The sequence below is a fragment of the Melanerpes formicivorus genome, unplaced genomic scaffold (genome assembly GCF_026170545.1).
Source record: "Melanerpes formicivorus ecotype bairdi unplaced genomic scaffold, bMelFor1.0.p_v2 SCAF_59, whole genome shotgun sequence".
NCBI lineage: Eukaryota > Metazoa > Chordata > Aves > Piciformes > Picidae > Melanerpes > Melanerpes formicivorus.
The window spans coordinates 2,817,311-3,091,240 of NW_027142411.1; the positions used below are offsets into that span (position 1 = coordinate 2,817,311).

The window sequence follows — 273,930 nt, forward strand, 5'->3', positions numbered from 1 at the left end:
TGCTTTCTAGAAAACCTAGCCTGTGGTTAAGATATTGAAGCCTTAATGTAGAATAGAACCAATATGGTTGGAAAAGACCTCAAAGATCAAGTCCAACCTGTCACCCAAGATCTCATGACTACCAAACCATGGCACCAAGTGCCACATCCAATCCCCTCTTGAACCTCCAGGGACGGTGACTCCACCACTTCCCTGGGCAGCACATTCCAATGGCTAACAACTCTCTCTGGGAAGAACTTCCTCCTCACCTCAAGCCTAAACTTCCCCTGGCACAGCTTGAGACTGTCTCGTGTTCATTCTAGCACAGAACTAGGCCAGAGAAAGGATTCCATTATTGTGGCACAACTGGCTGATTAAATCCGACCTAAAAGGTACTGCTGACCAAAAATGAAAATTCATCAAGCATGGCATTGATGAGTTAGCAAGCATCCTAAAAGGCTGCCTTTCTAATGTCACATTAAAGCACTTCACTCAGCTGCAAGAGCCACTGCAGGACAGAGTTCTTTCCCAGAAATTGCAAAATTCTCAGTAAAAAATGTTCAGGACATTCTTCAAAGTATTGATTTTTCTCAGAGCCTTTATCTGCTCTGCCTTCATCACATCAAGGAGTCAAGTGCACTGAAGGCACGAGGGGCACGGCGGCAGCTGTGTCACAGAACATTCACCAGGACTAATTGTGATGCAGGATGAGAGGGACAAGGTACAGAAACTTGCTTTAGAAGTTACACAAGAGGCAACAGCTTCAATCAGGAGCCAGAGTGCACACATAGGGATCATGACAAGGAACTGACTGCTGCCACATGCCCAGCACCTGGGGGGCAAACTCCAGCCTCACCTCCTTGCTTATCTTCCTTAGGCATGGAATTTAGGCTCACCTGGCTCTGCATCACATCAGTCTTGCTTGACCAATAAATGCTACTTAAACACCATCCCTAAAGCATCAATGCCACCATTCAGCAGCTGAGCCACTTGCTTGCCACACTTCCCAGCAATGTGCTGTCAAGGACAATGATTGCTGCATCACCATAAGCAGAGGGAGAAAAAAACCAAATATCTCATAAGAAGACTCACACTCAATGTACAGCACCAAATATTTTAGCTAGCCTGAGCTACACAGAGTTCAGCTGGCACTGTGGGCAGCCAGCTAGGCACATGCCAGGATTAATACCTGAGATGGTGTCCTAGCATTGTCCTGGCAGTCCTTGAAGCTATTTCCATTCTCCCACTCACTCAAAACTACATCCAGTCAAGTCAGCACAGCTAAACCCTCTGCAAGCTGTCAACTGAAAAGAAAATCAAGTTCCCTGGATTAAGACATAGAAGCAAATCACAGCAAACATCAGAACACAGCTTGCCAGCCTACAGTCAAAAGCTCATTTCCTAAATAAAATGATATCTACTTGATACAACTTAGCACCAAAACCACACTGCAGTTCTACTTCTGTACTTTAGAAGCTACACTGGCATTGACTAACTCCTGCGTTCTACTTGCCTGAATTGCATTCCACCTGCACAGTGAGCATGCTGAAAACAAACCAGAGAATAGAACAGAATAGACCAGACCAAGTTGGAAGAGACCTTCAAGATCATCATGTCCAACCCATCACCCAACACCATCTAATCAACTAAACCATGGCACCAAACACCCCCTCAAGTCTCCTCCTAAAGACCCCCAATGATGGTGACTCCAGTGAGCTTAGCCTGGCATCAGAAACAACATTTTAGTGGAATCTGGCTGAGCAAGACAGACCCTCTGAGGTGTCCCTTCAACACTTGTTGGGCAGCTATCACTGACATTTTTTGCCACAAGGATTTTGTCTAGAGCCAAAGCTGTTTACTGTATTGATATGAGAGTCTCCAAGCAGAGTATAAAACCTTGGGCTGCACAAGCTGAACGGGCTCACACTCACTTGTCAGAGAAGAGGAAGAAGACACTGCGAAATGCTGTCAAACAGACTCATTCCACAGCAGATTGTTTCTTTGAGCAAGAGAAGCACAGCCTGAAAATCTGTAAACACCATCACACTGCACCACCACTTACACACTGCAGTACCAGTTCAGGGCTGAATTACTACTCAACTTACTTTCTTATAGTTGCTGCTGTACCTAAGGAAGCTGGCAGCAGTTTGGAATTTGCCATCATGAGATGAGAAAACTTTTATTAAAAAAAAAAAAAAAAAAAAGACAATACACTTAAATATTTAATGAGTCAAAGTAAAACAACAACAAAAGAAGAGACTGGGAAACAGTCAGGCAAAACATAGGGTACAATACAGGCTTACAGACAATCATAAGATGGGAAAGCTGCCTCAAAGAGAGGAGTTGAACCTGGATACTGCATAAAACCTAGGAAATATGTTAGGATAAAAGGAAGTCCATCAAAGAATCAGAAAAGGGTAGGGGTTGGAAGAGACCTCTGGAGCCCATCCAGTCCAACACCCCTGCTAGAGCAGGACCACCTAGGGCAGGTCACACCAGAATGCATCCAGATGGGTCTTGAAAATCTCCAGAGGCGACTCCACCAGCTCTCTGAGCAGCCTGTTCCAGTGCTCCAGCACCCTTATAGCCAAGAATTTTTTCTCTCGTGCTGAGGTGGAACTTCCCATGTTCCAGAGTTTATCACAGGACAGAACCATCACCTTCTGGTGCTCCAATTTCCCACTTCACTTCTTCCCCTGAGCTCAAGGTTTCACCAGGATACACTACCCCTACCTGTGGCCTGTTCAGGCACTCTGATAATTGGCAGGGTCTGAAGGGCCACTTTCTAAAAACGATAAGAACTTCCCAAAGGAAACAAATCCTCCTACTCAGTAAGCTGTGAAACTCCCCTTTCAAGAAATGAGGTATTCTATTTGGAGAAAATGTCAATAAAGTAGACAAAGGGGGGGGAAAGGAGCTGGATTAGACTGAAAAGTACCTTCAACATTTGGCACTGGGCAGTAGCTCCTGCCCTCACATCACAGCTCACTGCTACTGACGATGGACTGAAGTGTCCACTCAAAAAAGAACACAGAATGCCACAAATCATGATTGATGGTGTAATGCAAGTTGTGTTTAGAGAGCCTGTACCCCTGTTTATACCTTGGTTACCTGGAAACCATGTGCCAATGGCTATTTTTTAATTTACATGTAAAACCTCCCAGGAACATTCTCACCACATGAAAGATAGCGTACAGTATTTCACTGGGGCTTCTGGTTCCACTCTCATCATGTCAAAGGCATAACTACATTCACTCAAGAGCTCGCCAGTTCCAAGAGCACTACAGAAGTCCGTCACAGGAAGCTGCTTTGACACTACTTCAACATTATCTTTAGAATGGTCATTCTGCTGGCATTTTTCTAAGCTTTCTAGCTACAGAAAAGCCACCCTGAAATAATGCCTTTCACTGGATGGCTGACAGGGAGCGAAAAAAGGTGACTAAAACATTTAAAGCTTCACTAAGTTACACAGACACATGCAGGAAGAATGCAGCTGGGGAGGCTGAATTGTTATGTAGTCCAGCACTGCACTCTAGCACAAATCCTTCCTCCTTCCAGAAAGCTTTACAATGGCCACGTACCACCTCTAAAAGCTTTCAGGTTTACTACTGAATCTATTTCTGGATTCAGACCCCAATACACAATCTTAAGATGCCTACAAAGAAGGGCTAACAACAAGACAAGATTAGCACCAATACCAAAGTCTCTAGTTCACTAACACCAATGATTGTAACTGTAAAACCCAACCAAACAAAAAACCAAACCACCAAGTTTTCAATTTTCACACTGGACAGAAGATTTACAGCAACTTGAGTTCTGTCAGACAAGTAATGGCTGGCTCTACCAAATCTCTCCTTCTGTTGGCTTTCAGCTAATCCAGTCTCGGAGTCACTGGCTGCATTATTCTGCTGCCACGGAGAAGGGGCAGTATTTAGGGAAAGAACCAGAGTCATATAGAAGCACAGAAGTTTTCCAAAGAGTTTGTGATGTGGAATAAATTCTACAATTGCTTTGAATTGTCTCTGAAATCAGGATTTTTTGACTTTTCCAGAATAACTGCAAGAGCGAATCAAAAAGGAGCCTGCCTCGTGCTCACTTCTGTCATCACTAGACTTCCCTCACGACAGTTCTATCAGCAATGGTCGCATTAACTCTCACAAATAACTTTGCAAACTTTCTGTATAGTTCATAAAAAGCCTTTAGGAGACACATCTAGAATTGCTCCAAGCAGTCTTACCCTAGTAAATGAGCTGGTATCAGTAGAGGCAGAGAATTCTCTCAATGGTGCATACACTTGCTGTGGTGTTTGCAGATTTCCTTGGAACTCTTACTTCTGGACCTAACTGAGAAGAAATAATAAATGTGTCATAAACTGAAGATTGCCTTTTTGGACAGCAGTTTAATTGGGACTTTCATCAAAGACCACCCAGGACACTCAAGGCCTGGAAAATACAGCTTTTGTCCAAAAAACATCAACAGTAAATTTCACTCCAATTCTCTAGCAGCTTCCTGTCCAAGGGCAGTTTAGTCCAGGCTTGATGATTATATACAACGACACAAACTGCCAAGAGCCCAGCAGCATCCATTCTTTCTCCCAAGATGGCAACTACAGCCAGGCAGGGCACTCTAATGCCATACCTCACCTCTGAACACCTCAGAGCAGGAAAGCAGCCTTGCTGGTTTCAGAGCCCAAATCCCACCTTTTATTAGCACCTCCAGCCTGCTGCGTCCTCAGGCTAGCCACTGTGCTGCAGATAGGTGAGGTACTAAAACAGGTGTTTTAACTTTAACCAGTGATTGGCAGGCAACCAACTAGTTTCTGGCTATCTTGATTGAACTTTTGAATGTGGCTGTGCACACTTGTTGCCCCAAAGAGGTCACAGAAGCTTGTGGTTTTGCCTTCAGTTCTTGCAAGCTGAAATGCCTCTGTAACATGAAAAACAGTTACGCAAACTGTAGATGCTGTGGTTAGTCACTTGTCTGCTGGAGTGAAGGACAGCTGCACTTTAAAGAGGTCAAATAACAATAACTAGATGTCTAGGACAGGAAGTAAAACCACTGAACTTTAGCTGCTGTCACTAATCACCTCAGAATCACTTTGGTGACATCTAACAGAAACTAGAACTGGTCTTTGAGCAGACTCTTGCTACCTAGGCTAAATCTCTGTTCTACAAAGAATATTACTGATGTTTTAACAGTGTCAGGTAGAGAAGACATCAGTATCTCATCTCTCAAAAGATAACCAAAAAAAGCAACTTAAAATACATAACTAGCAAATGCTGACCAAATTTTGCCCAGCCTTACAAAAGAGTCTAAAATGCAAGGTGTTGACCTACATCAGAAAATGCAACTATCAAAGTGAGATAAACTTTGAAAATGTAGTTCCATGGCTCAGGCCCTATTGTCTGAGAACATCTTTTACAGACACAGCTTGCAAAGGTAGACAAGCTCTTTGTTTTACACTGGGGACACTCTACACTCTCGAGCTAAACACATGGCTCAGTTGTAACACAGAGGCTGAGTAACTAATCCCCCTCCCAGATTATGCCCCTTTGTTTTCACACTTCTGGAGCCCCCTGTTTCCATACAACTTAATCACAAATAGCCCTCACTGTCAGCAACAGTTCTAGGCTCAACACAAGTCAGCCATCAGTGGAGTCTTCTCTGTTACTGCTTTGGTGGGCATCAAGGCAGGACTCTGTGATGCACCACTCTATATCCACAGCAGATCACACAAAGCATCTTATTAGGTCTCTGCAAGCTCAGAACTACTACTGATAAGCAGGTATGCCTGTTCTGACTAAACCTGAACCACACAAATGAAAGGGGAGTGGCTATCTTAGAAATGATAACGTAACGGAGCAGACTGATATTGCCCTCGTATCACTCTGAAAGCCTCCATGCATGGATTAAGCCCAGATAGCAACAGGCTTACAATTCAGATTTTGCTTAACTACTTCAATACAAGAAAAGTTAGAAGAGAAAAAATGTCCTCAGTTACCAAATACAGTGCCTCTGCCCCACGACCAAATCAAGGTTATTATCAATTTGCTTTTGATAGAAGAAAGCAATTTTCTTGCACTTACCTCTCCTCTCAGAAGGAAGACAAAATGGCTTCCCAGGTTGTCATTAGCATACACCTGGAGCAGCACCTGCTGGAACTTTTAAGATGTTTATTGGCCTCCCTTAATGAGCACCACAAGCTACACCTGCCCACCTCTGCACATGTCAGCGCTCGAGGCATGGTTAAAGAGATGGGGGAATAATTTGACCTCTCAACAGTTCCTGCACTACTGTATCTAGAAAAAAAAAAGTTGTAGGTAACCCAGCTATGCTGCATAAACCTGCACACAGTACTGTAGCTGAAGTCATAAATCGTTTTGTAGGATACACAACTGAAGTGGCATCTCAACAGCAAGGCATTAAACACAACCCTGAGTTCCCTGCGATGTGCTGTAGCTGTGGCACCATCTAGAGGATTTGAGCTAGAAATGCCTCACACCATGCACAAAACCCCTGGGAAACTCCTCCCAAAGGTTGGGGGGGGAACAAATCTTCATTAAAAAAAATCCAAAACTTGATTTTGAGAGAATTTTCATTCTACCATTTATCTCCAGAGTAACTTTACATTGATTCACCCAGGTCTGTATGACAGCTGGCTTTACATATTTTCTTGCTTTATGACACTTGGATTTATGTGAGTAAGAGAAATAAAACAATAAAACTTGGTCAGTCAGACTGGAAAAGATATTGATACTGATATTCATCTTATCCCCTCTAGGGCACATGCTTGCTACAAGAGCATTTCAGGAGGAGAAAGGCAGGACCCTCCTTCACTTTTGGTCACTACCTTGCAAGGAGGGCTGGCTTTACTCAGTTTTCCTCAATTGCCACCTTTTTGAAGGAGATCTCCTAATAAAACCAAAGCCAGGTTTCAATCAGGGAAAGGGAAGAGGGTTTTGAACTAGAGAAATAGTGATTACATATTTCATCTCACACACAGAAGGAGGTGCTGACAACTGATTGCTCAGCACAAGAGCAGAAGGACAGCTACAGCTCTGGAGCCCTAATGATTTTTTTCTCCACCCACAAAGACCCCAACCTCACTTTGGCTACTTTTGGCCTGCCCCATAACATACTTTTGCTACTGCCACAAAATAATACTTTCAGTCCTGAGGCCTATCTGGGGGTAGCAAAGTTCAGTCCTTTGCTTACTTCTGTGAAACACTGAGCCAGCTCCTCAGAATTAGAGAATATTCACAACGTGATCAACTCCATGGGCAAGAAATCCAAACCAGCTTCTGTTCCCTAGCTGCTATGTGACTGACTAGCAGCATGATGTACAGTGCACATTAAACCCTCCAAATTCTGCACACCTCAATGCAATCTGTACTTTGCTTTCAGTGTCATGGGCTGAGCTGAATCTGCTGCTGATATTCAATACCATGCTGCCATCCTGCCAGCTTCAAAATGAAAGTGCAGGCTGGAGCAAAGCACCCTGGGGCTCACAGTTCAGATTGTAACATGAGAGGCTTCCTGCTCTGATTCTGATTCCAGTTTCTGGGTTTTGAGGTGTTGGGATTGTTTAGCCTGGAGAAGAGGAGGCTCAGGGGAGACCTTATTGCTGAAGGGAAGTTGTAGCCAGGAGGGGGTTGGTCTCTTCTCCCAGGCAAGCAGCACCAGAACAAGAGGACACAGTCTCAAGCTGTGCCAGGGGAAGTTTAGGCTGGAGGTGAGGAGAAAGTTCTTCCCAGAGAGAGTTGTTAGCCATTGGAATGTGCTGCCCAGGGAGGTGGTGGAGTCACCATCCCTGGAGGTGTTCAAGAGGGGACTGGACGTGACACTTGGTTTAATCTCTCAACTAGATTCACCTGCTCAGGCCTGATCCAACCTGGCCTTGATGACACCCAGGGAGGAGGCATCCATAACCTCCCTGGGCAGTCTATTCCAGAGTTCCCACCTTGTACTGAAGAACTTCTTCCTAAAATCCCTAAATCTACTCTCACTCAGCTTATAACCATTCCTTCTTGTCCTGCTGCTAGACACCCTTATGAAAAGCCCCTCTCCAGCCTTCCTGCAGGAAGCAAAATAACACACAGAAACACAAGGCCACAATTCTACACACATCTTGAGTTGGGCTGAAAGTATAATTGGAAAACCCACCATTCAATATTGCTGTGTGTATTACATGATGTGGACTAAATGACAACTGCATGTCTATGTATCAGGTAACTTCATAGAAAGTCAGACTAACAAATGCACTGAATGTGCATTAAATTAAGCATTTCAAGGTATTTAACTGGCAGATGATCAAAACCCAGAATGACCAACTGCCCTGCCTCAATCAGCTGCCCAAGGCTGTTGTCCCATGAGGGTTCATATACTTTGAAATACTGTATGTTAAGGAAAACCCAGGGTACTTGGAAAGTGTTTTCTCTGAGAACTTTCTGTTTTCTTTTGAGGACCACAAGCACATGATACTGACATAATTTATTCCTTGGCTGACTGCCTAACTAGCATGAGACAACTCAACCCAAGCACTGCCTTTGGTGAACAAGAGCCATTCTTGACATTTTCAGCATTCCCATAACAAACTCATCAGCTATGAAGTGAGCCTCTTTCATGCTATTTTTTCCCTCAACCTCCCAGTTAATTGTTAACTAGCAAAAACCTTCACTGGTTCACATGAATGACAGCTTAAATGACCTGCTGTAACATTTCTTTTGTGCTCTAATAACTTAGAAGTTTATGTCCCTTTATTTTGTCTGGGTTTCTTTTCAGTGGCCCACTGCTGTTGAGGGCAATGTGCTGAGCAGGGATTTTCCACCAGGACTGTTAGATTTGACTGTCACTACTCCCATTTCCTACTGAAAGACCTAAATGAAAAGTTTACACATGTTCAGCTTGCTTTTGCAAACAGAAAATAGGAACACATCACCAGAGAATGAATTTATGCTCCCTAGTGAAGATGTTGCCAAAATTGTGCTTTCAAGGAAACCTGATTAGAGAGTGCCCTGGTACAAGCAGCTGGCAGAAGCACAGCTCAGCCCATGTGTTTGCACAGCATTTGTTACTGCACATGCCAGTAAAAATGGACCAAACTTTGCCCTCTTATCTGCAGCTATGCCTCTCATAGGAATGGGGAAAGAAACTAATTTGGGCACAGTCCCTGCCCCTTGCAGAACTACAGGCATCTGCTTCAAGGAAATTTTTCCCCATAAAGACACTTTTCAGCAAAATGATTTAGCACGTGTTTAATTTTAATGATTTGGCTCAAGTGTCTTCTGGAGTGCTTTATCAAGCTACAGCAATCATCAGCTGCTTAATAAATACTGGATTAAAGTCTGTAAAGGGAACTAGCACGTGTACCAGGAAGAGAAGAAAAGAAAGACTGTTGCCAGAGACGAAGCCTTTCTCTTTGTGATGCACTCTGGTGTTCTGTGGCCTGAAGGACGTTCTTCAGCAATGCTGGAAACTGCACAACCAATATTATTTCTGACAACAGGGAAGGGTAATGGGGGCTGTAATTCTGGCAGTTTTGTGCACTTACAGAGTGAAACCTCCACAGAATGTAATGCTGCTAGAGAGAACTCCACAGAAACAAACCTGTCAGCCCCAAACACCCATTGGCAGTAGTTGGAATTCAGCAATAGTTTGGGGTATGTGCTGAAATGAAAAATCTAGGCTTTGGATGGGTAGGCCTTTGACATGACAGGATATTAGGAGGAAAAAAGCTCACTAATGCATAGCAATAGACAGGTTGGATTTTTCAAATGGCCACAACAGAAGCAGAGAAGATAACAAAACACAGGGGGTTCCAGCATGACCACATGGCAATGTATTTCTTCCCTCCAAACAGCTGAAATGGTTGTTTGCCAGCCCACAATTAAAAACCTGCAGTGGTATGGAAATTTTTCTGAGTGCCACCAACAGCATCCTGTCGACTTAAATATCCTTACAGTTCTGAACAGCCCTGCCCAGCTGCATTGCTGGGCTTCATTTCCATCACTCTGGGCCTCTGAATGTTTGGGTCCACTTCCTCTCAATATGCAGCACCACTGAATCTTCGGTGGTCCCCACTGCCCACTGCTTGGGCATGGAATTTGTCTGCTAGCCCTTGAGATCTCAACATTCAGATACCTTCAACTCCCAAGAGCAGGATCAGCTCTCCCAGATAGCTCAGTGAAGTACAGCCTTCCCAAGCTGTTCAACAGAGACAAACACTCAAATCTGAAAAGAATGCTTTGTAGCTCTCCTTTGTGTAAGTTTTGAGTGATACATAACATAGTCCTAATAGCAAATTGCTGACTCCATATCCACTGAGACATTCAGTGATTTATCAGTTTCATAACCTCAACCACAATTCATATGATGTACTACAAAGATCCCTGAGCAGTATTCAACAGATTCATTTCTCCTTTCATCCTCAGAGCCATTCCACACATCTGTTGTTCTTTCTTCTTACATCTAGAACAAATACCTCCTTGTGACCAGCTGGAGACACATGAATTTTTACAGTTGAAATAATTGATTGATAAAATGCATATATAATTCAAATAACCTGAGATGATTTGTAGTACAACTGGATATTTTTTCAAGCAGAGGGTCATCTCAGACTTCCTGCACTCTCACACTGCTTCCACATACACTCAACTGCAAAGCTTGCCAGGACTTTGGGATCATGAAGCAGGAAAGCTTGTAGCCATGTTTACCCTCAGCTGAGGCATCCAGCTGGGCAGAACAGGGGTGCTGTACCCAGCCAGGAAGGCGCAGCAGCCATGGGACTCATCCCAAGGCACTGACATAGCCTGTCCTCCAAACAGAATGCATTTGTAAGTAGCTTAACCTGCAGTGGCCTTTTATGAGTGCACTCAGCAGTACAGGTTGGATCTCTGGTGCATAAACATGGATCTGAGCTGGGAAACATCCTGAACTTTAACCCATCTTTTGTCCCACGTCACTAAGGTGTGTGGCTTGTGTGTTGGATCTAAAGGCTTAAGTAGTTATCAGATAGCACTCTATTGTAATCAACAAAAAGCACTGTTTGCTCTTACCAACAAACTAACTGTAGTCCTGCATTAGACTGCAGGCTTCAACACCCAGTAAAGAGAGCTTGAGGCATTTTGCTTTATTACTGCTCTTCTGAGTAACAAGACAAAGAAACACTATTTTGAGAGATGCACTATGATTTGCTCCAACAGAAACTGAGACAACTTTGAACTGGCGAGAGTTACACTCGGTATCAAACACAGCACTAAGTAATTCCACATGAGATAACAACAAGTAATATTAGTTTAACAAGTAGAACTACAAATATTGCCACAGTAGGACTATCTGTCTGGGTTCTGAATAACGATCAGGAGACAGTCATTTTCTGCAAAGAAAAATAAATGTAAGTGTTTAGTTAAAATATTTCATCTTATTTCCTGATAAATACTCTTTAGTCATCTACTCCTCTCCAACTTTTGATTTGTTCATTAAGCAAAAGTGAAAGCACTGACATTTATGTTAGAACCATTCTGGAAATCTAAGCATCTTGTGCAAAAATCTGAGGTTATGGGCTAAAAAAGAGTAAACTCTGTCATAAAGCTGAACTATACTGCAGCACAACTATTTAGTAAGCAGTGGATTTGCTTTCAAGAAGCCATAAAGATATTGAAACAAGATGAAAAAAGTCACAAGACAAGCACCTGGAAGCCAGCACTTGTCAGAACACAAAACTTTTGACATCTGCAGCCTCTTCTGCAGGTGCAGAGAACTTCTTTCAGTTCTCTGAGTAGTTTATTCAAAATGGAGAACTCCATTCAGGCATGAAAGACGCAGAAAAGATCTGAATAGACTTCTACTATGAATGAAGTCTAAGCATGCCAGACTTTGCCTACTGAAAGTCTGGAGAAGTTCTGGAAACAATTCAGTTGGGCAGCATTTAACATTGTCTCTTTTAAATAGAACATTTGTTGAGGGTACCCAGTGACTTTAGCAGGGCCAGATCTGCTTTAGAGGAGGCCACGCTTCTGCACTGTCACTTTCATGCAAAAGCAACCCAATATAAATCACAGGTGGTGATTTGCTACCTTCTATTATAGTAAAATATAGTCAAGCCTTGGAATCACTCAGCTCTGTTATCAAAAAGCTTAATGCTTTATACCACCAATTTTCAGGTCAACATGCTTTAATAGTTACTAGTCCAAAAAATCCCCTCTACAATACAGCTGAAGGGCAAATGCAAACAAGAATCAATTGCATCAGTTTACAGCAATGAGGTAAAAAACACCATGATTTTAAAAATGCATTAGGTTTATACTCCAAAATAGAAATCAAGCTAAAATTTTAATCTGAGCAGCAGCTGATGACTAATGCTAGCACTTCATGACAGTGCCAGATTTCTTTGGTTTCATAGCAGCAGCACAAAGAACTCCAGTGAGGAAAGGTAATGCACACCCAGAGCACACCTCTGCTCCACAGCTGCTATGAAGCCAGCATCAGAGCACTCCCCCAGTGGAGGCTGTCCCTCACTACAAGCTCAGAGCCAATCCCCTCCATAGTGGCTAAGCTGAGGAGATCTCTGAGGCTTCCCTTCAGTTCTCTGTACCTTCACTGCTTCTTTCTGTCAAAATCCTGCATATCACTAGCATCTCAGTTTGCCCCAAACAATCACTTCCACTTTGCCTGATTGGTCTTGTGCTGACCATGGCTTCACCACAGCTCATCTGGTCTTGTTAACTATTTTAGAGATACAACTGAAAAAAATAGATATATTTGGATTTAACATCAGTGAGAAACTGGTTGGTTGCTTTAAGGAAAAGAATTGCCTCCCAGTTACCACATTGGTGATCATACTGCATGTCTGTGACACCTATGGCTAGGGAGTGATGATAGCACACCAAGAAAAAATGATCTAGGAAAAAAATAATCAATGTTTGGATCTGCTGGCTTTAATTCTCTGTATACACACACTACCTGGTATACAGATGTGTCCAGTGTTCCTCTGGGAGAACCAACAGAAGCAAGACCACAAATCAGCTCTAGACTTGTTTGTCTCCATGCTTACTGTAACTCTGCACATTAAAGCCCTAACACAGCTGGTTACATGGTTAAGCCATGGCTACATTTGCAAATCCTTATTTTCAAAATAAATACACACACCCCCACCCTTTGGTAGCCTTATTCATGAAGAATGAAAAGCAGCTGAAAAGGACACACCACTCTATGATTGTTTTCATGGAAGTATACCTGGAGCTGCTATAATCTCGTGCTTCTTTGTTCTGATCCTCAGGCAGATGAGCTCATTCTGAGGATCAAGATCTCTCACTGCACTCCAAGCTTGTGTGATGAGCTGACGAAGATGCTCTGCATACTGCAATGTTGTGGAGGTATCAAGATTTGTTCTTACTGGAATTCCTGCAAGCAATTAATTTTCTAATAACCATTTAGTGCAGTTGCATATTCTTCATAGACAGCAGATCATGAGAGATAAAACCAAGGATGTAATTATTATTTTTCTGGTTTGTAGCAGAAAGGAGTGATGTTGATTTCCTCAAGTCATAGAATGGCTTGAGTTCAAAGATCATCCACTTCCATCCCTGCTGCCATGGGCAGGGATACCTCCCACTAGATCCGGTTGCACAAAGCCTCACCCTGCCTGGTCTTAAAACACCTCCAGGCATCCACAACTTCTCTGGGCAACACATTCCAGTGTCTCACCACTCTCATAGTAAAGAACTTCTTCCTAATGTCCAATCTACCCTGTTCTAGTTTAAAACTGTTGCCCCTTGTCCAATCATCACATCCCTTTATAAATAGCCCCCCTCCCGCTTTCCTGTAGGCTTCTTTCAGGTACTGGAAGGCCTCTATAAGGTCTCCCTGGAGCCTTCTCTTCTCCAGGCTGAACAGACCTAACTTCCCTCCCTTGTAGGAGAGAGGTGTTCCAGCCCTCTTATCATCTCTGTGGCCTCCTCCAACAGATCCATGTCTTCCTTGTGCTGGGGGCTTCAGAGCTGGACACAGTACTGCAGGTGGGGTCTCATAAGACCATGTCCTTGTTTTCCATCTGCCCCAGCAGAGTCTTCAGGATCTGCCATGTTACCTTGTTGGACACTAAGGTGAGACTGACTGGCCTGTAGCTCCCTGGGTCTTCCCTTATCTCCCTTTTGGAAAATGGGGGTTATGTTTTGCTTTTTCCAGGCAGTGGGAATGTCACCAGCCCACCAGGACTTTTCAAATATGATGCTTTCAGGTACCTATATGCTTTTCCAAGCAGAATTTATAACAGTTTATATTAGACCCAGGGTTCCCAGTAACCCTGTAAGTGGAAAACTGTTTGGCTTTAATAAGCTTCTTTCACTCATAAAAGTTTGTTTTATCGAGTAACAAAGACAATAGAATACAAGCTTGCAAGGCAGTTTTCTCTTTGCATACATTTCTATTGTGTCTTCCAGATGGATGGGATGGGAATACAAAGACTGAGCAAAAAGACTGCAAGGTTTGGTTATTATGGAAGAATTGGTTATTGTAAGAATTTGGTTATTACAGAAGAATTAACAAGCAAAAATACTGAATGCCAGGCAAAGAATTAGAAGCAAAAAAGCAAAAGATATAACACCCACTTGAAATATTTGACTGTTCTCTTATTTTCCCAGGGAAGAGCTACTAGAATCACTTGAAATCTGTGCTGTCATGTGAGAATCCTGCACTGGTAGGATGCATGGCTTAGGGAAGTGTACACAATGACCAAGTGCATCCTTTGTGTCTAATGTTTATTACACAGGGATTGAAACTGATGTTTTAATGGAAACAAACAGGTGTTCTCAAGCACTACATTAGCCTGAGAATCTCTGTATAATCACAGCACTAAGCAGTAAGTCACTTAAAAGTAGCAATGAATTAGTGTCAAGTTTACATGACCTTGTATCTAAATGATTGCTTCAACAAACACAGACAGCACTTCTAATGAAAATGGTAAATGTTAAATGATCCTCCGAGGTCCCACAAAAACATGGAAATTAGTTGACACCAGTGACATCCTTAGATTACAGCTGAGCTGTGCTTGCTTTAGGACAAATTCTCTTTGCCTCTGCCACCCAAATAAATCCTTCATTAGAAATACTGCAGTGTGATCATTCTCAACTGTGAAGGGCAGCAAGTTTATGAGAGTTTCCAAATAAAGAAGGTACTACACTTAGCAGAAGTTTCAGTGAACAAATCAGCTCTGAGTATTATAATGAATGACAGGATTCTGTGTCAGGAGTCTTCGATCTGCAATTTCATCTGCATGCTATTACCCCTAAGTGTACCTACATTACTACTATAAAAACCTCAGTAAAAGACAACTGCTAATGTTAGTGGAGAACACAGAGCTTCATCTTTTCAGGGAACCTGAACAGCCTAAGAAACCCAACTACTACACTGCTGGTTCAAGTATTATTTACTGTGATTAAGTTGTACACTTGTTTGAAGTGTTTCACCACAGAGAGAAAATAAAGTTTCTACAGGAAGATCTGAAGTAATTAGACTGAGCAGTGCTAATTATGGGTATTTGAAGATGTTACAAAAACTACAACTACACACCTACGGGAGGCTCAGTTTGGTAACTTGAATCATCCTCACAGAGCACAGGCTGTCTTGTAGTCACATCTGGTGTTGAAATGTTGCTAAATGATAAACTAAACCCAAAATTCTTGCACTTCAGTTTTGTCTGTCAGCTTCAGCCTGGCCACATGTTCTACAGGCTTGTGAGGATGATGAAATTGGAACAGGGCATGGCAGGGACCTTTTACCTTGAAGAGTCTAAAGTGTGAAAAAGAGAAGTAGAATGTTCTTCCTCCTTTGCAGAAGAAAATTGTGACAGAAGGGATCCAAAACAGCCTTTAACACCCCATGCTGTTCCTAACTGCAGAGCTGCTCAGACAGACTGCAGTGGCACACCTGAGTGGGAGGGCATACTTGACCAGTACTGTGCCAAGAAGTCAGCCCAGTTCCCAAGTAACAGGACACAAGAAAACTGGGTTATTTTTCTCTCAGACCACACTGGTGGTCTTGACTTGAAAACTGCAAACACAAGAATTTGTGTTATCCCAAGTGCTTGATTTTGTTCACTTCTCATTTGCAGCTTAGTCCAAGAGCTCCTTGGACTGTGCCACATTCTATTGACTGCAACAAAAAACCGAAATGGCTGGAACAGAGCTTGTTCTGAAACCAGGATGCATTTCAGCTTAGCCAACAGCCACATCTAGACATGAGCACATGCAAGCACAAAGCAGCTTCTCAGTTTCTGTCTGCCAGGCTATGCACTACTCTTTTGACCTGCATCATCTGTTCTGTGAACAAAGGCACATTTTACTTAGCATGTCCCGGCACACAAATTTGATTCTCCTCATTTTCCAAAGACTAAAGAACAGTTAGGTCTCTTCTTAGTCCTGTTGCTTGAACTGCTGCTAGTGCCATAGATTTTTGGGAGGACTGTAAAAGGGAAGGATGTCAACTAAATTATGGTCTTTGAGCAACCTGGTCTAGTGAAGTTGTCCTTGCCCATGGCAGGAAGGGCTGGAACTTGATGATCATTAAGGTCCCTTCCAATTTAGAACACTTTGTGATTCTATGGCATGAAACTTGCTGCCCAGAGATGTGGTGGAGTCTCTGGATTCATTCAAAACCCAACCTGTGCAACCTGCTCTAGGTGAACCTGCTTCAGCAGAGATCCCTTCCAACCTCCACCATTCTGTGCTTCTGTGTAACCCACCAAGAGACGTTCAAGACCTGTTTCTGAAAAATAATGCATAGCTTAGTTAATCAAGGGGGGTAAACAACACCATGGAATCCCTGATGTGATGACACTTTCAGTTATTTCTTCAGAGCAAAAGGCTTTTGATTTTTCTGCCTTTCCATTGATTTGAATGAAAAAAATAAATCATATGGAGAGCTTCGAGAAATTGATATAACCCAAACTCTTATGTCTTCAGATGAAACAAACACTCCTCGAAACCACACCTTCAGAAAAGCATTGCAAGCAGATGGTGTTGGCACCTCAGACCCTGCCGGTTTGTGTCTATGAGTTTACTGCACTTTGCTGCTACCAAGTTTGCTCCTTGGAGAAAGCAGAGGACGCTTTACCTTCGGCGTTTACAACAAGCATTCCGATAACCCCTCTGTGGTCCTGAATCCTCTTTAGGGTTTCCTCCACTTCAGCCTGCGCTAAGAGAGGACCAAGGGTCACCGCACGCCCCGCAGCCGCCACGGCCCGGCCCGACAGCGAGCGCGGGCCCCGGGGCGGAGGCGGCAGCGCCCGAAGGCCTCCCCGGAGCTCCGCGCTCCGCCGCCCCCGCCCCGGCCGCCCCCGCCGCCCCGTTCCCCGGGCGGGAGCAGCCCCATTACCGCCGCCATGGCCTCGCCGCCGTTGCTATGGAGCGGAGGAAGTGACGCGGCGGAGCGGAGCGGCAGCGGGCACGGGGCGGCAGCGGGCACGGGGCCGGGCGCTCCTCCGCCTCTGCGGGTCGCAGCCCGTACCCTCCGTGCGGGTTCCAGGCCGGGGCTGCCAGGTGGTTTTAGGCTGGAACCTACAGGTCACGTCTGAGGGGGCAGCGGGCAGGGCCACCTGCAGCGCGGCCCAGGGCGTAGCGAGGGTGATTTGTGTGTTCCAGATGGGACTGGCTAGATCCCCAGGGCGCCAGGGTAGCTACTCTTGTCAGAAATGAGTATTTTCCTGCTCCCCGTGTCTAACATTGCCGTGCCTGCGCTGTTCTGTCACAACTGTTAGCTTGTGCGTGGGTGTGCAGAGCTTGTTTTTCACTAGTGGAAGCGCTCCAGTCTAGCTGTGCTGTGATCTCGGTGTATAAATAGATTAATCATCACCAGAAGTGCTGTGTGCTGCCATCGCTTACTGGACGTCTCGGATGGGGCAGACCACTTGTACAACGCTGCAGTGTCAGTAAAGTTACCTGGCTGTTTCTGTTCCTTACCCAAGGAAGAGGGAACAAACTTCTGTGCAAGCCATTTGAAAACTCATCTTTGTCCATGCACACACTAAATACTACTGAGTATCAGAAGTCTTTCACATTCTTCCATGGCCTTCCAAGACAAGAGAGTTAGGCTTACTGAGGCTTCTGAGTTGTGTATGAAGCTTCTTGAGGCTTTGTCACTGAAGTGACTTTCCCCTTTCCTGCAATGTGTCGTGTTTTGGGAAGCCAGCAGGTGCCCCTCTCTTTTATTTTTAATAGATGTGAAGAGCAAATTAACAAGATGGTTATTAATCTACAACTCTGTAAAGGCTGAACTGTGTTTCAAACTGGTGGCAGTGAATCAGGACATCATTTAGTGTGGCCCATGGACCTATGTTGGAGAGAAAATGACTTTTGTGTGGGATTGCCCTATCTACTGCAACAATATTATTCTGGGCATTCATTAAGTTTCAAACTGGCAGGGGCCAGCGTAAATCAGAAGTGCTGAGTTTGCTCTGTCTTCAGATTAGTGTATAACTGAATAAGGCCTCCTTAATGAGGGAAGGAAGACATTATCACAAATACCAGTATGCTTATTACAAAAGCTGCTGGTTTAGGAGCTAGCCAAACATCTTATGACATGCTATGGAAGGCAATGAGGAGCACCGTGCCTAGGGCTGATAATGGTCAGTGTGAGTCACTGCCTCAGCTGTGTGAGTTGTGGTTCACCTGTGAACAGTTTAGCTCAGCAATGAGGTCTGTGCTGTTTTGTAACAGTAAGGATGGTGTCCTGAATTTCTGGGCATGAGGCATCTTTAGAGATCTTTCTCATTTTTCTGAACAATTGAAAGCACCAGTGCATGATTATTGACTCTGACTGGAACATCTGCTGGCCAATTGCGTTTTAATACAGCCAGTAGATGCTCTTAAATGGAAACATAGGTTATACAATATAAGCTAGATGGTTGGTCACAGGAGTGATCCTTTCTATTACAGCCCAGTTAAAGCCAGCACACCATAGGGGAACATACTGTAAGAGGTAGTGGTGATCCTACCCCCAGGAACTGGACTGGCAATCCCAGGGATTTAATAACAATTAAATGGAGGAGGTTTTTTCCACTTACTCTCCTGCCCTGTTGCTGCTTTGTAATTTCCAAGGCTACTTTCAAGAGTGCTGTTTTCCTTCATGGATGCAAGATGCCTACGTGTTGTGTTTTTTCAAGCAAACAAACAACAACAACAAAACACAACACAATAAAGATATCAGCACAACTTTGCAGAAGTACTGAACTGGAGCCAAAATGACAGTTAGCATGATGCAGGGTTATTCTTGGAAGCATTCTTTATGCTCAGCATGAAAAACTGAAACATGCAGACTTTTACAGGCACTCAGATAAGCTTTGTCTTGGACTTAAGACACATGAATAAAAAAACATTTTCCTGGTTACTTGAAATTTAACTGAGGATTAAGATTCCAAGCAACATCGTTACTCCTGTGCTATACAGTAGAGAATGCAGTATTAGGAACAGAATGATGCTGTCTGAAAACCAGAAACTCTTCATAATCTAGGGCTGAAATCTTGCAAATGCCTATGTGTGAATATGTCTAAGGATTTGCTGGTTAAAGTAGCAAGTGAGAAGCTTCAACTTCAAGTGCTTGCACTCGGATTCTGCTATTTGAACTAATTTCTGCATTGGTAGCTAAGACTGAGGAGGAGAAAAGGCAAGTGAAAGAGTGGGAAATACTTTTTTTTTGTTGGTTTCCTCCCCCCCCCCCCTCCCCCCCCCCACTATGACAGAAATTCTCTGTACAGAAACTAGGAAGAGGATTTTGCTGGTGAGTACATAAGAATTTTTCCTTCCTTGCTGCTTCAACCCTGAGACCCAGGAAGAGGTAGGAAGTGAAGAACACTGAGGGACTTGAGCTACATTGAACTTCTGTAAACAATCTTGATTTCATAGAGTCATAGAATTGTTAGGGTTGGAAGGGACCTCAAGGATCATCTAGTTCCAACACCCCTGCAATGGGCAGGGACACCTCACACTAGATCAGATTGCTCAGAGCCACATCCAGCCTGGCCTTAAAAACCTCCAGGGATGAGGCTTCCACCACCTCCCTGGGCAACCTGTGCCAGTCTCTCACCACCCTCATGGGGAAGAACTTCTTCCTAACATCCAATCTGAATCTACCCATTTCTATTTTTTTCCATTCCCCCTAGCCCTATAATGACAGCCCTATAATGATGACACTCTAAAAAGTCCCTCCCCAGCTTTTTTGTAGCCCCCCTTCAGATACTGGAAGGCCACAATTAGGTCTCCTCAGAGCCTTGTCTTCTCCAGACTGAATAGCCCCAACTCCCTCAGTCTCTCCTCATAGGAGAGGTGCTCCAGCCCTCTGATCATCCATTTGCTGCCAGCCATAATGAAATAGCATAAATCATCTCAATTCAGGAAGAACTTTTTGTAACCAGTAATCTTGATTACACATAGCTGTAAAAGTCTGTCAGCTATTGTGGTAGCTTCGTTGCCCATGCTGCAGGGTGTCTCTGGAAGCTTTCAGCCTTGTTGGCCTGTGAAGAGGAATGAACTCACACAGGACCAATAGTGATGCTGTTGATGCCTGTACAGTTGGCTTTTTCCTCTGTGCTTTTATTTCTCGCCAAATAGTCTACAAGGAATTCTGCTGAAAGCAGATAGTGTGATATAGTAGCTAAAAACTTAGGGTCCATTCTTAGCACACAATCTTTACAAATATCAACAACAACAACAAAAAAGGGAAGACTGAGTTGTTGGTATTATGTGATTCTTTTGACATAATACTGAGTGTCCTGCCTCTCACAAGCCTCCCTCTCACCACACAGATGGGAGGGAAAGTAACACACAAGAAAACCCTGCATTGAGATAAGGAATAGAAAGAGATAATGCAATGCACAAGTACCTCAGCCTGTTTGCAGAAAAGCTCAGCAAAACACAGAAGCAGAAGCCAGTATCCTCCTCCCACTCCTTGACCTGTAGCCCACCCGGTGGAAAAGACCAACACCCCAAACCCAGAAACCAGAAGCAGAATTGGAACAGGAAGCCACTCATATTGCAATCTGAACTTCAAGCCCCAGGACACTTTGCTCCAGCCTACACTTTCATTTTGAAGCTGGCAGGATGGCAGCATGGTATTGAGTATCAGCAGCATGGGATCATACAGGAGCATTGATGGACTACCCAGTAAAGCAGCAAAAGCTGGTGGTGTACTGCAATAATCAATGGCCAACCTTTATTTTGGATGAGCAAGAAAAGTGGGTGGGAAATGGGCCTATTACCCATGATACTGTTTTGCAGCTTTTGCTGTTTTGCAGCACTGCCAACTGCCTGTCACTAGTGAAAACTTGCAGGATTGTATTTGTATTTGGTCAGGTGTGGCAAGGGCATTCTTGTGACAGGATTCTGTGAAGGGAGTGTAATCATGAGGGAGGGGTGTTAAACATTATGTCCACATGGTCTGAAGTGGACAGCATTCATTAAGGATGCTCACAGTTTACCTAGGGAGCACTAAGATTCTAATATGAAATTCTCCTACTGCCAAGGAAGGAATGGCCAGACTGTGTGCTTTGTCATATCGTAGTTGCACTTGCCAGCATCATTTCAGGAAGAAATGCCTCAGCTTTACTGACACGAGGCTTCATATACAGCAGTATTAGGTACATGAGGGGCATAGATACATGTCTATGAAGCATGTACATATAATTACAGTGAACTTCCCAAGAGGTGCTTTTTGGACCATGCTGGATTCTCTGGAGAGGCCATCTGACCAAAAGTGTTAATAATAGTGAACCAGAAAAGGGCAGGTTACTAAAATACTGCAGTCACCTGAAATTGCAGTCAGCAGCTAATGTTTTTAAGAGTTATTCATTTGGCTTTGGAACCGGTGACAGCAGCACTTCCCATAACAAAAGGGTTTCCTAGCAAGAGGAATCAATCCCATCTCACTGTCTCAAATCAGCAGGATGTAGGTTCTTGAGTGGACCTGCAGAAAAAGCCACAGTTTTCCTAAGTAGACTGATGTCATCCTTTTAATTATGTTTTAATTATTAAGTTAAAATCTAGAGGCAGCAAGATAATTCCCCCATTGATTTTTCAAACCTCAGGAAACTAAATTAGAGTAGCCAGGAGAATTCCAAGCTTCTGTTCCCTTTGCCTGGCATTTGAACAAATTAAACCTCTCAGTTTGTAGAAAAATTAGGTCATAACAATAAGGTTCGCTGTGGGACTTCACAGTATCCATGGGAGGAAGCAAGACTGATGCTTGGAGAGAGAGCCTGGAATGCCCTCAGTTAATTAAGCGTAACAGCAGAGGTACATCATTTATCTGTTTGGATCATGGCATTGATTGGAGCCTCTCAGAATTTCAGGACATTCACCTTTGGGGGCACAGTGGGACTGGAAACAGACCCCTGTCAAACAATGCAGTGACGAGCAGGAAAGTAAAGGTCACAGAGAGATCTGAACTGATTCCTTGAGCTCTGTGGACAATTTGGGAGAGAAAAGGTTCATGCTCCTTCAGGATGCAGCCAAGCAGAAAATGGGCTAGTCCAAATACTCACAATTTTCAGCCATCTCTGCAAATTATCCTCAAATAATGATGCAAGCACTCAGAACTTCCTTCTGAAGGGTAGGGTACAGGACTTTTAAAAGCAACACTGAAGTCTAAATTCTGCAGTGGATGCATAACAGGAGGTCCTGAATTGTAACTGCCCACATTCTGCTGTGGACAGCTGGGGCTCTCAGCTCTGTTTTGCATGGTGCTGCAGTAAGGATTCTTCCTCCTCCAGAAATGCTTAACTCTGCTTTTGTCCTGAGTACCCCTTTAGTTGCTGTGGCTCTGCACCACTGGTGTCAGTGAAACGGCTTCTATCTCAAGCAGTTAAAATAATACAGAGAAGAAGCAAGGCGACAACTGCACTAGAATGTTCTTAGATGTCAGCATTAATTACCAGGTTTACAAGGTACTGTTCAAAGGCCATGACTGCAAGGAACCAAATAGTTAAATAGAGGCTCAGGCTAAGAAAATTTGCTGTAATGTGGCTCATTTTAAAAACAAGTAGCACTTAATGGCACTTTGTATTTTCGAAGCACTATAGGAATGCAGAGAAGAATATTGGAGTGAAGAACTTCAGATACCACAGAAGCTAGAAGGAGAAGCAAAGATTCAGCTTTCTTTGGTATTTTCTTATATACAAACTCCATAATTACACCCATGAAGATGACTGCAGAGTATGACAACAAGGGATGCATTCATTAGCACTATTCAAACAATCTAAAATGACTTTTCAGCTGTGGAAAGAAGACTCTGGGTTCCAGTAATTCATTCCTTCCCCCTCTTGCCCTCTGTCTTGAGGGGAGCATGCATTTGTCAGATGAATCCATCTGTCTGTCCAACTTGTTGCTAATTTTGCCGAAGGCTGCCTCAGAATCTGGTCTTAGGAGCAGTGTCTGCTTCTTATACACTAAAGCACAGTGCCTACCATACAGTTGTGACTGCTGAACTAAGTACTCGAACCTACTCTTCTGCTAACACCAGCTGGAAATCTCACAGCCACCTTCCACAGGCTTGCTGAGCTAGGAGTGCCTCACAGTATCTCACGATGTCTGGTTCAGGCTATACTCCAGAACAACACACTCAAATAGAATAACAAATAATGATAAGATACTTAACTTAGTATTGAAGCTGTACCATTTCTGTAAGGAGTTCTTAGTGTCAGCTGTGAAAAGCTGCCAGTTTCTTTCTAATTTACTAATTAGTGGTTTATAAGAGAGAGGGCCCATCCCTAGAATTACCCTTTCATCTGCACAAAATCGTGGCTGTAAGTCTAGAGCTCAGCATTGGCCAACTGTGTGGCTGCCAGCACGTGCCAGGACTGCGGAGAAGAAACTGGAAATGCTCTTATCTCCAAGCAAGTGAAAGGGTAGAGCTAGAGGGAAAGAAGTGAGAAGTGGTCTGGTTAAGCAAAGATGTTATTTGCTGTGACATGTTGTTAAAAGAAGTTTATAGCTGAACCATAATCTAAATGAAAATGAGACTGACTAATCCATGACCTTTTTAATTTCAGATTGTTGTTAATTGTAGAATATTCTAAGCAGACTTTCCCAGGATCTTATTCCAGGAGGGTTCACAGTACACTTGCCATAGCCTATCTCACATGACAAACCCATCCTTGGCCTTGGCCAACAGTCGGCTGGACCAGTTTTCCTCTTTCTATCAGTGTTTCAGCAGAATAGCTTTGCTGACTGAAATGAAATTATTCTGCATTCATGCAAGCTTTACTTTCCCCTTGTGTGTTCCACTTTGGAAGAATTTCAGAAATAAAAGGAAGAGTCATGGTTCAGTAAACCGCAAAGCAGAAGTTACAGTCAGGAAAACTGAGTACCCACACAACATCGCTGCATTTTTCTCCACCAGTTTTCTTCCTTGCCTTTGGGGAAACAGAGGAACCACAGACAATTTCTACTTATTCACCCTACCACAAGCCATTAATAAGACCACTGTAACTCTCCCTTGGCTACCAGCAGTGTTGGGTTCCCTAATTCGTTGCAGAAGTGCCTGTGCTGATGCACTAGCACGATACATGACTGCTCAGCTGTAGGTTCACTGGGAACACAGGAGGTGAGCTAGGTTGTGGTTTTCAGCAAGAGCAGCTAGGAAGCCACTAGCCCATGGAGAAGACTAGGCACCATTACCAGTTGCTGATCACCAATGAATATTTGCAAAATCTCATGCACTGGAAGCTCAGCAAAGTCAGCACTATGGTAGGGAGCCAATGGAGAGGTTTCTCTTTGCAAAAGGAGGATGTTTTACTGGCCTTCATGTATTTCACACCCACAGCGTCTCAGTTAATGTAACACGTTTCACCTTCCGCTCTGGGTTAGAGCATCAGAAAACACATCTTAAAGACATCGGATCTTATGTTTCAGAGTTAAGCTTTTCACCCATTTTCCCCTCCCCTGCTGATGTTCTGTAAGATAAGGTCATGGATTTTTCCTATTGTCACAGTTTTAGTACTCAGAAATCTGTTTTTAAGTGTTCCATTGATCACCATTTCCTGTTGAAGGAGGTAATGTCTACTTGCTCCATTTGCATTCAAAGCAAGAAGGGCTACAAGGAGAGAGGAATTCACACACACCATTGCTTCAGCCAGAGGCCGTGTTAGAAATTGCTCTGATTTGTACTATTTAGATCAAAAGTATCGATGCCCAAAAAAATTCACAGCCCCTTTGAGCATGGAAGCAGGTTCCCTGAATTTCCAGGGAAAAGCAGAGGAAAAGGTAGATCCATATTTAAGAAGAGGAGTTCCATTTTACAGGGTCTCTTTTGACTTCTGCTGCAGATCCCACTCAAAGGCAGTATTTGCTCAGTGCCTGTGGATCAGATAAGCATGGGCAATAATGGATGTACAAATATTAAACATGCAGACTACAAAAAGAAAATTCCTCACATGAAAATTTGGCAACTGAATGCTTAGATTAGCATTAGCATATTCAAATCAGGGGGTTGTGAGCAAGCCTGCTATCTTAAGCTTCTGTTTCACAAAGAATAAGCAAAGTGGCTATTTTCTCAGAGCAGAGAAAGGCATTTCAAACAACATGAAATTAAAAGGCATGTTTCCTAAACAAATGCACCAGCAGAGACAAGGCATGGTCTTTGCTTCTCTCAGTATCCTTTACTACTTGTAAGTATTAATGGTGCTCCAGGAGATAAAGGAATGTAGAAGGTGCTTCATAATTTCAGCTCTGCTCAGACACCCTCAGTGGCAGACGTTCCTAATATAGATAAGGAAGGTGGAACGGATATTAAAGCAGGACATCTCTCCAGCTCTTCTTTGTTATTCTAGCAGAGATTTACCTCAAGCACTTTCTCCGTGCCGTGGAAGTGGTGTCAGTTATTGCAGATGCCACTGTGGTCTGCCCGAGAGGAAGAGGCATAGGTGTGTGTTAACACTCCCCAGCAGTGAGAGATCTCAGATACTGCACATTATGATAAAAGCATCGGGGGGTGCGTGCCAGAGGAGGGGGGAACTGGAGAAAAAAAGGAAGGACTGAATGATTCACTTGCTCAGTAAGTAAACAGAAGAAGATTGAAATTGTCTCAGATCCTGCATTTCCATCCATATGCAGACTGGTATTTGCTTTCAGATAGGCAATGTTTTAAAACACTCTATCCAGGCAAAGATGGCAATTCTTTTCTAGCTTGCAGAAGTTTTCTACAGTGGCATCACACCATGTTTTGATGGGAGCCCTGAGCAAACCTGTGAGTGAAAGCCTGCATTTCTTTTTGGGTTTATGTATATTTAGCTCAAGAATCCCCAGTGATTCATAGCCAACAGGCTGAAACCAGCCTAATTTGCTTTCTTGTCTGGCCATTAGATGGCAGACAACGGAGCAACCATTGCTGTGCTTTGTATCCTTGAGTTGATGAAATAAGCAGAAAATGCTGCTGGCCTCTAAATTAGCTCACTTCACAACCCCTAATGATGACATACACAGCATCCACAAGGCCTTCAAAGTCACCTTCCTGCTTTTTACTCCCAAATCATATACTGCAGCAACTCAAACCCTGTAATAAAAACACATCTCAGCCATTCCTTCATCTTTCCCTGTAACTCAACTTTAAACAGAAAGTATTATCCTAACCCCTATTCTCTACCATTTCCACACTCAAGATTAATCTCTGCAATGAAGTAACTGGTCTCATCTGAACTATGAGTGATTTTCCCATGGACAATTTCTCAACAGTATGAGAAAATGCCTGACATGGCTCTCCTATTAAAGAGCTATCTAAGCAAGGGAGTGTAAGTGCATGCTCATTGCCTCCTTTTTGAATCCCAATCCTAACCCTAAACCTAACCACTAACCCTAAACCTAACCCTAGCCCGCCATCTGCTGAAGCCAGAGCAGCCATTGAAGACCGTGTAGCATTCCTGCCGGCAACCTGCCGTGCCTGGCACATGAGAGCACCCCAAAGCCTCTAATACACAGCAGCAGCACTCCCCGCCTGGGTACAACCAGCTGTGAGTAATTAATTCATTGCCTCTTCGGCATGAGGGTTCTTGTCGAGCCTGCCCCCCACTGTGGTCGATGCCATTTCGCTCCCGGGCTGTTCTCTTTCAGTTGTACTCCTCCTGGTTTGCATAAAATAGTTAAGTTGTTGTAGTTGCCCAAATCCTGCCCACTCCCACTGTAACTATATTCTGGCCGTAGAGCCAAGCTTTGGATAAGTTTGGGCAATTTTCGTATTACTAAAGGTTATTAATATTTTGGTTACTATTGCCATACTGTTTATCAATAAGGGAAATACTCTGTTGCCTTTTGACAGCCCCCAACCCTAACCCTATGTCTTGATGAGGAAGTCCCTGTACCTGCACCAAGAAAAACACAGCCTCCTATTGCAGGGTGTGTTTCCATCCATGCAGCAGAATTATTAGACCTGCTCTCACTGTTCTAAGGCTTCTTTTTCTACACCATCCCTACTGGTGGATGTATTTCCCTTCTTATATTTGTGCTATTCTCACACTTCAGCTGGGTTGTCCACTTGATTTCCAGCCTTAAAGTTTGACTGTTTCATCTCATCAATACATTCATTTTTTCTTGCTACATTGTTTTGGTGCATTTCATAGTTTCATAGTTTCATTCAGGGTTGGAAGGGACCACAAGGATCATCTAGTTCCAACCCCCCTGCCATGGGCAGGGACACCCCACACTAGATCAGGCTGGCCAGAGCCTCATCCAGCCTGCTCTTAAACACCCCCAGGGACGGGGCCTCGACCACCTCCCTGGACAACACATTCCAGGGTCTCACCACTCTCATGGTGAAAAACCTCCTCCCCACATCTAGCCTGAATCTCCCCACCTCCAGCTTCACTCCATTCCCCCTAGTCCTATCACTACCTGAGATCCTGAGAAGTCCTTCCCCAGCCTTCCTGTAGGCCCCCTTCAGATACTGGAAGGCAACAATTAGGTCACCTGGGAGCCTTCTCTTCTGCAGACTGAACAGCCCCAACTCCTTCAGTCTGCCCTCATAGCAGAGGTGCTCCAGCCCTCTGATCATCCTTGGGGCCCTTCTCTGGACACCTTCCAGCACCTCCACATCCCTCTTGTAATAGGGGCTCCAGAACTGGACACAGTACTCCAGGTGGGGTCTCACCAGGGCTGAGTAGAGGGGGAGGATCACCTCCCTCGACCTGCTAGCCACACTTCTCCTGATGCAGCCCAGGATCTGATTGGCTTTGCGGGCTGCAAGAGCACATTGAGAGCTCATGTTGAGCTTTTTGTCCACCAGCACCCCCAAGTCTCTCTCCTCAGGGCTACCCTCCAGCCAGTCACTGCCCAGCCTGTATTTGTGCCTGGGATTGCCTCGACCCAGATGCAGGACCCTGCACTTGCTCTTATTGAACTTCATGAGGTTGGCTTGTGCCCACCTCTCCAGTCATTTAGTTCAGATTTTCCTTTCTGGCTTTTTTAGAGCATTTGGCTTTGGCTATTTACAGGTTTGGCCACTTAGCAGAATGTGAGAAAAGGGAAAATGAAGGAAAAAATCTCCACATGGGAAGGCAGTAAAAATAGAACAGGTGATTGTCAGTACATTGACTAAATCTCTTTCAACAAATTCCTTTACCACAGACCTGAAAAAGAACACCACTATTATCCATTAAAGATATAACTTTAGTGCACAGCTCACACCAACAGCAAAAGTCACTGTCCCTGACCCAGGGAGCCTACAAGCAAATACCACTTTGTGCTGCACGAAGATGGACCTCACCCAGCTCTGCAAATGCAAGCCAGAACCAGAGCATTGGTACCATAGGCTGTGCAGTCACAGCCGACAGGGCTGCACCCTCTTTGCTGTGCTACTGGTCTGCACAGAGAAACATGGTTGAATACCTCTGAGCATCTGGCTGGCTGGCTGGTTCTCTCCTGCTTCTTTGGACCAGTCTTCAAGCACTGACAATAACTAACAGGTTACCACAGAATCACAGAATCATAGAATGGTAAGGGTTGGGAGTGATCTCTGGAGATCATTGAGTCCAACTCTCCTGCCAAAGCAGGATCACCAATCTGCAGATTCCCAGCAACATTAAGGTAGCCCTGGAAGTGTCATCATCCACCTGAATACACAGTTTGTATGTAGGATGTGCATTGTGCAAAGGCAGACGTGCTAAGAGCTGCTGACCCAGCTTTGAAAGACTGTGGAAAAGCATTGTGCTTCAGATGTTCACAGAGAACTCCTATGACAGAGGCACTCAACCTCCCTTCAACCAAACTCACAGTAGATTGGTATGAGCTCCAAAGGAAGTAAAGGCCTGAGCTATAACTGTGCCAAGAACTCCTCTAGAAAACCCACAAAGGAGCAGAATGACCCAGTGAGCACTGATGTGTATAAGCTGGAACACCAACCACACCATTAATGAATAGCAGGTGGCTCCCCAAGACTCTTGTATCAAGGAACAAAGCAAGCTGTGGGTACAAGGAATCATATGCATACCTTTCCTATTGTAGGCTTTTTGACTGCAAGCCAACCACCGTATTCCATATATATGAGAGCCAAAGTGAGCCTCCTTTGAGCTCTCCTTGCTAGGCAGCGTGGCTGCATGATGGTGATCTCCCCTTGACCTGGGACACATCTCATGGTTTGAGATTCCTTACCTGAGACTTAAAGATCCTTCCCTACCCAAGGCAGCGAGACCTCTTAAACACACCAGATTTTCAGTAAGTGACTGATAGCATGCTGAACTGGTATTAATGAAATCTGTGGCTAAATCCTGTAGACATAAGCCATTGACCAAGTCTGGGACTGGTTTGGAAAGCAAGAGAGGACTTCCCAAAAGTCATGACTCAGTGGGAGGTTTTCCTTAACCCTTGTATCTCTCCTATTAGACATCCACTGTTGACCAAGTCTGGGACTAAGATTGGGTCCAGCCACAGCTAAATTCCATCAGGAGTTTAGAATGCAGGAGAGTACAGTCTAAACTTCATGACTTGATGGGAAGGTCTCCTTTACCCTTTTGTCTGTGATCTCTGTGTAAATCATGCTAAATCAATTCTAACTCAATTTACATCTGTATGTTCTTTCCATGTAAGAAGTAAACAGAGTGAACCTTGCCATTGAACTTCAAGTGGCACTTTTAGAGTCTCATGTTAATCACACACACATACAACATGTATCACATGACTCATGCTGATCCTTTGATGGTGATTCTTTAAGCAGTCTAATCTCTGATCCATGACAACTTCCCCACAGTTGCCCAAGCCACTAAAGACAAGCCAGTGGCTTGCTATCTTCTTATTAAACTCAAAGAAAATGTGCTCTCTGGCTTCATTGGGAGCTGCCTCAAGTCTTTAAGAGCTTGAACAAGTCTTGAACTGTGTGCTTCTTCATCAATTACAATTTTAAAAAGCACCTCAAACACTCAATTCTTATTTTGAACTGCTGTTAAACAATGAAAAGGAACCTAGAGGCAGTGGAACAGGCTGCCCAGGGAAGTGGTGGAGTCACCATGGAGGTGTTCAAAACATGAGTAGATGTGGCACTTTAGGACGTGTCTGGAGGCCGTGGAGGTGTTGGGTTGCAGGTTGGCCTCGATGATCTTAGAGGTCTTTTCCAACCTTAAGAATATTCTTTAGCATTGGAGCTGAAGATTTACAAGGCAATTTCAGCTTGGTATGGCTTGAAACAGCTGCTGATTTATAAACACATGAGAAATTAAGTTTCTCACACAAGTAGCATGCAGTTTAAATTTGCCACTTTGTTGTAGCAAAGGAACAAGAAGGATGCAAACAGTGGATTTTGCTTGGTTAATTTGCTTCTGCCAGCCTTCAAGGAACTAAAATTGTCTCACTTCTGAGCAGGTAGAGCCCACCCAAAATTCTCTGTCGAAATTATAGCATCTTAAAAAGCAAAGCAAACCAAACCAAACCAAAAGCTATGCAGTTTTGTTGTCACACCAATCATTATGCCTTTGGATCATCTCAGTGACTCACGGCACCTATTACGACTTTTAAACTTGACAGATGTCAGCTTAGCATCATACTGAGAAGATAATCTTGTGTAACTTATGCTGTAACTAAGTAAATTGCAGTAAACAAGCAGCAAAAGTCACTGTCAGTAAACAGAGCAGACAAATCCAAAACAAGGTCTGTGGTTTCCAAACTGTCTGCATTTCATTTGAATCTTTCAGAAGAAGTAGCACAGAATAGACCTTTGTTAGTGTGTCTCCTGCTTACTCTTATGGATCATTAATTCTACTTCAACTATATATATATATATATATATAATTCTGAATTGAATTGGCTGAATAATTCATAACAGTTACACTTGTCTGCAAGTGTTGTCTGCAAGTGCCTGCAAGTGGATCATGATCATCTTAGCTAGATTCATTATTTACATTCTTTTGCCAAATACCTCCTACAAATAGCTCTTGATCTGCAGTTATTTGGGAGCTGCGACTTGCAAATGTTTTGAATTTATATGCTGGGCATTCACAGCCTGGTGTTTGGTCAAAACCCCACATCGAGTCATTCGCTTCTGTATGCAGTAATATGCTACAATAAAAGGAGCAAAGATCTTGCCTAGAATAGAATAGAATAGAATAGAATAGAATAGAATAGAATAGAATAGAATAGAATAGAATAGAATAGAATAGAATAGAATAGAATAGAATAGAATAGAATAGAATAGAATAGCATCACACAGCAGAGACAGATGACAGGGACAATATGGAAACAGCACCACAGTCCTCTGCATGCAAGGACAGTTGGTTTGGGAACTAAATTTCAGAGATGAGAAAAGGAGGTGAACTCAAATGCCTGAATCCCATCTTCTCATGCATGAGGCACAAAACTAAGTGACCAAAATGGAGACAACCTGTCAACAGAAATGCCAGTATGAAATCCCTAGGAAACAGTTTCAGCCAACTTGGCAAAAGCAGGTGTGTTCCAGATGTGGATGTGTCAGAGATTCTTTGTTTACACAGACAACATCCAAATATTGCAGGGGTTTGAAGTATTTGATGAGCCAGAATCTGGTAGCAGATACTCCAGGATAAACCCATCTTCCACCAGTGAAGCCACTGGAATTACTCTGGACTAACTACAGCATGAGGGAGATTAGAGTGTTTCTAAGTGAGAACTGCTCCTTGATCCTTTAAAAAGCCAGAGTTCCTTAGCCATAGTTCTCTGAATTACTAAGTTAAAATTGGGATCACTGTTTCACTTGGGTTTGGATGCAAACCACCCATTCCGCTCTAGTTCAGTATGAAACCTGTTCTTGGTGCAGCATTAGCACAAAAGGTTCTTGTTACTCTAAGTGCCAAAGCCAAGGTCTCAGAAGAATAATCTGAGCTGTAAGTAAGCACAGGACTGAACAACCTCCACATATAAACAACTTGCTAAGGTTTTCTCTTTCTCCTGCCCAGGAAGGAGATGAAAAGGAAGGTGGACCAAAGAGCCTAAAACCCAAAAGGGCAGTGGGAGGGCAGTAGTGAAAGAAATAGATGCCCAAGGCAAAAAATGGTGGCCAAATCATCTTACCACAACCTCTGAATGTTTAGACCACTGACTTCAGTGGGATGACCCCAGAGCAGTAGTGTAGCTGATGTGTTAATATGCATTCAAACAATAAATGGCAGGCATATTTTACTAAATGGAGCAGTAAGCTCCTTGAAATCAGCCACAATTTTTTTTCCTAGTGATATTATGGTTGAAAGAAACATCCCCTGTACATGAAGTCAGGAATTTACACCCTTTGTAACAGAAGATCCAAACCACCATTTCACAGACAGTAACAAGACCTTAGATAAAACTTAGAATGAGGCCTACCAGGAAAAATATTGATCTGTACAGATATTTTCTCAGTGCTTTATTACCATACTAAATGGGCTGTCATCCATGTAAATGCTTGTGCACCATTTGCCAGATGTTGTTTGTGTGTCCACAGCAATGTAGTCATATTAAAATGTATGAAAGTCTTGATTTTTGCCGGCTGCTCAGCAATACCACAGCCTCCTCTGAGCATCCTGGTCTGATGCAGGCTTCCAGCAAGATATAGTTAAGCAGATATTAACTGCAGATTTCACTTCTTCATTGACCTACAGTGCAAGTCAATTACTGGCTTAATATTGCTCAGATAGCAACATTTTCATTATAGCAAGATAGCAATACCCTCACTAAAGCCTGAAGTGGGAAGAATTTCATCTGTTTGATTCTTGCTGTTTAAGAGCATGCAGGGAGAATATTCACAATTGGTGAGCTGTGGCCACCTAGCATGGGAGGAATACCACAGATATTTTTCAGCAGTAAACAGTGTGTTATCCTGATAATAATTTGCACTTAGTCATAATATAGAGAGGTTCTCCCATTATTAGTTACTCAGTGGCCAAGTTTTACTGTGATCTTGGAGAGGGGCTGCTGCTGTGGTCACCTGCCTAGTTTAACATACCCCATTCATAACAACTTCTGGATCTGGTGCATCCCTTCCTTTTGTCAACCCCATTGTCTGATGGCCTAGTAACAGCACTTAGGTAAGAAAACTGTGTTGAGTGGCAATACCAGCCAGCAATTATGTTTCCTCTTACTAATTAAAATAGGAAACCTTTCATTCTTTGATGCTATGAAAATGTTCCTTGTTTACATGGATTCGGTTCTGTCCATCCACAGTCACACTCATTTGCATTTCTGTGTTACAGAGAGATGCCTCAACACTCCTGAGGTGATACATGGCTGCAGATTCAAATTTGTCAGGAGCTTAATAGAGTTCTCATCAGGGATTAGCCCAGACACCATCTGCAACAATTATAAATCATCTTGATAGGAAAAGCCTGAAAAGTGCGTTTAGGTAGGTGCAAAATAAACCTCCCCATCCACTGTGGCTGCTCAGCTCCTTCAGCATTGCCAACCTGGCCCCTGCTGCTTCTCCCTCTTTGCCAGGCAGGCACTCAGTATTGATTTTCTGAGTACATCTTAAGAAATGTATGTGCTGTTCTGTGCCCAATCACTGCGAATACACACAGCTAATTAACTGCATGACAAAGCTAATACGTAGCTACTGCACTTTGCACGTACAAATGGCATCACCCAAAGCTTTTGCACGCTGTCCCTGCTCCAGCTTACAACTGCAGCACAGGAAAGACTTCACACTTCTGGTCTATTGAAGAGAAAGAACAGAAGCAGAGGGAAAAGGGAGGCCTGGGCAGCTGGGGAAATACAGCTGTGCAGCAGCCAGTCTGCTCCATTTCTGCCTCGAGCAGCAGTTGCAAAACCAGTCAGCAACAACTCCAGTTCTCAGCCCAACATTGGTTGTGGTTGCTGATGTATGAAGCAAAACACAAGCTAATTACCAGACTCCAAGTTAAGTTTGCCTGACTGGCAGTTAGAGGAAACCTTATCCTGATGTGTAAACTCAAAGGATATGTTAAGGAGGAGAGATGAGGGGAAGTAAACATGGAGTGCAAAGACCACAGCCAGTTGGTTTGCCCTCTGCAAGCCACAGTCTGCAACCTGTTCCCTGCAAACAGCTTTAACTCCACAGTTAAAACTAGCATATGGAAAAGACTCTATAAAAAGCATCTGCATGGATGATTTATAGGTCCCAGGCTAACTGTTATCAAGCACAGAGGGTCTTATCTTCAGGTGATTTGTTCATGGCACTATCTTTACAGAACAGTAAAAAGTATGAAATATCTGTCGTGGTAGCACACAAATATCCCCTTCCTTATAATGGATGACTGAAGACAAGTAACAGTGGGTTGGTAAAATTAATGTCTCAAGAAGAAATTAAGGCACTTTGATGAGCTGAGGACATGACCATGGATCCTTTCAGTTAAACATTTCCTGCCTAGAGGCCTGTATCTCCCATATGTTTAGCTATAGATTGTTGTTATGGTTCCATGAGCGTTAATGCTCATGGAATAAGCTAGGAGAATACAAAGGATCTCTTAGACCCGAGGAAAGACCTGCACAGCACAGCCCCACAGGAGGGCTGTTCTAATGCCCCTCCCTGATAACGCCATTGGCCCCTAAAATTTAGCCTAGCTTTTCCTTTCCCAATTAGATTCCAGTATCATTGCCTCCCACATGGTCTAGTTTAGCAACTAACACTGAGGGAAGTGAGACACAAATTCAAACTTCCACAGGTAAAGGAAGAAGCTCCAACAGCCTGGCTATGGCTCAGTCACTAGGCTACTGCAAGAGAAGGTGGCTGTTGCTGGATGCCTGTTGCCCCCTGCCAAGCTTTAAAGAAAGCAACATTATGGGATGAAGCTGACTGAACTAAAGTGTTAGTCTCTTCTTCCTAGTAACATGTGATAGGGCAAAAGGAAATGGGCTGTTGGAAGAAACCTCTTCACTCAAGGGGCTCTCAAACACTGTCATAGTCTCCCCAGAGAGGTGGTTGAATCCCTGTGCCTGGAGGTGTTTAAAACACAGAGAGATGTGGTGCTGAGGGACATGGTTTAGCACCAGCTTTGGTAGAGTTAGAGAACGGTTGGACTCAATGACCTTAAAGGTCTTTTCCAACCGAAATGGTTCTGTCATTCTGTGAATCAGTGTGACACATATTCCCCAAACGTCACCATGATGTGGGACCAGATGCTCAGTCTCATCAACACATTATGATGTCTTGGATTATCACAGATTCTGAGTGGCATGTAAGAAGCATTTCTATGTATTGCAGGGAACTTTATACAGAAAAAGAAGCTAATTTGAGAGTTAAGAGAGCTAATTCCAGAGCTACAAAGTTAATTCCAGCAGAGCAGGTGCTACCCAGGATGACAATTTTAGCCTGAATCCATTCCTCACTGGAAGAGCTGGGAGTGGGACCAGCTCTGTAGCCCATCCTTTCCTTCAGCATTTTCCCAGAAGGGGAGTATATTTGCATACCCTTGCCAGCTCACAGCCAGCCTCTGCACCCTCTTCTGTTACTCCAGCAGCAGTGAAACCCTGCCTGGCCATACAGCGCACACCACCGAGCCACCCTATCCGAGCTGTGTAGAAGGGGTTTGTAACAAAAACCCATCCTCTGCCAGCAGAGAACACAAAAGGTTCCTGTGATGGCTGTCTGAGCCCACAGCCCTGCTCCCACCAATAATCCCCTCCTCCATAATTTAATAAGCCTCACTGCAGCAAGGTTCACCCTCCCCCACCACGCAATTGCCTTTCCCATTCCCCAGACAAGCTATGACAGCCGCAAAGAGGAAATATTCCCCGGTGCATTGTTAAAGGCCCAACTCCCCAAGCCAAAGACAGGCTCAGTTAACATTAAAGCCTTTTCCCTTGTGAGCAACCTGAGCTGAGATTAAGGAACGAGCCCACACTGTCAACCTTAACCCTGATATGAGGCTGGTAACTAGGGCAACAGCATCTCACAAATAAACCACCCCATGCTATTTTGTCTTCTGGCACTGCAACACAAAAGATGGTAGGTAAGTGGATGGGTGTATGAAAACCTAACGTCGCCCACTCCTCTGGCTCATGTTTTAGCCCTGGAGTTCACTAAGAGCTAAGGATGGTTATCTATTAATGCTGACATTAATGCCAAAAGATCATCTTTTCACTCTGTATGCGTGGCATACACCAGATGATAGTGTGCTCCTTTCTCACTTGGGCTCCAGCATAATTATTTGCAGAAGGTAGCACAAAATGATCTTCCCAATATTAGACTCAAGCTGCTTGTCTGGTTTAGCTTGATCTTTATTTATAGACACTGAGTCTGGGAGCTTTTTGTATGCAGAGCAGGACATAGTGACCTACTCTGGCTCAGTTATATAATAGTTTCAAAAGCAGACTTAGTGTAAATTGACCCTAATCTGATCTTGAATTGTAGCACATTACAATCCCAGAAATAAATCAGCATTTATCTCACTTCATGCAATTCATTTATTTTCACAATTGGAAATAACCAAAGGCTGATAACTCTAAGTGTTACCCAGTGATTCCTTAAACTTCTCTAAAAGTCCCTCATTAACTAGGACTATTACAACAATGGACTAATATGCTATTATACCACGCAGCTCAGGAGAGCTCTGCAATACACCTCACTCAGCTTTAGAGTCACTTTCCAAATGCAAATGCTGTATTCATAGAAAACAGATGCAAAGATAAAATTTCTATGTGGTTTTTTGGAAGCATACCCTTAAAATTCACCCAGCCAAATCTGCAAGGAGACAGAAAGCTGTGGACACCTTTAAGCACCTGGGTTGCACTCTTTCACTATCAGTATCAGTGCACACGAATTTACAGCTCCAGCCCCACAAGCACTTGAACATGCAAACGCTGTCCATGGGCATCGTACAACCACAGGATCACAGAACTGTTTCAGTTGGAAGAGACCTCTAAGATCATCCAGTCCAACCTTCAACCTAAGACCCACCATGGCCATTAAGCCATATCCCCAAGTGGCATGTCCATTTGTCTCTTGAACACCTCCAGGGATGGTGACTCCACCACCCCCCTGGGCAGCCTATTCTAATACCTGACCACTCTTCCAGCAAATAAATTTTCCCTAATGACTAATTTAACACAGACACACACACACCACAATTGCAGTCCATTTGCTCTCATTCTGATAGTAGGGAGAATAAACCTTTTCAGTTGTACTCCTGGAAAAGGGAATGCAAAGGGGGCATAAACATGGCTCATCAAATTAATGTTCAATCCTGAATTGGATTTGCAGACATTTTTACAACAGTTGCTTAACTTGCCAGTGAACAGCAGCTGTATGAAAACAGAGACACGTTTGGAGTGGATTTTAACAACTTTGAACAACAACTCCCTGCCAAAGAGCTGATAGCAATGGCTCCTAGTACCAATGGAAAACAGGCCCACTGCATCTTTCCTTTGTATTGGTATTAACTAATTAATTGGCCAAACTGATTATGCATGCTATTCGAATCTGGCCTTTCCAATATGTCATAGCCTGGGTTCAGACTGATTTTTTTATATGGCAGTAGTTATATTAATTTATAGTAATTATCTGCATGGTAAAAAAGGCTCCAGTGCTACAGACCGGCCTGGTATGAGCAGATCATTCTTTGCAGGCAGATGCTGGCCGAAGTCCTGCACAGGTCAGATTGTGCAGAGGGTATCTAACCGACATTCATCTTTACTATCAGTGAGCAGCACACAGATGGGATTTGGCATTGTGCAATGGCAGTAAGTGTGCACACTTTCAAGTGCAGCTGTTGAGGTGCAGACTGATAGGCTTTGCATTATGCAGGTTATAAAGCATTTATGAATGATTAGAAGCCACCTTCTGAGATACTTCTCTGCTCCTCTATATATGGAGTTTGTATCTCTGTTGAGTAGAATGAAGCCTCCTGCTTACATACAGTATTTAGACTATTTCATTTTCATGGGCAGGAGGAGGACAAAATCTGCTGCTATCTGCTCCTGAAAAACTAATTGGTTTCAACTGTCTGACACCACTGACAACTGTGCATTTTTTGTTTGTGTATCAGGTAGCTGACTGTTCTCAAAACACTCTTGATGCAGGGCCCTCAGAGTGAGGTCAGCACACATTTTCTGTGCATTTGTATGAATCAATGACAAAACACTGTGTTTGGAATGGTATTCTCTTTCAGACCCCTTGGCAGGTTGGTTCTGGGCAAAAATACCTCTCTGGACACTAACAGTATGCTGTGACATGGAGACACAGCATCTGATCCTGCTGTGGTACACACAGAGAGCTCCAAGCCAGTGTTCCAAAGGATTACCTAACTTGCACTTTCCCTGATACTCAGGGTAGGGTTTGGTTGGTTGGAAAAGGTTGCAAGGACAACACACAGGGAAGATTATTTTCGCCATTCTGGTTTTCACCGTTCCCTTTGAATCCCCCACAGATGTCTCTCTTTCTCTCAGAGGAGGCAGACAAAGACATCTCACCAAGGGAAAGCTGTAGGTAAGAGGAAGACAAGCTTCTCTCAAGGGAGGCCTCGGCCATGCTGCATGTACCAGCTTTGTCTTTGCAGCTGCTCCCCATGCTCTAATACTGCCTTAAACCCACGTCTCAAATCCCACTCCATGCTCCAGGCACCAGATATGGAATATTTAACATCCTTTATCTCCTACTTTGAACTTCCCATGCCGTACAGTGTCTCTGGCATGGTGTTGACGGTCTTACCTTTACCTCAACTCAACAGAAACTCAGAGTGGGGGTAACTGGGTTGTGAGCATACTGCAAAACAGTCTAAGGAAGAGCACTTCACTACTGTGGGCATTTACCATTTACACAGACATCAGACAACCAAACCCACACATAAATAAATGGCCATAATCTTCAAATCCCATCAAAATAAATGAGATAATCACAGGAGGCAGGAATCTGAGATGCAGGAATGACGCTTTCCCAAGGCACTATTACTGAAGGTGTTTGAAATAGCACCTTTTAAAAGTTAGGTTTTAAGGCTGTCTAAAGCTGGGCCCCTACTGAGTACTAACAACTCTATCTGAAATAAATTTTCTGATACAGATGGTTGGGGAATTTCAGCACTGACTCTCCAGCTCCATGGTAAACTGAAGGCTCTCAGATTAGCAACATGCTAAGAACATCTGTACCAAACTCAAGCTGTCTGTGATGTTATGACTTTCAGAAATTGTGATGTCCTGAGGAGGTATTCATGACTTAAAATACACTTTTATTTCAACACCAAAATTCCAGAGGCAAAAGCTCTTTCTCCTCTCTTTCCTGGTTATAAGGTTCAAAGCCGTGATGTACACACTGGCCATCAGTAGTCAAGAAATCAGCACCTCTGAGGAAACCAGAAAGGCCTTAATACACCAGGCATTTCAAAACTTTTCTCTCCTTATAGAAGCCAAACACAGATGGCAATTCACCTCCATAAGTGCTTTGCATATATCACTTTCTCTAGTCTTGCTAGCAATGCCTGGATCATAAACATCATCTTTGAGACACTGTCTTATCTTCCACCTCACAGATTCACAGGCCATTCAGGAAAAGTGCACCAGGAGCTTCTGCTTGATTAGATCTTAGGGTAGTAGGACGGTGGACAAGGACAACTTCCATTAGACCAGGTTGCTCAAAATCCCATTCAAGTCTCATCATCACTTCTCACAGGAGTAGGAATTTTGACGCAGGCCAGCCTCCCAAGAAGTTCCTCTGTCATTATCTTTAAGGGAAAAAGATTACATGAAATGAACTTGAGAAATCTTGTTCCACTTCACCAGTGAAACTTTACAGTTCCCTCCTTTCTCCTTCCCAGTATGTCACCTTCATAAAGGACTCATTGTCTATACCTACCCAATAACAAGAGTATTTCTATTGCAGGTGCTCACTAACTACCCCAATTACCTAAACAGCCCTTGAAAGTCAGGATAGGTGGAGAAGGAATTAAAAAGCAACCAACCACTTTTCTGTAAAACTACAGAGCAAAGGCAAGGCTGACAAAATATTGACTGGCAGTAGATGATCCTTTATTTAGTATGTTCAGTTTCCCTTTCACCCAGTGATCTTGAATCTGTTGGCAAAGTAAGTGATGCAGACATAATGCTTTTGAAGCACCGTTGTAAGGCTTACAATTCTTACAAAGAAATTTACTTTTCACTACTGGTAGTAATCACAATCTATAAATAGCACAGAGAGAGAGGAAAAGGTCCTTTCCTCAATACAAGGCTTCAACTCATCTTTTTCACCTGAAAATTGCTATCTAATCTCTCTCTAGATTAAAACTCCTTGAGGGTTCAGGAGCGATGGCAAATGACAAGAAACCTCTCCACGCAGTTTGGATCAGAAATGCCAAATGGATGCCCGGAAGACCCAACAAGTAGAACCTCTGGCAGCTGCCTTCAGTACATACTGGAAGCCAAGCTGAGCAGCAGTAATATGTTTGTGAACAACTCTACTTCCCTCCAGCCTGCCTTTGGCATGTGTTTTTTTCCCTGCAGGGCTTCATGCAAGAACCAATTGAGTTTCTCTGGGTAGATTTCAAATGCCACTTTCAGGAGAGAAAAATCATTTGTGTTGTACACTTTTTCAAGCTTCATAAGCATTACTATCTCAGTATAACATTAGTCATATCCTTACAGTCCAGCAGTGCTATCATCACTGCTTTACTATGCAAACACTATCACTCATGCTTAGACTTTAACTAACACTTCTCTCAATGCACTCAGCCTGTTAGAAATCTCGCTTGACAGCCCTTTGATAGCTACACCATATATTTTCAAGCTCTCAGCAACAAAACTGAAGCATATAACAATCTCTCATGATGTTGAACCCTACCCAGTCGAAGGGTTGAGTTTAGACTTCAATTATTCATGAACTATTAGTTACCTAAGCTAATAAAACAATTTCACCCAAATAGTAGAATAGCTTTTCCCATGTAAAACTCTGTGATCCTTTATAATCCCTCTTGACAATCTGCTGCCACAGGCAGGGACAAATTGCTCTGCACGTGCCAGTCAGATTTAAAATTGACAATGGACAATCAGAAGATAAACACTCATCTTCCAGACAAATTACACTACACAGAAAACAAGCAGTGATAAAAACATTTAGGCACAAGAAATGTCTGTTTCAAAAGCAATCAGAGGCAAATACAAATGCGGGACATTATCCTCAGAGAACAGTTTGTGTAGGAGCTAATCTAACTGTTGTAGAAATAATCTATTGTGCAATGTTTAGTGTTGTCCCCTCAGAAAATGTGCACTTGCATTTACTTGGAGGACAGCATAACTACTCAGACATGTACTGTAAGAATCACAAAGTAGTCCCTTCAAAATCATCAGAACTTGGAAATTGTGGGAGTGTCTCTTGTTGGCCTTGCCTCATTCTGCTGTTGCCATTCACACTGGTTGGGTATTTCACAGGCATCTCCATTTCCTCATCTTCAGGTGGACTTTGACCTCATGCTCACCTGGTTTGGTTGCTGTGTACATTAGCATCTCCACTCTCCCCTTCTTCATCTTGACTACAAATCACAGCCTTGGTTTAGATTCCCAACTCACTCCTAGGTTCAGCTGCTCCAGCTATCAGCTACGGTTTGAGCACAGAACCTGGACACAGCCCTTGGAAATGAGTGATCTTATCACTGTCTAGCTTATCTACTAATAAGATTCTGATATGATTAGTGAATTACTAACAGTATATATGACTGGCCAGGTCTTGGAGCGTGGTTCTAGATTGATTGATTGATTTCTGTACAAACACTGATAATATTTAAAGGTTTTTTTCTAATCCAGCCATAACTCTGCTTTCTAAAGTAAGGGCTGAGATGTTTAGTTAAAGGATGAGCTGCTACAAACATCAGTATTCCATCATTCGTGAGAGCAGTGTTAAAGCTAGTAGTACTGTACAGCCAAAGATGGGAGAGTCTGGCCTCACTCTAGCAACATGCAGACCCAGCTTTGGCATTAAACCATTGACATTTTGATTACATTTTGTTATTTATTCTTAACTTTCAACTTTCCAAGGTTGTTTATCTGTCAATTCACAGAAGTGCTACCTGAGCATGGCAATTCATAGTATCACCAATCCCTGGAAAGGAATTTCCTTTTTTTCTTAGTGAGATATTTTTCCATCCAGTTTCTGCTGATAAAAGAAATCTTTCCATAGAGAGACAAGCTCAACTGTTTGCCTCGATAAAGCATTACCTGCTTTCTCTGGTATGGATAAGTATGGGTAATGCTGACCTCACTTTCAAATATCTACATCTGGCTTTTCACAAAACTATTTTCTTTCTGGAGCATTTTAGATTGAAAAAACCCAAACACATTTACAATATTAAATCCACTGTAGCCTGCTGGAAACAGCCCCTCAATAGCACTGAATTCTGAAGTCCACTGCACATTTCATCCACAATATCCTAATCTCTTGACATATCTATCACATCTGTCTGTTCTGAGACTGATCTGCAAAGGCCCAAGCATCTGTATCAAGTCATCTTACGTGTGCCTAGATGCTTTCCAATGGTCAGGAGATGAAGGAACTTTGTGAGTCAGGCTCTAGTAGATTTAGGAGTGGCAGTTTAAAAATTAGTGTTTCTGGGTCTCTGCCTCATCCTTCTGCCAGAGGTTAACGTCAGCCAAATGGGATGTAGTTATGCTTGAGATGCTGCAGTTTATTGCCCAGCATGTTACTTTAAACCACTGCTGATGATACATGGAGACCTGCAGAGGGGTGGGTTGGACAGCAGGAGTGGGATTGCAGTTCTTTAAAGCACTGCAGTTAATTCACCAGAGCTGTGAATTGCAGCCACCTCTGAAGTTGGCCATGCAATTCCAGTTCATTTTGCTGTATCTAGCAAACCTAATTCATGAATTCACTTAGTGCTGGCATTTTATTTTTATGTAATATAATACACTTCAAAGTAATCTATTTTAACTTTACTTCCAGGATTGTTTAGCTTTAAGTTATTATTTGGTATTACTAAACTTCAGCCCAATCAAAATGCCATTCCCCCAAACCCCTGCACTCAGCACACATGTGAAGTTCTACAGATACAGCTAATGACACAATTATTGAGCTGGACTTTGAAGTTATTCCATTGGGGAAAAAAAATCCATCCTGGGAAAAAGAACATCTAAACATGAGATGTAATGCCTAAATGCAAGGATTTGGGTTACATGTTGGCATTCTGCTTCATTGCAAGAATCTATCTGTATGTGCTATGCTGTGTTCACCAGGGGAATACTGAAAACACATTCACAGATTAAACTTGGAGTCAGAACAGTCTCTTGCTCAAATAATGCACAACAAAAACACAGAGCCAGAGTGCAGCAGCTTAATTTGTGTCCATAGGGAATATGCTTTTCATCCAGATTATGCCTTCATAATTTGGCACATCAAACTCTCACCTTACTCATTTCAGACACAGTCTTTGGTTACTTTCATATATGTGGTGTTATCCATGGCAGATCACCACTTCTGGTTGCTGCTGCTCTCCTGCTCCATGATGCATTCAACATAGCCCTGTTTGCAGTCCTCAGCTTCAGCTGTCATCTTGGTCAATGACAGAGATCATAAAGTCATAAAATATAGCAAACTGGACGAGACCTGTAAGGATCAATAACTCCAACAGCAAAAAATCCTCATTTCCATAGACATCACGTTAAGATCTTGGACCATCAAAAGCAAGAGGAGAGTTTCCTAGCACAAGGGATGCAGGCAAGCAAGCTTCACTTTAAGAAAATCCACCCTGTCCTGAGTGTGTGTGGAGGCCAAAGCACTCTCCTGAGAGGTCTTTGCCCTCTGGAGGCAAAGGACAGCCTGCTCTGCCACCACACTGGAAGAGCTTTCCCAAGAGCCAGGTCCTCCTTCTCTACCTCCAGTTGTGCTCAGGAAGATGAATACAAACAGCCATCTCTGGGCGACACCTGCAGAGCTCCCACACGTCGCTCGAATCTCACTTGACATAGTGATGAAGTTTTATGATTATGGTAGGAGACATTCACTCTGCTGGGTGAGAAATGCTCTGCCCAGAAGCTCTTTGCAGCATGTGAGAGTGATGCTGTTTGATTCCTTGCTTTTTTGGGTGCTTTTCTTTCCATGATCTACAGAAAATGTGAGCATATGCATGCAACAGTGGAGGAGTTACAGTATTATATCAACATAGGATATTATATTAGGACTTAAATTACAAAGCAGTATGAGAAATCATTTCTCATTTAGATAGATACCTGAAAATATATTCCCTATATGCTACTGACTGATTTTAAACTACACCTGACCCCTACTAACAAGAGATAAGTGCATTTGTTACCCATGACTGCAGCAGCATTAGCAGTGTTAGGAATGCATAAACCATGGTTTATATATGGGGAATATTTAAGCCAACAGCATAGACGCAGCCACATCTGTCCAGAGGTACCATGTTTTATGCCCTACTTTCACAACAAGCTCAAAATGATCTTGAGAGAGAGAGATCCTTTTATTTATGTCCCCACAGTGATCTTACAGAATATTGCAGACTGGCAGGCAGGATGTGGGTGGTCAGACCCTGGGGTCAGGACCGGGCTAGAGCCAGATTTGGAAGTAGGCACAGATAGAGAAGGAGACCTACCTCTGCCCCAAACCAGGGAAGACAAAACAGAGTTTGGCCCAGTCAAGGGTTTAAACAGGAAGGCATGATCACACTTTGGGCCAAGAAACCCAAAACTACTGAGCTGAAGGACAAGTAGAAAGCATGATGAGAAGCCAAGAGAAGGGTCAGGAAGCCAGGGTACAAGGTACAATAGGATTTGCAGACGAGATCAAAGACAGCCAATGTATCCTGGGCAGGCCAGGCAGAGGAGGCATCAGAAGCAAAACAGAGACTTGCAGCTTTGGCCAAGGGACACACTGAACTGCCAAGGACAACTGGAGGTATTTCCACATCTGACTGCTGGGTAAGGCAATCACCCAGAGCCTTACAAGCCTCTGCTCGGCTGGGAAGGCTTACCGAGCCCTGCAGCCCAGGAGCCCTGCAGCCCAGGGGCCCTGCTGAAGCTGACAGCAGAGCCTGGCTGGCCTGCCCCTGGGCAGAGCTGCTCTGTGATTGCACACAGATGGACGCAGAGGGGTTTTAGCCATTCTGAGGAACGCTGTTCCCAAATTAAACATAGCTGCACAAGAGCATGAAGGAAACACTTCAGTGTATCAACAACACAAGGCATTTTTCCCCACGTGGGCTTTCCTACTGCTTTTTTCATCTGCTCTTGTTTTCTTTTTGAATTACGCAAGAGCCACTCTTTCTAGTAATTGTTTTATTGCTCACAGTGTCTCAGGGAAGATGTGCTGGTGCCCTGTAAAATCTATCCTTAGCAAAAGAAATAGCAAATATGGCAACAAACCTGTCTATCTTTCTGATGCTTTTATCATTATCCTTCTTTGCATATAGTCCTAGTTTCCATAGAGGTGATATTCTATATACTAAAACAGAAGTAAATAATCTGATTTTAACTTGCAGATGTACTTATCATCCAGGAAGATTGACTATTGGCCACATTATTGATTAGAGAAAACATATCCATACACATTGACTCTCTGTTGCCAGTGGAACCCCTTAAAACTAATGACTTTCAATTACTCAATGCAGCAGTGGCAGATGTGACAATTGCTTACTCAAACATTGATTCCAAAGATCGCCTGAGTACTGCTCTTTGAATTTGTGGAGCCCTGAACTGGGCTCTTTCAACTAGCAGGTGCACCTCTCCATCTCTGATAGAGTTTGGTTGGGGTTTAATCTCAGTCAGTAATGGGATGAATTTCACTGTTCTGAGTACTGATTTGTTGGCAACTCCAAAGGACTCTCTCTAGGACCTACACCTAATGGCTGACAACATATTTGTCTGCAAAACAAGTGAACTATCCTCAGTGTTGTGCAACTCCCTTAACAGGCTGATAATTGCTTATTTGTTGTAAAAGGTTTTCACATCGTTAAAATGCTCTATAAAATCCACTGATGACAAAAACCATAGCAGCCTGCAATGTTTTACTAGGTGCTGAAATGTGTGGATTTCATAGGTATTAACTACAACTGTGGCCTCCAAGAGTTTACATTTCTGTTCTCACTATCCTGTCTGCTTTCTCCACAGTGCAAAAAGAGGTGTGAGTAAACTGAGCAGTGAGTTATGTCCTCTTCTTCCTCTTCTGTTAATTTATAATCTGTGCAAGTTTAATGCTCTAAGATTTGTTTTTTACATGTCATTGCTGTATCATGTCACACAGAGAAATAGGCTAATGGAAGGGAAGACTGATCTAATAAGGTGTTCCATGGACACACAAAAAGACACATTCACATACACATTCCCATTGTATGTAATATGTACCATATATTATGATGTACTTACTCATGTGCTTTACTAGTTCCTGGCTTACAGAATAACATGCCTTATTCTTTAGTGTTCTAGAAGTTGCTAAACTGCAATTAAACTTGATCTAAAGCCCCACACTCACAAGCAATATACACTGGGGTTTGGATCTGTGTAACTCTGAGCTTGATACATCGTCAAGAGAATTGACCCATGCCTGCATGTGTCTCATTAAGGCTGCCCAGATATGTCATTTCCAATTTTTCATGTTGACCCCCCCCACCTTCCTTGCTTAGCTAAAGTGTTCAGTCAACTCCATCCTGCCAAGAAAATTCCAAGCATACAGCTGATCCTGAGCTCTTCTCTTGACCCTTTGTAATGCTTCAACGACACTAGGACTAAACGTTCCTTTTCATAACCTCCTTTAGTGTTTTGCATTAGGTGCTCAGTACTTCCAGATGACAATGAATGCCCTTAATGAAATAACTAATGCATTTCTGTATGTCTGTGTGTGCATCTCTAAATATAGCTTGCTTTTACAAATGTGCCACAACTGGGGGATAGTCTCTGGTTTGTAACTCTCAGTTAGAGGATGAACACTAAACCAGCACCTCCCCTGCGTTTGACCCTGTGCTTAGCATAGCCAAGTCCAGGCACTATTGCTACCTTCTTGCCCAGCTCATAGGAGACCAAGGAGATGCTAAGGACTCAGATATGCCTTGTGGGCCCACTGCAAGGAATGGGGAATTTCCAGAGAAAGCCTGCCAGGGGGAATGTGTCTCTTAACCTGCCAGACCAGCTCATCCCAAGCATAGTCCACAGGGCAGGAGGAGCAATTTCTCACGGCCACTGCCATGTGAAGACAAGGCTAGAGGTGTGCACACCATACTTAGATGTGGTTATGGCAGTGGGTGTCTGTGGAATGCATAGATGAGAAGGGGTGACTAGCATGGCAGCTTTAAGCTTCCATCCACAGCATGGACCACATAACTACTCTAGACTGCCTGCTGCTCTTCCAGATATTGTAACTTCAGAAGCTGGTTTTGAGAGCTTCTCCAATAAATGACATTTCAATTTAATACTACACTATCTGTAAACTACAGTTGGCAAACCAGATTCTGCAGTCTAAGAACAGCATTGCAGAGTATGATAATCATCTTCTAAATTAATCTAGGGCTAGTTCTTAAGGAGCCTTATGGAAAGAGGATGTCTTTCCCTGTGAATATTATCACATATAACATCCATCACAGGAAGACTGCAGCACAAGGCCTGAAGGTGTGACAGGGACTAATCACATCACCTCTGAGGAGGACTTGAGTTTATGCCACCTTTCACACTGTTCAGTACCACAGGTTTTCACTGCAGACAAAAGCTCATTTCTGCATTCATTGTCTGGCTCTTCAAGTGACAAATGGGCCAGCTGTGGTGGGCTTTCCTAACTCATATTTATGTAGCAGCAAAAGCAGTTGTATGCCAAAGGCCTGCTCCTGTTAGGTGGAAATGCACTGCCTTAGATGCTGCAAAGCAGGGACACACAAGTGCCATTGATGTCAATGGGACTGTACACAAATTTGTCACCTGTACACATGGTTAAGTGCTCTCCAAGGCTAAAACAAGGCTGCTCAGCATCCTTCACTGCTTTGACTCCAGATAAGTTCAGATGAAAGGGGAAATTTTTCTTTCAGTATTGTCCTCATGTCACCACAGAAGTGTACTTGGGAAATAAGAACCCGTTGGCTGCCTGTGAGAAAATTCCCTCAGCACAGTCACTACATGCCATACTTTGGCTGTAATCTACACAGGATCTCCTACAAACTTCAGAGTAGGAGGAAAAGCTACTCCTTCAAAACATGCTGCTGAGGCAATTCATTGTGCTGCTTTATTCAGACTGGAACAGTCATCACCCCAGTATCTGAGTGCCTAATTATTGTTCTTGAAAAGTAAAGCAAGTGCTAACAACATGAGATTTGTCTGCCCGTTCATGCTTTTGCTGGAGGGCACTCAATGCCTTTATCAGAAACAACTGGAAGTACAGTTTCACATCACACACGAGCCCAGAAGGGCTACTTTATAGATCTCTAAAGAGATCTTTGGTGGAGATACTTTCAAGTCTGAGAGTATGAAGAGCTCCTTCCCTAGCAGCAAATGCCTCTTCTACAGGGATAATCAACAGTTTCCTCTACTCCTGTTCAGGAGAGGGGTTTGCTTCAGAAAATACATGGCTGTCAAAAGGTACAGTCCACAACTGCCATTACTCCTGCAATTATGCATTTTTCTGAATCACCATTAAATGATGTAGGTAATGCATCCACAGTGCATCCACAGTGCATCCACAGTGCACCCACAGTGCTCTGCCTGAAGCAGCATGGAGCCCAGTGTCAGCTGATTAGGTACTTGGAGCTAAGTGTCTCCATAGTTAGGCTGCCACTGGTATATGAACAACTAGTTACCATTAGTTAGGGTATTTTCCACTACACTGCACTACAGCTAGATCCACAACACAGTTTAACAGAGCAGGTCTAAGCTGTAATGCTCAGCAGAGTTTTCACCAAATCACAGAGTGGCAGGGGTTGGAAGGGACCTTTCAAGCAGATGTGAGCATTTCTTCACCAAAGTTTACACTTGTTTCTTTTGTACACTCCACTTACATCTCTCATTTACTCCCTCCCATCTAAAATCCTGTGAAGGGGAGAGAAGTTTGTGGTAAATGAAGATTGCCAGGCTGGGAGGGAAAGGGAGTTTGTTTCATTGAGAAGTACTGTATTGTTATTTTACCAAGACTTACATGATCCTGCTCTTGTTTCTTCCTTTTGTGTTTTAACATATTCAGATGCATTTCTGTTTAAAACCATGGTATGATGACACAATATAGTTTGCCTTACAGCAGGAGTGCAGTAATTCCCTACACACCACTTATCTTTTAGGAAGAGATCTCCCTAACTCTTTATAGTTTCATATTTATCATCAGAAAAATACAACTCTATCACAGACCTCTACTGACAAAATTGTAGGCAATGGCAGACGCTTACAGTTGTCTTACACTAATTGTAAGTGTGATATAAAGGTCATGCCACTTAGCTACAGGATGAACTCTCTCACCAAAAGTCTGTGTGACAAAGACAAGTGTTTCTTCTGATAAATACAAAGGCAGGTACCAACCTGTAAGGAAGTCAGCTGTAGGTAACACAGCACTGACTACTGTGTTCTTAGCAATTCAGTAAAGGAGAAAATGGTGAAGAAAGTCATCAGCAAAAAAAATTCTCTATTTCTGACTCTCATTTACAGCAAAAGCACCTTTAAACTTAGGATACTGTAAAAGAATATTGAGTTGGGCATAAACATAATGCAATATGCAATTCCTCTGAGGCCCCATCCTTGCCAGCACAGTATAAAGGTGACTGGGCAGTCTAATACCTTTCCTTATAACATTATGTCACATTTTATTCCATTTCAAAATAATGTTTAAACATAACATAACTGCTTTGCCCTGAACTTCTAATTTGCAGCCCATTGTCCTTGTCCTCCAGCAGCAACAATGAAAAAATGCTGTCAGCATCCCACTCCTAGATACAGCATAATTGTGTTAGGCAAGTGAAGAAGTCAATGATAGTCTGACCCACGACCTGTGCTCGCTTGAGAGTTGCCTTCCCCTGCCCACCTGTATGAATAGGGATTACTCCCAGGAGTGATGAGTGAGGAATGTCAGCTCCCAGGCATCTGTTGTCTGCATGGCTTTATTTCAACGATAAAAACAAATTCCTTTTTGAGCTATGACCCAATCAGTCTGCACTCAGAATTACATTCTCAGCTGCTGTGTGTCCCTGCAGTTACACCGCTCCCCTCAGCCCAGTCTCCTGCCCCTTGTGCCACAACTGCAGCTCTTGGAGACGCCTCCAGGCATTGCTGTGTTCACAGGCCCTGGAGGACCTGGTACAGAGTGCCAGAAAGAAAACTAAAAAGTTTGAGAAAGCAGGCATCTTTCTGATAAACATTTCCTTCTCACTGCCAGCCCCACAAAGGCCACTTTATCTTTCTAGTTTGTCAGCTCAGAACTGCGTGCCTCCTGGCTTCTGCGGCAGTGTGCCAAATGCTCTACCTTTCATGAATGGAACCAGTATTGCTGTGCAGGCCACCACCCCTTCATGGTTTTTAGAAGGGACTAGGCATGAAACAGTTTTTAACGCTCCAGGCTTTTCCACAGTGGATCAGAGCAATGGGACCAAGTACTGCTGCCTTGTAATGTTCAGTGTTCCACCAAGACACAATACCTAAGCATGGGTATTTACAAATGAAAAGTCAACTATTCACATGCACTGTAAAAGTACTTCCAGGTAGAGGGGGGGGTCAGAATTTTTGTTCTTCTCAGGAGCATTTCTGGATCAGCAGAATTAATTCATCTCAATCAGAACTGGCATGGGGCACTGAAACAGGCACTCAACTCTACCAACAGAACCACTAAATCTTCCACAGCAGTGAAGAAATCTGTCTCTCTCTTGTGTTTCAGTGAGAAGAGAGCCAAGAGTGGCAGCACAACAATGGACATTTCTTCCTTTCCTTTCAGCAGCCATTTCCCCTCATGCACAGGCTGGCCTCCGGATTCAGCCGTGACCCAAAGAACAAGACCCTGCTGAACAAGAGCACGACGTCTTGTGAAACTTGGTGCTCTTGTTGGCTGGTCTTGTCCAGCTCTTCATCACAAAACTGTATTTTACTCCAGATGGAGGATCTCAATCACATTCACTCTGATTTCTTACTGCTTCAGATGCTGAAGCAATATTAATCCTGTTTGTGCAACCTCTAATGCAATTCAGTTTCACAGTACATCGAGTCATCTGATCCTGTAATTTTGCAGTCTCTTCAGACTAAATCTGACCTTAACTGGTTTAATAGAACCGGCTCTGAACCAAACCAAAATGTTGACTTTGAGGTTGAAAATGTGACTGAGGGATTTTTATTTCCCCCCCTAATTGAAACTAGAATGAAACCAGTGATGTTCAGCTAGAAGGTCATCCTAAACGGTAGAACTGAGATGGGAGACTTTCTTCTTTCATGCTGATATATCAAATGGAGATGGAAAATATTCCTGAAATGTTTTGGCTTTGGCAGTGTATCTAATTTGTCCTCAGATGAGCCTGAGTGCATAAGTAGATCTATAGCAGCAATACTGCTATTGAGGCTAATATTATACTTGTCTTCAAGACGGTCTGCAATTACAGGATTGAGAGTATGAATTTAGCACAGTGCACCATAAAAACTGAATCATATACATGCAGACTATCATAGGCTGAGACTCTTCACTCACTGTGGTGTCTTCTATTGCAAACATCAATATTTCTGAAGTAATCTATCCAAACCTACACACTTCTGAACATCAAAGGAAGAAGCTTGTCATGGTCTATCTCTTTGCCTCCCTATCTGGGCAACGCTGTGCAAACACAGCAAAAGTTCCATCAGCTTTGGCAGTATCAATAAAGAGCCCTTGACTCCTGTATTCAGTGTGATGTTCATTAAAGTTCGTTCCAATTTATTAGAAGGGTCTCTAAATAAAAGATTGTGCAGCTGAATCCAGCCAGGCCAGAATCAGAGACTACAGTTTCTGAATGACTTTATTAACCACAGTCTCTTAAATCAATAATATCTGGATCAAACCCACCCCTCTTTCAGCCTTGTAATTAAAGAATAAGATTCTTCATTGTACTATTATTGTGGATCAAATGGGTTCCATATACTTCTGGAGAATGGTATTTTCAAGGCCCCCATCTGTTCCCTTTTCCTTGTCATGTTCCCCTGTCAGCAAAATTGTCAACCTTTCACTCCTTACTCGGGCAGCTTCTGAAAATAGGGGCTCATCAATTCAAGTGCGTAACCAAGGCAGACATCTCCTATTGTAACTTAAATGACCACACTGTTGAGAGGAGGTTTTGGTGAAGGAGGAAGTCACATACCTTTTCTGACCCACAATCAAATGCATTTGTTCATATTCAAAAAAATAAAATCATTTAAAAACCAAACCCTCTGAAAGGGAAAAATAAAAGGAGGGGAAAAAGGAAACGACAAATGACAACTGCACATGTTGAGAATGCCCTGGGATATTTTAACTTGCTTGCCAAGATGTGCTGGGGTTTGTGAAGCTATTGTGCTGCTTCTTGTTGTTCAATAAAAAAATAATTAGTTGCCATGGTAACTGCCACATCATGTCATGCTTGTGTTGTTTCTGGGATAAAGAGCACCTTCTTCTTCTTCAAAAAAAAAGTCATCACTTGGTGGCAAAATGCTTTTGGGTTTTGTCACATCTCTGTACCACTCTATTTTAGACTTCCTGTTTGGAGATGACACCATATGGTCAGACAGTGTTCTTTTCCCTTTCCATGGTAATAAGCCATTTGCATCTTCATTAATGAATTAAGCAACAGCCACAGTAACAGAGGACACAAAGTATTTGCAGCATCTTTCTGGATATTCCAGGTGCAGCTTTTTAATGCAATCAAAATAACAAAACAATTCTCTCTCCACACACCTTAGGAAGGCATTTTGTAGAACAAAGTGGTGTATTGATTGGACTTGTATTAAGTGATATGGAAGGGGAAGCATGGGGGGTTGAAGAAAGCAGTAACAGATTATGCACAGATTTATGGCTGCTCTAGAGCGTGCAAAAGCTTCCTCAGCAGTGCAGGAACCCAAGGAAGTAATCTTCATTCCACCACCATGCTTGACACCCATTTCTAGAAGTGACAAGTACAGAATCAGAGAATCACAGAATTGCTTTGGTTGGCAAAGATCTCTAAGATCATTGTGTCCAACTGTCATCCTAAGACCACCACAGTAGTCATAGTGTGTCCCCAGGTGCCATGTCCACACATTTCTTGAACACCTTCAGGGGTGATGACTTCACCACTTCCCTGGACAACCTGTTCCACTCTTCAGCAAACACATTTTTCCTTGCATCCAAACTAAGCCTCCCCTGGCACAATTTCAGGCCATTTCCTCTCATTCTGTCACCTCATACTGGGGAGAAGAGGCCAATCCCCACCTCACTACAAGAGGTGCTTCAGCAACTGAGAGAAGAACATAAGCCAGAAGCTTATTTGCATGCATACAAAAAGCTACATTAAAATAATGGTGTTTCCATTCCATTTTAGACTTCCCAAATGCCACATTTACAGCTGCACATGCAATCTTAATTTATCTCCCTTGTGCACCCAGCCTGCACAGGGCGGCAGGCAGGCTGTCAGAGACAAAATGTGACCAGACAGTCCAAGATGACAATACCTACATGCTTGAAAATGAATAGAGCTTGCATAATGACCATAGTTCGAAAACTCTTCTTACTTCTGGGTGGAGTTTTACCATCTCCCATAGATTCATTACTAGAATGAATTTTCAAACACTCAGATTAAAGAAGACATCTGTGACATACACAATTTCTAACAAGCTCTCTCTGTTGTGAATGAATATCAGGAGGAATATTGATTCCTTACTACCTAAAAGAGGTTCCCAACACTGGGGAGCAGGGCAAAATATGCATCAGCTCCCCAAAATATGCATCAGCTCCCCAAAGGAGATGGATATTATCTTCAAAAAAATGTACTGAGTTTTTCAGCACCATGTGCTGGGCTCATACAGTGTTCCAAAGGTGGACTTAGAAATTAAAAAGACCAGATTCTGAGTAAGCTGAATGTGAGATGATAGATGGGAAAGATGACGCCACCTTGCTCTCCTCTTCAGACCTCCCAGGCATCCTCAGGACACTGCTCCTGCACTGCTGACAGCATGTGCTGGGCTCTGCAGAGTTCAGTGATTTTAGTAGACTGACTGAATTTCCCTGAGGATCTCTGAGAGGGAAGGGAAATGGTGACTTTTAATCATCTCACAGCTTGGTTAAGTCTGAATGGAATGGCACTGGACCAGTACAGGCCAGTTAGTAACCTTGGAGGCTTGGTTTTCTCTTTTGTTCTTGAGCTGTTTTCCCTTGCTAAGTATATAGGATTGCTCCAAGCTGTGGAGCTGAAAATGCTTCTCAAAGAACTGTTCAGACCCTTATAGTGGATAATATCAAGCAACCTGAGTGCAAGAGGCTGGTTCCTCTTCTTTTACACAACTGGTTTATGTATTAATACCAAAGTAAGACCTGTATATTTCTGGGATCTTTCTCTTGCAGCAAGAAGCAACAGATTTTGACCCAAAATCTAACAAAGATAGAAAACAACTACTACAAAATTAAGAGCAGCCACTTGTCATTACTATCATTTTGGGGGAGGATTCTCACAAATGCTCCTTTGTTACTTTTCAAATGTATTGACAGAATTCATGCTTTTGGGCCTTTTTTCCTCAGATGGTTACTGAAATATTTAACTGAATTTAAGCGTCTTAATTCTTCGATCGTGCTTATGAGAAAGTTTAGGAAACAGTACTAACCAGGAGTACCTCCCAAAACAAAACAAGTATTTATAACAAAATGGGGCTATTCTAAACACCTTGGAATGAAAACAAGCTGGAAACCATAAGCATATTTCCATGTGTCTGCACTTTTTCAGCCATCAGGCTAGAGGGTTGAGTGCTTTTAGTAGCCTTACACTAACCCTAAAAAATGACACATGAGGGCTTCTTTATCAACTCATGAATTTCACTTAGACTATGATTTTAGTATCCATGCTTCTGACCCACTTGACACTAATCACATCCCAACCATAAAGCTAAGCAAACAAGTGTATTTTGCTTTCCATCCTGCACACTCACTGTAGCACATGGAGCTGCACTGGGGTTCGCTGCCCTTGCAGGATGCCACTCCCTTTTCCCTAACCAGAAAACATGAGTCAGACTCTTTAGCAAGAAGCAAGAGCTTGCTGGAGAAGCATTTTATTGCAGCATGTAGTACACTGGCAGGCAGGAGAGGGCACAATTTCAGTCTGCTTTTTATTTATAGATTCATTTCTGGCTATGACTAATGGTCAACATAAATTTGAATTGAAGTCCCAAGTAAAAGCGAAACCTTATTGTTTCATGGGAGAAAAACCCACACCAAGAAACAAAGCAAAACAAGCAAGCAACAACATGGAAAACCCCAAAACAGCCAACCAACCAGCTGTAGAGCCTGAAGGAGCAGAGCAGAGTTTAGAGCTTTTTGCAAGCTATGATCACTGCCCCACAGTGTCTTTACAACAGAAGCCCACAGCTGCCTCTAGTGTCCTCAGCAGCAGCATAAGGACGGACATACCCCATGGCAAGCTCCGTTTATGTCTACATTTTAGAGGCTTACGTCCTGTTTTGAACTTATCCCTCACCTTCACAGCCTGCTCCTGCTGTCCCTCTGCAGAGAAACACACACACAGAACATTCCTGCTGGAAGAGAGAGAGTGGCCATGACCCAAATCCTGGGCATACAGGAGCTTGGGGGCAGAAGTATAGGTGCAACTACAGTCCTAAACCAAGACACACAAAGGAATATTAAAAGTCTTTCTCAACAGGGGAATCAGAAATCAATTAGGTGTGTGATCCCACATAAAACATCAGTAATGGTATTGGCAGAGAGACAACCATGTACTACAAGGACTACCTGTGCAGTGCAAACCCAGTGCAGCACAAACCTGCCCTTTGCTGTACGCAAGGTCCATTGCACAGCCCAGAGAGTTTGTTTATGGCTTTTCCAGGTTTCTTTCCATTAAGAAGGTCTCACTTGCAAGAAGTGCTACACTGCCAGGCTGTTAGCACAACCCTTAACTGGCATCTCAGAGAGATCTTGCAGCCCACACTGTGATCTGTGCTGCTCTACTTCCAGCCCAACACCAGCTCAGTTCTGGGGAATGTCAGTATGGTAGTGCAGACATAGCCCTTGTCTTTTACGCAGTCTTTACTACCTGATTACAGACTGGAGTTCAGACAAAACTTACCTCCTCACTTCATTGATTCACTAGTGAGAAGACAGTCTTGCAGCAATAGCTTGCAAATTAGAATTCCTCATTTCTGACTCTTTTAAGGGTCTTCTAGACCAGCTGCTCTTCTAGACCATCTGGTAAGGAGGTCTGTTCACCTATAAACTACCATGGCATTTCACCTGTTAGCACTTGAGGCAGCCAGTACCTGTTAGCATTGAGTCTGAGCAGGCTGCACCACAAAAAGCCCTGATTTCAGTTGCAGTCTGCTTGCAGCTCAGCCCTACAGCTGCTGAGCAATAAATACCCCTCCTAAGCTCCTCTGGCAGTAGTTTTGAACACCGTCTGCTGCTGAGTCACCACCACTATGTCTTCTCCACCAGGTTATATGAAGAGCACAGGGAAGGCAAAGAAAGTGGCAGACAAAAGGTACTCCCTTTGCTTGTCTGGAAAGCAAATAATTTTCTCCTTCCACTTTCATTTTTCAAATGCAACTAGTTCTTGTGCTGTCTTATTAAATCATAGATGAATAAATATTGCCTAAGAATTAAACACTTCTCTGAGAGATCCTATTTAGCCGCTAGCCACGGTGCAGTGCTTTGAGATAATTTAGTGGTGGGCACAAACAATGAAAATCATATGGGAAGTGTCCAAAATGAAAGTAATTTTTAGCCCAGAGCTGTATTCACAGAACGATGCTTGAGTCTCAAAAGTTCTATCAGATTACCAGCTCAGTGTATTGGGGGGAAAAAGAGGAGGGGAAAAAAAGGCAATAACAAAAGCCTTACTGATAAAGGTGTGATGAAAATAATTCAAACATGAAATCAGTCATCTGAAAGACTACTTTATCATACTGTGGCTGAAAAACATCGGGGAAATATTGATTCATTGGTCATTCAGCATTTGAAAACACTCCACTTTTCATTACACACATGCCAAAGGAAAGGTCTTTCCGTTGTAGCTCTGCACTGACATCCTTATCACTGCAAATCATCTCAGCACTGCCTCAAAACCAAGGGGATGCAACAAGTTCTGTTCTTCACTAAAGATTTAAAAACCAAAAGGCACACACTTCCAAAGGCATTGCACATTGCCATGCCTTAAACATCTACAGGTAAATTCTGTATCAAGTTCCAGATTCTGCCTCGTTGCTCAAAACAGCTGAGAAGAAATCTTCTATCCAAACTGCTCCTGGGCATTGTCACTCTGCTCTTTAAACCCCACAATCCACACGTTATTTGTGAAGTCTGACTACCTTGCACTTAATGTGTTAGCATTCAATTAGGAGGGATGCAAACACAATACAAAGGCAGCCTGAGGGAGCTGGGGTTGTTCAGCCTGGAGAAGAGGAGGCTCTGGGGAGACCTAATAGGCCTGCCAGTACCCAAAGGGCCTACAGAAAGGGTGGAGAGAGACTGTTCACAAAAGCCTGCAGTGACAGGACGAGGGGGCAATGGCTTCAAAGTAGAGAGGAGTAGATTTAGTTTGGATGTTAGGAACAAGTTCTGCACCATGAGGGTAGTGAAACACTGGAACAGGTTGCTCAGGGAGGTGATGAGGCCCCATCCCTGGAGATACTCAAGCTAAGGCTTGACAGGGCTCTGGGCAACCTGATCTAGTTGAGGATGTCCCTGCTGACTGCAGAGGGGTTGGACTAGATGACCTTTGGAGGTTCCTTCCAACCCAGAGCATTCCTTTTCTGTGATTCTGTGACTCAGTTTCTGATCATTCCCATCAGAGATGTCTTTATCAAAAAGACACAGATGGGAGAAGATTCAATAATTATTCTTTTCATACCGACCCACAGAAGCAAGAGAGGCAAATATTTCCTTATCAAAATTAATGGGGGTCTGCTAAACTGCTCAGGAGTTGAAACTCATTTCTTTTAATCAGCAAGCAAATGAAATATTAAGAAGCCATATTTCCCATTTACTTCCTAAATTTCTGTGCCAGTGGGAATAAAGATTTCCCACGTGGCCAAAATTCTAAACCAGAATGAATTAAAAAGCCACATTCCAGACTTAACTGAACCCTGTGGTCTCCACTGGGGAGAGATGTTTGCTCTTCAGTTAGCTGCCTTTCACATTTTGTGCTGCTTCAGAGCAGTACTGGAGGTGAGAGCTAGGCTTGGCCACCACCACTCCTCTGGAATTGTAGTTTTGCCTGTGTGCTTGTTCCTGAAACCTGATGGACCTGCAATGGAATGGAATAAAGGACAACACTGGTTGCCTTAATGTCTCCCTGACTTCTCTCCTTGCCTTTGCTTTCAAAGAGTTATTCCTTTTCCCACACTTGCTTTTCCATTTCTCCTGTACAAGCACACATTTCAGTGGCTGAGGAAGCTTTCAATGGATGCATCTAAAGCAAGATTCTTATATCAATTAGTGTTAGTGTGTGTATATATATCTATATATCTAACACCCAAATGCCATTTTAGACTTAAATAGTGGTTTGTATTCTGACAAAGGAGAGTAACACTGTACATGGCACATGTGAGTGGACAACCAGTAGGAGCCATCAGGCCGGCAAGGGCTGTGACAAGTCCAGCAGACATCATTACACACAATCTACTTGGTATTTCTCAGTACCATGAAGAAATCCTGGCACTGAATAGCACTTGACCCCAAGCAGACTCAAGTGCTCAGGTGGTTCAGCTCTCTAAAACACACCACCAGGGCACGAGAGCACAAACCAGCCAGTGCTGAGAGCGTGGAGAGGCTGACTGCAGGAGTGGGAGCACAGTGTTCGGGGGGGTTGTGCTCTGCCAGCTCAGGAGGCTGGGCCTCTTTTGCCAGCAGCCCATCCTGCTCTGCCAACACAGGAGTCTCTCAGCATGCGTAGGGAGCCCAGACAAAAACCTGAGTGGGATGCAAAGCTTTTAACTCACTGGGAAATTGACATTATCTTCCCTCCAGAACTGTTTCTGAGTTTCTTTGTGGTTCAGCCACACAGACATGTACCAGAGCAGATCTGGAGACAGTGAACCACATGGCCCCACCACAGCTGAAAAGCTTCTGGATGAACAACAGCCTTTGGTACACTTCACCCTCTCTTTATCCAGCACAGGAGGCTAGCACAAGACTTGCTGACCAGCTGCTAATAAGTATTTCACAAGCAGCATGCATTACTTTGCTCCCATGGTAGGGTCCCCAGGACATCACTATCATCTTTTAAAACCCATTTAGATTGCAACCAAAAAGCCTGGGCAGAAGAGCACGACCCTGGGCATTCTGAACCATCCTCCTTAGGGCATCACTTCCTGAGGAAGGTTTGCAGCATGGTTGGAACTTGCTGTTCCTATGCTATGGAAAATGGCTGTGGTCTTGTAAAAGCAGCCATGCCAGTTTCTGGCAGCAGGAGGTTTTTTCACAGCCATTTACATCCTAGGGGAAAGAAAAAGAGAACTCGTGCCCATTTCTTCTCCTTAGAGAAGCGCCTGCAAAGCCTGCCTTCCCAGCTTGCTCTGTACACTGAACTTCTGTCTGCCTGGTTGGTTTTGGCTGCTCTCATTTACATAGCATTTCCTCTCCCTGTGTAGATTTCAAGGTTACACTGGGGCCAGCTGTATCTTTTGCAAATCAGGATGTAAACAAGTCTGGATAACTCGTGATCCTGCTCTGCCCACTCCCTTTGCTGTTGGGGGTTTGTTGTGGTTGTGGGGGGGTTTGTTTGGTGGGGGTTTTGTTTGGTGGGGTTTTTGTTTGCTTGGGGTTTTGTTTGCTTGGGGTTTTGTTTGCTTGGGGTTTTGGGGGGAGTTGTTTTTTTTTGTTTTTTAGATTTATATTAGCATCAAAAATTATCTGGGATCCTTTTAAAGATCTGATTTCATACTTTCCAGCACCCAGCAAATTGGCTACATAGCAGAGAAATGCCAAGTGCTCTGAAGTAACCACAGCAAAGGCAGCTATGATAAGAAGCCAAACTCACCCAAGGCTCACCCAAAGACCAATACCCTGGCAACTGGAATTTGCTCATGTAGTAAAAAGAGCTTCAATTCTATGTTCTAACAGAAACATCTCCATAGAGCACCTTTGCATCCACACACACACAAAGGTTTGAGTAGGGATGGAACAGGCTTAGAATAATTCAGGCTGGTGAATCCTTGCCAGCTCCACTCCTCCACACATTCCTGCCTGCATTCTGATCTCATTATGCTCCGGGTGAGAGCTCGAGCTTCACTGGAACAGTTCTCACCCATCTGCATCCTCTTCTTCCTTCTCCAACTGCAGGAGGATGTATATTTATAACCCCCTTCGAAATGCTGTGCAGATTCACGGTGCAAAGGCAGTGCCTGGCATTGGTATGCTGGGCAGGGTGAAGCACGGGGGAGCTTCTGCAGATGAAGCACATGGGTATTTCCCTGCTTCTCTGCGTCTATGAAGCTATGGCTACATGAACTGCCTGATGCCTTGCTGTTTCCCAATAAAGACCAAAGCTTATGCTCAAACACCAATTCTTCCTCCCACAGGTATTGAGCATCTCTGGATGTATCGAGCGGGATCCCCCAAGGATCTGCCTTGAAACCAGGTAGATTCAGTATTCTTCCTAATGACTCAGCTCATGGAAAGGACCATGCAGAAGGTGCAGCTGCTGGGGAGGGTTACAAATGCTTTGCAAGACACTTTCAGAATTCAGAACAGCCTTGATGATGTAAATAAACAGCCTTAAATCAAACCAAGCCATTCAATAAAGGCAAGTGTGAAGTACTCAGCAAAGTAAGAAATGAGTGGTTAACGAGGAGTACTGAAAAATGAGTGCTGGGAGTTAAGGAGAACCCCACTTGGAATATGACTCAACACTGTGACACACTGCAACAGAAAACTAAAGCTCATTCAATAAAAAGTGAAGCTCATTCAGTGATATATTAATGACTGATGCCTGTCAGACATCAGAAGTGCCTATACTTCATTAAGCATCAGTGAAACTTCTTTCAGGGTGCAATCTGGAGCACCATATTTTTACCCAAAATGCAGACAAATTTGAGAGGCAAATCTCCTCCTCTACAGAAAGAAGGAATTTCTTCTCCATTTGTTTGGTCTGGGAAAGAGGAGGCTCGGGAGAACACGATGGGAGCTTCCACCCTAGTAAACAAGGATATGTGGCAGCTAACTTGAGAATTCATTGAATTCAGAGGGAGCAGTATAGAAGCCATATATCAGGAAAAGTTTTCTAAGAATAGTCAAGAGCTGCACAAGGATATCTGCAGGGTATCTCTGGGGCTGCCTAATTATCCTTGCCTCTCAGCATGGCTGATTATCCCAGGCTGGTTACACTGTGCCCAGTGGAGAGCCTGCCCAATGCCAGCCTCTGCTGCTCCCAGCTCATTGTGTTCTCTCTGCCCCACACAATGTGTCACAGCACTGTTCTGCATTCAGGGGACATCAAGTGCCCTGCAGGACAGCATGGCTGTGACTCAGGGCTCAACTACAAGTGGAGCTGGTCCCAGACCTCTTGCTTCACTCACTCAGGCTGGAATGGCACAGCCAGGTGCTTCTCAGACCAGGTTTCTGCCAAGGACACCAAACCAGAAAGGGAAGCTGAGCAGAGCACTAGCTCAGCATGCAAGGAGAACATGTAGAGCCTGTTTCCAAATCCCAGGAAGGCAGGTCAGTCATCCTGCTTCATCAAGAGCCAAGGTATCACCAGGCAGGTCCTCAGCACCATCTTTTCTGACAGGGGTGTATCTCCCAACTCATTCTCAGTGTTGCACAGTGACATACCTTCTATCACAGAGAAGCCAGGTCCATCTAAGGTTACCATGACAGACAAGAAGGGAGGACAGCAGCTCTTCAGATACTTGCAACAGTAAAAACATTTTTGCTTGTCTGGGCAGATCTGAGCTCTCCACTGTTCCTGCTCTCAGACTCTGCCCATGCACTCTACCCTCTTCAGCCAGTACAGCAACTCCATGGGTTGGGTTTTTCCAGCTCTCTCTCAGTCAGTGTGAGGAAGCCTTGCTGGAATATCCAAGAGCAGCCTTTCTGGGCTAAAGAAATATGGGCAAGATCCTGCACAAAATGGAAAGCTTCACAGCAAAGGTATCACCAGCCCAGCTGAATGGGAGCCTGGCAATCATTCCCTTACAGCTTACTGCCATGGGCATGTTTTCAGGGCTCTTCTTCAGGATGTGACAGCCTCTGTGAGGAGCCCAAAGGACCTCAGTGGTTGTGGAGATGAACAAAAACTAAAGCCTTCTTTTTCTCAGAACTGGAATGTGACCCAACATGTACATATGGGAAAAAATAATTGGAATAGACAAAGCCATGGGCAATTGGGCAGATGATGTGCCTGAGAACTATGAACATCTGTTGTGTGGTAAATATGCAACCCTCAGCTTTTCTCCATGGTCTATAAACAAATTCAAACAAAAGGACAGGATGATAGCTTTTATTTATCTGTGACTGCCTGTTATGGAAGCTGGGGAATTAACATGCTACTGAGAAAAGCTAACTTGACCAATCAGCTCATTTGCACACTGCTCTTAACACTCTGCAAACTGTATTCCCCTCCAAAAAACAACCCAGAGAAAAGAGGGGATTCATAGGATCAACTCTCCTCTGCCTCTTCTTCTCTGAATGCCACACCACCTCCCCCTTCTCTCCTGAAGCCTGTGGGCACACTGAGCAGCTTCCACCTGGGATGCATGGGTTTTGCTAGCTCACACCACTGGCTGGAGCTTCAAAGAAGCAAATGCACGGTTTCCTTGCACCCTCTACCAGTACCCTCTGCCACCCTGCTCCAGTGCTTAGAGGACAGGATTTCGGAAAGGCAAGCCATTTGGTTCTGTGTAGTTAAATGCCTAGCAGGACCCAGTCTCTTCCCAAGCTGAGGCTTGTGGGTGCTGCAGTAATGAGAACAAATAAAGGCATCACCATTAATTCATCTTCTCTTTCTATACAGGACATTGTGATTGGCAGGAAGAATTTGGGTCAGACATACATTTTGTGCCATCTCATTGAAAGCAACAGAGCATTAGAAGATGTTTAAAACTAGAAAGAACCCAGCAAGAGTCACCAAAACTCGGGAACAGCCCCTCTCACAAAGGTGGCAGATCCCCATGGCTGAGGCAATACTTTGTTTGAACAAGGTAAGCACACTTCATTTAATCCTGCTAAGTGGCACCCTCTCAACCACAGGGTTATTTTATTACTACTAAATTGGTGCTTTTCATGAATAGATTCTTGGCCAGTGGCTGAGGATCAGGAGCCTGCAGAGAGCTTAGCTGATAAGAGAATGGGTTAAGGAGAATCTCTTCTTATTTGTGTGACAATCATCTTGTAAGAATATTTTCTGTCTGTGCTATTTTTGGTTCCCAGTGAGATCCTTCCTACAAGAATATGGAATTAGAATTTGAATATGGGCATAGTGAGAGCACTTTGCATGTGTGCCCACACCCCTCCTCCCCACACACACCTCCATCAGGGAGCTTCGCTGCTGAGCAAGGTCAAATTATATCAATAAGGCACTGCAGGAAAATCTTTTACATTCCCAGATTGGTTAGAGAAATTAAAACTCCTCTCCTGGGATTTTCATATCAAGGAATGCTGTTTATTTTAAGGATCACTGTAGCATTATATATATGACTCATTAATCACCTTGGCTTGGAAATCTATGTCAAATGAGGAACCTATTACAACTAGAAGATTTGCACAGAATGGCCAGAGTCTGCCTGTCCTTACCCACACAGTCCAAGGGAAAGAAAAGGCTTCCTTTCCTGCACAGAGAATGTGAGGTTATGGACAAGTCTCTGCAGTTATGGACTGAGTTACTTAACCTTGCTGACACTGATTCTCTCCCACAGGTCTCTTTGGGGAGGAGAACAATCAGTGTGTGCTTGTGGCAGAAAGAGATTTACTGGAGAACTTAAGGGAATTAATAACTGTAGATGCAGTATGCATATCCCTGGCATGGTTTTGGTGTGGCTACACACAGCTTCACTTGGTCTCAGTGTCTTTAGTGTCCAGAACAACTTCAGCACAGCAGAAGGGCAATGCAGGTTAATTCATGTGCAATATCCCCAAAACAGAGACTGATAATGCCTGATGCTGGGCTCTGGTCAGAAGCCAGATATCTACACAGATATCCCTTGCTTGAAACAAGAGCTGAGACTGGACAGTGCAAGCAGGCCGTGGGCAATTTTGGGCAGCACACTGCAGTGTTCCAGCAGGGCAGGCCAGCAGGCTGCTGGTGCTGGTTATGCAGTCACCATGCAGCAGCTAGCCTGACCAGCAGAATGGGAGCCAGTGTTTCATTCAAGGCCTTCAAAAGGCACCTGATGAACTCAATTTTGGTTTCCTTTGATAAAAGTTTTTAAAAGTAACCTCCCAAGGGACCTAGAAGATACACTTGAAAGTAAACAGCTAGCCAGGTCTGTTTGCTGTCCTCCTGCTGGAAATCACAGTATCACCAAGGTTGGAAGAGACCTCAAAGATCATCAAGTCCAACCTGTCACCACAGACCTCATGACTAAACCATGGCACCAAGTGCCACATCCAATCCCCTCTTGAACACCTCCAGGGCTGGTGACTCCACCACCTCCCTGGGCAGCACATTCCAATGGCTAACAACTCTCTCAGTGAAGAACTTTCTCCTCACCTCCAGCCTAAACTTCCCCTGGCACAGCTTGAGACTGTGTCCTCTTGTTCTGTGCTGGTTGCCTGGGAGAACAGACCAACCTCCTCCTGGGTACAACCTGCCTTCAGGTAGTTGTAGACAGCAATAAGGTCTCCCCTGAGCCTCCTCTTCTCCAGGCTAAACAATCCCAAGCTCCCTCAGCCTCTCCTCACAGGGCTGTGTTCAAGGCCTCTCCCCAGCCTTGTTCAGTATTCATTCTGTGCAGCTAGGCATTCAGTATTCAGTATTCCTAAGGTTGGAAGGGACCTCAGAGATCATCGAGTCCAACCTGTCACCACAGACCTCATGCCCTTCTCTGGACACGTTCAAGTGTCTCAATGTCCTTCTTAAACTGAGGGGCCCAGCCCTGGGCACACGACTCAAGGTGTGGCCTAACCAATGCAGGGTTCAGGGGCACAATGACTTCCCTGCTCCTGCTGGCCACGTTATTCTTAATGCAGGCCAGGATGCCATTGGCCTTCTTGGCCGCTTGGGCACACTGCTGGCTCATGTTCAGGTGGCTATCAATCAGCACCCCCAGGTCCCTTTCTGTTTGGCAGCTCTCAGCCACTCTGACCCCAGCCTGCAGCACTGCATGTGGTTGTTGTGGCCAAAGTGCAGCACCTGGCACTTGGACTGGCTGAATGATACTCCTTCTGAAGAAAACACAATGCACTAATTTATGGTGTTGAAAATGCAAGGAACTGATTATGCTTTTAGCAGAAGTAAAACCACCACAGCCAAGCTGAAAGTCTGGAGTTAGGAAAGAACTAGGCTGTAAGCTTTGCTTACTGAGAAGTCATTAAAGCATCACATCTCTCCAGCACACTTCCATAAAGACAGAGCAGAACATTGCTGTAACAGGATTACAAACCACAGACTGATGAACAAAGACTTTATATTCACTGTCTTTTCTAAAGGAGCTTTAAAATCATCCTTGATTTGTCAATGAGCATTCAGATAATGACATTAACATTAGAGGCACAGTACTGATTAAGCATTATTGTGAAATTATTGCTCTAGGTTTTCAAATCTCTTTCCAGATGCTAAGGAATTGATCCTGGTGCTAGTCACCGAGGAATACAACTATTTGCACAGCATGGTTAATGGAAGCACATTCACAAAGGTTTTGCAGGCTCTATCTGCACTCCTCAGCAGTACCATAGTATCATAGTATCATAGTACAGTCCTGGCAGTTAGATCACTCAGTACAGAAACCCATTTGGGTTGGCTGCCTTAACCTGAAACTTTTCCACAGCTGTGGGGTTCCACAGATGTCAAGACAGAGAAGGGAGAGAGGTGTACTCCCAGATCTTGTCTCAGTGTACCTGGACATGGTCCTGGCTCCCTGCACTCAGACATCCCCAAATGGGTATGCATGAAAGCTCAGTTTGTGGCACTGTTGTTTCCAAGAGTATTGTAAATATCGAAGGTTTCAGTTAAGGGGCATATGAAGCACAGCAGGGGTGAAAGAAATGGCAGGTGTAGGGAACCAATCTATTTTGCTGTGAGTCTCTCTGAACTGTAAAACTCACTCCATACACCTACAATTTCATCCTCAGTTTCCTTCCAGTGCCTCAACTCTGGCTTTGCCAAATCCCCATCAGACACCAATGGGAAGTCACCTCACAAAAAGAATTGTGGCTTAAGCTGCCTGATTGAAATCAGATGACACAGGCATGCTGCCAAATGAGGATCAAACAACTTGTTCAGACACTTTAATGAAAAATACTCCAGTTTTTGAATCCCATAATAATATAGCTCTTACCACCTATGAGCTCTCCATCGGCTGCCATGGCTCAGGGGGGGAGGAACTTTTGGATCGTACATGCATGAGGCGTTTCACAAGGCAGGGGGGTTCAGCACTGCTCCCAAAGCAAAAGGCTCAATGCAAACTCAATCCCTTGAACTCCAGCCTCTGAAAACCAAGCAGCATGCCAATGAAAGCAGCCCATGAGGCTTCCTGCCCCAGTGGCCCACATGGCTTATGAGGGAGCAAATTCAAGTAGCTGAGAAACATTTAGCAATAGGCAATGACAGCAGAACATTTTAATTGGGATGGAGAGAGGAACCTCTGCCCCAGAAACACAGATTCAGCAGATGCCAAACTTTCACCTACATGCATGCTCCTAGGCAGATGTAGAATCCACTGTATCAAGTGAATTTAAAACACCCCAGTCTCGGTGGGGAAGAAGTTCCATCTCGTAACTGCACTTGGTGTCCTACTCTGGCTTCATCCAAGAGCCCTCTTAGTCCACCCTGCAAGTGCCCATTTGAATCCACTCTGAAAGCAGATTAAGCCAGCTCCCAACAAGGCAGTCTTGATGTGTGATGGGAGTGACACAGCCCAAGGCAGGGTGCAGCAGCTACTGCATTTTTATGTCCTCACAGTGCTGCACTGGGCTATAATTTCCTGCAAGGGTTCCAGCAATAGGGTACAAGAAAGTCCCAGTAACATTTCACCAAACAGTAAGTAGTTTCTACTAGACCTCATTTAGGTCTTTCTTAAAGGCATTCATTATTTTACTTGTTCTACTAAACTCAGGTCAACTCTCTTTCTTTAGGACCCAAACAAATATAATGGACCTTAAGGCATTTTACCATTGTCCTATCAACAATGCCGTCCTCAGAGATGGGGGAAAAAAGATTTGTAAAAGGGAATCTCCAAAATGGTGTCAAAGAAATGCCATGTTTTGAAAACAAAGGTTTATGGTCATTCTCCTTGTCAGAATCAACAGGGTTCTTGCTCTGAGTTAAAACCAGTCAATAAGAGGAGGGTTTGGTGAGGAGTCACATTACTGGAGCTTTCTGCAGCAGCTGCTAAGAATAAAACTGTGTTCATTTCCATTAAAGGACAAGAGGCTTTCAGGGGCAAAGGAGTAGTATTTGCTTTGTAAAGTACAGATCAGTTTCGTGAAAACATGGGTTGAAATTGCCAAACTGATGTGATCGTGAATATCAACAGGAGGTATTCTTTTACTCACAGTACCTCCTCCTCCCACTGTAGGCAGCAGGAGTTACACGTGTGCAGCACATCAGAAAATTATTTCCTTTCAAAAATTAATGACAGCAAGTGAAAAACAAAGTCCAAAGATTGTGAATTGAACCTCAGCATCCAGCAATCTCCAAACAGAGCAGATAACAAAGTGTTTACCCCTGTGTGGATATACACAGATAACAGGGGGAAAAAAAGAGTTTTCATTTCCTGGTCTGCAGGCTCTGTATGAAACTCTCCTCTGCAGGAGATATGGGGAGTCCATGGCTGTTGGGATCTGCTCCACAGCTGCTCCAGTTTGCATCATCTGCAAATACTGTCTAGGGGCTAAAAGGGAGTCAAAGGCATGACAAATGGGCATCCCAGCATTTCTCCCAGGCACATCCCTTTTCTCTTGTTTTCCTGAGTCTCCTTGCAGGAGAAAGAAAATGCTGATGAGTAGCAAATTCAGCTCTTTGACCAAGTTCCCCATGCAGATGAGGGGACACTCCCTGGACCAACATCTGCTTTAGACATAAGTGTACCTGATCTGAGAGATTAGACACAAAGTGGCCTCATTATGTGAGCATAATCTACTTTGGATCTCCCAGGAAGGAGGAGGCACAAGGCTCGGTGGCGAAAATCAGCTCGCTCAATCCCAGCCCTGCAGTGCCTGCACATCCAAACGTCCTAACAAACCCAGAAGGCCTTTTGTCTTCTCTGGAGCCCATCTCTGAGGCTGCCGATTCTGCTGGGTTTGCCCTAGCTTGGATATGTAGTGTCAACACAACAGCAGCTCCGGCTGCACGCAGATTGGTGGAGAAAGTAGGTCAACATGAGACAAGCTGTTCTCAGAGTAGCGTTTCTCTCTCCTCTCCCTTCCCTCTTTGTAAATGAAGAGTGCTAAACTAGTTGCTTTGAAAAGCTGCTAGGCGTTCACCCTGCCAAACAGAAGTGGAGCCATTTTGCTGAGTGTGTCACAGCTCTAAACAATTCGTTTATTATGCAATTGAGAACAATGTGCAGTGTCTGTAACAGGCTTCAGAGGAGATGCCACTCATTAGGACTGAAATTCGAATTAATTACCCAAAATAAGCTGGTTTGAGTATTAGCAAACAAGGGAAGTGTGTAAGCAAGACTAAAATAATTATAAATATTAAATGAATATTCATGAAAAATGCAGATTTTCACACAGTTCATGGTTTTGTGTGGCAGAAAACGAGTTTCACAGTTGTGTGTCAAAAGAACAGTCAGACAGCAGGTTTTAGCTGGGAACACAGTGTGTGCAGCGAAAAGGCCTTACATCTTCAGCAGACAAAAAGCCTGTAACAAAACCATGGCACCCATGTGACCTGCCTCAACCAGCAGCACTGCTCAAAGGACATCAATCTGAACTAGGCAGAGATGTGTTCCCAGTTTCAGATCTGATTTACCCTCTACCCATAACCACCCAGTTATGCTCGGGTGATAAACACAAAGAAGGGCCTATGGGTGGGTTAGGCACCAAGCAGTGAACAAATGACTCCAATGTATGATTTATCTCCTGCGCACACTGAACTGCACTGGCAACATTTAGAGGGTAGATTGGTGACTCCTTAACTGCTCTTAATGGTTTAGTATCACCGTGTATATGTCCTAAGACAGTCTCAAGCTGCACCAGGGGAGGTTTAGACTCGAGGTGAGGAGGAAGTTCTTCACCGAGCGAGTCATTCGTCATTGGGATGTGCTGCCCAGGGAGGTGGTGGAGTCACTGTCCCTGGAGGTGTTCAAGAGGAGATTGGATGTGGCACTTGGTGCCATGGTCTAGTCATGGGGTCTGTGTTGATAGGTTGGACTCCATGATCCTCGAGGTCTCTTCCAACCTTAGCTATACTGTGATACTGTGAAAACATCACTATGAAGGCATGCATGTCAGTCACAGGCATCGCCTTGAATGGGCTTCCTCTCAGATCATGTCTCTGATGTGAGGGTGAGAGTTGCACTACCAAAATCTTGTCTTACTTTCCTAATTTGAGAAAAACTACGACATTCAAGAGGAATATTCACAAGTTGAGAAAGTCAGATCTGGAAGTGGCTATCATTGAAGTCCCCTGGCAGTCAGCAGAGGCACTCTCAATGATTGCACAGTGAGGATTGGGTTTGTGGCCGTGGTTAGCACTTGCTATGTACTTTTTCCATGGTGTGTATTTTTCCTATATGTAATGCACATTTTCCTCTTAATTTCTTTTTCTTCTGCTTAGAATAGTACTAGTTGTTAATGAGCATTAAATCCATTCTGTTTTTATCATACTCTTTGAGTCTCTGCATAAGTACTTCAGCAAATTTTCTCCTTAATTGCAACCTACTGTCTGAGGGAAAAGCCACCATAATTTGTTCCACCTTTGGACACAAGCTACGTTTGAGGCAAGTTTCAGAAGGAGAAAGCATTTTCTCTTGTGATCTGATGCACTGCAAGCACAGGACCCATTGCTTGTACTACAGCCAGTGACCAGACCTCCACTGTTGGTCAGGTCAATGGGACCAGACATGGACACAAAAAACATGGGAATAGCAGAGGAATTTCCTTTTCCTGCAAGACTTCTGGTACAAAGACCTGCAGGGAAAAATACTGGGAAGCAAGTGAATGGAATTTTACTTTCAGAGAGTTACACCATTGTCATGACTCAACCATGTGTGGCTCAACCATGGACTGGGACCAAATAATGCCATGTCTTATACATACATAGGTCAGAAGGAGAAGGTCTGCCCCAAAGAACACTCTCTCTTCTATACAGTTTATACAAACAAGCAGATAGTTTACCACTGTGGTATCTGTATAGACAAGGGTCCAAGTAAGCAAGGGGAGAGTTGACTAGAGCAGCAGTAACATTCCCACAGAACTTCCAGGCTAGCAACTAAAAAGGGGGCTTTTGGAGCAATCTGGAATATGCTTTAGCCAGACCTAGTCTGTAAACTTATTTAATTTCTGTTGTGTTACTCAAATTACAGCCTGGAGGCTCCAGCCAAGATCAAGCCCAACTCCTAGTAAACAGGCACCAAGGGAGACACAGGCTCCACCCTCACACTGAGGCGCTGGAGTGCTTCCAAAGGAGAGCAATGAAGCTGGTGAAGGGTCTAGAGAACAAGTTCTCTGCAGAGTGGCTGAAGCAACTGGGGTTGTTCCATCTGGAGAAAATGAGTCTGAAGAGACATCTTCTCACTCTCTACAACTACCTGAGAGGAGGTTGCAGAGAGGTGGGGATCAGTCTCTTCTCCCAAGGAACAAGCAATAGGACAAGGAAAAACAGCCTCAAGTTGTGTCAGCAGAGGTTTAGGTTCAATAGCTGGAAAAATTCCTTCACTGAAAAGATTGTCAAGCACTGGAGCAGGCTGCCAGGGGAAGTGGTGGAGTCACTGCCCCAGGAGGTATTTAAAGTATGTGTAGATGCGGTGCTGCGGGACACGCTTCAGTGGTGGGCTTGGCAGTGCTGGGGTAATGGTTGGTCTGGATGATACTAAGGGTCTTTTCAACATAAATGAGTCTATGATGCTATCAAATGGTTACATGTCAGGTACAAAATTCTTCCCCCACTTAGGCAGTGACACACTTCTCCAATTCCCTCAGTTGATGAGACTTAGGCAGCCTCTGCAGGAAGAAAACCAGGAAAAGGGTCACACAAACCAACCTGGTTGTACCCCAGGTCTCCTGGAGCATATCTCAGATATGTTGGAAATGAGAATATCTCCACTTACATTCTTTGATTTACTCTAGTCAGTGTCAAATGCACTTTACAGCTAACCTACACATAGTTTGTTTTTTTCTTTGCTCCATCTCCCCTTAACTTTCAGGAATTGTGCTTTATGATTTATCTAATAGCAGAGCGAGGGGGAAAGATACTCCTCAGGTGTGGGAACACTCCTTTGTATCAAAGAACCATCTGCTAATTTACAAAATACAAACAAAGTTACTGGATGTGCAAGAACCCTATTGGGAAGCTGGGCACAAACAGTGCCTTGTACCAAGCTAAGGAGTGCTGTGTTTATTCTGGAATGCACAGCTCTCTGGGTTGCTTTTATCCTTAGATATTTTTCCTCCTTTTTCTCATTTTATTGACCTAAGTTCAGCATAGTGAAAAAGTTCCAGCAAAATAATAAATACAGAATATTTATAGAACACTTTTCCTACTGTCAAAAGCACATGTCTAGGCAGAAACAGAAATCACATGGAGCAGCAACTATCCTGCAGGCTGGTGCAGGAAAGGTTGACAGCCCTGCCTCCCCAGCCTCACTGTTTTGAAGCCCTAGTCTCTGTCAACCCTCTGTTTTCTAAGCAGTTGGTTGACACAAGAGTCAAGTTAGTCCAACATCTCTGTTCAGCCTGTCTCCCTGTGCACCATGCAGGGCCAGGCACAGTGCAGCATTGAAGAAATACCTCAGCCTTGTCCTTCTTCAGTTGTTCTGCAAGTGAGAAATAGGGGGGAAAGAAAACAAAAAGAAGCCAGAGATGCCTCCTGTACTCCTAATCTGCAGCGAGCAGAGCAATGTGCAGCAGTTAGTGTGGTCAGCCAGCTCACTGTGGTCTTGCCACAGATTGTGATAAAAAATGTCACCCTCCAGAAAATAGAAATCACCCAGAGGGAATGGGTGTAAAGTGGTTAAGTTAGCATCAGTGGAAGTTTAGTGTTCAGACCCTTTTCTTAATTTCAGCTGGTACTGAGCTCTTAAAACAGCCAGAAACATTGAAACACCTGTAGACAGGCCTGCAAACCTGTGTCCCAAACACTGGAAGTATGTGTGGCAAAGATAAGGCTGTGGAAATAAACACAACTAACACGACACTGGGCAAACAGGCTACTGAATCACCCAGCTCCTATAAGCTGGACTAAAACTGATTTAAATTGGGAGGTTTGGGGGTTATTTTCTCATACTAATTTAGCATTTGAGGATCTTACTGCACTGACAAGCCTGAAAGGTAGAGCAGCAAGGATACACTAAAGACATTTTTTATTTCCTCTTGCCTCAGCTCAGGTGAAAAGAGAAAAAAATTACCCCCAAAATATTCCAAAACATTTCGGAATCCCCACGTGGAGTACAGCACACAGGCTCAGCCTGAAGTAGCACATCTCCACAGCAGGGCACAGCTCACATGAAAGCAGCTTCCCCATTTCTGATTGCAAATGGACTCCCAGAAGGACAGGAGGGTGTTTTCTGGACCACATTTCCCAAGCCTGATGGATCCAGGAGTAGGTCACCATGTGCCAGCTCCCTGTCTGTGTGCTGGTGGCATGGAGATGTGCTGTATCTCAATGTCCACTCCAAACTCAGGCCCTCTGTGCAGAGTGCAGATAAAGATGGCAGTTATAGTGACAGGCTTTTTAGCTATGGACATGTGCCCATCAGGAGGCAGACTGAAGTCACCAGGCTTACTGTTCTGAACCTACATGGAGAGTTCCAGGCACCAGCACAGAAGGCCTGACAAGAGTGTCAACTCTGACGCATGCAATCCTGCATGTTTAAAAACTAATGCCAATTTAACCTTGAAACCAGAGTCTGATGCACTGCAGATAGACAACTGCAAACATAATCTCAGGAAACAAATCCACTGTGCTTTGAAATCCCAAGATGCAAATGAAAAACAACCATGAGTCTGCCCAGTAGCCCACAGAAGCAGGTCTGTATTTTCAATATTGCAATAGTCTCAGGTAGCAGTAATGAGCCCATGCCAGTAGGGATGTGCACGCTTATACACGTGTCCTGCAAGTGTGAGTTGCCCTTTGTCACCTAAGCTGGCAGTCCAAGGATTCCTGCACAAATTGCCATCATTAAACCAAGGGCTCATATCTCCCCAAAAGTAGGTACATGCTGGATTAAGGCTGGACTCTTCAATGTGTGTGTGTGTGCACACAATGAACTACAAAACTCTATTTTTCATGATGTTCAAGACAACTGTTCAGCAACCTGGAGCTATACCCTATGCTAATATTTGCTTTGCATGTGACAATGTAGTTGCATTCCTCTTTCCACCCCAAAACCACGTGGTTTGACTGAGCAACAGTAGAAGTGAACCTGGATCCAGTGAAACCAGCAGGATTTGTTCTAACTCACAGGAGAGAAGACTTTACCCAGTATATTTCAACAAATGGTCCTGAGTAAAGTCCACTCCACTGACCTTTCAACTCGCTCTTACCGGGAAGGGATGCCCGCAGTGCTGCTGGGCAATGTATTAGCTCATTTTGTTATCTCAATTTCATCTTCATCAAAATGCAGGCTGAAGGCTCTGCCTAGAGCAGTTTTGACCACAGGAAATAGCAACAGAGAGGCACTGGTTTCACGCTACCTCCAGGGCAGACTGCCATTACTCTCCATGCACAGGTGGCAGATCTGCTCACACCTGAGGCCTGCACCATCACAGAATCCATCACAGGCACCATGGAGTGCCAGCACAGGGATCCTAGGCATCAGTGACACCCAGCCCACTTTTAGAAAGCTACAAATGTTTAAGGAGTGCAAGCTAGGAGAGCTTTTCAGAAGGGTTTAAAAGTTAATCTCAGGTAAAGCCCTGTCACCAACGTCTTGTTCTGCTTTCACAAGCAACCTCCCCATTTTCAAGAACTACTCCAGGTACTTCAGAACCCTGCACCAGCTCTACTATTCCAGGGCAGTACCCACAAACTTGATATAAAGCTTGTCTGACATAGAGAGTCCATGCAGGTGCCAATATCAAAGATGTGAGCTCAGAAGAACAGAAAGCTGTCTATGATTCCTACAGACCTGAATGGGAAGGTATTAAAGTAATTTTACCCACCACCACTTCCTGCTTTGTGGGCAGCATCCCTGCAAACAGACTGTGTTGTTCATCACTCAGAAGGTGCCAGCATTTTCTGGTTTATATTATTTCTATAAAACAGAGGCTATTTACTCAAATAGCCAGGCTACCATGTAACATCTTTGTCCTTCTGAAGGGACTACACAGAGTATTCAAGGCCGGAGCTGCTTTAAATAGTTTCCATTGCCCTATGTACACAGCCTATGATTTTTCCCTATCATCCTCCAGCACTTTTCCATTGCAGTCTTCAAATGTCACACACTGCCTTATGCACCTATCAGCTCTCATATACCATGGGGTGAATTTTAGTTTCACTTATGTTGGCATAATCCCACTAAAGCCAGAGGGATTGCCTGGGTTTATCTGAGATCAGAAGACATCCTCAAGTTGGGCTGAGCTACGTAAGTGCTTGGAAGGAGCAATTATGTTCTGCAGTGAAAGACAAAGGTTTCAGAATTAGGCTGACATAGGAGTTAATATTCCCCACACATGGATGCATTAAGTAGTGTTGCTACTTGGCCTTGGGAGACATTTTTGCTGAGAATGTAGATTTCTTTTGCCTAGGATAAAGCCAAATTGCTGCTCACTTTGAGTTTTCAATAAACAAGAGCAATATTGCATCTGCTACTGCTACCGGTAGGGAGAGTGGTCTTTCTGGATGACATGATAGACTATGGCAGAATATCCAGATACCATCATGGGTGATAGATTAAAGAGATTAGAAGGGAGGAAAGAAAAGAAGAAAGGGGAAAAAATCAACCCAGGGTCTTGCTGCAGTAGCAGTGAACCAAAACTTCTTATTCTCTCCTTGTCCCAAATGACTTGGCATTGCTTGGGCTCTCAAACAACTGCCATATTTCACCCCCGAGCTGCTGCGTTCCAGTCCAAGTTTGCCTGTTAAATTCAGTTTTGTGGAGCATTGTGGGATTTTCCAGACTGAAAGACATCATATATAAATTTAAAATATTATTATTATTTCAACATTATTTATGGATACCATCTGCTCATAACTCTGTTACTGTCTCTTCTTTTTAATGTTCTGATCACAGACTGCCTTGCTTATTACTTGCTAAATTGGTCAGAACTCAGATCAAGCTATCTTTGAGTTATATGTTTACCTCGATGAGTGCCTGCCAAGAATGATGTTTATGGCATATCTTGCATTGATTTTAGAATTTCTGAAAGTAATAAAGCACTGAATGAGGTTCATTTCTTCTCACAAATTAGAATCCATCATATTAATAGAGTAATAGAATCCTGTCATCGCCTCCATTCATTTCTTTCATCAGACTGATGATGGGCAAGAGAGGTTAACTTCACATTTATTTAGGCTGTTTAAAAGGCCTGGAGGAAGCAGTTAGTTTATTTTTGAAATCTTCAGGAATAATCATTATTCCAAACCTGATTCTGCTACCCCTTTGTGTAGAACAACCTTATGCTATAAGCCAGCAGCATGGCTCCTCCCGAGCAGGACACTGCTCACTGCAGCAAGAGGACAGGACCAAGCTCTTCAGCAGCTGCACTGACATTTTGAACAGTGTGTCTGAGAAGAGTCTGCTCCCCATTGCCTTCTTCCCTTACCCTGCTCCAAGGTGGCAGGGTTGGCTATACTCCATTTCTTCCTGGATATTACATTTGGTGTGTAGGATAGAGAGGGTGCACATCCTCTGCAATGATCTCCACGGCTGAGCTTGGTGGGGTTGGGATTATACCAGCACAGCTTGAAGGCATGAAAGGCACACAATATTTCTCTCATTCCTGGGATGTGGCACTTGCACACCATGTCCTCATCAGCTTCTGCCTACAGTCCATTTAGTCCATATTTACTCTTTAAAAACCCATCCAAAGTATAAACCTTTACATCAGCTGCTGCCACGTCAGCTTTCACAAACTCTATGCAAACAATAATGTGCAGTTCAGGGGCAAGGATCTCCCAGCAGGATTAGTGAGGTTTTATTAGAAATCATACAGCAGCTTCACCAAATAAACTGTTACCCCACCAGCAATCCTTGCCCCACTACAGCTGCCTGGAATCTTTATTTTCTTCATTTTAACTTCATAACTCTGTTTTCCTTTTCCTTCTTTGCTTCCTCTTGGCTGACATATTATATAGCTGCTGAAATGATCCTCTAGCCAGGAATGCTGGATGAGTGGCTGCCTGTGGCTTGGTGCCAACACTGCACTGGAAACTGGAAAGCAGCACAGGCTGGCTTGTACCCATGTCTCCTTCCAGACAGATAAAAAGCCAAGAGCTCCTGGTTAGAGCCTGCTGACCTGTGAGCTCAGGATTTTCTCCTGCCTGCCCAGTGGACACACCAGCATTCATGGGGATGTAGACTAACCATACTTGATGCCAAGCTGATCTTCCTGTGTCTCTTGATGGATTTTGAGATTGCCAGGCTGAGATCTGTGAAGCATCAGTTACAATCCTGAAGGTACCTCTTGAAACAAATGTTTTGTGCGCTTTTGTAGCAGATCACCCAATAAGAGCACATAGCTCAAGTGACTAACAGAGCACAAGTCCACTTCCAATGTGTCAGATAATAATTGTGCTGTGGCACCACAGTGCATACATGAATAAATACAACCCTAAATTCAATGAGATATTTTCCTGCTGCTGCTCCTCCTGCCGCAAATGAATACCCCAGCAATTAATTACTGTGCTCAGCAATTCCCTGCAGCCATTGTGTAATAGATTCATTTTCAGTCCCTCGTCTCCTAACCTTTCAGATAAGCTTCATGGATCTGGAATGGCAAGCAGAAAAATACATGGTTTTGTTCATTTAATGTTTGTAAATGTTGCAGCTCTCAGAGACCAGCTCATAACTTTTCCAAAGTTCTGCTCCACTGCTTATAAATGCAGCAATAGAGTCGAGGAGGTTCATTTGAAATCACAGCTAAGAGTGAGGGATCTTCTCAATCAGAGGTATTTGCATGTTAGAGGTGATGGTAAAACTTACTGATACTTAAATGACTAACATTTAAGAAATAGTATGGTGTTAGTTCTTACTAGCTGTCAAGCATTAAAGTGGTTTGGATTAAACCAGTATATCCTGGCCTCAGTCAAGCTCTGTCACTGACTTCAGTGAAGCCAGAACTTCATCGAAGGCACTATTTGTGTTTCACTAAAGCAATGAGGAACTGAGAGCAATGTTGCTGTCATTGCACCTCTCCTTTTTCAAACAGTTATTATCAGGATGCACCACTGGAAGTTGCTGAGCACTTTCAGACATTATGAAGAGGACTTCCATATCAAGAAAACCACAAAGCTACTTCCTGGTCACATTTTGCAAGTGTTTAAAGTCCAAGGAGGTCATGTGCCTAGAGCTGACAGCGCAGCACAGGATGAACACTGAACAGACACTGCCTAAGTGATGAAATGCAATGCAATCCTGTGAGTGTCCTGATGACAATATTATCTACTGTTGCACGGAGGCTCAGGAAAAGCCAACTCTCTCTGGTTCTCCTGGGCAAGTGCAAGTCCAGCAGGGAAAAGCACAGGAATTGGGGGAAAATCAGGGGGAGGGCACGGGAAGGAATCTGAAATTTAATCCTTCTGAAACTGAAATTAGTCCAAAGGGAAAGACCTTGGGAAAATGAATTTCCAAGCTGAAGGAGCAGCAAAAGTAGACTGGCTTTGCTCTCATCTTTGCTCAATGAATACTCATGCAGCTCTCACTCATCTATGAAAGCTGAGCTCAAGACTACACAGAACACATACTAAACTCTGGTGTCCCTTCTATAAGGAGAAGTCTTTTATTTGCTTATTTCCATCCATCAAGTACCCTGATAGTGCCTCCCAAAAATGGAAGCAAACTGAGTTTCCCTCCTGCTGAATAGCCTTTGGCTTGATCTATTTTAACATAAAAGTTGGCAATGCATTTGGTTTAGATCCAACTGTATTCTTAAACTGGGCTGTACAGTGATCCGGGATGCTTCTGGACCTGGCATTTATGTCTCTGAGCTGAGGAATGGCCACAGTCCATTAATGCCAACCTTCAGCTGACATTTCAGTCTTACAGTGAGATTTCTCCCATTGTCTTGATCCATAAAGGTGCCTGCAGTGACTGAAGCCTGCCTTGGAGGCACACAGGATTTACCAGTCTTGATTCCACATTGTGCAGGGCTTAGCCAGCCACTTGGCATATTCCGTTCAGCACCAGAGCCATCACTCACTGACTGGTGACTTGGCACATCAGGGCTGGTAAGCAACATTGGATGCTGCTGAGTGACTTCACTAATGGTGTCTGGAGAGCATCCACCATGGACGACGCAGCCATTTACCTCTGCAGTTATTGGTTGATCTTCATTTACAAACTCTGGAGAGAGGCCTTATCATCTGCTCTCAATGCATGGAGCTCCCACAGGCCAGGGCAGCCACTCCTCAGAGCACACATAGCTATTGCCTGCCTCCAGTCCTTCTCCAAAGCCAGCAGACTACAGTAGACTGGGGCTGCAGTGCAGATCTGAAACTCTGTGGGATTCAAAACTTGTTTCCAGCTGGCACCTGTCTAATCACTTCCCCATTAAAAAAGCCCTGGTATGTTACTGCTGCTGTTCTCTTTTGTACTTATATCCTTAACTTACATTCTTATCACAGAAATTTAGTCACCAGATGAAAAAAAAATCCAAAAAAAGAAAACAGTTTTGACATCAAACCCAACCTCTCCCAGACACATGGCTTGTGAGCAGGTCTGTCCAGTGTTAGAGCATTGCTAACCACTTTTCCATGCTGCCTGGGGCTCTGGAAACAATTGAAACCTAAGAAAACACGAGGGGCATGTCCTCATTTTCTATTCTATTTTATCAATAGGATGGCAGGTGAGTCAGGGTTGAGACTTCATCTGTGCAGGAAGTCTGTGGATCCAACTTTAATCACCCACGAGCATCAGTGAGGCAGAATAACAGGAAGGCAATAACCATGGGGGTGATTATCAAGAGATCCCATTTTTCTGTACATCCCCATGTAACCTTAGTGCCTTCCTTTGTCTCCTCTTCCATGTAGATGGTACAGACCACAGACAAGTTGTGAGCAGTAATTACTTAACGTCCTTCCTTTGAAGATGTAAAGCTCTCTTTTGCCTAACAGTCTAGGTGGATCTCCAAAGGGATTTACAAAAGTACTTAAGCAGGTTAAATGCCTACATCTCACTGATTCTCAAAGACTTTCCACACACATGACACTCTAACTGGATGTGGAGGTTTGGAGCTATGAAGGAGCATGGTGTCACCCTATCTCTATACTGGCCAGGACACTGCAACAGTTTTTCAGACCCTCTTCTAAGCACTACACCTTAGTCACAGTCAGCCCATTTGCTCCTGGCTGACACACTGATCTGAAAGAGGTACCTGTCTGGCTCAATGTTCTCCATGTCTTAAACTAATACCTAAAATCAACATGAAGCTTAAACCCTGCTACCAGTCAGATAGGGTCTGTTATCTGAGTGAGACCAACTGTTAAACCAAACACTGCACACCACCAAAATTCACACACAGTGACATTAGTGTAGTGCCAAATGCACTGCTGGAGCTACTGAATTGTCTGAATTTGTCAGGGATTACTGTGTGTTACTCTCCATAGCTGGCATGTACAGACTTCTCCCAAACCAGAGACAGCAGTGAACTGGCCATAAAGGCTCCCTAATTGCCTTAGGCTGCTGTTGGAACCCATTGCATTTCTTCTCTCTGTTAAAGTCTAGTTAAGACATTGCTTCTGAGTTGCTTTCTTCATCAGCTCAGAGAGCCTGTAAGGAGGGTTCAGAGATGACAAAATTAGCTGGGCTTTTCCAATAACAGCAGCTGTTGAGCCCAGTGACCCAGTCAAATATGACCAAAGGTGTGCATGGAGACTGAACAGACAGCTATCAGCTACCTCCTCAGTAAAAATACAGCTGCTGTGTAGGTCAAGGTCAGCTTCCCACAAGTATCCACTCGGCTCCTTGGGTAGGTTTTGCAGCCTGCATTGAACTGACCTTCGTGGGGCAATTTGGTGCTACCGGCACCCAAGTGAACTGGGTTCAAATGTCTAACATAAGCTTTTCTCCTGGAGTGAACAGTGGACATGTCCTACCAGCAGTTGGGAGTTAGAAAACTGGGTTTGTCATCAGAGAGCCATGGTGAGGGATTAAAAAAACCCCAGAAGAGGCTTAAATTACACTTTTAAATGAGCTAGAGAATTTGGCTAGTGCACAATGCAGCACATGCTTTACATGCTGGGTGGGTAGTGCATCTTACCAGGAGCAGAAAATGGTAGAGCTCAGGGTTTTTTCCACTGATGACTACATGTATCCAGGTGGAATTTAAAGCCTTCAAGCCCAAATAGTCTTAGGAGCTGTCAGTGTAAAAGAACACATTTCTCTTTGCACATTTTGGTCAGCAGTGTAATCAAGGGAGCCACATATGCTGGATCCTGTTCAACTTAATCGATAGAAATTTGGCAGTGGAGTGTTCTCCATATGGGGTTTTCAGCTGTAGAAAAGCTTCTGCCTTTGCTATAAAATAGATTGGGATTGTTCCTTTCCAGAGCAGGCTGTCTCTTCATCTAGATGGTTGAGAAGAACTGGATTCAAATGCAAGCTGGCTCTTTATGTGGAACTGAGCACTAGTGAAACCCCCACCATGCTGCCTTTCAAAGGGTGTTCATCATGCTCCCCTGAAATTCTGAGGGGCTTATTACCTGTTTTGTCTTGATTGCATTTTTGGTTTAAGTTTGATCAAGAGCACGCAGGGAAACAGATTGGCACATCTGTCAAATACAACTTGTGGCAAATAAATGTGTCTGGCCAGTCATTGATTCAACGGAGAAGGCACAGAGTAGTGTTGGAAGGTTTGGCAGTCTAATAGAAATAGACCATAGCACATCACACTGAAGTTACTTCACCAAATAATCTCAGGTAGTGATAGGACTAGGGGGAATGGAATGAAGCTGGAGGTGGGGAGATTCAGGCTAGATGTGAGGAGGAGGTTCTTCACCATGACAGTGGTGAGACCCTGGAATGTGTTGTCCAGGGAGGTGGTTGAGGCCCCGTCCCTGGGGGTGTTTAAGAGCAGGCTGAATGAGGCTCTGGTCAGCCTGATCTAGTGTAGGGTGTCCCTGCCCATGGCAGGGGGGTTGGAACTAGATGATCCTTGTGGTCCCTTCCAACCCTGAATGAAACTATGAAATAAAATCATAGTGGGATAAATGTACAGACACACTTTCTAAGGTACTGCAGCTATAATGGCTTCATTGCACAGGCACAACTTTCTCATCAAACAAAGAAGTTTAGCCTGAAATAATTAATTTGTTTAGGCAAAGCCTAAGATTTCCATAGTTGCCAAAGGGAAAGCAAAGAACAATTGCAAGGACAGGAAAAAGCCCTCACAATGAGATCGCTGGGAATAATTCCAATAGCATGAAATTAATGTAAATCACAAATAGCTCCTGTGAAGCAAATGTAAGAATCTGTGAGAAACCAGAATTGAGTCCAATAAAGTGAGTATGAATCACTAAGAAAAAGAAAATGCATGACCACAAGAGAAAGATGGAATAATACCTTACATTAATATTGGCACGGAGTGATCGCTGAGGGAATAAATGCTTCTCTGCTAATATTCAAGTCACATGGTAGGAGTTTCTTGCAGGAATGGTCTAAATCTTAATGTTTATCTTGTCTCAGCCAATCTTATGGAAGCCACACACTCCAAATGGATCCCCTTACAGCTTTCAGAAGATGCATCTTTCCTAGCTGGGTGATGTTACCCAGGATAATGGATGGCAACAGGAATGTTATCAGGTAAAGCAGACATAGAGGAACCTACCTAGAATCTGTTTAACACTCCTGCTCCATCACTCTAAATGTCTGCAAGCCTCTTTGCCTTAAATGGTTGGTTTGTGGCAGCTCCTCCAAGAAGAATAGCTATGAGGCCAGGACAGCTTGCACAATGCAAGCAATTACAATTCTTTCAATGCTGCTTTTGTATAATTGATATAATAAATGTTTTAAGGTTCAAAGTTAATAAAAACCTCATACAACTCATTGGAGGATTTGTTCTTCAAGAATGTGTTATAATTACATTTTGCTCACCAGAAGAACTGAAAGTATTACCCTTAACTAGTTTAATTCAGCCACTGGTTCGTTCTTTGGAGGTATTTGTGGCTTTGCAACAGAGGCTGGGATGAATTAGAATATAGAGTGAGTTCTGAGGTGGTGTCTGTGTTTTCTCAGCACTGCCCTGCTTTGGTGAGGCATTAGCTTTTGTTGTCTAAATGGGCTCAGATATGTCATTCTTATTACCAAGGCTTATTTAATTCATTTACTAGGCCATTGCTTGGGATAATATATGCAAATTGTACATATTAAGAGTGACATGAATTACATCAAGCATTGCCATTTATGTGGAAAATTCATCAAATGTTAATGTAAAATCTATAAATAGAAAGAATAAAATAATAATAAAACATGAATGTGCAGCAAGCATAAAAAAAATGAAGATCCTTAACTGGCCATTTATTAAGCAAATAAGGACAGCATAGCCTTAGCCAGTGAGAAAAAAGCCAACTGTGTGTGTGCCACAGTGACACTGATAACCATTTCAATCAGGCCCCCAGTATTCTGACAGGGTGTGTGCTCATGAAAAGGGGGAAATGAAAATTCACCTCATAAAGGAATTGCCACAACTGTGCTGCTTGGAAAGCAGTAGGGGAGGTTTTCAAAATAAGGCCATGGATTTAGTCTTCATGACAAAGTTAATCACAGATCACTTGGGCACCACACCAAACAGTTGGGGGAAAGCCTATAAACCCCAGAAGAGTGTTTTATATCATTTTGAGTCTGTATTTCATAACTCTGTGACTCAAACATTCCTGCTTGGAGGTACAGCCCAGGATGTTGCTGGCCAGTCATCAAGTGGTCTGAATGTCCTAACAATTCATTTGAGCATCCCTTAGCATTCTAGAATCTGGCAAAGAAATAACCATAGAATCTCCTGGATTCCTACCTCAGTTGGCACAGCTGGCAGGCTTCTCTAAAATGGAATAACTGCATAATAATGAAGGCCATTAATGATGATTAGAAACACTACAAAGAGTGAAAAAATTACTAACAGTTTCTTATATTCATAGACTGCTTCTGAGAAGAGCATTTTTGTCAAACTCAACACATCATTATTACTCAAGGTGAGGAAATGAAAGGGAAGTTATTGGAATTTTCCTTCCTTTGAAAAAAAGTTCTCATTATTGTAGCCTGAATTGCTGCAGTTCAAAAGTAAATAAACTTCTCCCTCTTTTCATGGTGGTTCATATAATGTTTCCCCACTCAGTTGTTTTAAACCAAGTTCTCCTTTCCCCATGCATTGATAACCACCTACAACACCACTTACACTTACAATTCCCTTCAGGAATCAGGCACCAAGGGTCTGCATGTTGATTTTCCTCCTATGACTGCTGCCTTCAATGAAGCATTTTTTTACTTTTCCTTCTAATTCTAGATGTCACTAATTTCCTATGTCAGTCTCTATCAGATTACATGCCTATAGACTTTTCAATACATACTGCTACCCTTTAGAAACCTCTATCATAAAAATCAAGAAGTGCTGCTTAACATCTGCTCATCCTTGTAACAGAGAGGGGGGAAAAGGCCCCTGCTCTCCCAGCAGCAGTTGTGCAGCTTTCACACACAGGCTCGTGTAATTCTGTGCTGTAAGTTGCCCAAGCAGAATAATAAATCACTGAAAGTTACTTCCCCTAACAAATAACTTTCTCTAAGCAAGACCCTCTCAAATACCATCTGTTTTTCCTGTTTCACACTTGCCCATTTTGAAATGCATCAGTGGTGTCAAATCCAGCAGTGCTGGTTTATTCCTAATGAAAACTATTTAACTCTCTAAAAAAAATAATCTCACTTATGATCTGTGTTATTGAATTAGAAGCTTTTCATTGCTATTGTCTAGATGAGGTAATTAAAAGGGTAGCAGGCAGTGGGCCTCCTTCTCTACCAGAGTTACAGAATAGTTGCCCAAGCCATGACTGCAGAATGTTCTACAGAAGATATTCAGTATATTTCTAGCCTGAGAAACACCACATTCTTTTACTTAGGTTGATATATTTGGCAGATACAATAGGAAAGAGGACCTCTTTTACTGGAGAAACCCTACAGCAAGGAACAGAAATCCTACTCCTGCCCTCAAATGCGACAGGACACATGATCATGCCATGCCATGCTCTCTGGGGAGATGCCATTTTTTAATGCTTTATATAAAGGAATAATTATTAAGAGGTCCATCCAAACACTGTTAAAGTGTTACAAACTCTTTGAGAGCAACTGCTTAGCAGACTGCTAATAAGGCTGATTTCTACTGCCTCTTCCCTCAAACTTTGCTTACTTCCCTGGACTCCCTGTAAGGGCTGCTCAGTTTGTTAACTCCATGTAAACAAAACATTAATGCAAAATGTTAGCAGATGTTTAAAGGAACCTATGAAAACCTTCCCTCAGGTTCTGCAGCCTTGAGTCATTTTGCTGTAATTTTTTTGGTTTCTTTTCTGCTTAAACTTTATAGGACTTTTCCAAAAGGATTTGATGTTCTCAGAGGTAAAATATCCTTTGCCTATTAACGCATGAAATCTCACTCACGTCAGGGAAGCTGCTCGTGTGAAGAGACATTCTCAAGTTCATTAGGGAGAGATTAGCCATTTGGGCCTAAAGAAACTGTATACAAAGTGCCATGGCGAGGAGGAGTAGCTTCAGTCTTTCTCATTTACATGCAAAGCAAATTCTTCCACCGTTTGCTTCCAATTTGATAACTGAGCAAAAGCTTAATAACAATAAATAACTACTCATAATAGTAATAATAATAAAGTCATTTAATAAACCACGGCCTCAGACTATGAGGACCCAAGGATCTATTTCTTGTCACCCTGCAGGGAAGCAAGAAGCTGCCATAGAGATTTCCATTTCACTCCAATCACCACATGGCCACTTTCTCCCCTAAACAGACCAGCAAGAATTTGGGAACAATTTAATCAAGGACAAAAGGACAGCCAAAAGTAAAATAGATGATGCATATCCCAGTATAGATATTCTCACTGGGGCCCAACACAGTTCCATGCAGCTACTGGCCATGTTTCCCAAGGAGGAAAATCCAGCCTGACCTCCTGAGACTGCCTGGAAGCAACATGGTGGTTCCCAGAATGATGGCTGGAATGGTTAGGAACCAGCAAACCTTCCACAGAAATGAAAGCTCCTTCCTCTTGGCAGCCTCCCAGGAGAAGGTACTGGCAGTCATGTTCCCTTCCCGTCCCCTCCCCTCCCTTCCCTGCAGGCTCAGGAAGCAGAGTGGCTCCAGACTGTGCAAGGAGACTGTCCCGAGGTCAGCAAGGATTTTGGAATGGCTGTATTAACCCTTACTGCAGAGCTCTGCCTCTTGCATTTTGTAGTCCTGACACCATAGATAGCATCTTGCTGAAACTTTGTCCACAAGTCATAACAATGAATAACTCCTTCACTGTGTAAAGCAACATGCCACCTACCACCTGACTTAATCTCTCTGTGCTGTGATACACCATGATGCAGTCAGCAAAGCAGTCCCTTGCATGACACTTGTCTGCAGGCTCAGCTGGCACACAGAGCAAAACTGCACTGTGGACATCATCACTGGGCCTTCACCTGCTCAGGACACCTGCTGCGGTGCTACAGAAAGGAGACTTCACTCATTGGGGGCAAGAAAGCTTCCCCATGCAGTGACTATGACAGAGCACTAAAAGAAAGGTTCAAACATCCCTCTGGAGCTCTGAATTTCACAGTTGCCCAAGGAACCAGCACTATAAAAGAAAGGTGAACAAAATTAGAAAGCAAATGGCTCAGATAAAAGGCAGTTCCCACAGGGAGAAAAGTCCCACAAAAGTTAACAGGAGGGACACCACGAGGCTACCACTGACAACCCTGGAGGAAGCACTACAAACCTGGCACCTTGATAGAGAAGAGTCTCCTTTACATGGGAGATTAACACCTTACAGCAAATGTAACAGGGAGAGAAGATGGGTAAGAGTCCAGCAGAAAGATAACTAAATGCAAAAAAAGGTTAACAGCTTTTCTTGACAACTCAGTACATGCTTTTCTTAAAATATCTCTGACAACAAAGATTTACCTCTCTTCTGAACCCAAATATCCACTATATTGATTACTCTTTAATCTTGCATACTTTGGTCTCTCCAAAACTGATGAATGTTGCCAGGCTTCATGCTCATTGGTGCAGAGCCTCAGACTGGCTATTCCCACCTTATTTCTAAGGAATGGTCGTGGCCTGCTCATTTGCAAATACCTTGGGGGGGAGGGGGGGGGGTGTAATTTTGATAGGCATGACAAGTTCAACAAAACCACTGAAATAAAGAAGAGATGGCCTCTGCTTGTGCATAGTAAAGTGCAAATCAGTAATAGGACTATCTATATATTGCCTATTTAAACAATCACTTGTTACTGATCTCATACTAACACGGAGGGGAAAATTCCTAGTAAGGTTAAGCAACCAGTAACTCTCTTGGCACAACATAACAGAATTTGACCATCTGAAGTGTCTCTGATCCTGTGGCAGAATTTCAACCTGTACTTTAAAAATAACCCCCCCCTCCTGAATTGGTCACAGCAGTGCTATTATTACAAGTAAGAAGCAATGAAACTCCATGGAATCTGGCACAGGGCCCAGAGCTGAATAAGGCTATTGCAGACTAGCCTGACACTGATAGATTCTCTGGTTTCCACAGAAGTATTCTAAGTTTTCATGGCTGCAGCAAGCCCCAACAATTCAGTGCTCCCTGCCAGGCATGCTGCTCTGAAAAAGGCCAATTCACAGCAATATGAGGTGGTGCAGCCAAGAGTTGAGCATGATCTAGAAGAGGTAAAAACGACTCAGGATCATTTTACTACTGATACGAAGATTATTGGTCAACCTTTTGAGTACACAGACCGAGAGGAGCCTCAGGACACACTTTGGAGATGAACCAATTTTCTGTGCAATTTTGCCAGGGCAGGTTTAGATTGGAGAGTAGCAAAAAATTTCCTTCCTGGAAGAGTGGTCAGGCATTGGCACAGGGTGCCCAGGGATGGGGTGAAATTGCCGTCCCTGGAGGGGCTCAAAACGCATGGAGACATTGCACTTCTGCATGGGGTTTGGTGGTCATGGTGGTCATGGGTTGATGGTTGGACTTGATGGTCTTAAAGGTCTTTCCCAACCAAAAGAATTCTGTGATTCTATGAGAAAAAGCGAGGTTCAGTGGATGGACATCACTCTAAACACCTTTAGGAGCATGCCTGAATAATCCATCACGGTGCTGTCGCTGGTTTTTTCTTTCAAAAAGAGAGATGTAGGAAAGCAATTATAAGCTCTTTTGATGGGCTCATGATCATCATTTTCCTTAGAAACTTCAGAGCCTATGAAAGGATTATACAGAAATATCTGAAATGCTAATTGTCTCTACATAATTGCTACAAAGCTGAAACATGTTAACTAGGAACTATCTGGGCACTTAACTGCAACCTTGAAAACAGTGAAATGAAGGCACTTCAACCATCTTCTGCAAAAAGCATGGGAAGAAATGCATTACACACAAGTCAGATGAGCATACCAGCTCTGTAGGTGCCCAGTAGAGAAGAAAACTCACCCAGGCAGTGGTCAATTCTACTGTCTGTTTCTAGAAAGAAAACAAAATCACATCTGTGAAAAGGAAAAACTGCCTGGAGGGACAGGGTGGCAAATGATCCATCGTCAGATATTTTTCAGTATTCTTAGAGACTTCTTTGACCTAAACAAAACAAATGCTGAGAACATGCAGCTACTGTTTCCAGCTCTACATATGAGAAAGGAAGGAAAGATGCTCAAGCAAAAAGACAGTGTTAGTGTTAATTGTAAATGTGTTGCCCAAATCCAAAGGCCGCTTCTAATAGTCAGTGAAATTCTGAAACAGATCTCTAGCAGGAGTAATGGAAAGAGGAGAAGTCTAGAGAGTGCTTAAAGAGAGCTTTAGCAGCAAAGAGGTGCACAATAAAATACTGTCTTTGCAAATAAGAGCAGTTGCTAATTCATCAAAATGAACATGAACCTGTTGTCAGCTCTGTCACAGGAGAAAGGTACAAGAAGTGCAGCAATGTGAAAAAATAAAAAGGAAAACCATCAGAAGCCCCTTCCCTGAGTTCCACAGGTAGTTCTGCACAATGAGTAGAAGTTACTCCTACAGCAAATGCACTTCCAGTTCCATTCCTTTCAAATACAAAAGCCCTGGGCTTGAAACATCAACTTCGTGTATATTTGAACTGAAGTGGCACCTACACATTATTTAGGTATTTCTTTATCCAACTCTCTGAGTATGGAAGTATTTACTAAAAAAGAAGATTTGTGGGCTAAGGTGAGCTGGCAGGATCTTTCCAACTGATCACATCGTTACTCGAGAGCACACTACGTGGCTTACAGATGTTAAATACTATGGAAAGTCTAATCCTCGCTATTTAGTGCTCTGGATGTTGGTTCAAAGGGAGTATCTTCTTGAGGAAAATGACATGTTGTCAGGAAATCAACACACAGTTCTAACAGCAAAGCTGGAAAGTCTTCATCTATTAAGAAATCCTCAGTTTCCTGCATCAATTAAAAGTGTCTTCACTATGCTGTTCCTAAGTCTTTGCCATTTTGCTTGTTATTGGTAGTTACTCTCTCTGTAACAAGCTATGGAGTGTGTAAATGCCTGTGTGTTCCATCTGAAACTTCTCTTCTGGGTTAGACTTCCTCAGCTGCAGTGCTCCTGCATGGACATGGCAGTCAGCAGATAGGCTGAGTAAATTCAGGGATTCCATTAGTGTGGCAGCAAAATATGAAGAGCAAAGAGTGGTCCAGTCATTGATTTCCCATTCAATTTCCATCTGACAGAAAGATTACACTTGGTTATTACCACCAAAGGGAACTTGGTTTATTCTGAGCAACTCATATTTAGATTGATTTTCCCTAAAATAGAATTCTTATAATTGCTCTTTCCTGCTCTATGTCTGCCTTTAAGGAACAATTCCCAACATGGGAGGAGGAATACTTGCCATGCTTGTTATGAGAAATTGTGGTTGAAGAGTTCAAAACCCCTGCCAGAAAGGGCCATAGGCACTGATCTCCCATAAGGGTGCTGAATTCCCTGGGAATGGGCATCTGCATTGTTTGAAACTAGGCACTGGGTTAAAATACCAATAACAAACCAAAATTAACTCCTGGCATTTCAAATGCAGCCACCAGAAGAAGACCAATCCAGAGCTCAGCATGAAATAGAATCCTTATTATTTTGCTTGGTTCCATACATTTTGGGTAGGAACATCAAACATCCCCAGTCTGTATAACTTGGGTAGCACTGGAGAGCTAGAAAGCTGCACACTTCATAGTTGAAAAGGAATCCAGCGGTCTAGTTTCATCACCAAGAGTGAGGGAAACTGCAGGAACAACAAACAATTAAATCCAGTTCTTCTTTCAGTTTTAACATCCAAAACGTGGTGTGTCACCAGCTGCACGCAACAGCCACAGCAAAAAAGAACCACGGCTTGCTCCCTGCTCCCCAGAGGGCAGAGACCAGCAGCAGATGCAGAAAACTCTCTAAGAGCATTCCCCCAGTAACTTTCACAGCTCCTGGCAATCCGCAGTCTAGGGACTTCCTGAGCTGGAGGTTACATCAGCATCTTCCTGTTTAGTAGCTCTCAGTGGACCTTTCTTTCATGAATTGTCTAATCATTTTTTAAACTTATATATATTTTGGCATACGAAACATCCTGTAGCCATGGATCCCATGACTTAATTGTGTGTCGTGCAAAATGAGAACTTCCTTTTGTTCACTCCCAGCCTGCAGCACAGCCACTTCATTCAGCACCTGCTAGGAGCTGTGCTCAGAGCAATCAGTGCTATTTCCACCTTTGCCTTGCCATTGGAAACCTCTCTCTCATCATGTCTGGGACCCTCTTTCCCCGCTGAAGAGCGACAGACCGTTAGGGTCTTTTCTGTGGCCATTCCCAACACCCTCTCTGCCTTTCCTACTTCCATATATTGTCTTTTTAGAATTAAGCTGCTAGAACTGCACATCATATTCAAAATGTATGCTGGCCTACAGCAATTCTGTTGGTTGCTTTTCCATTTTCTTCCTACCAATCCCCCATCTTTCATTAGCCTTCTCCACCGAGTCACAGTGTCCAGACAGCGTTTTCAGGGAACTGTTCAAAATGCTTTTCCCAGCTTCAATTTTGACTAACATCTTCAAAACCAATTTATCACCAAAAGCCTGATCAGCTCACTCCTCCTGGTCATTTCCTTAGTTCAGCTCTGAATACATTAAACAGCAGAGATCCCCAGCCCAGATGTCTGGAGGAGAGCGCTAGATCCCTTTCTAATGAAAAATGAGAACATTTATTTTGGCTCTGTTGTGTTTCTCATTTCTGTTTATTCTAATATCTCTCCTACCAGTACCTGAACACAAGACAGGGCTTCAGTCTTGGCCCCATAAAGGAAAAACCAAACACCAATGCAAAGAACTCCTTCAGCTTTTCTGCCATGTCATTTTTCTTGCATGTGTGTTTTACACAGCCATGGGCTATGCAGCTTCCCTGGCAGAATCTCTTCTCTGGAGAAAAAGGGCTTTTTCTTCAACCATTTTATGCCTTCAGCAAGTTGTTCCTCAAAATCTTCTTAGGTTTGCCTCATGGGTTTATAAAATATATATATATATATGTATATGCTTTGGCTTTATATTTAACCAGCCAAGGTTATGCTCTTTCTCCACCTCCTATTTTGAGCCAGATGCTTTGTAATTTCTAAAAGCCTCCATTTGCTCTACCCTTTAACCATGCTGCTCCTTTTTAATAGTGGTGTATATTTACTCAAAGCCTTAAAAATAGCATAACAGCCCTAAGAAATATTTACAAGCCGAGCTACCAGCTCATTTTAGAATACAGTTTTGTCCACATTACTTTGAAATACTGCTTTTCAAGGCAATGAAGGCATAAACAATGCATTCTGCTGTTTCCACCGGTATTAATTTTGGGGAGGGGTTTTAATGTTGACATTGAAAGAGTTGCATCTACCTACCAAGTGAATCAGAGACCCAAGGCGTACATCACAAAGACTGGGAACTCTCTCACATCCAGCATATTGATTCCCTGAGACTCTGCAAATGAAAAAAGGTACCTTCCCTCACCTTCTTTGGTGAATTATTGATTAGCTCAGCCTTAGAAGTGCCCATTTCCCTCCCTGATTGCAGGGGGAGTTGGATAATGTGCTTTTACATTGACATCTCTGCTGTGGGTATTTAAAATCAGGTAACATAAATCCTGCCAAGAGGAAACTCAGTTGTGACATGTTTCCACTCACACTATGCTGGCACCGTAGATGACATGGTATGGGAGACGTGCCGCTCTGTCACTGCTATCAGAAGATATTTCTGCACTGCAGCGATAGAAATGTTCCTAGATTTAAAAAGCACTGAATAGTCATTCACATCACAGCTGTATTTAGCAAGGTGAAGTAAAAACACTGTGACCAGATGGCTATCAGTTGAGTGCTGGACAACCATCTGAAAGAAAGGCCTGTGGCTGCAGTGAATCCACAGCGATCTCCTGACACAGACTTTCAGTAATGGATGGGTTTTCAACCTGCCTTAGGTGGAAACATGGTGGTGCTTATTTATTTTTGAGTTGTAGAGCCTTGACTCCTCAATTCTTATGATTTCCAGGTATACAGTCAGGGCAGAAGACTTACTCTACTGTCACTGATGTGGAATTTATATTATCACCTGTGGCCACAGCATTTATTCTTGCAATTGTGTTGGGAAGTTATCCTCAATCATCCCAAGCTTCTTAGCTAAGCAGTGTAAAACAACAGTCAGCAGATTCTCTGCCAGTTTTTTTCCTGCTATAACTCTAACTTGAGCAGCTTTTGGCACTGACCTTTTCCATTACTTGCAAACAAGGTCAGCATTCTTTGTGGACCTTTTACATTACTCTCCTATAAATCAGTACCCCTGTGGGTTTGCCACCTAGTGTCTGTCACACTGGCAAGAGCTGTGCTCTTGGAGCCTAAGAATGGAAATTTTTCAAGAGGTGAAATTGAGGAGTATGTCTTTTTTTCCAGACACACTTCAAAGCCAGGTCTCCCTAGGCTTCTACCATCAGAGCCATTGTGCACCCAAGGAGACTAATAAAAGCTGAATGTTGCTATGGAACTTGTCATATCAACAACTGTCTCGTTGAACCCTCTGTTGGATCCCAGTTCTCCTCAAACTGAAGACAGTGGCAGAGCTCCAGCATTATCTGTTTGTGGGGAAGTGCAAGATTCATAGGAAGCCCTGCACAAGCTTGTCAGTCACTTGTCTGAGATAATGAACTATGTCATTTGTCCCTAATGATCTCTCTGTCAACACAGCAAGCAGCAAAGTAAGGCACATTGTAACATACCAGGAGAAGTGAAGACATTTTCTCACCGCCCTCAACACCATCCACAAAACACACCAGAACTGCTCCAGGTGTCAGCAGGTTCCATCTGTCTTCACTAGAAGTTTAAGGAGTTTCTCATGCCCTGGAAGGCTTGGCAGGATACATATCTGCAGGATTGGAGACATTTAACATTTGTAAGTATTTGAATCCTTCTACCTCTGCAGATCAAATGTGCAATTTTCAGTCTAGATGGCTCCATGGAAACATCACCGTTTGTGTCATGTGCATTTTCTCATTGCTCTGCTTTTTCAGCATACCTTGTCCAGGCTCTCTTAACAGCCTGCTCTCTATTATATCAATGCCCACTATAACATTAAACCTGGTATTCACTGTTTGCAGCTCATGCTTTTCTCTCATAGTATCATTCACATCAAACACAGGCAGCGACGCAGGAGGTACAGGCACACAAAACAGCTTGGTAAAGGAATGCAGAAGACTTTAGAAGCCTATAAAATGCCTAATAGTACTTCTGATTCAAAAGCTGAATGTTGTCTCAGGTCCACACATGCAACATTCACATTAAATAAACCTACTAAAGGTGGTATTAATTGCAAGTTTTATGCCTTTCAACAAGAATTTGGGCATGAATAGTTAGTGCCAACATACTCCACGGTGGGCTCTGGTTTTATGTTTGCATCACTTGTAAGTATTTAACAGCATCTAACTCTGCTATTGCAATTACAGTATTTGTATCTTTCACAGATCAAATCCAGACTCCTGATCATGCCAAGATTTCCACACCATTCCTCAAACATCTGTATGTACATTGCTGGTATCTTACAGGCTTCACCAAAGTGGTCCTTGAACTTTCAGCTACTATCATTTGTTAATATGATTTGGAAAACACATGAGGCATTAAGAGAAATAAAGGACAATGAGCCAATGTTTGTCAAACCTTATAGCATCATCAGTCACACAACAGATGCAGTTAAGTCACAGTATTTTACCCTGAAGCATGTTATTGCTGATCCTCTGTCTAAGCAAGCAAGCTAAGCTCAGAAGTTGGATGAGGGCCAAATCTTCACAGTTTTAAATAAACTTCTGCTCTGTTTTGCCCTATTATTCAATGAAACGTTCCCAAAACAATGGGTTTGTAAGCTATAAACAAGATAGGCATTTAAATAATTAAGTTTGAATGGAGGAACAGAAATCACGTTGAAGGCTTGCGTCTGAAGCCCAGAAAGCTAACAAGAATTCAAAGTTTTAGCACTCAGAGGAACTCCAAACTCCTAAACAAGATCAAGGTGCACTTAGGCTAAATGATCTGCAGGATGAGGCCTGCAGGGCTTCTCTCCAGTTCTGCAATGAGCAGTAGAGAAGTATGGGGGGGAAACCCTAAAATCTTACACCTTTACTATTCCTGCAGCCCAAAAGACCGAGATCATTTATTAGCTAGTTTTTCTTTTACTGTTTTCCCATCCTCTTCTTTGTTCCAATAGAGAGTTCACGTTGCTGAAGAATACCTCTGCCTGCCTCTTTTATCCCCACAGAGTGAACGTGTCCTTCCACTGGACTTTGACCACAGGACTATTTAGACATTTTTTGAGTGATAATCCATTAGTCTGGAGTCTGTACTGTAGAGAGAAGCCTCTCCTAGGAACCTCATATCTCCATTCCATCAAACTGCCTGTCATCAAAACCTGGGAGAGTGGCAGTGCCAAGCCACAGCCATGCGTTCAATTCAAGACAGAAATAATGAACGGGGAGATAAGATGACACAAGTCTTTTAGGAACGATAAAAGGAGTATGTGGTGGAGCATTGCTTAAGCATGGCTTGCAATTGCATTGGGAATGGAATTAGAATCTCTTCTGTTTGCAAATAAAGAAAATGTACCCCCCTGGAACAATCTACATAAATTCTGATGCACAACAGAAGAACCACATTAAGGACCTGAAATTGGCCTTCCACAACACACGGTGCTGCGCTGGCAGTTCGCACAGGGATGAGAGGCACTGCAGGGCAAATTTCAGCTGTGGTATGTATTTGCCTATCTAGCATCTAAGGATCGGGGCAAAGCATCTGCACACAAATATGTACCTCAGGAAAGAGAAGAGGGAGAAAAGCACTAGTTCCTCCTAATGCATGTAGCAGTCATTTGGGAAATCCCCCCAAGGACTTTGCTCTGAAAATTATTGGGCGAATGTGTCTGAGAATGTGAATTTCAAGAGTGCTGTTAGAGTGAAACTGCATCCATCAAAAGGAGCTGGTTTCCTCTTTCTGTTCTTCTTGCCTTTCATTTTTCAGATGTGTAAGCTAGATAATGAAAAGCCATTCCAGACCATTGCTGAGATGAGGTAAGGTTGTTATCTGTTTGAAGGAGAATCATTTTTCATTGTCTGCTGGTATAAACAGGTAGAGACTTTTTTGCTTTCCCCTCACATCCAACTGACATAAAAATCTTACCATTCTCCAAAGAGCAGTATGGAATTTATCCCTTCCATTTCCTTTAGCCCACAATGAAATCAATAGGGATTGGTGACTAGAGCTACGCTTTTCCTTGAAAATTTAGTGTACAAATTCCATGTTAAGTTGGTTTTGTGTGGGTTCATGCTTTTATTCTTTACCCTGTTTTATTTCCTTCTCTCATCAGTTATGCAATACATGCAGAGTGTAAGCTAAAGAAAGCAACTACCTCATCTCAAAGTGACTTTTCTTATAACAGAAAGATTGATAGAATTCAGACCAGGACCTCAGTTTCATGTCATACTAAAAGATGGCTCTAGGAACGCACGCGGCACCCGCTATGTTCTAAGACTGGATCTGCTCCTCAGTGTATCGCTGACATTTTCTACACCTTTTAAAGTATCACCCAGACAACTGTCAAGCCAACTGAACACTATTTAACTGTGTATAACAGCATCATTTCTCAGGGGGCTTGGCTGAAGACATGGACAGCTAAAGGCAGTTCTGACTGATGTACAATGACTTGAGAAAAACAGTCAACGAAACAACAGCGTGTTTCATCGCATTGTGCACTTCTTAATTCTCTGGGCCTTCCTCTACTCAGTCTTTGTAACTCACAAGTCTTTCAGAATCCAGACTAAACTCAGCAAACCAGCCCATTGCTTTGGGATCATGCACCTAAACATCTCCTACAATTAATATGCAACTGAACCAATTCCATATAATCAGATCCCCATTCTGGAATATCCAGAAGCTACACTCACACTCATTTCACAGCACCAATTTTCATGAAGAAGTTTCTTGTACATGAAACAAGATGACTGCTGATTCTCAGGAAAACTCAGAACACCACTGCAATTTATTAGTATAGAAAACCTCTCTTCTCTAAAGAACAATGACTCACCTCATTCCTCAAGCTACTGATGTGAATTTCTCAAGCTGCTCAGGCTGTTTTCAGAGTTGAATTGTACTTTGGAGTTCTAAAATTTACATAGACTCATTTTTCATGGCAAATGTATTTGTGGATTAATGAGCCAATGGCTGGCTGCCTCAGGCTTTGAGTGAAATGGATGTGCCATGTGCAATCTTCTCATTCCAGGACGAGGCCGCTGGATTTAACCACACTCACATCATGCAGCTTTATGGGGGAAACAGTTTTTGTCAAGACAGCAATTTTGAACTGATCTCAACAGCTTTGAGGGCTCTTTTGCAGTTACTGTAAAAGTTACAAGAACAGAGATGAAGATTATTAAAAAAATGTAAATATTTGTACCCCAACTTTAAACTGGGCAGATGGTCAGAAGTGCTCACGGACTGCAGTGGGAAAGAGAAATGCTTGGTGGTCTTGAAAAAGTGCCTTTTGTCAAGTAGCCTAATTCTGGGCTTCCTTTTGGACTTCCACAAGTATCACACTTCCTTTCACACTCCAAGAGCAGAGGGGGAAGTTTGGATCAGCTCGTAACACAGTCTGCGTGATTCATCCAGTAAGCCCCACGACTAACCTAACCACATGTCAGTGATCTGGGGAAATGCCCAAACACAGCCCAGAAACCAGACACTGATTTACAGCATGAAAAGACATGGGGATTGTCAACCCTTCATGTCAGGACTTTGTCCTCCTGAGCTATTGTGTGCCTACACACCAGTCCCACCCATCCTCTTTCAATATCCAGCATTACTAAAGGCTCTTCAGTGCAAGTTGTACAGCTTGCAGCTGGTTATCTCCAGCATAGCTTGCCTGCAAACAGTGTGACACAGCAAGAAGCTGCAGAGCTCTCCCCAAGCAAGTGCAAAACTAAGAAATATTATAAGTGGCAATATTTTTACCAAACTCTCACTCGCCTCAGCTCGGCCCAGGACTGGCACAGATCTCTGCAGCTGCATCAAGTCAACTTACAGCACTGCAGATCTGGCACAGCACAGTTTTGCTAAGTCAACTATTGTTAAATCACACATTAATTTCTTTGATTCCACTTGTCATTACACAAATGGCCACTTGCTGGAACAGCAACTTGCAGCATGACTCCATCATCTCATAGATTTTCTCAGGACAAAGGAGTAAAAATAATATGTCCTCTGCAGCTTTTGCACAGAGATTTGCTCTGGCATGGCACTTCCTTCCTCAGTCCCTGCCAAATGGCAGAACGTTTGGAGAGAGAGAACATTTCATTCTTCACCATAAAAACAAAGCAACACAGAAATAAAGGAGCAGTTAAGGGAGCAAGACCACTGTCATCTCACCTAGAGCATACTGTGATGAGGAACAGCTGAATGCAGCACAGGCCTCCAAATGTGGGGCAGCTTTCCCAACACAAATATGGAACCCTAAAGAGGCTGCCACAGGAGTAAGCCACACTGGCTTTATTATTATTGTTGTTTGTTTTCTATTTTACTAAGATGCTTTGGTCTTTTGAGCTCACATGGTGACACCTGGGAAAAAAATAATCTTAGAAACAATCACCAAGTTTATATTTCCTTTCTTTTCAAAGAAGCTAAAGAACAGCATCCCTCTGGCCTGCAGGCACCTCTCCAGCCAGCAATTACAATTGAAAAGAATTACAGCTGCAATCTAGCTGAAGAAATTGTCTTATCTGCTCCATGAATGCACCCTTGGGAGGATTCTTAAATGCTATTTTATATCCCTGGAGAAGAGTAACGCAGAGACAATGATGAAAAAGGCATCTGTTTTAGATGTGTGCAGTTCTAACCACTAACGTGGGCTGTGTGATCTATGCCTGTGGATAGTATGACTACTGCTCATTAACATTTTATCATAGGTTGCTCCATAGCTTATTCACTGTGTAGCAGCTCAAACAAAACCCAAACACAGTCAGTCTGGAACACCCAGAATAGGTGTTTGAAAACACTGCAGGGGTAGGACATAAAACTGATCCCATTTATGAAAAAAAGACTAAATTCCTCTGACTGCTGCCAGCTGTGTCTTCCTGCCTTGAAGCAGCATAGGTATTCTGCACCAACATGGCCTCTCCTAATGACAAGTAAGACAGGAGATACATTCTGAATGTAAGTTTCAAAGAAATTGAACTAGAAGACACTCAGGAGGATTTTTCCCTAACAACTCTTTCAAAGGCCATCTCTACTTTTGAAAAGCAAGGCACAACAGTAGCAGTCTGGAAGGTCTGGAAGTTTTCAGCCTTGTCTCCTGAATGGCTCAGGTTAAACAGAATCTTCCAACAGAGCCATCTTTCAGCATCTCTGCTCCCTGCTGGTTGGTTCTTGTTCCTTGTGCTTTTACATCAGCAAGATCCCACTGTCCTTAAAGAAATGACCCTAGTCTTGGCTCAGCCACACCTGAAGTATCAACCACAGATGGGTTCAAAATGAGCATTCTTGAGGTATTCCACCTGATTTTAATAAATCTTCAGGCAGCTTTAGCTGGCTTAATCCCCAAGCCAGAGACAAACAGTTTGAATATTTGCTCAAACTGGTTCTAAAACCCCACAAGTAGTGAGGTTCCAACAGATTTGCTCCTATACATTTAGTCAGCTGTTAGCCAAAACACATTAAAGCAGGGTGGCACTTTCTGCTACATTTATACTTGGGCTCATAGACATGAGTGTCTTCATTCAACCAAGCCCCTCAATGCATGTAGAGAGGTTTTACATAGAACATCCTCCACAATACAAGTTTCTAAGTCACGTTTCCTCCCAGCCCCCAAAAGGCATGGGGAAACAAGAGCACTCATTAAATACCCACCTCTAATCCCACACGTCTAGTCAGTAGTGCTAATGATCTTCAAAGGTGTGGACTGGGAATGAGTCTAGACATGCTAGGAAGGCAGGCCTGGGAAGTTGAGTGCTAAAAATTGGCATGAAGTGATTAAATGAATAAACTGGTTTGAGGTGCACTGAGCACCTGCATCGTTATTGTCTTCAGCTGAAGGTGTAAGTACTCAGCATCTCCTCAAAACTAGGAGACATACAACAATGCAGGACTGGGAAGCTTACTAGAGCTAACCTCTCAGAGCACATTGGTCTCGCTGTCACTCATCTGAGGCACGGGATGAGAAGAAGTCATACCTGTGTCTGCTCTGCACAACAAAGCACAGAGCAAAGATGCCCTCATTGGCATCAGCCCTGCTGAAAGGCTCTTGTGGAGATTCAGGTCCAAAAGCCATATCAGTCTGGTGCTGTGCCCAAGCTAATAGAGGAGCCTGTGAGTAGAGCTTATTAGCCTAGTTTCAGTCCTATGCTGACTCCACTCAAATACTTCCATATGTGATACCTGCATGAACTCCCCTGTCTTCCAAGACATCCCACTTCAGACACGTGTCTGGTGACTCAGATGATACAACACAGGAACTGGTAGCAAAGCAGTGGAATGCTGCTTTTGAAGGCACATAAAAAGCCTTTTTTGTTCCCTGTTTGCTAAACAAATGGCATGCATGCAAAGAGCACAGTTCTGTACCTGTGACGGACGAGAAGTATTTTCTAATAACTAGGCCTCCACATTTTAAGACAGGGGATGTAATCCCCCGCTGCTTTCTGCCTCTGTTCTTCCTTTACTGTGCATCCTCTGTCTAAGTTTTCTCTGAAGTATTTTTCTGGGAAACAATGACACGAATTCAAGTTGATATTTTTGCTGCAAATAATCAAAGAGTGTTGGGTTGAGCCACTGTGCTGTAATTCAGGACATCCTCAGACTATTTCCAAACTCCACAATGTAGTTTTCGGTATGACCCAGAGGAATCCACAATCTCTTTGTGACTGTCTTTCCAGCCATAAAATCATGACAATATCACTCCTTTGTCCTCTCTGTGTTACCTTTTTTGGAGTGATTATACAGTGCCTATTGTAACTCAGGTGCAGTTGTTAGGGCTTCTCCAGTGGTTAGCAGCAGCACAAAACACAAATAAAAGCCTTCTCAATGGCCTTTTGTAGGTGTTTGTCACTAAGGTATTATGAAGAAAATGTAGAGCAGGTCAATGCTTTAAATTTTTTCCTTCATTTTTTTTTTTTTTAACTAAATTGAGAACCCTGAAAGCAACTCATTGAAATGACCTGCAGGTATTTTCAAACACTCCTCCAAAACTCTATTGTTAAAACCCTCTTCATTGTAAATACTGGTCAGCACTGAAATTGTTTTCCAGCTCCACAAAGACAGCAGATAAGATACACCAGATAAGAAAACTGAAACTGCAGAAAGAATATTGATTTTGAAACATAAGAAGAAACAAAAGCAAATGTGATATAGTGCCCTAGCAGGAAGGCAAAGACATGGGTGTCTCAATGCCTTCCAACAGAGGAGAGCAGAAGTTTGTTTGTATAGATTCATTTAGCCTTCCCAATATCCTGGTTTGAAGTGTTTCACAATAGCTACATATTGCAGCACCCAAACTCTTGGACTTGGCATGCAGCCTACAATCCCCAAGGTGACTTTCATTCATACACACATTGAGACATGCATTAAATGGTTATATTTGCACTTAAAGAAGTCAATTTCCCATGTTTTCTAGACACAGCCAAATTACACTCTTGTAGAAACAATTACAGTTCTACGGATCATTGACACACAAACCCAAGATCATTTGAGCAGACATCTTCAGTTTATCCTGACAGCTTACTGGGACATGGCTCTACCAGCTAGATCCAGTCATGGAGACCTGCTGCTGTTGACCTCCCTAGGATTTCCACCAACTCTCTTGTCTTGCTCTCCTACAGAAAGCATTTTAAAGAAGAGAACCCACCTATGCCATCAGCTGAAACAGAAGTTTTAGACTGAACTAGTTCAAGCTATATGATACCTCCACTTAATTTAGCTCCCATTCTAATACCAGGCAAATCACTTCATCCAATATTCGCAACACTAAAATCTGATCGAATTAGAAAGTTAAGCACATCATGTGGGAAGCCAGAAAACATGGTGAAGTTAATTTCTGTCTCCTCTCCTGCTCATTCTTACTGCCTCCTGCTGTGCTACATTCTGCCAAAGATACCAACCAACAAATATGGAGCAGAAAGCAGCAGTAAGGCCAACCGAGTACAAGCAAGCAAGCAAATTAGTGTCAATATTATCAAATTCATCAAGAGCTTACTTGGATCTAACCAGAAGGTATAATTGCATCAAATTTAAGCAGCTTGCAAAGTTAGGCTGATTTTATTATGCTTTTATCTGAATGTTTTGTTTTGAAACAACTCCACTTTGACAGGTCTTGTGTTAGACTTTCCAGGATCATCCTAATTCTTGACTTGACTCTCTCCTGTTAGGCTCTCTCATTTTTCACCCCTGCAAACTGAGTTCTGCTGGCCAGTGTGAATCCAAAAGACACATCAGATTTTTCCCATGCCTTCTTTGTATGGTTAGCTACTCTGCAGCTCTATTTGTGTCTTCTCAAGTCTTCCTTTTGTCTGCCTGCCCCACTTCTCCACACCTCCTGGGACAAGAAGTACATCAGCTTTACTCCACTCTGTCTCAACAACCAAAAGCAGTAGGTAAAGCTTTTTATTCCTGAGCTCTCTCTTAAGAACAGGCCAGAAAAAGGCAGGGGAAACAGGACACTTTCTGTAGCTGACCTTCCTAAGCCTGGAGACAAAACCCAAAGACATTCAGGAGGAGTGAACTGGTAGATGATCATAGGCTTGAATGAGCAAGAGTTCAGGAGAGAATTGTCCCAGAGTCAAGGAGCTGTGCACATGTAACACATGTTCCACCCATGGCAACAGGTCTGATTTGCAACCATTCAGATCAGCAGATGTAAGAGGTGAGACCAGATGCAGCAACCCAGAATAACTTCTCAAAGTATCTGAAATCATTAACAGGATGCCTCTGGGGCACTAGAAATCTGACAAGTAGAAAACTAGAAATCAGCAAAAATCTGAAACTTCACAGAAAAGCACAAGAACTCAGTGTCCTTTCAGAAATAAAGATTATTGGTTTGGAACATCCAGCTCATGATTTTTAAGCTCCTGAAGGCTGGCAATACCAAGAACATTCCCTTTTTACCCTACCATTGAGTTCCTACTTCTTAGTATTTCCCCAGCTTTGTAGTTTCTGCTTTACTTCTCTACTGGGCTTTCCTCATTGCATCAACACTGGCATTTTCAAGCCCAGCTGGGGAGCTCAGATCCTCTGCTATGTCCCTGAAAGCAATCATTCACTCCACAAAGAAGGTCAAGTGGTTTTTTTTTTCCCCCTCCTAATAAAATGCAAACCATTTTTCTTCCTGAAGAAGACACAGCCAAAGGGGAAGGAGGGAGAGGGAACTTGCCTCAATATGCAACTAAGTCAAACTTAAAACCTCCAAGAGGGACTTTACCACGATCACACAACACTAAGCAGCACACCAGACCAGAACTGAAGCTGCTTTAAAGACAGAAAACTGCAACCACAAGCAAAGAGGCCTTTCAGCTGGTGATGTAAAGCACAAAAAGAAAGATGCTCAGGCAGGATCCCGAGCCTGCTGAAACCAGACTTTCCAACAACTGTCAACTTTGGGCTCAGCACATCCAGACATTCTTTGCCCAAGAGAATAATGCTGCAGTGCTTTACAAAATAATGAAAAACACAAGTGGACATTGCTGAATGTGAGAGATAAAGGGAAGATAACAGTAACTAACCACACAGGAGAGATCAGCTTCTGTGGGCAAAACAGAAAGTGTACTGCCAGTAGTTTGCTCAAAAATGTGCTCCAGATGCACTTCAGCATCAGGCTGCTGGGATTCTGTCACAGCTGCCTTTTAGGAAATAAACCAAATCAATAACTAAGAAATTACACTCCACATCAGGTTTAGGGGAATTCCTCTCTCAGTGTGGAGGAAGGATATACAATCATCTCCTGCTGGCTTGGGATTTCTAAACACAGAATGAAATGCCACTCATATCATAATACTTACATAGTGGAATTACTGTTTAGTGCCATTTTAGAGCACATGAGGATGGTATTAACAAGACAGGCACTGCGACTGGCTAAGCTCCATTTGAAGTTCTTCTTTCAGGCTGTCTAACAGCAGCACGTCATTTCATATTAATTAGTGGCATTAAGCAAATGAGAGGCCATGGAACAGGCTTCTCAGGATAGGTATGGGACTGAAAATAAAGCAGCCTGATGTGCAACCAGCAATCATTAGATACACAAGCTTCCTCCCCACAAACTACAACAACGTACAAACTTTTCAGAAGGCAAAATGGAGATGTAATTTTCACTTAGGGATAAATGTGTTTGGGCTTGAAAAGAGGCTGGATGATTGTAAGGGATTATGTCAAATCACATTGCAGCTGTAATATTTAAAAAGCTCTAGCTGCAGTGTTCTAGATTATAAATTACATTTGATTTCATTTTTATCATTCTGAATGGATTATGATTGAAATGAGCATGCAAAGTAATTGCCCATGCATGCCATGCACCACCCTCCCCCGCCCCCAGCATCACTTGTAAACAAAACAAGGTAACTCAAGAGAATATTGGGGGAAGAAAAGTTAGTCAATGAGAACTGCACCCTTTTGTCAGTGCCTGTAATCTTGCTGCATTCTTTTTCAGGCAGTGTCTGCAGTATATTCCACACACAGAAGAGGCAGTGTGTGCAGCTATGGGTTAGGGAAACTAATTAGTATGTTTCTCCAATAAAAACTTCTGTTCTGAAGAAATTCATTCAACTGCCACCTGTTTTGTACTGATTTACTCCCATCTTCATTTTTAAAAAGCTCTGCCATGCCCTGTAAATACACAGACATATTCATGAAATCCACCTGCTCTCTTTACTTCACAATAGAACTGATTTGGCATGTCTTTTCTGTTCTGCTTGGAGGTGTCACCATGCTCCATACATTTCATGATAAACACCTTCAAAAACTCTGTGGCTTTCTGTTTGCTGTGTTTGCGGAGAGAGAGGGGAGAGGGCTTGCTACACAGATGAGAGCTGTGCTGCCAGCTGATTGACAGGGTAATAAAACACCCCAATCTTTCTGTGTAATCTCACACAAAATAATGTAAGTTTGCATTACTTCACCAAAATGAAATCTGTGACTCTTGACACTGCTGTCACCGCTGCCACACGCAGATAGCATGCTGCACGTCTGGGAGGGCCAGCAGCCGCCGGCACGCCTCTGGTTTGATAACACAGGGACAGATATTCCCATTAAGACAAATACTTATTAATAACATCAGAGCAGGAAAAGCACAGCAGAGGGAGAGTGCTTACTCGTTAGGCTCTAGCCTGATGACTAAACACCAAAGGTAAGTACAAAAAACCAAGGCAGCTTTCAGTAAGAAAGGTCTAGCACCTGTGAGAAAGGGCTAGGGAGATATGTGGATACACAGGGCAACACACACAGGAGTATCACAGGAGCACAGAAGGTGAAGTTTAACAGCAAACAGATCAGGTTGACAGAGATGGCAGCAAGCTTTTCAGCAGATGCACAAATTGTTCTTCCTAGTGATTGCCTCCACATCTGTGATCCCTTTTTGTTCAACTCCTAGGTACTCTTAACCAGCATCCTATTTAATCCAGCTGTCACTGCAGGAGCTGGCTGTTGCACATGGCTGTATCTTCTCCACATCAGCAAAGCCAAGTAAAGACACTTGGTGGATGAAGGCATCACGATTTTTCCCTGCAGAGAGCAAATAGAACATCTACAGACCTGGGACTGCCAGAGGTGGGGGTCAAAACCACAAGCACAAAAGTGAGTTAGCTCACAGTACCTTTTGTTAAGAGATGGTCTGCAATTTGAAGTAACCTGAGAAGCCAGGGATTGGATGGTCTAGAATCCAGCTGCCTTGATAATGAAACATATTCAGGTCCCTCAAACTTGCTAACGGAAAAAAGTAACCTTCTCCCACTTCTGTATCCATCATGGGAGTCCTCCACATCACTACAGCACTGGCAGGCTGCCCAGAGAGATTGTGGAGTCTCCTTCTCCAGACACATTCAAAACCCATCTGGATGCTTTCCTGTGAACACTACCCTGGGTGATCCTGCTCTGGCAGGGGGGTTGGGACTGGATGGTCTCTGGAGGTCCCTTCCAACCTCTAATGTACTGTGATACTGTGCAGGATCAGACCAATAGAAGGACACCTTGCAGGAAAACCATGACTGAACATAAGGCCATGCTTTTCACAAGCCAGTGAATAAGAAGTGGAAAACTGCACACATTTTTAGGCCATTTGTGTTACCAGTTAAAGCTGGTATTAGCAAGATTTGGAATGCTTTCTGTATTTTTCTTCTCCACATATTTCTTGCAGTAGCATTGTTCATCTAAATACCATATGAATGTACAGTTCCTCCTCTTTACCATGGTTTTGCTCTTGCCAAGAATGATCTTATGCTGCAAAACTCATGCTTGTACTATGACACTTTGCACACCACAGAAAAGCAGTGGTGCAAGGCAGCCCAAGGAGACAGCGGCAGCGATCCACTGCTCTGTAAAATTAAGAGTGCAGTGGTGTGAGAAACCTCCTGATTGGGAGATCATGGTATTAGCTGCTTGAGTAAAACAACCAGTTATATATCATACAGCATAAAGTGGAACCCAGCCTTTTTTTGTGTAAAATTATCCCATCTTGACTGTTAAAATTGACTGTTAAGAGTTAGCCCTCGTTGAATTCTTTTCCCTAGCAAGAGGCTTAACGCTTGGTGATGATGTTCTGTGCTGTGCTATGCTCTGTGGCTTATCTGTTAATATGCCTCTCTATCAGTGCTTCTCATCAATACATTTCAGTGCTAGGAGACTGCCACAGGAGACAATTGGGAGTGAGGTGAAGGAGAATGTGAGGCATGTCCACTTTAGTCAGAATTCAAATTACATTAAATCTTGCATCTTCTCATAGCTTTATCCTTCAAGCTGCAACCACTTTGCAAACGCATGCAAATAAAGGCAGAGATTCACACAGCTATTGTGCATCATTGCGCTCTCTCTTTTCTTTTTTATTATTATTAAACAGGGAGGCAGAAAATACATTCACACAGTCCTGTAGAAAGCCTGAGCATGCTGTTCTCTGCTGAAGCTGCTGCTGAGGAGCAGCAACACGTCTGTCTGCTTTACATTCCTCTGTAGCCACACCACCACAGTGTCTGATAAACTTACAGTATGCTTGTGAGGCTAGAAAATCCTGCTCTCACCACTTTCCAGACAGAGTCAAACGAGTGATTTCCTCAAAATCACATGGGAAATCTGTGAGAAACAGGGAATTCAACCCAAGGCTCTTCAATCTTACTTCACCTCAGAGTGCATGATGGCACAGTACAGAGCTAAGCACAAATGGGGTAACAGCACATTGACTTACACTACCTCCGGTCTTCAATGAACAGTGTTTTAGCAAAGTTATTTCTTACAGGTTCTAAATAAAATGAAATCAGACTTATCTGGTGCTTTAATAACCTAATAAGAGGAAGCTTATTACTGATGCCATGAGCTTTATGTCATTTACAGAGTAAAGTGAGTGCTGGAAATGATGTGGAGTTTCAGCAATATCTTAAGCAAAAACTTCAACTTTGATTTGCCTTTGAACCAAAGAGGAAAACCAAGTTCAAATGTAACAGAGATGTGAGTTTAAACATCCTTGGAACATCACTAGCATGCCAGAATTTCTGCTTCAACTGGAACAGCTCTGTTATGGAAGACACCTGCCTTCTGTTGCAATGTTGTCTGAATACTAAAACTGTGAACTGGAAGATGGTCTGATACAGCCTATTCTTGTGACATTCCCACTGCACCCAGATAACGCTTCCCCTTCCATTGATGTGGCAGCTGCTAACAGTGATGGGCAAGGAAAGCTACAGAGTATCAGCTCAAGAGGTGAGCCAGATAACTGCCATTTTGGTCATACAAAGGACTGCCTTGAACAGGAATCTAGGAAGCACAAAAGCAGCACATCACAGGCTTGACTTCCATAAGCTGGGTGAGGCCAGCCTAGAAGGACAGCTAACAGCATCACTTGAACTGACTGTGAAACTGCACTCTCAAAGAGTTCCTCAGGTTTTTTTAAAGGTCTCTTCCACGCTCTGCTAAATTAAGCATGATTTCTTGTAACAAGAATGTCTATCAATTAGCACAGTTATACTGGAGAGCAAGGAAGAGATCATAGGAACTGCAGTAGTTTACAACTGTGGGTATAAATTTGGCTGTCCTGATCCTCACACCATCAATGAAGAATCAGCTGAGACTCAGACAGAGGAAAGGGTCTGACACTAACACTGGCAGGTTTCCAGCAGCTTCATATTCTCCAGTATCTATGGATCTGCCAGCTGACTCCATCTCGAGTGCAAGTGCTCTCAGGACAGGGATCAGACAGGGATACCTCGCTACTCTGGAATGGGGGAAGGGTAAATCAACAAAGTTTGCCTCCTGGTTAATGGTGGGAATAAAACCCAGCAACAATAAGCTAAGGCAGCTACTCCTGGTCAGCCTGGAATGCCTCATGCCCACAGACAGGCACTTCTGCAAGCAAATATTGCTTCTTGGAGACAGCACTGCCAGCCTGAACAAGGACTTCCTGAAAAAGAAAACCTCTACTGGACAGAAAGCTCACTGGCAGGCTAAAATAAAGTATGGTATATAAAAGTATTAAAAATATGCCAGTGTTTTAGTGTGCTTGTGTGTGTGAGTCTTGTTCTGATTTTTTAGAGGAAGACTCTTCCTATTTAAAGTTTTACTGAGTTTTTCCCACAGTTTTCAACAAGTTCTGCTCAATGCTGCTCTAAAACCGTCTGCTTGGACTGTGCCAACTCATCCACCTTGAAACGTTTCACAGCCATAAATTCAATGCAGCTCTGATGACAGCCAAGGAGGTTTTGAATTCTGTCAGAAGCCTGTCCAGACTCTTGCCTATCTATGTGCTCAGCCATGCAGCAGCATGGCAAACAGACTTCTGGGGTTACCAGGATACTTACTCTGCACCAGCCACTCCAGCATCTCCAGAGCACCAAGCATCCAAGAAGCCAGAAACCAGAAAGATGGAATCCTATGATTCTGTGTAATAAGCCATCCCTAAATCTTTAGAGTCTTGATAAAACCAGCTGTATCAGATTATTTAACAACAAATACCTCAATCTTTGTCAAATGAGACACAGCTATGCCTACAGTACAAGCTACAACTAGCCACAATGCCATTAGAGTTGATAAAGAGAAGCTATTAGTCATTGATATTGATTACACACAGAATGTACCTATTACAGCTCTATTAGGCAGGCTGAGACCACCATAACTGTACTATTATCTGCTAAATACAAACCTCATTAGAAGTGCTTCCTGCAAACAGTCCCAAGGGTAAATTTAATTTTCCTCAATTATCTCAGGTACAAAGTTGAGAGTTTGGAGAGGTTTGCAAGAGAAAACTTTGCTGAAAATTCTCCAGCAGTCCCACACAGGTTATTCATGTTTCAGCTGCTGGTTTTGCCTTGCTTGCCTTTAAATTATTTTATCCATGTTGCCTAACTAAGAGTCTGTTCATGAGGGGGGTGTTAATTTAGGCCTGGATTTCCAAAGGCATTTGTTATTGGAAAAGCAGTTTTCAGGAGTTTGCTGTCCAGCATCTAAAAAGACTTTATTTGCAGTAGTGCACTTACATATTACTACTATTAAAAGCACTGTTGGACACACACCCTCCCACTTTTGTCATGTATGAAAAATAAATGAGAGTGATGCCATTCAGCACTCAGGAATGTGCACCTCTCTGTGTTTGCCTTTGACAGTGTTTGTTGTAGGTTAGTTTCTTCACTTTTCAAGCATAATTTTTATGTAATTGATATATCAAAGAGAAATTAAAGATCCAGCCACAGATTTCCCAATCAGCCATCTCTCCACTGTCCAGAGCTTACAAAAATAAGGCCTTTCTAGCTTCCCCCAGTGCCTGAAAGGGACCTACAGGAAAGCTGGGGAGGGACTGTTTGCAAGGGCATAACACTAGGACAAGAGGCAATGGTTTTAAACTAAAGTGTAGATTTAGATTAGACTTTAGGAAGTTCTTTTCTATGAGGGTGGTAGAACACTGAACCAGGTAGAGGCCCCAGGCCTGAAGACATTAAAATTCAGGCTTGATAGGGCTCTAAGTAACTCAATCTAGTTGGGGCTATCCCTGCTTACTGCAGAGGGCTTGGACTAAGTGACCTTTAAAGGTCCCTTCTAACCCAACCCATTCTATGATTCTATAATCCAGCAGTACACAGCATGCCTGGTTTCCATGAATAATAATCCCCAAAGGTTTTAAGTATGAGCTGTTCAGAGAAATCAGCCTGGTTTAAAATCTGGTTTTTACTATGAATGGCTGTTTTGACATATCTAGGTATGCAAATGTGTGCACCTCGAACACACACTTGTGCATGTGTATAACACACAGCAAATACATCCATCTTACATGGCTATTTATACACACATATGACAGCAGCTACAAAGAAACTCAAAGCCTGGGCTACTTGGAGGTTTGTGGATAGCTGCTGCCTTCCATAGTTTCCTCTCTCAAGGACTGTTTCTGGTATGGTGCTGGTCCCAAGCCAAAGGAGGAGAGATTGATCAATCTGTCACCATTCTCCACCATCCTGACTGACCTGCATTTGAAGCACTGATAGCATTTTGAGAATGTCATTCTTTTAAGCTTGGCCAGTCCAGATTCAACTCAGAAAGAAATGTGCCACCCCAGAGCTGCAGAGAAGGGAGGAAGGGAGCGGGCTGGGCAGGCACAGTTACCCAAGCCAAGGGAGCTAGCGGCACTCGGATGGCTGAAGACACCAAGAGCGCACAGGTTGGAGCGCTCAGAAAAGAGGAGCTGCAGTTCCATCCTGCCAGGACCGCCAGCTCTCAGCACAATGAGAGGTAACAGCTCGGAAGATCCAGCTATTGTAACAAAATGGAAAAGGCTAAAATGTTCTTGGGGAAGGCTGCTCAGGCTGACTTACAAAACACCAGACAGTCACAAAGAGATCTCCAGCTGTCCAAGGCAGACTTTTGTCATGGGTTTTATGTCAAAAAGAGGAGGAAAAGAAAGAAGCAATTGTTAAAGCTGAAGCTATACAAATTCAGATTAGAAATAAGGCACATGCTATTAAGAGTGAGGTTAATTAATCATGGGAGAAACATACCCACGTTGTGGTGGATTTCCCAACACTGGGAAATTCAAAAACAACATGCACTGTTTTTCTAAGGCATATGGTCTCCTTCCAACAATAAGCAAAGTCAGGGGATATGAAGCAAAATAGAAAGGAGTTGTATGACCTGTGCTATGCAGGAGATTAAACTTGCTGATCCAAGCAGGCATTCTTAATTTAAACTTTGTGGGAAAAGGGATGGTTTCACAATGTGCAATTAATCAACATCTATTTACTGAATTGACATGAAACTTTTCTATGCAGGATGCCACAGAACACTGTTCCTGAATCAGGCACATTGCTTTCCTTAGAGGAAGTTTCTTTAGAGTGAAATGCGTTGGACATTTTTTCTTCATGAAACTTCAAAAGCAACTGCAAAGAATTCACAAAACAAGAAAATTCCCCACCAAGTAAGAAGTGAATTTTCACCAGGCTAATACAAGACTTCCTAAAAAATAATAGTCATTTAAAAATAGCTTTTAAACCCCACAAATACAAAAGAACAACAACAACTCTTTTCCAAAGGAAGTCATATTTTACCAAAGAAAAGTGTGAATGAATAATGGAGCAATACTTGATTAAATCCAGTGCAATAAAGAAGCAATAGAAGAGGCAGAATAATATATGCAGCACAGAGCATCTGCATGCCATCTTGCCATAAATGTGGCAAAACTAGAATATTAAAGGGGCAATGGAAGTGGGTGAAGAAGTGTGAAAGACAAGAGGTGACAGGTATCTGTTTTGAAGAGTTACAGTAGGTGTAAAACAGCAGCTCTGCTGCAGGACAGAAGAGATTCAGCCTGAAGTTATGTGCAGATAGAAATTACAAAAAGCAGGAGCCACAGTTGTCAGGAAAGGCTGTAGCCTAAGTGTTTCAGACAGGTGAGATGTTATCAAGCAGATAAAGCAAAAGAGATGGGTGAAAGGCATGATAAGACACCTGAGAGGGTGACAGCACAATTTGCTGCGAGGGTTGGTGACACATGAAAGGAGGCAGCGAGCCTACCACTGTGTACTCATTTTCAGTATGCTTGCTTGGTTTGGAAGAGAAAGAAAGTGGACTTTTAACAATTTTGTATTGTATCAGTCAAATTACAAAGTCCATGTGGAGGTAATTTGATAGATCCTTCAATAACACTTGGCCATCATGACTCAGCTTGAGTCAGTATCTTCCTGCAGGAGCATCCACACTGGTTTTCAGGAGGCTGCCATGCAATGCCAAAGAAGGACAAAACTGGCCACCAGTTTGGTTCAGCCACAGCTGTGGAGGGAGACTAGAAGGTATGCACCCAAAAGTATTCTGCTGCAACTTATTTGGCGACGTGGCACTCATTATCTAAGCTAGCTGCCCAGAAGAAAATGCTTGGCTTCATAAAGTGGGGGTAAAGCCTTTCACTTCTTCCCTGGGAGAAGAAAAGGAAGCAGGAGTCAGTCCTATGCCTGGAGCAGCACTCACACTGGAAGAAAGTGTAAAGTTATATCCTGGTCCTACCAAGTAGCAACTGAAACTGGTTTTTCATTAAAGAGAGGGATACTTGTTCAACTTTTTAGCTTCTTATTAAATACAGTCCACTTGTCAGAAGAAAAAAATGTCCTAAGTTACCACTCACCATGATATCTGAACAGTTTCATTCTATGCCACAAGAAAGGCACCTGCTGATTAAGATCTGCTATTTCCACTTAGCACCTCGTGGCAGGAGTTACCTGGAGCTATGAGGCAGAGAATTTCTTTTCATAAAATATGAATATGAATTAATTCAGTGGCAGTAGTAATTGTTACTGAGTTCATTCTTTGAAATTCCAGTTTTAATTCACCATCCAAGTTCTTTATTACTGACTTTTTACAGACCTCATTAAATGAATTATAGCAAAATCTCTGCAGGACAGAAAGATGTTCTGGGTGAATCACTTCCCATCACTGCAAAAATTCAATCTGCCGTGTTTACAGAATTGTACCTGATGCTTCACTGTGTCATCTAAAAGCCACAAAATGTGTTCTGGAGTTAGAAATAAGATTTCCTCTTTCAATGTAAATATGAGTAATGATCACTAAACACAGTGGCTTTGTATAATTAAAAGAACTACAGAAATTCTCTAGTAGCTTGGGGGGGTTAAGTATATTGCACATGGCACTAACCTCCTCAGCCAGTGACAGGCTTGTCCTTGACACTCATTCCTTCCTCCATCTCTTCCCTTCTCCCATCATCTGGCTATGCAGAGAGGTGACTCAGTGACTTATGGATAGCAATTCTAGACCACTGCAGAGGCTGATGGCTAAGAGCAGCAACCAGACTTGGCCAGCAAGAGCTTCTGCTGCATTCATCAGCCCCAGCTGAAGGGAGCTGGAGAAGAGGTGACCAGACAGGCACATTTAATCTGCTTCTCTGCTGTCTCGGATGTTATGTCTGTAGAAGTCCTGAGCCACAGCTTGTGCTCTTTCTATCTCATCAGGACTGGTGGTTTCTTTAATCCATTCTGTCACTGAGTCATTGTCTGACTTTGGGAAATTAATTTAGCTTTGCTTGTACTTCAGTTTTGTCAGCTGCAAACCAGCAATAACCTCCTCTATACCCATGTGTATACATAAGCACATGTACACACTTATCACCTAGAGAGGGTTTTTTAGCATGGCTTGCATGTTGAGATCCTAGCATCAGCATTTTCCAACAAATGCAATATTTTAAACTTCTTGGCACGCTTTTCCATATCCTGAGAAGCTGTTCAATAGCAGCAGTCTGACCTCCCAAAAGCATCACCAGATTCTAGCTAAAAGAAAGGTTGTTTAAACATGAGTATAAATCAAAAAGTGACTAGGACCTGAGCTATCTGCAGAGCTAACTAATGACACAGGGAAGGGTTTGTTACATAGAACATCATGCCACACAGGCATCTCCAGGCACTCTGAAGAGAGATTACCACACTGAACCTTTCAGCTAAATAAAGAGAAAGTCAGCTTAATAAATAGAATATGTATGCCAAATGTTCAGCAGAAGGATTCTGGTTACCACTGCCTATTTCTTGGTTTTCAAAAAGTAATTAACCCTTTCTTCCAGGCTCAACACTTCAGGCATTGGCTATGCTGGTTTCTAACTTGCAGAAGATGTTGGAAAGCAGATGCCTGCGTTAAGCTCTTACCTTTTCTCAAGAAAAGCTATGGGAGGAATTTAGAGGCAGAGCTTCTGAACTAATTGATCTAAACCAAGCTTCTGAATTTTTTACTTCCTATTTCTTGCACATCATATCTGAGAGTGATTATTCAGTGTCACATGCATCTGGTGGAAGGAAAGTTAGCAAGTCCTTCAAAAAAAAGCTACACTTTTTTCAACTGAAATTATTCTAGGATACAGTGAACAAAGTCAATCAGAAATAAGTTTTGAAGAGCCAATAATTAATGATCTTGAGGAAGCCAGATAGCCAGGCAAACACTCAGATAATACTTGCCTCATCTGTTTTATTTATCTGGGTATTTACATGGCAGTGATTAACCCTGGCATCATCATTAATCTTGAATGAGCAAGGAAATGTTTAATTTCCATTATTTTGCTTTCAGTATTTGCTTCTGCCTCTACAAACATCTCAAGATATTTAGCATCTTGCAAATGCTTTGCAAAATAATTTGTTGCTAATGACTCTGACAGATTTTCTGGTTTGTCTCCATTAATGAGCATGAACACTGAAGCTAGAAAACAAGGGCAGCTTGTCAATGTCACTGGCAGTGCTAAGGCATTTCAAGCACCTGCCATTTGAGTTCACATTTGGAGAACTGCTCACACCTTGACATTCTTGAGGCAATACTGCAGTCCCAGGGGTACTCTGTGGAATGAAGCCATCCCAGCTAAACGGAGTTTCTTACAGGTGAACCAGGTACCCTCACCAGCTACCTACCTGAATAACCTTTGAGCCTTCCATGACATCTGCTTTCCATTCGCCTTTGGCTTCAGCCCAGCAGGTTTTGTGATGACTATTACTTCCCATTACATACTATGTATGATAGAGCCTGCTGTCTGAGGAGGGGGTTTTGGACAGTACTCTCAACAGACTTGAAAAGCCCACTGAAGCCAATGCAGAAATTCCCATTGACTCTGTATTGGATGAAGACCAGAAGACTTGCTCTGTGCTGTTATTTTTGGCTACTTTCCATGCTGCTTCACCTTTTATCAAATGGTGTATTATTTATTCACCCAGAAACTCTGAATACAGAACTCAGTCTCACAAACAACTCCAGGTGTCCCTGAAACTCAAAGACAAGAACTGAGACCCTGACTTTTCACAGGAACTTGTACAAGATACTAAAATACTTAAGACACAGATGCATCAAACTTCCAGCGTTGCAGTTTTTATGAGAGCCAGTTGTTGACATGTGTATCCCTAACTGCACTGGGACTCACCTTCCTAGCATGGTGGTAAGAAAAAACTTAAATCTTCTTAAGTAAGGAATGCAGCTTGCAGAAATACTGCCTCATGGGAGAGGAGTATAAAGGAGAAGCTGGAGCCTACATATACACAGAGGAAGAGGAAAGCAGAAAGAAAGGAATAAGAAAGAGCAAAGCTGGAGCAGGTGGGCTGGAAGTGCTGAATGGACAAATCTGGGAGAGAAGATAAGGACTAAATCTGAAAGAGGAAAATGTGAATGAATAAGAGGTACCTGTAAGGATAAATGGACTATTACTCCATTTGACCTTCATCCAAATGTCTGGTTTCCCCTGCAGCCTCCCCAGCTAATAGGACTAGGCTTTGTGAACCCAGCTTTGTTATTCTATGCAGGTTGTAAACTTTGGGAGTTGTTAAATTGTTCTCTCTTCCTGGTAGAGCTCACACACAGCTGTGTTTGGGTCCCAACTGCATTGGATCCAGGCATGTTCAGCAGCCCTGCCAGCTCTCCCAGCGTGGAGACTAGTCTGTTGCTTACAGCAGGAAATCTCTCTCTGCTGCTTTGAGCAGTGACTGAATAGATTTGTCCAAATGCTGGATGTCTGGATATCCTGAACAAATGGCCATTCCACCAGAATGCTGAATCACATATGCAGAGAGATCACTGCATCAATTCATTGCCTATATGTTACAAGAGGCTCTGTGCAAACGTGCAGCATGTCTGACCCAGATGGGATGTGTCAGATTTGCTCTGCACAGATACATCAGCTACACAGCAACCATCACTGAACCTGATGGTTTTGGACCTGCCAGTGTTGGTGGGTATGTCTAAGCTTTGCTTGGCCTAAGGGGGCTCCAGACCCACTTTACCTTGGCCTTTCTGTAGCACACGACGACCCTCTCCTGTATATATTGTCATCTCTGTTTTGCAAACTCTCCCTTCCCTTTGCTCTCCTTTTTAGGTTGGAATTTCCCCTCTTTTTAAGCTGGTCCCACACATAAAACACCCCTTCTACCAACAAGGTAAAGCCCCTTGTGTCTGCTCCTTTTCTCAGAGATGATTTCTATTTCAACCCAGAAGGCATCTGTGGTGCTGAAGACCAAGTCCTTGCACAGAGTCTTTAATGCAGCTACCAGGGCAGTGACCACTTCCCAAACAGCTGAGGACCAACCTGACAGCCACGTTCATCTAACCATCAGCTCTTGCACTGCCCATTGCTCACCCAGACTGGAGCAGTTACTCCTGGTTACTGACCAATATCACCAACCTGCAAATGCAGAGCATGTGGATGATTCCACATCCACAGGGGAAAGTATTATCAGGCTGTAGCTTCATAACCTCAGACAGAACTCCTAGGTAAATACAATCCTGAACATACCATTCCCTCATTACCTAAGACACCAAATGTCAGATTATCATCACCCTATTGTAATCATTCTTCCTGTCATGGGAACTGATCTTGTGCCACTTAAGCCAGTTTGAGTTTTTTGCTACTGAAGCCAGTAAGTGGAAAATAAATCTCAGAGAGGCAGTGCAATCAAAGAAGGAAGAGGAATATGATTTACCATTGAGCATGCAGCAGTTCTGTTCATCTGTGAATATTCAGGATGGATACTCAGAAAATCTGTATGACCTCAATGAACTTCTAGACTCTCCGGATGCCAGAAGGATGCTGGAGACCAACTGGAACATCCCAACTGCTCTGTGGGTGTCTGCAGTGGTTCTGTTCCAGCTTTCTCACACTCCTCTCGAGACTCATCTGTCTCTGACACTAGCATCAAGGGAGATAGAGCAGCTGGGGAATCAGTAGGGACAAGCTGAAAGTTATTTACAGATGTGAGCTGAGAAAATGGGAAATGAAGAGAGCAGGGCAGAGCACACAACTGTATCTCAGAGTAGGTGCTCTCCTGCAATTAGAACCAGAAATGTTTTCCACTCATCATCAGCTTTAGCTGTGAGCACTGGCACCTAATCTCAGCAACTGCTATTCAAATATTCTACTATTCCTTTCATGGAGGTTCTAAACTCTCAAGCAAAAAGGAAGGGAAAAGCACTATGGCATGGTTCCAGTTATCTGCAGAGACAAAATCTACAGCATTTTCTGCATGTCAGTTTGTCACAACATCACAACAATGGTTTCAGACAAACACAGGATGTTTCTAAATACTGGGAGAGGACAATGAGTTACATCAGCTTCAATGCCATCTTCAGCAAGTTCAGCTAAACCCTAAATTCATTTTTAAATTCACTGATGAGTCTGCCCCCCATCTATCCTTCTTTCCCTGGGCTCCAGCCAGTCTGTGGTCATTTAACCTCCTCACAAATAAGCAAGCAGAACTGAATCATCGTTATACTAACCATCACTGCCACCATCCCACCCCTGATGCCAGCTTTGGGAGTATGACACACCAATACTGTCCACAGATGACTGTTTGCTCCTAATCTTATATCTTAAATTGATCACTTGAGTAAAATTACATAAGGACGTATTGAACTTGCAGGATGAAAGGAGCTCTGAGCAAATCCACAAACACTACACCCCTGACAAGTTGCCTATCAATTAGATTTGTAAGATCACACTGCTTACTGCAGACCATAATGGAATTCACACTTTGGAAAAACACTGTTACCCAGTTTACAAAACCTTGTGTCATTTCTATGTTAATTGTTTGTCCCCTGCTCATAGAAAATAATTAACTCAAAAAAATAAGAGTCCATTCTTCAGACAGGTTGTAACAGAGCAGCTTTTAAATTGATCCCCAACTCTTTGGTGGTACAGGCTAAAAGCAGTCTGTTTGTGCACATCATAAACCCACACCAGTTTCAAAAGGACCAAGCTGAAGAACAATTTTGACTGAGGAGACAGTCAAAATACAGAAACACACCAGAAGAACAACATTGAACTTAATATTTCCATAGAAATAGGCCTGATTTCTAAGACAGTTGTGTATAAAGCTGGTGTGATTAATTGGTCTTAATACAGGAAGTAAAATTCAAGTATCAATTACCAGTCAGATATCTACCTGGCCTCTGGCACACATCTTTGATTTGTATATGTGGTTGCATAACTCCAGGCTAGCTTTCTGCAACAGCATTTTCATGTGTCATTCCAAACTAGTATATTTTTGGGTTAAGTGTTGTGTTGCCAAGCCTGGCCTTAATCAGCCCTGCAATGCCTTCACAGCAGGCTCTTGCTCTCAGCCTTCTATTAAGGCTATAATTCCACAGTTCTAAAAGCTCCATAGCTATAATTTATTTATGGGTCCAACATTTTCCTCACATCTGAAATTAGATTTTCAGCTCTTTGGTTTTTCCTAACTATTCCCTTGATCCTTCTCAGTATACATGGCTCCTGCATTTAGTGGTTTTGTCTCTCTGACGTCTTCAGCAAAGGCCTCTGGTTGAGTACTTTGCTAGTCGAGTGCATTGGGATAGTGTCACCCCGAGTAAAGGTCTGTACTTGTTACATGCTCTGAAGGGCTGACTCACTGCTAGCATTTCCCTTCCCCTGTTTTAACTTGTCTTGAACAGCACACTAATATTTCTGTTATCACCAGACACCACTCATGTTCATTAACCTCTCTTCTGAAAACTAGGAAACAATGCCAGCAGGGCACATCAGCGCTTCTTCAACTTTGTGAGCAAGGGACTACAAGGATCCTAATATTAAAAATTATTAGTAGTAAAAATATTTTTTAAAAAATCAGTAAACAATCAGTGTGGTGTCAGGGATTTATTTCTTCTAGACACTGCATAAACAAACCAATCATGCCAAGTGGTTCAGGACTTTACATACACGCACAAAAAGCCAACAAATGCCAACTGAGCTGTCCAGCCAGCGCACACACACATCCCAACAGAGCTCACAGGCATTGCTGCAGCCCTCACTGCTAACCAGGATGCTCACAGTGAAGTCATCTCCTCAATCTACCAAGAAAATGAGCCTTAACTGTTGGGGTTTTTTCAATTAAGAGTGCACCTGTCTACTAGGGTCTAGAAATAAAGAGATACTTACATCTCTCAAGATGTAAGTATGGGAACCATGTATTTCCCAGACATTTATTTCTGCAGCCACTGTTCACAGGCAAGGACAAGGGGAGATGTGAGCTGAGAAGGCTGCCTTCTCCTTGCAGTTGTGTCCTTGGCACGCTGTCTGAAACAGCCTGGTTTACTTCCACTTGGTCATTTGTGCAGTGCCTAGCACAATTATGGCTGGAGACTCTCGTAACTGTTCTTATCTTATTATCTGTATCAACTGCTGTAGTCCATCTAGCAAACACTGCCTGTAGCCTGCACTCCTCTGACAGCTACACTAATGCTGATCCATTACTCTCTGGTCAGTGCAGTTGATACTGGAAAGCTAAAATTATCCCAACTGAAGAGAAAGAGCAAGAAACATTAGGACTTCCTTCTCCCCAGTAAATAGGTATTAAGCAAGTCCACCTGAAGCATTTCCTTGGAAGTCTCTCTGTTCCCTCCATACATACTTCCTCTGTTCCAACACACAGAACAGAATCCCTTCTCATATTCTACCCTACCTAAAAACCACTCTGACAAGCACAGCTCCTTCTGTTTCGAGAGTGGGGAAAAGAGATCTGGTATGGCAGTGCCAGGCTGTTAGAATGCCTCTCCATCCAGCTTACATCTACTGAAGAAATGATCCTCTGTGTCTTTACACATTATGTCAGGGCACAACTGACAGTATTATGGGAATTACGTCTGTAGTGTAACAAGAGTTATGTTTGCTGATCATGTGTTAAGAAAACAGGAGAGTCACTTGGTTTGGTTTCAAGTGTGTAGGCAAACCAAGAAAACCCTATTCCTGTCAAGCAACCATACCCTAAGCAGTCTGCCACACGCACAAAACTCTGCAACGCCACGACGATCGGGACTCTCCTTTCCAGGTTTATGTCACATTTCTTCTCTCAGCTCAGAAACACATTCAATTCCCACAAAAAACCCACACCAAGGAATAGCTTTAAATGACTCATTTATACCTCATCCAGTCGTGCTGCTCTGCAGTGCACCGCAATGCTGCTTTCTCCTAAAAGCAGCCACTCCATTCAACTCAGAGCCTGTTTTATTCATGGCCCTGCTACAGCTATTTTCCTCCAAGAGAGCAGAGCTCCTGGAGCACATTTGAGTATTCAGTTCAAGGAGATATTTCCATGATGAAGGAAGCACAGTGAAGGAGTAGGATTAGTAGGTGGGTGTCAACAAAAACCAAAGAGCTACCATGAATTCACACTGCAGGCAGGAAATAGGTTGTTCCTCAGCTACAAGACCCCTTTCATGATACAGTAGTGAAAAGGAAATCACATGAGTGTCAGAGGGAAAGGAAGATGGTATTGGGGCCCAAAATTCAATGAAATTATTAGAAATGCTGCCAAGTGAATGGGATCAAGAAATCAACTCAGTGAGGGCACAGGAGTCGCTGAAGATCAGGGACAGAGCTGATGTAGCAAGTAAGCCAGTAAAAAAAGGCTCCAAGACAAATCCAAAAGAGAATAGGCAGAGTAGTAAGAGTTTCTAGATGCCTGTGTGTGCCACATGTTGTGGTACCAATGAAAACACTGCTTTGAAATGCTGAATCACCTTTGATGGTCCAGGTGGAAGTCCCATGCTACTTATTTCAAAAGGAAACACAAAAGGAATAACTAATTTAAAAAACCTACAACTAGACTATGGCTGAATACTGGCTTCAAATAAAGAGCTTTGCTGACTGTTTCAGAGGCACATCTAGAGAGAAATATGCCCTTGAGTTCAGCCTTGGCTCAGGCATCCATACTATGATTTCGAGATACTTATCAGGCTTTACCTGAATGTCCTTCCAGGCTCTCCCAGCCAAATCTCTGTGGCTCCAGCACGTGAAGCAAGTGAGTTCCTACAGAAGAGAAGGAAAAACAGAATAAATCTTTCCATTGCAGTAATCCATTTCAACCTTACTCAGTTCTTTCAACATCTGTGATTGAAGCTCCTCACAATCACTTAAATTCAAGTAGCAAGAAAACGATACTTCTGATTAGAAAACTAAAGTGAAATACAATTTCAATAATTAACTGTGAAAACATGTATTAACTGTCATCATTTTGTACATGGGAAGGATCAGTGCCACCTGAGAACTCCTCTATCCAGCCGTTCAGAATGCATCATTTCTCCAAGCCAGGAACGTCAAAAATAATCTCCCCATATATTCAGCTGCACAGACTTTTACATAAATCACTGAAGATATCACCCTGAGGGAACTGAGGATGAGTTGCCAATTTCATTCTGTAGGCTCACAACAAAACTCCCTCAAAAACCAATGCTGTCAGACCGTAAGATCAAGGGATGGTTTGAAAATCCAGAGTATTTTCTTGTATTCTTCTCTCTCCACTTGTGCCAAAAGAGATTCCCAGAGAGCACAAGTTAGATAAATAGCTGCACCTGAATTGATTACTAAATACCAAAGCCTGCAGAATTAATCCAACCCCTGAGAAGTAAATCAAGTCATTTTGCTATCCACACAGAGTGACAGATGCACGGACTGAATCAGGAACCACATTACCCGGCGAAACATTGTGCAAGCAAATCAAAGCAAACAGGTTTTAATACATACACTGCAAGAAAAGCCAAGCTACCTCAGCCTGCAAGTTTCAAAGGACTGGTTTTGAGGATGCTGAGTAACACGTGTTAGCAGCAGAATAAGCAAACTAGGAGTAGCTCAGCGTGCCAAGGAGTAGCAGAAGGGGGGAATTCACCACAGCGCAGCGCTGAGCGAGGAACAAGCACTCAGCAAAGACTCCCAAACAAATGCCACTGAACTTTCAAACAAATCTGCTCTGACTGCATTGCAACCTTCTGTGATTACTTCCCATGAATATTGTATCAAAGAGAGACTGCTCACTGGAACACTGAATTCTGAAGGAATGTTGCACAGTATCCAAGGAAAGTGAGTTATGAATTTTTAATGTAAGTATTGACATCAGAACCAAGTCTCTAAAAGTTTCCACTCATCCAATCAGAGAGGTTGGCTGTGACCTGTGAGTGCAGGTAATACAGATTTAACTTCAAGGCCCAAATAAGAACAACGAATCAAGACAAGCAGCAGACCAAGAACTAATTGTGACCACCTGGGGCTGTGCTGTAAGAAAGGGGCAGTGCTGGGACACTCTGGCTGAGCCATGGTTTGCATTTTTCCTGACACTAAAATATTTGAATTTTAATGGCATAGTATTTTTTCATCTTTTTATTTAGTTTCAAATGAAGAAAAAAAAATACAAAGAGAATTCAAATTCTATCCTCCACTGTCATCCACATGTAGCAATTTATGCAACTCCAACCCACTCTAACTCCTACTTACACCAAAAGAAGTTGATCCAGCTGATTCAAGCCAGCTGACTGAAGAGGAGGGGGATCCAGCTGATAGCGTCCTTGGAGAAAGAACAGAGCTGCAGCTCCTTGGCTAAACCCAGTAACAGAGATTTTTTTCATTCTCCTGAGCCACAAATGGTGTCCAAACCTCACTAGGCCTTAATAAATCCTAGAGTCATAATCTTACATGGTAGCAACGGTATCAATGTTGCCCCATTCTGAACTCTGCAAGTTATTTTTTGCAACAAAAAACTATTGTATCTCATAGACTCCCATAAAGTAGATGTATAGAAACCAGCTGCTGCTTGGTACTTCCCAAACAATTCACATTAGCTTGTGCCATGCAGAAGTTTCAGCTGAAGAGGAATTGAATAAAGAATGCTAAGCATCTAAAATCAGGGAGCTGATCCAAGAGTCTCAATGAGGCACTGAAGCCAGTCATTACTGATTAAGAAAATAATTAGGAGAACACGTGTGCAGAATGTAACGCTATTTCCATACGTTGTGCAAGTGGTATGAGAACATCTCACAAGCTCCTGTCAGTAATAACAGCTTGCTATTTTAGCATGCACTGCCAAGACCACAAAGCTACTGCCTCACTCATGGGAAGCACCCGCCTCCAAAGTCAAGATGAGAGGAAAAGGAACAAGAGGAGAAGGGCAGGGACCAAAATTTCCTTTTTCCGTTGTTTTTGGTTTACTTCTACTAATTTATTTTTGTTTTCAAGTTTTAACTGCTGAGTAGACTTCCATGTAATGGGAGGGGAGCAAGAATCCCACTACAGCCACTGGGAACTTACTGATGATCTCAGATGAATCACCTCCCCATCACACACTGCTGCTGGTGGGGCACCTGCAGTTAAGGGCAGCTGGTGAAGATGCTGGTAGACACCCATGAGCAACCACCGCCTACGCTCTGAACAGCTCAGATATAAACCTGCTTTCAAGCCAAAGCCATGGAGCTGTTCTTGCAAAGGTTATGCCCAGCTGGTAATCCGTGCTGTGTCCCCCTCTAGAGAAGTGATTCTCATCCCCCAGTGAGGCAGAACAGCACACTTTAAATAAAGCAAGTTAAATTTCTGATAGTTTTTGCAGCTGTGCTTCCCCAAGGAAGCTCTCTGCAGACAGCAGTACCACAGTGAGGAGAGGAGGGAGGGTTAATGGCAACTCCAGCCACACAGAGTTGAAGCCAGTATCTGTAGAAACCCAAAGGGCTATCAGCCACAAAAAAAAGATCAAAAACTACTGTGACAAAATGTGTGGAAAATCTAGGCCAGAATGAGGAGGGAAATTAATTATCCATGTGCCAATTCTCACAAGCTCAGCTCATCGAGTCTGGACTCCTACAGGCACTGGTAAGTTGGAGATCAGCTTTTACATGTTTTAGTGATTAAAAAATTAGAATTAATTAGTCTGTAAACATCAACCAAAAAATCCTGGTGAAAGTCTCATCTAATAGCAGGCTTCAAGAGTATTGAACATAGCAAGATGTATGTTAGAGGCTTCCATGACCTTTGCTAAATACCATGTTTCATTCCCTTCCTTTATTCAGGTGGTGACCCATGAATGCACCAAACCGTTCTGTCACAAACAACAAGTGCCTAATACCTGCTCTCCCTTGCCACACATCTTCTTCCACTGTCACTCTTAAATAAATAAATGAATCATCCTTCTCTTCCTCAATCCTCTACAATAGATACCCTGAAAAAAATGTTTGCTACGAGCTAAAAGAGTCAGAGCCATTTCATGCTAATATTTCATGCTCTGATTATCTTTTTTTCCAATGCATTACCTTTAAAAAAAAAACAACAAAATAACCTGTTAAACAATGCTACACATCCTGTGAATATTTTGTGCTTATTCATGATACTGTTCTTCATTTCTCTGGTTGATGACACTGTCATCTGTCACCTCATCTGTCATTTACATCTCATTAATATCAAGTGTGCCCGCAGGCATCAGTTTTGTCATCAGAAAATGGCACAGAGGGTCTGCAAATGGAAGAAATACCAAGAATCAGTGCCAAAAATAGTAGAGAGATCTCATCTCTCTTTCTCAGCCCCCACAGATGCTCCTCTACACAGTCACAGCTCAATGACGTTGCTCTAGTCACAAAGGTATAAGGAAGTTGTATTTAATGATCACATTGTTTTTACTGTAAAATTAGTTAACTATCAGAACAGCAACCTGTCAGTGCCTGCAACCCACATCTTCTTACTGCCCAGGACCTTGCCTACAGTGAAACAGCAGCTGTTAAAGACAAGCAAGGCTTGATCAGGCTGAGGGAGCAGCACTAGGATGGAACCTGGGGCTCCTTTTTAGACCTTGTTCTCCCAAGAAAAGTTGAGTGGTTTGTGATGTAGCAGAGTCCTGTCAGGTCAGGCAGAAATAGCATTTCTCTGAATACCCCACATGCACTTTTCCATGGAACAATTAATGAATGTCTCTATATTGTTACCTAGTGATGCTCTTTGGAAGTACTTTTCCAACCACAGCAGTACTGCCAATCCTACCCACCAGAAAAGGTATGAGACGGGCTGCCAGGATCACTGGACTCACTGAAGGCTTATGAAAGATATCTGATGGATTGAACACTGCAAGGTTTTGTACAGAAGAATTTAGGTAACTTTCCTATAGCCAAAAACTTTAGAGTCTGTATTTCTGTATGACTTTAGATGAGGACTTAAGAAACCACTGTGAAACACCAGATAAAACTTGGCATCCTGCTGGGCTGTTGTGCTTGCACAGAGTGTATTCTGCTGTGCAGCAGTAGAGGTATCAATGTGTTCAGCTCTTTCTTTCTGCTCATTCCTCTTGTTGCAAACAGATCACTGACGATTTTCTGTTTCTCCCCAACCATCTTCCTGGAAGCAAGTCACCAATTGCCTTTTCTGTGATTTAAAAGCTCATTCACCATATGAATTAACAATTCTATTGGTTTGTACCCACATAGACATGCTGTACAAATTACCCATTGAGGTTCAATATTTGGGCATTTCAAAGCTCTGATACTATTTGGGCTGTGCCTTTCCTACAATTGCTAATTCCCCAAGGAGCATACATACATACAGCACTTGTAGGCCCCTGAGAAACTCACAGCTGTAATGGCAAAATGTCATGTTCTTTCAGAGCTCCTGTAAAGCCACTCTCATTTCATGTTGGACAATGCTGCATGCCTTGTAGCCACGTAATACACCAACTTTGAAACTATTGGCATGCTTGGTTCATTTGCTCACAATTATATTTAGGGAAATATCTCACACAGTTGGCTGCTCAGTCACCTGCCTCTACACTTTATTAGTCTGAGCACTGGGAGAATCCTCCATTGATTCACAAATAATGCTGAGTAACCTAACACAAACACAACTAAGCACAAAAATGAATTTACATCCCATTTCATTGCAGATAATGTCTACCAGATTTCCAAAGAGGTATGGATTTCACACATCCCCCACTACACTCACCTACATCCCCTAAACCTTCATCCGAATTTTACTCATCAACTTCTGATGTCTTTATACATCCCATTAGCATTTAGTCTGCCTCATCTTTTCCACTTCAGCAGCCATGTATATCATTGCACTGTTGCAGTTTATCCAGTAGTCCCACACCTTCCATGCTGCAACATCAAGATGACCACTCATCCAGATAATCCTGGTCAGTACTGTCACAGCTTTGACAACAGACAACTGTACCTGTCACATTAGATAAGCTATCCCATTTGCTTCACATTAAACAGCAGGGCCATACATGGAGGTCATCTGTCACACAAGAAGCCTTGGTGAAAGGACAACTCCATCACACACCAAACCCCCGAAGAGCAGAAAAAGCTCAGCGGCTGGAGGAACTGTATTTTAATATTTAAGAGATCCCCTTCTGAGTGAAGATGAATTACAAGGCAAAATCACACACATGCATATAGATGAAGTCACTTTACCAAGAGATGGCCTCTTCTTACCCTTGATCTCTATCAGCCATCTTCTTTCCATCAGAAATGCTCTTAATATGATAAGAAGCTCAAAAACCGCAAGGAATTAGAGGCAAATCTTCAGCCACCTGACAGTTTGTGCTCCTTTCGTTGCTTTGAGCAGAAAATGGAATGATAAGGGTTTGAAAGTCTGTAAGCACAGTTGAGGAAGGATGAATTAGAAGCACTCTATGAAATATGAACAGAAAGTCCCTCTTTATTCACCTTTGAGGAAAGAAATTGTACGGAGGGCACACCATTTACGATGCTTTATCCAAACAGCCTGGTGTCAATGGCCTGTATGTAAATTGCCATTAGTTGCAGCTTTTCATTACCTAAGTTGCTCTTACCTTAGGCTCTGGAAACACAAGAGCTCCAGCAAAAGCCACTGCAGCAAATATCTGAAATCAACAGGTAAAGGAAACCAGGGAGGGTGGTGGACACCTTATTAAAGGATGAGTATTTGTACAGCAGTAGCAACTCATCTAGGTAACTTCACTGGGTTTGTTTTGATACTTTAAAAGTGATTTGTGATGTGATATAGACAGATTATCAGCAAGGTCCAAATGAGCTGTTACAATGAGTCCTTGTGTGCAAGCAGCAGTGAATTTGGGATATTTATTCTACATTTAGGAGACTACTGCATAAAGTCACCTCCTCTGCTACGTGAGCTGCTTTTGGGAAAGGCCAGATAAGGAAAGCTCAGAGTCAATTAAGAAGGAGAGTGATTACTCAGATCTGGTGGCACTGTCCTCTTGCTTGAAGATCTAGAGATCAAGTTCTTTTTTGAAAGCCAAATTTGTAGAGGTCTCAGCACCACCACAGATATATTCTAAACTCTTCTTGAGTGCATTTGGCCTACAGTCCATAGCTGACTCCACTCCAGCTCTTTAACCATGGGCTGCAGGCTCAGATCACGATCTCACACTTTCTGACTGGTCCAAACCACATATATCAGTTTGGATGAGTGATAATACCAGGAGAACTTACAGCTCAGAACATTAAGTATTCTGCAAAGAGAAGTTAGCTAGAAGGTGTCAGAACTGCTGTCCTCTCTCAACCCTGACCACTACAAACGTAGACTTTTTGTGAAGGAAAAACCAGAACTCTCAGGTTGTTTCCTTAGTTTTATGCATTTTGATAATTTAGATTACAATTCTTTTACTGTATTGAGAACTTCACACTGACCTGAAACACAAATCTAGCAAAGGTTTTTGCGTCAGGTTTTCAGGGAGCACTTCCAAGGTTAGGTTTCTATTTACCAACTTATTGTATTTGTTAATGAGGATAAAAACATCCTAAAAAGTCCTAGGAGAACAACAAACTAAATTTAACAAGGAAGTGCACATTTTCACCCAGGTTGCAGCAGCTCTCCTCAGCCCAGATGTGAGTTACTAGCTTAGGTGACGTTCTGCATGAGCACATCTGAAATGCTTTTCCATCCATGCCTCACAGATTATTAGCAATCATATATGTGACTGGAGTGTGTACAAGCACAAAGCCACTTAGCTTTTAACCCAAAGCAATAACATCATCTCAGCAGGAAGCTGGCAGGCCAGAAATAGACAAAGTCCTGCAGCATCCATATATTATAACAGCAAGAGAAATGCAAGAAACTTAATAGAACGTTCTGCCTACCACCACCACATTTACCCAGTGACTCTGGGAATGCAGGTACAGGGCAACAGTTTCATTAGGAATTCCCACAGGATTTGGGCTGAGCCACTAAGGCATACTAAAAATTGCATACCACAAAATTTAGCCCAGAAGCTTGTTTCCTACACAAAGAACTGTAGCTGGGTTCCAGCCCAAAAAAGACAGAGACAGGCAGGAGCAGGTCTCATGGGAGGAAAGTGGTGACTCTGGGAGGAGAAAGGTTTGGATCAACTGAAAGCTACCCTTGGCCTGCTCCAGAAGAAGCAGAGTGGCAGTTGGTGTATTCAGCTGCCTTGTCCTGCTCAACTAACACAGTTCTTCCTGCAGTGACCTCTGTGCTCACTTTGTTTCAATGCCTGGAAGCAAGATCAGCTGATGTAGTTGCTCTTTCAACAGCCCTTAAAAATGGATCTCTTCTTTTATTCATTCAGATACCAAAATCATGCATGCATCTCATGACTCTAGGTGTGCTACTGGCCAGCTGTGAGCAATCTAGAAAACTAGATCTAGATGGTGGAATTCAGAGTTAAAAGGGAATATCTCAGCAAGGGTTGTTTTTTTCTGCTTTGCCCTGATATTTTGCTTAATCTTAACAGATTGGCCTCCTCTGCTGTGAATTGGGGATCTTCTGGGATCTATCTGCAGTAGTAGTTACCACCTGCTCTACAGGAGAACTGTCAGATGTAATCAGTTCATCCTTAAATGTTCTAGAGATGGAAACTCTATGTCAGGCCAAAGTACTACTCTTGCTTGAGTACTATAAAGCAGGTGCAGCATTTCCCATCTCGAGTGGCTGCATAAGAAGCACTGTATAAAGCATAACACAAGCATTTCCTGGTTGGGACTTTTACTGCTGAGCTGTTGTTATTATTTTCTTTCATTATTTACATCCAGTGTTAATAAGAAAGTTTGTACTGGAAATTACTGCTCAATATTTTAAGAACTTCATGGGGTTTCCTCTCTCTTTTTTTGCTTTTTTCCTCCTTTGCTTATTACTTGCTTTTTTAAAGGATGGATTCAGTTTTAAGTGTGAATCCCACAGTAATCTTCTAAGGGAAAAGAGGACTTAGTTACAAACACGATTGTGTACTTAAGCACAGAAGAAGGCGTGGAGCAGGACAGTGGGGGGTGGGAGGCTGAGGTAGCCACGAAGCTGCCACAGTTATTTTAATCAGCAAAAATAATGCCGGGGGGGAGAGGGGGAAGGGAAAAGAAAAAAGAAAAGAAAAAAAAAGGTAGCTAAGCCAGCTTCGTAGCCAGCAGAGGGAGCCAGGAAAAGCCCTGAGTATCCAGAGTGTGAGAATAGAGACAAATTAAAACAGGCACATCTTTCCTCGCATCTTTTCTCTCATCTTCATCTCTTTGTTGGTAGCGCTGCACTCCTGGGGTTCCTGCTACAGATTATCCATTTCCACTACAGCAGAGGCATACTAAATGCAATGAAGTGCCTCTAAATGTTTCAGACTTACTTACCATCAGAGACCAACAGGATTTACACAGTTTATAGAGACAATGGCGAGTTCTGCATGGACTTGGATGACTTGCCTGCTGTGCACTTCCATCCTGACTTTAGAGAGAAAAGTTCTCTTGCAGTATTTTGCAGAGCTGAGCCACAAAGAGGATGCATGAACTAATCCATGGCTCATGCTTCTCCCAAAATACCTACCCACAGATGATCCCCCCTGAATCTAGGACCCAAGACACTGACACTGCACCTGAGCGGTGAAATGACTAACAGTGGATTAGCAATGGACACAGACATTACTGTTACTCTTCAAACAGGACAGCAGACAGTTTGAAGCCTTATTCAGCCAGCAACATAAATGACCTTAGAAGTCACTGGCTACATTAATAACACTGTATAAATCAGCTCTTTTAGAAGTGAACAGACTAACCACAATGAGTTGTATTAAAACTTGGCTGTACTTCTTTCATTGCATGTTGTCTTATTTACACAGCTCTGAGTGTCTGACCCAGAGCTGGGAAAATGCTCCTTCACCAAAAAAAAACCCAGAAAACTTCCTTTGGGCAAGGGGATAGCTCCTACAGTGCATCACTTCAACATTTCTTAGGTGATCATTTTGGTCCCTTTCATTGAGTTGCTAAATCACATAAATGAGTAATACAGCGGTCTGGTCTTTCAACAAGGTGCATCAACACTTTCTGCAGGCAGGAAGCAGGACTAACTTTGGGCAAATCAAATAGGACTCCTTTTTCTCCTCATAAGCAAAATACTGCTTCCAGGACATCTCAATTATCATTTAGGCCATCAGAGTAGCTCTAGTGTCTTCTAGTCTGACTATACTTTTATTTTGGCTGGTTAAAGGCATGATGGTTTTGCAGGGAACAAGAATAGAATAGAATAGAATAGAATAGAATAGAATAGAATAGAATAGAATAGAATAGAATAGAATAGAATAGAATAGAATAGAATAGAATAGACCAGGTTGGGAAAGACCTTTGAGATCATTGAGTCCAACCTATCATCCATGCTATCTAATCAACTGAACCATGGCACCAAGCACCCCATCCAGTCTCTTCCTAAACACCTCCAGGGATGGTGACTCCACCACCTCCCCAGGCAGCACATTCCAATTGCCAATCTCTCTTTCTATGAAGAACTTCTTCCTAATATCCAGCCTAAACCTCCCCTGGTGCAGCTTGAGACTGTGTCCTCTTGTTCTGGTGCTGGCTGCCTGGGAGAAGAGACCAACCCCCACCTGGCTACAACCTCCCTTCAGGTAGTTGTAGAGAGCAATAAGGTCTCCTCTGAGCCTCCTCTTCTCCAGGCTAAGCAACCCCAGCTCCCTCAGCCTCTCCTCACAGGGCTGTGTTCCAAACCCCTCCCCAGCTTTGTTGCCCTTCTCTGGACTCCTTCCAGCAACTCAACATCTTTCCTAAACTGAGGGGCCCAGAACTGGACACAGGACTCAAGGTGTGGCCTAACCAGTGTGGTGTACAGGGGCAGAATGACCTCCCTGCTCCTGCTGGCCACACTGTTTCTGATGTCTCAGGCATCCTTCATATTAAGTTTTCCAGGGCTTCTAAAAGCAGACCTTTAGCTAACAGTGTCAGAAAGCTACAAATCATATAATATTCAGGATAGGATCACTTGACTTATCTCATCTGAAGGACTTTGATCAGCATTAGGCATTCACAATGCAGTGGTTATAGTGAGCTATGGACCAGGGTTATTTTGGAAACTATTATCTTGTGAACAACTCTGAAGTGCAACTAGAATCAAGGAACTGTCAGCCCATTCATGAAGAGGCTGTTAACAGGAAAAGTGAAAGCATGGTTAATAAAACTCCTCTCTTCCTAAAGTGACCATATTTTTTTGGACTGCCAGGAAAAGAAAAGAAGAAATATAAAGAAGTAGAAACAAGCATTTTAAAAGTCTGTAGCTTGGTTATGAGTGCACTTCAGACAAACATTATTTATCTAGCTCATGTCATGTGCTATTATTTTCCACTATGACACAGAATCATAGCTGTCCAGCCCATAACAGAGATATGCAAACATCTTCTGTCCCAAGCATTTGCTCTGCAGCAAGGAATACAGAGCACATTATGTTCTCAGAGCAGCAACAGGGGAGTGTTCTAGTGGCTGAGCAGAAAAGAAAGGAAGCAATCTACCATCAGGAGCTTGTATTTATATTGAGTCTTCTGCAGTGCTACAGACGTTGGGCATCTGGCTGCATGGTTTGGGTTGCAAATGCTACTCGATCTCCCAGAGCCATCCAGAATTCATGGCGATCTTGCTGTCACCAATCATTACATCCTTTTGGCTCTTTTCTTACCATTACCTAAAAGTCATGTGAGAGATTTTACAACACTGTAAAAATGGTGCTAAAACTCAACTATGAGGAAATCCTCAGCAAACTGCTCTGATCCTCTGTTTGCACAAATCCAGTGATGACAATGGCTTGGGTGCTCTCCCCGCTGTGCAAAGCGTGGACTTGTTCCTAACAGATACTGATCAATGTGTGTGCCTCACCAAGGCTCTTGGTCTTAAAAATAGCATTAGTAACACATAATATAGCAGTTGCTTTGGTAACTGATTTTTTTCCCCTTTTAAAAGCTGAATAAATAGTTGTGTAATTATCAGTGGGTATATGACTGCCTTGGGTCTGAAGGAACTTTTACACCACATTTTTTCTGTTCCCATGAATATGCATAAATGTTGAGGGAAGGCATGCTTACCAAGGGTACAGCTCCTGACAACATGGCATGTTGTGATTAAAGGAGGGTATTTGGAAAACTATGATTTTGAGCAGAAACTGCAAAACTAACAAGTGTTGTGGGAAGCAGAACTTCAGCTGGGTTCACTCTGCTGGTAATCTTCACCTTACTGAGAGTCCCAACTGTACAGGAAGTTGGGGAATTAAACAATTATATCATGCATATTTTTTTCAGCCTGTTGCCTTGTGATTCTGGGGCAAAGCAACAAAAATTGCTAAACTTCTTGAAGTACACAAACCATTCATGCCTGGGTTGCAGTTCACTAACATTCTCCTCTTTTGGACTGGTCTCAGTTCCTAGCAGTGTAATGCTTCACTGCACCAGGTATACAGGATATTGGCACTGCACTATCCCAAGAAAGCAGAAGAATTTCCCACCAGTCATAGCACCCTGCACAGGTACAGCCAGCTCTTTACAAACACAAATCAAGGGTCAAGTAATTCTAACTGGCTTCATTGCCAAAGCCCAACTGATCTTAGTGAGAGGAAGGAAGACACTGTGTGACTCCTATCAATAAAGAGCACATGACAATAAAGCAACAACAAGTCCACTGAGAAAGCACAGATGACTCATTGAGAAAGGCAGATGATTTTTGCCTAGCTATGGTCATACTTGGGCATAGCACAGAAAACCTGAAAAATCATGACACTGTGTTATACCCCCTGGAATGTGTGCAAATATATTTGAGCTCAACAGTTAGAACAGCTTTCTAGTGACTTACTTAAAATAAAGTACTTTTTTATTACTGAAAGCATTAAAATGCCATGTTTATATAGTAAAGATTTAATTACCATTCAGGTTATCATAGCAATTGAACACTGAAGCTTAGAGCTAAATTTCTTTTGTTATAAATTGAAAAGGGCAGGTGAGCACAGATACATGTGTCAGGAAAATGCCATACTGTCATACCTGTGAATTAAGTGCAGATCAGAGCAGAAGAGCTAATGAATGGCCAAGTCACCATCCAAGACAGTGAATGCTGCCTGGCAGCACCAGAGAGTGAAAATGTAGAGGTAAATATTTTCTAGGAATTATTCCTTAAAAAGATGTACTCAACAGATCTGACATTATCCACTTAAACTAATTTACATGAGCCAACAGTGGCTCAGGTGGCCAAGAATGCCAAAGGCATCCTGGTCTATCTCAAACCCGGTTTGCGCAGCAGAAGTGATTGTGTCCCTGTACTTGGCCCTGGTGAGGTCACATCTTGAGTACTGGGCTCAGTTCTGGGCACCACAGTATAGAAAAGACATTGAGGTCCTGGAGCATGTCCACAGAACAGCAGTGAGGCTGCTGTGGGGTTTGGAAGGTGTCACACAAGGAGCAGCTGAGGGAGCTGGCATTGTTTAATCTGGAGAAGGCTGAGACAAGATCTCATTGCTCTCTACAACTACCTGAAAGGAGGTTGGAGTGAGGCTGGTGTTGGTCTCTTCTCCCAAGTAACTAGTGACAGGCTGAGAGGAAGTGGGTTTAAGTCGTGCCAGGGGAGGTTTAGATTGGACATTAGGAAAAACCTTTATACTGAGAGAGTGGTGAGGTGTTGGAACAGGCTACCCATGGAGGTGGTGGAGTCACCATCCCTAAAGGCGCACAAGAAGGGTAGAGATGTGATACTTCAGGATTAGTTTAGAGGTCACAGTGGTTGGGTTACAATTGGACTTGATGATCTTAGAGGTTTTTTCCAGCCTTAATGGTTCTAAGGTTCTATGATAAAATGCAGCTGCAAGGGCTACCAAAGCCAGCTGAACGATTCCTAGGAATTTGGGCCTTAGGACCTAAGAAAAGTTACTTTGGAGAAGCAGTGATCCTGCTTTAAGTATTTTAGGAATACAAAGGGCAGTGGATCAAACAGCAGATTCAGTCTTTAAAGTCTCAGAGGTTCTTCAAGGGTGACAACATGGTAAAAATCCCCCAAAACAGACACAGAGTCAAATATAAAGAAGTCTATAAAAATACCCTGGTTTAGCAAAGTGCTGGATAAACTGGACAGAGGTAGCAGCTGATACAGCTGCCAGGAGGGACATTGGGCATTAGCCTCAGAACATTTTTGATTCTGCATTGTCTAACACTAAGAATTGAATCTTTTCCCCAACCTCTGAGGAAGATTACCCCACTGCCACCTGGAAGGCAATACTTCAAGACAAAAAGCACCACACTTTACCGCCTCCAAGTGCATAACCAGATATCATCAAGCATCATCCTTCCCAGTGTCACTGGAGAGGAAATATGCAAATTGGTTTTCAAGGTGCTTAATTTTTCACTTAGAGGTCCATGCTTACACCATGGTCTGCATAGGAATTTAGAAAATATTTTACTCACTGTCATCAATTGCTTCTGCATGTGACAGTGCAGAGGTCTAAACCACCCTTCTCTAATTGGTTTCACACTTTCAGGTACCTATGATCAAGATTTTTGTTTTCAAACAGCCATTTCATGTCATCTGCTGTTCAGGGAGACCTGTGGTCATTTAATGCTTGCTGCATGTGATTGGCATGTCTTCTCTGCTCCCCTTTCTACATTCCAAACTCACTTGAAACACAGAGTGTCACTAAACTGCTCTGATGCCTTCACGTCACCCAGCAGTTTCACCAAGCTAAGTACTTCCCTTTCAGCACTATAGGCACCGAGTTTCATGTGATCGTATTTTCAGCAGCAAATTACTTCCTGTTGTGAGTTCAACTGTTCGCAACACTCTGCAAAGAATCCTACACTGCAGGAAATAGTCCTGCTTGATTTAAATATTTGCTAGTTATACAAATTACTTCCTTTCTGAATTGCTTTGCATTTTTTCAACCTTTTTAATTCTTCAGTTTAATCATCAAACTGCTTTCAAGTGCAGGATAGCTTGGGTTAGTTTCAGGATACTGTAAGTTTGAAGCTACTCCTGTAACTAACACACATTTTTACTGCACGCTCCTCAACTCCCACAAAAAGTAATTTCAAAATAACTACAGCATCAGAAAAGATTATTACTAGGGTATTTAAAATCTGAAGGATAAAACTGAAGTGACAACGGAACAGTGATTTTCCAGTTCCAGTGAAGACAGACCTTGTCATTTCCACCCTTAAAAACTCAGAAGAGTTAAACATCTCCTTTCCTTTTTTTTTTTTCCCATCCCAAAGGAAAAAGAGATTATGGCTTTATTTTCAATGGGCAAGAAGATTGCCCTAGGCTAGGTGAAGTGCACTAAATAAGTACTGGGGGTATTCGATTCAATGATTTGGAGGCACATGCACTGACATGAGCCTAATGAGTGACCAACAGCTGCGATTTGATCCAAATGACACCACTTTCGGGTTACTTAGAAAGGTCACTGTAAACATAACAATGCATTTGTAGGATTAGCTCTGGTACCTGCTTGCTCAATAGATCAGCACACATCAAGCAGTGACAAAAGCAGTTTGATGAAAGTTGAGTAGTTAGGGCTTAAGGCCGTGGTTTACATCAGGATCTAATTATAGAAGGCTGGGTCACGCCGCCGGCTTTGCCAGCTTCCTCCGGCACACCAGCCCGCAGCTGAGTCAGTGTGGCCAAGAGGGGGAAAGCCTACCATTGGGGCAGGCTCTCCACCTGGCATAGGCCTTGACTCCTCTCCTGGTCAGAAGAGGAGGTGCATGCATGTCCAGTTTTAAGTGTTGACACTTCTGATACACCCCTGCTCCGAGTTAAAAAAATCAAAGGACAATAAATCTGGGACCTGTGGGATCACTCTGCATGACTGTAATCTCTGCCTATCCACAGCCCCGGATGCAAACTCTCCTCAGAAACACACTGAAAGAAATACCATTAAATGTGTGAAATAAACTATTCCTAGGCTTGCTGGGCTTTTAACACCATCTACTCCACCGCCTCATTGCCAAGCAAGGCAAAAGTCAACAAACAATTTTTATCCACACAAAGTCAAATCTTCCCAGGGGCTAAAAGTTCAGGCTGTGGTCTGAATTACACCAAAGACCTGCAGGATTTGTCAATTTACAGGAAACTTATCTGCTGTGCAATACAATTGTGAAACAACTAAATTGTGTAGGAGGAGGACAGCATTTTGTAAAAGAGGAGGATGGCTCTGAAAATGAATATAGAAAGCAGCACCTAAGAATGCAGGAAACTCCGTGAGGCTCTCGTGAGGAAACTGAAATAATAAATGACAGCTTCTTTAGCAGCCAGCACCCAGAATGGCATCGTTAGCAGGGTCAGTAAAATTCACTTTCTGTCTCTTATTTGTTAAGCTCTAAAAATTCAGTCTACTCCTGTTAGCTAATCTTTCAACTTCATTCCATTTACCACACTTCAATCTCACAAGGGCAACAGCGAGAAAGGTCTGATTTCAACAAGAAAAGCTGGTAATTATTGACACCAAAAAGTGTACCGAAGTATCTTTTCTGTAGGCACCACCACCAACCTTCCCCAAGACTATTTGCTCTTGGCTTAGGGCATCCTGGGACTTTAAGAATCATGTTAAATGCTGCTTTTTTATATATCTAGCTGTCAGTTACAGATTACAATTTAAACAGTTTCTATAGATGGAATTTGAAGTCAATTCTTCATTAAGACAGAAGTATGCAATCATATCTAGAGGAAGGAAGTGTAATGAATTTATAAAATCTATCTCTACTGATGAGTGAGCCCTAATTCTGACTGTGATGAGTAATTCCAGTCTGAAGGAAAGGGAAGGGTTACTAAACAGTATGAGAGAAAACACAGTATCTCCCATCTACAAGGAAAAAAGGGTCCTCAAATTTAAGCAGAAGGCCAAGTGCTTACAGTTTTGCTTTTAATTAAGGTGATAATTTTATGTGAGTCTATCACAAACAAAAGAAGGTGCCTAGTCACTGTTGAAAAAATAGTGTTTGAAGGTCAAATTCCTCTGCAGCTGCATAGAGGTCACCTGCATTTCACATAAAGGGCAGAACTGGCCCTGTGGTAGGAAAAGAAAATACTTCTAACATTTAATCTGATTTTTCCTCAGCTCCTAGTATATTATTAGACTGAAGTAATTCCATAAGCTTATAAATCCAAAGGGCCCAGTCTTTGGATAGAGAGTCTTCCAGAAGACCTAATATATAACCATAAAAGAAGGCAGGCATTCAGAAATGCTAGCAAGCTTTGCCCATACAGACATTTTCTGGCAAGTAAAGTGATTTCATTATTTTAAGGCTGATGAAGTTAAATGATAGCAAAAGCCAGGAGGTACCTCAAATACAGGATGACTCTCCATATGCTCAGTGCAGGATATCAGTTCTGCATCAGTCAGCTGAACAGTCTCATTGTGCTGCCAAGTTCTTGTAGGTTAATATTTACAACAGCAAACAGCCATGCAAAAGGACACATCTTCTGCTGGTACAGATGATGAGCCTGACTCCAAAGGAGGCACTCCTTCAAAGGGAGCCATCTCATTCTGGCAACACTGGGATGAAACAAACTCTGATATTTATTTCTAATCAAGGATATTAAGGTAAGTTGTGCATCTTTCCCTCCCCAAATACATGTCAACAGTGCAGTCAGCAATTCTAAAGCATGCTTAACTGCAGAAGCTTAACAGGAGCCAGCAATGGGCACTTGAGCCCAAAAGGCCAAGAGTGTCCTGGGCTGTATCAAAAGAATTGTGACCAGCATGGAATTTGATTCCAAAGCCCTCACTTCACCCAGCACTGAGAACAGCTCAATTGAGCAATGCATACTGCTCAGTTTAACAAAGTGAATTGCACTTAATAATGTTCCACTCTCAGAGCAATCTGTCTCCTGAACAACTCTACTTCATCATAGGGAGCTACTCCATAAAGAAATTATTTTAACCTTGGCATTAGAATACTGGATAAGATATTTAACACTCACAACTGGATAAACAAATAAGGTCACAGGAGGCACACTGTTCTGATCACTGCTTTTCCCTTCTTATAGATTTAAAATAGTGTTGGAGGCCTAGGAACACAGTAAGGAAGGTATTGAACAGAAACAGATCTTCTGCTTCATTAGAGCTCTACCTGGTACAGAAGACAGTGCAGATACTGGAAAGGATAGAGCCCCTGGGCTGAGCTCCAGCTGTGAAGCCCCAGCAGGCAGTCCTCCTACAGCAAAGGATTTCTCTTCTAGCCAGCTTTGGCCAAACCCCATGCCCTTTGTATAATGGAACATACAGACCAGAACGTCAGCATCCATTCCAAGAATGGTGCCAGCTATCAGTTAACAAGGACACTCATTTTTGCATGCTTTAGAAATGCTGATGGCTTTGGGCTTTGCTGGAGAACAAGTTTGAAAGAGCCCACTTAACTTCCTCCACTAAGGTTGAGTTCCAAGCAGCAGGGCTGCAGCAGAGTCAATATAAAAGAGCAGGTCATACATAATTAAATATTCATTTTACTGAGTTTTCAGAAATGCCAATAACACTGTTCTCAGTATGTGTGAGAACCTGACTCATTCACCACTTTCCTCTTGAGTATTTTACTTAGACTAACCTGTTAGGGGTATTTTCAATAATGCAAATTTATTGTGGCCTTTTATAATTAATGGATTAGCTGCAAAAGCCATTCTTTTGCCCAAGTTTTTTTCCTCACAAAATTAGTCTGATATTAAAAGTAATTTTAGACTAGCTGTGTCTTTTGAGGGAGTTGATGTGGTTTTCTTGGTAACTTTTTTTAAGGGAATTCCATGTCACAGTGTCACAGAATCACCAAGCTTGGAAGAGACCTCAAGGATCATCGAGTCCAACCTGTTACCACAGACCTCATGACTAGACCATGGCACCAAGTGCCACATCCAATCCCCTCTTGAACACCTCCAGGGATGGTGACCTACCAGATGGTGACTCTACCACCTCCCTGGGCAGCACATTCCAATGATGACGACTCTCTAAGTGAAGAACTTTCTCCTCACCTCCAGCCTAAATTTCTCCTGATGCAGCTTGAGACTGTGTCCCCTTGTTCTGGTGCTGGTTGCTAGAGAGGAGAGACCAAACCCTTCCTGGCTACAACCACCCTTCAGGTAGTTGTAAAGAGCAATGAGGTCACCCCTGAGAGCAATGAGGTCACCCTCTTCTCCAGGCTAAACAATCCCAGCTCCCTCAGCCTCTCCTCACAGGGCTGTGCTCAAGGCCTCTCCACAGCCTTGTTGCCCTTCTCTGGACACCTTCAAGTCTCTCAATGTACTTCCTAAACTGAGGGGCCCAGAACTGGACACAGTACTCGAGGTGTGGCCTAACCAGTGCAGAGTACAGGGGCACAATGACTTCCCTGCTCCTGCTGGCCACACTATTCCTAAGGCAGGCCAGGAGGCCATTTGCCTTCTTGGACACCTGGGCACACTGCTGGCTCATGTTCAGGCAGCTGTCAATCAGCACCCCCAGGTCCCTCTCTGTTTGGGAGCTCTCCAGCCACTCTGACCCCAGCCTGTAGCTCTGCCTGGGGTTGCTGTGGCCAAAGTGCAGCCCCTGGCACTTGGACTTGTTGAATGCCATCCTGTTGGACTCTGCCCATCTGTCCAGTCAGTCAAGGTCCCTCTGCAGAGCCCTTCTGCCCTCTAACTGATCAACATCTACTCCTAACTTGGTGTCATCTGCAAATTTGCTGATGACTGACTCAATGCCCTCATCCAGATCATCAATGAAGATATTAAAGAGGATGGGGCCCAGCACTGATCCCTGGGGGATGCCACTGTGACTGGCTGCCAGCTGGATGTGGCACCATTCACCACCACTCTCTGGGCTCAGCCGTCCAGCCAGTTCCTAACCCAGCACAGAGTGTTCCTGTCCAAGCCACAAGCTGACAGCTTAGATAGCAGTTTGCTGTGGGGGACAGTGTCAAAGGCCTTGCTGAAGTCCAGGTAGACCACATCCACAGGCCTCCCCACATCTACCAGGCAGTCACCTGATCATAGAAGGGTACCAGGTTGGAGAGGCAGGACCTGCCCTTCCTAAATCCATGTTGGCTGGACCTGAGCCCTTGGCCATCCTTCAGGATGCATTCTGCTAACACTGAAGTCACTGTCTATTCTACCACAGACTGAGATAGGGAAGATTAAACCAGAACCAGTACTTTTTGGCAAATGCCACCCCCTGTGCTTGGTAGTGAGCAGGCATGTCGGGTATTTTATTGGTTATAAATAGATGTCATATCTAGCAGAATCACATTCCTTGTTGTAAGCCAGCTCTTCAATAGCAAAATATTTGACCACTGCAACATTTTTCTACCGGAGCAGTTAATGGAAACCTTAGTATATTTCCTATTATGTATTCAAACTATTTGCCAGTTTCCTCCCAGCATGTGAAAACCCTTGTTTGTGAGCAGTGTGCTTCATACACTGGGAATATCCCAAAGAAGGCAATTACTGCATACCCCATGGTTACGGTGTAACGTTCTCCAAAGTACAAAAGCATTGGGCAAAGCGGAAGAGAAGGGCTTTTACTGCCAGCAGAGCCTGTAAAGTGAAATCAACTGTACCAAAGGCTGACCTTTCTTACAGTAACTCAATCGCATTCCAGTTGGCAGCACAGTGATTTTATCAAGATATCTTCTGTTGTCATAATGAACCTCAGGAATTTTTGCCATAACTTACATTTTAAGCACAGGTACACCTTCTCCTTTAGGAAATACCCAATACTGAATCATTTGTTGCTTAAGTTAAAAACATTAAGGAACTGATCTACAGACATCAATGATGTCTCCCTAAGTTTTATGGGCATGTCCCCTTCTTCAAATGCCCTAGCAGATGGCTCACAGGTTTCCAGAAACGATCACAAAAGTCAGCCCTATAGGTCAAAACATCTTCTCTGCTTGCTAACAATAGAAGGAGCTGGTATTTAAAACCCAAAAAAACACAGCCCTATGGAAGTACTCCCGTATAAAAATAACATGAGTAAATTCGAATGCACTAACAGCTCCTGAGAATCCACACCATTCACAGAAAGAGTGGGGAAACCCTAAAATCCTACCAAGGGACAGGAAAAGATGAGTAAGGTTATACCAAAAAAAAAAGAGGAGGTCAGGAGCAGTTGTTTAAATACCTTTCAAAGTAGGGATATGGAAGGAAATGAGACTAAACTAAGTAACGTTCATGTTCTAGAACAAGCTAAAAATGTGATGGCAAAATTCATCTCATGAGTGATGTTTGTATGCAAGACTCAGGAGACAAAGCCAAACCAAACCCACTGCATTTATGATTCCTGCAAGGCCAAAAAGACCTTAAATCAAACCCCAAGATCTAGTAACAAGCATTCCCATTAGATGCTGAAAGCAAGATTTTAGTTCAAAATGACTCTTCATGTTTTGAAAGCCTTTTGCATGATCAAACTCTGTAATTCACTCACAGCAACAACTTCACAGAGCTTCTTAGTTCATCAGAAATTGTGCTTGGGTGTAAGGTCAGAGGCAGCTCTCCACGCCCAGCGGGGTGATTCATCCCAGCTCCACCAGACAACAGCAAGTTTTTTGTTTTGCTTTCTTATTCATGGCTCCAATCTTCTCACGTCAGAAGGGTCAATATATGCTCAGCTAGACAGAAGTGAGACCAAAACCTTCATATGGTGTAACCTGCACCATAAGCTGCCCCTCAAAGGAAAGTACAAACATTTTTCTGTCTGTCTTTGGAGCTGACCCTTTCCAGGTCAGCAACTGCTTCACAGTGCAGCTCCTTCTTTGTTTTCTAGTGAACCCTTCTTAGTCCTCGATCCATTTCTACATGAATCGTGTGTGAAGGACGGGATGAGCAATGGAATCTTCCTGCTCAGAGGGAAATCTCTCAAACACAAGCGATAACCATCAATAATTTTTTTTCTGAGGGCTCAGGTGCAGCCAGAAGCTAGTTCAACATTTCAGGCTGGCCACAAGGTGTGGCACCCATTTTAAACTAGATGGCAATGCTTGGAATGTAAAACTAACTGAGGCAGACCAAAAGAGGCTGGATTCTACCTAGGGTTTTTCCATTCTAGATCTGATACCTTAATGATAGGTTAGACTGCAGCGCTCCTGCCTGGAACATTCTCTTGGAAATCAAGAAACGATAGGCTTTTGATGCTTTCAGAGGGCTTTTCCTCCCAGACTGACACATCATTTTCCAGGAAGTTATATCACTGCTATACAATTTCATGAGCTATTGCAGAAGCTCTCTCTAAGGTATCTCTCACTGTTTAGTTCTAGGGCTAACGTCAAAAGTTTCCGTGGGACTTTATTAAATTCTCCTCGAATCCCACTCTTCTTCTTCCTATTACATTTCACAGCTTTTTTTTTCCACAGGGGTTTGCCCAGTCTGTTAAAGCAAGAGCCTGGAGTCAGTATAATCTGATTTGGACATTCTGATGAATGAATGCAAAGGGGGAAATGGAGCCATCGTTAATTTATAACACATTGCCAGACTTACCAGTAAATACTGATCACCACGGGTTTGGAAATGCCTATCACAAAGCTCACGCTCCAAGACTTTTACCTCACTGGTTTGCTACCACAAACAAGCAATCTCAACAATTCTGTGCTGATGTATTTGCAATGGATCCTAAACCTTTATTCTGGAAAAGGTCATTTTAAAAGTTCAAATAACTTAGCTTCTTCCCTCAAATATTCTTACACAAAACAAAACAAAAACAACAAATAAACAATCAAACAAAAACCACCAAAAAAAAAACCAAACCCCAATCAAGCAGAACATAGTTTATTGTTTCCTAACTGGAAAGCAGATATTTTAGTCTGAAACAAACACATTTTATGACTCTCCAGGATGAACAAACAAATTTGGGCAGAGAGCTAATAACTTATGCCAGCATCGCTCCGTGCATGAAGGATCTATGCTCATGGGAGGACATTACAAAAATTAGACTAATGTAGCAGAAAGAATGAGTTTGATCTTCTCTTACAGCATTATTCTATCACCATTGCTTTGCTTTTCAGGCAGATTCACAATGAACACCTTGAAGAATGAGAAAAGTGTAACTGCTGATTGGAATTCACTGGGCTCAGGCTGGACTACAGGATGCTTGAGAAACATGTGGCAGATGAGGGAAGTCGTATTTCCTCTGTGCTTGTTCCCTCTCATGCAGATGGCTATGTGCTTGAGGAGAGTATTTAAAATCTTCTCCAGCCTCTTTGATCAGGTTGTTAATCATTGTTTAGTCAGTTCCATTCCTGCCTCAAGAGCATGTATAGGATTCTCTTCTCTGGCATATAAGCATCACAAGGAGACCAAATCAAAAAGTGTCAAATGACAGGTGAGAAGATATTATGAAGATATTGCAAGAGGCTATGAAAGTCAATTCAGGATTCACATTTTCAATTAAATCACTTCTTCAAAAAGTGAGGAAAAAAATCATATACATTCATTATCATTGATGCTAACAGTGAAGTAGAGTCATAGAATGGTAGCATGCTCTGGGTTGGAAGTGACCTGTAGACATCATCTAGTCCAATCCTTCTACAGTAAGCAGGAACATCCCCAACTGGATCAGGTTGCTCAGAGCCCCATCAAGCCTGACACTGAATGACTCCAGGGCTGGGGCCTCTACCAACTCCCTGGCTGACCTGTTCCAGAGTTCCACCACCCTCACAGTAAAGAACTTCTTCCTAAATGTCCAGTCTGAATCTGTTTAAAGCTGTTCTCTAGTTTAAAACCATTGCCCCTTGACCTATTGCTACAGGCCTTTGCAAATAGTCCCTCGCCATCCTTCTTTTAGGCTCCCTTAAGGTACAAGAAAGGCTGCTATTAGGTCTTCCCAGAGGCTTCTCTTCTCCAGGCTGAACAGCCCCAACTCTCTCAGACTGTGTTCACAGGAGAGATGCTCCAGCACAACTTAGAGCATTCTATGTTCACTGCTTTGCAGTGATCCCAGAATGGCAGTCACCTTCAGCAAAATAACCCAGGAATGCCACCACATGTAGTACAAATTACAGAGTCAATGTTTCAAATAAGCCTTGGAACATTGAAAATACAATGCAAGTGATTGCTGATTTACAGTACTCTTCTTCAGGCATCAGGGTCACAGTTCTAAAGATGGTAAGAAGTCAAACCAAGAAGTGGTCTGCAGTGTAAGCATTTTCCTGAAGTTACTACACCCATGGCAGGCCACATCCCATGTCTCTATCTACCATCTGCAGAAGTCTACCAGAACATGGAACAGCAGTGCTTTGTAGATGTCGCAGTGGAAACTTCCCTGCAAGGTCTGGCCCTTTAGAACACTACAAAAGAAAAAGAAAGACTTCAGAAATTCTTCCAGTGACACCCAGTTTCTTTCCTTAATGTCTAACACAGCTGGAAATAAAGGTATTTAGTCCAAGCTAACATGCAATGGCAACCTCAAGGAAGTGCTGTTACTGGAAGATCCCACATGGATTCTTCTTTCCATTTCACAGGAAAAGTTCACAGGTTGTGTAGGCACCTCACAATCCTTTTCTGAGTATTTTCACCTATGCAATGTGTAATGAAACAACTTCTCACGTATATGAGACAGAAGTGACCCTAACAGCTTTGTACTTCATACAGTCTCCATTCATTGTATGTTTTGTGTACAAGCCTCTGAGACACAAGCCCTAGTAACTCATTAGCATAACAATGGCACATTAAGAACATCAATGCTGTGATCAAACAATAATAGCTTAAGGAACATCAATATTTTGTCATCCATGTACCTCCAACAAAAGAAGAATACTAATACAAGTGTCACTGATAAAAGCATGACTTCACTCTTCTGTCACACACAAAATATCACTACCATGCAATTAATGCCAGTGAACTCACAGGCTCTACTTGTGCGTCGCTTTTATCCCCCTTGGAAGGAAGTGATTCCAGTGATTTTCATCACACACAAGGCAGTTTTGCTAGGACTCTTCTCAAGCCAAAAATAAATGCATTTTTAAAAAACCATAAACTGCTGTATTTTCAGTCCAGCCTCCTGCACACAAAAGGAAGGGAACTCACAGTGAGAGAAGGGGAGCTCCTGAGTCAGAGAGGCCCTTGCCTGTGGTTGGTCTGCTGTCCTTCTGTCATTCTACAGGAGTCTGAATTCACACTATGACTTGCTCTGTCTGAAGAAGTCTTAATGCTTCCCAAGGCCCTAAGCAAAATCTTTCAGCATCATCAGTTGTTTCATTAGGTTCTCACTCAGCTGAAAATACAAATACTTACTGCAAAGAAATAACTGCAAAAGCACCAAAGATGCTAACAAGTAGGAGGTAGCTCCTGCAGCAGTAGTAGCTACTGTAGGTAAATTGCAGCTAAGATCTGTTTTCAGTCAGCTCATGTGTTGCAGTGTCTGATTCCAGCACATCAGTGATGCAATCTGACTGCAACAAGGAGAGCTGGAGTCATTAAGAGATGGGACATGCAGGGGCACTGGGCCAGTAGCAAGGGGTGGTCCTTTTTGAGATTAATGCTGGAGTACCAGAACAGGCCTCAGTACTGTGAGCTTTGGTAAGTAAGACTCAAAGTAGCGACCAGCTTACTGAGAAGAAGCAGTGATCATCTAGGCACACATTTTAGTGATCTTTCTTCCTCTCCTGAAAAGTAATTTGGACAGCAATGAAGTGGGATCCACTGTAAGCCAGAGCCACTACCACAATTTCTGAAGTGGAGGTAACAAGTCACTTCAGATGTCTGTGAAATCACAGAGATGTGGTCCTCCTCCAGAATGAGATTCTGGGTTTAAGAACTCCTACTTTCAAGAAACGGTGATGGGCAGAGCAAGATTCTGTCATTCCCTTTCTCCCAGTGACACAAAACAGCAGGAAATCACAGAGTGGGTAACTGCTGGCTCCTGGGCATCTGGATTTTCCTCTGAATCCTGTCTCTACAACTGGAGAGAAGAGTCAGGAACTGTAATATCGAGAAGTGGGTGTATATTTGTACACAAATATTGTATACTAACTGGGCAAGAGGGTGAAAAATTATTACATATTACAACCACTCTGCAAGTGAACAAAAGCTAAAGGAATGCAGCCTTTAAGGGTACTGCTACTCAGAGAGACTCCAGTTTAATAAGCAGGCAACTACACATCATCATTCATGCACACTGGTATGGGAGTCTACAAAAAAAGTCCTTTGAAGAGGATTTTTAAAACTGTAACTCAAAAACTTCTAGACAGTGAATAAATCTTCCCTTTTTTATGTCCCCAGGAAGATATCTGGCTTCTGGAAAAACTCTTATGCTTATGGAAGTGTGGAACTCCAACTAAATGTCTAAACATCAGTTACAACGGAGTCCTTGTGCACATTTGGACAGCAGATACACAAATATAAGAAGCTTTTCATAAATAAAAGCTAGTTTTCCCTCCTTCCTTTCCCATTTTCATTTGTAGGTGGAATGGGGAAAATGGGGGAAAAGATACAAAAATATTGTGTTTGGTGGAACAAAATTTCACCAAGTATCATAAAGTATAACACCTAATTTTTGCTATTAATAGAGCAATATAAGCTACTGTTACTCCTTCATTCACTAATTTATCTGTCTTTTCTCTTCAGCACTGAATGTGCACTGCAGGTTAAAGTTTTCATGCTGTTTCTCTACCTATCTCTTTCAGTGTTTTACAGACTCCCAATGAGTCAGGTTCAGCTATTTTGCCAGAGACTGTGCAATTTGGTGTCAGATGGTTTGGTATAAATAAGCACTCCTCAGCAGTTTACTTATATTGTGTTTCTCACAGGTTGTGGAAGGGAGATGGATATTGCACTTTTGAATCATCAACAAAATATGACAAAATTAGCTCATGGTAAAAATTCTATTTGACAATCAGACTTCAGAATACAAGGTCATGGCATTTAAAAGCTCTGGCCCTAGACTGAAGCAGATGTGCTTATTAAAATACCTTCTGTGACTCATTATCAATTCTAGAAAACAGTTTTGTTTCCTGAACAGAACAGCATCATTATTCATTGCTTTTCACTTGAAAACACCTTGTTGCTATTAGCATACGAGTGAGTCCTGCTCCTTAAACAGGGGGAAGAAGTAAAAAGGTGTAGCAGTGCTATAGGAGAACACTAGTTTCAACCTTCATTGCTGGGTACAAGGCCTCATAAAAGAGATCTTGCAAAGTTCAGACCACACATCAAAGGACTGCCCCACGTCAAAATGCCTTCTGCTGGAAGAAGAAACTTTGCCAGACAGAAAAGAATATGGGAAAATTAAAATTCCATGATAAATGTGAAAAATCTTCAAGAGCAAAGAATTAAATGCAAGCTGCTGCAGCATCTAAACTGTTCTGCAAAGCTCTGCTCCAGCCACATGAAAGGAAGAAGTGGAGAAGTAGACAATGGTAAGTTGAATAGATCAGGAGGTTATAATGGAAGAAAAAAGGCAGTAGGACTTCTGGAAGTGAAATTGCAGGAAAGCACCAGAAAGTTGGAAACTGAAAACAGAAGTGGAATGAAATCTTTATAAGCTGTGTGAATCACTGTTTGGCTAGAAACCAGGAAACAATTGCTGGAACAGGCAAACACTGAAAAGCCATCATTGTAAGACCCTCAGCTGGGTACAAGCAAGATGACTTGGTTGAAGCTGCTGGACTGGCTCTGGACAATTTCCATTGATGGTGCAGGTTAAGAGATAACAGCAAAAACAGGAATTAAGGAACAAACCCCTGCCCATTGTGAGATGGAATGGTCTGATCCAATAAGCTCCAGGAAACACTGCACCCAAAGAGCCACAAATTAACTTGGTAAGAATTAATCTGCCTGAGTCAAGGGTGACATTAAAATATCTAGAACATTCCATTCCATAAAGTGGATGGCTGCATCTGGTTTTAAAAAGAGGGGTGTTCTACTAAGGAAAAAAAAATCCATGAATTGTTGGCTTTCCTTGGAAAAATGATGATTCATTTAAAACCAAAACAACAACAAAAAACCACAAACAAACTTATCTGAGCAGAGGGCTTTAAGTATTATGAAAGGTTGTTTGGATCAGAGCTTTTCCGTGAAAGGAAAACTGAAGCATAACCCTCAAAAGGTGACAGCAGAAATAAGGTACCCCGGAAGCATTTCCAATTAGACACTTCAGGTTTTAAGCCACAAGCTTTCAACTGAATATTTGCAGATTTTCAGTTCATTTCACACCCCCCCCCAGTAAAATCCAGAAGTATTCCTAATAGCTTTGAAGACAGACTCTGGAATAAGTGTCTCTAAACAGATGCAGGTATTTCCTTAGCTTGATAAGCACACTTGAGTAGGGTGTTTCTTTGAGAAAGAGCAGGAGGATTAGATGGGATTATTACTGCTGTTGCTGAATATATGTCTGTGAGGTTAGACAGCAAGCTACTGCTAGGAAAATGGCTGTGAGTAGGAGCTGTTGCAACAGAGAGGAGGAAGCCAGCGCTCCTGCCCAGTCTCAGAGTGTGCTCTGAGAGGCCTCCCTTTGAAAGCCCTGGGTGACCAGAGCTTTATCTGCCCACTTCTGTAATTCATAAAAACATTCAGTTCTCACTCTTGTCAAGCCTGACTTCTGGGTGGTCATTATATATTACAGTACTCAGCCTTTGTAACACCCATGAAGACACACTCAAGTGAAGGAGAATTTAGCTCTCAGCCATTAACTTAATTAGCTTTTATTCTGCTTTTTCCAGGCCAATTCAAAACACTACCAGCACGTACAATTTTCCAATTTATTATGGATGACACAGATCTGAGCAAATTGAAGCATCTCAGAAAACATGTATCTTTTGGTGGAAATACACGTCTTGTGCCTGCTGATGTCTCTATAATTTCACCCTCTCAAAGAGGTGATAGCAGTCTCTTTCTTTTTCCCTTATGTAGATTAGAAGTACCCTTCTTAACTCAATAAAATAATAGTGGTGAAAGAGAACAAGTAGTGGGCTCAGTATGCTCTAGCATTAGATAGAAGTGGTATTCTTCAACTTTACTCTTTAACTGGTCCCCAGAAATTAAAGCTCTAAGGAGAAATAATATTTACACAGGATTTCACGATTTTGAAATGTAAATTCATGCTAAATTAAAAACAAAAGCTTTCAGAAGCTGTGCACACCACCACAGAAAGAGTGAAGAGCACACGGCCAGGAGGCAACGACACTCCCCAGAATGCTCTTGCAGACTCCTAGAGCAGAGATTGCACTTCTTATGAAATCACTGCTAATTGATTTTCCTTTCAAAACTCTGTCCAGTTGCTTTCTGAACTTCCTGTGGCAGAGAGTTCCACAGCTGGATCTCACAGGTTTGAAGGAGTGTCTTCTTTTGCTTTTCTGAACCTGCTTCCTGCTACTTTTGTTTCATGGCCCAGGTCTTGGAAGACAGAGAGCAATCTCCTCCTCACTTTTGCCATGCCACTCTGGTTTTGTGGATTTCTGTTGTAGCCTTTGCAGGGCTTTTCGCTGAGCTCCACACGCTGCTGTGGATTAAAGCGCACAACGTGCAGTGGCATGAGAAGACTTTCTGGTTTGTTGATATTTTTCCCTGATTTTTCTCAATATCCAATTTTCCTCAGGTTTGGTTTGGTTTGGTTGGGAGTTTGTGTTGGTTTTCTTGTCTTTTTTTCCCTTGTTTTTTCTTTTTGGACCACTAGTGAGTATTAAGCTAACACACTGAGCTGCCTGATACTCAACTGACTGATATTCTGACCCTGCTTTGAGCAGTGAGGTTGGAGTATAATTTCTCCAGACGTCTCTTCCAATTTCAACAATTCAGTGAGCCTGTGATTCAAGCTTAAGGGACAGCAGGTGAAATATTTCTATTTTGGCACTGTACAAGACACTGGAATCACTTCTGTCCCAGTGTTATGCAGAGTCTCAGCAACCCTCATTCAAGAAAAATGAACGCAAACCGGATCAAGCACAGAAAATCATTACTAAGATGAATGGGAAAGGCAGAGCTTATCTTCCACAAGAAAACTAAATGAACTTAGATTCAGCCTAGCAGACTGAAGACTGAAAAGCTTTATGATTGATGTCTGAAGTACATTAGAGAGCTAAAACCGGTGAATGTCTATTTAAACTATATGACAGCGCTGAATTAACAACAAACTGTCCAGGTGTATTAACCACTCCTGGAAAAAAAAATCCAGCTAGGAAATACGACAAAGGTTCTGTGAGGATTTTAAACATTTCCATCTGTCAGTGATTCTGGCAGCACCAATGCCAGAAGCTCGTTATATTTAATATGGAGTTTACTGAGGTTTGACATTTTTGTGAGCTCTTTCTTTCTTGAAGCTAAATGAAGGGGAAGACAACGCAGTTTCTCAGTGCGCTTTACCTTTCATGGGATTTCACACTGTAATGGAATAGGACACTTTTGAAATGTCTCCATCCTTGCCTATCTCCAATGCAATACATGCAGTTTGAAACTATTAGCTAGAGCAACAAAGAGATGGCCTTTCCACCAGCTCTGGATAAAACTAATAATAATTTAACAAGGAGGAACGTCAAAACTCTCAGGACTGTCTATACTGAAGAGAAAAGCAAGCCCAGAAAACACGGCTCTTGGAAAAAGGAATTAACTCAGAAATTAATGTTTACAATGCTAAAGCAGCAAGAGTTCTATTACCTCACATGAACTCCCTTATTAATGACTGGAAGGGCCAACAAATTGCTTGTCTATCAGGTCAGAAAAATTATGACAACAGCTTGTATTTTGCCTATTAAAACAGAATCAAAAAGTACAACCAAACTAACCAAACTGAACAGGCGGTGTGTTCCCTGACCTTGCTGTTCATGATACATTTAAGAGCTACAAAGGTGGAGCAGAGTGTAGAAACCTATTGGTCTCAGCCCTGCGATATTTAGCTGCTGTCAGATTTTATTTGAGCTGCAGAAGTCAATCCAGCAGTTAGGTAGTACAGATCATGGGGCATTATACACCTCATAAACTCTTTTAGTCAGAGTATTCTGCACAAAAGATCTTGAGTCACTGGAGTTTTCATGACTTGCTAAGAACATAAAAGCATGTCCTGTCGCTGTTGCTGTGATGAAAGGTCTGCCACTCCACTCAGATGGTTCATGCCTACTACAAACAGCTTTGTTTAGAGCTCCTCTTCTTCCTGGGCACAGTGTCCATTAGGACACACATACAATGTTTTGTGGAGCACCACATGCAAAGGTACATAGATGAAGGTCAGAGACCTGTTTGAGAAGAAAAAGCAACCAAGTCTCTCCAACACTTCACAACTGAAAAAAACTTATTTTTAAACAGGAAAAAATAAAGAAAATACTTGTTGCTTCCACTTTTCAGAAAAATACCAGTGTCTCTGGGGATGACTTTACCCATCCTATCACAGACCCGGGGTTGCCACATTATCTCCAGAAGGGACACAACCCTCCCAACAACTCACATTTAAATTGGTTTTAATCACTCTCTCTCAGCAAGTCTTAACCTCTCAATGGGAGTGAGACTTAGATGGCTGGCCTCGGGGGAGTCAGTCTGAGACACTTTCCTGTACATAAATTATTTCTAGAATGTGTATGTAAGACATAAAAAAGTGCAACACTTAAATCTTTAATTACTATTAGTGCAGATTACAGCAATCTCGCTCTTATTAAGATGGTGAACTTCTGACAGGCTTGAAACAAATTACTCTGGTGTGGTGGAACAGGTCACATCTAGCAACAGCCAATCCAGTAAATCACCCTTCTGCCTAACCACCACCAGCAATGGCAGCTACCTCGTAAACCTTTGAAGAGCTCCTGGGAAACAGAAAATGGGTGAACAGGTCCAAAGCAGGCTCAGTTGTGGGTGCTTGCATATGGATCTTTTAAACTGTTTTAATTGTATTGCTCAACAGATTTTGTTTGAGAGTGGTTTGGATACCTGAGCTGATTTAACAGCATAATTCTCTCACTTAGACATTAGTTTTCTGATCAAACATTTTAATTTGAAGGTGACTACACTTGTCTGCCCAAGTGCATTCCCATGCCTTTTTGCTACTTAATTCTCCTGACACTTACTGAAATTTATTGCTTGAAGAATACACTGCAGTATTTCAGCCAGAGGATCTGGCTCAACCCCATCTCGTTTGATGAGAAGTCTTTCAGAGACTTTTCTGACAGTGGATGGGTTCCTAATGGTTCCCTGAGCTAACACTAGATATGAGGCAGCCATTGTAATGCTGACTGGCTGTCATTTTTTTTTCCATTTATATTTAGCCAAGAACCATGTTTTAGACTCTTCCTTAGTGTCAACAAACCCCAAACATTAACTAACTCTTTACAAACTAACACAATTAACAACTGGCATTCTGGATGGGGTGCAGCCCAAGCCTTCAGCTCCAGCTGCACTATGCTGCCATTTTAGCCATTTGATTTCTTTAGACCAGAGATAGATGATGATCAGAAATGATTCAAAGACCACAGCTACAATATACAAGTTCATCCTCAGCAACATATATTTAATAATATAAATATGATGAATCTTAATTAACTTAGATTCTACAATTTTAATATCTTATGCTCAAGATTTACTGATGTCTTGCAACCATTAACTAGTTATTCTTGGACTAGCCTGTATGGAACAACTAAGGGAAATTATGTATTAGTCATATTAGCCTTGCCTCTGCAACATAGAAGAACTTCCCTTTACTCTTCAATGGAACCATCTGGGACTGCATCACCCTGAGTACTACAATAAATGTGGATCTAACACTACCATCTAGATGTAACTCTACATTTGGCTGTAGGTGCCATACTCTCCTTAGAATAAACACCTCTTTGTCTTCCCTGAGCCCCAACTGTAAAATTCTGGGTCTAGATGGAACAAGCTTATTTGAAAGTTACTGGTTATGGGATATTACTTTACAAAGTTAGATTTTCAGCTTCCCAAATTGACTTGAGCATTAATGCATTAAAATGTAACTATGGTCACACAATTGATCTAAACCTACTTGAGCTAAAGATTATATTAACACAAAATTTTAACTGAGTTCTCATTCAAGCCATCAAAACGTCACAAGACTATAGCTGCATCCACCCTCTGTTTTAGCATCATCTTTTCAGTTCACACTATCAGTCACCTCACTTGAGGGCAAATGAGAGAATCCATTCTACATAATGCAGACCTCTGTAACATAATTTAGACTTCCTCTGATGCAAAATTGTAAATTACTTCCGTTTGATATGCTCAAAAAACCAAACATAAACCCCCACAGCTTATAGCAGGGTTTGATAGTACTATTCTTATGTCACTACAATACTGAACAGATTACAATACAACAGGATGCAAAGAATCCAGCTGGCACCACGTCAGAGGAACTGAAATCTTTGTGTAACCAAGAGGGAGATCAAATCCAAAACGTAAGCTTTACTATCTAGTTTACAAACATTAGCCAGGAGTAAGTTCAGCAGGGCAAAACAGTATAAAGTAAATTTAGCACTGAAATACATTTTCCATTCAACAGACTGACATTTCTTTGAAGGTTTGCAAAAGGCACTTTATGACCCATTAGGAATCAAATGCAGTATTTGTGGCACAAATGTGTATACTGTAACATTTATTGAGTCTATTTATCTGAGATAAAACACATAGGATACAAAATGTGAAGGCCATTATAATATTTCGTCCCCATTTATTTACCTGGCCAGGACACACTATTGAATTTCACAACTCGTTTATGATGGAGCCATGGGAATATGGCAATAGCATAAATAACAGCCCAAGTCAAAACACAAAGCTGTAACCCTTGAAAAAGCACAACTGCTTTTTATAGCAGTTCCTAATCGGCTCTTTCCTCGCCACAGAAATATAACACATTAACCATTTATCGATCTTGGATGTCATCAGGTGACCTTTAAAATGAAAAGGCGTGGATTCAAACAAAAACTCTGTTCCATAACAGATTAATGCAGCTGGCCTTTCTTGTGACTCTCTTACAGCTTCCAGAACAGGTCTTTGTGATGTTGGATGCCAAGCACTGCAATCGCTGCAAGCACAGAAGGATAGAGGCACCAGGGATCAGAGGCAAGGGTTTAGCCTGCGTCACAAGTGACCCTATGTATGAAACACCAGGATACATCCAAAACACAGTGATTAAAATGCATTAAATTGGTCATTCAACTTGCAGTGAGGAGGTACCCAGATTGTATGCATCACACACAAACATATTCCAGGACATGGCCATCTCATAGCCAAATCACTTCAGCTAGGAGTGCTGGAACCTAACACACAAATGACTAAACTGATAGGCATAAAATCCATTTAGGTGTGTGAGTCTTCCCATCCTGTGCAGACAAATGAAAGATAATGCTCACATATATACAACTGATTCTTGTTTGAGAGCAATTGTGTGTGTGTGAACCAAACTAAGCTGCTTGGCAGAAATCAGCGCTGCACGATATGTCACTAGAAATACAACATGGCAGACTGCAATCAAAGATCTATCTAGTGTGGCGAGATGGGAGCTGGAAACATCCAAATAACTGATTCCTGTCATTATGCTGTGAATGCAGAGGCCATAGACAGATGATGTTTTGCCTGCACTGAGGAAATAAGTGCTAATAATGAAGCCATATTCTTTGATTTCTGCTGCCTTTTCTTTTTAATTGCACCATTTACACTAGAATGCCCTTAATCAGCTAAACCGCTGACTCATTCACAATGCACTGCTGACTCATGATTGTCTCAGTTTAGTTGTATGAAGTAAAGGTCTGACAGAAATGGGTTTGGCTACGTGGTTGCAGCTGAACTACAATTTTCCACCCCAGTACTACCAAAATAATAACTACGTAATAAATGACATGAAAATAATGAGAAGATGTCAGTGTGTATCTGCCGCCTTGTCTGCTTGAAAGATCAAGGAGAGACGAACTTGCTAACAGGAGGAGGGGGAAAGGAAAGGTATTCAGCATATTCTCAAACAACAGCCTTCTAAAAGAGGAAAGGTGAGATAAATCTCACAGTTTTTGAAAGCAAAGTGCTACTCTTGTATCAGGAAGCTCCCAATATCTACCATGTATCAGGTATTTTATGCTCAGAATTTCACCACCATTTGGAAAGCTGAAGAAAGCAATGCAGAGAGTTGCTCTTCGGGCTCCAGCTTTTATTTAAGGCCTCCCCAGCCATTATACTCTTCCCCAACAATTGTAGTTGCTGTTCTACGTCTTACTAGATAGTTCCACAACAGAAGAAATAGGACATATGTTTTCCAGCTCACAGCGTGTGGAGAGATGAGGCTCTGAGATGATGCAGTGCCAAACGCTCCTCTGTTGCAATGATGTGGCCCCACCGATTTCAAGATGTGGCTTTAGGGATAAAAGAAAGAATAGAAATGCAACTACATCACAGGCTGGCTTTTGAATGAAGAGAGAATACAATGGAGTATAAGCAACATTATGAGTAACATATAATTATGTTTTAAAGCAGAACTATGAATCAAAACACTTATTAACAGAACCTCTGCATTTATTAATTTTGCTGAAGGGGTAAGCCACTGAACTGTCTTGGAAGTGGTGTTAATATAAAGGTCAGTCAGTCATTAGCAGCATAAAGTATCCTCCTGCACTGTGGAGAATGCAAATCCTTAGTAAGGGATGTTAAAAGAGAAGCCAGAGCTCCTTCTGCACTTGTAGCTGCAAAGTTGCAAGCGCTTCCCAGAGAAGCGAAACGTGCGCAGAAGGTAACTCTGTCCCCACCGACAGCGCTGGGAGCACAGACCAACGGAAACATTCCATTCCTACTCCTTATGGAATGCCACTTGGGAAGCCTTGGCTAACGCTGAGCAAGGATAGACACCCTGCAATTATTACAAGTACTTTTTACCCTATTTATTGCAGCTTTAAGGGATTCCAAATTCTCCCAGACAAACTCCACCTGCGAGAATGCAAACAGCAGAGAGTAGAGGCAGCTGGGAAGGCTTTTTTTTTTTTCTTCCATTCATTGAAAGTTTGAATCAGAGACAAAAGCTATTTTATTAGATTTGGGAAGGTGGTCTCCACAGAACATGGTTTTGATTACCCAAATTGAGAACAATTGTATGCTTTCAGACTTGTAAGTAAAGAAATAACTGTACCAACGAAAGTTCCTCCTCCATTCCAAAAGTGCTATTTGCTTGAAGAGCCATTTTCTTTCCAGCAAAAAAGAAAGTTTTGATGAAAAATGTCCTACTTGCAGCTACTTGTTTTAAATGTTCAGGCTGGGAATCTGGAAACCATTGACACTGACAAATTTACTAGCAGTAGCAGAGCAATGCTGCAAGATTCCTGCAATCCCCACATCCCTTCAGGGACCCAGAAATAGATGCTTGGAAGTCCAAGAGCGGGTTCAGCCAGTTCATGAGAAATGCAATTAGGCCAGGGCAAAAATGCACTGATGAGTTATTTCTCAGATAGGTTTTGCTGCTAAGATTGCAGGTGAGAACTGCAACCTTGGAGAGACTTCTGGCTCATAAGAAACTCAGCCAAACTGGAGGTAGTACCAACTGTTCTCATTAACTGACTCAATCCACAAGTACAAAGAAATCTGTATTCTGCTTGTAGAGATTAATCTAAGCCAAAACAAGAGTGTCTAGTGCAAAGAAAATCCAAAATAGAGAAAGAAAAGCTTGCAAACAAGAACATGATTTAATACATACTATACTGTCACCCAATTTTGCAGCCTCACAATAGAGTTCTAGGGCATTTCCAATCAGGAACAAGCTCAATGTGTCAATAAAGGAAGTTTGTATGATGGCCACAGAGAACTGAGTTACTTAATGGTCTGGATCTAGTACACAGCAGAATTTCTCCCCAAACTATATGAAGCTTTTTGCCAACAAATTAATGAAGAACATTTCTTACAACTACTTTTCTGGTTATGTCTCTCCACAAAGCTTGTGCACTGCACATGCTACAGACCATGCTTTGGCCACAAGTAATTCACATTAGCACAATAATTCTCCCTTAAATGGGTTATACCAATCCTTCCCTCTGCACATGATGAAAATGGAGCTTATTCTTCCTCCTCCCCTAGGTTAGAGAGGATTCAGAAAGCTTTAAAAAGACATTAAACATCATTGCTATTGGCAGGTCCCAGATTTATATAACATCCAAAACCTTGCCTTTTAAAAAATCCTTAGGACTATTTTGACAGGCTACCATGGTCGCCACAGGGCTCTGAAATGCAGAAGGCTGAATGCCCTTAAGCTCAAAAAGTGCCTTTCTTTATCCCATTTTATTGTACTCAGAATGAGCACAGTTACAAATTGTTTAAAATGGACATTTTCTTCTTTGGCTTGAATTGCTCAGGAAAAGATTGGAACATAGGACTGGAAGAGACCTCCTGAGTCATCAGATGCAGTCTGCAGGCACCCTGTTATATAGCCCTTCTCCTAAAAGTGTTGAGCTCAACCTTAAAAGCAGCTGTTCTTTTTCTGAACCCACTACCTCATTTGTAGGCTGTTCCAGAACCTCACATTATTAAAAAACCCTTGAATTTCCAGTCAGGAAATATGAATGGCCAGGTTAGACCCTTTTTTTTTTCATAAGCAAATACTGCCCTTCAGCTTCAATAGCTCTTCTCCACATCTTGTATTCCTTCCCTTGGGTTTTCATATTGACTCTCAGTTTTTCTCCTCCTGTGCTGAACAAGCCACGTCTGTTTTGATTTCCTCACCCTAATATTGTCCTCCATTCCCCTAATGAGCTTCAGGAGCACAGCAAAAATTAACTGTCCATGGGCATCCTAAAGGGCCAGGTCTGCAGTGCTGTAAAAGTAAAGGCATGTGAAACACTGGGAACTCCTGAATCCTACTGGGGACCCACGACTAACCCAGATCTGCCACCTCACTCTTCTCTAATCCAAATCATTGACCATTCCTGGGCAGCTTCAGTTAAGAAAAAGACAAAGCAAAGGTGCTAACAATGCACCTGGTTTTGAAGCTCCCTACCATCAGGGAACAGAAGGAGGACACCGCTGGTGCAAGTTTTATTTCTCAGGTATTTTTGGAATTGATAGCTCTTGAAGTATTTGACCTAAGAACAGAACAAGAAAACATCACAAAGAGTTCTTAAAAAAAAAAAAAAAAAGAAGAAGAAGAAGCCACCCAAAAAAAGGCCACACTGAATCAGCCTGAAATTTCTAGAAGCTCTCAAAAGGCTTTCAACCTTATTGAGTAGGGGAGTTAGCTTTTAAAAGTTAAGTGACAGACTGAGGCATCTGTCTGTACAACAACATATCACACAAAGATTGGAGTAACTAGATTGCCCATCCTGATGGATACAACAAATACACTTCTGGGAGAAGAAGTGGGAGAAGTACAGTCTCGGTGCTGGAGTGAAAAACAAACACCAAAGTGTATACTCCCAATTGTAACTCAACATTGATTTTCATGCAAAAAAACTACACAAAGAAAACAAGCTTGAGTATTGCAAAAAGCTCCTGGTTTTCCTGAGCTTGAAAACAGCAAATCACTGAACAGCTGAAAGTGAGAAAAGCACTGGATGAACAAACTAGTGTGGAGCTGAGAGAAGGAATTCTAATTCTCCAGCTTTTCTACCTTCTTTTTCTCAAGGTTTGGGCTTGTTTGGGTATTTTCTATTCTACCCAATACATCTCCTTACAAATTCCACCCTGAGTTTCCCTCTGGAAAGGAATTTCAGCAAGGCACCACATCTCTTTCCCAAACAGTGAACACATCTGATGCCCAGGTGAAGTGAGAGGAGCCTCAACACTTCCATTTCTCGTCTAAGTCCATTGCTGTGAAGCACTGGAGAAAGTCAGTGAGATCAAGGGAATCAGTGCATTTGCCAGCTTGAAAGGTGAATACTCATCAACTGCATTTATGAATGATTTAGAATTCAGACTGCACTTGGGACTCTCTTGTCATATCATCTATCATGGAAACACACAACGAAAGACATATAAACTAGAAAACTAATCCTTCATATTTAGCTTTATCAAGCACAGTGTGTCACTGCTGTGGTTCAGCCTAACTTTACAAAACACATTTTGAAGGCATCACAGCAGGACAACAGCAATACATTTTACCTAGCAAGAGACTTGTTGCTTAAATATTTTGTTCCAAAGACTAAGCTAGGTGATGGATAATGTTGGTACTCCTCTTCAATGCACACCTGCTTTTCTTCCCTCCCTGGGTAGTCCTGAAATCTGCAGCAATGAACTTCTTGAAAAAACAGAAAAGGAGTAATTTCTCCTGAAAAGAGATCTGAAAGTATGTAACAAAAAAAGAGAGCTGAGAGCATATAACAAGTGCCTTCAAGGCCACCAGGTCTTACACAGCTTTCAAGACCAATCACAGGTCAAAGGAGCAGTTGCTAATGTAGCTGATTACTCATTTGATTTAGAAGTCCTCCTGAGTTAGAAATTTTATGTGTTATTGCTCAGTTTTTCTGTAGGCCCCAACAGTGACTACCCAGTGGCTCCTGGTATCTGTACTCTCTGTCCCTCTGTCAAGAAATGCAGTTTGCTTTTGTAACTTTACATGTTCTCTGCCCATATAGGAAATGTCACCTTCAGTCATGAGATATTATAGTTTCATAGTTTCATTCAGGGTTGGAAGGGACCACAAGGATCATCTAGTTCCAACCCCCCTGCCATGGGCAGGGACACCCCACACTAGATCAGGCTGGCCAGAGCCTCATCCAGCCTGCTCTTAAACACCCCCAGGGATGGGGCCTCGACCACCTCCCTGGACAACACATTCCAGGGCTTCACCACTCTCATGGTGAAGAACCTCCTCCTCACATCCAGCCTGAATCTCCCCACCTCCAGCTTCATTCCATTCCCCCTAGTCCTGTCACTACCTGAGATCCTGAGAAGTCCTTCCCCAGCCTTCTTGTAGGCCCCCTTCAGATACTGGAAGGCCACAATTAGGTCACCTCGGAGCCTTCTCTTCTCCAGACTGAACAGCCCCAACTCCTTCAGTCTGCCCTCACAGGAGAGGTGCTCCAGCACTCTGATCATCCTTGTGGCCCTTCTCTGGACACGTTCCAGCACCTCCACATCCCTCTTGAAATAGGGGCTCCAGAACTGGACACAGTACTCCAGGTGAGGTCTCACCAGGGCTGAGTAGAGGGGGAGGATCACCTCCCTCGACCTGCTGGCCACACTTCTCCTGATGCAGCCCAGGATCTGATTGGCTTTGCGGGCTGCAAGAGCACATTGAGAGCTCATGTTGAGCTTTTTGTCCACCAGCACCCCTAAGTCTCTCTCCTCAGGGCTACTTTCCAGCCAGTCACTGCCCAGCCTGTATTTGTGCCTGGGATTGCCTCGACCCAGATGCAGGACCCTGCACTTGCTCTTATTGAACTTCATGAGGTTGGCCTGTGCCCACCTCTCCAGCCTGTCAAGGTCCCTCTGGATGGCCTCCCTTCCCTCCAGCGTGTCTGCTGCACCACACAGCTTGGTGTCATCAGCAAACTTGCTGAGGGTGCACTCAATGCCACTGTCCATGTCACCCACAAAGATGTTGAACAAGACAGGTCCCAGGACTGATCCCTGAGGGACTCCACTTGTCACTGGCCTCCACTGGGACATGGAGCCATTGACAGCCACTCTTTGGGTGCGGCCATCAAGCCAGTTCCTTATCCATCTAGTGGTCACCCATCAAACCCATGTGTCACCAGTTTGGAGACCAGGATGTGGTGTGGGACAGTGTCGAAGGCTTTGCTCAGGTCCAGGTAAATGACATCAGTTGCTCGCCCCTCAGCTATTAATTTTGTCACCTGCTCATAGAAGGCCACCAGGTTGGTCAGGCAGGATTTGCCCTTGGCAAAGCCATGCTGACTGTTCCCAATCACCTCTTCACTATTCTTTTGAGCGAGTAGTGACTCCAGGAGGATGTGCTCCATGATCTTTCCAGGCACAGAGGTGAGACTGACTGGCCTGTAGTTCCCTGGTTCCTCCTTCTTACCCTTTTTGAAGATGGGGGCAATGTTTCCCCTTTTCCAGTCTGTGGGGACTTCACCAGACTGCCATGACTTTTGAAATATAATAGAGAGGGGTTTAGCAACCTCCTCTGCCAGTTCTCTCAGCACCCGTGGGTGTATCCCGTCGGGTCCCATGGACTTGAACACTTTCAGGTTCTTCAGATGATCACGAACCTGATCTGCACTTACAATGGGCAGTTCTTCCTCCCTGTCCCTGGCTTTGACTTCCATAACATCAGGAGTGTGGCTAGAGGCCCTTGCAGTGAAGACTGAGGTAAAGAAGTTATTAAGTACCTCAGCCTTTTCCTCATCACTTGTGACCATGTCACCAGTTTCCTTTCTGAGGGGGCCCACACCTTCCCTAGTCGTCTTCTTCCCATTAATATACCTGTAAAAGTTCTTAGTGTTCCCTTTAATCTCCCTGGCTAGATTCAATTCAAACTCTGCTTTGGCTTTCCTAACCAGGACTCTTGCTGCTCGGGCAGCTTCCTTATATTCCCCCTGTTCTACCTGTCCTTCCCTCCACTTCCTGTAGAGTTTCCTTTTAAGTAATAGTGTGTCCAGTAGCTCCTTGCCCATCCAGGCAGGCCTCCTAGCATTCTTACCTGCTTTTCTCTTTGTTGGTACACAGAGCTCCTGGACACAGAGGAGGTGGTCCTTGAACACTGACCAGCTGTCCTGGGTCCCTCTTCCCTCCAGGGCTTTGTCCCACGACACTTTGGCTAGCAGATCCCTGAAGCCATCAAAATCTGCACGCCTAAAGTCCAGGGTCCTGAGCTTGGAATACTTCCTCCTGATTGCCCTGAGGATATTAAATTCAACTGCTTCATGGTCACTGCAGCCAAGGCTGTCTCTGAGCCTCACACTGCTTACCAGCCCTTCCCTGTTGGTGAGAACAAGGTCCAGCATAGCACCATTTATTGAGAGGAAAGACTATTCTCTGAGCTGAAGGGAGGTGGCTCAGTGGATATACTATATATAAACTTAGTCTTCCTCACTACATTTTTGTAGAAATGAGTTTTCTATCTGTCAAGTGGAAATGCTGCTTTTAAGGCTGCCACCTTCCAACACAGTTAACACAAGCAGCGTGTTCTCAGTGCTCTCTTAAAGCCAGTTCGTGAACTGAGTTACTTCTATCCTATTAATCCTGTGAATGTAAGGGCAAGATCTGCCCTGTTAGGAATTTCACTATCCAAGACAGGTGAAAGTTAACAGCTCTAAGAACTGAGGCATATTAGTGGGTTTCTCAAGAGAGCTGATACCCAGAATGTTCGGGCTAAGGAGACCACCACTTAGGATGACACAGAAGTCATGGGTTTATATCCACTAGTATTAGTCTTTTGAGACTGCCAGGAAAAGTGGCTGGTTATGTGACATGGCTGACAGTTCATCTAGATTTGAAACTCAAGACTCCAAACATATTTCACAGGCACATTTTTCCAGTTTTCCTTTTCTAGTTGGGAGCAGACTACTTTCTTTATGAGCCTTCCTCCATGCTTCAGTCTTTCAACTGATTGCATGGCTACAGCCAGCAAGGAGGCAGCTACTGAGCACAACTGGCTGCACTGGAAGGAGACAAGGGACTTCAGTCTCTGCTGCTGCCATCACCACGTGACAGCAGGGCCACTGAAGCAATCACAAGTTAAGCAAAGTCCACAGGCCAGTTTGTCCATGACTTTCAAGAAGTACATCACAGCAGCTAGCACTGCTGGCTGTGGTGAGACATAATGGGTTGGTCACTGAAGGATTTACTGATAGGGCAGCAAGGGCTTAATACTTGTGGACAGGAAAGGAGGTGGTTTGGGCAGACAGCATATGCATGACGAGACAACGATGGTTTTGGCCACTGCTGCTAGATACTGCACATAGCTACGGCCCTGACCCAGAAGCAAAGTAGTATCTTTGCTGTAGGCATGGCTGAATCAGTCCCAGCTCTTGGTATCTGACTACAACCCAACCTTTCAGCAACCACATGGGAAGGTGGCACACAGTATGGTACAGGTTGTGTGGAAAAATATAGGTCCCAGTTCAAGCACTCTCTGCTGCTTTAAGGATCCAAGCAAACTACCTCTGCTAGTAGGAGTACCAAGAACTGAACCCTCTGGGAAACTCTTGTTCAGATTGCAGCTGATGCTGTCAAGAAGCATCAAGAATGCTAATGCAGAAAGAGTGACCAGGCACATCAGCTAACTCTACCACCTTCTGAATGTCAAATGTTGGCAGGTACACAGAGGAATCATCAAGTGGCCACCAAAAGGTCACATCCTTGGGTTACATTGCCTTGTAGCAGACTTGTTTCACTAACATTCAGGAGAAGTTCAAGAGGCAGACTTTGAAATAGCCCCAAACCTAAATATAAAGGTGTATGAATGAACTCAAAGATGTATAAAATAGACTCTGTCCTCCTAGAAATGCCAAATGCCCCACTGCAGGTGAATTTTACTAGCTGAAACCTGTACTGAACAGTACATCAGTATCATGACAACTCCAGGCAGTCCACGATTGTCTCAGTGTACCTGCTTCCAGCCTGCCTTCAGCTGCAGCTGCACTGCGCTGCAGCTGCACTGCACTGCACTGCACAGTGAAGAAAGAGCAGACAGCAATGCAGATAGCAGCAGCTCTAGCACAGGATACATTCTACTACCACCCCTTTTAATTACTATTTGCAGTTCAAGGCTGCAGAGATTACCTCCACCCACACAAGGTAATTTGAACACTTTTATTTGGTATAACTATGTACTGACATGATGTTAACAGTTCCAATTTCAAGAAGTAAAACCCTTAGAACTGCAGTTATAAGTTAAGCAGAAAAATTTCACATCTTTCCCTCTGGGTTGATAGGACCACAGAATAGCTGTGGACAACAAAAAGACCTCTGGGGGTCATCCAGTCCAACCTCTTTCTCAAAGAAGGGTGAATTTCAGAGTTAGATAAGACAGCCCAGGGCCTTGTCCACTTGAGTCTTGAAAAGCTGCAAAGGTGGAAATTCCACAACCTCTCCAGGCATCTCTTCCGGCACTTAACCTCTCTCACTATGTTTTGGGTTTTTTTTACTTGTATCTAGTCAGTTTCCCTTTTTTAAACTTGTGACCATTGCTCTTCATTCTTTTGCCATGCATCTCTCAAAAAAGTCTGGCACAACTTCCCTGTTACTACCTCTATGGACTACTATTAGATAGTAGCTTCTCTTCTCTGGACTACACAAACCTTTGTTCCTCAGCCCCTTCTTCCACGAGGTTCTTGGTCCCCCAGCAATCTTAATGGCCCAGCTGATATCACACCACATCCTTTACCACGTAGACACACTGGATTGCTTTGCATCAATAAGGCTGAAAGGGTTGAAAACTATCCCTACGTAGCATAGCAATATCAGGTGTGAGGTCCCAGACCCTAAGGCAATTTACAGTTTGTACCAAAGTCAGGGAGGCCAGGTGCTCACCTAAGGCATCTGCCCTTACTGCTGAAATCCACTTCAGGGGATTAACAGGGTGAAAAACTTGTGTCAAAGATTTCTGAATTAGAGAGAAAAAATTACTAAGAGCAGGGATGAGGAACAGGGCAGCCATTTGCAGAGGGATACTTAGCCAACACGTGCTCTGAAACCGCATTATTAAAACTAGAACAGAAAATTATATGTTTCATTACCCAGAATTAGAATGAGAATGGACTGGTTGGTGCACTACAAAAAGTGTAAGTGAGAGGCTCTCAAAGATAACAAAAAACACAGCAGGACTGTTATCCAATGATACCAGTACCACTATTTCACACTCTGTCTTGTATGAAAAAGTGCTAAAGAAAGCTCAGCTCTTACTCCCATAGAACAGGTTCAGGTAGGCTTACTTGATGTGATCTGTAACAAAGGAGGGGACACAGAGTAATCCAAGTCAATGAGAATGACAACTGCAACTGACCAGAAAGCCAAGCTGAAACAAAAACACAACTCCTGCTCTCAGGAAACCCTGAACCAGAAACATGTTGCCAAGTGATCAGGTGAAGAAGCTGCCATTGAACCAAAATAACATGGAGTAAGACTAAGTGTGAGAGGTGAGATGGGAGTAAGACTCTTGGTTCCTACCAGTATGTGATTTGCCTCCAGGTAAAGACTCCAGAATTCCAGGGAAGGTGAACTGCTGTTGCTATGCTGAAGTCATTACTCTACATCCAGTGAAAGTCCAGCTTTCAGGTTGTGGCATTTAATATACTCCAACTTGCTTTGTTCTAACCAGACTGTAGGAATTTGGGGGTTAAACTGTAAAGGTACAGACCTGATTCTCATCTGAGGTTTCCCTTACATTTCCCTGGGTTTTCCTTACACTGCCTGCTTTTTCCAAAATCATTCTCAATTCACTCTGATAAATTAATTAGCCTTTCAAACTGAAACTAGACTTCCACATTTGGTTCTTTTTACTCTCATTCTAAGTCAGTCCACTTTGGTTTAAGAAAGCCCTGTTATAAAGGCTGTGTGCCAGTCCATGCCTACCACAAGTGGGCTGCCTGCTATCTCACTTCTACTGATAGATTCTGCTGGAGACACCAAGGAAAAGCTAAGTGGTTCCTTATTTGTAAACCAGTGTTTCAATGGATCAAAATTTTTTTAAGTCACTCTAGTGTAAAAAAAAAAGATATAAAGAAAGCTAAATGCTTGACAATTCTGAACAGGAGAATGTTTAATGCTTCCAAATAAAAAAGAGAGTATAAAAAGTAGGATAAAGTCTAAGAACAAGATGCTTCCATTGTGCAAGTTCTTTGTCACAATTGCATAAGTATGCTATCAAAGCACACTTCTGCTGCTAAATGAAGGCAAATACTAGATCCCAGAAGGCCTAATTTATAGCCCTTACCCTAAAAAAAGTAGCACTAAGGATTAGCAGAGTCAAGTGTGTAGTGTAATGCAGAGCCTGTTGTATATTCATTTACAGTTGGGATAATTCTCTTAGCAGAGACATGACCAAGCAAGAGCCCTTCTATGTAAAAGGAGAGTTCCACTAGCTTGTATTCCCAGGCATCTATTATAATAGGTAACATGCATGATATATTTACATATTTTTTTAATATGTCTGATAAGGCTCCATATACCAAGCACTATTTCCAAAGACAAAAATATCTTAGCAAAACTTTTACATATCAAGATATTCCTTCAGAATTAAGTTTCCCTGCTCCTCAACAAAGCCCCTGTGACCATAAACATCTTGTCAAAGCGTGTGCCTGCCATAGCTCCAGCTACCTGGGCACAGAAAGAATCCTGAATGCTCCCCAGGCAACATTAATGCCACTTCTCCCTGGACTACAATAGGCTTTCCCCATTTTGTCAAGGCCTGAAAGCTCTTTGTTTTAAACTTCCAGACAAGGAGTAGCTAATCCTTTAGTAGCTCATAGTAACATTCTGGTCTGTGTTACAATACCCAAGCACAATATAGATGCATTTTCCTTCTGTGAAATGTAACATCCCAGGGCCCAAGAATGCCATAACTGCAAACAGAAGTCCCTCCTTAAAGAATGGAATCAGCAACAACGTCACAGATAATCCAATTAATTGCTGGAGCAAGGGCCTGAGAGTTGGGATATGGATTTCATCCCTGACTATGCAATTTGCCATGATCTCGGAATCATCAAGTGATCCATTTCAGTTATCAGATCATCACACTCCAGACACCAATATGTCTTGTCTTGTAAAAATCTCCTCAAAACAAACTGATTGAATTTAGCTTTCAATTTTAGAATCTAAATGTCCATTTAACTTTTCTCTTTCACTGTGAGAGTGGTCAAACCTTGTAACAGGCTGCTCACACAGGGTGTGGAATCTCCAGGTTTTGGAGATACCTAAAGCCCAGCTGGAGATGGTCGTGAGCAAATGTGGTCTAGGTGACTCTTTTGCAGTGTTAGGCTAGATGATCCACACAGGTCTTCTCCAAACACTACTGCTCTGTGCTTTTCTCTTAATTGTATGCATTTCTAAAATCCTTCTAGTGGGTTACGGGGGTTTGCTGGTAACCCCAGAAAAAGAGATTTGGAAGCATCTTCAGGCTTCCCATCCTCACAAGTACTGATATCATGTAATGCTTTTCATAGTTGGATTGGGCTCCATGTTGACTCTCATTAGTAAGGAATGATTCTTTTAGTTTTCTGCAGTAAGCCTTTGCATAGTTTCAGAGTGATTGTTACATGTGCTGCTTATGTTATATGCAGTGATATTCCTTCTTGTGGTGTGACCCTCCTAAGCTGCCTAGCTGTGCAGAGGATGCTTGGTCAGTCAAAAATAGAGAGATACAAGCTGAGCCCAAGATTAAGCATCACAGAGCACAGTATTACTTAGCATAGAAAATGATATATCTAGATGTTAAAATTCTGCATATTTGTGCATGAGTAGATCTGGCAGTTCAGTGCAATTTTTATAGAGCAAAGTTTCAGGGACCTCTTAGCTCACTAATGCACTGTAATCACTCTGAGTATTACATATGCTCTATGTGTAAACCGTACTGAATTGGTTAGGTGTCTTTCCTTAAGAGAATCTTTCAATCACTCGTCTTGCTATTTATGGGTTCTTCATAATGATTCTAATAGATCTTGCCCAGATAGTATGAATAAAACTTATCTTGACTTCCTTTAATGAGCACTTTCAAGGAGGCAAGTTTCAAAGCCTGTGTTGCACTACAACTTAGAGCATGCTTAGGTGTTTACACACCAGCAGTTGTTGCTTAAACAGAATGAGCCTGGCTATCCACTTCATACTTGCACTCACATAAGGCCATAACCAAAGTCTCTAATACTCTACTCTTACCAGATGTACAGGAATAAAGGAATACAATGTGTGCCATTTGCTCCTGCCTGCTGGATATGATGATTCCCTAAATCTGCTTGAGATTCTGCTGTTCAGCCACCAGTTTGGATAGCTCTGTACACACAAGAGTTCCCATGTGAAATTGACTTCTACATGATCTATGCTGTCCCATTTCTTTCACCTTAGTGGGAAAGTTAACAAATCTTTCAACAAGAATGCTTTGGCACCTTCCTATTATCTATGACAACATGTCAGGTGGAAAAATGGCATTTGCAAACAAGAGGGAGCAGAATATGGGAATATGTTATGTTTGGTGTGACTGCAATGTACTGGCAAAAGAATCCATGTCTTCAGACAAAGTTACCTTAATTTTCAACATAAGAAAAGATGCAATAATGATTAGCTGCAGCCCTTGCTGCCACACATGATTCTAGTCTGAGAAAACAAAATGGTGAATGATCCTACTGTATAGCAAGAGGAACTAGAAAAGGGAGATACAAGCAGCTGTGGAAGGCACCTAAATTCACAGAGGTCAAAAGAATACCTCCACTCATTTCTGCTTTGAGTGAAGCCCCACATAAATCACTCAGGGTCTAGAACAAAGCACCTTCTACAATGGCTCAATGGCTGTTACATGGCCGTGACAACAGTACACAGAAAAGCTAACTTTGCTGACTCACACCAGAGACCAATTCTGAGCCACTTCTATCTGATGCAAAGTCTCACTCACTACCAGGTTTTCTGGTGACTGCTGTAGTGGAACACTGCTCGTACTAGTTTGGGGGGAAATTGTTTTGACAGCAAAGCCTCCTCTGGAAGGTTAATTTCTGTAGTCATACCTTTTTCTTGCAGAGGTGTACACCATCTCTGTTTCCTTCTTCTGTGACACCACTCTGTGCTCTAATTTTTAAGGCAGTTTTTTCTCTCTCTCTCTCACCTGGTATCAGTCTGCAGTTGATTTTAATCCATCTCCATGCAAGTGTAAGGATCAACAGATGAGATGAATCAGGGCACGCATTACACTTAGTATGAAACATTTCCCTTTGGAAGTAACTGACAAGCAAACATGTGCTAAGCAATAGGCCTTCCTAATTTTCTAAGTCTAGATAAATAGTGACAAGCCTACACAACTGCATCATCTGGATTCCCATCTGAAGCATTCATGTCTTCTTTCAGATATTTTAGTTGGCATCCATTTTTTCATGTATCCTTGGTCAATGTTTCATTTCCCCCTCTTCCCAAAGTCAGGCAAACACACATGGAACAAAACAGTATCAGAAAGTTGTAAGAAGTTCAAAGTGCTTTTCAGAACAGCTGCCATTAAAATATACTTTCAACCCTAGAACAGTTATATTCCATGGTATGTGCTGTAGACCAGCAGCAAACAGATTACTTTGTTGTCTGGATATTATTGTTTGTTTCATTACACTGTAGCATTTCAGATTCTCCTTCAAAAGCATCCTCTCGATGATGAGTAATTGCATGTCGTAAGATCCAAAGAAGGCTTTGGAGGAAGACTTTCATTTAATCAAATGAACACAACTACTTTTTTGCTTTCAAAGACAGTGTGGCACAGGGCAAGGGATGCTGGGCTTTTCCCAAGTCTATTTCTTCTTGTCACAAAATAATGTAAATCAGTAATTCCCCCAAAATGGCACCTTCCTATTTTCCTTTCTCAGTGATCCATCCTCCCATTTTCAGATGCTCTATGGATGCTCAGGACATCCTCATCTTGTTTTGCAACTCCTATTTGACTTCCTATCTTGGATAATGTTCCTGAGAAGCTTCCTGGTGTATTTTAGCTCTCCCAGACCTAACAGGTGAGTACCCAGCCACCAAGGTACCAAGCCCTAGGAGATCCATTATCTCGCCATCACCCTGCCAGAACAGTGATAAGTGACTCCCCACTTTCTGCTGGGGCTACTCACTGTTTCCTGCCAAATCTTAGGAACACTTGCTTTCTTTTCACCCTTGCTGACTTTTTCCATGTTCTGGTTATTTCTTCCTACTTTGGTTACCTTGTTTCCTCCTTTCACTTCCTTTTACTGCTGCTAAAATACCTCATTTTCCCTCTAATCTTTTCCAGAGCCAAGGCTTTGCACCAGTTTCTCCTAGCATTCACCTTTGCTCAGCTGTCCTTTTTCCCCTCACACGTGCCCTGTTATCACCCTTTTCTCAGTTAAATCAGGTACCTTAGTATAGGAATTCTCTCACTTTCTCCATTTACCAAATTACTTATCATTCACCTTCTTCTTCAAGAGACAGTGCAGTCTTCTTCTTAGAGCTTCCTGCCAAAAAGCACCATTCAACTGTAAACTCCATGGGGGAACTGTATGATTGGCTGTACAGTACCTACAGTATTTGCACAGCACTGGACCGACTGAACAATCAATAGCAGTCAATGGCACAGCTATGACAGCAGCATTTTAGCCTTCTGAAATAGAACAGTTTGGGGCTTAGGTTTATTCAGTCTGAGAGATAATTCCTCTAATTAAAGTAGTGGAAACCAGAGCATCCACCAAACCAACAGAGGCGTTCAAACGTGACGTATCACACTTGGAATGCTTCCCTTGCTTGCATTGCTCTCTTGGGATGGGAAATAGGAGAAGGCAGCAAAACAATAAGAGTAATGAATAATCACATATTTAGCAAAAACAGTCAGTGTGGAGTTTATAATTTGTATCAAAATCTGGATTTTTCAGCAATTTCACTTAAAGGCAATTGAAATTGGAAAACATGTACTTCCAGAACATTTGTCACCAGAAACCTCCCCAAAAATGGGAGTCAGTTGCAATAGTTTGATTTCTCCCAGAAGGCTCAGAGGCACAGCACTTGACTTGGCTAGCTACAACAGAGACCTGCTGGGCACACAAAGGTCCCTTGGATTTTTTAAAACTGAAACCTTTGCTTTCTGCTAAAACCACAACCAACTTTTCCTGAGTCCTCTTTCTGCTCCTCACCATTGACTCACAGACCACTGCATCCCAAGGGGCTGTGTACTTTCAAACAAGGGAATGAGTAATCAGGAAAAAGATGTTTCCCCTCTTCAAAGTCCTTACTGAAGCATTCATCTTTTCAAAACTTCCCAGCCAGTATTTGTTTGGGCTGTAAATCTTATGGCAACAATATCGACAGTGTTAATCTGATCTAAACTCCATACAATGTAAATGAAATGTTCGGGCCCCGTCAGGGAGATTTCCCCCAACGTGGTGCAGGATGGGGTGTTCTAATTAAAGCTGAGAGCAGAGAGCAGCAAAGACTCTGCAGAAAGTAAACCTGTCTCAAAAGATGCATCTTCTACAGCTTGGGAAGTGACATTTTACTAATTCATTCAAGACATCTTAGTGTCCATAGCTGATACTATGAAGAAAGCAAACAGTTTCAGAGGAGCAACCTTTCAGCATGCATCTGAACAATGACTCACTGGATTGACTGCCATTTTGTTTACTGCTGTGGAGAGCAGCAAAGCAGCAGGCGCAGCAGAGCAGACTTTGAAGAGAAATGTATTAAAGTATCTACTTATCGATGGAATATTCTGCCCAGTGAGAACTCCAAAGAGCTGATTCACTACTGTAAACAACAAAATTCCCTTTGCAATAAGACAAAATAATTGATTTATCAAGAAGAAACCGTGGGGTGTGATCACCAAGTAATGCATTTCTTGGGAATTAAAGACATTTTTGCTGCACTAATTAGTAAAACTGCTAAAGGCATGGGTAGTTTACAGTAGCTCTTAATCCTTTCAATATTTTACTCTTCTAATATCAAATCCAAACAATCCAAATATCACTGACAAATTGGAAAGCAGAGAACAACCCCCCAGTTACTTCAGTTAAGCCTAAAAAAGTTACATTTCGCATAAGCAGAGTGGCTTGTCCTTAGGAACCAAACACTGTCACACCACCCAGCAGAGCACACAAACCATAAACATCCAAACCACCAAAAGACAGTTTTCATTGACCTGTAAGTCAATACTAAACTGGTTAGCTGGCAAGTTCATAATCACCAGAGGTAATATTCACAGTTCAGGAGCTGGGGTCAGTCAGGAGCTGGAGGTAGATGTGGTATTTCCTGCTGTCATGATAAAAGGCGACAACATCCAACGTGCTCAATATCGCTATCGCAAAGAGGAATCCTCTTAGCCTCCAGCTTGCACCACGCCAGGATTTATGGTCATGAATGAAATTTCAGAAGTAGTTCAGCACTCAATACCATTCATCATGCCAGGACTGTGTTATGCTGAACAATCAGCTCCAACCCACCGCTCAGATAGCAGCCTGGGCCACACCCAGTCCCCCATTGAGATGGAGTGCAAGGCCACACAAAGGATTGAAACCAAACGAAATGCCAACATGATGACCATCAGCCACGACCATGGCAAAGGCAGACCACCCAGCACCCCACACCGTGCCCAGACTCAAGGAGAGTGGCTACCATGTGTCAGCTCTGGGGTGAAAACACGGGGTCTAACAGCTGGTATCACACTAGGCTGGCTACGAAGTCAAGGTGTGAAGAGCTGGTCAGAGCAAATCCTAATGCTGCTCCTTGGTATCAAGAAGGAGAACACTGATCAGATAACCAACACTTTACCTGGAAAAGCTGCAGGAACATGACTTGATACTCAGGTGGCCTCCACACAGTGTGGCCCTTTGCTTCATGGTGGCCACAGCGTCATGCTAAGAACCCTTTGCCACACACCAGCTCCTGTCTCCTCAAGGCTGCACCGTGCCTGGCAGGCAGCAAGGCTTCTTCTCTCAGAGAGCTGGATCGCGCCACCGATGGCCATGAGTCCGTGTGAGAACACCGCAGCCTGGGCGTCACAGAGCAGGAGGCTCTGTGCAATGGCAGAAAAGCCTAGTGGGAGCTGAAGGTGGTGCCCACCTCGCCTTGTGACGCCGCCACAGGGACGCCTCGCTCGGGTAGGTCACCACGCTGGGCCTCGAGGACGCCGGCAGCCATGGGCCAAGCCACTCGCCCAGAGGCGAGGCACAGGCAGCTCTAACGTGCCGACTGCCAACAGCTTCGTGCCACCCCGTGCCCCAGGGCCGCTTGCAAGCGCCCGCCGCCCGCCGCCTCCACGTGGGGACCAGGTGGCGGGAGGCCTGAGGCTTCCATTTCCTGGAGAGCGAAGGCTAATTTGCAAAATGGCTGCAAGGGAGCGGGCAAGGCCTCTCCCGGCTTGGCGGAGAGCGGGAGCCTGCGGAGGCGAGAGGTGGCCCCGAAACCCGCTGCCGTGCCCAGGCCGCCCCTCCGCGGGGTTGACGGAAGGCTTCCCGCCACCTCCGTTTCCTCGGCGATGGCCATGGGGTGGGTGGGGCGGCCATGCGGCGCCGAGGAGCGGGAAGGTGGCCGCAGGGCCGCCCGAGGCAGGCGGCAGGGAGCCGGCCCCGCGCCCGCCTCTGCGCGCGGTGACCTTGGGCGGGCGCCGCGGCCCTCCCCGCCGCGCGCCGCTCCTGCCCCCTTCCCATTCTGTTATTTAAATGTTCCGTTTATTTATTTGTTTGTTTAGGCCGCGGAAAGAGTTTGAAGCGCTCCCGGCTCGGAGTGGGGTGGCAGAGGGGGGAGGGAGGAAGAAGAGGAGGCCTGCGAGCGGCCCCGGGACTTTCTCTATCGGAGGGCGCGGGGGCACCCGTCCCGATCGCCGTCGCCGTCTCCCTCCCCCCCGGGGCGGGAAGGGTGGCGGGTGGGCGGGCAGCAGGGTGTGTGTGGAGGGGAAGGGGTGGGGGGGGCGCCGGCACCGCCGCCGCGGGGGAGACGCGGCTCCCGGCGCTGTGCTGTGCCCGAGCTGCTGCTGCTGGTTACGCCAGCCCCGCCGCCTGCCTCTCTGCCTCTCCTCGCCTCTGATTCTGCGCACAGCCAGCCCCAAAGCCTGTCATTCTGCAAAACACAGTTTACTCAACAGAGAGAGCGAGTGGGGGAGCGGGAGAGGTGGAGAGAGGGAGACGGCGCGGAGGAGCCCAATCCCGCAACCCAGCATGGCTTCAGGGGACCTTTACGAGGTAGCGGGGGGCCGCGGGGCGCCGCGGGGCGGCGGGGCGGCGGGAGGGGGGGCGCCGGCCGGGGCGCCGCGGAGGGCAGCGCTGGCGCGTTCGGGAGCCCCTGCGCGGAGCCCTCGTAGTTGTCGAAGAGCGGAGGAAATTGCCGAGGAAAGGACTGGGGTGGGGGGAAAAGGGCTGGCGTGTGTGCCGAGGAGGGGGGCAGGGAGGGATGGAGCGGCTACCCTCCCTTCCCTCTGCCTCTCTCTTTCTCTTTCTCTCTCTACTTTCCATCGGGCTTGATCTTAGCAGGCCTTGCAAGAGAGGAGGAGGAAGGAGTGAAGGAGAGCGAGAGTTAGCGGTAGGATGGGGAGGCGATCGCAGTGTGATGAGCCCGGAGAGTGGAGAAAGTCCAGGTAAAGTCACAGGCGCTCTGGACGTGCTGAATGTGCAGATTAGTGCGAAAAAATGCGCCTTAGCGCTGCCGGGAGGCGCAGGGATGGAGGCGGCTCTGCGCCCGCTGTGCAAAGTGCAGGAGCCGGCGCCAGGTTGCTTCACCTCACGCCCGGGGTGCTGCGGGGGCGGCGGCCGGGCGGGCGCGGGGGGCCGTGCTGCGACCCTGCCACCACGGCGGTCTCCGAAGTTTGGCGGGGGCCCCGCTCCGGCGGGGCCGGGCGGCCCGGGGTGCCAGGTGGGGCGGGCGGCGTGGCCGCGCTGGCCCCGGCCCCCGCCCCCGTAGCCCGTCATACAGTCCCCCCGGCCCCGGCCGCAGCAGCGGGGTGAACGGCGATGCATCGGGCGACAGTCGCCCGGTTTCCAGGTCGGGAGGAGGGAGGGGAAAAGCAGCTGGCAGGCAGTGGGCGAGACCCAGCCAAATTTTGACCTCAGGCACCCAGTTCTAGTGCCCAAACGGAGAACTGGTCTAGGCGCTCATCCCGTGCCAGAGGAGGAGAAGGGAGAAAGGAGAAATTAAAAATGTGAAGGACTGGACCCAAGTGTTTTAAATAACCAGCTCCAGTAAGAGTAACCAAGGTGGAAGTCTACCACCTCAGCCAACCAGACAGGACTGGACATCCTAGGTGGTGGTTGGTCTGGAGCACCTCATGCTTGATGGCCCTGGCGAAATGGCCATTGGTGTTGTGGTTGTCTGGAGCGCACAGTTTAAGGGCTAGGACAGAACGATCACCTTCAGTTGGAGCTGTGTGCTGAGCATGAGGCACTGACTGCTCAACTGTCAAGGTGTGCTTGGGTATGGAATTGCACCTGCAGTTTGTTGAACATGGATGGACTTAATCTCCATCTGATTGTCTTGATGTTCGGGCGTAGGGTCTTAAGTGCAAGAAGTGGGAGATCTGGCAGGTTCCACGTAGACAGTTTTTAGTTTGTCGTGGTCTTTCAAAGTCTTCAGCGGAGGTCATAGTTAAGGCATGATGTGGCTCTGTGAGGACGTAGTTTTGCTGAGTGGGATACAGAGCTCCTTTGAAGTGAACAGCACTTACACTCTCCTACATGGTCTTAAAGTACCAGAACTACCTGGGTATTTGAACAGTATAATTGACCTTTTTCCCACCATTTGTGGTATCTGTAATACTACTTTGCAATTTGAAGGATATTGCATGCCAACTGTATTGATGTTGTGCCTGGTGTAGCCAGTGGGAGTACTGTGAAGAGCAACTTTGACTCAAAAAAGTTGGTGATAGAATTTGTAACTTCTGGGGTTCATACAGGATCTTTGCCTGGTCTTGTCTAAGTCTCCTTCAGAGGTTTGGATTAGCTCATGGTAGCCATGCTGGTTTTGCTCCTACTCCTCATAAAATTCTGCTTTTTTATAACCTTTGTGTTACTGTAAGATGACAACATTTGGCAGTTGGATGTGGGCACTGAGTACTACTGTGTGGCATGTGGTGATGCTGCTCAAGTAGGAACCCGGAATGGAGGTGTTCTAGAGCACACTTATAACCCAGATGGCCAGTTCTAGGCCCAGTTACTGCAGGCATTTGTATGGATGAATGTGACTCTTGGCTGCTGTGATTCAGGCTCTGAACCTTTGGTTCCTTTCTTTGGTACTCCATTTGAACTACTTTTGCTTATCAGTGTATGATACGGAAGAATCATATCCCCCAGAACAGGTAAGAGGAAGTATGGCTAATCATTCCTTGTTGTATGAGGTGTTCAGAATACGACCTTCTCAGCTGGTCAGGTTGTAAAGTCTTCATGTTGGACACATGGGGTAAAGGATGTTGCAGGGCTGTGATTGTCAATCACCAATCTGCCTACATTTTGCATCTTTCCCATGAGGTTTTCCATGATGGAGATCAGAAGAAGTCTCTAGAAATCTGAAGAGTTTGTATGTGTAGTAAGCAGCAGGTATATAGATGGTAGTAGCTTTGCCTCCCTGCTCCTTCCTGTCCCAGAAAGCCAGCTGTATCAAAGGGACTCCTTAGAAAGAAGCTCCTAGAGCTGTGATGTCCTACACTGGTTGGCATTTGTGCCTTCCGAGCTGACAGGTCTGTTCTTCCTTGGATACATCATTCTTTCCTCTTCTCTTGCCCAAGTGAACAGAGGATGACCATTAAACAGTTTCAGGATTTTAGCTTGACATGCACTGGGGCTATTGGTGTAAATAAATTATTTGAGGCTTGTGGTGACATTCCATATGTACGCTGCTCTCCTGACTCCCCTTTGACTCCAGCAGTAATCTCTGAGTCCTTCAAGAATTCTTGCTCAGCTGCAGCAAATAAGACAGCCATTGCCTCTGCAGTTGTGAGCATTTATTATGGCTGCAAAAGGATTTTTGTTGAAGCCAGCCATGATCTAGAAGCCACAATAAAGCACATTAGAAAGTATAATCTGTATTTCCCACACTAACTTCTCATGTTTGGTATATAAAATGTGAAGTTTTGGCAAGAGCTGTGTATGTTTGTCCTGCCAGTTCGTTCATTTTCTATTGCTGCTTTGTTTTAAAAATCTTTAAAATCTTTTAAACCTAAAGAGAAAATCAATTAATAGCTTTCTGTTGAGGTAAAAGAAGATCACAGACAAAACCTCAGTGTTTGGTTAACTTAGGTGCCCTTTTCTGGTCAGAAATGGCTTCTAGTCACCTGCAGTACCTCCTGTTCTGTATTTTGTAGGACTGTGAAACAGGTACCAATTTATTCTAGAAGCAAAAGAACACCCATTGGGAATTCTGTGCTCACTGTAGGCAGTTCTAGATTAGTGTAGTAGAACCAAGGCATTTTGCATCTGAAGAGAGGTGTTTCCCCTTTGTGATAGAAGGTAGGTGTTAGTTTTGAAGTGGTTTTCTTAAAGTAAATATTTCTGTTCCTTGAGCAATGTGGAATACAGCACCAGAACAAGAGGACACAGTCTCAGACTGCGCCAGGGGAAGTTTAGGCTGGAGGTGAGGAGAAAGTTCTTCACTGAGAGAGTTGTTAGCCATTGGAATGTGCTGCCCAGGGAGGTGGTGCAGTCACCATCCCTGGAGGTGTTCAAGAGGGGATTGGATGTGGCACTTGGTGCCATGGTCTAGTCATGAGGTCTGTGGGGACAGGTTGGACTCGATGATCTTTGAGGTCTCTTCCAACCTTGATGGTACTGTGATATTTTAGTCTACGAGATATTTTAGTCTAATTCTGAAGCTCTGTAAAATGCTAGTTTGGCTTTGATGGACTTCCATGTGCTTGTGACTTCAAGCTTTTTTGACTTGGTGAAAGAGCCATGGAATAGTCCTTTGGGGGTTTTTCTTTGCTCTTCCTCATAAGAGGTAACTATTAAAGGACTATGTGGATGTTCCCTAGGAATAGCAAACTCAAAGTGCAGGACTTGAGAGAAGGGTATTGTCAAAAGGCAGTAAGGCAGCCCGGGCTTGCTTTCTGCTTCAAATAACGCCGGTGGATGTGTAGATAGGAAATCCTTCTTAATTCTGGTACCAAACCAAAAGGGTAATGCACTTACTCTTACAAACTGAGTGTGTTGATTCACAGTAAAGCTACTGTCAGTAATTTGAAGGAGTATTTTGTGTGTTCCATGTACAATTTAGTTCTCATGTCATCTGAACCCAAATAGTTCTCATGAAGGCTCTGGTATGAGAAGTAGCTGAGATGACTTTAGAGTGGGGAAAAAATTCTGTATGAAGAGTCCACCTAACTTTTTTTTTTCCTAGCACAGAGCTTCTCATTTACTACAATAAGTTTCCACTTTATTGATGAATATATGAATTAGTTATCAGTTGTCATGGAGCTGATCTTGATGCCCTTTTTTTATTTTCTTGTAGTCTAATTTTTTTTGTTTCTATACACTGAACACAATTAGACATCCAGGGGTGAGGATGTTTAAATCTGGAGTCTTGTTTTACCACTGTGTCAGATCATATTACAACACCCAAGGTAAGTGATCTAAAGATTTTAGGTAAATCTCTGAAGGGGACTGTCACATGCATGTATTCCTGGATCACAGTAATAAAATCAGTCTTTGAAACTCAGCAGGTTTTGCATTGAAGTGTTGCTCTTTGGGGAAAAGTGATGTTTTTAAAAGGGCATCTTCTCACTGAAATGATCCAATGCCCATGGAGGCTTGTCCACCATAGTGACAGCTTTCAATTTCATCTTGGTCTGCTGATGCAGCTGGCTAAGGATGAGCCCCAGTTTATAAGATAATCTATTTCCAGGTGGGGTACAACATCTTTTACTGAGCCCTGCACTCAGGAACCTGCAAAGTCAAGATTTGAAGATAATAGTGGCACTGTTTGGCCTGCTGAATTACATGTAGAGACCTGCACAGTGGAGAGCACACAGCTGAAGCTTTGGATGCTGGTTTGGGTTTGCAGATGCTGAGTTTAGAATATAATTTTTTTTAATTTTTTTAATTTTTTTTTTACCAAGTGAGGGAATTGAAAGTGTTTGAGCATTGTAGCTTTCCATCTTGCAAGTCTTTCAGTGGGGTCACTTTTTAGAAGAGACACATACTGAAACCTGCTTATTGAACTGGAAAGCAGAAATCTATTTTTAAAGCATTTCACACATGTATCTTCTAAGACAGGGGTGGCTTGCAAGAAGATGGTGTGTTTGAGTGCACTTTACTATTTCTCAAAGCAGCCTCTTACTGATAGGAGAGCTCCATGTTGAAGGAACCAGTCTGATGCCACAAGCAGAGAACAGTGACTTGAAGTAGGATCTGGGCATTATAGAACAGAGTTAAGCACCTGCTCCTGCTGTAGGATGGCAAGGGGGAGGTGCAGTGCTGACTTGAGCAATACCAGGCTTGTTCTACCACCTAAGCCTCTGGTCATCTGTAAGTGACACCTCTGAGTCTTTTAGTGGAAAAACTCTACTAACACCTATTTTGAAGTAGCAGCTATTTCTTTATATGCTGTCATTGATCTATTAGCAAAATCAGTGTTGAGGAGACAGCTGTCCTTGAAATAAGGTAATTTGTGATCACTGTTGCCCATAGTTGATAGAAATCTTGCTGCCTGATGGAACTTTTTGGGCCTCTCTTCCAGAGTGGGTGTGATTTGGAGTGCAGAGAGTGTTCTTCAATCCTGAAGAGGGCAATCATCTAGGCAGTAGGTCACGCTCAGGTTGAAAGCCAATAGCAAAGAATTAACTTGAGGTCCCTCCCATCCAGGTCTTGTATTCCTCTAACTTACAGATAGTGAGTGTGTTTCAAAAGTGTAACTGTCTGACTCTGCCAATATTCATTATCATACTAAGAAATTCCAGTGTCAAGCTACATATGGAACTTTACACAGCACATAATGACTGTCTTGTTTACCTACCACGTCACTCTGTTACCATGATTTCAGCTTCCTCATTATACTGTAAACTGCTTAGCATGGTTTGGGATACTGAAACCCAAGGATTTATGTATGTTACTGTTTCCTTACAATCTTGATGAAATGTTTCATCTGGATCAAGTGTAGTTTATCTCAAGATACCTGTTAGAAGCATAGTCCTGCTTGGAAGAGCTGCTGAAGATAGTCCTGGGTATCTAGACAGTGCAGTGAAGGCTGTGCCGCCACCGAAGACGCGGAACTGAATGAGCTTCCCTTCGTTGTCCAAGTTGGGTGTTGAGACCTCTCCGGAGCTGAAGATGACACACGCTTCCGTAGCGCTGTCGGAACAACACCCCCAGTGTCACGCTTTGGGCTGGTCTTTGAGTCAAAATTAAAACCCAGCAATAAACTCATTGTTTAGTAATTGTTTCTGAAAGTTAAAATGTTTAGAGAGAGGCAGTTCAAATAGCAGCAACATTTAAATGTGGTCTAATATTGGAAGAAATTGGCCAATTATTTCTTTTAACTCAATGGGGTGATTGTGGTGGCCAGCTATGCTGTAAATAGCATTTCTTTGTCCATTCATTTGACTTTTAGCAGCATTACAGGTCCTTGGCTCTCTATGTTTTCACCAGTGCAATCCCTTTTTGTTGTTCCTCCTTACCCATATATTTTCCAGACAATTTCTGCAGCTTGCTTTATGAAGCTGGCATCCTGATACTGGGAAAAAAGATTAAATAGTTAACTGTTCCTCATTTTTAAACTATTAGAGCAATTTTTAAACTATTAGAACAACATAACATATCAAACAATTTGTAAGTGAAATATTTGCAGCACAGGACAGCTAGGAGTGGGATGTGTGCATGCTGGCTTGCTTTACATTCATGCAAATAAGAATATTCTGGTTTTGACAAAAGGGAGAGAGTCCTTTTGGACTGTTGAATAACAATGCCACACTCTGTTTGTTGTCAAAACTTTAGGCTGGTGATACTGCAGAGCTGAAGGAAAACAGCACTTCAGCCCGTTTTCTTCTGTTACACAGAGAAAATGTTGATTCCGGTCCTATTTCAAGGCTATCTCTTTATCAGTCATAATATAAACTGCTGTTACAAATCTCTTAGGTCTCTCAAAACTTTCACAGTAAGGAGATATGACTGACCTGGAGAGTGAAAAAAGTGTTCTTCTTGTGGCTTACCAGAGGAGGGGAAATAAGTTGACTCTTACAGAATGTGTGGTATGGTCAGTAGACTACAACAAAATACCAAAGCAAAAGAGAGTACTGAAAATGTGGGAGGAGGCACTTTTTTTTCCCCCTTTTTTTTTGCAAAGTAGTAATTGCCTGCCGTGGGCTTTACTAGATTTCTAACAGACCACCTCCAAATCTCACAATTCATTTCCTTTAGAGAGGCAAAACAGGAACAATGAAAACATTTTCTTCCATAAGGCACTTTGCTGTACTTGTTTAGATCTTTGTGGGGTTGATTTCGAATCATCTTACAGTAATACAATCACTTTCGTGTGCTCAGCACCCAGTGGATTAAGAAGGGATACAAGGGACTACACATCATTAAGCCTGAGCTCCATTGCACTCAAATTAGTAGCACCTATAAAAAGAAATAGAAACAGCAAATACATGTGGACTTGTCTTGGTGTGGAGAAGAGTTAACATGAATGCTTAGAGGAAAGTCACAGCTCACAGAACTAACTCTTGGTCAGTCTGTGGATAAGAATGGCTGTGGTTGGTGTAACTGGATTTTTTAAAGACCTGCTGATACTTTCCCACTGGAGGGGCTGCTAATGAAACAAAAGCCATGGTCCAGAAGGTTTGATCATCTCTTAGCTACCTGGTTCACAAAGAGGAATGAATGAAAGGTACTTACGGTAGAGTGTGCAAACATCAGTACCGGGACCTGCGTTGTACACCAGAGTCATCAGGTACTTGGAAAGCATCACATGTACTGAAGCTAAGTTGTAGATTATTGTTGGCTTTGTCAAGGGAAAGGTGGACAGTGAAGAGCTGGATGAGAGCCGCTGAAATGCAGTGTTTGTAAATGCAAGCTAATTATCAAAGGAAAGGTAATCCTGACTACACATGCACTGCACTGAGCCCTGGAGAAGCCATTACTGTTCTGGAGAGATCTTGGAACCATTGTGGGAAGCTTTTGGGTGTGCCTCCATTAGTATTTTATTGTGGATCAGGTGTGTGCTTTTGAAGTGAATCTCCCTGTGATCCCTATTTACCACACTTCATCTGCATCACAGAGCTGTCTTGGAGAGCAGTGACTGCACTCCCTTCAGATGAAAATGAACTAGAAAATGTGTTCCAGCTTGTAATGGGTGTCCAGTCCCTAGGACCAGAAGCAAGCCTCAAGAAAACAGGGATTTTGTGTGTTATTAAATAAAAAAAAAAGAGTGAGAGAGAATGAAAATGAAGATGATCAAGGTCAGGTCCCTGAGGAATCCCATTGTGCTTTTACGACTGTAGCACTGCACCCACTTCAAGATGAGCACAGAACTGGAAATTATGCAGAGAAGGGCCAGCAGGGTGCTGCACAGTACAGAGTGGCCATTGGTTGAAAGACAACTTTGGACAAGTTTCTGTCTGGCACAAGTACTCAAGAAATATATGAATGGTATGGAGAAGACAAGTGGGGGATGATTAGTTCCTTCAGTGATGAATGCTATTTCTCATTGCACAAGACAAGACATGCAGCAAATTAAATGGCTAGGCAAGTGACCAAGACAAAGGAAGTACTCCTGCACAGTGTTTACGTCTTGGAACTCATTGCCATGGGATGTTGTGGAAGTCAGAACTACAAATGGGTGTACAGCATGATAAAACAACTTCTTGGGAGATAGCTCTCTTTATACCTATTAGCACCAAAAAAAATCCTTAAACTGCTAATCACCAGAAGCTAGAAGGGTAGACCAAGGGCAGTGCTTATTCTACAGATGCTGTTTGCTAAGCACCAAGTACTAATTTCTATTAGAATATACAGCATGTTGATCTATGTGGACCTGTAGCCTGACCTCCTATGGCAGTTCTTAGTTTTGTACTTACTGCAGTCATTAAACAAACATAGGTATTGACTAAGATGTTGATACGGTCTGCAGAGATCATGAACGTACTTGCCTTACAAGCTGTGCTCCAATTGCCAATCATTGTCAATTAGTACCCTTGCAGACCAAAGGACAAGTCAGTAGAGTAAGGTCAGTTTCTGTTTAGAGACCTCAGAGTTTAGACTTCTCACGAAATGCAGCAGGTGGTAGAAATAACATTGAATTAAACAGACATAATAGCAATGAAGTTCTGGCTCATTGCAGGAGCTGTGGCCAATAACTGGGGTAGAAGGGATAAAGATAAAGTAGAAAATTCTGGAGTAAATGTGTGGAATGAGGCAAATGATCGAGTCAGTGTTATTAGAAAGTTAGATTAATGTAATAAAACGTTTCTAATGAACAAAACCAGCTTTCTGCTGCTTCTGTGAGAGAACCATTTCAGCATCTAAAAGGGTTTATCCACAACTTTTGGGTTGGATTCCTAGGCTTCCCTCATGCTCTACAGGACTGCTAATACACATTTATCAACCTGTAAAGGCCTTACCTGAATATCCGTTAAAAAGCCACTAGCTGTTAACAAAGCCATCAAGCTGCTATTGTGTTGGATTTTTTCATCGATGGTAATTAGTGATACCTGGGAATATAACCAGTCTGATTTCCAACCAACCAGCTCCACTTGTCAATTTCTCTCACACATACAAAACCAACTTGGTTTTTTTTGACATCAGTTTGCAGTCCCTGCAGTGGGCAGTGCTGCTGTAAACTGTTCTCAGGTGGCAGGGTAGCTATGAAGGAGAGGGCTTTGCTTGTGTTACCAGTTGTAGAACTTAGGTAGGTAGTAGAAATTAAAGTGTGAGACTACATAGGGGTGTTTCAAACTGCTTTGTACTATTTGTTTGGCTGTGCTAATGGATTACTCTTGAAGTGCATTGGCACTTTCTCTAATGATATTTTGGAATCCCCCATTTTGGAGAAGGGACTGCTTTGCAAAGTAGAAAGTCATGTTAGCACATTAATACACCTGATAAATATGTCTTGCAGACGTTTTTGCAATAGGTGTCAGGGGGTCTGACAGGAGAGGTGCTGGGGAATTCCTCCTGAGGCAGCTTACATGCAGAGAAAAGGCACAGTAGCGCTTCCTGGGCTCGTAGATGGATTCTGAGAGTCTTTAGCTGCAACAACGTTGATCACAAAGTTTTGGTAATTAATGTAAGGGAGGAAGAGTGGACTCCATTGCAAATGTGAATGTATGAATTTGGAATCACCTAGCATGAGAATTGATTGAACTTATCCTCACCAAAGCAGAGGAAGTAGCAATCTTTTCGATTCAGCAGTGGTACAATGTAACAGTGTAGCTTCAAATTAAATAGGAATAGAATTTGAGTATCAAAATCCATACAGGGAGGAGGATGGAGACTTTCTGGATCCCAAATTAAGTACTAAGAATTATAAGGGAAACTGTATTTGCATATTAAAAATACCTTTACATGACTCCAGGGGAAATAACCTGGAAGTTCTGGAAGGAATAAATGATGAGGGGCAATTAAAACTTTGTGATTCAAGTGCGGGTTGAGGGTCTGGGGGCATGAACTCAAGCGTTTCACAATCCAAGAACGTGGAAAGTTAAAAAGCAGCTTCCACTCTCGTGTAATTAAACCTTCCCACCGTCTCATCATCATCTTCTGTGCTGAAAAATCATAAATGATGTACTATAATGGTCAGAAAAAAAGATGCTGGCGATGCTGAGGAACTTGGCAGTGTTTTACCCAAGTAGGGACTGTTATATGCCTACTATTACTGTATGCTGCAGATTAATCCATAATAGCATGCAGTATTTGTATAGTCAGCAAAATGCACCATAGCATGGGAACAGTGACAAGAGTAACAGGAAGCTGAAAGAAGCAGCAGGCATCAGCTTCAGCTCTCTGGCAGCAGCAGAATAGGTGAACTTTTGATTTTGTTTTATTTTTTGTATTGTTTTTCTCTCTTTAACTATAAACCCAAAGTGAGACAGGCAATTAAATAAAAAAGCCTAGTGGCACTGAATGTTCCTGTTACTTCCCTTTATGGCCTGATGATGTCTTACATACCATAGAAACCCTCATCATCGGTGCTGCTGACACACAAAAGGTGCAACGGAAACGCTGGGGGAAACTCTGCTTGAGAATGGATCTTTACATATGCCAGGGCAGTAGTGGCTCCTTCACACCCACAGAAACTAGCATGTTTCTTAATAAAAGGAAGGGGGTGAGGCCCTTGGCTGGTTTGTATGGCTTTCTCACTGCTGCAGTTCGTTTATGGCTCTTGGTGTCAAGAGTGGCGATGGTCAATTAACTGTGGGAACCGCGGGTCTCCCAAAGAGAAATTGTTTGGTGTCACAAGGCTGAGCGGTGCCTTCAGAGCCCAGGTGATCTGGGGCAGCTCCTTCCTCCGACCTTCCTTTGGTTTAGGACCTGCTGTACTGTTCTGTATGCAGTACCAACGTGGTGCTTTTAGGGGAGCTGAAGGATAAATGACCAGCAGGGTGTCTGCATGACCTGATGGCAGCTAAGTAGTATGTGAGTGCTCTGCTCCTCCCCTGTCCTTGCTCAGCAAAGACCATTCAGAGGCCACTGGGAGGACACTCGTCCACCACCCTGCTATTGTCTTCCCTACTGCCTTCTGCACAGTGGTGAATGACTTCCAGTGTCTTTCCCATGCGCTGGCATCAGATGACAGATGAAAGCAGGAGTGCCAAGGTGGCCTTGTCATTTCTCACTGCTGAGTAAGGCCTCTGCAGATAGTCTGTTATATGGCATTGATCAGCTGGGTCAAGATTACAAAAGTTCCAAGCTCCAAAGAAGACACCTTCTGGTTTTTTTTCATTGTACACATCACAGGCTTTGGATTATTATTCTCATCAATCTTTGCTTACACTGATAGAATGAATGCACTTTCATTGAAGAACAACATGGCTCCACACGTGGACTGCCTGCTGCACTTCATAATGTTGTATGAACTTGTGTTCTTGCTGCCTCTGAAAGCTTCAAGGCATTGCTAGAAGAATTGATGGAAGACTGCTTTTTCTTCCAGCTGAATAGCAAGTCCCCCTAGCTCTGTCATAGGCCCCACAAAGCATGCTGGATCTTTTTCCTGCATTCTTTGACTCTCCTGCACTTTGGCTTTCAGACATGAGATTACTGATAGCATTTCTAGTGAGTGCCAGTGATGCCACATTTCTCACTCTCAGAAGTGGAACCAAGTATTGCTGGGTGCACACTTATTGACAAGCTACTGTGGATAGTGATTTGAATTGTTCTGTGACTGTGCTGCTGGGGTTTCTTTGTGCTTCAGCCACTCGCATCAAACACCATAGACAACCTGTTGTGTTTAGAAGACAAAGGCAGATCTCCTTGTAACGTGAACTGGACCTTCTATGTGTACCATGAGTGATGCAGTTTCTCTCTCCTGCTGTTCTGGTAGCCTATTTACAAGGAAAAAGAGTCTTGCTTGCTAATCAATTAAGATGTGTAAACCATGCTTTTATTTTGGTTATGTAATTTGCATGGCTGTTACTTCACAGAGCATACACCCCTTGGTTTTCTACAGTCCATTTCAAGATACGTGTCCAAAGCAGCATTCACAAACCAAGGACAACATTCTTTAAGGACACAAGACAGAATTCCTTAGGTGACTTAATTCATTTCTGTCTCAATGTAATGCTGCTGTAAAATTTCTAGATTCCCTTACTAATGCTGAGGATTTGTGCAGCTCCAAACAGCTCTAACAGAACCTTCCTTAAACATTTCTTACTTCATGTTCAGGTGCTGTTTCTCCTATTACCACCCCAAGGAAGTCATTCAAAGATCATAGAATCACAGAATTGTTAGGGTTGGAAGGGACCTCAAGGATCATCCAGTTCCAACTCCGCTGCCATGGGCAGGGACACCTCACACTAGATCAGGCTGCTCAGAGCCACATCCAGCCTTAAAAACCTCCAGGGAGGAGGCTTCTACCACCTTCCTGGGCAACCTCTTCCAGTGTCTCACCACCCTCATGGTGAAGAATTTCTTCCTAACATCCGCTCTGAATCTACCCATTTCTATTTTTGTTCCATTCCCCCTAGTCCTATCATTACCTGACACCCTAAAAAGTCCCTCCCCAGCTTTCTTGGAGCCCCCTTCAGATACTGGAAGGCCACAATAAGGTCTCCTCGGAGCTTTCTCTTCTCCAGACTGGATAGTCCCAACTCTCTCTGTCTGTCCTCATAGGAGAGATGCTTCAGCCCTCTGCCCATCCTCATGGCCCTTCTCTGGACACGCTCCAGCACATCCAGATCCTTCCTGTAATAGGGGCTCCAGAACTGGATGCAGTAAATCATGAGCATCTTTGCTAATCAAAAGTTGCAGTCCAATGGCAGTTGATCTCTCGGACTTCAGGGTTATGCAGTGAGGAAGTTTTTCAGTAGTGAGAATCACAAAGGTATGTTTTGGATGTGTATTTAAATGCATACAGGCATCAAGGGAATATCTGGGGATTGCCTACAGATATTTGGTGTTTGCTATATCACTTATTCAGGATTGGGAAGGTACTCGAGTTCTAAGCCGCAGGGTTAGCAGAGGAATGGTGTGATAAGCCTCAGATCTCACAGCAGAACTGCTGCAAGACCTACCTGTTCATTCCCCCTCTGATGATACACCAGTGTAACAGGGCTCTGCAGTGGAACCGAGGGAGGCAGGACCAGCCAAGGCTGGGTTACAGTCAGTCTTCTTGGGGTTGCCTTTTGAAGTGACTAGTCTTTAGCTCCATTTCTGAGAAGGTTACTTGAACCTCTGACTCAAAGAGAGACATCTCTGAGTGGAGCAAACTGGTAGCTGCCACACTTCAGAGACAGAAACTGCAAACTGCTAGGAGCACGTTCCCTTTTGCAAACATGGTGGCAGCTGCTTTCGATCTGTGGCTTCTCGCTGCTATTGTGAGGGAATCACACTCTCTGAGTTTCAAGAGCCACAACAGAGAGGATGTAAATCTGTGGCTCATTTAGAACTGGGTGTTATTTTAATGAGCTTAATAAATCCTATATAGGACTGAGAGTTTCTTTGGATTTCTCAGTCCTGCAAAGCAGTGCTCTCAGTCTGACCTTTGAGCCTGGTGTGTTATGGAGCTCTGAAAAAATGCACCGGTGCTGTGCTGCACCAATTTCAGCAACATCAGCAGCCCTGCTGTAAGTAGCTCGCCTGCTTTAGCAGCAGTTTCCAGCATCAAGTTGATCAGACATTTCTGAATGGAGCTTAAGTGACATTGTACTGCAAACAGCTTCCACTGCCCCAGGTCCCCATGTCCATAGATGTTCACAGAAGTCTAGGGGATCCATACTCACAGAAAAAAACTGATTTGCTTTGTGACACGAGTACCAGGAGATAAGGAGTTGGCATTTTTGTTAAGCAGCCTCATCACATGATTGAAACTGAAATGTCAGTGTTGTTGGAAAACATGAATGGCAAGGATTCATCTCATGGGCAGTATGGACACTGGCCTTCAAAGGGCAAAATTCATTGAAGCACTGTTTATCTCTCAGTGAAACAGGATGGAAGGAGATCTCCTAAGGTCTACAGTCACAGCTAGGAGCTGTCAGCAAAAGCAATGGCTATCTGTATCAGGCTCTATCTTACAACAAGCAGAGTTCTCACCCTCTTCCCCTAATGTTGGTGGTGGCTTCTAGAAAGGATTTCTAACACCCAGCTGCCATAGCTGTTAGGACTGAAAATGCACTGGAGGAAAGAGCTGGGAAACTCTCAGGTCTTCTCTGCAGAAAAAGCATTCACCAGAAACCTAAAAATGACTGAAGGCAATGAACTGGTGGCATTTTAAAAGGGAAGTACCATCAGACCTGCATTCTGGCTATAGTGCAGCATTATTAATGGACACATGTTGTAAATAATATATTCCTGGTCAGTCTACTTTGGAACACTAAAAAGCTAAATATTACATTTATAAACTTATTTCAGTGTGCTTCAATACCAAAAGCTGAGAAGCATGCTAGGTACAGCAAGGAAACGAGAAGCCCTAGGGCTAATGATTTTTGTACAAGTCATTCCAAACCCAGCTGTAACTAACTGAGTTGCCCTTGCTCATCACAGTGCTGGAGAGATTTGATTATGCATAGCTATGAGTATAGCATTGTGTAAATAACAACTCAGAGCCTACCTCTAGTGTAATGCTTTGTGCCTTCTCCTAAGACATAGTCTGTAGCGTTTGACTCAGGTGATTAGGGAAGTGTCTGATATGCTGGGCTCTGCTGTCACTTACAGGAACATAGCTATATTAAAAAACATGCTATCTATTATTATCACTCTTTGGTAAATCTGTCTTTTGCTGCCTTTCTTATGAAGCCCTTAGAAAAGGTTTTCAGGTGCCTAAAACCAAAACATCCCTGAGGGTCTAGCCCTTAAGTGAAAGCGTTCACAACTTTGAGGAATGCTCATGGTGCCAAACACGATGTCTCTCTTCCAGGAGAATGAAAGCATCAGAGAACACAACAGGATTGTTGTGCCTTGCCTTGTAATAGATCTGTGCTGCTCATTTCTGATTGTGTCTAGCTCCACAAAGTAGTAAATCTCCATGGATAAGGCAGTTGCTTTCTTCAGTTCAGACTATGTGTGCAGTGATTGCAAGATCATTCCTAACCCCAAACTACCTGTCCTATTCTGAAGGCTGTAGGGCACTTCCTCTGTGCTCAGCCCTTTTCTGTGCTTTTCTGTCCCATCTCATTCAATCCCTAGCTGGTCTTGTCCCCATCGACAGCCCTGCAACCCGCACTGCCCACCCCCAGCTCTCTGGCACCCCACCACCTCTCTCTGCTGCCTCCACACATACAGAATACCTGGGAAGTGAGACAGGTTGTCCACATCTGGATCCACAGAAAACTTGGCTTCAAAATTAAGCTCAGTATGTACAACTTATATGTAGGCTACAAAAGTATTATAAGGACAAGGAGATGTAGCTTATGTACTTTCATCAGTGAATGAAAATCTCATTCATACTCAGCTGCCCTGGACCAGTGAGCTTATGTACCATTAATGCAAACTACTGACTGCATTTACCCCATGGAGTTCCCTGATCTCTGAAATGCAGAACAGAGTTATTTTAGTGGAAATTGACTCACTAGTCCTGAATTTCATATGAGAAAATAATGTAATTTTGGTTTGCTGTCTGCTCTGAAGTGACAGCAGTTCTTATACATATTCCCAAGGTCTCAACAAACTATTTAGTAAGTTTGAGACTGTTACTTCTTCATGTCCCACAGGACAGTCTGTTGTGAACCATTTGTGCCTAGAGAATGGTTTCTCAGGTCAGCAAAACCAACCTTCCTTATTTTGGGGCACGTGCATCCAAAGGACACTAATCCTTTGTACTTGAATGTACTTTACTATGGTAAAAAGGTAAAGAATCAGTAAATGCAAAGTAGTTGAACTCTTTCCTTACATTTGATCAGTGCTTTATATGCCTGCTCTGAGAGCATTCCTGAAGTGTTCCAGTATAATTTAATTCATTTATTTTAATTCATAACATGCAGTTGTAAAACCCCCAAACACTGAAAGTGTCTTGGTTTGGTTTGGTTTTTCCTTTGAACATAGATTATTAGATTTTTACAGCATGTGTAACTTTCAGGTACTACTTCTTTTTGGAGGTTTTGCATTTAGGTAGTTTCCTGGCTCAAGAGGAATTCAAATAAATATTCAGCAGTTGAATTTTTCACAAACAAGTAAGGATATAGAGTCATAGAATTGTTAGGGTTGGAAGGGACCTCAAGGTTCATCTAGTTCCAACCCCCCTGCAGTGGGCAGGGACACCTCACACTAGATCAGGTTGCTCAGAGCCACATCCAGCCTGGCCTTAAAAATCTCCAGGCATGGGGCTTCTACCACTTCTCTGGGCAACCTGTTCCAGTGTCTCTCCACCCCCATGGGGATGAATTTCTTCCTAACATCCAATCTGAATCTACTCATGTCTATTTTTGTTCCATTCCCCCTCATCCTATCGTTACCTGACACCCTAAAAAGTCCCTCACCAGCTTTCTTGTAGGCCCCCTTCTGGTACTGGAAGGCCACAATAAGGTCTCCTTGGAGCCTTCTTCTTGTCCTGTGTCAGAAAGGGTACAGATTTATGCAGATATAAAGCAGTGTCTAGGCAGATGTGGGTAATTGCATAGTTGTTTCAATGATCCAGTCTAGCACAGGGGCAAACTCTTCTTTCTGTCCCTATGACTGAATACATGAGTACAGATTTAAGACACTTAGTAAAATTTTTGCATAACAGGAATAGAAGTGGGGTGCAGAACTGAGCACATCTTCCCTACATTTTTTTTTCTGCCATCCTTAAGAGCTTTATTATTTTTCTAAGCAATAACAGAAAGAAAATAAGTGACACTGATCTACAGTTATTGCAGTCCTGCACGCCATAAAAATGTTCTGCCTCCCAACTGCATGGAATAATGTGAATTTGAACTTTAAATACGAGTGATGAATCCTAACACTTATGATGAAACCTTAGAATATGGCTTCTGAAGCAGCTACAGAATTTTAGACAGAGCCATCACATTAGCACCCAAATTTTACAGAACTTAAAGAAATATGGAGACCATCTGTTCTGCTAGCTGCAAACCACTCTGCAGGATTTAAGGTCTGGAAAATGAAATCAGCTAACAGAGATATGAAAGGTGCCAGTGGCTGGATGTTTACCTTTCCTACATTAGGAATGAGCTGCACTTCTTGCCAGTAGGGTTATACCATCTTATGTGCCACACTTGGGTTCACTAACTCTGTCACTTAAATTAAGACACAGTGATTTTCTAATAGATGTTGTTTAATTAAATCAGAATGTGGGACCTGCTGTGGAGCTGCAGAATGAAAAGCATTCCTCTGAACCCAGGACAGGCTGCATGGATATAGAATTGTCCCTTTTAGCCTTCAATCCTGTAAATCTGTGGGCCTGTAAGTAATGTCGTGACAGTGAACTAATCAAGTGTGGGCCATCACACTTGAGAGGAACATAGCTTCCACCTCAGTGGAAGTGGCATTGGTACTTCTTCAGTGCCAGGGTGTTTTCAAAATGGTATCAAGACACTACAGCCTCAGAAGTTTTACAACCACAGACTCATCATTTGCCAAAAAAAGGCAAACTTTGGTGACATGGACAAGGATTTGGTGACACCCGATGTCATTCGCTCTGGAAGGTCTCTGGTCTTTCAGTTCTTCATTTGTAGATTGTGCTACAGAATAAACCCCAAAATGCTAGAAAGCTCAAGCTCAAACATGTAGAGTCTTTCACCATTATTAAAACATCTGAACATCATTAGCCTTTTCTTTTAAACAGTGGCTAAAAACCTATAGTTCTAAGGAAGGCATGGTGACCACCTGCTCAAGAGGGAGTTTTGGGGTTTGAGTAGAGTGCAAATCACTCTCCTGTAGCAGAAATTCCCAGTACTTAAGGCTCTAGGACTTTAGGATTATATATTTTTGCATGGTACAAGCAGCTTTTTTAGATGATCAGAGGATGCCATTCATTGAACAATGCTCACAATTGCTTTCACAAGTGGATTTCATATTGCTTGCTTACTGTCCCATAACTAGACAGGTGTCAGACAGGGGAAAGAACCGAGATCCAGAACACTATCTTGAAAAATCCCTTCACTCTCTAAATATCTATTGTAAAGAAACCTGAAGCCAAACAGATTTTTATGTTGAAGAAAAAATGCACTTATGTTCCTTTACACAAAATCAAAGTGCCTTATTGATGAACTTGAGCAGATCTCTCCACTGTTAATATATTTAGTATTATGGAGGGTGTAGAAAATGGGAAAGCACATCACCAAACAAGAGAAAATGGAAAGATTTCAGACATTGTGATTACACTGAGTAGAGAATGATTTCATAGTGTATGGCCATCAGAAGAAACTAAACACCTCACACTGCTCATCTGAATAAGAAAACGCCCACCAAAATGCAGGAGACGTGCAGGTGATTCACACATTTTGTTCTCCCTTACTGCCACCTCCAGAAGTCTCTTTCTAAGCCATGTAGGGAGAAACCAAACGTTCCATTCATTTTTCCCCAGTGGCAGCCATCTAACCAGCATGTATCTTTCCACATGTTGTAAACTATCTCAGATTCCCTGTCAAAGTCATTCACAGGTGCAAAGTTGCCTTTTAAAAGCTGCACCGAGTGTTTGTGTGCATTGACAGGACCCACAAGGCAGCAATTGTGAAGCCAGTGCAGCATACGCTGGCACGTGTGCTGTATTTGCCCTGTACTGCACAGTGCACGTCCCAAACACTGCATGTGACATCCAGCAGCCAAGGGCAAGGTCTTTTCCAGAAGAACACCAGATTTTGATGCTGCAAACCCACCATCTTTGTGGGGGGGGCACAGTGAGCAATCGGTGGTGCTGACTGACAGACAGACAGACACTCTATACTCGATTTTGTGATGAACGTATTCTGAGTATTTCACTTCAAGAGCCACTGAAACATGGTGGCACGCTACGTACTAGAGTGCTCACTGCTCCAAGCTCCGCCTATTATGCTTTTAAATACTAGTAATGATCATTAGTATCCACTTAGTAGGATAGATTTGCATGGTGCTTTGTATCTATGAAAATAACATTTCAGAGTAGTAACTGGGGAAACACACTCTCTAGGAAAAGTCTTTGATTATCTAAAGACAAGCTGTCAGTTTGTTGGAACTCTTTTTCCATGGCTACCTGAAGTTTCTTGTTTCCTTGGAACTAAACTAATAACTTGAACTATGTTCATCCCATCCTGAAATCTTCAAATCATCAGAACTTAACATACATAAAGACACATAAAAATGGAAAAAGCAGCTGAGGTGGTGAAGAGGACTGGAAACAATCTCAGACCTTAAAGCTCCATCTAAGCATCCTGTCCTGGGGAGCATTCTGTTACTATCTCTGCACAAACCTCCAGGCTACGTCCCAAGAGCTACAAGAATATTAGCATGTCTCCTTTTATGGTAAATGTGTGGTAACTTATCACTCTGATCCCTGTCATGAATGCCGTCATATTGGACAAAGAGGAAATATTTAGCTGTTGTCACAGAGCATGTTGTATGTTCACACCCCAGCATGGCACATTCCTTATTCTGTTTATACCTTAAATACTGAATGTTCATACAGACCCTGAGAAGGCACTGAATAATTACTCCACAATGTATTTCAAAATGTCTGTTTTAGGACTACTAAAATCTTTTTGACCTTGTGATCAGCTGACCTCAGTCTGCCACCACATCTCTCCCTCGTATGTCTCAGAGAGTAGATCAGTCTTTCCATATCACCTAGAAATCAACAAACATCGATGGTATCAGGTCAAGGAAAGAAGGAGCTTTGGAGATGCTTGCGGGAAACTCCCTTCCAGCTGCCTGGTAAATCTAAACTCAGCTTAATTGAGTTAATACACCCACTTCCACAGATTGCATTCGAACTCAGTTTTCCAAATGGAAATGCTTTTCCAAGTGGAAAATGATTAATATATTATTAGTTTAAAATGTTAGGCAAAATGTGTCAATTGTAGAATTGTATATAGGTTAGAAGGGATGGGTAGGAGGGATACTCAGGGTCTTGTTCCATGTATCTCCAAGGGTGGATGTTCCACAGCCTCTCTGGACATCTGTTTTGTCATTTGACTACATGTATAGTTTGTGCTTGGGATGACAGTGAGGACATCAGAAGGTTATTGTGGATTCATTAGAATTAGAAGATGAATTAGGTGCAAGATTCATAGAGTGTCTAACAAATTATTAGCCATTTGTTAAAACTCCTTGTGGTAACTTCATAAACTGAAGTGAGATCTTCACATGCAGTGTGATTCAGAGGTTTTGTATACTAAAGTGTGGATTTGAGCTTCCATTCATAAAGTATCTGGAATGCAGTCTGGGTGTTGGAGCACCAGTGTGTGTTGGTCTCTGCACTAACCCTCGATTAATAACAAGCAGACAGCTGCAGCCTTCCACAGCTTTGGTCTGTGACTGGCATGGTGCCATGGAGAGAATATACACTAGCCTAATCCCAGTGAGACAAATGTAGGGAATAAATCTCAGAAACCCTACATTTATAAAAATATAGTGCCCCATTCTCTGGAGGCACCTGGAACAAAGCCCCTTGCCACATCTTTGCTGTAAGTGCATCCAGGAGCAGCTGAGGTATTGGCATGACCGCCCAGTTAGGAATCTGACTACCAAATAGATGGAAAATTTTCCCAGTAATATATTCACTCCTTACATATTCAATGTTGCTTTGAGCACAGACATTTCTAAATGCTTCCCCAGCTTCATCAGAGTTCCAGTCTCACCCTGACGCTTGGTGTGTCTGCATCATCTAGCCGTCAGCATGGAGATGCAGCACAGACCTCCACAGCAACCCTTGGAGTGATCTGGCAGGCAGTTGGGGCAGGACAGCAAGATCTGTACCTCTCCACCAGTGAAAACCCACGGCTGTTCCTCGGGACTTCTCTGAAGGAGCAATGGATTTCAGTCTAGAGCAACCCCTACGGCCCAGAGTACTGCCAACGCTTGGCTGAAATCCTATCATCAGGCATAGTGATGACTACAAGAACTCATCAATTAACACTCCCTTAGCTTGTGCAAATTACCAAGGCTGAAACAGGACTCACTGAGGTCAAGGAATGGTGACCATCAGTTGCCAAAGTCAGCTTTCAAGAGGATCTAGGGTCTGAGGACAGCAGGAGGGTAACCTGTGATCATGTCCTCCGTGGCATGCTGCTCTGGTAGCAGCTCCCAGGGGACTCTGCCATTGCCAGAGGAGTTTCACGGTCACACGGAGCCAGAGCCTGCCAGGCAGTGTGGTGTAGTCAGTCTGAGTCACTGCAGACACTGCAAGCAAACATCCTCCTCACATAGTCCATCTAATAGCTTCAAAACACACCCTTATGTTAAATCAGCGGGTATGCTTTCATGCTTTGCATCTCCACCTTTAGAGCACTGGCCCCATTTTTTACATGCAGATTCCTACCAGATGATTTAAAATGCATCCTTCTGATGAATGCTGACAGCTTTCAGAACTGCCTTTACTATTGGCCACAATATAGTGTGTTCCTTCCAGGCACCAGTAGTAACTTACTTTTACACTGGGCTGAATACAGACCTGCTCCTTCCAGGCACCAGTAGTAACTTACTTTTACACTGGGCTGAATACAGACCTGCTCCTTCCAGGCACCAGTAGTAACTTACTTTTACACTGGGCTGAATACAGACCTGCTCCTTCCAGGCACCAGTAGTAACTTACTTTTACACTGGGCTGAATACAGATCTGCTCCTTCCAGGCACCAGTAGTAACTTACTTTTACACTGGGCTGAATACAGATCTGCAGAGAAAACCATTGCAATAATTGAGGCCAAAACTTGGCCCGCTGACCCTGCTCACCGGGCTGCTGTTTCTGAGGGATAATGATGTATTATTCTTCCTTTTTGACAATTACTCCTTCATAGATAATTTTGAAATGTGCCATTTTCCTGTGATGTTGCAGTGGTATCCTGGATACTTACTTGTAAAATTCTGTGCTCCTCTCATGCCATTATAGTTGCCCAAAGCATGTTTCTTTATTCCTTTCTTCTGCTCTACCTTTCCTTTTGGCTCATTGCTATATTGTGCCATCACATTAACTTCATTCATGTAGCCAAGAAAATGAAGAATTCTCCTGAAGTCTGAAAGCAACCTTTGTGTTTCATGACTTCTCTTATTATCCCACCACTTTACAGATTCCTACTTTAGCTTTTCACTCAAAGGAAAACCTTCCATATTGTACAAAGTTATCTATTTTTAGCCCTTTCCTTCTAAAACCTATCCCTGCATGATATTATTCACAAACTTGACTGTTACTACATTTGCTGTGTGGATGTTCCCAACCACTTGCCTGCTATTCTAGTTTGGATAGAAAGCTTGAAAAGGATAGAAGATAGATCCTTCTGACACCTCCTTATCCTTCTCCAGCCATTAATATAACGGACAGGGTTCTTTGTTTCCTTCTCTCTTCTGTCTCAGTGATGGGGAAGGGATTACCATCCTCCTTCATGTTCAAGCCTGTAAACTGGGAACTCATTTTGCCTTGCTGTTTTGTCAAACATGTATTGATCATCTCAAAAATCTTTTGGCTCCCTGTGACATCCTGTCCCTGGAGATTCTTTACACATCATACCCAAAAACTTCTATTTCACATCCTGTCTCTTGGAGTAACCACCTAATATGTGCTCTGGTTATCCATTTCTCCTGTTTACCAACATAGAGCCTTAGTTTTCACCAGAGTATCATTTCAATATGGGACACATTCATTGAAGATACCTGCAAAGCTATTGTGTTGTCCCTTCAAAGGTGACTGAAAAATTAGCTTCAGAAACTTAAGTAAGGACAAGTGTTGTTCAGTGGCCACTTGGAGTGAACAGTATCAACTTGCAGCCCCCTCAATATGCTGTACCCTCCTGTTGTCTCTCATCTTCTCCCGAGATCTAAGCTCTGCAAGGGCTCTGCAGAGCAAGCTGCTCTGGGACAGTTCTCCTTAGCTGTCACACTGAGTAGGTGGAGCCTCTCTGAACAGCCAAAGCTTGTGCCACCTTGAAATTGTCTCAGCAGCTCTGAGTGACCAAGTGACCAACAGCTCTCCAAAACACCGACTGTCCCTTCTTCATGCTCATTGTCTGGAGATATTCAAGGTGAGGCTCAATGAGGCCCTGGGCAGCCTGGTCTAGTTGAGGATGTCCCTGCTGATTGCGGGGAGGTCGGACTAGATGACCTTTGGAGGTCCCTTCTGGCCCAGACCATTCTGTGATTCTACAACTTTGCTGTAAAAGGGCTTCTAATGGAGTTGGTCTGGCAAAGCTAATGCTGGGGGGGAACTTCAACTCACCAGAGAAAGTATTTTTCTACCTTCCACACTAGAAGATAGGGGTTATTGTATGACAGTTGAGCCTGTAGAATTTGTCAAGCAAAGGAGTTCAGGTATTTCTTTATACTGGATTATAGCTGAGGCATATTTAATGTGGAACCCTCACTTCTGGCTAAGCTTTGGGATGGATGTAGAAGTGTTGAACTGGAGTCCTGACCCAGAGTTGAATCTGAGTGAAGCAATGTGGTGGAGAAAAAGACTGAGTGAACTGTACAGCAGAACACTGACATGAGCTAGAACTGAACAAGGTGAAGGAGAACAAACTGCAAATGAAGACAAAGAAAATGGAATCCATTTTTTTTCTCGGTGATCTCAGGTGCAACTCTTAGAAAAATTAATCATTGCTTCCTGCATCCCTGGATTTGCTTTAATGTTGCTGAAAAGCACCTTTAGTGCTGCTCATGTGTTTATTTTAATTGTGCTTACACATTTGCTGTTTGGAAACTGTTTTTAACAAATTCCAGGCAGCTGTACCAAAAGAACTGTAATATGTTCACACACACAGGTTTCCTTAGATAGCTCTTCAAATCCTGCCCCTGTTCTTACAGCATTAAAGACCTCAATGGTCTGAATCCCAAGGATTCCTACTTGGATTTTACTTGCATCTAAATAAATCCAGAATAATTCTGCTGAGCAGTACTGTGAAGGAAGCATAGGCAGAATCAGGTCCTTACCAGGTTGTAGTGAACTCTTCTAATAAACACAGCCATTTCCCACTGAATTGGGCAGAGAAACACTTGAGGAAGTAGTCCATTATAAAGCTGAGAGACTTATATATACAAATCCCCCAGCTCATTGTAGAGCTCAGCAAAATATTTTGTCTCTTTGAATTTAGATTTCTCACTCATCTTTTAGTCATCTGTGCTTGTCACAGAAATAGACTGCACAAGAAGAGTTCTGCTTAAAGCACATCCACAGCTCAATTCTCTTAGATTAGCAGTGTGCACTAACTGTGTTTTCAAATCTCCCTTATGATAGTAAATAGGAACAGCATTTATTTTGCACTTTGTTGGTCTACAAACCAGGAAAATATCTGTTGTTTCTAAATTTAAAGTGTGCACTATAATGTACAAACAAATGTAGCAGTATAGTAGAAATTACTGGCTGTGCTTCAGTACTGGAATACAAGTAAGTGTTTATCATCCACTTCAGATGGTCTAGAGAGCATTCAAACAGATCCCTTCTGAAGTAAACTCTGCAGCAAGTTTGTAGAAGGTGTGTCTGGAACTGGCTGCTTTTTGACATAAAGCACATCAAGAATCTGCTATGCCCTGCTTCTTGCTTCCCTTCCCTTAAGAAATATGATCACTGAAGTACAATAATGAACTGATTAATTGTGCATAAGAAAACACAGATTTGGTAACTGAAATGCATGGTTATGCTTTCAAAGAAACAGAAACCCCTGTGTTTGAATTGCCTCCTGTTGTATGTGGTGATTCATGTTTGTAAGTGAGAGGTGTTTAAACCATTCCTAAAGAGGTCTCCTCCAAGTTGCATAACATTTCTTTTGATGAGAAAGGTGCACACTTGGACTGTAGAAGAAGAAATCCTGCTGTTCCTCCATGTAAAGAACCTTGTCAAGACCAGCTTAACCTACTGATAAAGAGTATCTTCCATTTGTAGAGCACTTTTCTTGCACTTTTGAAAACTCTCTTGCGTTCCAAACCGAAACCCAGAACGCTTGTTGCAAAATGATTGCATTTAACAATGCACAGCTCTTTGTTGTACAGCCTGTCACCAATAAACTGGGGCAGAAACAAGTTCTCTGTCTTCGAGGTGTCCAATATGAAAGGGTTTATAGGAGACAATCGCCTACAATGACCAGGACTGCATACCCTTCCTGATCCCTGTGTCATCTGTCAGTTTTCCAGTCCTTTCCCAAGGGACAGTGCCAGCGTATACAAAAATGCTCTTCTTCCAGTGCAAGGTTCTTGTGCATATTATTGTTCCCATGTGCTCCAAAATGACAAAGATCATGGCAGTTCCACCACAGGTAGTGTTTACACACAGACACTAAAATATCCTGATAAAAGAAAGTACTTTAGATCATGCCTTTTAATTTAGAGTGGGACAGCAAAATGGCTTTAATCGTCTGGGAGATTTGAGCATGGTTAAGTTCTGACCAGGAGAAAGCTGCCATCAACGAAAGAAGAGAGGACAAGGGCACAAAACTGAGTTCTGTTAGTAGGGTCAGCAACAGGGACAGATGGCATCAAGAGGGGAAACACAGCCCTTGAGTGAAACTGGAGATGTGGCACCAGGACAGTTTTCAGAGAAGCCAGGATTTCAGTTCCAGTGAGACTGAATTTCAGAGAAAGGTGGCACTTCCACGAAAAAAGGCACAAGGGCAGTAGAGAGATGAGTCTGCAAGGGAGCTGTGGTTGGCTGGGTTTGTGCAAGCTATCAGCTGGGGCTTCATCTGATCTAAACTGGAAATGAAGGCAAGCTCCCTCTGCCAGAAGACCCCTTACATAAAGGGGATGTTGCTTGCATAAGCACAAGGAGAGGCTTATCTTTCCATTTCTTTAAAATGCCTGGGAAGGTAACTAACAGTCTACTTGTGCAGGCCAAACGCTGGGTCCAGGAAAGGCTTTTAACAGTCCTTTCTAATTGCCTCATCACTGCTTTAAAATGCAAGTAACCTGCAACACACACCTGGCTTTCTCCATCAACCTGGAGCACTGAAACACATAGGAGGAAGCCTCTACGGTGTTACTGTCAGGAGAGGACAGTTAAATATGCAGGCTTAGACAGAGGGAGCAGCAGGAGAGCTTACAGTATTTGCTCTGTTGTAAGCCTGTTACAGGTACGTGTTGGAGGGGACACATCCCTAATGCTGTGGTTTGCAGCCATGTTTCTTAGGAGGCTTAGAGGCTTTTGCAAGTGAAATTGCAGCACTTTAGGGATTTCCCTGGCAAATTTAACACCTCTTCTGATTTTAAGGAAGATTGCAGAAAATTAAAAATCCATATGCTTAGCAAGAGGAAAAAAAGGAGCTGAATAAAAAGCAGTGGCTTCTTGACATGAACAGGGTGTTCGCTGGCCTTCCTGGGAAGATGCCATTTGATGTTTCCCTGTGAGTGACTCAGATGACGAATGTCCTCCCTTTCATTTTTAGGAGTACCTGGCACTTTAGCTTGCATTTTGACCTCCCAGGTAACTACACAAATTGACTACTGAGGGGGGCTTCATAGCTACCTCATTGATTGATCTACTCTGGTTTTCAACTGTGGGTCACGTTCTGAAGAAAGTACTGACTGCTTCAGGAGATACAGTGCCATTTTTCCTTTGGTTCTCATACACCTGGACCAAATGCTCCAGCTACCAGATTTTGAGAAATTAAATAGAAGTGCAAGAGAAACACAAATAAGTTACAAATGCAAGCAAGAGATTTACAGCTATTAAGTGAATGTAACCAAAGGGAGGAAGTTTGGGCAATCTTGAGTTTTTCAAAGACAAACATGTTGAATCAGATGGTCTTTACCTCTTGCAGAAATCTTTCTGCCTTTTTTTCCCTAGCACTTTATTCAGATACTCTTCCAACACCCTGCAGCACAACATGGGACAAAGACCTCCAATGAAAACCAAAAAGCCACAGAAAGCAGTACAAGTCCTGTCATTTCTAGCAATGAAGAGCAGTTTTTGTAGTGTATGTCGGGAAATTGGTCTGCTGCTGTGTACAGTACACTAACAGAGACCATCTGAGCACCACAGATTACACTTTAAATAGTTTACATAGATATGCATGGCAAGAAGAGGAGATGACATACTTTGGAAATCACTAAGCAGATGTACAATCTTCCAAAGCTTTCTGGAAGTTTGCTGATCTGGTGGCATAAGGCTTTTCATGTACTCTTTTTAGAGCTGCTGTGGACTTCAAGATGAGTATCCTCTGGTTGGACATTATAGTTACATCTGCAGAAATCATTCCATGGGAATTAACCTTTTGTTTTTTAACTCAGCCTAGAGGAGTGGTTAATGAGTGGACAGTAAGATTACACTGTTAAATGGGTGGGTTTGGCCCTGAATCTTCAGTGAAGGAAGGTCTGTGTGTTGTACTCCACATATATAGGCACTTGATCACCAGATCAAGTTTATGAAGCTCTACATATTTGTACTGTAATTGGTTAGTATTTTTTTGTTTCACAGAAAGGGTTTTTTTCAAGAAAAGGCTTTTATTTATTCCTTTCATCCTGCTTTGTGCAGCTGCATACAGAGCTAGCTTTAAGGATTATTGGAAGCCAGAGAGTATTGTAATTGCATTTGCACCGATGCCGAGGTCTGATTCTATTTGTTCTCTTTAAACATACTTCTGTGGTGATGTATCAGCACCTCAGTTCATCCAGAATTAGCCAGAAGGAGCAAGAAAAGAGAGAATCCTGGAAAGTAATGGCATATGTCAACTCTTGCACTCTCATAACAATGATGCCTCTGCAAACGTTGTTTGCAGTCAATTATCTTTCACTAAACTCAACTAATGGGTTTTGCAAACTAAATATAATGAGTGTAAAGATTTGACAAACTGTACCTACCAAGCTCAGTTTGGGGAAGGTGTTATTCAGTTCACATGAAAGACAGAACTGGGGGGGGGAGAATGGAAAACCAGATTTTGAAGCCATGGATATTGTCTGAGTATTGTGTTGTCTACAGGGTGTTGCTTATTCTAGGCAAGGAATGAAAGCATTGTTTCTGTTAATCACTCGCTGTCACAGAATTACTTCTCATTAAGAAAACTCATGGATCTCTGTAACCTTACCTAAATGCAGAAAGATTACTTCTTCATATACTCCTTGTTAAAACAAATGCCCATCATCAGACAGAATTGTTCTGTTTGTCATGACGGTGGACTGTGAATAGAAGGGAAATGGGACAGACAGTACCAGGTGCGGATAAAAACCTGATATTTATTCCTGTGCCCAAGCACTTCACTGTATGCATTGAAGGAACACAGTGGCACTCTGAAGGGGATAAATACCAGTGAATAACTTAAAGCTTCAAGAAGAAAAGAGACCATGTTGAGAGGTCAAGTATGTTCAGTGCTACCCTCAGATGCATTCAGTAATGAACAATGAGGCAGTAATGAGGATGAGGCAAATATCTACTTAGACTTTTTATGCATCATTAGTCAAGCCAGTGGATATGGTGGCTGAACCAAAAAAAAACCTCAAGGAAAGCAACTAATTTGGGATCAACCCATCTTTTTTCCATTTGCTCCCCAGCGAAACAATAAACTGAAAAGAGGGTTGACCAGAAACAAAACATTTTGTTTTCAGTTTATTTAGTTCCTCTTCATTTTCATTTTGTTAGTTCAATGTGAAGTGGAACACTGATGGGTTTGCTCTGAAAATGCTGTAATAAAATCCTTAGTCTTCCCCAAATATGTTTGCTTTCTGAATGGTTTTTTATTCTGGAACCATTTATTAAATTTGACCCAATTTCATAAATACTTTTGTTCTGCCTTCATGATTTGTTGAACTGATTAATCACATTCTCCATTGCCAGTATTTTGTTTCCCAGGAACAAAGACAACTCATGTTTTCTCTCTTTATCCTCTTAATTGAAATGCATAATGTGTCATCACCAAAATACTTGAGCGTTTTCCATAGTAAAAAAATGTTCTCCACAAAACCTCTCGCTTTTTCTCCCTGTAGTAGAGCAACAAGGTGAAATAATGGTGCATGAGTGAAAAAAGGGCAAGGTTGAGGAGGGGTTTAGGATGTGATTCTGGAACTGGCAAGATATTTGTCCATCTTTTCCAAGGTTCTTCCTTCAGTGAGCAAGTAGGAGAATGCAACTGGCATAACCCCCTCAAAAGAAGGAGAAGTGATTCCAAGGTAGCATCAACCTGACACAGCATTTGTGTTCAAGTCCAGACTCTTGACTTCAGAAGGGAGGGTAATACAGGTACTGTTTAGCGAGTGCAGATGGAGTAGCACTAAACCAAATCCTCTGCAGTAATGATAGCTGTGGTCTACTGAGTTTAGCTGCAATTTAGTTTTTTCCCCAGGACATATATATATATGTGTGTGTGTATGTTTTGCTCCTTGGTATAGTGAGCTGCAGTAATTAAAGTAACAAATCCACAGACAACCCACAGGCCACTACCGAGTTCCATGGTTTGATGTACAGCCTTTCTGGCTAGTCCCAGATAGGAAGGTGAGAAGTACTTTAGAGCCAGAGATAATTTGGACAGCTGCTGTCTATAAAGTCAACAAGATCATAGCAAGTCTGTGAGTTTGACAATTGAAAGCTACACAGCCCAAGTAAGGACAAATGACAGAGGATTTTTTGTGAGGACTTTTCCCTCAGACTTGCCTAGACTGAGCTTCAGTTAATTGTTTTGCCACACTGAGCAATCCTGAAGGGGACAGTGCTGAATTCAGAGTAAAGCGGATGTCGTGCTTTGCTTCTGTGGTGGTTCTGTGCAGATATTTGATAAGACAGAGCACAGGAACAAGCTGTTTGAGATGCTGCAGTTGGGTGCCCTGGAGATGGAGGAAAGCTGTCCACTATGACTCAGCCAGATATCTGAGCACGGTTCCCATGTCAATGAATTGCGATAGAAGTATAATGTTTAGTTGCTAATTACATTTAGATTCCTTTGGGGAACCACCAAGATTTCTATGAAAGCACAGTTCCAGCCACTGAACACACAGAATTAATCCATTGGTTTGCTCTGACAAGGGACCTAAAAAGAACAATTACTTACACTGCTGTGATTGCCCTTCTTCAAGGTTAAATTCTCTATACAGATTCCACTGTTGCTCCTCACATGAGATGATTTTTCTTTGAAGAGCAATGAAAGCTACCATATTAGCCACCCCCTTACTTATTTTTCGAAATTAGCAATAGTGCTTTTGGTTAATGATGGTTTATTTTTCATTAGGGGCATCTTTGTCCTTCATAAGCCACATCTTGAAAAAAAAAATACAAACTAATGGGAAAGTAAAACTTGGGAGAGGGTTCTAAAGGCTTTGTCACCATAAGCCAGTTTTCCAGCACTGACTTCTTCTGGCAGATGTTTGTCTAACAAAACCTGTTTGTTCTAAGAACCCTCCATCCCTGTTCTAATGCCTAATTCTTACTGTCCTTACAACATTTTGCCTAATGACTTGATCCAAATTTCCCTTGATGCAATTTAAAGCCATTGCTGTCCACTGATTGTGCTTGGGTTTTCATGTGAACTCTCCCACTAGTTGGGATCTTGCCAGTGCTGAGATAGCACTAAGATGTCTTTGGTTGTACAGTCCATTTCCCACAACAGCATGATACTGTTAATTCACATTCAGCTTGCAGTCCCAATATAGTCCCTTATCCCTTGGTGCAGAAATGTTCCTTAAACTGACCTTCTGCAGTGTAGGCTCATAGCATTTGTTACTCTCGTGTAAGAATCCTGCCTTTTTATGCCTTTCACTTGCTTTAAAAAACCAAACCAAACCAAACCACCAAACACTTGGTGCACTCACAAATTTTGTATTTACTCAAACAGTGCTTTCATAAAAACTCCACATTCTTATAAGGTGGAAGTACCAAAGTGGATGTTTGCTACTGCAGCTAAGATTTTGGTGTAAAATGCTGTGAGTTTTCCTAATCAGGTCTCTGTTCAAGGCAGTTTCAAAACACAAAGGAGCATGGGGCTCCAGGGACACAGTGCATGCGTGAATTCAGGAGAATGATCGGTAACTGACAATAAAGCAAGAGATGCTTTGTTTAGCTCTTTCAAACAAGAAGTAGCTGAAGAATGGAGCAGTAACAGTTTGATTTCACAACTAGATTTTTAAAGATAGCATACTTCATTAATGGTCTTCAGGCTCTTTTTGGTTTCTTCACATTGTGGCTATTGCAAGTTCCCAGGTCAGATTTGATCAGATCTCTCTCTCTCCCTAATGTTTTCAGAAGGGGAAATGTCCTTATTGTCCAAACACCACTGGGGCTACTGCATTTCTCTCCTGTATTGCCATGTCTGATCAGGGGAGTTCTTTGTCAAACAGAAACATCAACACTGGTTCCTGAACACCATGTCAAGTAGTTTATAGACACACACCAAGCAGGTTCTCAGCAGCAGTCAGCATGGGCTGTGTAGGATCCAGTGGGAATATGGTCTGGGACTGCATCCCATGAAGCTAAGGTAAATTTGCTACATTGTGGCTAGCCTGGGTAGAGCCAGTTTCTATTTTAGGCACTCTATTTTTAGGAGAATCTTCACACTGTCATGGAGGCCTTCCTAGCTGTAAATGAAGAATATCATTTTCAGGACCAAACTCTCTTCTATTTCTAATGTGATGTTTTGTTTGGCTTTTGTTTTTTTTCTTTTAGGTAGAGAGGATTGTAGACAAAAGGAAGAACAAGAAGGGCAAATGGGAATATCTAATCAGGTGGAAAGGCTATGGAAGCAACGAAGACACTTGGGAACCTGAACATCACCTACTGCATTGTGAGGAGTTTATTGATGAGTTCAACGGACTGCACGTTACTAGAGAGAAGCGAGCGCGGCACGGGAAGCAGGCCGGCGCCCCAAAGTTTTTGCGGGAAAGCCGAGGGTCGTCTGTTGAGAAAATAGCACACAGACCTTCTGAATCTGGGAAGTCCAAAGGGTCAGCACACAAAAGGAAGAGAATTAATCCATCTCTTCAAAAACAGAAAAGAGGATATGCAGCAAAGCCAGGATCTGCTAATGACAGGGCTGCTAAAACTGTGACTTACCGAACTACTCCCAGCGGTTTACAGATCATGCCACTGAAAAAGCCACATAATGGTCTGCAGAATGGAGATGGCAGTCATGAAAAAGATTCTAGACATTTTGGGAATGGCTCACAGCAGCAAAATGTGGATATAAATAATCACGAAGGAGAACAGAATTTGCCCAGCGTGTTGGAAGTAAATAACGATTCACCTGTTGTGAATGGAATTGGTATGTGATCTAACTACCGTCTGGGGCGGGGGGTGGCAGAGGTTAATTGCAGCAACTGCAAACAGAGCCCACTCGTGGAAGTCATTGTCATGCTACAGCAACTGATCTGGTGAGAAGCACATAAACCAGCTTTCACACTCTTTCCCCACACATTATACCATTTTTTTATCAGTTGGCTTCTCTCCTTCCGTTTCCCACGGAGTGACAAGAAGCAGTGTGGGCTTGGGTAGATGCCTTGGCAGTAGAAAGTCCTTGTAGGGAAAGGAAGACAAGGCACGGAGTGGGAATGACAACTGAGGTATGTATAATACTGCAGCTTTGGTTTTGTCTATCACCAAGTAACAAATCACTTCTCCATTACATGTGCTCAGATCCAGTGGTCTAGCATGATCAGGATTATTTTAGAAACAGCATTAATAGTGCTTTTGCTAAAGTACCCTGGTAAGTAAGTCTGAGTAACATTCAAGTTCCTCAGTATTAAGGATCATCACATTCAGGAGTACTCAGAACTGCCAAGCCTTGGTCTCTGGATACATGGGAAGTCTCCAGACATACCATATGGGAAGGTACAAACAGCCTTAAAGTGAACAAGGAGAAATAGGAGAAATTTCTTTCTAATCCTTACAGTTACTGCCTGCCTTAGTTCTCAAAGAATAAAGGCTTATGTTCTCTATAAATACAATTCAGCTTAAAGAAACTAAGTAGCTTCTCGTCTCTCTGTGTCCAAGCTTTTCTCTTTTGTCTCCTTTTCTTTTTAATCCTAAACCAAATGTAAAGCCTTGATGGTGTTTTGTGACAAAAGTTTCCAGGAGTTAACAAGAAGGTGTACCTTCTATTTCATTGAGTTTTAGGGTTTGGGGAGTTATTTAGGGGTTTTTTGACCTTTACTTTCATTGAGTAAGCTCCTGTCCCTGCATGAAGGGATGAAGTGAAGATGTCTTATCAATCACTAGGCAGCTCCAAGCTTTTTAGCCTTCCTACCACGTGGAAGTCTTTCCAGATTCCTGGTAGTTTTCAGTCCTCTTGTGGTTGTGGTGTGTGGAGGTTTCTTTAATGCCTTTCAGAAACAGCAGGAGCTGTTCTAAGTGATTTCCTACAGCTTACTGATAGAGTGGTGATCCAACATTGTGAGAATTATTTTTCTGCTGTTACACACTGTGTAAAAGTTTTCATTGAGCTATACACAATTGCTCTTAGGGTTGTTGGGTTTTTTCCTTTCTGGTTACAGTTAATTTAGAACCCAGCTATATGTATGATTCTTTTCATTATGCATTTAATCTGCTTTACTGTTGCCAGTTCATCTTTTTCTTATGACTCAGTGAAGCTCTTCAAAATCTTTCCTAGTTTTTACTCCATTTATTTTGTATTCCCTTCAAATTTTCCCCTCATACTTCTCTTCCCAGTTCATTAATATGTACATTAAATAAACTAATCCTTCTGCAGGTCCTTGGGGCAGCCAACTGCTAATCATTTGACATGCTGAAAAGTAACCATTTGTTCCAATTATTTATTTTTATTAGCCAATTTCTGTAGCCCATGATAGCACTCATTTCCTTAACAGCTTCTTGTGAATTGCCCTGCCAAAAACTTTTCAGAAGTCAACATAAATTATATCACCCTGCTTTCCATTTTCCACCGTACTGGCAACCTAGCAAATGCTCCTTGACTTGGGAAGTCCAACTGGCCTTGCCTAGTCGTACTGGTTACTGCTGGGATCTTTCCATCTAGGCCCCAAACATCTTGTTAACATCCCAAACATCCCAAACCAGCAAAATGTTTGGTCAGCTTTGAAGGCATAAGGAGTCCAGATGATGGGAATGTCACTTAAAATTGAGAGGGCAGACTTCTGTGTTTTGATGAGTTTGAGCTCAAAGAAGACTGCTTCAGAAGGTACCTGCTTCTTTAGAGACTTGCACATCTAATTACCTGCTTCTTTAGAGAGACTTGCATATCTAACTACAGAAGTGCATAAAGTTACTTTGCTTTGCTCTCTTAGTGTTTCTGAGGGCTTTCCTTAATGATTTGGTTTATGTTGGGGAAGTTCTGATAAAAAGTGCATATTGAAAATACATAAATTCCCGTATTTTAGCATCTTTACTTTTGTAATGGAGAACTGAAGGGCCTCAAAGAACTGTAAGGTCAAGTGAGCCTTTCATTTGTCCCCAGAAAACTGATGAGCTGGCACCCACCAGCCTCTGTTTGAATAATGCCTGTTAAGAGAGCTCTATTTCACCAGATGCTCTGCCATGTCTGCAGGGCTCCTGGCCCTAGAGCTGATGTTTGCAGCTCCTTCAAAACACTTCTTTATGATGGTTTTTGCATTCTCCAAATCCATCACTTCTGTTCTCTGTTTTGTTCTCATTTCTCCCTTGCATTCTGCACTTCCTGTATGCACGAGCAAAAGCCTTTAAATCTCTACCTGGTTCTCTTCTGAAAAACTTGTACTCAGTAGCACTCCCAAGGTCAGAAATCCCTCCAGTCTTGCTTCATGACACCCAGCACATGCAGAGTGGAGAAAACTACAAAGAGGAGAGAAGAGACTACCAAAGAAAGAGCAGAAAGAAACTGCAGGAGGGTCAAAATAAGAATACTGCCTTTTATTTCTAATACTGCCCTACAAGCTTGAGAGAAGTCCCATTTCCTGCTACCAGATTTGAAATGTCAAATCAAAGAAACTTGCACTACTCTTAAGTAAGTCCAACAATGCACTGAACTCCCTCAGTGTTCATCCACACAGAGAAGTATCACAAGCTCATTTTAATCAGGATAAATGCCACACTGAAACTGCTCTGAAATGTTACAAATTACACATGAAGAAAGTTTCAGGGAAAAATGGCACTTTGTTGAATAACAGAAGTTTTGTCCCAAACATCTTGGGTTTCAAAACTTTCTCCAAATCTGAGCCAAGGTCCCAAGGCTTTGTCCCTTGAGACCTGGAGCAATGTGGCAGTCTGCTTGGCAGGACTCCCAGGTGTAGCTTGGAGGCAGCCAGCCATGCCAGAGGTTTCAGGCAGTCTGCCACAGAGTCTGGAAGTCGACAGCCCGGCGTGCCCCATCAACGCTCCCAGGGCTCCCAGGCACCATGTGCAGAACAAAGAGGGAGCCTGCAGGACCTGGGTTTGGCTCCCAGAAGCTGTGGCTCCTGGGCATCGCTATGCCCCATCTGATGAAGCTGACATTTGTGTGAGCTTTGAGATTGCCTTTGTGGAGCCTAATGAATTTCAGACAAAGTTTACAGTAAGAGTGCACAAAAAAGGTATCTAGAAATTCTAAGGGGGGGTTGAGATGAGGCCTGCATTCAGAAAACTCAGGAATTCCCCACAATTTGCAAACCCAACTGCAGGACCAGCTCTGCCACCACTGTTGGCCTATGGCTGAAGGCCCCTGAAAAACAGTAGTTTTTCATATAGTAACAATATTTAAGTGCCAGTGTATTGAACCAAGCAATATAACTAGTAATTTATAAACTATAACCCATCAAAAATACCTGTTTGTTTGTCTGTGCTATGCCAGTTCTGGTGAAACAAAGGATAACGATTTGAAAAGTCCTTGAATGGACTTCCACTAGTCTGTGGTTGGTTTTGTATTTACATCCACTTGGGTACAAGTGTTTCCTGCTCAACCTACAGGTCACCCTCACCAGTAAGCTATTTACCCCAGAAAGGTGATTGCATACCTACAGATGTGCACACAAAATCATGTATGCACCCTAGTGGAGGCCTGGAACCTTGCTGAAGTTGGGGCAGACCTTTCTTGCCAAAACTTGTCTTGCACCTCCTACACATCCTGTCACGAGGAGAGTTGTGTCAACTTTGCAGACAGTTCTGTAAGGGTCTGCAAATTGGAACATTAAAAACTCTGCAGGATAACACCTGCAGGTAGTCCCAGGACCGACCAATGCCATTCTTTCTGGTGATACTTGTTGTCTTCTGTTAGGGCATTTCCATTTCTCTCCAGATACTGTAATTGAGAGTGATTGTTTTGTCAAGTTTCTTGACAGCACCAAAAACCATTCTCTTTTCTCTTTCCTTTTTCCACAGCACTCTATTTCTGTACCATCTGCTGAAGAATTTTTGCTTGTCATGTATCACAAACCACTCTTTTTCTCCATTACAAGAATCTTTGTTGTCTAATGGTGCCCTTAATATAAATTCTGTGAACTCAGTCACTGCTTCCTCTTGGGTTATTTAGCTCCTTCTGGTTTATTTATTCTGGAGCAATCCCGGCAGTAAAGGACAACCAAATACGCTTGCTTTCTCAGTTTGGATAAAACTTTGTGGCTTTTAGATATCTTACAGATGCTCCCTTAGCTGGAGAACTCTGAAATTAGTAGTAAATTATCATCAGAACACTGCTTTTAAGTATGTACAGTATTAACTATTACCCACAAGAAAGACAGAAAGAAGACAGAAAAGCAATTGGGAAGCCTGAGGAATGCAGAACTGTTGTTCACTAAATCCCTCAATAGCAGAACTAGGGACCTCTCAGTGAAACTGATAGAACATCAGATAAAAGCACAGATGAAAGAAAAGTCTCTGCTGTGTAGTGGCTACACAACTTCTCAGCCATACCACAGGAAGCTGTGGAGAAAGACAGGCTCAAAAGGAGATAAGGGAAATCCATTAAAAGTTCCATGAGCAGATATTGAAGGAAATAGGAAGGATGAATACTCTCAAATTCCTATACAACACTTTGGCTGATACTAGGGGAGTGGACTGCAGAAAGTGGCCAAGCTTGCATTTTCTCCCTGAATAACATCCATCATTGCCGTTCTTGGGGCTGTTAAAGGGCTGTTACCCTTGTGCACGTTAAGTGGTGCTAACTATTAACCCTCGAGCAGAGAGAGTCTGCATGCTTTAGTGACTCTGAGGCGAACCTTCAGTAGCTCCATCAAATCCATGCAAGAGACATGCTGAATGGGTGTGACAATACCTGAGTGTGGGCTTTAGATTTTGCTGATTGTTTTCTCCAGTTTATCAGATTAAACAGAATTGCAGGGCTGCACTGTATACACTGCAAGAACAATCTGTGCACTCTATGTTCTGTTAATCTGGTCTTGGAAATGAAACGTTTCCATGTGTGTTTCCCTCCTATTTAATTCAGATTGTTCTTTCCTCTGGTTAAATTTCTCTCAGCTGGTGTGCAGTTAGTTAAAAAAATGTGATAAAATCCGTATTTCCTTCTATCCTATATTTAATCTGCAAACTGAATACATTGCTCAAAGAAGAATACAACAAAAAATGTAAATTATTATTGGGAGAGGTTTTGTTGAAATGTATTACCTGTGTGAATCCACCTACTGCTCTCTTACCATGTGTACCTAAAACAATGTGGCACAAGCTTCAACACTAGGCAGATAATCAGTGCAGTTAGTCTGACACATCTTCCACTCAGTGTTCATTTGTGCCTCTGATGTTGTAAGTTCTGTACACTCTTTTTGGGGAGATTAAGCTCTTCACATCTCAGTTTATTGCTGGGCCAACCCACACAGTATCTTTGGTGCTATATAAAAATGCAACAGTTAGAAGTGTCTCAGTCAAATAATTAATTTTAGTATATTGTTCCAAATTGTATTAATTTTCCACTAGTAATTTCACATGCTGATTGTAGAGTAAGTGTCAAAATACAAGCAGTAGCAGAACCCTATGAGAAAGTAGAAGCATGCTGTAAGAAGTCCTTCATTTGCAAAACTAAAGCACATGCTATTCTTCTCAAGAAAACAAATTGCAAATTCTGCTGGCTGCAAATGATTTCCTTTTTCCAACTGGTGATCCAAAGTGATTTCTCAGTGTTTGCCCTGCACCAGCTAAAGCTTCTATTCAGTATGAAGTAGGAGATGCTTTAGATGTATCTCTTAATCTAACAATGAAGTTTATGATAGACTGCTGTGGCAGACCAAGAGCCATGTATTTCTGTGTCCAGCTACATCTGCATGCATGTGCTCACATTACGTGATGAGGCCAAATGATGCACCAGCTCAGTACTGTTAGGCACTCTATATAAAGACCCCATACTGTAACTGCAGTGTGTACACAGGCATCTCACATACTGTGAACAAGTCCACAGGCCATTGCCAACTGAGAGGTATCAAATAGATCAGTTAGCTACATAAACTGCACATTAAAATAGAGCTAATCCAAAATGAGGCAAGTAAATTTGGTTTAGAGTAATGTGCTCTGAATTCACCATTCAGTTCTGTTCCAGCAGCATTTTTAACTGGACAGGGGTCTAAACTATAAAATTTAAATCTATGTTCTAATATTCATCTCATCTGCCCTTTAAAAATTCCTGGCTATTTGATACCAGGAGCTGGAAGAGATCAACTTTGGCAGGAGTAAAGAACAGAACAAACAAAGGTGTTTTCATACAGCTCTTTCCTGGCCTTTCTTAAACAAGGCATATTGTGGGTTAATATCTACTTAAACAACAACAGATTTGGAAACTCTTTCAGTGAACAGAGTGACTTTAATCTCTGTTCCTCAATAACTTGACTCTGCTTTGCTTTTATTGGCAGTTGTGTGAAACATCTGTAATTAGAAAAGGAATATTACCTAAAAATCTTGTCAAGCTATTTTCAACAATCAGGTTCAGTGTTACCAATCATAATATTGCCTATTGCAGAGGAACTGTAAACATAAGCAAAGTAATAGTTTATAGTTCATGCATAGTGCAAGTCAAACTAAACTGTCTTTTAAAACTGAGGGGGAACTATCTCCTTCTTGTCATAGTACCCTGGGTTTTATTGCTACTGCTAGATACCTTCCAAAATGGCATCAGCATTAATATTCTCCATGTGCACTCCAATATTAATAGCATACCTGTTAGTCAGAAGTCAGTAATTATTGTTGCTAACAAATGTAAGAAGCAGGTACTTGGGATCAGAGCAAAGAGGGTGGCTCATGGCTACTTCTAATGCCAACCACAAAGATAAGTAGAAGAGAATGCCAGTTGTGTCAGCTTGGTAACAACTCCCCTAACTTAGTGTCACATAGAGATGTGCAACAAGTGTGTCTTCAGATTGTCATCTGAAACCAGTAGTGATTCTGTGGTCACCATAAAAGGAAGAAAATGTAACTTTGAAAGATGAGCTTTGGACTATACCTGTGGTGTCATTTTTCCAAAGCTGCTTTAGAGTCTTCCTATGAATCCAGGGATCACCCCAAATTCATATGAAGGACTGATACAATTGCTTTCATCTTCAAAGCAGTACTGAATCCCATTAAGAGGACCAGTTCTACATGCTGCAGTTCACTGGATCTAGAGGTTGTCTGATCAGAGAACAAAAAGTACTGCAGGTTGGAATAGAGAATAATGAGAATGGCTCAAGGCCACATTTGACTAGCCTGGCACATTTTAGATTTACCGAGTTCACCACGTAGCTGCTATTGCAAATACTGAGCTGTGTGAAGCTAGAAGAAAGTTTCACGCCGGTTCTTTGAAGGGATAGACGCAATTATGCTTTGATTCTTTCCACCTGAAAGGTTCATCTCTGGCCAATGGAAGCTTGAATCTCCACAGCACTGTGAAAAGGAAACTAGATGGGGAGAAAGATTATGTCTTCGATAAGAGACTAAGATACAGCGTGCGTCAAAACGAAAGCAATTGCCGGTTCAGGGACATTGTAGTCCGGAAAGAAGACGGTTTCACGCATATTTTGCTGTCGAGTCAGACTTCAGATAACAATGCACTGACCCCAGAGGTAAGCACGTAGCCATAAAAGCCAAAGCAAGCCATCCCCATGTGTGGGTTATCTTGGAAATGCTGCACTTGAGCTGGATTTTATGTATTTTTACCTAATTGATTATCCCAGACAAAAAAGTAAGATGGAGTTCAGATGTATCTAGGGTTTTCTCACACTTGTGATTCCTGACAAGAAGAATGCAATGGAAATTAGTCTTTGATTTACATGTCTGAAACTGAAAATTAGAAGTAAAGAAAGGAATGGCAGAATTGGTATTTCCACTGTGGAGCTGGGTGAAGCAGGCTTTCACATGTTGAAGTTAGTGCTATTTACTACCCTTGGGAGAAGTCTGGCCTCTTTCATTTGTTTTATTGAAAGAGTGCTGCAGAATTTTGGAGCTATATCCTGAGACAGTAATTCCAGAATTATATCTTGATCCCTGGTTGCTTTTCCTCTGAATCACTTCATGAGTCCTTACCTATGAAATCTTAAGCAATTAGGGGCACTATTCACAGCTGAATTGCATAGACTCATACAACTTTTACATGATGTTAATGAATTCTCTTGTTCCAAACATTATACAGTTAAGGTCAGACTTGGAATTGTAGCTTGCACTACTCTGCTAGACATATGGGTCACTGGAAGGGCTTTTCCTTCCATTCCCTGTGATCCTAGCACAGTGAGCAGTGATGTCCTGGTGCACCTTGGCCAGTTCAGAACAAAAGGGATATCAACAAATGCCTGCATCAGGATGCTTGTCCTAGAGAGCAGAGAACATACCTGAGCCTTGTTCCACATGGGCGGTAATGGCCTGATGGAAAGGGGTTACCCTACATCAGAGTGGAAACAACAGGAGCTTCCTCCCAGCACCAGTTTAGCCTGTCTGAGCATTCTGCAGGCAGATATCCTTCACAAGCTGCCTGCAGCCTGGCACATCTCTGTTTTCTGCCCTCCAGACACACCAGTGCAGCTCTATCTTACACGGTAACTTCAAGATCAGAGCAGATGAAATACTGGGTTGAGCACTATCAGAGGGAAAAGTTGATTGTAGCTTTGAGGAGTTGCTTTGTTCAATAAGAAACTGGGTAACTTTGAAATGATTTAAAATGAGCTTCAGGTAAAACCACAGGCAGGTATAATGGGCCCTAAATTTGACTCCTCATCCCAAATGCACAGCCTATACAGTGACATAGCAGACAGAATGATACTGAATAGTTAAAAGTAATGGTACATACATTTATCCCTCCTAGATTCTAAGCTATGTACTATTGAAAAGACTATCTTGGTACTCAACACAGAACACCAAACACCTGCCTTTAATACTAATTCCTTAACACGCATTAGATTGCATCAGATCCATCATTCCACCTATGTATTAATTACCACTAATTGACACTGCAGGTAATTTGAATGAAGAGCTAAAGGGCCTGAAAAAGTATGAAATCAAGGGCTCAGTATGTTCAGGCTGAACAGACATACCTTTACATTGCTGGCTGTGCTGTTCCACATGAGCAGTGCTCAAATGCTCTAACCAGTGAATTAATTCAGGCTCTTCGGGTCTGCCAAGCCAATCTGCTTCATTCTTTGAGAATTTTCAATATGCTGGGAGCCCACCTCTGTGGAAGAATAAATGATAAGCACATAATAGTCCTCTTCTTGCATCACCAGCATAGACTATTTCCAGAACCTTTATTGAAGATCACTCAAAACCCAGGAAATCTATTTTAGAAAACTACATTACTGACCAGGATCTGGATGGTCAGGAATTAATCAAGGTAATGAGTTCTCCATGTTGAGATTGTCTGTTTAAAACTCACCCAGGCTGAGAGCAATTGAAAGCTCTTGCCCTCTGAAGGCTGCTTGCTGGCAAACATGAAACAACTTGTTTGGCCTTAGTCCAGGCTGCAGGCCGTGATTATTCACACCACAAAATCCAAGACCTCCAATATTGGCAATTCCACTTCCTCCTGACCATTGGAGCAAAACCCAAAGGGACTGAAAGGAGGACTGTGCAAGGAATACACCTTGTCTCTGCAGTTTGTCACCTGTAGGCATAGGTGAGACAAACTGACAGCATATTTTTAGGGACATTTACAGCATTGTTGGTTTTGACAGCTTTTACCACTGGTGAACAGAAACAAACACAAAATGCCTACAAAATTAAGAAAGTGTGCTTCGATTTGTCAAAAGAAACTCTAACATCAAGTTTTATTAGCCATTTAGGAAGTTGTGTTTGCCAAATACTAGATGATTAATGTAGACAGAGCAAGTCTGCTTGGTGTGGTTAAGACAGAGGTCTGGTGATTCTTGGCCATCTATGTTAGGGAAGAAAAGAGATGTGCTCTGCCCACAGCCATTATCAAATTAAGCTTAGACAAAACCACTCTCACCCATAAACAGACCTGCTTCCTTTTGTGCTTTAGTTTAATCTTCAGATGAAATTGAATAGTTTTGACCATTGGCCTCTCTTCTTTCTGCCAGTTTAATTAAAATAATAAGGAACTAACTTATTAAAAAACTCTTGGAGAAGTCTACCTAACTCTTCAGTCTGTTTTTGGTAACCACATCACACCTGTGGGTTTCTGCAGGTGATTTTAACATGAAATGTGCTGATGCTTCTTCCAGCAGCATTTACAGTGACTGAAGTTAACTCAGAGACAATCTAGTAAGTGAGGTTTTTCTACCAAAATGTTCAGGGCACTACAGAAATTCTTTCTGATGTTTTACAAGACCTTATAAAACTTCCAAGCCAGTGTCATGGACCAGCACAGCTTGTTTTCATTTCAGTGGCTCAGGCTTGCTACTTCTAAAGCAGCTAATGTAAAATATTTTATCATGATAAATTTCATGAGGGCATTTTCTCTCATGGCTCTTTGGCTGCTTCTGAAGTTCCTTCTCCAGTGAAGATGTTGCTGTTTTAAGTCAGCACATTTCAAGGATCCAAATTCTGTTTCAAACTTAAGATTAAATAGATCCATCCAATGCTTTTAGTATACACTATTAATAGAGCTAGGAATTAATATTCCCCTGAATTAAAAGCAAAGCATATCCTAAAGTAGTGCTTGCCCTGAATGCTGATAGAACTACCTCAAGAACATTTCTCATACAAAAGAATTAGGTTTCAGATTTCTAGCCATGAAAATTACAGGGTTTGAAGTCCTACCAGGTGCATTTCAGAGCACTGATTTGCCTTCATTTTCTTACTTAGAACATTTCCTGACCTAAAAAAAGAAAAGGCAGGTAGGGGTTTACTGTTATCTGTATTTTTGCTGTCATGCAAAGACAGAAAAACTTGATGATCTCTGAGGTCTTTTCTGACCTCACTGATTCTATGATTATATGAATTTGGCTTTTGGGCCAGTACTTCTGCCTGATGCCATCCTTACAGGTCCCTAAGTCCTTTATTTATCAGACTGAAAGGACTCAGAATCTGTTTGCATAAAGAGTCAGTAAGTAACAAAAAGTGTATTTATGTAGAAAGGTACAAGCGGGGAAGAGGTTCTAAGAACAACTAAATGGCTTTAAAATTTTGGGTTACTGTAATATTTGCAGAATAGTTAACTTCAAGAATATCCACAGTGAGTCCTTAGAGAGTCAGAGAAGTTAACCTTATAAAGCAGTATTTCTGTTGATGTGAACAAGAGACTTCTGTTCAAGATACTTGGTGTAATTGCAGTGATAAATTCCCAGCTCTCTGATCTCCCCAGAATGTAAGCAATATTGAAAGCAAAGGCCACCAAGTGACTTTTAACATTTCCTACCTCCAGTGAGAGGCATTAAAATAAGCACTTAGAAGTTTAGTGAAGTTCTTTAACTTTTTCTGTTTATTTTGCAACATAAAGTGTCCTGTTAAAAAACCTGACCAGCTTGTTTTCTTGACAGCATTAGAAAAAGAAATATCAAATTGGAGAAAGTGATCATTTTATTATATGTTCAGGTATCAATAAAACAGTAACTGAAGTGTTAGGCCTCATCTGAGTGTATCATTTGATAGATACTCATAAACTAAATAACTGGCCCTTAGTGTTTTGTAAATACTTCCTCACATTTTTTAGTTAAAAGCATCCAAATAGAAATCCTGTCCTCACAACTGAAAATTAACTGAAAGACTATTGAGGAGCTAATTAGTCAAAAAACAGATCTGGAGACTATTGCTATGGAGCCCTGCAAATAGGTCTAGTCCACTGGAGAAAGTAAAATGTAATTAGACAAATGCCATAGCTATACCAAAATGAAGGAGAATTAAGGACTGTGGAAGAGAGAAAAAGAACTTGGAATCTGAGAAAGAAATGGAAAGACACATAGCAGCTCTGTTTGCAAACTGAATTTGCTACCACATTAAATGTGTGCTTAAGAGAGCAGTTCTGAACTAAAATGGCCTTTACAGTACTGCAGTTGAAGGCACAGTCCTGCAGCCCTACAAACAGTTGTTTGGTTGGCTCTAACAAGGCTGAATGTTGGACTGCACCAGCAAAGGAATCATGGCATAGCACCAGGGAGTGAGAATTGACTTTGCTGGCATCAGTGTATTCCAGTGAGCCTCTGAGCACCTTTTGCTGCTAAAGTTAATGACAAACTCACAGATATTTTATAAACAATACTTTTTGGAGCTTGAAAACACAAATACATTCTGGTTTCTGTGTTTCTGTTGCTACAAATCAGTGGAACTGTGGAACTAAATTTCTACTCCTGCTCAAAAATGCTATCCAAAATACTGCCAAAACCTTCCCACTTTCAACTATATCTAAGAAACCATTTCCTAATGATGGACCTGTAATCTCAGCCTCTTCAAAACACTGAAAAGACAGTGACAGCTGAACAGTGGGGGGGTTTCCTACAACTAGTGTAACCTCTGCACAAAAGTTTGGGATACTTTTAGATGTTGGTGTACTTTTAGATGGCTTTAAGAATCCAAATCAATGAGGGGCAAGATAAAAAGGAGACAGGTTTGTAATGGTAATGATGTGTTTGAAAGTAGCATCAGAAACATACACAAATGTTGCTGGAGGAGTGGGAGTGGTAAAGAAACGTTCTGAATGGAGCATCATGTGGTGGCATCGTATTGCAAGCAACACTCCTGGGTAAAAATGTTTGCCTGCTGTTCCCAGATATTACTCATTCAGCCTCCCTAGGAAGAAGCAGATTTTGAGAATGTTTAAAACAAACAAAGGATAATCTGGCATTCACATACAACTAGAACAATTAAAATATGTATCTTTTAATTCAAAAAGTTTCTTTGTAACTCTGAACAGAGGCATTGGGGTGTTTATTCCTTTGCTTGCCTCTTTTTACCAGCTGAGGGCTGAGAGAGTCTCTGAGAATACTTGTAAAAATCACTGATGGCATCCCTGTACCTGCACAGGAATTTCAGAGGCACTTCCAAATTCTGCTGCTGCTTTTAAGTACTTCCACCCAGTGTCACAAATAAGCATGCTGAAGCACTCTTGTAAAAGTGAAGCATCTAAAAGTTCCCTACCTGCTTGCTCATGCTCCGCTCTCAGCACCCAGTAGACATAATTTTTCTGCACACAGGTGTGGAGAGCAGGCAGGTAACGCTGCACTGCATAGTTTGAATGTACAAGTTCAAGCCTGGTCTCACAAGCCACAGGATTTCCAATATAAGGCTACCTAGAATGGTGTAAACCAAACTTCTGTGTTTAGGAACATTTCTTAAACAAGGCACTTCAGAGATCTAAAGAATTTTTGGAAGCAGCAAGTAGTGAACAAAAATAATCACAAGCTAAAAATCTTGGTTTTCTCTCACATGGAAAACACATTTAATCCACCAACCACGTTTTGCCATCCTTTACCTAAATTTACACTAACAGCAAATCTTTCCGTTCAAAACAGAAAAAATTGACTCAGCAGGACCCAATATGGGAAACACTCTGACCCATAAGTACATTTAAGCATAGGAGGTATCAGACTAAATGAAATCATGGCCCCTGAAGTGAGGGAATCTGAAATGACTGAAATCACTTACAGCTTACAAACTACACTGAACTGTGACCAAACAAGAAGTTACCCATCAGAAGGTTATGAAATGATGTTTCCTTTTGAAAATCACTAGAAAACCAATTCTTCTCAGATGAAATGACATTTTCTTACAGCCCAATTCTGTACAGATTTTTATTAAGTTTGATTTATGGTGCAATTAATAGCTCGATCCAGTTATAAATCAGAGTGTAAAAATGTCTCTCTTTCAAGTGGCTTTTTTGCTCTAACTTCTATAGACTTTAACAATACCACTGACCACAGAAAAGGGAATAATATATTTGTCTTGTTGATGTATATGATGTCCTCTTGTCCTGCCTTGCTCTGGTTCAAGTCGTATAAACCAAAGTAGCTGAAAATCTGAAAACTAATAGATTTTTCTGACAGCCTGTTGTGATAACCATGCTACTGAGGGTACAGCGACATATGCTGAATACACATTGAAAATAAACCCATGACACTGGCAATTACTAAATTGCAAACAAGTAGCAAAAGCTAGCTAGAATTTCCCTTAGCTTAAGCAAGGAACAGCCAAGTTCTAATATCTCTTTGAGTCAGTAAGCAACTACAAAGCATTTCCAAATCTAAAACTCTCAGTGTTATCATTCTAAGTATATTAAAATGATATTAATATATATATATAATTGATGTAAGTATTAATAGTGCCCAAAATGTAAGTCTCTCAAAAGCAATAAGGTTTGTAAAAGTAGGGAAATGATATTGCAACGGCATGCATGTCGAATTGTTTACTTTTCTTTATCCACAGATCATGAAGGAAGTTCGGAGAGCATTGTGCAATGCATCAGCTGATGACAGTAAACTCTTACTTCTCAGCGCAGTGGGAAGTGTATTCTGTAGTGGCCTAGATTACTCATATTTAATTGGCAGGTTATCCAATGACAGAAGAAAGGAAAGCACTAGGATTGCAGAAGCTATAAGGTGACCCAAGCTTACCTATGATCTCTAAATTATGAAATGCAGTGTGTGATTATAAAGATATTTATCAGGTCCAAAAATGTTGTATATTTAAGTGTTGATTGCATTCTAATTATAGTCCTACAAATTTGTTTAGTAAGAAGAATCTTGGACCTTTCCTTATTGGAAGAGAAAGCACGTTTATTCCAGTGCTAATGTCCAGAGGGCTTTTTTTTATTCTTATTCCATTTCTCTGTATTTAATATTTCAAATCATTCCTCCAAATTCAAATACAACTTTGTTGTTGCTTTCTCCAAATTAGCTGTTGCTTCATGTTCTAAAGTGGTTCCTGAAAGGCAGATATTTCACTTGTTTTAATGTTCATCATTTGAATGACTTGCAGTACCAGTGGGAATCCATGGCTTACTCACATTCTGTTGAAAAAGCAGTCTGCCACTCTATTGCAGAACCTTATTAGAAAGGTCTCCACTCTTTTTCTTAAACTTAAATTACTTCATATATATGTAAATGTAGTTTTATTTTCATAACTAAAATGTGACTTTCCTTATATACATCACATTACCTTAATAAAAATCCCGAGTTTCTGACATGCAGGCTACAAATCAATCTGCACAAAGTATCACCAAATGTTTCCATTATCCCCCAAGTATACTTTAGATAGATTTGGCAGATCTTCCAGTATAAATCTACCGTAGCAGGAGAGGGTTTGGTCCCTTTTTTTTGTGTGTTGTCCTTCCCCCACCCCACTTCCTACAAATAAAATTATTCTTCTGAGAGGCTTAAAACTTTATGCCACAATTCTATGAACATTTAAAAGTTTTGTTTGAAACACATCTCTATTTTGGATGTATTAATATAGCATAAGATGAAGTTTAGCTATTACATGGCATGCATTAACCACCAATTATCTTGGTTACAACTACTGCAGATCAGTTTGGATTCTCAGTTTAATCCTTATGAAATTTTCAAAGTAGTAATTATTTTGAAAGAATTCAAAATGTACTTCTTAAATCTAATTAATTGTGACCTTTTTTTAAGACCCTAGCTGTGCTTGAATATCATATAGTGGTAGTTTAAGAAAGGAAAACCCTTTGAAGGACACATCCTATTACGTTTTTCAGTATTTTTAAATGTGAAAGATTTTTAATAATGTGGAACCAAAAAGCAAGATGAGGGAAGAAAACCACTGCTCCTGTTTGAGCACTCAGGCCCAGGCACACTCCATTAGAATATGCAAATTTAGCACTGTCCATGTCAATAATATGTAGATAGATGTTGCTCTATATGTATACATTTGTCTCCCCACACTTAATATACAGGTACACTTAACCAACTGAACACTCAAGTGAAGGTACAGCAGACTATGATACTCAGTTTTTCCATCCTTGAACTGACAGAACACTCCTGCAATACTGGTACGATGTACTGCTCCTTGTCAAGAATGTCGGCCTCAGGCCCACTGGAAATAGCTTTTTATTGTACCTCTGGAAACGATGCACAACGTTTTCCGTTTAGCACTCACTGTGCCTTCCCTGAACAAAGGACTCCACTCATGGAAAATAGACTCTAATAAGGGTAGACAAAAATGTACACTTTGCCTCCACTCTGCCTCCACTGCTTTTTATCAAGTTAGACTTGTGTCAAAATTAACTTAAAATCTTGATTACCCTGTGTTTCTGCTTTCTGAAGTATGGATCTGGTATCCTGCTCACCAGTTAAACCTGAAGCTTAAATACCCATTAAGTCTCATCTCACGTGAATTCATTTGGCCCCTGTCCTCATCCACTGCCTTTGGGGCTTGCAACTGACAGATGTGTGGTGCTGTAGTTTCTCTCCAGCATGAGTTGCCATCATCCAGATGTGGGTCTGGCATTGAGCTCCTGGAGCAGGGAAGAGGCAGACAGACAGACTGCACTACAGCTGTGCATATGTAGCCTGCAGAGCCTTGCAATTGCATGGCTCACTGGAAGGTTGTTGCCAGCTTCAGGTTCACTTCATCAGTTGGTCATCATTTTGTGACTTGATGGATACAATTCTGGGTAAAGTCTTCTTCTCAGAAGAAGGAGGACGCCTTTAATGCTGAACTTCTTCATGGCTGCTGACATGCTTAGGAGCCCTGACCCACAGGAAGCCCTCTGCAGTGGTGCACATGTATCTGAACATCCCAACGTGTATTCAGTGGTCAACTTCCCAGATATCTTCTAGCAAAACCAAAAGCCTTCTACATGGGACACTTTTTCCAGTCTCTGAGCTTCTGGTTCTACTGTGCAACACCAGTTACAATTTCCAGGCTTTTTCAAAGACTGTGTTGAATGAAACAAGGATCTTCTAGCCCAGAAACTACATGTGTGCACTTACAGTTTGGAGACGTGGAAATGTGCCAGGTTCTGGGTGCAAAGACAATTCACTGAAATCAGTAAAGTACTGATGATGGAACACAGATAAATGGAGTGCTGGACACTGCAGCTACTGTAGACCAAATGAAGATACTTGTTGCCCTCACAAGCTCCCAGTATTTTAGCCTTCAGCTCCCTCCTACATACCCATCCATTGTACTGTCCTCTATCCTTCTGTCATGACAGAGGCTCATTGTGCTTCCTCAAAGTTCTTTTCCGTTCTCTTCCTGTCTCCGGATCCTCCCTTGCTCACTCATGAAGATTTCACATTTTCTTCAGACATCTCCTCCATTAATGTGTTCTGCTTTTTTCTTCCTTCTCATGATCTAACCGTTTCCCCTCCACAACCTTAATTACTTTTCCATATTCACATCCAGGCCCATTTATCACCACATGCTTCCTGCTTTTCTACACAGCACTGTTTTCTTCTGCCTCCACATGGTGCTCAGATCTGCTGCCACCATTTATCCATAGCTTTTTTATCTGTCACATGTTACATCCCTGTTCCTATCAGTAGTCCTACTTGGAAGGCTTCCTTGCTCAACTACTGAGGTTCTCAAAATTCTGGCATTAATCAGGTGCAGTGACCCACAGCTGTTACTCAGCCATACACAATGGAAGAAATAACAAACAAAAATGAGCCTTAACTCTCCTTAACCCTGCTCTCCTTTAGAAAGAAATCGAATAGGATGTTCCTCATTTCACTCTCTTGGTCTTGTCACAGATCTTCTGGTGTGAACAGAGCTGCATCAATTCCCACAACTCTCTGTTTTTCCATGGCCAAAAGTCAACTCCTCACTAGGCAGCCTGAAAAGCAGAACTCACTCATTGAATGTTTGATGTTGGGTCACCTCAGATTCTTTGTTTTCTTTTGCAATATAGCCAGTGCCCTTGCACTTCACTCCAATAAAATACTTCCCTTCGGTATGTTTTCCACTTTTTGCCAATTGGCACTGTGATCTGCAAGGCACACCTCCTGGCCTCAGATGCTAAAGTCTAAGTTCTTTTCTGACTTCAGTGGGAGAACTGCAACTCATCAAAGGACACATTAGACAAAATGTTCTTTCCTAAAATCTGTCAGCAAATTTGGACTCTGGAGCTAATAAATACCCAGGGTAGGAACAGAAACTCCCCTTTTATTTTGCATTTGATTTATCCATTTCTCTTTCCTAAGGTATTTGAGCATCTCTTTTGCCTCCATACACCTGCTGTGCACTGAGCTGCCGGAGCCTGTAATTTGCCCACAGTTACACTCATGCTTATCCCTAATTGGTGTATGGGCTGTTCCATTCCACAGATGTCTTTCCACACTTGCTGGTAGATAACTTATTTAAACTATCTCCTTACTGCACAGAATTTCACATGTTCTAGCTCCTTCATCCAGATGAATCCGGTCACATTCATTTCCTTGTTATTTGCTATCTCTTCACGTTTACTGTGGAAGGCAGGCAAGGGTCTTGATTTGTTATGTCTTTGCCAAAGACATTTGCAATGGAGACCAATTAGATCTCTTGCCTAATTCTTGTCCTGTTGAAACATTTCTCTCTCTTTGGCTCCTCTTTGTGGGTCTTGTTCTTTCTGCTGGTGTGTCACAAATATTGCTGTCTCCCAGTCCATTGATAGGACTTGCAGCAACCCTTCAGAAATTTTTGATCAAAAGAGGAATTCTGGAAAAAAAAAATACATTCAGCCATCCACCTACAAACTGTGGGGACTGAAGAATATGCCACAACAAATTTCCTGTCTTTCACACAATAATATGTTCAGCCAGTTGGCCAAACCAGATCCTCAGAAACCATACTAGCCCTGTGGAGAAAACCCAGAAGCACTCTTACCTACAAACTCAGGAGTTACTGGTCTGGAAGTAAAACCTAACCAAGTCATTCTGCAAAAAGTACAGCAGGCAATGCATCCCAATTAGTCAGTTCATGCCCAACATATACAAAGCTATTGAACAGGCCAGCTCCTCAGAAAGATTAAATTACTACATATGAGCAAAATCTTCCATGTGCAAACTAGAAAGTACCTTGCAGTTGTGACCTCATAAGGCTGGGCCATGGCATTTATTGTGTTCCACTGTGGTTTGAATTTGTTTTCAGATTAAGTACTTTTAAGTTTGGGTATTTCTAGAACTGTTACTTCTGTATTCAAGGTCTGTCTTTTATTTTTTATTTTAGGGATTTTGTAAAAGCTTTTATTCAATTTAAGAAGCCAATTGTGGTTGCTATCAACGGCCCTGCTCTTGGGTTAGGAGCCTCTATTTTACCACTATGTGATATCGTTTGGGCAAGTGAAAAGGCTTGGTTTCAGACACCATATGCAACAATTCGACTCACTCCAGCTGGCTGCTCATCATACACATTCCCACAAATTCTGGGTGTTGCACTGGTAAGGTTTTCCCTCTCGAATTGTTAAAAACCCTTTCTTAAATTCATGCTCTTTTTTCTCTTGAAAAAGTAAACCAGACAACAACTGTTTCTCTTAATTGTCATGAATGAAGTGCAGTCTGTGGAAAGTTGATCAAATCCCTGCTGATTTGCTGTCACAAAATGACCTCCCAATTCAGTATATTACCCATGCTGTACACAAGATCAAACACAGGTTGAGCAAGCAAAGATGGTCAATATTATGGTAGAAAAGGGGGAAAAAATATCAGCAGAATAATTTGCAGAGTACTTGTCTACATTGTGTAAGGATTGTGCAGTAACAGAGCAAGATGCCGCTCTCAGCTCCCTGCTCCCTAAATGCATATTCGCTCCAGAAAGGTTGCTTGGTTTTTACCAGTTAAAGCAGAATTTGCCCCACAAAGTATTTCATGCTAGTTCCATGACTCTTGGCACAGTATCACTGACAGTTACTCTTGTAAAATCAGCAACAAAGATTCATCATGCATGCCAGCACATTTCTCTTAAATGAAACCCATGCTTGCTCTGGCCACCTGCACAGTCCTTAAATAGCTACCGAAACTCTTTCTCAAGTATTTTGCAATATGGGAAGATAGAGGAGACCATTTGTAAATTTAATCTTGAAAATAGCAGGCAAGCATGGAACTTTTTTTAAGGGTATTATAGCCCAAGATCACAAGCAATCTTTTGGTTTCACAGGCAAATGAGATGTTGTTCTGTGGGAGAAAGCTGACAGCACAGGAAGCCTGCAGCAGAGGACTAGTGTCACAAGTATTCTGGCCAACAACGTTTAGCCAAGAAGTGATGCTCCGAGTGAAAGAAATGGCATCCTGCAGTGCAGTGGTAAGAAATAAAACTAGTTGTGAATTACATTTCTCAGAGGTAAGGAGGTGTGTGCCCAAGGCTCATCACGTGGTGGGTTCTCACTTCCCACACGTGGAAGAAGGCTAATAATAAAAAATCTGGATAGGTATCAGTGAGCCTGGGGGGAGTTTCTTGGTTTTCAGGGTGGGGTTACTTCCCTTCCCCATCTCTACATTTAGTCAGTATGAGCGGAACATCCTTGCCCTAGATTTTGAAAGGGGATATTAGCATAGGTTCCCTTCATGAAGGTGGAGGATTCTGAAACCATACAGTTGTACTGGGAAATCTATGTAGGGCCAGTAAGAAAATGTATTTGCCTTGCAAGGTGTCCTGGCCTGTGCAATTTCAGCTGAATTTGCCTTCATCGCTGCACCTGCATAGCTCCTGAGTCTGCAAAATGTTCTGCACAGCGCACCAGAAGGGTAGGATAGTGCCAGCTAACCTCTGCTGTGAAGGAGAAGTGAGATCCAGGCACAGAGGGATTTGAACACAGTCTGGTCACAGTGTATTATAACTTTACTTAAAATCCTTTCCTATTTTCACTTCCTAAGGGTTTTTCCCCTTCAGGCAGATATCCTCCTATTCTGGGCACATCCTTGGTGAAAAAAATGCAGTGAAAAAAGTGATACTAGCTGCAGTAAAACTGCACTAACTAAAGTGCAAATTGTTGCAGTTTCTTGCTGTGCTTCCTGTGCCTGGAACTGCCTTAGCATCCCACAGTTTCATTTAAAAGAAGTTAGAGACATGGGAGATTTTTAATTAAGTGAACTGTAGATTAGATCTCACAAAAGACATTCAGAATGAAACTCTCTGGAAATGCGGCACAAGCTTGTTTGATCGAGCTGATACAACGTGTTATATGAGTTGGGGAAACTTCTGGGCCTTGCTGTGGATTCTTCCTTCCTTCACTGTTACTGGTTGTCAATGAAATTTTCTCCTGAGACCTGTTAGAATGACTGATGCTAACTTGTGGACAAAGATGAGAGTTAAAACTGTCAAAGACTGGATTTACTCTCTGAGCTCCTAAATGCAATTGATGATGAAGTCACGGCACCAATGAATATTGTGAGCTCATCCAAGTTAACTGTGGAGGTTGTTCCCAAACAGAGCAGGCTCCACAGTTTGCAGTTAACACCCTTTACTTGAGTTACAGAGAAATGCTGGTGTGAAATAGTGGTGTTGTAACCTAAAGCAGATAGGAACTGAGCTTAACATGTTGATGTTGACAAAGCCAAATGGAGAGCATAAACACTGTGTTAGTTGACATTAAATCTGCTGGCCTTGTATGAATCTAATGCTTTTGTTTGGCTCGTTGGGTTCCTTGTGAGATACATACTGGTGGAATATATTTCCAAAAGCAGTGTAAAGGTTGCAATTTCAATATGTTCTTAAATGGCTCTAGGCAAAAGGAGTTGAACTAAGGGAGTGACCATGGGCCTGTTGGTCATGCCTTTAAGAACTTGCAGCACTCACTAAGGGCTTGGGCTTGGGCCTTCCATTGCAAAAGCCTTAGAGGATTTGTTAAGACTACTTGTACATGCTAAGCAAATGTAACTTTAGAACAGTCAGAGGGTGATTGTTTAACATCCTTCTTTTAGAAAATATTTCACTTTCATAAAAATTTATGTAAAGAAACTTAAACAGGGCTTTACAGTAAAGGCCCTTTCCTATTAACTTCTGTTTTGATAAGGAAATGATGCATGAGGGGAAATTGTTAAAGATGATGAACATCCACAGTTGGGTTTCCAGCCTTAAATACCGCCTTCCAGAAAACAGGCAGCCAATATATCATGCCTTGTACATTTTCATTTCAAGGGATCACATTTTCAACAGGAAAGAGCTCAGCTCCTTCTAGTGCTTCATGGCAGGCCTTCAATAAACTAAGGTACTTTCCTTTTTAAAATGTTGGCACTAACACATAAGCCTCAGAATTCTTAAAGATGCTGACTATCAGCATCTGGAGTTGTGGCTGTAAATCAAATCTAATTTCTGTGCCCAAAGGAGTTATTTAGATTGTAAAGCAGTCAGTAGTGTGAAAATCCTGTTCGTGCTGTTATCCAGAATAATTTTTTCAGGTTCAGAATAAAACACTGAGTGATATTTTGGCTTTAGGTATTGGAAGAGTCCAAATGTCTTGTGCGGAGCTTCCTGAAGTCTGGACTTGAAGATGTGAATGAGAAGGAGTGTCAGATGTTAAAACAGCTGTGGAGTTCTTCCAAAGGACTGGATTCATTATTCAGCTACTTGCAAGACAAAATTTATGAAGTCTGATGTCTTGGCCTAACTTAAAGAGAAAACGCTCTACTGGTGACCAGAGTCAAACATGACCTGTGTTTGAAAAGCAGAGGCAATGCATCAGTGAGGAACTTGTGACAGTGTATCCTAATACATATGGTTGTGTCGATTTCCTTGTGAGCTACAGAGCTGCTTGTAGCTGGTTTGATTTTGTGTAACCCAGACGTAGGCAGGCTTGTTCAGTGCACATAATCTCTGCAGAGGGCTGCATCTTTCACATTGCTCATCCAGATAAAAGTGTACATTCCATGTGCTGAGGAGCACCACTGAGGCCCAGTAGGGCACACCATCTGCAATGATTTGTTTTGTCTGTCCTTCTTAACTTATTCTTGCTGTTGCAACACATCTGGGCTGACACAGAGGACTTGATCTAAAAACTGGGTCAGCACAATATTTTGTAGACCCAAACACCATACTTTAGAAATATTTTAATTATTTTTTTTCTAATTCCTAAGGGTTTAGTGGAAAAATCTGATAATTTATATGTATAATATGTAAAGTTAGTTTGACAAAAACTACTAGGATTTTTTTTTCTTTGATGAATTTATTTAACTTATTTATTTTGTCTTCATATTCAGCTGTTTATTGATCACAGATCTTATTTTCATACTTCCCTTGATTGAATTAATGGCATCACATGAGAATGCAAACATTTTTGGCAGCAAATTGTGTAGAAGAATAAAGGATATATAGAAAACACATAGAACGCTGTGGGCAGTAAAAGAAACAGCTCCTCTGTGTGTAAAAATGTACAAAAGAGATGTGAAATAGATTCATTTGCCAGGGCTAAGGGGGAAAAGCGGATTCTGAAACATTGAGTTCCCCCTTAAGTCTCTCTTCACTTTCTGCCTTCTTGAGGAGCATTGAAGGGCTTGCCAACAAGATGCTTTATTTAAGTTTACTGTATTCCTGTTAGCCAGATATCAATAACAGGGTGAGTGGTGCCGTTATGTGGCATCGTACTGTTTTTCAGGTTTAAACATCCCCTTTTGGTCTGAAGTCTAAAAGCAACTCCTTACAAGCCTTAGTCTAGTTGCCTGATTCCTCAGGTGTGAGATAATTTCTGCTCTGGAGGCCTTTGGGTGTGGGCCAACAGTTTATACAAGGTGCTAGGTATAGAACTAAGTGGAGGGAGAAGTTTTGGTTTGCTTTTCCCAGCTCTCCACATCTGGCCACCCCACCATCTGTTACAAGAACTTAAGGCTATCCATAAAAGCAGTCCACAATAAATGACCAAAACCCAATCTGCAATTTTAGAATGTGATCCTAGTACTTTTCAGTGACACTGACTGACTTCTGAACACTGGATCTCCCTCAATTCTTTCTTGCTAGTAAGGCACTTAATATGGAAATAACACAAGCATGCTCTGTGGCTTCCCCTGCCATTTTAGTGCGCCCAAATTAAAACCTCTTGAAGCAGAAGCTTTGCACATTTGTTTGCTTTGTAATCTGTGCACTTGCTCTCCATCCTTGAACTCAGTGACTTGCTTATAGCTTAAGCCTTTACAAATGAGGCTGCTAGGTATTCTCCCTCCCAGGATTTCCATGAAGAGTTTCCACAAAGCCTTTATGAAGTTAACAAAAGGTGACTATAGCAAACAGTAGCCTTCAACATATTAATCCATCATTACATTTTCCACAAATAGTTAAAGTGCTGTGTCTGTGGCCCAATTGTACCACTGAATTTTAAGGAAAACATAATCCTAAGGGCAGAGTTTCTCATGGAAATTCTTCATTAAAAAGGCAAAATCTGGCTTCCAGTTGCCTGTTTGAAAGGTTTGCAGAAAAACCCTTAACAAGTAACAGTTTAAAATGTCTGAAGCAGAACTCTTTCAATAAGTACTTGAAGTGATAGATGCACCACTTGTTTTGTACTAACACTTGCTCGTTTCCACAACCTGCCAGCGACACCACAGAGCGTGTGTGCCAACACTCAGTTGGATCAAGGCCACAAGACCCTCTCCTGTCCCAGTGCACGCACACCACTCACCTCTGTGGCAGTCCCTTTGAAAGGAGAGGGACTCCTCAAGTGAAAACCACTCGCGTGTGTATGTGTTTGCACAACCAGGCCTCCAGCATATGACTTCAGAAGAAAAAAGAAAAAGAAAAAAAGGGAAAAAAAAGAAAAAGGAAGGAAAAAAAAAAGCAATGGAAAGTCCCATGAGTCCTCCGTTTCCTTGAGTTCCTTTATTCCCGTCCAGAGAGCCATATCCCCTAGTCATGTGTTAATAAGATATTAGGAAGTTTATTTCAATACTATGCTCGGTTTTGTAGATAAAGATAGAGAACTTGCTCGGCAATGTGAAGGTATGCTTTCCACAGGAGATTTTCAGACAGAGAAGAATCGTAAGTTGTTAGACCTTTAACCTGCATCGTCTCATCTGACTTTTCAGATAGCTGTATCTTAGCATTTTTTATGACAAAGGAATGGTTGAAATACATTTTCTATAATTATTTTTCCATTAAAGCAAGCGCTAACCATAGTTAACATTTTTAATTATTCATATCTATACAGTTACAATCTAGTTTTCATGGAATCTATTTTCCCTTCAGAAAAGAGTAATAACAATGTCAAAAGCTTCTTTTTCCAGTATTTAAAGACCTGGATCGATTTTTCTCTTGTGTTTCTGTCCTTACTAGGTATTCAGATATCTAGATGTACTGTACATATTAGTCTGGGTACCTTTACTAATATTCACAGTATTTAAGGTTATAAATGCAATTTGTTGTTAAGTATGTTATTTTATTCTTGTGTAAATTGTTTTGTACAATCTTTAAAAATCTACAGTTTTGCATTTGTAGATATTAAAGGTAAGCGATTTATTTTGTGTTGTCCTGCATGTATATTTTTTGCTGTAGATAAGTGTTGCTTAGTTTACTATTTCAGTACCTTTCTGTTTAAATGAATAAGCTTACAAACTTTAATACAGTATATATTTTCAGAATATGAACTTTTATATTTCTGTGGTAGGTTAGGGTATGCGTTTTAGGCAATCTTTTTCACTACTATTAACTGTTCTTTTAATCTATAATATAATGGTTTTGTGCCAATAGTTTTTCATTAGAATCAAATGCTCTTTTAACGTTAGGGATAACCAGACAATTTTGTTTGGGGTTTGTTTGATTTTGATTTTATTTCTATTTTCTATTATTTTGCCAGCCTTTACAGTTTTAAATGTAATTTATAAATGTGTTGCATTTGTGAATAAGCCTTACCATTAGGTACAAGAAATCTTTAAAGCTACATAATTGCTCATGTAGCACTAAGGACTTCCCCAAATAATTGCTGTAAGAAAGTTAGCAAATCAGAGTACAGGGCCTTAAGTTTTTCTTGTGAAAAGGATAATACGGGTTGTTTCTTTTGAACAACATAGGTAGACTCGTCAGCATGGGCTTTGTTATATATATAAACTGTGCATTTGTGCTCCCAACCACGGTAGTTTAATCTCAGGCTTTGTGTGGCTGGGTCTATAAAAGTCAAATCTGGCTAAAGCCAGCACTCTTTAGGAGACACTAAAGAAGTTTACATAAGAGACTTATAGACAATCTTAATCATAGTACATTTGGGTACTCGGTATCCTAGATGTGTTATCTATGTCTGCCCAATTAACCATATGTTTTAAGCCATATTAAATCTCTTTACTGCTACTTTAAATACTACACTGAAAGTCATTCACTAGCTTGCTTACTCACAGACAGGATTTCAATTTTTAGTGAATAAAAATAGTATGCCTTCCATAAAAAACAAGGACCAAAGAAATGCATTGTTCTAACAAAGCATTAGTTCCTTTGCCAGTGAACTAGTTTGACATTTGTACTGAAAATCAAATAGTCTCTTTCTGCTACAAACACTGCATTCGCATCACGTCGAGCGTAAGGGGAAACGATGTATCCGCGGACCTATTGGGAAAGGAGTGATGTTCAGCTAGGATGGCATGTCTATTGGTAAGGCTTATTACCAAACCTCTGAGATGAAGCAAAGAACCAAAAATTCACAAATTATCTCAATGTAAATTTATTTTCAGAACTTGCACAAATAATTAATTGTAGAACTTTGCAAATTAGGCCCTTAAGTTATTTTGTCAGAACGCCATGGAACAGACTAAAACAGTTTCTAATATTTGTAATGATGAGTACATATTATAATATTATAAGGGTACAGGCACTCCTATATCACAGTGTTGTAAATATTTTCTGAAACTGGTACAGTACTGAGGGACTTGTATCTTCTGATATATCAAATATTGACTGTCTAGATCAAATTGTACACAATTTATTTGTTGATGGTCCTGTAACTAGTGTATGGACACATTTCTGGGTGCCTTAGAAGTTGTATTTTTCATGTGTGTTAATATGCAGTATTTATACATTGTGAGAAGCTGCTTTGAATAAAAACATTGAAACTTCATTTCAAGGCAGTGAGTTTCAGTTTTACATAATCAGAACTGATGTGATGAGTAGTAGCTACAGACCTTTCTATTCTATATGATAAAGCTCTTTGTGGACTCCTGCCTCCTAAAAGAAAGCAGGCCAGCAGGCTCTTTAAAAGAGAATTAGAACTATTTTTGTTTGTTTGTTTGTGTTTTGCTCCCCCCCCCCCCCCCCCCCCCCCCTTTTTTTTCAATGGTAAAAGCCAGGGCACTAAAAGACACTTCAATAAGAAATCATTCATCATGATCCATCTCATTTAAAATTTCCTGGTCAAATCTAAGAAAACCACTGAGAACTGCGTTATAAATACACCTATAAATAGGACACCTTCTCTATCACTTCCACTGCTTGATATGTGCAGATCACTGTGGTGGGTTAACACCCATTCTGAAAAGAAACAAAACAGGGTGGAGGCCTTGTGGGTGCTTTGCCCTCCCTGCAGGGTGTTTCCCCCCCTGGGAAACTGAGTCTGTTCCACTTCCCTCCTCCCTGCACAGCTAGGGTATGAAAAGCAGGGCATTGCAGCTATTAGCTCTCCTTTTGGCTCCTGCCTCTCCTGGATGAGAGCTACTGCGGCTGCCCTCCTGCTCCTCTGCCACGTGGTCGGGCCTGATCCTTCCCCCTGCTGCCTCCACGCCTCTTCAGAGAGAGAGACTGGTTTTGTATTCTTCCTCTTTGCCCCCATCCCATCCAGCCTTGTTCCTTGCCCTTGTGAACCTTACCTGTTATTGATATATATATTTTTTGTTTGTTTGCTTTGTTTTGTGTAAAGAAAAACTCTTTACCTCTCTACTTCCAAGCTGACTCCAAATTATTGTTTGGTGGATTTGCTACTTTGCTTTTTTTTTCCCTCTCTGCTGGGAGAGAGGAGGGGGGAGCGGGGGATAGATTCTCAGCCTTGCCCCCATCTGAGCTCTTAACTCCCAGTTAAGGCTTAAACCACCACAATCACCTAAAGCATATCTGCCCAGAACCAACTACTGCATATACAGTGTTTTGGCTCCACACAAGGGAATTTGATTTTGAAGTGGGATTTGCTAGGGAGGCCAAGATTCAGCCCAGAATCTCCTGGGTGCAGTGTGACACTGGATCACCCTGTAGTCCTCCTTCATGGTTACAGGCAGGATTCCTTCCATGGACTCTTTTCTATGCAAGGTGATTGGCTGTAGCACCCCCAAATGCTGTTTCCAGTCATATATCTCCCACAATTAGTAGAGTAATTGTAAGTTTCCTCTGCCTAGTGCAGAAAAGGAAGTACATATTTTTACAGGAAGCCAGTGTTACTCAAACTACCTACACAGCAAGGTCTGAAAAAAATGACCTATGTTCGATTCAGAGAACAATGATGTTCTAGCAATTCTACTGGTTAGCTTTAAACTGATAGATGCTATTAGTAAAAACTGTGGGCAGCTATTTAGAGAAGAGGATTGAGCAATTTAGTCTTGCTTCACCACTACAAATACCATTCTTTATTACAGTTGACTCTTATCAGAGCTTGCACTGGACTGTCAGCAGTGTGCACGTGATGACCAGAGTATGACACCTTTCTTGTCAGTTTTATTGCTAAGCTTCTGTCTTAACATAGGCTGCCAACATGTGAATTTTATTGTAAATATGTAATTTTTAAAAGAAAGCAAAAATTCTTAAAAATTTCCCAAAAACAAGCAAATATTTTGTCAAGCCAAAGTTGTTTAAACAAGATAAATGTTAGTCCTTGCTGGTATCAATTAATATATGAACAAACTACATGGAAGAAGATCCTGTCTAAGAGACAAAAAGTACTCCACCAGGTCAAAGCTAAAAACAAAGACAATAGCATTTCTCCTTCTGAGTGTTGAATAAAAGAAACAATATTGCATATGGGAAAGATCAAGGAGAGGTTCTGAACCATGAACAGCAATCGAGAGCACATGAGAAAACCAGGACACCATTTGAAAAGACTGGGAGTTCAAATCAAGTTTCAGCAGGTGAACTAAGGACCAGTTTGGTGGAGAAGAAAAAAGTCAGAGGGTGAAATTCTGGGCCTATTGACTTAAGGAATTCATCTCTTCATGGTGCCTTAATTGCCATGAAAACCCTTCAGAAGATTATAAAATTTAATAAAACAAAATGCATCTGTTCATGACTGATGTCTCACATCCTCAAAACTAATCTACACTCACAGGATGGAGAGAGCTTCAACATCCCTCACCATAAAAATACAGAGAATATCTTGCAGCCATCTTCAAAAAATCATCTGCCAGTGACAAGAGACATAACTAGCAGAGGAAGCAGGTTTCCATATCCTTAGTTCAAAATTTAACATCATTGAGAGTGTTTTTAATTAGATTCAACACTTTCAGTATTATCACTGACTTTAAGCAGCTCTTCTATCACATTTATCAACCTGGGCTTTGGATGACTATGTAACATCAGTGAAACTTACTTTACACATTGGTCATAGCCAGAAATATGTTGGTGAACAACTACAGAGAGAAAAGTGAAGATGCTCTTCACAGTTTAGTCGTGTTTGAAACTGGGGCTATTGAAGCACCACTGCCTCCTAAGATGTTGGATAAAAAGCTGCATCTAACATCAGAGTTTCTGTAACGAAAAATTATTTAAACACCAAGCAGCAATCTAGAGTTGTTAGGATTAAGTTAATTACTATCATCTAGAAGTAAATTATTCACAGCCATCCAGAAATGTGCTTCTGATGTGTCTGTAAATAAGTGCTACAACTCCTATTACTCCAAAAAGATCAGCAATTTCATACTGCTGTCCTTCCAGCTCTGGTTAGTGGTTGCATATGCAGCCTACCAGGCTCCAAGGTATTCGCTTTATACAAGAGGTTCATTAAATGGATAAAAACATTCACAGAAAACTCTTCCCATGCCTAATTATTCAAGATCTGCATTTTCTTAGCCTCTCACTTGTTTATTTTGTATGCAGCTGCAGCGAGTTGTTTGTCAGGAACTCAGACTCCAGCAAACAATTCCCTTCAAGTCCACTTTTTGCCCATTAGCCTCATAATGAGCAACAACTCCAAACTCCTGCCAGCTGAGCTGCCACGAGATCCCTGCTGTTTCAAGGGTGAAGGTCAGATGAGCATGGCTTTGCTGATCAGCAGTAGCATGCCCACTGGGCAGAGTGTGGGGTTTGGAGTTGGCAACTGCTCGACCCTGATCCTTCCTTTATTTCTGAAAGCAAGCCTTAATAATATCAGCGGTCCAGCCCTCTGTGGATTTTCCTGCCATAATGACCTTTCATCACTCCTTTGCACAGGGCTGCTCCCTGGAATGACATCTGAAGCAATGGAAGTTACTAACTGTTAAGCAACCTGCAAGTTTCTTATGCCAGTGACCAAGTCCATCTGAAAAAAAGAGTGGACGTAGTGATCATAATACCTACCTCATCCCCAGCACCATGCTGTGCCTAGGTTCATCAGACCAGAAAAGCAAGACATTATGTTTTTCATGTATGTACATGTAACAGGATAAAACTGGCTTATTTTCCTGCGTGTTAAAGTGATGCCAGTTGAAAAGAAATATTCCAAAAATGTACTAGACCTGCTAGGATTCCTCTTCCATACATGGTTGTAACATGTTGAAACACAAAGACATTGTCCCTCTCTAAATGAGGCTGCTTAAATAAATCCACTTTCTCTAAAAAATCTATTGAAAGGTTAAACTGAGCTTTAAGGAATCAGGCTGCATATGGCTGCTTTGGAAGGCTAAAACCTTTCCCAACCCTTTCAAGAATTAAGAAAACCCAACAGCACTCCATTTGTGCTTCAAGCACTTGGTAAACACGCTCCACAACTGTACCATGGCTGTGTGCCAACAAAATGGTGAGTCAGCAGGCAGGGTAGGGAATCAAGTGTCAAGAATGCATTTAACCCTCCCTCCAGAGAACACTTTTCATATGAACAGAATGAAAGTTCTCCAGAAAAAGAAACCTGAATTTTTGTTCTCCATTAGTACAGGCAACCACTCCAATCTTCCTCCAACTTACAGAGGCTCTTAAATTTCAAATTGGTACAAATGCTTTGAAAAATAACAACCAGGAAACCAGTGAGAGAGAGGTTCATGAGCACATATCAGTCAGGTCCTATGATCCTTGATCAGACAAAAATCCTACTGATAATCCTGGCAAGGCTGACTGCAGAAGGGTTTCATGAGAGCATTAGAATCAATATATAAAGGAGTACATTTTCCTCATGAAAATACAGTTCAAATGATCTGTCATATTCCCAAAGGAGTATCTCTGCATACTACTTCACTTCACAGTGTTCTTGTGGAGTGTTTGATGAAATCATGAGACTTCCTAAATCATTTTAAAATTAATCCCTCTTCAGAAATTCCCCACTGAAGCATCACTTTATGTGATCACCCTAGCTATTCTCTTCAGGATGGCAGAAGAGGATAAAAAGATAGAGGATTAAAAAAAAAAACCCAAAAAGTTAAAATATGTGAAAGAGGACCCAGTCTTCCACCTGAAAATCTGAACAAGGTTGTTAAGCACTGCCAAACCAGAACAGCAGCATTGTATACCTGCTTTTGTACTCACTCTTCACAGGTGTAAACAACCACATTGGACACCTGTGGAGGAGGGGCAAGGGAAGAAAAGAAGAATCCATTTATTACCTGCATGGTGTTAGGGAAGGGTAATTACAGACCATCTGTGATTTCAAAGCTTACCCTCATTAAGGTACAGAGAGGGCTTCTAGGTAAGGGCTGAGAACAGCTAGCTGTGGCATACCTGGTGCTGCTCAGTCCTACAAACACCTACAGACATGAGTACTTTTTTTTACACTTTTTGCCACACTGAGCTGCACAGCCTGAGCCACCTTCTATAGGAACTCAACTCATAGACAGCAATGTCCATTTAATGTCCTGCCCTGGGTTAAGCCTGGGCTGTGAAACCATGGAGATGATAATTCATTTGTAGAGACATCTAATGTGTGGCCAGGGTGCAAATACTCATAGTTAGCTGCCCTGCACATATCTATGCAAGAAGTTTTCTCCCGTTGAACAGCCTTCATATTGTTAAGCCCAAAGTTTAGACACAATCATCAGCTACAGCAGTAAGAGACAAGTCCTGCCAAACCGTGATGGAATGGTTGAGAACACTTCTACCTCAAACTTCAGCCCTCACCATCTGCAGGGGCTGCAGATTAGACAGCCACATCTTCACCAAAGAAGGTAACTTTGAGCTGACTGTGAGCTCAGATGGCTGACAAGACACTTGAAAGACAGGAATCTCTCACAGAGGAACACAGCAGCAAGAAGGAGTTTATCTCTTCAAACACTACATTGCTCTCCACCATGGTTGCATGGACTAGAAACACGGAAGTATGACTAAAGGATAATTAGATGAGAAATCAGTCAATTCCCTCACTGTGAATGATTCTGTCATGGCTCTCACTCGGCTTACACAAATGTGAGAACAGAGTCAAGTCCTGCAGAACTTCAGTTCTGAAAGGAAATTCCCCATGTATGCCACTAAATTTCTCCATCTGAAATTCATAAAGAGTGTAAAAGACTGTCAGCTTGCAGTATTAAGCTTGCAGTTTAGGGAAGGAAATCATGACACATCTTTCCTGTATGCAGAAAGCTCTAAGTAATCTTCCATCGTTATCCCAGCACTAATTCCCAGAAATCCTGCGGAGCTCCAGAACTCTCTAAGCAGTGTTTCATATACCCAGCACTCCTCCATCACAAACTGTCTAAAAGAAAACTGCAGTTACAAATAGAAAATTATTTGTCCACTGTTGCACTCCCAAAGTCTTGTGTGTGCACATCCCCAGGAAATGCTAACATCTACAGGTTAGACCAGTTCACAGCGCTTGCAACACATTGAACAAATCAGAAGAGAAAGGATCAAATTCAATGGCACAAGCAGCAGCATCACAAGACTAACACAATAGCTGATTAAGCAGCAGAGAAATCTGAACACTTTACAGCTTGGTGGCTTGTTGTATGAAAGCTCTTCACCCAGATAAGCATGTGAATTATTGTTGAGAAATTTATTTATATAGTCTCTGCAATTTTTATGCAGAAAGCATAAGCAGAGACTGTTTAAAATAATTTCAGATACTCAGCACTAAATAAGTGGCTCACTTTCAAGAACCAACCAAGAAAAAACATTCCACAGAATGTCATCTATTCCTTCAAATGGGGAGTTACACTTCATCAGGATGGGTGTTTAAGTGGAGTAAGTCTCAGTATGGGGACTGTTTTCAGCAATAGCTGTTAATTAAGTAGTAAAGTACTAATAAAATGTTTAGTCAGGTCGCATTTAAATAGCACCATAATTATAGGTAATTACTAAAAAGGAGTGCAAACCCCATTCTGCAATAGACTGCATCCAGTTTTCATGCACTGTGCAAATCCATTTAAAAACAGAAAGGAGTCCAATGTCCACTGCAGCCTGGCCAGTGTACTGGCAAGCTATAAAATTTGTGCCCTAAGTCACAGAGGAGAGGTTTTTATTTAAAAAAAATAGTATATTTTAGGTTCTCTAACAGAAGTTAAAAGGAAAAAATAATTAAATAAAACTTTTGAATATTTGAATAGGCAAAGCACTGAAAAAGACCACCAAAAGCACAGACATAGCATCATAAATAGACTGAAATCACTCCCAAAATGGAAAATAAGAAATTCATATTTTTAGCACATACAGGAACAAATAGACACACAGCAGCAGTGAGGCCAGCAGCTCTTCTGCACAGTCATAATGAAAAAAGCCCACAAGAACAAGGAAGAGCCTGTCAGGAAGTGCACAATGAACACTGAACACACCATGGGCGACACTGCAGAAAGCTGTCCCCAGCAGGAGACAGCAAAGGGTAAGAGGCATTCAACCCAAAACTGAGCATTCTTTCTTGAAAATAAGTCTTCCTATCACCTTATGAACAGAGATACTGGATTTGGGGAGGCTTGGATGATTTTTGCCTGTGTACTCTTGCACATGATCTACAAAAGCACTAAATCAGAGGTTTGGGTCTTGAATTAAAGCAGCTGGCTGCAGGTGACACACATTAAAGAAAAAAAATCTTTGTAAAACAGGAGGAAGGTCTTGTTCCTTTGACAAGATCAGTGAAATTTTTAGAGATTCAAATCTTACCACTAGAAAAAAATAGGTCATCTTCAGCTGATATAAAAAGAATTATAACCATTCAAGAACAAAAACCCAAACCTACATGCTTGGGGTGAGGTTCTCGCCCTGTAAGTCAATTAATGTTCTAAAATGTTCTTATTTCTATTCTGCAAGACCTCCCAGTTTTCACTCTGTAAAACCTGTGCTTTGAACATTAAGGAAGATGACATTTATATTATGGGAGGACGATTTGCAGTGGGTTAATGTTCTACTTTGTGAACAGATTACCCAGAAAGAACCTTCTCTCTTGTCATAAAAGCCACTTTTTTCCTTTGAATTCAGAAAGCTGATTTCACCATGTAACTGAGTCATCAAGGATACTACGGAGCAACAGCAGCACCAGCCAAGAAAAAAAGATTAGATGGCAGCTGCTGCTGCTGAGTTCTGCACCTTGCTTTTGCTCAAACCCATTTGTACTTTGTCACAGACTCCATCCAGGACTCCCTCATACAATATGCACAGCAGTTTGTTTTCCAGATGTGCCAATCCACAAAGTGACAGTGCTGAAGTAGAACAGGAACCTCATTTCCACCCTCCCAGACAAGTGACCTGACCAGTAAGTCCCCATAATAGGCTGGCACTCTATTGCTGGCCTCCTGAACATTTAATTGGTCTTTATAAAGTAGAACAGTTTCAATGGTAGGCACTGAGAAAGCCTTCCTTCACTTCCAAGCATTCTGTTCACCATTTAGAACATACTTTTGGGCATTGCAGAAGGCAGATTCAAATCCATGAAGTAGATGAGGGCATTACAGCTACACCTCCACATTTTGGAAAAAAGCTGATACTTGGCAGAAGTAGAAAGTATCTCTTCATTGGTCTTCTGTCATTTTTCTTGAGTTTTCCAGCTTGGTTATGGATCCTCCATTCTAATTTGTTTAGATACCTCAGCACCTAACTTGATGTGGATTATGTAAACCTTAAGATTTAGGCACTGTATCGCTGGCCAATAGAAGATGTCCATTAACTGCACGGGCATCTAATCTACAGATCCAGTTCTTCAACATTTACAGAAGGAAGCTTTCATTTGAGAGGTTGTTGCAAGACAGGCCCCTAGAATCCAGAAGTTCATTTCTGCAGAATCCTGTGCTGTATTTTTAGGAGAATTAATGTCTTCCTTTATTGAATCTGCTTAGCTACAAAGCAAGATGTTACATATCACAGCAGTCCGAGTTAAATTCAAAGTACCTTCCCAGACAGACCAGCAAATAATACCATGTAATAAACTCCAAACCAAAACAGTAGGAACATTCTGATAGCACATTGTCACTGCAGCCTGACAGAAGGCTCATGATTATATGCATTATATATATACACACAGGCAGAGATCAGACACGGTACTCCTATGTGTGTAACACACAGAGTAAAACTCTCACCTAAGAATTTGTACAACTGAACACAGAGTGAGTTCACTGGTTCCAGTGTGGCAGCAAGGTGATCAGTAACTCCCAAATTCTCTTCCCTTCTCTTTTTCTTTCCCAAGTAAGATCTCAAACCCTGATTTGGCTGAATTGCCAAGGTGCTGTGGTAACAAAAAGACATAGCTCCTGACCCAGAAGGAGTCAAATTCACCATCAGAAATGCAGAGCTAGAAATACAGATACATGGAAATTTAACATTGACCTTGCTGTACTAAACTCAATGACAGAATTTTACCAACTTGAATAGAAATAGGATCAAGCCCAGCAATGGGATATATGCCAGTTTTGCTCATCAGACTTTCCCCAGCCTTTGCACACTCTCATTTATTACAACCATCACATTAGAGGGAGGCCTTCCAGATCAATATGAAGCAGAAAGAGACACAGTACATTTGTACGAGATTTTTAAATGGGCTTTGAGGCTGGGATCAAGAGACAATGTGACACAAGTAGGAAGAAGCACAGGTTAGCAGCTGATGCAAATTGTTACAATGCCAAGGGAGCTGGGAAACAACTTCATGAACACAGAGCTTAGAAATTAACAGGGTAAGTATAAAAAATGGAGACATTAAAAATGGGCTTTACTACAAGAAAAGAAGATGGCTGAGTGCTTTTACATATATATATATACACATACATACATACACACACACATATATATACACACATATATACATATATTCCAAACCCAAGATTTGGAATTACTCAACATATCTATGGATTTGCTGTCAGCCCATGTAGTGAAAGGTATTAGACAAGAGATTGCTTTTAGAGATGTGAAGTAGGAACTAGCCTAAACATGAGGGATGGAATAATGCACTGGTTGATTTACATAGTATTTCAAAGTCCATAAACAACAGTTGTTAAAACAAGCACAGAAATGTAAGGATACTGAGAATTGAGTGTTCTCAGAGTGCACAATGACATTTACAAGCAAACAGTTAGTGGGTATCACACAATCAATTTTCAAGTTCATTGTTATGAACAATATTTGATTCAAAAAATATAAAGATACTTCCACTCTGACCAGGAGAAAGACAAATTACTTTGGGAGTGCAAGCCAAAGAGTTATTTTATCTCATGAGAAGTGTTGCTTACTCATCTCTAGTCAGCAGCCCTGTTTAAAAATACTGGAAGTCATTTTAAAACCCTAAGGAACGATGGAATTTGAATTATTTGTGAGGGTAGAAGGCTGAAAGGTTTTTGTACATGACCAGTCACTTACCAGAAAAATACCAGATGCTCTATTGCATTGTTTAATCATATTTACAAGAATTTTTCTTTTCCCCAAATTACACTCCAGCCAATACAGCTGAACTCAGACACATCACAGCAAATCAGATTTGCTCTCCCTTTTTTGCAATCTAAGTTTGTTGCACCCTACTGTTTACTTTTCTTATGGCCAGAAGTGCATTTCTAAACTAATCAGTGCATTTCAATCATTCAAATTAATCAGTTCATACTTGACATTCAAATGAATTCAAATGAAACCAAATGAATCGACCAGCTCATAAATCAAAATCAAGTCAGCAGGTTAAGGTGGTAAGTTTAGCTATACAAAATTGAGGTTCAGTTTTCTGCTCCAGCAAAACACGTGGTGTGACATATGAACTAGTTTTGGTCTCAGCCTCCAAAGATATTTAGGTACTTTTCACTGAAATCCCCTAAACCAGATTATATCAGTGAAGCACCTTATTCCACCATCAGTTTCCCCTCCCATCCAAATTAACACACTCCAAACATGGGTGTTCTGGGTTAACACAGCCCACTCTCACAAGCCTCTCTCCCCACACACAGATGTGAGGCAAAGTAGCACCAAAAAAAAACCCAAACCACCAACCAACCAAACAACCAGCCAACCAAGAAAACACCAAACACCCAAACAAACACCTCTGGGTTGAGATAAAGAGTTGAGATTAAGAGTTTTACTGGAAATGATACAATGCACAATTACCTCAGCCTATTTGCAGAAAAGCCACCGCAAAATGCAGAGGCAGAAGCCAGCAATAAAAGAGTTTCCCCCACCCACGCAGGCAGAGGCACACACAGTGGAAAAGACCAACGCCCCAAGCCCAGAAGCAGCAACAGGAACAGGGAGATTCTTGCATTACATCTGAACTTCAAGACCCAGGATACTTTGCTCCAGCCAGCACTCTCATTCACAAGGTGGTATGACAGCAGCATGGTATTGAATACCAGCAGCAGATTCAACTCAACCCATGACACTGGGCCTAACAGATCAAGAAAAGAGACAGACAATAAAAACATCATTGTTTTGAAAAGCTCAGATACCAGAGAGGAATGGAGACATTTTTGTTCTGCACATGTGCACCTTTCTACACTTGTATGAAGTGTTTTTCTGAGATACTGATGATCCTCTGAAAAATAAACAGCATCATAGAGGCTCACCGTTCATCCACACATGGGAAAAACTCAAATTTCCAGCTCCATGGTTAAGCAAATGCAAAGTGACTAAGAAATTAGTCACTGGATGAATGTATTTGTAAATAGATAACACATATTGTGTGAGTGGTGTCAATAAAGCTCTCTTTGGGCTGAGGCTGGTGGCAAAACACAAGTTATTTTCCACAGAGCAGGATTACAGCCTTGGAGGTCCTATTGAGAACCTAGATGTTTTAACTTGCACAAGATGAGACCCTCAGCAGATTCCTGTCATATAATGTCCATAAGAAAACTAGTAAGGATATACAGAAAGATAAAATTAAAAATTAAAAGAAGTCCTAGAAGTCCTTTACTGTGATGTTAGACACTGTTTGTAGGTGGTAGGTGAACCTCAGCATTTAGCTCCAATATAAGGCAAACAGCTGCAGGGGAGTACATACTTCCACCTGGGCACAACTCCAACTTCATATTAATAAGCTGCCTCATTTTTGTAAACAGAATCAATATCTTGTTTAAAAGTCATTCTCAGAAGAGCAGGAAATTAGGAAATATTAGTATTAAATTAATCAAACTTCTGTTCATGAAACATTGTTGAAGGATAAAGAGGTTTATTTTCAATGCATAGATATATATATGCACATTGAAACCATTACTCTAAACATATTAACTATGAGGTCATTTGAGATATACAAAAGCTACATATTTTCTTATTATTAATGGTAACTCTCTGAACACTAAATGAGTGCAATTGCTACCTCCAGGGATTATTAATTTAAAATAGTATATATTTTTTCAGGCTGAACTATAAAGAATAAATTTCTTTTTGCTCAACAATATTGGATGTTCCTCTATAGATAAAAGAGAAAACAAAAAGGAATACAAGGAAGCAGTTATCTTAAACACTTTATTTCAATTCCTGGTAAACTAAGACCCATCTTCCTGTCCTTGTCAGAGAACCACTGAATGCATTCTAGACTTTGGCTTGCATTTTACATAGCTAACAAATTTGGAATGGAATGGAATGGAATGGAATGGAATGGAATGGAATGGAATGGAATGGAATGGAATGGAATGGAATGGAATGGAATGGAATGGAATAGAATAGACCAGACCAGACCAGGTTGGGAAAGAGCTGTGAGATCATCAAGTCCAATCCATCATCCAACACTATCTTGTCAACTAAACCATGGCACCAAGTGCCTCATCCAGGCTCTTCCAGCTGCCAGCTGGCTGTGGCACCATTCACCACCACTCTCTGGGCTCAGCCCTCCAGCCAGTTCCTAACCCAGCTCAGAGAGCTGCTGTCCAAGCCAGGGGCTGACAGCTTGGCCAGGAGTTTGCTATGGGGGACAGTACCAAAGGCCTTGCTGCAGTCCAGGTAGACCACATCCACCAGGCAGATCATCTGATCATGGGAGATCAGGTTGGTCAGGCAGGACCCGCCCTTCCTAAATCCATGCTGGAAGCTCTTTACAGTTTTTCTTTTGCAGAAGGGTAAAAAAAGTTCCCAATTTAGAAGTAATGTATCCCAGAGAGAGAGAGGCCTCCCCTGGGAAAGTGCAATGAAAGTAGGGACAAGGAGGGAGGACACAACTGTGAAGTTTTGGGAAACAAAATGTCCGAAGAGATAGGTAATGTGGTTTGGCTTGTGACCCTAATGAATATTAAACCCACTCAGAAATCATCATATGGTCTGACTGTAGATAAGAAGGGTGGACAGAATAGAGGAAAAGAAAGATTTTGCAGTCTTTCTCAAAATCTAGAATCACACAAAATCATCTTCTGAGAAAAAATCTGCTAAAAGAAATAAGCTTATAAACCCAGCTTACTGTGCAAGTCTAAATTTAACTATAGCATTCATTACCAAACAGGATTTAAAATACATCACACCCAGGGAAGGTTGCTTTTAGAAGAAATTACTTACTACATCTAGACATTCTAAATCTCAAAACTTTGCTTGCTTGCTGCATCAAGCTATTTAAACACCTGAAGAGCTTCAGGATTTTTAGTAGGACCTATGAAGGAAATTACACTTGAGAAGAATACACCTGAAAATATCAACTGCATAAACCAAACACTGAGTGTCTCAAGGATGACTTGCAAGACTGAAGTGCTAGTTTATTTATAGAGCTTTTTCCCTTTTGTGTTTGCACACTCACAATCTTTTTAGAAGGTCTATTGGAATCCCAGTGTGACAGCTGGCAGTGATGTTTCTGAAGCAAGAAGCAAATCTTTTTAAACATGAGTGTGCTAGCTTAGCTGTGAATTGCACATCTACTGCCCTGCAGCTGAGATCACTGCTAATGGTCCTCAACTGTGGATTCCACAAGCTGGTGAGTGGGAGAGAGAAATGACAGTTCATTCAATTACTCATTCATCTCGACATACACTTGGTCTTTTATTACAACCTATGTAATTCATAGGGGGGGAAATTAAAGCTATTACCAGCCTTCAACATTTCTACCCTTTCAATAACATATTTGAGCAGCTTCATATCATCCTTTTGCTGTTACCTTTAAAAAGGTCTGGTTGTTCATATCATCGAAACTTCATATATGTCTTCAACCTAGGCACATCAACCTATCAACCTCCAAATTTTAGTCTGCACCTCCCAACTTACACACAGAAGTAGAAATGTCCACAAATTAAACCGAGGACTGCAGATGCTCAGCGCTGCTTGCACACTTTACAAGTACATAAGTAAAGGCAAATTGTTGCAGAAAAGGGAAACAAGGTAGAGACTCTCTGTTGAATACACTGCAAACAAAACCACAGATAATGGACAAGGTTCTTTTCCATTGTGCTTTACCTTTCATAAGTGTTTTACAATAAACCCTACATAGTTCTTGCTTAATGCACCTAAAATGTGCCTTTGGGATGCTCTGTGGAGAACTACAGAATGTCACTAGTGCCACAATACAATCCATATGTTTGAAATATTGACTTCCATTAAAATACATCTGAACTATTAACTGCCATTAAAATATCATTATTTTCTATTGTTACATCTGTCAGCAATAATTGCCAAAGGACATTTGTACACAAAAATTCTTAGTCTCATTGAGTAAGGCTTCAATACAACTCTTCCAACAATGCCATGCAGCAGCCACAGATACATTATTCTTTCTTCTACAGTCACAACGTACAGTAAGGGTCTCTGAACAGTTCAAGAACTTGCTATTAAGTAATAAAGTGACAGAATGCCTGGTTATTCTTATGCATCGAAGAAAGTACAGGGATATGAGTACAGTCAAAGTAGTTTAAACTAAACTGTCTTATAGACATTTACAGTCAACATGGTAGCATGATTTACATGTGAGACTACGTACAACAACATACAACTTGGCAGTGAAGACTGGATCTTTCACATCTTCAAACAAAACTCAAACTTGTCTTCCATACTCTAACCTAAGGCACCTTTGTTTAAGCAGTTAAATGTTCTTGTTTCAGGGCTAGCTGCTCCAACAAGGTATGATCTCTCCAAGCAAGCCTGTCTAGTAAAGAAGTTGTATCACAAAAAGAATAAGAGCTTACAGAAGGTTATTCTGATTCCATTTAGGAATGGTTGTCAGCCTGATTATTTGCTTTATACCTTAAGTCAACAAATCATTACAGATAAAGCCTCACAAAGCCTCTCTCACAAAAACATGCTTGGGCATTGCATGGCAGCAGCTCAGTGAGCTATTGTTACTCTACAGAGATCCTCCTGGCCTTGCAGTCCCACCAAGGTAAAGCCGAGCAGCAAAGGAACCCCATGTTCAGTTGGTAATGTCTTTGCCAGACTTAAAACATCCTTGCCAGCAGTCTGTCTAGAGGGAGAACAGCAGCAGATAAGTAGGGAAGAGAACTAAAGCACACTAGGGAGAAGACTTTGCAGGAGAAAAGGAAAGAACTTGGGAGGTGCTGTGCAAGGAACCAGCAGAAGTAGTATTTAGGGAGAAATCCCCTCCATCACATAGTATCTGGGCTCTTTCCGCACTCCCTGTCGCGCAGGATGGATACATGCTGGGCTTGGTTTGTTTGGAGAATAAGGATCCCATGTTACTGCTGAAGTTCACAAAGACATTTGCAACAAAATGGCAGGCAGTGGAAAGAGAAAGATAAGCAGAAGACAGTCTCAGGGCATCTGAATATTCCTTTTTACACCCCAAAGTGATTTTTTTACATTTTACTACTTTCTGCTCAAGATCTGTGAAAAATTTTAAAGGCATAGCCTAAAACTACCACAATAGTGGAATGGGTTTTCATTACCAGCTCGCCTTTACTTTCTCATAGTTAGAAAACCTTTTGAATCAAACTTGTTCCACAATTTCAGAGCTCCCCAGTGGAGATCCTTGGGCACATTCCTGAATACTGACTAGCTGCAACAGAAGCTGGTCCCTGATCGGACCCTGTGTGTGCCACATGCTGGTTGAAAAACAGTAACTTAGGTCCTAGGTGTCCATAATACACATACAGGGGTAGTACTCACATATCTCTCAGACTGTTCTGAAAAAAACCCTGATGATTACAGAACATACTGTACAAGAAAGCTTCTGAAAGAATTAATCTTCATATCTACCTGGCTGAGTGTGAATGCTGTGCATGTCACCTGGAAAAGCAGAAAAGCAGAAAACGGCAAGTTGCTGGCCATTTTGATGTACAGAAAGTTCATTCATGACTTTGACCTTTCTAGCAAATCTGACAATGTGCTCTCAGCAATCTGCATAAAACATTTACAGAAGGGACACCACACACAACATTAAACTCAGCTGACACACAAACCTACAATAAAGTGGAAACCAGCAATCAAAGTTTCAGCTGTTTGACAGAGACCTGCACATACTGAAATTTACTTATCTTCTGAGCATGGCAACATAGGCAGCAGCCTATTTTACCCAACAGATCTTCCTCAATGACACCATGTCTCTTAACAGAGCTTATTTTACTACTCCTCTCACTTTGCTACATGTGGAGCAAGAACTATGGATGAACTCTCGTTGTTACTGAATAACAAATAACCAGGAAGCAACACTGAAAACTGCAAAAATAACTTGCTTTTAAACTCTGACTGTAAGTGTTCTGGAAAACACAGGCACTACCAGATAAGCTTGTATTTATTACTGAAAGCCCCAGCTTCCTTACTACAGTCTTTGTACAAGGGTTTTACCAGCATGTGTAAGAACAGTTTCCACTGTTGCTGAAAGGAGGAGAAAGCTGCACAATGTAGAATAGAAATGTGCACTGCTTCTGTACATTAAAAACCAGCTTGCATCCATGTGCAAGGATTACTGCAGCAAAGCCTATAACCACACAAAATTCATCTGATGGGAGTTTGGGGTTTGGTTGGTTGGTTGGGTTTTTGCCTCCTTAGTCCTCACATCATATAAGATTATTACTTTCCCTCTCTGACATGCCCTAAAGCTTCTTGTATTCCAATCTTGTGGTCTTTTTGGCAGTACTTAGAATGAAGCCAAAGCTGCTTCTTAGAGTCAGTTGCACTTCATCAGATCTGCTAGGAAGCACCAATATTCAGACATACTGAGAAGTATCTGTGCTGTTTGCAACATTTTCAAGATCACAAACCCAGCTCAGCTTGTGTATTTCACTTATTTTATTCTTTTTACATCCGAATTTGAGAGGTGGGGTAGATGAAAATGATGTTACAGAAAAGAGTTCATTTGAGAGTAAGCACAGTGACTTGTCAGAAAACTTTCAAACAAAAGCCAAAGCACATCGCATTAACAAAAGTAAAATGCTCCTCCAATTTCTTGTTCCTTACTGATCTGTAAGAAACAATACCAGATTTTTACCAGGCTCTGTCATCTGCCAAAAATAACACTAATCTACCCAAGTTCACTGACACTCAATATCCTCTTACAGGTGTCAGTGAACACAGCACGAAGCTGAGATCACATCAATTTCTCAAACTAGGTCTCTCAGTTTTAAAACCTACACATGACCCTAGCGAAGGCTTTTGTAATTTCCATGGTGCAAGGCATGAAGCTCAAGTACAGTCCTTGGACTGGCTATTTCTCCTCTTATAAATTACTCAAATAACTTTTCTGGTTGGATGATTTTCTTTCTTTTTAAAAGTTGGTTAGGTTTTCCTGGCTACAAGGAAATAAATATTCATTGCACCAAATATTGTAAGGAATAGTATTCAGAACAAGATCCCCAAGTTGTACACTACATACTGTGAACTACTAAAATCAATGGAGCTGCAATAATTTACATCCAAGGAGAATCTTGCTCATTATGTACTTGTACTGGAATATTTTTTTCCCTTGAACATGACACAAATATCAAACCCAGGATTCTTTTATTTTGAAGGTCCTCTGGTGTGTACTATGCTGCAGAAGGTACTGAACCCTAAGAAAAACAAAGCAGCCAGATGAAATAGTGTTGCTAATTTCAGAATATGCAGCTGATTTTTATCACATTTCAATAACACTTCTAATCTCCTATCATAAAACACAAACCTGCTCTCTGAAAGGCTAAGTAACCAGTTTCAGCTGCTATGGTCTGCACAAAAGACTCTGCTTTAGTAAGAGATACTTGCTTTGAAAATTCTTAATACATCCTTTTTTGCTGTATTAGATAATTACTAATTCAAGTTTTCATTTCCAAGCTCTGCACTGTTGATATTTTACAGTATTTTCTGAAAAAGAACATCCAGAACAAACCAGAGACAACAAAGAGGATGATGAAGACCTAAGAAATCTATTTTTTACTTGCCTATATAAGTTTCGTGTTGCATGCACTGAGCTCTTGCAATGACAGTTTCCATAACAAGAATTTTCATTCCTGATTGGCTACTGGTTTGCCTTCTAACATGATCAAGAATTCAAAGCTTAAAAATATACACTATAAACCCAAAGTCCATGCCACATAGAGGAATGTGCTTCGGCTATTGCTCTGTAGGGACAGAGTGGAAGAGGTCTGCTCTGCATTAAAATGTCACAGGGCTGACAGGACACCCAGACACTCAAAGAGATGTTCAACAACTGCCACTCTATAGCAGAGGCAAATGGTTGAATGATTCAGCACTCATTCATTTGGTTTCATCCAAAAGCATGTATAGAAGGGCTGTAGAGGAAGAAATACAAGCTGATGCTTTACCTGAATTCATCTTTCCTGTGAAACTATGCCTGATTAAGAATTAAAGGGTATTACAGTGGAAATACAACAAAGCACAACCTTTCCACCAGCTCTTCACTGCTTTATTTTCCCACAGATCCTCAGTAGCCTTGATCAAAGGTTGAGAAGGAATATGGGGCTATGTGGAATATGGGAATATTCAACTAATGGGGGGGAAATAAAGAGCAATATACTCTAATATTAATTTTTTTTTTTCAACTATGAAGATTCCTACCAATCCTGTAGGTGACAGTATGCTTGAGTATACCCTCCTGAGACATTACATAGAAAAACTTCCTTGTATGTATTCCAACAAACTAAACTACTGTACCTGCCAAATAGGCACAGGTAAGAAGCAATAAGAGGTATTAAAAGATAAACATGTAGAGCTCTCATCGTCAAATGGATATCTATGACTTTGCATGCAGCCATCTATTTTACTAGATTCTTATTTCAGCTCTGCAGAGAGAAGAAATTAAGGGTGTGGACAAACACCCACCTTGAAAATAGCTGTGTGGGTGGAAAAGGTTTATCCCTAGATGTTCATCACCAACTCAGATGCAGAGGTTACTGCCTCTTCAGAGTATCTTCCAGATGTTCACTTCAACTGGTACCAAAACCAGGTCAGTCAAAACAAACTAGAGAGATTAGCATAAACCTGCCTCTTACTACTGCTAGAAAAATTTAGACCCACCAAAGCTAGTACTACACTCCCTGCCCTTCCCCCTCCCACCCATTCTCTCCCTCATGCAAGCACCAGCACTTAACTGACCCCTTTGGGCATCACAGGATGCTCAACAGAGAAATAATTACTTTTTATTGAACAGGGGGAAATCTAGGGGAATGGCAAAAGCAGGTAGGCCCTCTTCAGCTGCAATCTTGGTGTATTCTGGATAAAGTAACCAGGAAGCCATGGCTTTATCTTCAGTTTATAAATGGGAGAGGGATGGAAGGTTAGTTTATTTCACTTGATGAGAAATACTACGTTTCCTCTCCAACTGATAAAATACAGAAGCAATAGCCCAGAAAATAGTAAGCTAAGTATATTGCAAGACAGTTTTAAACTATCCCAAGCCTTCCTCTCCTTTAGGATCAAGATCTCCTATCCTTCTCAAGACAAGGAATTTTTTTACAGTGCAGCCATTTAGAAAGACTATTCAGATTGTTTTGCTTTACATTTCCCAAACCTGAAACACCAGAATGAATAATTACAGGAGTGTTCACCCTTGTTGCTAGTTTTAGAGCCCCCTAGGGCAAGCTGTTTAATTCTTGTCTTCAAGGCTAAAATCTATTTTTCCTTCTCAAGAAGCATTTCAGAGTATGACATGGGTTTGATCAAGAAAGATTTGAAATACAGAATAGAATGAATCCTTCATTATGGGCAGATGCTAGGAATCTCTTCCCCCTACCTCTTCTTTCTGTCTTTGAGGAAGAAAAATCACTAAAAGTTTAGACACATAAAAAATAACAGCAGCATCAATTTTGAAGCAATGTATATTTCAGCAGACAGCATATCAGTCAGTTTGGTTTATAGAACCTGAGAAATGATGTTTTAACTTTTACTATTGCTTCTGTCAGTGCACAAAAAATATTGTTTCTCTGCTTTGGAGTACCCAAGAAAATACTGTCATGTTCAAAATTACACTTATTGCCTATGCATATAACTACAACACTTGTCCTGCATTTCATTGGATGTTTGTGTTCCAGTGTCTGCTTTGTTTCAAAAAAAAAAAAAAAAAAAAAGGAAAAGAAAGGAAGGAAAACTACTGTGAGAGTGCATGTGCACAAGCCCGTGTACATAAGAGTACTTCTTAATGTGAAGTGTCTAATTCATGGAAACAAAACATCAAGAAATGAGAACTGCTACATATTTAAGGAAGGGAATTCAAAAGCACTATAATATTAACCTAAAAGCTATAACTAAATTATGCCTTAGCTATGGCAACCCTGTTTCTGCACCACAATGGCAACAATCTCAACCCCAAACTTCCAAGGCTCTTCAATTTCCTCCCTCCCACTGCCTGGATAACAATTGCACCAAGCTGCATTGGTCTTTTTTTTTTTTCCCCCAAATCTAACATGTTTTAATACATTCTGGGTAAATCTTGCAATGACAAATCTAACACATTCACTAAAATTGTTCTGTGCAGAACACTTCATGATTATCTTTTCTTACAGGAGAGAAAGCCTGAGCAATTGTAACAGTCCACGATGCTAAAAACATCAGGTGTGACCCAAGTCATACTGATGTGAACCAAGGAGGGATGGCTGATCACTGCCACACTGAGACATTATGTAGAGGTGAACTCTCCATTCAGCCCACCCTTGTGGGCTGAGGTGTGTCATGCAGTGTGGTCTACATACACTGCAAGACTGTCCTTTCCCTCCCTGCATACCTGGAGTCCAAGCTCTTCTCATTCCAGCATAAGCATTAATCTTTTTCCTTTGAGATACATACCCAGAACATCTTAGCTCCTAGCATACCGTTCCAGAAACACTATTTCTTTTCTACTCTTTGAAAGTTTTCCAGCTAATAAAACATTGCAAGTGTCAAAATATTAACATGAAGCCAGAAATACATTATTCAGCCAGCCTAACAATACCTTGAAAGAACATGGACAAGTAGCAGCACAGCAGGATCAATAACATCCAGAGGACAAGAGGAGAACAGATCCCTGAGGGTTAGTCTGCCTGAGCTGCCAGTCAACAAAGACTAGACACAGTGCAGATCCGTGGCAGTCTAGGCACTTCACAAATATGGTGGACTAGAATAATTTCTTTTTTGACCTTGATCCTATTCATTCTATTAGAAAAATGATAATAAATACTCATCACTTCACATGAGTCCTTACCCCTTTGCCTTGTCTACTTCATTGTAAGCTCTTCAGGGCACAAACTACAGAGTTTTATGCTGCAAAGTACTAAAACAAACATGGCCTTGAGCACCACTTTATTTTCAAAACAATGAAGGTCTATTTCATCCAAATGCTTGCTTGGTCAAGAAAAACTGTGCTGTCTAGAATCTCCTCCTTTTCTGCTTCTTTGATGTCAAGATGACTAAATCCTTCATTGGGTTTATCACTAAAATGTGTGTTTGATGAAAAGAGGACCCCTAAAAAGACTTCCTCAAAATGCTACTCTTTCTTGTGCTTCTACTACTTGCTGTTGCTGACTCTTCCTTCATTTGCTGACTCCCAATTTCCTTCTGTGTGTGGATGCTTATATGTGTGCATTTCTTCCTCTACTTTTGGGTTCCTCAAAGCCACCGATATTCACACTAGAGCAAGCACAAGGCTCGTGATCCACACACAGAAGCAGTAATGGAAACAAGATAGACATTTGACTTGGGCTGGCTGTGAAATGCTATCAGTTCAGTGGTTCCAATCAGCATCAGCCACTCTCAGTGGCTGGCCCCTGCCAGCAGCAAGTCATGCTGTAGTTGTGCAAAATGAATTGATTCCTGCCCCCACTGCAAGAAACCCCTTCCTGGCCTCCAGCTGTCATATGGAAGTGACAGCCAAGGGTCAGATCTTCCTTTGTTACCAACATGCACTTATTGATCTGTTTCCCCCCAAAGCACAGAACTCCAGCTCAACCTCAGCTCTCAGACTGCAAGCTGGTTTAGGTCCTGGGGCAAAAAAACATCGAAGGCTCATAACTGAGACCACAGTGCATAATATTCCCTTTCTCTTTACTCCCCCAGCTGGCTTCTTACATTTGCTAATGGATAACTCTGCATAGGAGCCTTTACACCATGGCTCTGAGAGTCTGAGCCAGCTGGGAGGGGAGAAGATGTGAGATAATAAAGAGGTAGGACATTTCTTCATTTCTCTACCTCTCACAGGCTCCTTATAATTGTTGGGACATAACGTTAGCTCTCTTCATGTCCTGGCTGGTCTTGACCTCAAATTCTGTGCTGTCCTCCCAACAAACAGGCAACTGTAGAGAACCGCAGAAGAGAAAGAGCCCGGGCTAAATGGTACAATGGATAAAAAACTTGGAGAGCACCTCTATCCTCACTCTGCTTTCCCTGTTTTTCCATGTTTATGGGTTACCTGTTTTTGTTGGTGTGAACCAATGCAGGCTCCATGTGCTTACACAAATCTTGTAAACACCCATAGCCCATAGTAAAGGTATTACACTCTTGGTATTACTGCTCTTGGATGACCAGGATGTAGGACAGCATACCAGGCAATGTAAATAGAGGCAGAGACAAGAAGCAATCCTCTTGGCCCTTCATCTCATCTCAATAGACCTGTCCCTGTGAAAGCAACCTTGATTTAGTGACATTCTACCTGTACTTTGCACAGGTACAAACTGCTGGACAACAAAATAGTGAAGGCCTTTATCTGCAGCCTGAGCAAGAACTGCTGGTGCCTTGACAGTGCTCTGGTGTTTCTTGAAACTGCCTAGTCACAAAAGTAGGCCCTGCGTCCGAAAACCTGCCCGGAGTACCTGAACCAGCAAGTCTTCTGACCGCATGAGCTGTAATGAGGAAGGGCATTTTCAGAACGTGGTTTAGGTATGGATATGTGTGAACCACTGGCAGTGAGAAAAACCACAAAAGCCTTGAAGAATGGTACAGACTTTCCAGGCAATATCCAGCTGTCTCAAAGAAGCAACAAAAGCTACCTCAGTGAATGCTGACAAGCCTCTGTTGTCCTTTCAAATATTGCCTTATTTTAATACAATCTCACTTTTATTTTCACACAGAATCCAACCTCTTTCCTACAGCAGTAATTTCATGCTGTCTAGAATGCAGTACGGCAAGAAACCCTCAACAAGCCCTATGCTAAAGAACTGGTGATGGCATGGTATTGTCAGCACCAGCTTTAATATCCATTAAGCCTGGATGCCAAACAGAGCAGAGCAGGGGACCAATCCCACAGATGTACAGAAAGAAAAGGCCTCTGTTCATTCCAGTAGCAATGCCAACAAATGTATCCCAGGAGATTTTTATTTCTTTTCTTTAAAGTAAGCTGTATTACAGGAAAGTCTATGCAAATGGAACATCAGGTACATTGTCATTAAGTATCAGGCAGCCTCTCATACAAATAGACAGAAGATGCTGATTAGTCCAAGTCCCTCTGTCTACCCATCTTTTGTACATGTCCCATAGAGGCATGCCACTGCTTTCCAGTCCCTCTATCTTCAGCAAGGATTCACAGGAATCTGGTGACATGGAGAAGTTTGCAGCTGGTTTCCTCCCTGAACATCCACATACAATACTCCCTGTACATGCTCTTCAGTGTTGTGCACAGTGATGCTCCCCTTTAGATTGAGGAGCACTCGCTCAGTCTAAAAGCTGCAGGGCATAATGGTGGTGAAGCATGAGGTGCAACAGTAAATGGGATGCCTGACAGCATTCACTAACGCACCAAGTGGAATCATTTGCTTGTAGACTCACTCCAGTTAAATTCATGATATTTAAGTACACAAGTCCCTCTGCTTTTTTCCCTTTTGAAGACTAGAAAATGAGGTTACTGTGAACAGCTCAGGTATCTTGTGTCTGCAGATGAAGTAAACGCTTCTGTGGGGTTTGCACTACCAATTAACTTTCCCAAGTAATGAGCTATAATCCCCCCTGAGAAAGCCTGCTTCATCTGTGATATACTCCCTATAGAAATGTAGAAGCCTAGCAGCCTAAGTTCAGATTAATGAGATTATTTTTGTACATATATTCTTTGAGAAGCTACAGGAATAAAACTTTGACACTACATCCTTTACTGTTTTCTCCTCTGGGACAAATACTATATAATCACTGGAGACTGTTTTAACACTAAGAAAGGTAACAATATTTTATAATCAGTGCCCATATAAAGCCATGTGTATTAAAAATGCTCAGCCAATCTTTGTAGAGAACAATGAAGATAAATGACTGCTGTGAAGTAGTTTAGGGCTGCTACTATAAGATGTCTCAGTTTCTCATATATTGTAAGAAGTGAAATTTATTATTTGCTCTGGCTTTTATTCACTGCCACTGTAAGGAAAAATAAAACAAAACAAACAAGACAAACCAAACCAACAATTTGGCAGTAATATAAGTGGTCTCCATCAACATGAATAGTGTCAGTCTGTGGACCCATATCTGTTTTCATTTGACCTCAAGTAAGTCAGATATTAAACACTTAAACAAGGTTAAGAATGAAGGAATCAGGCCTAGACATTGATTCTGCATGCCCTCTGCCAATGAAACCAGCTCAGCAATTGTTTATATCCTGTGTTAATGCTATAGCAATCCTTTGGCTACAATAAACAGCTCTTGCAGATGGCTGACTGGTAAGAGGAGGGGAAAAAAAGAGGTGTATAAAGGCTACACTGAAAGGCTTTGATAACACATCAACTTCATAAACTTGTGTCCTGCAGTAATACAAGTGAACATTCAGCAGACCACAAGCAACAAAGGAAAACATGCATGACTTCATCAGCCATTAAGTCTGTTGTGCCCTGATCTAACAGCATGATTCACAAACAAAATCAAGGAAATTTGTCAACAGGCATTTCCTCAGCTCAGAAGAATCCTCAATTGTTGTGGCTTTCACTCTGCACCCATTTGGGAACCTCACTCAGACCATGAATGGGGAAGATACCGAGCAGACTGTTGCTGTATTTTACCAATTCCAAATCAATACAAACTGTCCTTTGAGGCAGGGGGCTAGCCCATATCAGTTTTACTTTATGCTGGGGACTGATACATGTCATCACTTCCTAGGATGGAAAGGAAGTTAGCAGTTTCATCTCTTCTCCCTGCACCCAGACCATTCAGGCTTGTTCAAAATAAAGCAGAGCTAGCCACTGTAAATCTGTGTCACAGTGGTCCTGAGAAGTGGAATTCAGAGTGCCTTTCTGTGGCTGTGGAAAGATGTTCTTCAACGATGGCAGTTACATGGAGAACCAAGGGATTAGATGAATATTCATTATTCAAAAATAGGATTAAGGAGTAAATGACGGCTTGAGGATGTAATTCATGAGACAGAATGACACAATCTCATACCATTTAAAGAGTGCCTTCTCAAACTGCCCCCGTCTTTCACACCCACACTTTTTCCCTTCTTCTAAATGTTAAAGAGCTGGGGAAGAGGCCCGATGAACAGAAACTGCATATGGATACGCAGCCAGATTTTCATGTGTTTGTGAAAACAAATCCAAGCTCTGGGATATGCAGAAATAATTGCACAGAGGGACAAAAAATATATCTTGAAGGTATATTTTAATCCTCTAGCCAACAGGTATTTTCAAGTCACACATAGGGCAATATTTGGTTTTCCTGATGTGGAATCTTCTCATATAAACACAAAGCCAGTTTTCCACACACCTCTCTGTTGGCTCCACATTTTGCTTTATCAAGAAATTCAATAATTTTTCAGTAATTAATGTGTGGAAATGTTATTTCTTAAAACTTCTGATTTTATTCTTATGAACTGCAACATACCCTAATTCTTTATCCTAATTCCATCCTTTAAAAATCTACTTTTTGGCAGGTGTTCAAGGCAGCATTTCTCTACACTGCAAGTGCAAATATGTCTCTTAAAATGTGTTGCAAACAGAGAACTGAGGATATGTTTAAGAAAAGAGAATGGAACAAAGCAGTGACATGGATTACAGGGGAGATTTGTTTTACTCACCAGTACTTAAAAACAGCTTCTTTCTGGCCAAACCACTGTTTTTTTCAGAGCACAATGCTGAGCACAGTAACAAAGAAATGTCTTTGTACTCCCAGTTTTCTGGGGTTTATGGGTCTCAGTTTAACAGGGGAAAAAAAAAAAAAAGTATTATTTTAAAAACTCAACAAACTGAGAAGTGAAGAAAGAAACAAGATTAAAGCATATGAAGTAACTGAAAGCACTCTATCCATGGCTGGCAATTCCCCCTTTACAGATACAGAAAAGACAGATGGTATCCTGCCTAAACTCACATCCAAAGTCAGCAGGACAGTCAGGAACCAAATCTTCTTTCTACCTTCCAGCCTAAGCACCAAGCTTCAATTCTTACCAACTTTTTAAAAATCACCAAAAGCATAGTCCTATAAAAGAGAGGGCAGAACAATCTCATTGAGGTAAATGCTTGTTTGTGGAGTTTACTGCCTGTTTCACCAATACCCTAGTGTCCATCCTGCTTGCACCCATAATTAGGGCAAGCCCCTCTGTAACTGCATGAGGTCATGTTTTTCTTTCAAGCAGCAGTAAATTACCACGCTTGTTATCACACTTCTATACAGATTCCCTCAAAAATTAGATTATCATCAGGGCACTCTTTGCTATTTTGTCAGTCTTGGTTTCATTCTCACTATAGGAGGAAAAAAAGCAAAGGAAAATTAATAACAAAAATCAGCATTTAGGGTTTGAGAAACAAAGATATTCACGTATTAGGGGGTGAAAGGAGTGAAAGAAGCAGATCAGCCTGGAACTGCCAATTTCTTGTTCCCCTTGAGGATTAGATCCAAGCTTATAATTTCAGTGAGCAATTATCTAAATAGAAATGCTGTAATTGCACTAGGATTGTGTTTTCTCTGGAGTGTTATTTCTTTCAAGTATCCTGCTGTTTATTTATATTCCGCTAAATAAAAGGTATGCTGAGCTACGCAGCAATATACACTGCAGTAGTGATGTTACCACTGGTATACAGGAGACTGCTGGTATAGCACAGAAAATCCTCTAGGCTGTTCTAACTTACTAGAACTAAGCCTATTCCAGTCTCTGCCTTAAAAACTCACAGTTTAATAAAGAAAACAAAGCAGTTCTTCCTGCATGATTGTCCATGAACTGCTTTGTTGCCTCTGGAATCACTGCCAGCTCAGGGAGAAGCAAAGGCAAAATTAGGCATGATGCATAATTACCCAAGGAAAACAGCTTACCCAGCTCGGAACCCCATGTGTTTGGAGGCGGCAAATGTGCTAGGGGAGAGACCATCACACACAGTGCACCCTCAGCGGTGACAGGAGGTTACACTGATCTCTGCAACCTCTTGACGGCTGCTATACACAGTCTTGCAGATACACAGGGAAAGAGAATGGCACCAAGACAAGCAGCCAAGATACAGAAGACCTAAAACTTGCTTATTGAAGTTTCATTATGCAGTAAGAGCAGAAAGGGTTTAAGGGTTGGCCTCTCTCGTTGGGCACCTTACACACCACTGCACAAGTTCTCTTTGTCTTAAAGGTTAATAATCCTGTAAGATTATTTGAGGGGAAGGCAAAAACTCTCCTTCACAGGAAATTGTAGTGATCATCTAAGAAGGGCTCCTATTCCTACTTCTCCAGAGCTCCAGCAAAATGTCAGAAGGCTAAGCAGCAAGGGGAAACTCAAAGACCATTGCATTCTTCTTGAAAAAACAAAAGGGATCATGTTAGTCTATAAAGTCTTAGTGACAACATTGCAATGTGGTATATAATCCTTAAAGGGCCAGGCCATAGAGTAGGTTTCCTAGTAGACATATTGGTACCAAAAGCCTCTTAATATCTTAACTTGCATTTCTTTATGTTTATAAATAGTAACAGATATACATAAAAAGGGAGAAACCCCAAAACTAAGAGAGCTTAGAAAAGCAAAACAAAAAAAATCAGGAGAATGCCTGAAAATTGTCAGGCTGAAGGACACTAAGTATCATGCCAGGAATCATTCCCTAGAAACATCACTGCTTTTTCCAAATTCCAATCAAGTGTAACAGCTTCATGTTAACAGTAAAGAACCAGTGAAGAGCATATTCCTGTTCTTAATGTGCCACCGTTCATGAAGAACTGGGCAGGAGCACGAAGTGAGGAGCATCTTCATCTGCTTTATTTCTCTGTGGAATAAATGGTATTTTTTATTTTAACCATTATCAAACAGGACAACGTTTGGAATCATGGCTCAGCTCTCACTTCAAACCAAAGGCAGCTGACAAATAGGAGTTTGTGTACAAGGCTCATTTTTATAGCAAATTTTACCATGCAAAACATGCACAGAGCACCTGTTGATGAGGCATAGGCATCTGCAACACAGGTCTCAACAATAAAACACATATGAAACTCTAACAGCCAATACATTCCAATCCATGACTGGAACTAAAAATCAAACATTTCAGAAATACACCTACTTAAAGCTCATTTTCTATGCTGCTGCCATGAACATTACCAGCAGAGAAACAGGACCTACTTGCCTGTCCTTTAACAATGAGGAAGATGACTGGGAGGAAAATAAACATGATAATTTCTTGTCCAAAGCTGTCACTTCAATTAATAGAGCAAGTGGATTTTTCCACAGCTGAATTAGAGGAAACATATACCTTTTAACCTTACTGCTTTCTTCTACTTATCCAACTGAAGGAAGAACCTTTCAAGCCTGGGACATCCAGCACCAGAACAAACGGGTCCTACTTACACACATGCAAAAGATGAACTAGCAGCAAAAAAGGGTCAGCAGAAACAGACCAGATTGAGAACCTACTTAAACAAACAGAAATTTTTTTTGAGCAGTGGCTTTGCACCCTTAAAGTTCATGCTTCACTACCACTTAAGACATATTACTGCCTCACAATTTTCACACATAAAATTATCTAAGACTGGTGCATTTTAATGACTAAGCATTTAGGACAAGAGGGACAAGTATGTTTTTGCTGCCTTCTTGCACAAATTTATGAACCATGAGCTCAAGGATGCAAAATCTCCATAGAGAGGCAGAAATCCATAACATGAAATAGACTTTTTTTCACTCCAAAAGGTCTAAACATGGGGAAAAGGGCAAGGGAATGCCAAGTAGATTATCAAGGGTCCTTGAGTGCAGAGTGCTCCAAAATCCCAGACAATCTTCAGCCTTTGCATGCCCTATTTCAGCTCTAAGGGCAAGAATGTGCCAGCAAAGAACTTGGTGTTTAGGATAGTACACACAGATTTTGAGGTCTACCTATTCCAAGTCCTGCCTCTGCACTGGTGTTTTTCTACTTGCTCTGGAGAAGTTCCAAAACAGTATTCAAAACCAAAGCTTTCATGGCATTTTAATGACTTTGGGATGCCCAGTCCTTTGAAGAAAACAGGCTCAGAGGTTCACACATCTTTTCTCAGGCAATACTGAAGTTTTATTATTTTTATACAGATATCATGATATTCAGTGGTGCAAAAAAAGCTCTTCTGAGATGTGAATCCATATGTTAGAATCATAGAATGGTCTGGCTTGCAAGGAACCTCCAAAGGTCATCTAGTCTAACCACCTCTGCACTCAGCAGGGGCATCCTCAACTAGATCAGGTTGCCCAGAGCCCTGTTGAGCATCACCTTGAATATCTCCAGGGACAGGGCCTCAACTACCTCCCGGGGAGCCTGCTCCAGTGTTCCACTATCCTCATGGCATAGAACTCGTTCCTAACATTCTTCCATCTTCCACAAAATGAGTATTTTACCACCTGGTTTTCAAAATGCAATTACACAATTGCTCTTGCAAATTACAGCAAACATTCAGAGTTCCAGAGCCCAAGTCCATCCAGGAAAACTAGATTTGGAACTGCAAACCTGAGAGATACACCATAAAGCAGCATCTTAAATTCTAAACAAAGCTAGTAGCAAACCATAAAACTCTAGCAGTATTTTTCACCATTTATTTCCAGTACATAGCAAGACAAAGGACAACTTGTATTTGAACACAAAGGCTTCAGCGTTTATTGTTTATTCCCTATTACATACAATTATCACTGCCAGTATGTCTTTTCTCTGGTAGACTGATTCAGCTGGCCACAGTGTCTCAGCAGAGCAGTGATTTTAGGACTGTGTTACCTACCAACTAAATCTGTGAATTTAATGTGTTCTGGGACCACCTTACAGTGGGCCACTAAGCTGTTTGTTAAAACACTACTGAAATTACTGGAATGACAGTAACCTATCATAGACATAGTACTGTCAAGCTACAAAATTTCCATACAAGCTTAGGCTTCTGGATCCTATTAGTTTCATTGTATAAAAGTTAGACATTTTCTTGATAGGCTTCAAAATAATGCTTAAGATTTCTAATTTTAAGACAGAATATGAAGAACAGTTTTGTCTGCAATTAATCTGGTATTTTAATTTTTACAAAAGCATTCCAGGAAGAGGAAGTATCTCAAAGGCTCTCAGGATTCTGAAGCCACACTCTGTATCTCAAGCTTAAATTCTGCTTCATCTCTGCTTCATTATCTCCATCTCAGTGGAAGACAGACACATACTGTTTTCTGGTTATTACTGGTTGCAGTAGCATTGTATTTCTATTTATTATTAGCACCATATTCTCTCCCCACACATTCTTTTCTAGCTGCCTCAATGCTGCTGACTTTCTTAAACATATTCTCTGAACTGTGCTCCCAATTTCCTGTGAATAAGACTCTTGTGCTTGCAGCTGTCTCCACAGATAGCCGTCTCTTTCTCATACATATTCAAATATCAAATGGAATTTGTATTTTTCCTGTGGTTTATTAATTTTTTTTGGATGATAATAAAAAAATCAACACTTTTAAAGCAAAAAGTGAGGCAGTGTTGTGGTCATATTCCTCACATACACCAGAAACAGTGGATCAGCTGCCTTCCTGGTGGAATTTTACCTAGAGTTCAGTTTGATAAGGCTGGTTAACAGAAGCCAAAGGATAAGCATCAGTCCCTTTCTATAAGGAACAAAACCAATCTATTCTGCTAGCATCCAAAAACAGACAAGTTGAACAGTTCTACCACCATAAGAAATTATTCATCATCTGTGTTTATAAATACTCCCTCTGCTTATGGAAAAATCCTTTGAACCCCCTGCAGTGCACTACTTACCTTCAGCAGTCAAAGACACAGAGAGGCAAACTCTTTTTACACACATTTTTCATTATGGGTCAAGACTTTTCACCTACAGCAGGCAGAATGCCTGCCTGCAAAAAGCAAGCAGTGTATCCCCCCTTTGGTGTCACCTTTTATGCTTTGGAGCAAAAGGACTTTTTTACCTAATTCAAAGAAAATATTTGAATCTATCACTGCTTCCATGTTCTGTTCTTCTCTAACAGAAATGAATTATCATGCAGTCTCTGAATGCCATGTTCTCCATATCTTTTCTCCTGTCTTAACTCAGACTCTAAATGAAGATACTTACTTGCAAATGCAGATGTAGCTATACTAAGGTGGCACTTCAGGCTCTAGAAACAAGTTAAACACCGGGTTTGGAACCTTTACCTGTTTGGAACTGTTTGCACAGGGCCAAAAATAGATACTGTAGTTAAATACACAGAAATAATGGAAAGGCTAAATGTATACACTATGAACCACAAAGAGTTTTCATTAAACAAAGGAGATGGGGGGGAAACCTTCAGGAAACCCAGAAGGACTATGGCATAATTTAGCACACTTGTGCTTGGGTCAGATCCAGATCATTGCTTTGGAAAGGATCCTGCTCGAAGTGAAAGGGGAATGGAGGACAGAGATCAGGAAGCAGGCAGGTGTTTGTCATCAAAAAATAAAACCCAAACAATCTGGGAGAATGCAGTGAGTAGAGAACGTGTTTTGTTGATGTAAACACTCCACATAGTCAAAACCATTTTACAGCACTATCTTCATTCCCTTGATTGTTATTAAGTAGAAGGCAAACAAATGCTTCTTTGCAGAAACAAGACTTTGGAGCTCTGCCAGGAATGGTCACATCCAGCACACATTATTTATGACTGTATAAAGTGCAGGAATATTAGTCATTTAATGAATAGCTAGAGGATGTCTGTTACAAGACATGAAATGATCATAACTTGTCAAAGGTAAAGAAGGTTAAAAATGGGAATGTCTTCACTTAGGGAGCTGTTGTGAGCACAGAACAGTCTCCACCTCAGCTTCACAGGAATGCATTTTCTAGCTTCTGTTAAAACAACTGCCACAAGCATCACTGATGGCCTTTCTGAATTCAAGACCTACCAATGTCTTCTCTTTATTGTCTCTCACAAACCCCCACTGGTATCTTTGACATCACAGAATCACCCACCTCTCACTACAGCTTCAGTTTGGTACACAGTTGTACATGTAGTAGACTTCCTGCCTGCCTTTCTTCCCAGAGCTATGTTCAGTAGCCTCCTTGTTCTCCTCCTCCCTTCATTTTCCAAGGGACACACTTCTCACCCTTCTGCTTTTTCACATTTTCTATATATACCCTTCTGTTGACCTCATTGACTCTTGTGGTCTCCCCTGAAGCAGGAACTGACAACTCTCAAATATTCTTCTTTGGCATGTCTCCACCCTGCCACCTCTGTCTCCCCTCACAGATACTGAAATACTAAACATAACAATAGAATTGCACGTTTATCCCATCTAACCTCATTCCAACCATTGTCTTTCTCTCCAAAAGGAATCTCTTTTACCCAAGGTTTTGAGACAGAGCAGCTGGAAGACATATGTTTTTTCCTTTATTTACATTTCATTTCTTTTTCTTTTCTTTTGCTTTTGTTTAATTATTATTTATTCTGATATTTAAAAATGCATAGTAAAAAGGGGGGTGAAAAGAGCTCTCCAAGAAGAGATTATCTTTGGATCTGTATCCAAAGGAGATAAAACAGGGCATGAGGAAACAAAGCTTTGTTGTTGCTGTTCAGAAGATATGTGAAATTCCATGATATAGAGAGCTATTTATATATGGAATCTAATTATATGAAGTGTTCTGTACCTCTGCCACTGAGGTTTGTGAAGCAGCATGGGTTACAGAGTTTGGTGCTTGTTTGTTTTCTTTTTTTTAATTGTGGGTCTACACTGGTTTTGCTTCTTTTAAAGTGGCTCCCTAAGGAACAGCTGTTTCCAGCCATCAGACTTTGCCACCTCTGTTGTAACAAACCAACCATACCTGGCTAACTGCTTGCTCAGTCTATTTATTCAGTTTCCAATGCAGCCCAGCCCAGTATATCTGGCATCATGTATCACACATATTGTGAAGAAAAAAAAACTTCTCTCAAGCATAATCATGGCTCTTAAAACTCAAACTTTGCCACACAATGACAAGGTCTCCACATTACCAGAATTACATTCCCTCCTCCGCCGCCCCCAACCAACTCCTCATCAGTCTCTAGAATGACTCAACCCAGTCAAAAAGAAGTAGGCTTACAAGTCATTTCATTTCTTTCAAGTGAGATACATCATATGGAGGAAACAAACAAAATGTTTTACAGAAGTTATTTTCAATGTCTGGTCCCTGCTGGATAAAAAGGTCTATCTGGTTTCATAAGCTGCTTCTAAGTGGGAATTTTTCTAGTTTAGTTTTGGCTTAAGCAGAGGGTTATTACCAATTTCAAACCCACTCTTTGATGGTGGCAGAACCATGCCTGGTAGTATATCAATATTTTGGAGCTATTCTCTTGTTACAATTACTGCCTTATCTCCAAGACTGTGGGCAGGGTAAAAACTCCTTTTGTACCAATGCATTTTTCTTAAGGTCCTCCATTAAAGGCCATCTTTGCCGTGCCAAACCCCCAGACTTCAGCTAGTCTCTGAAGCTTTCAACAGGTTTTTAACAATTTCACTTCCAAATAGCAGGCAGCTTGTTAGTTAGCCACAAGATGCTCGTGTGTAGGGTCTTCTTTGTCTCCCTCTGACTGGCCTATTGTTAGTGTGGTAAGTTGTGTTAAAGTTTATACAAAACAAAAGGGGAAAACCAGCAAATGACTGTCATGTATCATCCTGAGGAAAATAAAGCTAAAGTGTCTTTTGTTCAGCAGTCATGAGGGACTGAAACCAGAAGGAAACATTTATCTGGATGCTGCAGAAACTGACACATCATTATGATTGCAACTTCTTTCTCTTATTTTTTTTAATTCCCCCCAAGAGTTCCATGGCATCAACATTTTGAGGACAAATTACGACAACATTTGAGCATTCCCTGCTAGCTGCTACTTGCCCTTACTTCTAGACAAATTATTTCAACTGATAGCTGTCATCACTCTGCAGAGTAAGAACACTCTTGGAAAAGCATCCCCAAACTTGTAGAAATAACTACAGGAAGATCAAATGGGCCAGGTGTGGGAAAAAAAGAGCAATGAAGGCTACCAGAGGAGAGCTGGTTTGCTGAACGGAAAGGGACCAGGTAGTAGCTGAAATTTCAGCATTATAAATAGGACGTTATGCAGCTGAACTAAAAATAGGAGTTTTATTTTTACTTAATGTTCCTCACTGCTGGCTGCTGACCTAGAGAAAAAGGACTCAGAAAGGAGAATTAAACAATTCCCCCAAACCAGGCACAACAAAACCACTAGCCTGGTTTTAGTATCTGTTTGTAAACTGAGAATAATACTGGGTTTTTAAGCCAGTTTCATAAGATGTCTAATTGAAAGAACTCCCTAATGTTGCTGTGAAAAGAATGTAATAGAACACAACAATTTCTGCAGAAAACCAACTGCAATTACCAATTCCCTGTCTACATACTTCCTTATAACAGAAAATGGCTAGTGTATCTAATCAGATTCCTTCACACACTTCATATACACGCAACTGCTGTCCTGTGCTGTGAGCAGCCTCTGCTCAACAGTAATAACATATTACCATTTCAGCACTCTGTTTCAGATCAAGATTGAGGAGCCCAGCAGAGGTGTGGAGGAAAACATTAGGTCAACTCACCACCTGCTAACCATCTCAGGGCAGCATTTTGTGTTCTTCTCTTTCCTAAGGACTAATTTTTCACTTTATATTGAGATTCCTAACCTAGCTATGGTAAAATGACAGCTTATATGGTCAGCTACTGAGGTGACATTCAGATTTCATTTAAAAAATACTTTAAAAAAAAAAGAAAGAAAGAAAGAAACTAGCAGAAGCCTAAACCACTGAACTTGAATTTAGTTTCAGGCCCACACATCTAATCCTCAGGATAACAGAGACTTGAAACCATGGGTTTGGTTCTGCTTACAAAGATAAGAGGAAGCTGTAAAGTAAAAACAGACCTAAATCTGAGTTTAAGTTCACAGATGTTTAAGTCCATGGGGGTTTTGGGGGCCCATCAGTAGCTAAAATCTAAGTGCCTCAATAGACCTGAGGCTTCCACAGGCTATTTTTTGCTATATTTGCTAAATACTGGATCTTTGAAATGTATCTCAAGGGGATATACTGAAGCATTTATGCATCATCACTTTCACAGGAAGCCGAAATGAAGATGAGAATATGATGACTTAATGAGTAAGCTATAATTAGCTTAAACAACAAAAAAACCTTGTGTTACTTGTCCCTGCTGGTCCAGTTGGAATAAAGGTATTTAATATATTAAATTATTATCATTATTTAACAAAATTACTTTGCATTGTATAATCTGTATGAAAACCTACCAGTCAGTCCTGCTTTCTCTTGGGCTTAAAAATGGCAAATTCCTTACTTGCTGTATTTGTACACCATTTGCACCTTTCATTAGTGGTAGCAATCTGACTTGTTTGGGAAAGGTAAGACTCAGAACATAATTCTGGTCTTAGCTTAAATAATTCTGAAATGAAGGTTGGTACAGAGGCAGAAGAGAATTCAAAACTTCTTGCTGTTACTAAGCTATTTTAGCTTTTCTCAGTGTCAAAGCCAAGTCAAACACACCTAAATTAAAATGCCTATTTGCAGTGTCTCAAGCAACAACAGAAAGACTAATGTATTTTGTTTCCTCTCTTGATTTTAGGTACCATTTTTTCACTTCTCATATGCCAAATCAAAAATCTCAAAATAAAAATAAAGACCAGCACTAAGGGTGTTGTGTTGGATTACTGCTAAACTGCAATACAAAAGGCAGCTTAGGAGGAAAACAAGAACCAGAAACCTTCTACACTTGACATGTTGGCTAAATGTGCTATTTCCTTTCTTTTGCTGTTGTACTAATTTTTATACATTTATATGTATACATTTATAAGTACACATATATAGACATACAGACACAACACCACTTCAAATGTAGCTTTGGATGCCGCTAACAGTTTCAACAAACCTACATTGATGCTTTTACCTTTTCTTTCACCCTTTCCCCAGTAACTCACTCAAGTAAAAGACAAGAATTGCAGTGCAACCTGTGAAACCCTCTTGGCTGCAAACAGGAGGCAACACAAATACAGAAAGGACAAAGCAGAGACCTAGGTTCACATGACCTGCACTTGCCAGGCATGACACACATCTCTTAAGCACCTTTTTAGGTGTAAGGACATGAGAAAACTTCAGCTTAGCAATAGCACAATACACTAAAACTGACCTGTTGATCCATAATCACAAATAATGCAAGCCCCATCAAGCCACAGATAAAAATCCCTAGGAATAATGTCCTAAGTTCTTCCTCAAATATTCAGCCTATTAAAAGAGAGATGTTTCCATATGGAAAAAGTTCCCTGCCCTACTATTTTGGTCAAAGGGAGAATTCTCACTTTGCTTGCAGGCTTGGCCTTTCTGCTTCCTTTTTATGACATATAGTACGTAACTCCTGCATGCAGCACCTTCAAACACATGGTAAGACCTAATAAGCAATCAGAGATAACATTACATTTCTAGTGAGTAGTGGACACGAATTGGTTTCCTCTTGATGCACCACTTCTTGCAATAATATTTAACTTCTCAACTACAGGACTCTGTTCAGATACATCATTTTGTCCCTCACCTTGAACACAGCCTCAAGCATAGAAAGAGAAACCCTTGAACACAAGCCCAGCCCAGAAAAAATTAAGTGAGGATATTTTGTTCTTGTTATAACTAGAAGGTGACTTAAGAGTTTCCCTTTTGAATACCATATAGCTCCAGTGGAAAGTTTCAGGTTTTCTTTGTTCCTACCCCACTTTAGCCTTCATGCTATCTTGGCCACCCTACAAAACAGAACGAACAGCAGCACAGCTGTGGCAGAGTCAGACAAATTTGTTTTCTGAAGAATTTCAATCTTTTCTGAAGTATTTCAATCTGTTCCTATCATAACTCAAACCAGACAGTTCTGTTTTCCTACTTAAAATAAACAAATTCTCCTATCACAAAAAAATAAAGTATCTCAACCCCCATTCTCCATAGCTGCCAACTGCCAGCTGTATGGCAGTGAACAGTGACCAGGTTTTGGACTGTTTGCTGTCACATACCACACTGTGGTACATCCACCTAAACAAAGCCACTGTGGACCAATTATGAAAGATCTGTTATTCCATTTGGAATTACTCATTTAGGGATTTGATGTTTGATTTGTTTCCCTCTGAGGTTTTATTGGCAGCACTAGTGGGATGAAGTTTAAATTAAATTGGGACCATTAGCATCCCAAAGACAACCATTCAGTAGCCCACATTTAATATTGATTTTAATATGATTATGTGAGCTGCTTGTAACCACAGCTAACCAACACCACTTACACACAAATTACTTCATGTGTTCATTACCAGTAATGTTAGAACATGAAGCAACCCAAAATGCAGAACAATCCACACAAATATTTAGCTCTAAAAGCTACAGAGAAGTGTAAGAGTTAAAACCTAGGTTTTTCAGTTCACAAAGGCAGCTCAGGTGGATCACTTCATGACTTGCACACAAAGTCTACATTGCCACCGGATAAATAACTGCAATATCATAGAATACCACAAGCAAGTGACAAAACAACCACTACAGTACCTAAAATCAGTCACTAATAAAATAACCTGCAACAATGCCAGTTCTCTTTGAGGATGACCTTATATTCCTGGCCTCTTCCAGTATCCTGATGAGCTCTGGAAAGAACAAAGGAACACCTGTGTTAGGGCATATCATGGCTGATTCAAAAACACCTATTATAGCTATAGCTCCCAAGCCAGGGGGTGGAAAAGGGTGAGGTGTGCTCTTCTAATCTGACCAAACACCAAGAGGATTATTGGCGCCATCAGCACCATTCGCTGCTGTGATTACACACGAGGTCCTGTGCTAGGGCCCTGATCCAAGCTGAACACTGCAAAGTCCAACCACGTTTGCTTATTCTAGCAGTGCTGTTCTGAGCACAACATCGACTTCATTTAAATAGTGACCAATTAAGTGTGATTGTGCAAGAGAATTTGGCATCAACAAGTGATTAATAGCATCCCCAGAGTATTCCAGGGCATGGGGGCCATCTGTGAGAGCTTTTGGCTCGACGGACACACTGAGGGAAGAGCATGAGTGTTGTTTTACCAAAGGCAGAGACCACGGCCGGCCCACGCAGCCTCCAAGGGTAATGGCCACCACACTGCACCCAGCCCATCGCAGGACTGGCTCAGCTCCTCAGTGCAGCATCCAGCACCTGGGCACAGCCAGCCTACGACGCCGGCCAAGCACCAGGGAAGGCCAGAGGGGGCCCGCAGCCACCCACGGTCCCTCCAAGATGGCGGCCAAGCCACACGGAGCCCCTCCCGCGCGCGGCGGGCGGACCGCAGCCTCGGCGGGACGGGGCGGCCGCTGGGCGGCGCTGGCGGCAGCGCAGGGCGCTGGGAGCGGGGCCGCTGGAGGCGAGGCGAGGCGAGGCCGGGCCGGGCAGGGCGGTGGAGGCTGGCGGCGTTCCCGGCTGGCGGGTGGTGGAGGGAAGTCGTGCTGCTGGCTGAGGAGGTCGCATTGCGCCAGCAGCGCCGAGCACTGGCGGTGCGCCCTGAAACGGCCCCAGGAGACCGCGAAAGCCGCCCTGGGGAGCTGTGGACTGGCCGCCGGGGCCGGTCTGGGACGGGCTGCCACTGTGGAGACACGTCCGGTGGCCATTAGCGTGGGAGCGAGCAGCTCGGCGAGGGTTCGGGAAAAAACACCTCAAAATTCCCAGTGTTCTTGCTTGAGGGCTGCAGACGTCGGAATTCCCAGTGGCGTCGCCGTATGGGACCGCCGGGAATCATCTGTGGGGCTCGCGGTGCGAAAACGCCGCCTCCGAAAGAGCTCCGTAACTTCCGAGAAACAGCAGTGGTCCCAGCGCGGGGAATAGCCGTCTCAGCCTACTGCGGGAAGAGACGTTGTTTTCATGATTCACATGTTTACTCGCAGCCACAACAGTCTAGCCCAAGCGTGCTGGCAGCAAAGGTCAGGAGCAAGTTTTGATCAAAGGTTTTGCAAAAATACAGCATTGTCATCCCCTCACTGATTGCAGGCTAACAAAACACCTGCTTGGTAGCCTGTGCTTGCAGCACCTTCATGTTGGGGATGAGATGGTCATACCTGCGTTCCTGTAACCTAACGTGGTTACACACATCTGTATTCTTAAAGGCATCTGACTTTTTCCCCAAGACAAAACAACCCCCAGGTCCAGGATAGCTGACATCTGTAGCAGGGATGAGTTTTGTCAAGCCATCCACAAGATCTTTTCCAGGTAATGAATGTCCCACAAGATCCTTCTGCAATGTTGTTTGCTTTATCTAGGGGCTCCACATGAAAATAGTAAAAGCCTCAGTGATTGAGGTGAGAGCTCCACAACAAAGTTCCCAGCCTTTTAAAAAGTCACCAAATACTTCAGAAGAATAATTTTAAGGTATGACAGTTCACCAGAACCATGTTTAAGTTAAATACATATTTTGTTCCCATTGATACATTTTCTGGTACATAGCTTGGGGAACCCAAGGTGAGTTCACTATTCACTTAACAGTTATTATTAGCAGGTTCTGCTCATGTGCAGCATGGTTACTACTGAGCCTCAGTTACACCAATACCTATTTACCTTGAGAGATGCAAACACCTCTATGGAAGAGTTCCTCTACTTAGGCTATGCAAAACTAGAATTACCAAGCTAAAAGTGAAATGGGACCACTAATATTTGCTATGGCACTCCATTTTAGTGAATGTTAATAAAATTGAATGTGTAACTTCAGCCTGCAGCCCTAAAATCCATTGTGTTGTCCAGGTAGAGACTGCCCCTTGCTCAAGTACATGTGTTAATTACTCATTTTCAATTAAGTTGGCAGAGTCTGATACAGTTTTCCTGTTGTTAATGTCATGTTAGGTATTGCACAGAAACATGTTTTCATTTAGGTCAGACTTTATATTAGATCTCATGTATTCTCCCAAAGCAGGGGCAGTGCCAAAAGAAGGAAATGCCTAACTGTTGAAGACACTTAATTCATGTGGTGTAGAGCTTTAGCAAAGCATCTAACACATTGGAAGTATTCACTGCAATGCTTCACAGTTACAATAGACATAACTGACTTTTCAGCTGCATATTTTGGTAACAGCTATTCATATTAATCATTCCTGTGGAGTATGCACCAAGACTGCATATCTTACAGGGTTATTTTTGAGTACACCCCAAGGAAGTTATGCATGCCTATATGATTCCAAATCTGCTCATCCCTGTGTTTG

At 42.3% G+C, this 273,930-nt stretch overlaps 3 protein-coding genes across 3 annotated transcripts in view; 1 reads left to right on the forward strand and 2 right to left on the reverse strand.

Moving 5' to 3' along the window:
• The window catches only part of MAF (MAF bZIP transcription factor), a 680,268-nt gene extending 675,949 nt beyond the window's left edge, over positions 1-4,319 (reverse strand). The window contains exon 1 of the mRNA XM_068161626.1: positions 4,217-4,319. The gene's annotated coding sequence lies outside the window, so the exon portion shown is untranslated. The remainder of the gene's footprint in view (positions 1-4,216) is intronic.
• A 4,912-nt stretch (positions 4,320-9,231) lies between these two features.
• DYNLRB2 (dynein light chain roadblock-type 2) lies at positions 9,232-17,363 on the reverse strand. Its single transcript, XM_068161617.1, has 4 exons — positions 17,350-17,363; positions 17,089-17,164; positions 13,213-13,380; positions 9,232-11,353 (listed from the first exon to the last, which is right to left on the reverse strand). The coding sequence occupies exons 1-4, from the start codon at positions 17,356-17,358 to the stop codon at positions 11,310-11,312; spliced, it is 297 nt and encodes a 98-aa protein (XP_068017718.1). The 5' UTR covers positions 17,359-17,363; the 3' UTR covers positions 9,232-11,309.
• On the forward strand, positions 17,357-233,652 carry CDYL2 (chromodomain Y like 2). The gene is given in 12 exon segments (XM_068161603.1): positions 17,357-17,542; positions 172,893-173,322; positions 173,325-173,485; positions 173,487-173,534; positions 173,536-173,634; positions 173,637-173,987; positions 206,063-206,657; positions 214,139-214,356; positions 221,099-221,271; positions 225,842-226,052; positions 226,769-226,912; positions 229,046-233,652. Coding segments are annotated over 12 exon segments (2,775 nt in total). The 3' UTR covers positions 229,205-233,652.
• Positions 233,653-273,930: the final 40,278 nt, after the last annotated feature.

Bases quoted from the DNA above. Each gene is read 5' to 3' on its own strand.
- DYNLRB2 (XM_068161617.1), bottom strand. The intron at 13,381-17,088 runs GTAAAGCGTCCT...AATTGCTTGCAG, and splicing joins GCTTGTTGTAAACGCCGAAG to GAATTCCAGTAAGAACAAAT. The intron at 11,354-13,212 runs GTATACTTCCAT...TTTTCTTTGCAG, and splicing joins CGAGATTATAGCAGCTCCAG to AAAATGACTGTCTCCTGATC.